A 287,313-nucleotide genomic window follows, 5' to 3' on the forward strand; every position below is an offset into this window, starting at 1 on the left:
ACTTCATACAACCAATTGTTGACCCATCTGATCTTTGCATTCTTGAATCAAAGAATAAGAAATCGCAGAAACACAGAGCCAAGAGGATTAAACGCAAAACAAGTTCTCTTTCGAGAAGGAAATCACACAAACTAGCACACCACAGACAAAAGCAACCTGAGACAGTAATCATAGAGTATTCAGTGTCGGACAATGGCATTAAGAACAGAAAACGCAATTATCTGTTGTGGGAAGGAACATGTGGGTGATGATGAGGCCAATAGCTCACACTATCAATCCCTGCAGCTCATGGTAACCAAGTTGCTGACTCTTTACGATCCGGCTCTTGGGAGGAAGCTAATGCTTGCTGGGAAGTTGGAAAAGCTATCCTTCAGGTGCATGATGATAATCACCTGATGACACACAAACAATACAGGGACTCATAGATAATGAGCAGGAGGAGTGGCTACGAAGGAAAAATGAGTAAGTCAATTTTATCCAGTCTGATGGTATGGTTCTTTACATCCATTTTATGGGTAGTATTGTTGTTTGGAATGTTTGTGGTTTAGGGAGCAGAGTAAAAAAAAGATGTGTGAGGAATTTGGGTAGGAAATTGTCAATTGATGTTCTGGGTATTTTAGAAACAAAATTAGAAAATATTCATGACAGTATTATTAGCTCTATCTGGGGTCGGCGTGCTAGAGACTGGTATGCAATCCCCTCTATAGGCCTTTCTGGGGGGATTTTATGTATATGGAATCCAGCTTCTTTTTTGTGTATCTAGATGCTCAATTGCTCTGAATGGGCGTATTTTACATGTAGAAGGCACTTTTACTCGTTATAATTTGGATTGCTTGGTATCCTTTATTTATGCTCCGATTGATGGTACCCTGAAGAAAGAATTATGGGACTACTTGATTACTTTCAAAGATAGTGTTAGCACTCCATGGTGTCTTGCTGGTGACTTCAATGAAACTTTGTCATCCTCGGATCGTAAAGGTGGTTCAAAAGTATCTGCTGCTATGTCAAGATTCAAGCAGTGTATTGATAGTTGCGAACTTCTTGATCTCCCCTTAATGGAAAAAGATTTACTTGGTCTAGAGGTAACGCAGCAAGTCGAATTGACAGAATTTTCGTATCGGGTGATTGGCTGCAGCTTCTTCCAGCCTCTACTTTATTCGGTCTCCCAAGGTTCTCTTCTGACCATAGACCCCTGCAGCTGTTATTAGACTACAAGAATTGGGGACCAAAACCATTCCGGTTTATGAACTGTTGGTGGCTGATGGCTGACTTCAGGAAGATGATACAAAGTTTCTGGAACTCAATTTCAGTCTCATCAACTGGTAGAGGGAACATGGTCTCAGCTTTCAAGATGTTAAAGGAGAGATGTAAGCACTGGAACAAAGAAGTTGTGGGCAACATGTCTAACCAAATCAAGGAGCTGGAGTCAGAAGCTGACTCCCTTGACAATCTCAAAGAATGCAGAGACCTGTCAGCTGATGAATTAATTAGAAGCAATGTCATTGTCTCCAAACTTCGAACTCTGTATATAATGCAAGAGTCTATCTGGCATCAGAAGTCAAGGGTGCAGTGGTGCAAGCTTGGGGACAAGAACACACGTTTTTTTCATTTAGCTGCAACAATAAGACAGAAACGAAACCTGATTTCATCACTGGAAGTTGATGGAAATATGTTGTCTAAGCCTGCCGAGATGAAGATAGCTGTCTTCAACTTCTTCCGTAATTTATACTCCCATCATGACAGACCACGACCTTCATGTTATCATCTGGAATTTCAAAAGTTGAAGCCCTCATCCTCGGTTGCTCTGGAATGCCCGTTCTCTACAGAGGAAATCAAAGCTGCGGTTTGGGATTGTGAAGGAAATAAGGCACCAGGTCCTGATGGTATTAATTTTACCTTTATTAAGAAAGCTTGGAGTACTATAGGCGGGGACATCACCCGTATGGTTGAAGACTTTTATCAATCTAACCTTCTCCCTTCAGGCATCAACAACTCCTTTGTTACACTCATTCCTAAGATAAATTGTGCTGCAAAGTTGGCGGACTTTAGACCTATCAGTTTGGTGGGAAGCTTATATAAGATTATATCAAAGTTGCTGGCAATCAGATTGAAACATGTTATGCCAGAAGTTATTACAGACAATCAAACTGCTTTCATCAAAGGTAGGCAAATACTTGACAGTGTATTGATTGCAAATGAGGCTATTGCTTACATCAAGGAAAACCATGGTAAAGCTTATCTTTTCAAACTTGACTTTCATAAAGCATTTGATTCTGTCATATGGGAATACATTAACGAAGTTATGGCTAATATGGGCTTTGGATCCAGATGGAGAGGGTGGATTATGCAATGTATTTCTACAGCAAAGATGTCTGTTCTTGTTAATGGCTCTCCTACAGAGGAATTCAGCTTGGAAAAAGGATTACGCCAAGGAGATCCGCTCTCTCCTTTTCTCTTTAATCTTGCCGTCCAGGGGTTGAGTTGTATGCTGCAGCGTGGTTGTGATATGGAATTGATTGAAGGTCTGAATTTCAGCAGTTCTGGTCCTGCATTATCTCACTTGCAGTTTGCGGATGATACCCTTATATTCAGTTCAGCTTCCCTATCCAGTTTACAGAACATAAAGCATATCCTTTTATGCTTTGAACTTATATCAGGGCTGAAAGTTAACTTCTACAAAAGCAGTATTATTGGCGTGGGTATTGAAGATCATGTATGCCGCCACTCAGCGCAGATTCTTAGGTGCAAGCAGGAACTACTCCCAATCACATATCTTGGTCTTCCCATCGGTGCAAATATGAACAGAGTTTCAATGTGGAAGCCTATTATCAGCAAAATCAGCAGCAGGTTGGCTGCATGGAAAGGCAGATTTCTATCTATTGGAGGTAGATTGTGTCTACTTAAATCTGTTCTAAGTAACTTGCCCATCTACTATCTATCTTTATTTCCCATGCCAGCAACAGTTGCAACAACAATTGAGAGAAAGTTCAGATCTTTTCTATGGTCTGGAAAAGAGGAAAGCAGGAAATTATGCAATGTCAGCTGGTCAACAGTTTCTCTCCCGAAAAGGATAGGGGTCTTGGGATTGGGTCTTTAAGGGATAAAAATACAGCATTGCTGTATAAATGGCAATGGAGGTTGGGTTCGGAGGAATCAAGCTTATGGAAGGAAGTGATCAAATTCATACACAACACAAACAGCTCCAGTTTCCTGCCACAAACCCCTCTTTCAGGAACTGGCAGCACATGGACGCGTATGATTAACCATTGTATTAAAGATAACAGATTGCAAGAGATTGTGTCCCATCAATCTATGGTTCTTATTGGTAATGGCAAGAGAACAACGTTTTGGCATGATATTTGGGTTGCCAATCACTGTCTTGCAAATCGTTTCCCTACTCTTTACCGTTTATCCAATGATAAAGATGCCAGCATTGACAAGATGGGAATGTGGGATGGTTTTGAATGGATATGGCTCTTTTCCTGGTCAAGGCCTTTGAGGGGTCGAAACATTGGTTTGTTAGAACAATTATATATCGTTCTCTCAAAGGTGCATTTAGACAGCGAATCAGAGGATAGACTAATATGGAAGGACAACAAATCAGGAAGATTTTCAGTTAAATCTCTATGTGGGCTGCTAAGCCCAACTCACTATTCTACCAATGGCTTCTCTTTTGCTGGAATCTGGAAAGGTGTAGTCCCTCCTAAAGTGGAGATCTTCTGTTGGATGGCTATTATTAACAGACTCAACACCCGAGGTGTGCTGGTTAGAAGAGGTGTTTTGGATAGCTCACACTCCAACTGCCCTATTTGTCAAGTTGAGGAAGAGTCGGTTGATCACTTACTTCTACATTGCCATAATCATTGGATCATCTGGTCTAAAATCATCAAGTGGTGGGGATTATCATGGTGCTGCCCTAAGAATTTGTCATGCTTATTCTCTCAGTGGACTGTCATGGTTCAGGGTAAATTTCAGAAAAAAGCATGGCTGATGTTGTTTTTCTCAGTGGTATGGTCCCTTTGGCTTCTTCGAAATGACCTGATATTTCGACAAAAGTCGCCGAACTATGATTCAGTCTTCTTCCTTATCATCGCTCGGCTGTGCTTATGGTTGAAAGCACTTCATCCTGACTTTCCTTACTCCCCTCTAGATATGTTAAGATCGTCAGCAGGTCTGATCCGCTGGTCCAATGTTCAGATTTATAGAACTGGTGTTATATGGTCTCCTCCTCCCATTGGTAGATTCAAGTGGAACGTGGATGGCTCCTCTCTTGGAAAGCCTGGTCTCTCAGGTATAGGTGGTGCCCTGCGCAATCACCAAGGTCATCTCCTTGGTATTTTTTCTCTTCAAGTAGGGATTCTAGACTCGAACATAGCTGAGCTGAGAGCTGTTGTCAAAGCTATTGAGCTTTCAGCCTCAAAGTGTTTCCTTCATCATAAGCATATAATTATTGAATCTGATTCTGCCAATGTAATCAGCTGGATGCATAATCCTCACAACAGGCCATGGATGCATAGAGACCTCTTCTCCACAGTTCAGAAATTGACTAGTCTGTTTGGTTCAATTACTTTTTCTCATGTGTACCGTGAGAGCAATAGTCTGGCAGATTGTATGGCTAAGCAAGGAGTGCACAGATCCAGTGATTTCATTGCTTGGTTATGATTCATCTCTCAGATTATGTCTATCAGACTATATGTGCATCTCTTCAGAGGTTTACATTCTCGTGAAAATTAAATTGGAGACTCTTGGGCGCTTCTCTTGGTTTTGCAGTAATGGTTTTCTTGTGTTGATTATATTGTTGCTTTCTTAGTCTATTTCTAATGTTTTGTCCTCTTTGTTTGGACTTTGCTTTGATTGGCATTTCCTGCAAAATTGATATGCGGCAGGCTTTGTAATTTTTTGTCTAGCCAGGCTATGGCGTTTAATGAAACCATATACTTCTCAAAAAAAAAAACTAAAATCCATTGTTAAAATTATTTAGCAATTGAATCAGCAACGGCAAAAATCGAATGCAAATTTGTCGTTGCTGATTTTTTAGCAATAGATTAATTCGTTGCTGATTTTGCAGAAACGGAAAATCCGTTGCTTACAATTATCCGTGTTTCTTCTGCTACAAAGGAAGCCAGTTTCTCGAGCACCACCTGCACTGCGATCATGGCAGTGGCTTCTTGCTCCAGAATCACCAATCCTGATCTCTTTTCTCTCGCCAAAAATTTGAAGAACGGAAAAACAAAAACCCTTGATGCAGTTTCTATCTCAGATGTTTGCTACAGGGTTCCACGCTTAATTAACAATTCCTTCTACTGATTCATTGGGCATGAAAGATAACATTTTTTTCGTTTAAGAAAATTATCATGTGGACCATATGGCCCTAGGCAAATTAAGGCCTCAAATATAGCCAGCTATAGCATGGGATAGCCAGTGGTATCATTTGTCATTTTTATAAGTTAGGGGGCTGATATGGTATTTAAAAAATGATGATTTTTTTTTAAAAATTTTAAATCTTAAGACTAATATCTAACTAAAAATTCCTTCTGCTGATTCATTGTTCATGTGATAATGTGCTTGGCATGTGTCCAACAACACATGTCATATTTCAATAGGATAACATGTGGTCAAATTGAACCTGTCGTTCTTGTGTTTTCACATGGGCAGGAAGCTACCTAAACCTCTGATATATGTGATTTACTCCTGGTTTTATAAATTAGAAAGTGTAAATTGTAAAACCCAACCAATAAGATATCTACATGCATGTTATCAGTAAGTGTAAATTGTAGATTAATATTTTTCACAAGTTATCCTAGTGCTTGCTTGGACTTGCTCAACAAACAGGAAAAAAAAAATGAAGTCTCAGCGATCAGTCATCAGAGTCTGTAAATGTTGCAGATAATTTAAGTTTGTTTACCAAATTTTTCAAGAACATGTTTGTCTTTGGTAGCTTATTGTCATAGCTGTGAACTCTGAAGAAAATTGATCTAAGAAACCAAAGTCCTGCTATGTAATTCCATTTTGTTCTAGATTGTACATGAATACAGGCTTGGTGATTATGCCCAAGAAGAAAACTAAAGAAATAGTAGGTGAGTAGTGTACTGAAAATAAATATTTTTTTGGTATGTAAGAAGAAATATCATGTATTTTCATCATACTACATAGATTGGGTATAGAGTGTATCCTCTGTTGGGGTCAGTTTATACCGCAGATCTAAAACAATAGCACACAGGAATTATAAAAGAGGAGGGATCGCTAGGGATACAAGATTTGCAACCAAAAATATGACCTGACATGTTGAGGAAAACAGAGGGAGGTGTTTTTTAAAACACAAGGCAGATTTTTATGATTTTCTTCCTTTTGGTCATTAAATTTTTAAAACAATTCTGCGATCACTCATAGCTTCTCGTTGCTCCCTTGTTCCGATTAGAAACAGAGATTCAAGAAGCTATGCTACGTCCTGAGAGAAGAGTTCCAACGAAATCTACTGTAAGTTCCCAAGACACTCTTTTTCCAGAAAATCATTCCTCTGCTTTGCATAAAGTGATCCATGAATCTGTAGAAGAGGAACCTGAATGGTTAGGACATTGTCTTGTTGGGTCAATTAAAGAGGGTGTGAATTAACGTGGGCCTGGTTTCGCTATGCAATAGAGACAATGAAGATGAAGCAGGAAGAGGAAAAGAAGCCTCAATTGCTCAACATGGCAAATTCAGTTGAAGTGACTCGACTCAAAGAAACCAATTTCAGTTGTTTATATTTGCTTAGGAAGCATGGCGAACTTCACTGCCTCTCAGCTTAAGGAGAATGCAGAGGAAATGAGGAGCAGAGCAAAGAAGCTAGGAGAAACGGCCAGGAAGTGTGGTAAAAGCTCGGGCTCTTTAAATATGAAGGAAAAGCACAAGAAAAAGAAGATTGTGAAACAACTTGAAACTGAAGAAGTTGGAAACAGTGACAAACCTGTTATCAAAACTGTCCTGGTTGGAATTAAGAGAATGGATGCTCGTGCTTACAGGGAACTGTTCAAACAGAAACAAAAGAAAGCTAAACTGGAAGGTAGCCAAGATCTGATAGTAAATAGGACACCTGGGGTTGATACTGAGGTGAGGAGTGGTTGCAAAGTGATGTCTTCTAAACAAAAAAGAAGTATTGACGACTTGAATTTTGATGCTACGGAAATGGTTTCAAATGAAGATGGCGATGCAGCTCCATATAAGTGCGGCAGAACTGATTCTGTGGATTCATGTTCCGAAAGGAAAAGGTTAAAGAAGCGCAATAAAGTGTCCAACAATAACACTGATTCGCTTTCTCTGAAAGCTGCTTTAATAGGTAACTGGCTAGTTTCACTGTTGATTAATTGTTCTGGTTTTGTTCCTTATCCTGTTTGCACAGATGGTACTCTTCTCAGAGTATTAGGTGGCAAACATTGTGGGAGTTCCTTGATTTTTTTAATTAATCTTCATAAAATGTCTCTTTTTCTGCAGGAACTTCTGGAGCTCCAGTGCATAAGATGTCTCAAGTCATGCCAAGTTCAAGTGGCCTTCTTAACACAACTGATGCGAATCACGTTTCCAACTTCTCACATTTGACTATTAAATTATCACAAGTACTGAAAGCCGACATGGTTGGGTATGATGGAGGAAGGAACTTGCATGATGATTCTGAGAAGAGTCTCCATCTTTTTTTGAAGCCTGAGATAGCAAAACTTTGTGAAAATTTGCAACTCCCAGTATGCATCTCATCCCTCGGAAGAAGTTAATTTCTCTAGCACTTGTTCATGAATGCTGCAGTAGGTTCTTTGATGTGGTGTATTGGGTCTGCCTATCTACTGCTACTCTTAGTACTTTGAATTGGTTTCAGAATTGATTTTAAGCATAGAAATAAAGAAGAAAAGATCTGGTAAATACCCTACTTTTTGTGCATTCAAGCCATCAACGTTGCAATGATCCCTACTGTTGATGATCTGCTATTTTTTCCATCTCCTCTAGTGTTTCTCTGGGTTGTGAGAGGCAAATCTCATGGGTCACTGAGTAACAATATAGAAGGAAAAGGGAAAACTTAAAAAATAGAAGAAAACTCTCTCTGGTCTTAGTTGGCTTACATTGCCAGGACTCAATTAGCCAAATTCTATCTTCACTCTATTAAAAGTGAGGGAAATGATATGCTTACTGCTTTGATGGGTTCTTTTACTTTATTAACATGTTTACTCTGGACTTGTGAATTTGCTGGAAGTTGCTGGGTCATGTATCAGGAAACATCATTATTTTCATAATTGATCTCAAGATTATGCAGCAGTATTTCTTTTATGATGTCGTTATGTTGACATGTTTCACTATCCCTTCAGGAAAATGTCAAAGTCATGGTGGAACAGTTTCGGGAATATGTACTGAATAATCACCATGTCAGTAGAGAACCACCTAGCTTATTGCAGGCATTTCTGATATCCTTGGTTAGAACCTTCTTTTTTCTATATTTTCCTGCTGTTTGATCGTTAATTTACTTGTTACCAGGGGCGGAGCTAGGATTATTTGTCAGGGGAGGCCATAATTAATATAATAAAATTTAATATTTATTTTAATTTATTATACATGAGTTGTAAAAAAATACATGTATAATTTAGTTTTATTCAAATTACTACAAATATATAATGATTTTTTAAAAAATACCTATATCAAACATTCTAGTATGCTTTTTGTTGAATGCATTATTTACTCGTGAATAAGGTGATTGTTTCAGTGTAATGAAGGATTATGGAGCGGGCTTTTTATCTGAGTTGAGGTTGGAATTTATCATATCTGATTATTTTGAAGATGAAAAGTATGCTTGGCGAAGAATATCTTGACATGCTCCTCTACCTATTGGTTCTATATTATTTCCTATACGATGTGTCCATAGCTTGGTTTGGTCAATCTTTCAGCCCAAGAAAGTGACATTAATTTGCATAGCTTGAAAACCAAGGAAGGAAATATTATATTAACAAGTCATTCTTGTGTCGTTTTGTTTATGCCTATTCTTATCCCCCTCGGGCACTTAGAGATAAGTTACGTGAATATTTAGAAATATGGTAATTTATTTATTTTACTAGAAAAAATATTAAAATTAATATATTTTTTAAATAAAAAATATTATGCTCTATAATATATTAAACCCACATTATGAGAAATCCAAAATAAAATATAAAGAATAGTTACATGTCTTCAGTAGTAGAGGCACAATGGGGCAACCGGGGGCAATTGTCTCCTTAATCTTTTTTTTTTCAAAGTATTTTTTATATTAAAATATTAATATAATAGTTTTACATGGTTAATTGTCTTTGTTAGCTATTAATTGATCTAAGCTCTTTTCTTCTTCTTTTTTCCACTATTGCCCCTGCCTATTTCTTTTCTACAAAATTTTGCCTATTTCTTTTCTACAAAATTTTTCTTCGAATCCAAATCTATTAATTAGATAAACAAGTAACTTCTTATGATTTATGCTTTAGGGAAGTTTTCTTCATCTTTTCTATGTGTTTCATTATCTAATTTTAGTTTTATTTTTTTATAATTAGTTATTGAAAATGTTGGGGTTTATAATAATGTATGGGTTTGTTGAATTAATATGTGTATGAGTAATTATATATGCTAATGGATATGAATTGAATTGAGTTTTGATGAATTAATAAGTATTTTGCTATGAATTTCATATGAAAAATGATGGTGATGAATTTACTAAGATTAAAAATAAAGTACATGACAACTAAAAAAATTACCGGCATAATAGATAAATTAAAAATATATATATATATATATATATTTAATATTTATGTTCACATCAATTTATGACAATTCTTTTAAGTTATGATTTTAGATGTTATATACATCTAATAGTTGTAGAGATGACAAGTTTCCCAAACAATTTGGGAGTGACCCTCCAAAATTATTTCCGGAGAGATCTAACTGCTTAAAATTCTTCAATTCACACCAACTTGTATGATTTATCTCGAAATAGTCAAAATATATAATGTTGAAAGAATCTTGAGTGGATGGAGAGTTGTTAATTTACCTTGACACATTGGCCAACAGACAATACTTTAAGAGTAGGCAATGTTCTGATGTTCTGAAGAAAGTTTAATGGGAGAGAAGTAAGATCTAGATGGAATTTTTCAAGAGTGCTCGAATTAAAGAAAGTCCTTGTGAAAGAGAAAGAAGAAAAGGTACGATGAAAATAGTGGTGGTCTAGAGTAGCCATTCCTTTCAATATTATTAATTAAGATTTTAAGAAACTAAACACTAATTTACGTTGACTTAAAGTAGTATCCTTGAGAGAAAGGGTCTTGAGGGATGGCTTTTATTCCTTAAGATTGCGTTTTTGTCAAGAAGGATAGATTGGAAGTATCCATTTTGTGTATTGTAATATAATCATATGTTAAGCTTGGCTTAACAAAATGAAGCAGAAGGGTGAGAAGCAGGGGAGGAGAAGAAGGAAAACAGAGAATTGAGAGACTCTGACTCTTACGTAATCCTCCTACCATTATATTCTTACACGGTTTCTTACAATAATTGTCAAGAAGTAATTTTTAATCATCCTAATTTTTATTAATCTTTAGAGATGAAAGCGCTGTCAAACATGATGAAATGCTATCGTTGATTACTAAATGGATATAAAGTCCTCAATTTTCTCAAGAGAATGTAACTTACTATTGTTTCCTGTCACCCCATTGTCTGATAGATCCAAAGACTTGAGAGAGGAAAACCCATTGAAACATGATAAAATTTTTTTATCATTATTAAATCGGTTAGAAGTTAGGTCAAGTACCTCCAGTTTCCTCAGTTTTGATGATAGGACTTCGAAGCCTGGAAGAGAAACACATCAAAGCAAGATAATTTGAATTGATCAAATGCTGTTGTTCAATTGATATATGGTTCTCAAATTATACATAAAAAGAATGATACATGAACGCATAGTTAATTATAAAATAGGTTGTGTAACCTTCAAAGATTAACAAACAATTTTTAATCATTCTAATTTTGATCTTATTGAACAAAAAACAATTTATGGATATGAAGTCTTTAAGTCTAACAAGATAAAATGCTATCATTAAATTTATCATTACATAGATATAAAGTCCTCATTTTTCTTGATAAAGAAACAATATAATTAAGAGAATGTCAAGTGAAGCAATTAGATAGAAACTGTGTATTATACCTGATCCTGTCAACTTATTTAATGATAGATCCAATGAAAGCACACTCAGAATTGATAAGATGCTACTGTTCAATTGATTGGCACTCAGGTTAAGGTTCTCTAACTTTCCCAGCCTCATCGGTTGGAGTTGAAAACCTACAACATATATATATATATATAATTCTCAAATTTTACATCAAAAAAATATACAGTGCATAGATTAAGGATGAAGATAGATTGCAAGTATCCGTTCTATACATCGTCACTCGTAATTTTTAATCATTCTAATTTTGGTCCAGTTCACTTTAATCACTTTAGTCGAGGTACGCGCAAGTTGACCCGGACACCCACGTTAAACTATATAAAAAAAAAAAAAAAAAACAATTTATGGATAAGTTGAAAGCTCCATAGATATAAATCTTCAGGGATGAAAGCTCAGTCAAACATGATGAAGTGCTATCATTATATTGATCGTTAAATAGATATAAAGTCCTCAATTTTCTTGATAAAGAAACCGTATAAAAGAATGTAACTTACTATTGATACCAGTAAATCCTGTCAACTGCAACTCATCAAAGCTAACATACTGTAAGATACTATAATCTCCACTGCAACTATACAAAGCTAACATACTGTAAGATAGCTAACATACAAAATATGTGTAGGGCTAACACAAATTCTTTCAAATTGAGTCCATCTTGGAGGTCAGAAGGTTGGAGTTCTACTAGAAAAAGATACCTCTAGAGAGAGAAATTAAGGAAGCCGGAACTGCTTAGAGTTTAGCTACCGAAGCTTCAAGTTAAGATCATTTTCATTATGACAAATTAAGCTAACTATATTCTTAAAAAGGGTATACATGAAAGTTAAATCCTCTGTTCAAATGGACAAAGAACTTATTGGCAATTCAATTCAATTAAAAGTATCGAACTTTATGTTTGTTTATTTGCTTTTTACATGGATGAGGCAAACAGGACAGGAGAGGAGGTCTAAATACGAGCAATCAAGCACATTATTGCAAGGAAGACAGATTATGCCATTGCCTTGTTTTAAGTTTAGACTTGTGTTTTTTCAGCAAACAAAATTATTATAGAACCACATATCACCTTGCTGTTATGATCTTTTAGTTCTATTATTATTTTTTTAATTGAGAAAATACGATATTGTAAACTATTTCTAGTGAATAAATTCCATATTATTAGGGATATAGTAATCACAAGAAGCCAAGAAATACTGGTTGGTTGCTCATTCTCCAAATCTAAGACCAAAACGCCACATAATTAAGACATAACAAAGAAACAAACAAATATGGATACAAGCACAAGGACAAACACAAGTCGTGTCAAAACAGAAAGGCTAAGCAACAAGAACCAGACACTTCGACAGAACACTTCTCACAGGCAAATTGCTAAACATGTTGTGAGCAACCCTTGATTTGGAATGCGACTGCTTCCCCATGGAGGATTGCAACAATTTCAGAAAGCAGCCCGCATGCTCATGATAAGACCCAATCACCTTCTGAATCTGGACAACTTGCGAAAGTTTATAGCCAAAAAGCAGTAGCAAGTGTCAATGCATTCTTCAATGAAGTAAAACCACCTGCGTCGCCAATGCGAATTTATGCACAGTACTGCTGCAATTGTCAACACCGCAATTATGTAACACACACCAAAGCTGACATAGAAACTGTACATGTCTATGAAGCCACCATCTCCATTGAAATCGTTAGGCACTCTTGCTGATGGTGATTCTGTTTTGTCGCAACTATTTTGCAATGGAGGTCCACAAAGAAGAGGATTCCCTTTATAACTGCTTTCATCAAAGGTACCAAATTGATTTTTCATCTCCGGTGTTCTTCCTGACAAATTATTGTACGACACGTTGAAAATAGCTAGAAAGGTCAGTTCAACGAGTTGTGCAGGAATTCTTCCATTCAAATTGTTGTGAGAAAGATCCAAGCTCTCTATCTGCTTCAGATTGAAGAAGGATGAAGGGATCAATCCAGTGAGATTATTATGTGACAGATTTAGAGAATATATCCCACTTAAGTTTCCCCATTCTGTCGGGATTTCTCCAGTGAATCTGTTACAAGAAAGATCCACAACAAACATGTAACGAAGGATACCGCCTTCGTAAGTGTAGAAATTTTTCTTTTCTGTAAGCTCCACAACTATTTTTGTATTGATCTCTGGCAACACAGTTTGGTCATAAAGATTAAAATCTATAGATGCAAATAATTCTTCCAGGATTCCATAATCTTCTGACATCGTACCATGTTCAACCGAAGTTTTTTCGTCTGATGCCGTAAAATTTAAATTGCTCAAACATGAGGGTAACAGACCAGAAAAATTATTTTCTGAAAGATCCAATATGCTTAATTTCCTTAACAAGCATAACTGATGAGGAAGTTTCCCATTGAATTGATTAGATTTGAGAACAAAAATGCTCAATTCTGAAAGGCTATCAATCCAATTTGGAATGGGCCCAGTTAAGTTGTTATCGCCGAGATCTAACGTCACCAACGAAGAGAGATTATAAAAATCATATGGCAGTGGACCGCTCAATCTATTTCCGTATAGGTGGACATAGAGTAAATATGGTGCACGGAAGCCCAACGGTAATGACCCAGACAGATTGTTTTCAGAAAGATCTAAAAATTCAAGCCTAGAAGAATTGAAATATTCTATTGGAATGGTACCTTCAAAATGATTTCTGGACAAATCAATTCCCTGCAAGAATAGTCCCCTTGGAAGCATGCCTGACAAAAGATTGTTACTGATATCCAACCACAAAAGTGATGATTCAAGAGAAAAAGTACCTGGTACTTCTCCTACAAATTTGTTTCCATCTAGAAGGAGGTAAAGTAGGTAAGTCATGTTGAACACAGATGGTGGTAATCGCCCATTGAAGCTGTTGTTGGACAGCTTCAAAAACCGCAATGAGGAGCCTACTGTTGGCAAATTATGCTCAAGCAGTTCACAAGACATGTGATTGTTGGAAAGATCCAAGTATTCGAGAGAGCTCATATTCCCAAAACAAAGAGGAATACAACCAGTGAGGCTGTTGTTGGCCATCATGAAGTTCTTCAAACGTGGAAAAATCGAACATATGTTTCTTGGAACTTGACCATGTATGTTGTTGCCAGAAATATCTACTGTGTGAAGGTTGGGTGTTGGATGTTGTGGCAGCTGCAAAGGACCTATAAATGAGGTGTCTCTCAAATATAGTCGAATTAACTTTCTATTATTCTCAAACAACCAAGATGGGAAAGGTTCTCCAATGAGTTTGTTGTGGGATAGATCAACAAACATCAAATCATGTTGGCTATGCAGGAAGTTTGGAAATCCAGCCTCGAGTGGTTTTGGAGTACAGTTTGAAGCACTAAAGAAAAGAAGCTGGAACTTGGGAGCTGAAGGCTGAAAACTGGGTGCAGCTATTAGCTCATTGTTATCGCAAGCAATGAACTTGAGGTTGGAGAGGTTCATAAATGAACCAAATGATATCGGAACTTGAAAGTAGTTATTTGAAACTTCGAGCTGTTCAAGCTGCGTAAGATGGGAAAAGTGACTAAAGGCAATATTTCCCTCCAATTGGTTGTGGGATACATCCAAGACTTGTAGAGATGATAGATTTCCCAAACACGAAGGAAGTACGCCCTTTAGATTGTTTCGTGAGAGAGATAGTTGTTCAAGATTCTTCAGCTCACACCAGCCTGTAGAATATATCAATATGTTTATGTTAAGGAAATAGGAATATATCAATTATGTAATTGCTTAGTGAGGTTTTAAAGTTTTAGTTGAATTTGTTTCACTAGCTAGGTCGGTTTTAGATTATATTTACACAACTTTGTTTGTTTGTTTATATATATATGAAATTGTTTATTTAGATTATTGATATCCATAATTTTTTTAATTCAAAGTTTTCTAGGAGAGAGAAATTTTAGAAATTGATAAACCCTAGATCTTATCCTTTGCAAAATGTAGCGTAAAGTTAGGAGTAAGCCTTCAATTAATACCAACCTATACAATTTATATGGAAATAGTCAAAATATATAGTGTTTAAAGAATCTTGAGCAGATGGAGAGTTGCTAATTTACCTTGAGCGGGTAGGGTGCCATTGAGGTTACTTTCACCAACAGACAAGACCTTAAGAGCTGGCAATGCTCCGATGTTCTGGAGAAAGTTTAATGGGAGAGAAGTGTAATCTAGATACAATTCTTCAAGAGTGCTTGAATTGAAGAAAGTCCCTATAAAAAAGAAACAAGAAAAGATATGATGAAAATAGTGGTGGTATAGAATAGTCATTCCTTTCAATATTATTAATTAAGATTTTAAGAAACTAAACACTAATTAACCAGTATCCTTGAGAGAAAAGATCTTGAGGGATGGTTGTATGCCTTAATTAAGTTGTTAAGAGGAGAATGATTCTGTTATTTCTTGCGTGCGTAATCCTCCTACCATTATATATATACTTCCGCATATGCATTACACGATTTATTCTATTATTAACTAACTCTAACCGACTCTTAACAACTTCTAACACGTGTCCATGCATCTGCCAGCTACCCTAAATTTAAGACTGAGAAATTTTAGAGATTGAGAAACTCTAGATTTTATCCTTTTCTATACGTAACATTAAGAGTAAACTTCTAGTTTAATAAAACATAGATATAACACAAATATCTAATGAACAACTGTAATGCTATCATAATTGTTCATTTGTAGAATTACCTTCAGCAGGTAGGGTGCTATTGAAGTCAACTCCGGCCAAGGATAGGACTTTAAGAGTAGACAAGGGTCCAATGTTCCTTAGAAAGCTTGCTGGGAGAGAAGAACTATCAAGGTACACTTTTTCAAGGCATGGCAACGCTCCCAATGACTCTAGCAAAATGCTTTCCTTGAAGTCAGTTGAATATAGATTCAAGATTTCTAAATTCCTTAAACCTGTGATAGAGAGAACAATCAATAATGATTATTTACAATAATTAAATAATTTATAATGTTAGAGTTAATATACAAGACATAGCTTAAGTTTTTAAATTAAAATAATTTTTAATATAATATTAAAATTTTATTAATTAAATATTCACCTTCATTTATTTTTTAAAAAATTTAAAAATAGAAAAAAAGTTAATAGTGTTTACATGTCATTTTCAAATTATTTCACACGTTAAAGAATTAATTATATAAAGCCTTTTTAATGCTTCATCCAAACAACTTAAGGGTTAATACATATCTAATTATTAAACCACACTAGGGAATGCTATCAGAGGTAGGAATGATTTACAACTTTACCATTGAGACCAGTTGATCCTGTAAACATGTTGCTTGATAGATATAGATATTTGAGAGTTGAAAATCCACTAAGAGATAATAAAATGCTGTCGTTCAATTTATTGTAACTTAGATCAAGTTCCTCCAATTTCCTCAACCCTGAGAAGAGCACTAGAAAACCTGAAAGAAAATTGTCAGAAGGATAGAGTGGAAGTATCCATTTTGTGTATTGTAATATAATCATCTGTTAAGCTCGGCTTAACAAAATGAAGCAGAGAGGAACGATTCTGTTATTCCTTGCGTGCGTAATCCTCCTACCATTATATATATACTTCCCCACATGCATTACACGATTTATTATATTGTTAACTAAGTCTAACCGACTCTTAACAACTTCTAACACGTGTCCATGCATCTACCAGCTACCCTAATTAATCTGCACTAACAGTGACCATAATATCAGCTGTAACAATACCTTTAATCATCCTAATTGTCAAAAAGTATTTTTTAATCATCCTAATTTTGATCTCTTCCGGTCTTATTAGAAAAACAATTTATATATAGATATAAATCTTTAGAGATGAAAGCTCAGTCAAACATGATGAAATTAATGCTATCATTAATTACTAAGTAGATATAAAGTCCTCAATTTTCTTAAGAGAATGCAACTTACTATTGATACCAGTAGATGATCCTGTCAGCTGATTGTATGACAGATCCAAAGACTTGAGGGATGAAAACCCAGTTATAGATGAAAAAATGCTATCGTTGCATTGATTCTGACTTAGGTCAAGGTTCTCCAGCCTTTTCAACCTTGATGACAAGACTTTGAGACCTGCATGATGTTTCTCCAAAATTAAGCATATTGGAAGGAAATAAACGCATAGAAGCTAAATCATATGAGAAGGAGAAAAGAAAATGTTTCAAAGCTAAATAATTAAACGTCACCATAGAAGCTACCTGATCCTGTCACCTCATTGTATGACAGATCCAAAGACTTGAGAGTGAAAAGCCCATTGAAACATGATAAAATGCTTTTATCATCATTAAATCGGTTATAACTTAGGTAAAGTACCTCCAGTTTCCTCAGTTTTGATGATAGGACTTCGAAGCCTGGAAGAGAAACACATCAAAGCAAGATAATTGACATTAAACACCAGCTAGCCACTTCATCAGCGTAATTTCAGTATAAGATTCACACAATGATATGAATTTATTTTATTATTACAAGAACAGAAGCATTGAACCGACCCTCATGCTCAGAGCAACCAACCAGTCCATTACCGGACAAATCAAGACTTTGCAGTTCTTTAAAAGGCAGAAACAAAGATGCGTTGAGAACCCAATCCCCCAAACTCGGATCCCATGCACCCCAAAGAGAGAGTCGGATCACTCGCCCTGTAGTGTTATCACACTCGATCCGAGACCACTCACAACAATTACTACTGTACTCCACCCAATCTCCCATGTAAATGCTGTTTGGGTTGATCAAAGCTTTGATCTCTAAGAGACCAATTCCCTCTTCCTCCAAACACCCATAACAACGACCACACCAGTCGCCAACCAAAGTCAAAAATGCTAGCAACATCCAAGCCCCCATTTTTTTCATCATCATCTTGGATAATTCTATGAAGTACTACGTAGAGTATTGTTGTTTGTTATGTCATATGTGCATTCGGGCAACCATAGAGGTCCTATTTATACTACAGTACTTTGGCCCTTTCCATGATTTTATCTGCAGATTCTATGTTTTGAGACATATTATAACAAAGAGATTGTTGATAATAGCAATCATTTTCTTATTTCCTATATCATATCTATCACAAATCTTAAATAATTAATGAGAAAGCAGACCAAGGATAAAACAACATTGTTTTTTATATAAAAAAAAATAAATAATCAATAGATTGCAGTTAAGTATTTATTCAAGTCAGGGCAACTATTAACCGAGTCACTTGGATTTCGCATTATGCATATTTAAGATTGCTAAAAAAAAATATTTAGTTTAATTTCACATATAAGCTAATTTGATAACACTTTTTAACATAAAACCAAAAAAAATGAGTGCTATCGTCATCAACTTTATTTAGTTTCAATTTATGACGTTTGACATATAAATTATGTTCAATTTAAATCAACTTTTCAATAAATAGTGAATGTTAATGAGCACAGTAGCGAGAACTAAGCAGTGTTATGTGTATTTGGGACTGTAAATACTGTACACTTTGGCTCTCTTCATACAGTCAATTGACTTCGACACATAGTAAAAATGAAAAAAAAATTACTCCGTTGATTTGTGATTAAACTACAATACTAAATATACCCACTGATCTGTGGATTTGTGATTAAACTACAATACTAAATATATCCACTGATCTGTGGATTTGTGATTAAACTTGGAAAAAAACAACAGTACTAAAAAAAGCCATATCTGAATTTGTGATTAAGAAAATTCATTATTTTATTTTTTGACATATGAAGTCAATAGATGCACCAAGTCAATGTGAGTGGTTGTCTTTTTTCTTATTTATGAGGATCCAATAGATGCATCAAGTCTAGGGCTCCACAATCACTGTCAGTGACAGTTAATTCCTCCAACTTTGTTGCGTAAACTACTTTGGTTTTTCTTTATATATAGACATGGAAAGTCATGTGTTCTGAACAATTGATTTGATTTTGTGGAATAAAAAAATTTCTTCCTTAACTTTTTTCATGGAATGAAGTCATTTCCCGGTAGCTTCATCATCCACTTGCACTTCTTTTTCTTCGGAGACTTGTGAAGTCAAGATTCCCAACATATTATCAACATCATCAATTGTTGCTAATTAATTTGGCGGAAGAAATAAAATTTATGTAAGCATTTATCTTTGACATTTCAAGCAACATGCAGCACTTGTTAAGTTGTTATCAATCATCTTTTCATGGCTGAAACCAAACCTTACAGCCATGATTACAGGAAAGATAGTGACTTACCAAAAGAGACCTAAGTTATTGTCCGATAACATGATCCGTTAATTTTATTTTTACTCTGATATATTCTATGATTGAAGAAATGCATGCCCAGGCAACCATGGATTATAATAGACACGGTGTGGGCCAATAAAATAAAAACAAAAGACAATATCAATGGCTTACAAAAAAAAATGTTTTATGCTAAATTTATCTTTATTTTAAATTACACGATTAACTAAACATAATCCTGTAATATTGATTCTATTTGACGAAAAAATTATTTAAAACATAGTTAATAAACATATTTAAAGTCAAATAAAAATTACACGATTAACTAAACATAATCATGTAATATTGGCTCTACAATTATTTTCATTAGTCTATTATTTGTTATAAGTATTATTTCAAGCTTGTGGAACGGGCTGTTCCTCCAACTTATTGTATAAACTACTTTGCTTTTTCTTCTTCGTAGACCTGTGAAGTCGTTTGTAATTGGTTTTAATTATGTGATTGGTTTTTAAATTTATCTCTGTTCTTTATTATTTTTTTAATATTATTTTTAACATCAAAATAATTCAAAAATTAAAAAAAAATTAATAAAAAAGAGGTTTCACCACAACTCAAAACACACCATATGGGTACTAAATAGTAGTAATTAGATAGGAGGTCCTCCAACTTGGTGTGTAAACTACTTTGGTTTTTCTTCATATATAGACATGGAAAGTCATGTGTTCTGAACAATTGATTTGATCTTGTGGAATCAAAAAATTTCTTCCTCAACTGTTTTCATGGAATGAAGTGATTTGTCGATAGCTTCATCATCCACTTGCACTTCTTTTTCTCCGTAGACTTGTGAAGTCGGTCAAGATTTCCAATATATTATCAACATCATCAATTTAAGAAATAAATATTTGTTAGATTGATTTACTTCCATATTAATTATTGTTTGAATATTCTTAATCTGAATGATATTAGTCCATTCAAAACAAATTCATTTTTTTTATATAAATATATTTATATAACTACGAAAGAAAGAAAATATGCATTGATTAAAATATTACTGATGTGTTTGAATGAAGAAAGTTAGGGCAGAGATGACCAACATAAACACCATGTAGGCCAATAAAATGAATACAAAGACAATATCAATGGCTTGCAAAAAAAAAAAGTTTTAGGTTAAATTTATCTATATATTAAATTACTTGATTAACTAAACCTAATCATGTAATATTGAATTATTTGATGAAAATATTATCTAAAACATGATTAATTGACATATTTAAAGTCAAATAAAAAAACAAACCTAGCTTACTTTTAATAGTAAAAATTATTATGCAACATAAACTCTTTTAAAATAAAAATTTTACATAATTAAAATAAATTGTGATTGTTGTTTGAGCAATCGATTTGATCTTGGACCCCACAATTATTTTCATTAGTGGTTTAATGTTTTTCTTCAAGCTTGTGGAACGGGGTGTTCCTCCAACTTGTTGTATAAGCTATTTTGCTTTTTTCTTTGTAGACTTGGGAAATCATTTGTTCAAGCATTTGATTTTCTGACAAGTCTCTTAACGCATTCATATTAATGTTTGGTTACATATTGAAAAATATACAAATTATAGGCCCATCATTTATATAAGGTAGTGATATGGACAAACAGTCCATCATGCATGCATACCTGCGCCATGCAAAGGGTCGTGGGCAAAACGTAACCACAGCTGGTCGTGGGTTGTGGGAATTAATTAGTTGCAGTTACTTTCTTTAGATGTCTGTTATGCGGGGAATTCATGGGCATTCATGACCACGTGTGAAGTGGAACAGCCATGATCACTTAGTAACTGATATTCCTCTTTTATTGCTTTTAATCTGCTTGTAACTTCTGGAACCAAAGGCCTATAAAAGCTCTGGCCTACGGGAGAGAAGATATCATGAAATAAACTGTTCTTCTTTAAACTCTTCTTTCCCCCATTTCTTTTCTCTCAAATTCTGTTGTGTTAAGTACACATCAATTGGTATCAGAGCCTGGTTTGATCATGGAGACACGAACTAAAACAAATACAGAATTTCGAAACGAGGTGAATGAAACTCTAGCTCGTCACGAAGCAGGGATCGATCAAGCCAATAACAACATCACCCAAGCCAATCATAGCATTGATCAAATGAATGCAACCCTGCTAACAGTGGTGGCTGAGTTACAGGCCCTTCGTCACGCACACTCTCAAAATTCCAAGGAAAGAGAGGTAAGCCCATTTTTTCAAGCCGAAACATCGACCCATCGAAATTCCAACCCACAAGATTTTAACCCATCCACCCAACCTGTTATTCGGAATCCTTCACAAACAGACATTTTCCATTCCACCCAAATAGCTGACCGGAATTACACACAACTCAAGTTGTCCTTCCCAAGATTCAATGGGTTAGACCCAACGGGATGGCTATATAAAGCTGAGCAGTATTTCGAATTCAAAAATGTCTATCATCAATATAAGGTGCAACTAGCTTCCTTTCACTTGGAAGAAGATGCTCTCCAATGGCACCGTTGGTTGAGTAAATTCCAGGGACATCTCACTTGGGCAGAATTCTCCCAAGCTGTGCTACACCGTTTCGGGCCAACCGACTACGAAGACCCTTCAGAAGCCCTCACTCGCCTCAGACAATCTACCACTGTCAGCACCTACCAGACAGAGTTTGAAAAACTATCCCAACGCATTGATGGATTACCAAAAAATTATTTGGTGGGATGTTTCATCGCAGGCTTGCGAGATGAAATACGGCTGGATGTCAAGGTCAAACAGCCGAGCACACTATTGGACGCAATTGGAGTAGCAAGGTTGGTAGAGGAGCGAATCCAGCTGCAGAAAAGATTTACTCCAGTTCTCCGAACAGCCGGGGTCCTAACACACCCGAAAAACAACACCAATACTTCAGTCGGCCTCCTAGGACCGCCACCCATCACAAGCCCAAATCAGAAGTCACAAGGGGGATTTACAAGAATTACCAGTCAGGAAGCCAGGGATCGGCGAGCAAAAGGGTTATGCTTCTATTGTGATGAAAAATTTGTCCGAGGACACCGGTGCCAACGACCTCAACTTTTCATGATCGAGGACATTTCTATTGGAGATGAATTAAATTTCGAAGAAGGCGCAGACAATCTTTCCGACATGGAACCAATCCCAGAAATCTCATTCCATGCAATTTCAGGAGCTAATCACCCTCAAACCATCCGCATGATTGGTAGACTAAAAAATCAAGATATTACTGTCTTGATTGATGGGGGAGCACACACAACTTCCTCGATCAGTCTGTGGTGTCCCGATTAGGACTGTCAGTGTTGCGGGATAAAACCTTCCGGGTAATGGTAGCTAACCGTGAGATGATTGAGTGTAACGGACGGTGTTTGAGCCTCACCGTGATGATTCAAGGGTGCACCATACAAGTAGATTTCTATGTGCTTCCAGTGGCTGCATGCCAGGCTGTATTAGGGGTGCAATGGTTAGAGACCCTGGGACCTATTAAAACAGACTACAAGGAGCTGACAATGAGCTTCCAACAAGACGGAATCACCAGAATATTTCAGGGGCTGAGGCAGTCCCCACACAAAATCTTACGTGACAAAGAGCTGGTCAATATAGAGGGGTTGAGATTTTTTTTTTAGAGATTGTTGCCGTGGAAGTAAATGAGACAACCACAGATCATCCTGATGATCTTTCACAACTACTGATAGAATTCCAACCAATCTTCGAGGCTCCAACAAAGCTAACAACCCGAGTGGTCACAAGATCATCACATACCGTTACAACCACACCAAGGCCCTATTAGTGTTCGGCCCTACCGGTACCCACATTATCAAAAGGATGAAATCGAGAAGATGGTAAAAGAATTTCTGGAGTCTGGCCTCATTCAACCTAGTGTTAGCCCATTTTCATCACCAGTGTTGCTGGTCAAAAAGGCGGATGGGAGTTGGCGCTTCTGCATAGATTATAGAGCCCTGAATCAGATAACAATCAAAGATAAGTACCCTATTCCGGTTATAGATGAATTGCATAACGCCCGATATTTTTCGAAGCTTGATTTGCGTTCAGGGTACCACCAAATCAGAGTAAAAAAAGAAGATATACCGAAAACGGCATTCCGGACACATGATGGGCACTATGAATTTATAGTAATGCCATTCGGTCTCACCAACACCCCTGCCACTTTCCAAGGTCTTATGAACGATTTATTCAGGCCTCATCTGCGGAAATTTGTGCTGGTGTTCTTCGACGATATATTGGTGTACAGCCACAATTAGGGGGATCATCTCTCCCATCTCCAGACGGTACTCACGATCCTGTCCACAAATCAACTATTTGTTAAGAAATCCAAATGCCGTTTTGGATTCATGCAGGTAGACTATTTGGGGCATCTGATTTCACATGAAGGGGTGCAGGTAGATCCGGCAAAGACAAGGGCTGTGAATGAATGGCCCACTCCCACCACAGTAAAGGGTGTCAGAGGATTCCTTGGGCTAGCGGGTTACTACCGCAAGTTCGTGAGTGGATTCGGGGGAATCGCCGCCCCTCTCACCCGATTGTTGATAAAGGAGGGTTTCCATTGGAGTGCTGAAGCAACTACAGCCTTTAATCGGCTAAAACAAGCACTGGTGTCTCCTCCGACCTTGCGACTACCAGACTTCACACAACCTTTCATTGTTGAAAGTGATGCGTGTGGGGTAGGAATCGACGCCATCCTAATACAAGAAGATCACCCGGTTGCTTTTTATAGTGAGGCTCTCAAAGGTTCAGCTCTCACCCTGTCTACATACGAGAAGGAAATGTTAGCCATTGTGAAAGCTATCCGCAAGTGGCACACATATCTCTTGGGCAAACCATTCATTGTTCGAACGGACCAGAGAAGCCTAAAATATTTATTAGAACAGAGGATTACGACACCCACTCAAGCACGTTGGCTGCCCAAGATCATGGGGTATGACTACACGATCCAATATAAGAAGGGCCAGGAGAATCAAGGAGCGGATGCATTGTCAAGGGTGACAGAATGGAGTTGCGCGGCCATTTCAATGCCCGTAGCTGACTGGTGGGCTATTCTCCAACAAGAAGTATCCCAAGATCCCTTCTATGCTCAGTTGGAGAATCCAACTTCACCTCTGCATCACAAGCTTTATTTTCAACGTGATGGAGTTTGGTACAAGAAGGGACGTGTGTACCTGAGTCCTTCATCTTCCTTACTCCCTGCTATTCTGAAGGAACATCACTCCTCTCCTACCGGGGGACATTTTGGATACCATAAATCTCTCAGTCGCCTCAAGAAAAGCTTCAACTGGCCGGGGTTACGAGCGGCTGTTAAAAACTTTATTAAGCACTGTGAGGTATGCCAACAATGTAAGTATGACAACACCAAACCAGCCGGCTTGCTCCAACCCTTGCCCATTCCCCTATAGGTATGGACTGACATTTCCATGGATTTTGTGGAGGGATTACCAGTCAAAGGTTTTACTGTCATTATGGTGGTTGTGGACCGCTTGTCCAAATACACCCATTTCGTGCCATTAAAACACCCATTTACAGCATCCTCAGTTGCTAAAGCCTTCACTGATCACATTATTCGCCTTCATGGAATGCCGAAATCCATTGTAAGTGATAGGGACAAGATTTTCGTGAGTTCGTTCTGGAAAACTCTATTCCAATTGCATGGGACCAACTTGACGATGAGTTCCAGTTACCATCCCCAGACCGACGGCCAAACAGAGGTGGTTAACCGCACACTGGAACAGTACCTCCGTTGCTTCACCAGTGCACAGCCCAACAAATGGATAGAGTGGGTTTCCTGGGCCGAGTACAGTTACAACACCTCCGTGCATACCGCCACCAAACTATCACCTTTTGAGGTTGTTTACGGTGTGCCTCCTCCTTCACTGCTCTCGTATGTGCCAGGGACTACAAAAATTCAAGTTGTTGATGACCTCCTCCGCAGCAGGTCTGAATTATTACAAGAGCTACGTCTCAATCTGAATGTCGCACGGGACAGAATGAAGATGCAGGCGGATCAAAGTCGTAAAGACGTAGTATTCAATGTCGGGGATTATGTTTACTTAAAGCTTCACCCATATCGCCAAAACTCAGTCCATTTTCGGCGGTCCCTAAAACTATCCCCACGGTTTTTTGGACCCTATCGTGTGTTGGCTAGGGTGGGTTCTGTTGCCTATCGGTTGGAATTACCAGTTGGATCTTTAATCCACGATGTGTTCCACGTTAGCCTTTTAAAAAAACATGTGGGCACTTCGGCCCCGGCCTCCCCAGTTCTTCCTCCTGTTTCAAAGGATTCTACACTGCTTCCCCAACCAGAGGCCATACTGGACAAACGCATCATCCAAAAAGGACGGTATCGCCCACGCAAGGAACTGCTGGTCAAATGGGTGGGGGCCCCAGTCGAAGATGCAACATGGGAAAATCAATGGCGTTTCTCCCGATCATATCCGGAGTTTATCCTTGAGGACAAGGATTCTTCGGGTGGGAAGGAATGATATGGACAAACAGTCCATCATGCATGCTGTTGGTTAAATTTGCAAGTGCACAAATTGTAACAAGTAATAAAGTGATGAGTAGAGTATCGTCCCACGAGGATTTGTAAAAATTACTACTAATTACCAAAGTCTTTTAAATTATGATCTATTTGAGGAATCGAATAAGATAGTTTATGAAACAAAAATTAATGATTAAAAACAAACAACCAATGGATTAAATATTAATGAATTCAATTGTACTGGTTCTAGGATTTCTGACTTACCGTAACTATGTTTACATGAAACTTTCTCGATTAAATTAATTACTCCTAATGTTGATAATCAGGTTTTCCTTATGTAAAGATTAATCTCTCTCGAGCATCAATAAATTATTTCGACAAACAAATTTCATATACTCTACAAAAGTTCTGAACTTGTCGAAATTTATTAAGTACTGTAAAACCTGTAACGATTACAAAAGTTCTTAGGATATCTCTATCCTATAGATTTCTTACGGTATTTCAAACAATAGCTAAAACAATTATCACTTCTCAGTTTTCAAATTGAAATCTAAATCATGCAGATGTTGGCCAAACACACGCAAGCATTACACATAGAATGAAATACTCAACATCTTAATGTAATAATTCAATCGAAGAAATTGTTCACATAATCATAGTAAGGTTACATCAAAAATCCCAGAATAAAAGTCTACTCCATAGTTAAATTAAAGAGAAAACAAACTTGATACGATGAACATCACTCAAGAGCAGAGAATTTCCGTCGAAAAGATAGGTGTCCTCCGGTTTTCAATAGTTTTGCCACTGCCCCTCTTTTGTTCCTTTCGTGCCGCCTCCTCTCTTTCTATTTTCTATGTTGTAGGGTTTCTGTCTGTCCTATCCCCCACTTTTTCTCTTCTTTTATATTGTGGCTTTTCTACCCCTGCAGTAATGAGGAAAATTTCCTATTCTGCATTAAATTCCTTCCTACTCAGACATTGCGGGCCCGATTTGAGGTAGAAAACGTGCGAATTAGAAGATCTCTATTTCTGGTGAAATTGTAGAGAATCAAATTTTCTTTCCAACAAAACTGATCTTGCAATTTTTGGACGTCTGAGTGCTGAGATAAGGGCCATAAACCGAAGCAGTCTTTGCAGTGCAGGAGTTTCGGGCTGGTTCAATCCTTGTTTTTCAACTCGCTTTTTGGGCTTCGAAACAACAAAACTGAGTTATATGCCCTTCATATGTTTTGTAGACCTTCATCTCAGCTATTTGAAAATGGTTACGAACATCCGGAACTAAATTGTATAGCTTCTTTGCAGCACATAATGAATCACTGTTCAGTTTCACTGCCCGGCTCTGCCTGTTTAGTAACCTAAGATCTGAAAAACACATTAATTTCCCACGAGGTCAATAGTTCAAAAAGAGATTCAAAATTCTAATTTTCTTGTTTCAACATATCCAAAATATTTAAAAAATCAAGCATGAATAACGAAAAATATATATGCTAAAAAATTCCCTTATCAAATACCCCCAAACTTGAATGTTTGCTTGTCCTCAAGCAAAAAGGAAACCATGAAAGCAGAGTGCTAAAAGCTCATGATAAGTTCAACTTTCACATTTAAAAGGCCCCATCATGCAGCGTTCACTTCTTGATTTAGCTCATAGACAATATTAGATAATGAAAAATTAAAACATTTCTACTCTCTTCCCAGGTCGTTGTACAAACTTCCAACTCATCCATGTGTTTCATGTGATTAGCATCCTTGAACCGTGCACAATCATTCCCGTCATTACTTTTTTTTTTTTTTTTTTTTTTGTTTTTTTTTGAAACAAGGTAGCCAACTTTAGGAGTAATAACACACTTTTACTTGTCTTTTGACAAGGGTGATTTTTTTAAATTTATCACTTGTCTTTTGACGCGAATACAAACATTTGTGATGAATGCACCCGGTTACTTAACAGGTCATAAACTTAAAATGCTTTGCATACTCATATTTTAAGCTGCCGTTTGACGTAAAAGTAAACATTTGTGATGAATACTCCTAGTTACTAAGCAACTCAAAACATTGGAGTAGATACACATCATATACTTATTCATTCAATTTCATACTCATTATCACTCCTTGTTTTGATATTTTTCTTAGAGGGTAATAACAAGAAAGAACAGCACACTTATCTCTTATGCATAACTACACAATTCACATGATTGTACTGGAAAAGTGTACTTCAACAATTCAAAAGAAAATAGCCATGCTTAATCCAACTTTATAAGATATCATCCGCTCTAAGCCAAGAAATATCATGGTTACATCATGAAGCACCTAAAAATGTCAACGTTGGTCTTAAATGCATATCACTTTTCACCCTCTGTTTTCATGGTTCTAGTGTGCAGTGTCTTTCATAGTCAAAGCATGCAATGTCTCCCCCAAACTTAAATATCACATTGTCCTCAATGGAAAAATAAAGAATAGAAAGGCTTACGAATACTTCCTTGTGACGTTGTGGGTGTGAGTTTGTTGCTGCTCCTGTCTTTTTCTTGTATCATCAATTCCTGCACAACTCAATTAAACACATAAGGGTTTTTTTTTTTTTTTTTTTTTTTTTTTTTATGGGTTGCCTCCCAATCAGCGCTTAGTTATAGTCATTAGCTTGACTTTTCCATTTATCTAAGATGAAGTGAGAGGGATATCATCCCTTTTCCCAATAGACTCTCCATTCCTATAATGCTTCAGACGCTGCCCATTCACTGTGAATGTTCCCTTTTCATCATGGGTGACCTCTACTGCTCCATAAGGAAATACCTTCACAATTGTAAATGGTCCTGACCATCATGATTTAAGCTTACCAGGAAACAAGCGGAGCCGTGAATTGAAGAGTAATACCTGTTGACCAGGGACAAATTCCTTGCATAGAATGTGTTTGTCATGCCATGCCTTGGTTCTTTCCTTGTATATCTTGGCATTTTCATAGGACTCATTGCGAAATTCATCCATCTCATTAAGTTGCAGGATTCTTTTCTCACCTGCAACCTGCAAATCCATGTTCAGTTGTTTCATTGCCCAGTATGCCTTATGCTCTAATTCCACAGGAAGATGACATGCTTTTTCCAAAAACTAATCGATATGGAGACATTCCCAATGGTGTTTTGAATGCTGTCCGATATGCCCACAATGCATCATCTAGCTTTCTTGCCCAATCTTTGCGAGAATTACTTACTGTTTTCTCTAAGATTTGCTTCACCTCTCTATTTGATACCTCTGTTTGGCCATTTGTCTGAGGATGATAAGCCAATGCTCTTTTGTGTCTGACTCCATACTTAGATAACAGTGCTTCAAACTGCTTGTTGCAAAAATGAGTTCCTTCGTCACTGATGATGGCTCGAGGAGTACCAAATCTGGTAAAGATGTTCTTTCGTAGGAAATTAAGTACCCACCTTTGCCATCATTTGTAGGCGTTGCAATTGCCTCAATCCACTTTGATACATAATCCACTGCTAAGAGAATGTATTTGTTGTTATAGGATGAAGGAAAAGGTCCCATGAAATCGATGCCCCAAACATCAAATAATTCAACTTCTAGGATATTCTGTAGTGGCATTTCATTTCTTCGAGATATATTCCAGTATGCTGACATCTATCACAAGCAATAACAAAAGCATGAGCATCTTTAAAACATAGTGGGCCAATAAAAAACCTGACTGCAGAACTTTGGCTGCAGTGCGTTGTGCTCCAAAGTGCCCCCATATTCAAGTGTATGGCAGTGCTTCAAAATATTTGTCACTTCCTCTTCTGGAACACACCGCCTGATGACTTGATCTGCACAATGCCGATAGAGTATCGGCTCCTCCCAGAAGTAGTGTTTGACTTCAGAAAAAAATTTCTTCTTTTGCTGGTAAGGAAAAATCTGGCGGTATGATCTTACCTGCAAGAAAGTTGACATAATCTGCATACCAAGGAAAGAATTTGTTAGTGGAAATTGCTAAGAGACGTTCATCAGGAAAACATTCATTTATAACCGTGAATTTAGGTTCCAGCTGCTGTGTCAATTCCAGCCTTGAAAGATGATCTGCCACCACGTTCTCAGTCCCCTTTTTGTCTTTAATTTCTACATCAAATTCTTGCAGTAATAGGATCCAACGGATGAGTCTAGGCTTGGCATCTTTCTTAGACACTAGGTGTCTAATTGCAGCATGATCAGTATATACCAGTACTTTGTTTCCCATCAGGTAAGGCCGAAACTTATCAAATGCATAGACCACAGCAAGCAACTCTTTCTCGGTTGTGGCATAATTGAGCTGGGCATCGTTGAGTGTTCTGCTGGCATAGTATATGGTGTGAAACACATTATTTTTCCGTTGCCCCAGTACTGCTCCAACTGCATAATCACTTGCATCACACATGAGCTCAAATGGTTTCTCCCAATCCGGTGCAATTACAATAGGAGCTGTCACTAACTTCTTTTTCAACAGCATAAAGGCTGTCTTGCATTCCTCATCAAACTGAAACTTTGTGTCTTTTAGCAGCAGACTACATAGCGGCTTGGATATTTTAGAGAAGTCTTTGATGAACCTCCTATAAAATCCCGCATGACCAAGGAAACTCCTAACCCCTTTTACTGTAGTTGGCGGCAGAAGCTTGTCTATTGCCTCAATTTTAGCTCTGTCTACCTCTATTCCTTTTTCTGAAATCCGGTGCCCCAACACTATACCTTCCTTTACCATGAAGTGACATTTTTCCCAGTTCAATATCAAGTTTGTCTTTTCACAACGCTCCAAAACCAACGCCAACTTTGCAAGGCAGTCATCAAAAGAAGTTCCAAATACAGAAAAGTCATCCATGAAGATCTCAATGATTTGCTCCACCATATCTAAAAAAATAGCCATCATACACCTTTGAAAGGTAGCTGGTGCATTACACAACCCAAAAGGCATTCTTCTGAAAGCAAAAGTACCATAAGGGCAGGTGAAAGTGGTCTTCTCCTGGTCCTCAGGTGCGATGGCTATTTGGTTGTATCCTGAATAGCCATCTAGGAAACAGTAGTATTCATGCCCAGCTAACCTGTCCAGCATCTGATCAATGAATGGTAGGGGGAAGTGATCTTTGCGAGTTGCCTTGTTGAGCTTTCGATAATCCATACAAATCCTCCATCCAGTTACCGGTCTAGTAGGGATCAATTTGTTGTTTGCATCCTTTACCACTGTCATTCCTCCTTTCTTTGGCACAACTTGAACTGGGCTCACCCATGAGCTATCAGAGATTGGATAAATAACACCAGCATCTAACCATTTCAGAACTTCTTTTCGGACTACCTCTTTCATGGTCGGGTTAAGCCTTCTCTGATGTTCTACTGTTGGTTTGACTTCATCCTCCAATAGAATTTTATGCATGCAAATAGAGGGACTGATGCCTTTGATATCTGCCAATACCCACCCGAGAGCTGCCTTATGTTTTCTCAACACCCTCAACAATTTTTCTTCCTCTGTTTTGGACAGCTTTGCAGAGACTATCACAGGATAAGTGGAAGCTTCTCCAAGATATGCATACCGAAGGTGTTCTGGCAGAGGTTGCAATTCCAGAACCGGTGCTTGTTCACTGGTTGATTTTATCTTTGGTGCTGGTTGTCCCAAATCTTCAAAGTATCTTCTGCGGTTAGGTTCAAAAGAGTCCATCCAACATGTATATTCTGCTATTTCAGCATCCTCTTCCAGTACATTATTTACCAAACATGCTTCCAACGGGTCAGTTGGAAGCTTGACTTTTTCATTAATTAAGGAGTCCACCACTTGAATGTTGAAGCAACTCTCCCCCATATCTGGCTGTTTGATGGCTTTGAACACATTGAAAATCACCTCCTCTTCATTCACCCTTAACCGCAGCTCCCCTTTTTTCACATCAATTAATGCACCTCCAGTGGCCAAGAATGGCCGGCCAAGCAAGATAGGAATCTCATTATCCTCCTCCATATCCAGTATGATGAAGTCTGCTGGAAAGATGAACTTGCCCACTTTCACCAATACATCTTCAATTATTCCCCTCGGATGCTTCAATGACCTGTCAGCTAGCTGTAGTGTTACTGTGGTTGGCCTTGCTTCACCTAAACCAAGCTTTTTAAAAATAGATAAAGGCATGAGATTAATACTTGCACCTAAATCACATAAAGCTTTTTCAAATATAGAATTTCCAATGGAACATGGTATAGTAAAACTCCCTGGATCCTTAAGTTTAGGAGGCAGTTTCTTCTGCAAAATAGCACTGCATTCCTCAGTAAGAGCGACAGTCTCATATTCCTCTAGCTTTCTTTTGTTTGAGAGGATGTCCTTCAGAAATTTCACATAGCTTGGCATTTGTTCAAGAGCATCTGCAAAAGGAATGTTAATCTGCAATTTTTTAAACACATCAAGAAATTTAGAAAATTGCTTATCAAGTTTATTCTTCTTGAGACGTTTGTGGAAATGGAATTCTTTGCATTATTTCTTGCATTGGTTCTGGCAGAGGATCAGATTTTTTCATATTCTGAATTGGTTCGGCCATTTGCTCCTCTTCTTCTCTTCCTGCACTCTTGTTTCCAGCAGTCTGCTCCACTTCTTTTCCACTTCTTAAAGTTATGGCCTTGCATTGCTCCTTAGGATTAATTTCAGTTGTGCTTGGTAGATTTCCTTGTTGTCTACCCGTGAGCATGTTGGCTAACTGACCAACCTGAACCTCCAAATTTCGAATTGAAGCTGCTTGGTTCTGCAGATTGGTATTTGTATCAGTCATGAATCTGCTGGTGTTGTTTGCTAATTGTGCCATAGCTTCTTCAAGTTTTGATTTCTCCTTCATGTGCTCACTTGAAGATGGCATGACTGGATTCTTCATGACAGTTTGATTGTTCCATGAGAAATTAGGATGATTTCTCCAACCGGGATTATATGTTGCACTGTAGGGGTTGTTCTGCCGGCTGTAATTTGACACAAAATGAGCATGCTCTGCTTGAGAGAATGGGTTCCCAACCTGACATTCTTCACTCGTGTGATTTCCATGACAAAAATCACACGTTGTATGGATGGCATTTGCTGACAGTTGAGTGGTTTTCAGTTGCTGAGTTAGTGAATGGACTTGAGCTGTTAATGCCGTGATTGCATCAATTTCGTGCACCCCAACAGTCTTCTTCTGTACGCTTCTTTCATTTGGCCATTGGTAATTGTTCATAGCCATTTCTTCCAATAAGTTGTAAGCATCATCCTGTGACTTACTCATAAAAGCTCCTCCTGAAGCTGCATCAATTAGTGTTCTTGTGGAGGCATTCAATCCATTGTAAAAATTCTGCACCTGCATCCACTTCGGTAGTCCATGGTGGGGGCATCGCCTGAGCAAATCCTTGTATCTCTCCCATGCCTCATACAATGGTTCACTCTCAAGTTGGGCGAAGTTAGCTATCTCAATACGCATTTTTGCTGTCTTGGCTGGTGGAAAAAATTTAGCAAGGAATTTCTGAGCTAAATCTTCCCAGCTGATAACTGAATCTGCAGGCATGGAGTTTAACCAGTTCTTCGCTCTATCTCGCAAAGAAAATGGAAACAATCTGAGGCGAATGGCATCATCAGTAACGCCATTATGCTTAAATGTGTCACAAATTTCCAAGAAACTTGCAATATGGGCGTTAGGATCATCACTTGGCAACCCATAAAACTGAACTGAGGTCTGAATCATCTGCAGTATTGCTGGTTTGATCTCAAAATTATTGGCCTCAATCCTTGGTTTCCTGATAACAGAACGGATTCCTGTCACCTGTGGGAGAGCAAAATCTCTCAATGCCCGTGTATCTTGCTCAGGATTTTCATTGTCTGCCATGATGCTTGAATTGTTTTGAGTCTCTCGCGTTTTCTTTCTTAATCCCCTTGCAGTTCTCTCAATCTCAGGATTATAAGGTAGCAACGGCTGATTTTTGTTGCTTCTCATGCACAAGACACACACCTAAAGAGCTGAAGACAAAAGGCAATCAAATTAGATCAAATTTAATTTATATTGATATTATTAGTAATTTTATCTAAAATCCCCGGCAACGGCGCCAAAAACTTGTTGGTTAAATTTGCAAGTGCACAAATTGTAACAAGTAATAAAGTGATGAGTAGAGTATCGTCCCACGAGGATTTGTAAAAATTACTACTAATTACCAAAGTCTTTTAAATTATGATCTATTTGAGGAATCGAATAAGATAGTTTATGAAACAAAAATTAATGATTAAAAACAAACAACCAATGGATTAAATATTAATGAATTCAATTGTACTGGTTCTAGGATTTCTGACTTACCGTAACTATGTTTACATGAACTTTCTCGATTAAATTAATTACTCCTAATGTTGATAATCAGGTTTTCCTTATGTAAATATTAATCTCTCTCGAGCATCAATAAATTATTTCGACAAACAAATTTCATATACTCTACAAAAGTTCTGAACTTGTCGAAATTTATTAAGTACTGTAAAACCTGTAACGATTACAAAAGTTCTTAGGATATCTCTATCCTATAGATTTCTTACGGTATTTCAAACAATAGCTAAAACAATTATCACTTCTCAGTTTCAAATTGAAATCTAAATCATGCAGATGTTGGCCAACACACGCAAGCATTACACATAGAATGAAATACTCAACATCTTAATGTAATAATTCAATCGAAGAAATTGTTCACATAATCATAGTAAGGTTACATCAAAAAATCCCAGAATAAAAGTCTACTCCATAGTTTAAATTAAAGAGAAACAAACTTGATACGATGAACATCACTCAAGAGCAGAGAATTTCCGTCGAAAAGATAGGTGTCCTCCCGGTTTTCAATAGTTTTGCCACTGCCCCTCTTTTGTTCCTTTCGTGCCGCCTCCTCTCTTTCTATTTTCTATGTTGTAGGGTTTCTGTCTGTCCTATCCCCCACTTTTTCTCTTCTTTTATATTTGTGGCTTTTCTACCCCCTGCAGTAATGAGGAAAATTTCCTATTCTGCATTAAATTCCTTCCTACTCAGACATTGCGGGCCCGATTTGAGGTAGAAAACGTGCGAATTAGAAGATCTCTATTTCTGGTGAAATTGTAGAGAATCAAATTTTCTTTCCAACAAAACTGATCTTGCAATTTTTGGACGTCTGAGTGCTGAGATAAGGGCCATAAACCGAAGCAGTCTTTGCAGTGCAGGAGTTTCGGGCTGGTTCAATCCTTGTTTTTCAACTCGCTTTTTGGGCTTCGAAACAACAAAACTGAGTTATATGCCCTTCATATGTTTTGTAGACCTTCATCTCAGCTATTTGAAAATGGTTACGAACATCCGGAACTAAATTGTATAGCTTCTTTGCAGCACATAATGAATCACTGTTCAGTTTCACTGCCCGGCTCTGCCTGTTTAGTAACCTAAGATCTGAAAACACATTAATTTCCCACGAGGTCAATAGTTCAAAAAGAGATTCAAAATTCTAATTTTCTTGTTCAACATATCCAAAATATTTAAAAATCAAGCATGAATAACGAAAAATATATATGCTAAAAATTCCCTTATCACATGCATACCTGCGCCATGCAAAGGGTCGTGGGCAAAACGTAACCACAGCTGGTCGTGGGTTGTGGGAATTAATTAGTTGCAGTTACTTTCTTTAGATGTCTGTTATGCGGGGAATTCATGGGCATTCATGACCACGTGTGAAGTGGAACAGCCATGATCACTTAGTAACTGATATTCCTCTTTTATTGCTTTTAATCTGCTTGTAACTTCTGGAACCAAAGGCCTATAAAAGCTCTGGCCTACGGGAGAGAAGATATCATGAAATAAACTGTTCTTCTTTAAACTCTTCTTTCCCCCATTTCTTTTCTCTCAAATTCTGTTGTGTTAAGTACACATCAGGTAGTACCTCGATTATGAAAAAGCAATTCTTTTATTGCTTTTTTGCAAGTTTAATCATTGGTTGAATTTTTTTTATATGACCAGCAGAATGAATTCTTAAAAAAAACATGTTTATTAATTGGGAATGGAAATTATTTTTTCAATTCTTAAATTTTTTTTAAAAATTCAAGAGCACTAAAATAGTTTTTTTTAAGAAACTTGTTTTTCTTCTTCCACTAGCACTTGTTTTTCTTCGTAGACTGTGAAGTCAAGATTCCCAATTATCTGTATCATTGAATTTTCTATGCTGAATTAATTATCCAAGGGAGACTTGGGCTTCATTGAATGAGAGAGTCTTCACGGCACAGATCGCTCGGTTTGTGGTGTTGGATTAAAGCATATTAATTCCAACTTCTTGTTTACTGCTTTGCTTTTCTCCGTAGACTTGTGAAGTCAAGATTCCTATAATCCACATCATCAAAATGAATTTGATCGAAGAAAGGAAAAAATTAAAAAAAAAAAAAAAAACATTAACAGTGGCTTACAAAAAATAAATAAATAAAACCATCAATTACGAGCTTCATAAAATAATTTTAGCTTAAAAAAACCCAAATCGATAATGTTTTCTTTTCCTTTGGTATCCGTTTAATCAATCTTCTGGTTTGATCCTTGATAGTGCTGTGTTTTGATGCTTGTCGATTAGCCACAATAATGTTAAATTTACAAGGACAGATCCAAGAAAAGCAATGCAGGCCTGTATTGCTCTCTGGGAGTTCAAAATAAGACCCCCTGATAAAGGCTGCAATCATTGCTTGAACCCTTGTAAAGGGGCCTTTACACATAAAGTAAATTTTTTTTTTTTTTTACTTTATGGCATGTTCTCAAAATTTTTATTGATATTAATTAAATAACAAAGACATTGATGTAGCTGAAAATTGAGAACGAGAGGGATAATGGAATGGATTAAGCAAAATGGGCTTGAAAGAGACCTAACAGCAGAGAAAAATCTGAAATAAACTCTTGGCTCCGTTTGTTTGCAGGAAAGTGAATTCCTTTTGGAAAGTGAATTCCGGTAAAGTATTTTCCGATGTTTGGTAGTGTTATGGAAAATTAACTGGAAAACATTTTCCAGTGTTTGGTTATGTCATGGAAAATGAGCTGGAAAATAACTTATTAATATTTTATTTTTCTCAAGTTTATTAAAATAATAAGGAACAAATCTTACAAATTAAAAAGTTGAATGAGAATGAAATTGAAAAAAAATATATAATTTCATAAATTATCTCAAATAAAACAAATAAAAATCAAAATAATAGGGATCAAATCTAAAAAATTAAAAAAAAAATTAAAAATGAAGAAATTAAAATAATAATAATCAACATTTCATAAATTATTTCAAATAAAATAAGTAACAATCAAAAGAATGAAGATCAAATTTGATAAATAAAAAATTTCAATAAAAAAATGATAAGGAAAAAGCAAATAGCAATTATAAAAATAAGGACTAAAGTTAATATAAAAATAAAATTTTAAGAGATGAAATTGAAAAATAAATATTCAAAACAAAATATATATAGCAATCAAAAGTTTGAGGATCAAATTTGATATAATCAGCAAATAATGACATTTCTAAGTTTTTCACAACTTCCGGAAAGTGTTTTCCCCTCAAATTTTTCAGGAAAACACTTTCCTGAAAACCAAGCCAAATTTTTCTTTTACTGGAAAGTGTTTTCCATTAACCAACTTTCCTACTGGCAAACAAACACAAGAGAGTTTGGAAAGTGATTTTCCGGAAACCACTTTCCGAAAAACAAACACAGCTAAGGCCTTGTTTGTTTCCCGGAAAGTAGTTTCCGGGAAACCATTTTCCAAACTTTCCTGTGTTTGTTTGTCATTAGGAAAGTTGGTCAACGGAAAACATTTTTCGATCAGCGGAAAACACTTTCTAGTCAACGGAAAATACTTTCCGGTCAACGGAAAACACTTTCCAGTCAATTTTAGTCAAAAAAAAAAAATTGACTTGGTTTTCAGGAAAGTGTTTTCCTTTTAGCTGTGTTTGTTTTCCGGAAAGTGGTTTCCGGGAAATCACTTTCCAAACTTTCTTGTGTTTGTTTGCCAGTAGGAAAGTTGGTCAATGGAAAACACTTTCCAGTAAAAGGAAAATTTTGCTTGGTTTTCTGGAAAGTGTTTTCCTGAAAAATTTGAGGGGAAAACACTTTCCGGAAGTTGTGAAAAATTTAGAAATGTCATTATTTGCTAATTATATCAAATTTGATCCTCAAACTTTTGATTGCTATATATATTTTGTTTTGAATATTTATTTTTCAATTTCATCTCTCAAAATTTTATTTTTATATTAACTTTGGTCCTTATTTTTATAATTGTTATTTGCTTTTTCCTTATCATTTTTTTATTGAAATTTTTTATTTATCAAATTTGATCCTCATTCTTTTGATTGTTACTTATTTTATTTGAAATAATTTATGAAATGTTGATTATTATTATTTTAATTTCTTCATTTTTCATTTTTTTTAATTTTTTTAGATTTGATCCCTATTATTTTGATTATTATTTGTTTTATTTGAGATAATTTATGAAATTATATTTTTTTTTTCAATTTCATTCTCATTTAACTTTTTTAATTTGTAAGATTTGTTCCTCATTATTTTAATAAACTTGAGAAAAATAAAATATTAATAAGTTATTTTCCAGCTCATTTTCCATGACATAACCAAACACTGGAAAGTGTTTTCCAGTTCATTTTCCATAACACTACCAAACATCGGAATTCACTTTCTTGGAATTCACTTTCCAGGAATTCACTTTCCCCGGAATTCACTTTCCAAAAGGAAAAAACTTTCCTGAAAACCAAGTCAATTTTTTTTTTACTAAAATTGACTGGAAAGTGTTTTCCGTTGACCAGAAAGTGTTTTCCGTTGACTGGAAAGTGTTTTCCGTTGACCAGAAAGTGTTTTCCGTTGACTAGAAAGTGTTTTCCGCTGACCGGAAATTGTTTTCCGTTGACCAACTTTCCTAATGACAAACAAACACAGGAAAGTTTGGAAAATGGTTTCCCGGAAACTACTTTCCGGGAAACAAACAAGGCCAGATGTTCAAAATAGCCCACAAGTCAGAGTTTTAAAACCTGGACCAGCCCGGCAGGTAAACCTGGGACCCGGTCGACCCGGGACCTGGTCCACCTGGCCAAACCCAGGTGAGACCCGACCAATTTTTTTTTTTCACTGTCATTATACGACGTCGTTTTTTGCCATCTAAAATCCCAAAACACTGAAGACTGAAGACTGAAGAAGAACGAAGCAATTAACCTAATTTTATATTACTCTTTGTCTTTGAAAATTGAAACTCAGCAGAGGAGCAGCGAACGTCTGATCATTGATCTCTATAAAAAAAGGTTTGAATCTCCTTCTTTCACTCTCTGTTTTCTTTATTCTTGGTTGTTTTCTCATTTCTAGCATCAATTTCAATTTCAGCCCAACACAAAGAGATTGAAATTCAAAAGACATCTCTGAAACATCTCCCCCAAAGAAACCATCTTCTGTCTGCAGAAATGGTGTATTGTTGGGAACTTGACTGGCTTCTTCATTGCTAATCATCGAATACGCATCAAAGGGATCTTCAACTTTGGAATCTTTTCCTGTTAATTCTTGAACAATTGCCCTAAACTCGGAGGCATTGGTTGCTTTAACCATTGTTGGGCTTGAAATGTATGTTATCTTGACTGTTCTTTCTTGTGCTTGATAGGTTTTTTGCCCCTTCTAGGTTCTTGACAGCCAGAATACTGCTCACTAAGCTGGCTCATTTTCTTCGATATTTGGTGGAAATATAAAGACTAGGAAGAGGGAGAGAGCAGCTGGTTTTGGGTTTTTTTTTGGAGTTGACCCGGGTCAACCCATCTAACCCGTGACCCGCTCACTTGATCAGGTCGGGTTTCAAAACTATGCCACAAGTAAGGCTTAAATAGCTAGGGCTGAGAAAATTGCCAAAATAGATAAATATTGATTATTCAATAAATAAAAATACTTCCTAGAATAAGAAAGAAATGAGAAGAAAAAAAATCACCACAAATAAAATCCTGTAAAGTTGCCAAAATGGAAAAACGTTAAAACTAGGGAAGCGGTGGCCTAAACGATAGAATTTGGGCCAAAAAAGAACAAATTGCTAGTTCTGTGCGCTCGAAATAGCTAGGGTGATTTATGACATTCTGATAACAAAAGGTATTCTAAAACATCCTTAACCTAGATTTTCAGAAAAATCAGAAATCAAGTTGAATTCCAAGAGTTTTTTTTTTTTTGTAAGTTTGACATCCTTTAATATTTTTACCTTTTAGAACAGTTTATCCGGGTCGATTCCACTTTGCTTCAACCGACCACAATGATCCCATACCCATCTATACAAAAATCAATTAAGGGATGTTCAGTGGTGGAAGGGTCTTGGCCTAGTGGTGGAAGGGACTTGTTCCTTTCCACCCCACCAGGGTTCAAACCTCCATGTGTACGCCTGTCACTCCCGCGGTGCCTTACATGCTCACTGGGTTTGCAGGATGTTCAGTGGGCCGTGGGATTAGTCGTGGTGCGCGCAAGCTAGCCCGGACACCCATGTAAATCAAAAAAAAAAAAAAATCAATTAAGCGGTCCGTTGACACATGCATTTTCTGAAAGATCTTTCAAACAATAACTTCTCTGGCTCCCTTCCATCTTGGATTAGCATTCTGTCAACATTGAGTGTTCTTCTAAAAACTAATCATTTTCACGGTGATTTCCCAGATCATTTATGCTCATTAGAACTGTTAAGCATGTTGGATATTTCGCATATTAAGCTCTCGGGTCCTTTATCCTCTTGTTTATCCAATTTAACTTTCATGGCAAACGCTGCAAAATGCTATGTATCCTTTACTTGGCCTAGTATTCAATATTTTGATCAGTTAAATCTTGTACTGATGGATTTGCCTCAAGTAGGCGATTCTTATCGTGAAAATAAGTACACAAACAACATTGCAGATTAATCTGTCGAGTTCTCAACAAAAGACAGTCTTACTCCTATCAAGATGATCTTCCTACTTTCATGTCTGGTATTGATTTTTCTTGTAACGGATTCACTGGCAAAATCCCATCAAATTTTGAAATTGTATGTGAGCTGCGAGCAGTAAATCTATCACACATCAATCTCATTGGATCCATCCCCGCAACTCTTTCGAACCTGAAACAGATTGAGAGTTTGGATCTTTCTCACAGCAAATTGACCGGTATCATCCCTTCGCAGCTTATTGAGGTGAGCACATTGGAGGTTTTCAGTGTTGCATACAATAACTTGTCCGGTAAAACTCCAGAGAGGAAAGCTCAGTTTGGCACCTTTGATGAAAGCAGTTATGTGGGAAATCCTCTTCTTTGTGGACCTCCATTGCGATATTGCAGTGAAACAAACTCGTAATTGCAGCCTGTACCTAATAATTGACAAGAAGATAATAATGGTTTCATAGACATGGATGCTTTCATTGTGAGCTTTGAGGCATGTTACATAATTGTGTTGTTGGCAAATGCAGCAGCTCTTTACATAAATCCTTACTGGAGAAGAAGATGGTTTTAATTACTTCATTGAAGAGCGCTTAAGCAATTGCTACTGTTTTGTGTGCAGACGTGTGCACATCTTCAGATGGACATAGGGGTTGGTGCTTGCCATTTGTTCTCAGTTATACTAAGAAAGAATGAACCGCGACTCTGTCCACCATTCTCTCTTGTGCATGAACAAATTAGTGAAGGAATATTTGCAGTGATAAATATGTTAACCGTTTCCTGACTTCATTAGAATATTTTGCCCCAATTTTCTTTGCACCATGAACTGAATATTCATTGCAACATAATTGTGGTGTTGTCAATCGCAACTATTATGCACATAAATCCTTATTGGCGCCGCAGGTGGTTTTACTTCATTGAAGAATTATTGTGGTTTTACTATTATGCACACAAATTATTTTCAACATGAAAATTTGACATGATTAAAATAAATTGTGATTCAGTTTAAGCAATTGATTTGATCTTAGACCCTACAATTATTTTCATTATTCTATTATTTGTTATTGTTTTTCTTCAAGCTTGTGGAACGGGGTCTTCCTCAAAATGAACTTGGGGCAACAAAAAATATCTGATGTATGTGATTTGCTCCTGGCTTTATAAATTAGAAAGTGTAAATTATAAAACATGGGCAAGATAGCAGGTTGGAAGATTCAACAACAGCAAAACAGAGACAAAGGAGCAGAGAAGAGGAGGGAAGAGCAGCAGTTTTCTGTTTTCTGAGGCTCAGCATTACATGATGAAACGTCTGTACAGACCTGAGGCACTTGACAGAGATAATGATATTCCGGAAACTGTAGTCCTCTCCGTAGTTAACCCCTCTACTTACAGAAGAGTTTCAGAGACCCGTCTCCCCTGGCTCTCGTAGATACGGGTGATTGTTGTGATATGTTGAACTCTTCAGAAATCTTCACCACGGTAGCTCTCTATTGTCTTGATGAACGTTGAAGGCATATACCACAGAACCAGGTCTCCTATATTTTTCAGGTTTTCAATCCCATCCGGCACAGTTTCTAGCACCGTGCATGCTGTGATGTCTAGCCTCTCTAACCCAGGCATTGATCCCTTTGCTATTCTGATGCGCCGCAATCTCTCCAGTTCATGGAGACCTAGCCTCTTCAGCTTTGAAAATCCACTAGGATCACAACACAGTTCTTCCCCTGCATAAGCTTGACGGAGTTCAAGCATCACCAAACTAGGCAATTTCTGGAGGGCCTTGAGAGGATGAGAGAAATATTTGTAGTATATGCAATTAGTAAATCCCCTCTTGCACTCTCAACTTGCAGAGCCATGAATGGATTTTTGTAGAGAGCTCTGCCACCTTGAAGTTCAGTGTTTAATCATGGTTTTTCAGACCATCTTGTGCTGCTGAACTGGACATAATCGGGGTAATTTCAAAGCAGACTAATGCACCATGTACAGGAGGCTAGTAGTCGTTTGGTTCCATTAGATGATGTGGAGGCGATGAACATTTAACAGTGCAACTAGACAAGAATCGGAGTTGTTATTAGTTGATGACTGAAGGCGTTGTTGTTGTTTGTTCATGACTGAAAAAAGGAGAGATACAGCTTCAATTGGACATGAACAAGCAGTGTTCCCACAGAAGATTGTGCAGATACTCTCTTTCCATTTAATGCCCCAACACTTGTTCGAGCAAATCTGATTGCAACTACTTTGCCTTTGATGCTCTCAAGCTTAATCTGATAATGAGCCTTTATCTGACATCTTTCTTCACTTCCATCATCTTTCTTCAATCACGTGCAACACAGCTTGTGTGGGGGACCTACCTTTCAACCCGGTACATGCATGATAAATGTATGAACATGTAATCAACATGATGAACTCGCCCTTCGAGGGGTGACAATATGGTCATAACTCTTGTATGATGGAACAAGAATCGTGATTTTTGCTCAAACTCTACAATGAAAATTTTCGGAGTGACGGCCAATATGTCACCCACAAGTCTTGAGTTCAAGATGCTTCAAGAAGGGTTTGCCCTTATGCAAATAACGATAACACATACAACCTAAGGACAGGTTCTATTCATTATGTGAACATGGGTAGGTTTTCTATCTGGTCTCAAGAGGGTCTCATATCTGCCCAGTGACGTTCTTCGTAAAGACAGTATGGGGGCGTTGCAAGGAGTGGTTAAGGCACGTATACCCACCATTACCAAACAGGCACTCAGATATGAGTTGGGTGTTTCACGCATCTGAACCCTGACCAATAGTCTTAGGGCAGATCGCTAGTTCCCCACCTAACCTAGAAGCTTATGTGTGCTTTCAAAAATAAATACAGGTGATGCATGAAAACAATTCTATAAAATGCATGGAAAAAAATATTAACAAAAAGATAAAAATGCAAAAAACTTAAACACATCAAATACACAAAGCTTAGTCCAATAATGTCAAAAACAGTACCTTCCCCAGTGGAGTCGTCATTCTGTCGCACCCTAAAAAAATCAGCGCGCGGCATCGGCTGGCGATTTTTATCTCGTTGTTGCGTTTGATTGAATTTGGTTCGTTGGAGTCGCCACCTAGTAATTGATTGCGGGCTACTAGGAAACTGGATATACTGGTCATGTCAGAAATTCGCGGGTAAGGGACTTGTTGTGGTTAGGGAAGGTATTAGCACCCCTAACGCACCCTACCTGAGGTAAGCTGCTTCGTGATTTTTGACGTGTTTAAAGAAGTTTTAAAATTTTATCTTTTCATCGGATGTTAGAAATACAACTTACGTATAAGTTAATAAATCTTTACCGTGATCCAATCAAAATATTAAATTCTTCTTTAATCTTTGCAATTTTATCATAAATAAGAAAATGAATAAAACATTCATAAAACAAATACAAAAAAAAAAAAGCATACATACACTTTTCACTATTTTTTTTCTTTTCTTTTTTTTTTCTTTTCTTTTACATCCATATTTACAAAGTACAAATGGTTCAAAAAAACAACAAAACAATTACATCAAACAATTTAAAATTACAAAGCAAACCCTAAAACATCCTAAGGCTTCCAGAACATGCAGGAACAGTGCACGGGAACAGTGTTGGGAAGACTTCTGAGGGCAGAAACAGTGGCGGCGCGTCTTCCCACGCGCCACCGCCACTGGCGGCGCGTGGGTTCATGCGTCGCCGATGAAGGCCGAAAACCAGTGGATCGAGAGCGCCTTCTTCTCCCCTGTCTTCCTCCACCGGCGGTGAGGGTCACCGTCGCCTGCAACAAGAACAAAAAAACACAACAAGCAGTCGGTTTTAATTTTTTTTTTTGTTTTCCAGATCTACCTCTCTTCTCTCCTTCTTTGACTTCACGGCGGGCCAATTGGTTGTGGGTTTCGTCTTCTCCTCTGCTTTGGATGGCCGGCGATCGCAGGGGGAGCTGTCGGTGGTCGGTTGAAGGAGGCGATCGGTGGTTGCTTGTTGCTGTGTTCGGGTCTGTTCGTTGACCCGGGGGGGAGAAAGGGGTAGTGGCCGGCTGCTGTGGTGGCCGTCGCTGCTGAGGAGGTTGATGGGTCGACTGTTGCTCGGTGGCTAAGGAAAGGGAGGCCGGATCCGGTCGGCGATCGAAGAAGAAGAAACAAAAAATCACAAGGGGGAGTGTGGGGCTGGCCGATCGGTTGAGGGAGAAGAGAAAGCTCCTGATGAAGGCTCCGGTGTGGAGGCAGTGAAAGGGAGTTCCAGTCGAGGAGAAGGAGGGTCAAGTGTGCGGCGGCGGCTTCCAAGAAAAAAAAGTTCAAAACCAGGAGGGGGGAAGGCAGCTTGGCCGGAGAAAAAAATGAACAGGGTATGGGGCGGCTGTGTTTTTGGGTTTTTTAGGGTTTAGGTTTTTTGTATTTTTTTGATGTTTTCAAAATTACCCCCCTTTTGTAAGTGTTGGAAACCAGTATTTATAGGCAAAAAATATTGCCAAGTTTTCAAAATTGGTCCCTTAACTTTTTTTTGTAAAATTTGATTTTTCTTGTTTTTTTGTATTTTTTGAAAACGAGCAATATCAATGTCGACTCAACGAGGAAAATCAATGATTTTAAAAATGACGTGTGAAAAGTTGAACGCGTTTAAAAATCTTTTAAAAATTTAAATTCTTTTTTTTAGACGACGTTGAAAATGCTAAAATGACAAAAATATATTAAAAAACATATTTTTTTGGATTTTCTTTGTTTTTCTCTATTTTTGAATTTTTTTTGAAAATATATCAAAAACATGGGTCAAAATATGGGTAGCAACACCCACGACATCAGCTTCATCTAAGTAAAGAGCAGCTAACCTGGGATCATGCCATTTCTCTACGGTAGCACCGGAGGTTGATGGCATGTCTATCCTATTCAAAGAAAATGCATTTCTTCTCTCTGAAATGGCTTTCACCCTTGCTTTAATGCTTTGTAGCTGTACTGCCAGACGGTGCCGTGCGCTTAATTTACGAATGGAACGATATGAATTGCGAAGATAATGGATAAAACCACTCCCGTGAGATGGAGCAAACCGGAGCATGAACTCTTCAAGAATGTCCTCAGCATCATAAGCCACATCTCTCACTTGTTTGACCCAGGCTCTCAGTCCTTGATCACTCTCACTCCTTTCTTCCGCATCCTGAAGGAAAGATTTCATGCTATACAAATCATCTTGTAGTTCAACGATTGCCCCTCTAACTCCTCCCAAGAACCGTGTTTCTTCCGCTACAAAGGAAGCCAGTTTCTCGAGCGCCACCTGCACTGCGATCATGTCCATGGCTACTTGCTCCAGAATCACCAATCCTGATCTCTTTTCTCTCGCCAAAAATTTGAAGAACGGAAAAACAAAAACCCTTGATGCAGTTTCTATCTCAGATGTTTGCTACAGGGTTCCAAGCTTAATTAACAATTCCTTCTACTGATTCATTGCGCATGAAAGATAACATTTTTTTCATTTAAGAAAATTATCATGTGGACCATATGGATATGGCCCTAGGCAAATTAAGGCCTCACATATAGCCAGCTATAGCATGGGATAGCCAGTGGTATCATTTGTCATTTTTATAAGTTAGGGGGCTGATATGGTATTAAAAAAATGATGATTTTTTTTTTTAATTTTAAATCTTAAGACTAATATCTAACTAAAAATTCCTTCCGCTGATTCATTGTTCATGTGATAATGTGCTTGGCATGTGTCCAACAACACATGTCATATTTCAATAGGATAACATGTGTTCAAATTTAACCTGTCGTTCTTGTATTTTCACATGGGCAGGAAGCTACCTAAACCTCTGATATATGTGATTTACTCCTGGTTTTATAAATTAGAAAGTGTAAATTGTAAAACCCAACCAATAAGATATCTACATGCATGTTATCAGTAAGTGTAAATTTTAGATTAATATTTTTCACCAGTAAGTTATCCTAGTGCTTGCTTGGACTTGCTCAACAAACAGGAAAAAAAAAATGAAGTTTCAGTGATCAGTCATCAGAGTCTGTAAATGTTACAGATAATTTAAGTTTGTTTACCAAATTTTTCAAGAACATGTTTGTGTTTGGTAGCTTATTGTCATAGCTGTGAACTCTGAAGAAAATTGATCTAAGAAACCAACGTCCTGCAATGTAATTCCATTTTGTTCTAGATTGTACATGAATACAGGCTTGGTGATTATGCCCAAGAAGAAAACAAAAGAAATAGTAGGTGAGTAGTGTACTGAAAATAAATATTTTTTTGGTATGTAAGAAGAAATATTATGTATTTTCATCGTACTACATAGATTGGGTATAGAGTGTATCCTCTGTTAGGGTCAGTTTACACCTCAGATCTAAAACAATAGCGCACAGGAATTAAAAAGGAGGAGGGATCGCCAGGGATACAAGATTTGCAACCAAAAATATGAACTGACATGTTGAGGAAACAGAAGGGAGGTGTTTTTTAAAACACAAGGCAGATTTTTTTTTTATTTTCTTGCTTTTGGTCCTTAAATTTTTAAAAGGGGCTTTGATTTGATTCCTACAAGTTGCTGGCAAATCCTCAGCGTTTCGACAGGCAGCCTCATGTGTTAGGTTTGTTAGGTGTGTTGCCATTTAATGTGCCTAACATTACCATTGACCAGCAGCCTTTGTTGAAGAAGATGGCAGCCACCATTGACTGCAGCTGCAGCTACTGGAAAGAAGAAGAGAAGCCACCATCATGGCTATAAATAGACACCATACAAAGAGAGTTTTGTGAGAGTAGTGAGTGCAATAGAGAGGAAGAGAGAAAGAGGAGCTGCTGCCATGGGCAGCAGCCCTGCTGCCATTGCAGCAATGAGTGAGTTGAGTGAGTGGATGTGATCCTCCTCCTCCATGTATTTATTGTAATCCTTTCTCTATCTCTAAATACAATGGATCTCTCCCGTGGATGTAGGCGGTTTTGCCGAACCACGTAAAATATTGTGTCTCAGTGTGCTTATCCCTTCGTTGAGCAATTATCAGTACATCACCGGTCACCGGATTCCGCGCCCAACAATTGGTATCAGAGCATATGGTTTGAAGTGGTGTTTGATTTTTTGCTCAAAAATGAAAGTTGTCAAAATTATGTTTTGACCATACCACTGTGTAGAGGAGGCCAAGACGAAGCCACTGGTGAAAACGGCGTCAAAATCGGACGTCGTACATGACCGCACTCTCCATCACTCTCCGGTGAGGTGGCGGGCCCACGCGCACAGACGCTCCCCACGCGCCCCACGCGTCTTCTTCACCCGGATGAGTTGACCCGACCCGAATACCAGTTGACCCGACCCATGTGAACAGTACCATGAACAGTGACGGTATCATGAACAGTACCATGCAAAGGATGACGTCATCATGATGCAAGGATGACATCAGCATACACAGTCAGCAAGCAATTGACTAGTCAACATCCATGTCAGCATATGGGGGACCCACATGCCATGTCATCAGCCGCGAGCCGAGCCACGCCGAGCCGAGTTGAGCCGAGCCGAATTGGAACTGAGCCGAGCCGCGAGCCGAGGGATAGGATCCAGTGTAGCTGATCCTACGTGCAACCGGATCTGAAATTGAATCTGAGCCGTTGATCAGGCCAGAATTGTTTTGATCAAATCTTAGCCGTCTGAAGTGCGATTTGGACGATTCAAGACATGTTTCCAGCTAATTTGATCATTCCGGATGCAATGGTACGGTCCGATCGTTGAGATTCGAGACCGAAAATGGCAGTGGTGAATTATGAAAGAGAGATTGCCCGATCAGGAGGCATCTGAAGGTCATCATGGTGGTCGATGAAGATGAAGAAGAAGAAGGTGCACATGTTTACCCAATTACATGTGTTGAACTGTTAAATGGGAAAATTTTAATGCCTTGATGGAAGGCAAAATTGGGACACTCAGGATACCCGAGATGTGGACAATTTGAGGTGTAGAGTGAAAACTGATGAAGACCAATCTTGACGAATCTAAGCACTAGTAGTCTCGCTAGATATTGAGAAATCAGGTATAAAACCAGTATATTCCATATCACTTGCAAAGGAGAGCCGTAACAAAGCTAGCAAATGGTTGTATATACGGAGAGACAGTACGATGGATAGATATGGCCTAAGAAGTTCTGTCTAGGAGATTGGGTTTTAAGCGGGACCGTTGTGACCCCTCCAATCTTTCCTGGGAACTTGCTTAGTGGAAGGATTATCCATACGGTACTATTTTCGTATATATAGCAGTTTGTAATGAAACAGTTGAAGACTAGCAGGATGCCGGCACAAGGGGAACAATTGGGTTCCGTATGATCAAGGATCTGATGGAGTGGTGATTTCTCCAAAGAAGCTAGATTCGGTGACTGTGATTTCTCGAGGGGAGAATTGATGAAGACCCTGATAATGGAAGAGAAATACAGCAAGGGAATGAAGATTGGCACCCTATTTTGACTTGGCCAGGTGTTGTGACAGGATGAGTTGCTGTCAAACATAAGCAAGGAATAGGGAGAAATCTGGAGAACAGAAATTGCACGAGGGCACACGGAGATTGTGCAAGAGTACCCGAGGGATCCAACGAGGTACTGAAATGAGACAACAGGTGCAAGGAGAAGAAGTGTTCCCAAATAAAGCTCAGAGCAGAGACTGTTAAAGTTTGTACAACAGGAAGTCTTTTATGCTCTTGATGAAGACAACAGGCGAAGACCTTTCCAATGCATGCAAGGATGGAAAGAGAGCTGTTGCAGAGGCACCTAATTGAGGGGGTGCAAATGCCTATGATAAAAGGCGAAGACACCAAAGAGAGGTGGTGTAGGAGGAGCTGTCAAGTAGAAAGGCATAGAAGCTCCAAACATAGAAATCGAGGTGGAGGATTGCGAGGAGTATACCGCAACTTTCTCTTTCTATGTAGTCAGTGGCAGTAATCTCTCCCAAGTCCACATGGTGGTAGAGAATCTTGGAGCCACTGGAGTCATCCCCGATGAAGGAGGATGAGACCGCCCCATGACAGTGGGCGGAGACACCTTAGAGAGAAGGTGTGAGGGCTATGAAATGAGCCCAAGATCAGGTCGCCCAAGACAACGGGCGTAGACACCTCAGATGGAAGGTGTGGGCCACGATGTGAGCCCAGTTCAGACCGCCGCATGACGACGAGCGGAGACACCTCAAGAGAAGGTGTGAGGGCCACGATATGAGCCCAGTTCAGACCGCCGCATGACGACGAGCGGAGACACCTCGGATGGAAGGTGTGAGGGCCATGATATGAGCCCAGATTTCAGACCGCCGCATGACGACGAGCGGAGACACCCGAGGAGAAGGTGTGTGGGCCACGATATGAGCCCAGTTCAGAACGCCCCAGAGCCAATGTTATGGCTAGATATAAGTGGACAGATGGATAGCCAATGAAGTGGCTATGATGAGTATGAAGACAAATGCATGATTGACTTTCATGGATATTGCCCCCTTGCTAAAGATCAATGAGCTAGAAGACATTTGCTTTGGACAATAAGTGGATGACTTGTGGAGCATTAAGACGCGGCTGCTATGAAGGAGCAGAGGGCATGCGCAGGTTCCGGGAACGAGTTGACTCTTGTCAAGGTGGTGAGCTCGGTAATGGCATTGTAATACTCAGAGTATGAAGACATACATGGATCAACCTTTAATGGGCTGCCCCCATGGTTAAAGGTGGAGAGCTACCTGGACTCTTACGACTAAGAGCGAGAGACTCACGGAGAAGTAAGGCGTGGTTCCTATGGTGGAACAGAGGGCAGGCGCAACTCCTGGATGAGTAGACTCTTGGAAGAGTGGTGGGCTTGTGATCATATTGAGATACTCAGATAATGACTGTCGCACTTGGAATATCCGTTTGAGGGGGTGTTGTAAGCCTTGGTGTGAGGCTTGATAAATCATTCCAGACCGAGCATGGTTGATACGCTCGAAGGGGAATGTTCCCAGAGACAAGCGTTAACACTCTTCAGATGTGATGTGTGAGACCATCTGGTTGAAGTGATCCTTTTGTGTGAGAAAAGGTGTGCTTTGGTGACTCTGGTGATTGAAAGGTTTGGCGAGTACCTGTAAACTTGGCCGGAGACGCTCTCGGAATAGTAAGCTTGGAAGAGCTGCAGGATGCAAGATTGTGCTGAAGAAGCAAGAGGACAATTGCCCATATAAATGTCAAAGGGGGTGATTGTTAGGTTTGTTAGGTGTGTTGCCATTTAATGTGCCTAACATTACCATTGACCAGCAGCCTTTGTTGAAGAAGATGGCAGCCACCATTGACTGCAGCTGCAGCTACTGGAAAGAAGAAGAGAAGCCACCATCATGGCTATAAATAGACACCATACAAAGAGAGTTTTGTGAGAGTAGTGAGTGCAATAGAGAGGAAGAGAGAAAGAGGAGCTGCTGCCATTGCAGCAATGAGTGAGTTGAGTGAGTGGATGTGATCCTCCTCCTCCATGTATTTATTGTAATCCTTTCTCTATCTCTAAATACAATGGATCTCTCCCGTGGATGTAGGCGGTTTTGCCGAACCACGTAAAATATTGTGTCTCAGTGTGCTTATCCCTTCGTTGAGCAATTATCAGTACATCACCGGTCACCGGATTCCGCGCCCAACATCATGAACAAAAGAAAGACATCCTGCGACCACTCATAGCTTCTCGTTGCTCCCCTGTTCCGATTAGAAACAGAGATTCAAGAAGCTATGCTACGTCCTGAGAGAAGAGTTCCAACGAAATCTACTGTAAGTTCCCAAGACACTCTTTTTCCAGAAAATCATGCCTCTGCTTTGCATAAAGTGATCCATGAATCTGTAGAAGAGGAACCTGAATGGTTAGGACATTGTCATGTTGGGTCAATTAAAGAGGGTGTGAATTAACGTGGGCCTGGTTTCACTATGCAATAGAGACAATGAAGATAAAGGAGGAAGAGGAAAAGAAGCTTCAATTGCTCGACATGGCAAATTCAGTTGAAGTGACTCGATTCAAAGAAACCAAATTCAGTTGTTTATATTTGCTTTGGAACTTGGAAGCATGGCGAACTTCACTGCCTCTCAGCTTAAGGAGATTGCAGCAGGTCTCGAAGCTTGTTTACCTGAAGGATTTGAGGGAAGAATGGAAGGCAAAGGCCTAATTATTAGAGGATGGGCACTCCAAGTTTTGATTCTTGATCATGAAGCAATAGGTGCATTTGTGACTCATTGAGGATGGTGACCGATGCTTTGCTGAGCAATTCCATAATGAAAAGTTGGTGACCGATGTTTTAAAAACTGGAGTTGGTGTCGGAGTTAAGGAATGGCTTACAGTGCAGCAGGTATAAAATCAATATAATTTATTCCGGAGCAATAAACAGAGGATAAGACCCATTAATTTGGACTTTGAATATAAGTGTATGCATTGAGTTGCGTATTAATTTGAAAGTTATTTGGATTTGGTTAGAGAATGTCAAAATTAGATCAAACCAAAACTTTGCTCCAGTCATGGATTTTAACTTTTAAGAGTCAAGCCTTTGGGTATAGGTAGCGTTGGATTTAATACCTATAGTTGACAATCTAATTGTAAAAAAAAAAAAAAAATTGATATAGAACTTTTTTAGGAAAATAAAAAATTTACTTTGTTAATTTTATTTTCTTATTCATTATTATGATGCTTTTATAGTTTTTCTCCCCTCATTATTATTAGGGTTTTCTAGTTTATTTTCTATATAAAGATTTATAATAATTTTTTGAAAAATAAAAATAAAGCAAAAAAAATTAAATATTTTAAAAATCTTTATATATTTATAATATTCTTATTTCTTAGAGTTTTAACTTATAACGGATCAAGAGACCTAGTTTGAAAAGCATTTGAACATAAGGGCTTCAAATGCTTTGGGCCATGGGTCGAGACTTGAGAGGTGGTTGGTTTCTTAACGGGTATGGGCCATATATGCTTACTCTATTGGATAGGCCTTAATGCCCTGGTAATAAATAACAAGGATAGAAGTCCGACTTAATTAGAGTTGATAGGGCACAAATATATATAATATTGTGCTCCGGTTAATACAAAAAACAACTACAATAGCAATAATTAGGGTAATCTGTTCTTTTATTCGGCTTTCTAACCTTCTCAGAATCGCATCAATTAAGAAGCATTAATGGCCGCGGAGAAGGACCATGAAGAAGCTGTCGATTTTGTAAGGAAGGTGCAGAAGCGCATCAACAAGGAGGCTTACAAAGACTTTTTGATGACTTTATGTGCATTCAGAAACAAGTGGAAGGACGTGGCTGATGTGTACAGAGATGTGGTTGAGCTGTTTGCAGACCATCCTGATTTGCTGGAGGGGTTTCACAGATTTTTGCCAGCTTCTGAGGTCATAGCTGATCTCGAAAGCAAATTGCAGATTCTATAGATATAAACAAACTTGACTTGTGATCAAATTGAGTCATTAATTGGTTTTATATATAGTATTGCTCTTTGAACTGATATCTTACAGTGTGTTTGCTCGCTATAGTTCTGCGTGTTAACTTGAGGTTGTAAAGCTATGACGATATTAGAGGTACAACATAGTGGTTTTTTTTTTTTTTTTTAAAAAAAATTAATACAAGTGTTCGAGTCATTTTATATGCACCTCGATTAATTCTACAGGTCCTGAAGTTAACGATCATGTAAGTCACCAGTAACCTCAAGGTTTGTAAGACTTGAACTAATAATCTTCTTATGAAGCAAATTTAGAGTCTGATCAGTTGAATTATACCTCAGGATTACAACATAGTGTTTTACATTTATTAATGATGTGGGATAAGAAGAAATTATAATAAGGTTATTTAGTTTATATTTAAATTAAGGATATATTGATATTTTCTATAGAATTAATAATAATAATAATAAATTACTTGTTTGTTTTCTTGTTAGGATAATATTTACAGCATTTTTTGTTTTCAAGTGTTTTTCATCTATATTCTATCTTTTTTATACATATTATTTTTATTTTTTTGTTTTCATTTCAGATATATATTTTAAAAAAAATCACCTTACAAGTTAATCTTCAAAGTATATATATTTATCTAATTTTTAATTTCCTATACTTTATGAATATTAAATTTAAAAATTTATGTGGCATATGTTTAAACATGTTAGTGATTTAACAATAATGATTTTAAATATGTACGTGAGTTAACATTATTTATCAACCTTCAATGTCTTCCATTTTCATGTATATTAAAAAAAAATTGTAGTTAAATATTGTTCCCTTAATTATAAACAAACTATGTCTCCATTTGTGATTGACAGTTAAGTCAACAACTAAAACTTTGACTATCGATGAAAAAATTATTTAAAATTTTCATTTTTTGTTTTTATATATATAGCAAACGCAACCATGAATTCAATCTATAATTATCAAGTTAACCTTTGTATTATAGTTTTTAAATCTACTTCAGATCAATTTACAGGAAGCAAGTTTATAATTAAAATCACATCAATTATCAACCTCCAATATCTTTCATTTTCATGTATATTAAAGTTATATAGTTTATTAAAAAATATATTGTAGTTAAAGGTGCGTTTGTTTAGTCTTAACTTCTGTATTTGCAGTGTAAAAAACGCGGTTAGGTATTTGATAATACACCAAACTATGTTTTGTAATATGAAGACCTTAAAAAAATTTAAGTTTAAACACAATTTTTTGTAAAGCAGTTTTACATGATTTTTTAATTGAGTTTCGTAAAACTCTGTTTGTTTTTTGCGTTTAAAAAAACACTTTTTTTAAAATTTGATTTTTTTTTTATTTTTTTCTTTACTTCAAATTTTTTTTTTTGTATTTTCAAATCATTTTAATGCGCTAATATCAAAAATAATTTTTAAAAAAATAAATAAATAATTATTTTAATGCATTTTCAAGTAAAAAACACTTTTGAAAATCAAACACAACTAAATATTTTGTACATATTTTTTGCTGCACATAAATCTCAATCATAATTTTTAACAAACACATATCTAAATCCAACTGATTACACCCAACCAAATTTTTTTAAAATTTACTTTTTCAAAACCACAATCACAATTACAAAAACTACTTAAAGAACAAACACACTATAAATTCCCTCAATTATGACAATTTATCTCTCTATTTGTAATTGACAGTTGTCAACATTAAAAACTTTGATTATTGAGAAAAAATATTAAAAAATTTCATTTCATTTTTTTTATTTTAATTTAAGCTTTTTCACATATGCTAACATGAATTCAATCTATGATTATCAAGTTTCTAAATCAGATTTTAAATATGGATTTTTATATTTCTATTTCGGGAGTTGATAAGCTAATTTCTATCAATGTTTATTTGTTGGTTTGCCCTCCCAAATCAAAGGTTTGGGCTGTCTCGAAGCAAGTTTATGGCTACAGAGATATTAACTAGAATTAACTCTGATTAATTAATTTATTTTATTTTATAAAAAATAAAAATAATAATATTATTTATTTTTTAAAAAAAAAGTTAAAGGTTTTTACTGGGTTTTACCTGGTTAAGAATCAACATGAGCTTTTTTTTTTATCAAATCATAACAAATTAATTCTTCTTTTAGTTTTATTAAAATTAAAATCCGGATTAGTTTAGAGGTTAACTCATTAAGTAATGTCGGGTTTTAAAAAAAATGATAGCTACCAAGTCTGAATCCAATCCTTGTAGTGTTGGACTAAATTGAATACAAGTAAAGTGGTAGGACTAAAGATTAACATATAAGTAACCTCCCAACTGGGCAGGTACAAAGCATGACATTGATCATTAACCCCTTCCCTGCGGGCCTGTTCATTGGTAAAGTTTTATCAACTCTTTACTCATTTCTACTCGGCAATTAAAGACTCCGGCAGTCAAATGCCGTTGGAAGACTAAATCCGGTGACCTCCCAACGATTCTATCTCCGGTAAGTTAGAACTCCAATCTCATCCACCCCTTTCCTCCCCCTCCTTCTGATAGGGTTTTTAATCTGAAATTGAAAAAGAAAAAAAATAATTTTTTCAGTGACTTAGGGTTTTGTTTGGCGTAATTTTGGTGTAGTTTCTGTTGATTTTTTCGTTAGGTTCTTGTGGTTCAGTGATTATGAATGGCATTGCAGTGATTGAAATGAACATGCAGCCTTGATTGTACATTGTTGATGTCTTCTAAGCCTTTCATTGTTTTTGCTATTATTCTTTCTTTTTGAGAACTTTTTGCTTGGAAATTCTAAGAATTATTTTTTTTTGGCAATTTTTGTTTCTTTTATGAGAATATTGTACTTGGAAATTCTAATAATGAATACTTTTTTTTCTTTATGAGAATGTTGTTCATAATTTCCAAGAATATCCAGTCTAAGTTTTTGTAAGATTGCTTCAAATATAGTAATTTTTTTTATGGGGTTGAATGTAAGTGGAAGAGTGGGGGATTGGTTTGCCAATATAGGGATACTTGGGTTTAGTTTGGTCAATTGCTTGTGAAACATCAATGTTAAGCCTGACCTGGTTTATTTAATGGAATCTCATGTTGTTGTTGTTGTTTGTGGTTTACAGATTGCAGGATGGGAAATGATACCAAGGTTAGTCGTAAAGGTAAGGATGAGGAAAGTAATGATATAAAAGGGAGAAACATTGGTAACAGATCATCAAGCAGTTTGGGTGCTGCTAATGATACTTGTGGTCTAAGAAAGTCAGCTAGAGAAACATCATTGAAGAAAAACTTGACTCCAAGCCCTTCAAGTAGTAGAAAGTCTGAACGTATTGAGAAGCAGACCCCCCCCACAATTCCTCCTGTTACGAGGAAATCTGAGAGATTGGTTGACAAACAAAGTTTACCGACTCCTTCTAGAAGGGCTGAGAAGGGTAAGAATCAGTCATCATCTAGTTCTTCTGGTTCAACGAAGTGTGGTAAAAGCTCCGGCTCTTTAATTATGAAGGAAAAGCATAAGAAAGAGAAGAGTGTGAAACAACTTGAAACTGAAGAAGTTGGAAACAGTGACAAACCTGTTATCAAAACTGTCCTGGTTGGAATTAAGAGAATGGATGCTCGTGCTTACAGGGAACTGTTTAAACAGAAACAAAAGAAAGCTAAACTGGAAGGTAGCCAAGATCTGATAGTAAATAGGACACCTGGGGTTGATACTGAGGTGAAGAGTGGTTGCAAAGTGATGCCTTCTAAACAAAAAAGAAGTATTGACGACTTGAATTTTGATGCTACGGAAATGGTTTCAAATGAAGATGGCGATGCAGCTCCATATGAGCGTGGCAGAACTGATTCTGTGGATTCATGTTCTGAAAGGCAAAGGTTAAAGAAGCGCAATAAAGTGTCCAACAATAACACTGATTCGCCTTCTCTGAAAGCTGCTTTAATAGGTAACTGGCTAGTTTCACTGTTGATTAATTGTTCTGGTTTTGTTCCTTATCCTATATGCACAGATGGTACTCTTCTCAGAGTATTAGGTGGCAAACATTGTGGGATTTCCTTGATTTTTTTAATTAATCTTCATAAAATGTCTCTTTTTCTGCAGGAACTTCTGGAGCTCCAGTGCATAAGATTTCTCAAGTCATGCCAAGTTCAATTGGCCTTCTTAACACAACTGATGTGAATCACGTTTCCAACTTCTCACATTTGACTAGTAAATTATCACAAGTACTGAAAGCCGACATGGTTGGGTATGATGGAGGAAGGAACTTGCATGATGATTCTGAGAAGAGTCTCCATCTTTTTTTGAAGCCTGAGATAGCAAAACTTTGTGAAATTTTGCAACTCCCAGTATGCATCTCATCCCTCTGAAGTTAATTTCTCTAGCACTTGTTCATTAATGCTGCAGTAGGTTCTTTGATGTGGTGTATTGGGTCTGCCTATCTACTGCTATTCTTAGTACTTTGAATTGGTTTCAGAATTGATTTTAAGCATAGAAATAAAGAAGAAAAAATCTGGTAAATACCCTACTTTTTGTGCATTCAAGCCATCAACCTTGCAATGATCCCTACTGTTGGCATTGGATTGAAATAACTGTTTTAGATCTTAATGAGATAAAGATACTATGAATTTCTTGGCCTAGAGAGCATTGCATTTTTGGGCACTATTGAATTTCAATTTCACTCAATTCCTATTTGAAATGGAATATCATCACCATCAAATGTCGCTTTTGAATTTTATTTTTATTTGTTAATTTCTTGTTCTCTCAATGGCATCACAAATCCTCTCCCTTGTCATCCGTTGAAATAGGAAGATTTGTTTGATATTTTATGTTTCTTAGCATTCTGACAATGATGATCTGCTATTTTTTCCGTCTGCTCTAGTGTGTCACTGAGTAACAATATAAAAGGAAAAAGGAAAACTTAAAAAATAGAAGAAAACCCTCTCTGGTCTTAGTTTGCTTACATTGCCAGGACTCAATTAACCAAATTCTATCTTCACTCTATTAAAAGTGAGGGAAATGATATGCTTACTGCTGCGATGGGTTCTTTTACTTTATTAACATGTTTACTCTGGACTTATGAATTTGCTGGAAGTTGCTGGGTCATGTATCAGGAAACATCATTATTTTCATAATTGATCTCAAGATTATGCAGCAGTATTTCTTTGATGATGTCGTTATGTTGACATGTTTCACTATCCCTTCAGGAAAATGTCAAAGTCATGGTGGAACAGTTTCGGGAATATGTACTGAATAATCACCATGTCAGTAGAGAACCACCTAGCTTGTTGCAGGCATTTCTGATATCCTTGGTTAGAACCTTTTTTTTTCTATATTTCCTGCTGTTTGATCATTAATTTACTTGTGACACAACTCTTACACCCTCTGATTAAAACATAATAAGTCAGTCACTACTGTAAAGCGATGCTTTACGATGTCATGTCATTTTGGATCATGGTTGTTGAATTTGAGGATATTTTGAAATGTTCATTGCATTTGCAATAGCTTTAATATCTTACTGGTTGGTTTTGAATCTGACAGATCTCTAAATGCATGACATGTTATCTACCTTTTCTAAATTGTTAATTCCTATTTTTGCAATGCGACTGGTTGTTTTAAGAAGTGTAAAATGACTGAGTTTCGAAAACTAACAAGCAGAGTTGAAGCTTTTGTATCCTCTGTTGGGGTCAGTTTACACCTTCGATCTAAAGCAATAGTACATAGGAATTAAAAAGAGGAGGGATCGCTAGGGATACAAGATTTGCAGCCAAAAATATGACCTGACATATTGAGGAAATTGAAGGGAGGTACTTTTTAAAAAAATACCTATATCAAACATTCTAGTAAAAAATACCTATATCAAACATTCTAGTATGCTTTTTGTTGAATGCATTATTTACTCCTTGTGAATAAGGTGATTGTTTCAGTGTAATGAAGGATTATGGAGTAGGCTTTTTATCTGAATTGAGGTTGGAATTAATCATATCTGATTATTTTGAAGATGAAAAAAATCTTTCATATTCTACTACATCCTCGATTTAAGAATAGTAAGAAGACCTGGATAAAAAAGAATTGTAAGCATGAAATAAGTCGATTAGAAATGTGAAATTCTAATCACACTTGGAAGATATGATTCTTGTTTCTTAGGTCCTATCTATTTATCCAGGAAAGAAAATAATTTAATGGGAAAGTGCCTAAAGCAAACTAAAACAGGTTGGTTTGCCCTCTACTTGTAAGATCTTTATCATAGGATGGAAACTACAGTGTCAATGAATTATTCTCCTTTTGTTTTTCATACTAATTGGATTTAAGAAATTTGGTGTTGACATTCTTGACTTCAGCGGTCTGTCTCTCTCTCTCCATGTTTCTGTTCATCCCTTGCTTTTTGGTGCTTCTGCATTTTCTATATCTGTGATAATTACTTAGCATGCCTTCTTTTTTCCTTCCTTGTGAACTGTGCTGGTGAGTGATCACATAAATGTTTGATACCTTTTTCTGACGGCCTGCTTTACTTTGTGCTGTTCATATTGCAGTGTTGGACTGCAGCTTCCATGCTAAAGCACAAACTTGATCACAAAGAATCACTTGCACTTGCAAAAGAGCATTTGAATTTCAGCTGCAAGAAAGACGAGGCAGATTTTGTTTACTCAAAGTTGCGATGTCTGAGGAAAGTATTTCTTTATCGCACTGGGACTTGTAAGGTAGCTGGCTCTCCAAAAGCTTCAGGTTTTTCATTAGAAGATTTCAGTCATAATCAGTCAAATGGAAGATCCTCACTGTCAACACCATCTAAGATGCAAAAAGTGAGAATGGAGGTTGAAAACCTCAGATCTGGTCAAGAGTTCTCCATTGATCAGGTCCTTTCTCATCTGGAATTGGCACAAAAAGATTACTCAAAAAGTATCAAAGACATTGAAAAGAAATGTGATAAACAGATGAGGAAGTTATTGCATAGGCAACAAGAAGAAAGGGAAGAGTTTGAAAAGAAGTATGAGCAAGACAAGGCAGAGCTTGAACATAAGCAAAGAACAGAGGCAGCTGTTATTCGTTTACACAGTAATAGTTCAGTGGATAAACTTAAGATGCTGGATAATGTATATGCAAAAGAGTTCGAAAAACTTAAACGGCAGATGGATATGCGTCTTAATAATCTTTTGAAGTTGCAACTGGCTACAAGGAACAAGTTGCAAGAGAGGAAGGCTCAATGGATTGAAGGAGTGAAGTCCTGGGCACATGCTGAATTAATAAATAAACCACCTGCAAATGAGTCTGGATATGATCAAGAAAACACTGTCACTTCGAATTCTTGTTCCATAGAACAGACTCCCAAACGAGTCCAAAGCATGCCAGATGTAGATGTTCCACTGGAAGTTCCTGAAACTGTGAGTTCAAATGAGGATGTACTTCCTGGGATAATGGCTGCTTCCAAACCAATGTCCGATGGAGCTGCATCCAGCATGCTTGACCAAGAGGTTCCCTTGGAATTGCCTCATACTGCAAGTGCAAGGGATGTTTCAGAGGATGTTGTGTCTGTAAATTCATCTCCATGTGAAGAACAAATTCCTGATTTGAAGATTACATTGAGAATACCTGAGGCTAACAGCTGTAATGATGGTCCTGAGAACAGCATTCATAAATCATCATCTGAAGACGGTTCTGGTAGAGTTGCATTAATGGTGCCTGATAGAGAATTTCCAGTGGGAGTGACTGAGATTGTCAGTTCCACCGGTGGCATGGAGAATGCTGCTTCTTTAAGTCCTTCACCTTCTGAAGGACAAGCTTCTGCCAGAACCACGTCTTGCATTGATGGAAGAGAAGTTTTATTGGAAGTGCCTGAAACAGCCCCTCCGGAAGCTGAGGAGGCCGTTAACACAGCTTTGGATAAAGATGGAGTAGCCAGTATGGAATTGGGTAATGCCATTGAAGTTGATAAGGAGAATGGTGTGGTCTGTATTCTTAATCAAGAGTCTCACTGTGATGTAGCAGCAGTCAACCTGCAAAATGGAGAGTCTCTGTTAGAAGTGTCTGAAAACAATAGAGTCAACCAGTCAGATGAAGTGGTTCCATCAGGGGTTTGTGAAACTCCAGTAGTAGGGAGTGGTACCACTGGTCAAGAGAAAAGTGGAGTTTGTGTTACCACCTTGCCTTGTGGTACTGGAGTTGATCAGCAGGCTGGGGTGCTTCCATCAGGAGGTTTTGAAACTGCTACTGTTGCGGAAGTGGGGAGTGGCCCCACTTGGAGAGAGATTGACAGAATGCCTGCTGTAGCCTCAGATAGTAGTCAACCAACTGAACCCTTTAGATTGCAAGATAGAGCTGCACAATTTTGTGATAACTGGATTGCTTTTCAACAAAGTGATGCCTCAGCATCCCAACCTGTTGTAGTGTCCAATCAATCTCCAAATGATGCACCTGTCAGAGAGCATACGCTGCATTTGTTACCATCCATCGACTCCCCTACTAGTTCACAGCTTACAACTTCATTTGCGCAACATGTGCCTATTGATTTGATAGCTGTTGGTGGACCACAGATGCATATATCAAACATGAGGACAGAACCTGTTACTTCTAGAATTAGCAATCATTCTGCAACTGCACCTGCTGTTCGAATGCCTGTATCCACGTCTCAAGATCCACTGCAAAATGAGTTGGATAGAATACGCACAGAAACAGACCAAATTATCAAGATCCACGAAGATACAGTCTGTTTTCTTTTGACCTAGTTGTATTCTGTGCTCAAAACACACCTTGGGTTTTGCCTTTCATGTGAAAATTTCTTTTCTATTTTGCAGAAGCTGCGGCTGAAATCTGATTGCGAGAAGGAGATACAGGAAGTTGTCGCTCAAATTCGCAGAACATATGATTTTAAACTTCAGGATTTAGAATATGAATTCCTTCGTAAGAAGAAAGAGATGGACGACTATCAAAACAAAGTTCTCATGAATAAGATATTGGCTGAGGCATTCAGGACCAAGTGCAAGGATAATAGGGCATCTAGGCAGCAAGGTGGGTAACGTGTCCTTATATTAAAAATATTAAAATAATACTAAGGCAAACATGAGTCATGAAAATGTAATTATGAATCCATTTGAGTCTCGGTTGAACCTAAACTTGGTTGAAATGTTTGTGGCATGCAGAGATGACCTCTGGTGTTATGCAGCAGCTGCTTCAGCCATCCCAACCTTCTACACAGAGACCTGCTATTGTTACTGGCCCGTATTCAACTGGTCTTCCTGCAGTTAGTCTGCAGACAGCTCCCACATCTTCCCCTCCTGCCCCACCTGTACAGGCTGTTCATTGTTCTGCACTTTTTTCAGGCACCCCAACCAGACCACCACATATCAGCTCCATCTCTCCTACCACAAGCAATCTCCAAGTTGGTACTGAGATTCGAGCACCTGCTCCACACCTGCAACATTTTAGACCTTCAGCATCCATATCGGCAACTAGTCTTTCTTCCTTCCCAAGTGGGATCCTTCAACATGTACCTACAACTTCTCCCACACTTTCTGAGTTTCCTTCTCTAGCTCCAGCAAATGTGCAACAACCTGGTCCTCGGATTATGACAAATTTGCTCAAAAGCATGGGATTTTTTCCTTCTAGAACATCCTTCTCCAGACCAGAATCGTTAATGGATGTAGATAATCAAACGAGCACAGAGATTCCTTCCGTAGCTCCTGCAACTGTGCAACAATCTGGTCCTCAGAATATGACAAATTTGCTTGAAAGCATGGGGATTTTTCCTTCTAGAACATCCCTCTCCAGACCAGAATCGTTAATGGATGTAGATAATCAAACAAGTACAGATGCAACTCAGCCCTGCAGTTTTCCCCCGCTAACAGATTTGAATTATAACATAAACCCATTGGCTCAAGAAAGTGAGGTTGTTTGTTTATCAGATGATGATTGATGTGGTCGGTTAGTTTCATCTTCGTAGTGTAGATCATAATGTGTAGTTTTGTTTTTTGGAGCACTACTTCCGCGAGTCCTCATTGTGTTGCTAACCTTTTTGCTGCAGAATTTTTGGCTGTACATAGTAGAATGCTTCTCCTAGGTTATGTGTAAGTTCATATCATTCGCATTCTCATGCTGTTTGAGTTTTTTCAGGTTTTTATTTTTTATTTTTTTCTTTCTATAATGCTTGTAGGCTTATCATCTGTGCACTACCTTGACTGGTTTTGTTTCTAAGATGCTGATCAAAATGACTTTGCATTGAGTGTGAAATTAATCATTTTTTGATTTCATCAGTGCAACTTTTTATCCAAAGTTGAAATTTTACCGAAGATTTTGCAAATTGTTATGGAAGTCATCTCTACAAGAAATAGTTATGCTTGGTTCTCAGGGAAGTTCATTGCAAGTATTATGATAGATTGTTTAGAAATGTTTCCGAGTGTTTTCAATTGTCGAGTTGAACATGAACATGGTGGTAGGCTGGTAGCGATTGGTTATTACTTGGAATAGAGACACCGTTTCTGTCTTTGTAATCACAGAGGTGTTTCGGTCAGATACCGATGGGCTCTGGGTCAGTCGTGTGTACTTTAAAGGGTGTTTGGGATAGAGGTGTAGTGTTTTTATTTTTTATTTTTGTATTAAATCCGCTTCTTCCTTTTTTATTTTCTTTGTTCTGCTTCTTCCTCTTTCTCCTCCTCTCTCCGCCATGGCTACCACCACTTCATATCCCACAAAATCACCGGAAACCAGCATCAAATCACCGTCGTTTCCTCTCTTTTACTCCATTGGTTCTCCTAACCACGGGCCTCTAAAGCGTTGGGCACACATAATGGCATCTTTTACTATGATAATGCTCTTAGCTTCTTCATGATTCGCCTCACCAGCAGGAATCCCAATGCCGAAATTGTATGAACCCGTGACTTATTCAAACCAAGTTTTGATTTTAAGTTGGTATTACATAAGTTTAGAAAAATCAATTTTAATTATAGTTATTTTAATTAAAATATATTTGATTAAAATTATGGTTAAAATAATTATTTAACAAAAAAAATATTGAAAATATTTTATTAAAATAATGGTTAAAATTGATGTTGATATTATTTTTTTTTTTTTAAACAAGCTATGGTGTGTCTTGATTAAATAAAAAAAATTTAAATTTGTGGCTGGGACAAAACATAGGCTTACCACATAAGCTGCATCATACTGCACTGTAATACCAAAGAGATCCTAAAACCTTCAAATAAAAAACTAAAATGAACACAAGTTGCGGGACTAAATTTTAACACAGAAACCACCAGCATTAAGCTTCCGTACCAGGGTCCATTTAACTGAATGTTAAGTTTGATGCCTAAAATATAGTCTGACTGAATTGTAATTAAAAGCCGCCACATATAGAGGGCTAAAAATGATGAGATTTATAGTTGGAGCACTAAGACGTAGTTTGTCTTCTAAAATATCCATCTACGAAACTCTATCAGCATTAGGGGATTTATGATTCTGGTGGTCATGAACACATTGATTTGATTTGTTTTTAGGATTCATGCGAGCTGACGTTAAATATTTTTAGGTAATTCACGTGAGTGATCAATCTGCAGGTTGAAGCTTACAGGTTTTGAAGTAGGTAGCACCTCTTTGTTACACATTTTATCGTGTGAATTTGATTAAAGACACTGAGTGCTATGAAGCACCCTTGCTTGGCTGCTGCATTGAATCTGATATCTTTATAGCTTCAATATCTTGCCGTTTCCTTGCTCTTTGCTCAGCTCTAAAATCTAAGGGAGAAACATTATTTTGACTGTTGGTGCAACAGAGGCAGCTTTCCTGAGTTGGCATTATGAAGATGAAAAGGAAGAATACACTGCTTTTGTTAGTTCTTTCTGGAGACCTGGTAGTCCAGGCCATACTGATGAAGGGTCTAGTCCCAGCATTGAGTCTTTTTTTCTTTTTCTTCTTTTTTAAACTCTTGTTACGACTGGTGCTTTGGTTGTTGTGTGTTGCTTGTTATGATCAATCCAACGCTACTATCTCATTGTTCGGACTGCTATTGTTCTGTTGCAGCGGTGGAGAACTGTTGCAGAATATTCTGCAGAAGCTTCACTTGCAGTAGTTGTTGATTAGTCCCTAGATCTTTCAGTTTATATTACACTTATGGCCTTGACGACCTTCAATGTCAATGGCTGGGTCTTTTGCAGGGCAATCACTGTAAGTTTGAAAGAACTGTTTGGGGGGGCTTTATGTTTAACATTGTCTGGACTATATGGAATGCTAGGAACAACTTGATATTTGAGGATCAAAAGCCAATATGGGAAGATATCCTATGGCTTTTGTTTTACTTTGCTGCAGGATGGATCAGGAATCTCAACTCTTCCTTTTGGTATACTGGTGCGATCTATACAGGAATCATGAATGCATTTCGGCATGGTCTGCTTAATTTCTGATTTAGTGTGGGTTTTGCTTGGACTAATAGTAGCTTGTATTCTTTTATTGTATGTAGGTGGAATGCCTAGGCTACAATCTATGTAGCTAAAGCTATAGACTGTTTATTCTTTCTTTTTTATATTATATCTATTCTCGATTTCGAAATATGTTCTGATATATTTGCGACTCTGATTAAACTTTAATGGCGTATTCCTGACTATATACTTGCGAAATAAAACGAGTTCGAATGTAAAACCTTGCTTGTTCTTGGAGGTTTTGATGAATTCGCTGTAAGAGATTTGTTTTAACAAAAACATGAAACTTACTCAAACCGTGGATGACTCAGAAATTGATCTCATTAAACCCTCGGCTCATATTCACCTAATAGAGATTATTCACGTAATTGTATGTGCTTGGTGAAATGGAAGGTAGATTCAAAATGACAGGCAATGGGTCAATGTGAGCCATATTTGTTAAATATGAGTTTGTTAGGTTAATGATGCGAACGTTCGTTTGTTTGCTGGAAAGTAGGTTTTTGTCTTTTAAAAAGTGAAGTCTAGGAAAATGAATTCTAGAAAAATAAATTATTTTTCGATGTTTGATAGTGTAATGAAAAATAAGTTGGAAAACATTTTCTAGTATTTGGTTATGTGATGGAAAATGAGCTGGAAAATAACTTATTAATGTTTTATTTTTTTTTTCAAGTTTATTAAAATAATGAGAACAAATCTTACAAATAAAAAGGTTGAATAAGAATGAAATTAAAAAAATATATAATTTCATAAATTATCTCAAATAAAATAAATAATAATCAAAATAATAGAGATCAAACCTGAAAAATAAAAAAAAAATTGAAAGATAAAGAAATTAAAATAATAATAATTAACATTTCATAAATTATTTCAAATAAAATAAGTAACAATTAAAAGAATAAGGACCAAATTTGATAAATAAAAAATTTCAATTAAAAAAATGATAAGGAAAAAGCAAATAATAATTATAAAAAAGAACCAAAATTAATATAAAAATTAAATTCTAAGGGATGAAATTGAAAAACAAATATTTAAAACAAAATATATATAACAATCAAAAGTTTGAGAACCAAATATGATATAATTAGCAAATAACATGATATTTTTAAATTTTTCATAACTTTCAAAAAGTGTTTTCCGTTCAAAATAAAAGAAAAACACTTTTCTGGAAACCAAGTCAAATTTTATTTCTACTGAAAAGTATTTTCTGTTAACCGGAAAATATTTTACATTGATCACAAATAAATATAAAAAAATTTAAAAAATAATTTTTTAAAAACCAGTTTTTAAGAAACAAACTAAGCTGAAATGCGCGTGCGCTGGAATTTAACAAAGAAATCCAAATGACATGTCATGATATAAATTAAGGGTTTGTCTTCCTATAAGTAGGTGGTGAAGAAGTGAAGGAGAGAACTAGCGTGAAGTGGAGAGTGAAGAAGAGGAAAGAAAGAGTTATATTATAATAACATTTGAGTTAGTACTCTTGTGTAAGAATAGTGTTGGTACTTTTATGTAAGGAATACAAGAAATAGATCTCTTGTTTTCTCTGTCTTTCTTCCCCTTTGTCTCCATACTAGAGCTCCGAAGATTTGTAGAAATTTTGAGTTCACAGTACTTTGGTTCGTAGACTCTCACAGAAAGTGTATTATTTGAGAGTTAAGTTGTTAGAATCGCGAGAGATTATTTGCACAAAGTGATAAGCATTCAAATCTTAAGAAGAAAAAAGGTTTATTTCTTGACAACAACAACACCATATTTTTGGACTAATATCTTCAACAAGTGTCTAATAAAAAAATTATATTAGTTTAAATTTCATACCAATTAATTTCATATATAAGTACTTTAATTTGATTTATAAGAATGCATGCTATGTAATAGTGATCATGTTTTGTATTAAACTAAACAATTGCATAATTTTTAGGGGCAGAAAAGCCAACATTATTATGTATCTATTGTACTTGGATTATAAGGAAAGCATAGCATATATATATATTTGGATTAGATTAACAGGTCCAAGCTCAATTAGAGGTTTGCATAAAAACAGGTATAAGTTTTTATCTAATTATTATTTTAAGCTCAATCAGGCGTAGTGTTATAATAGACTGGTTGATTGTAATCAGTTGAGATCGGAAAAACCTTCAAATTAGGTCTAGAAAATATTTTTGTTAGTTTTCTATTTAATTTTGAATTTTAATTTTGGGGTTTTTTTTTTTTATTTCTAAAATCTGTGTAGAGATATTGATTTTTCTTTCTTGTTAGGATTGGCTTCAAGCCTATTGTAAAAGAGTTGTAATCCTTTTTGGAAGAGCAGACTACTAGAGAGGAATAGTTTCAGCAATTAAACTATGAATATGATTCTTGTATTGAGATTCTTTTCTAAAAACTTTGTTCTTTGAATCATAATCTCCTTAGGTTCGGATGTGTCACTATGCAATGGTCCAATGTTTCTGCTGTTAATTTAAGCTTCCTGTAGTTGAATCTGTTTGAGAATTTCAGGTAATTGGTTCTTGCAATCATGGATTATGGTGACATTTGAGGATTCTCAAACCACTAATCAACTTATTAAGAACACATGGAATCGCTTCTTAGCTTTCACTCTTTGTTAATTCCTCGAAGGGAGTGGGAGAAAATTGGCTGGACAAAAACAAAAAAAAGATTGAGAATTGGTCCAATTCTCATTAATTTACAAGAAGCCTCTAATAGTAAAATTTGATGAATAATTGTTGAACTAGCGTGTGAATTATGGAGACAAATAAAATACATAGAGGATGAAAGAAGAAAAAAATTATAACAAAAGGTGAAGAAAATAGGATGAATGATCTAAGCCTGAAGAACAAGGCTCTTGCCTAGAATCAAGTCATCAGTGGAGAAATCAGCCTCTTTCCTGTATGTTCCCCTGCCAAAGTCAAGGTTGTAAGAATCTGCAAGACCTTCCACGAGGTCGAATTCAGGTTCCCATCCAAGAACATGCCTTGCTTTGTCGATCGATGCAAAGAAATGCTGCATGAAGCACGAAAGAAATTAGTTTTTAACATGTTTTAATCTACTGATGTTAATCGGCGGTGGCAGCAAATTCTGTCAGAAATTACCTGATCTCGGAATGGAAAAGCCTTCTTTTTCCCGAAGTCGAACTCTTTGGGGTTATAGTGAACGATATCGGGTTCCGGGAACCCAGCAGCCTGAGAGAGAGAGAGAATCGGAAGATACAGTCGGATATGTTAATTCAGCGAAAAAGTTACCGAAAGAGCTATAAAACTTCAACTGTCTAGCATATATCCAGCAATACATAATCCAGAATCACCTTTGCACAAGCCCTTGCTAATCCATCAAAAGTGACATACTTCTCTCCTGATATGTTAAAAACTTGCTGGCTGGCTTTGTCATTACCAAGAACCTCAACGAAAGCCTTTGCCAGATCCTGGGAATTTCGAGCTCATCATGTCAGAAACTTGCTTTCATGTTACTCATGCCAAAGTTGCTTTCAGAAATACTGAGACTCATGATGGAATCAAAGATTTGCTCACCTTCACATGACCAAGTTGGGTTATTTGAATTCCTGAGTTGGGAATTGGAATCGGGCGGCCTGCTTTCAACCGGTGAAAGAACCACTCTTCAACAGGGTTGTAGTTTAAGGGCCCGTAGATGTAGACCGGTCTTATAGAAGTCCAGTTAACACCCTTTGATTCTAATAAGCTCTCTGTCTCAAGCTTTCCCTTGTGCCTGCTCTTTGGATCAACTGCATCTTTCTGTAACCAGACATTATCTGGTTAGAAGAGATAGTTACCGGAAGACTGAGAAAAATAAAATGCTACAAGGCATACCTCGCTGTGTGGTAAAAGATCAGATTTGAGGTAAACTCCAGCTGAAGAGCAGTATATGAACCTGAGAATCAACAGAACTTCAGATTATCAAAGACAGCAGCAATTATTGAAAGGCTAGATAGACTGCGGAGTTTCCTGATTTCTTGTAAACTAACCATAATTGATCGAATCTCGCATGCATGATGTTTAAATAGAAAAGGGAAAAGCCATGGTTTAAGGATGTTTCTCGACAGCAGTTTCTCTGTTGGATTTCTGCAGAAGAACCGAAATGCATGCAGCATCGCAACTCAAAACAATATTATTAAACCTAGCTTGGCCCACGACCGCGTCCAAGGCATTGGTCATGGGTTGATTTAAAAAAATTCCAAACGATATTGTTTTTTTTTTTTTTTTTTTTTTTATAAATCAATCTAAGTTTAATCCAGGGTTTTAAGCCGTATCGATTGGGTTTGACAATTCAACTTCTATTCTGGTTTAATATAAAACCCGACTTAGATCATGTTTTAAGTCGATAGGTCACGGATTGACTTATTAAGTCAGACTAATTTTAAGGACTCTTCTCTGAAATACTGCATTTCCTCTGTGTTGCATTAGAGATAAGCTGAATCAACTAATTGCATTGGTGATAAAAAAAAATGTGGTTTTGATTGAGAAGCATGGAAGCTATCAAGATTTGAGGAATTTAATCAACAATAACAAGAATCAAACGCACAACGAAATTCGAAAAAAGTGCCACAGGCCCACAGAAACAGCTAAAGGCAAAGCTAACAATGAAATGATCATACACATGGATATTAGAATTATAAACAAAATCATCAATACACTGTTGAGGGCTTACTGTTCTAGCTTTGGCAGAGCATCCAGTATAGGTTCAACTTCAACTGCTTCACGGCCTAAAAATATATCCAAAAGAGAAGATCAGCTTCAGATGAATAGAGCGAAATATTGTGCCAGAAAAGGGATGCAGCAATAAGACATTTGCATACCATTTATATCATAGACAACATCAAAGCCTTTTGCAGCAAGACTAGTTTTCACAAATTCAAAATCTTTCCTGTCTCCTTTCAAATGCAAGACCTAGAAAATCATGATCAACAACAAAAATTTTAGCCTACTGAGACCAACACTAGTACTTCATTTCCTTATAGAAAACTAATAAGAAGCAAGATCTCATGCCCTTTGAGCTCATAAATACCTTGGAAGAAAATTCAGCATAATCCTGGTCTGATTCACCTGGCAATTGTTGTGTAATGGGTGCTTTACCTCTAGTAAACAACGTCACCTGCCAAGATTTTAAAGAACCTCTGCAGTTTTTCCATTAAAAGAAGAGACAAAATGAGAGAAAATGGTAATAGCAAGCCTACCTGATGGCCCTCTTTGACAAGAAGTCTAGACAAAAACACACCAATAAATCTAGTGCCTCCCATTATAAGAATGTTCTTGGAACTTGATGCTGAAACTTGTAATGCTCCCTTTGTCTGCCATACCCTTCTTTTACACTGCAAGAAAGTACACAACTATTGACACATAGCTAGACTAACTATAAGCAAGTAAAGAGACGGAATGGCATGCAGAAAGGCTGGAAGACAGACCTGGACTTGAGAGTGGAGTCTAGTGCCATTGAAGTCAGAAAGAGAGGAAGGTAGAAGAGATAAAGAAGGCTGAGTTTGTCGCTGCATAGCCACCAACCTAGCCATGTTGTGCTTACCTCTCTAGTCTCAACCACTATCCTCTCTTTGCCTTTTCAAGTATGTTCAAACAGAAATTTGAAAGTTTCTGGCTCTGCTTCATCTTTGTTTTATTTTTCTCTTTTTTTTTTTTTTTTTGGATAAGACAATGACCCCATCATCCACCGCACTTTTGCTTATATCCATATTCCATAGCCTCTCATTCATGCACAACATTACCACCTACTGTTTCCTCTTTGAGTGAACTGTTACTGTTCTTTAGACCCTAGATTCTGAACCTATTTACAACATAGTCTTTTTTTTGTTGAAAACGTACAAGTTAGTCCCTAAATTGACTCTTGTTGGGAATTAAAATTATTAAAATTTTTGTAGGTTTTTTTTTTAAATTCAAATTGTAACATTGTAAAATTCAAAATTCTTAGATAGAAATGGAACCAAAGATGTTTTAATAAGACGAGAGTCAACAAGAACTAAGAATTATATTATAGGTTTTTAAAACATGAAGGATTAAGTTGAATTAGATTTACAATCCAAGGACTAAATAAATAAGTTACTCTTTCTCTGTAACTTCATGGTCGGCATATTAGTCAGACTAGATCGAGATCTGGCTTGGCTTAAAGCTTAGGTTATTGTCATCGGGTTAACTCAGATGAATTCTTAAATGATGTTTTTTTGAGGAAAAAAAATTTGGATGTCCATTTGAGATTTTTCCAAAACTAATGGTATGAAAAAACTTTCATAAAATATTTTGACTGTTAAAATAAAATGAAGAAGAAGATAAAAGAATTTTGGGTGGATAGAGTAACTTTGTAAGACTAAAAGGCCCAATTCATAAATATGAGGAATTAACTCTATACGAATACATTAACAAAAAGGTCCCTAAAAGAAAATTTCTCCTTAAATCAACAAAACCAATAGAAAGCAAAAGAAAAGAAGAAGAGAAGCTCTAAAATGGATCCTAGCCAGGTGAGTCAAGTCGACGTCTTTCTCTTCAATTTCTCAAGAAAAATAATTGCTTTTCTGTTGAATATAATTAAGGGGCTCGATTAATTTTGTAATTTATCCATGAATTTGGACTGTTTATTAGATCTGCTTTTTGGTTGGAGATTTTGAGCTTGGATTGGTTTTTTTGAAATATTATAATCTTTATAATTAATTGGACTATTAAGTACCTATGTGATTGGTTTTGAGTTGTCAAGCCAAGATTTTTTATGGGGAGGCAATGTTAGTCTCATGTGGGTCGGTTTCGAGGAAGAAAAAGGCAATGTCAAGGTGCAATTTTTGTTGCATTTAATGAAAAACAAATTGAGATATTGGGTTTGCTTTTTATGGTTTATTCGGTTTTATGGAAACCCTGTTGGGATTTTGAGCTTGTTTTTGTTGCATTGAATTGTTTTTGTTGCATTGAATTGTTTTGATTGAAACCTGAATGAGATGTTGCTTCTTCTTTTTCACGTGTTGAATCGTTTTAGTCGCATGGCTGCGATACTGGTTGCTTTTTTATCATTTTAATAGAAGCTGAGTTGGGATTTTGAGCTTTCCTTTTGTTACATTAAGTGATTTTGTTGGAAATCCAAACGAGATGTTGTGCTTGTTTTCAATGTACTGGGTCATGTTGAGCTTGTTTACCATGGTTCCGGTATTTGTTTTCATTGCTTTTAGTCATTTTAATTGATGTTCGATTGGGATTTTGAGTTTGTTTTTAATGCATTAAATCATTTTAATGGAAACCCAGATGAGATATTTAGTTTGTTTTCAATCTACTGAATCATTTCAGTAGAAACTCTGTTGGGAAGTTGCTTTTGTTTTCCTTGTGTTCATGATGAAGGATGTATAGTATGCAGTAGAGACAATGATTAAGAGCTTCAATTTATGCAGACAGTTCAAAGTTTATAGAATATATTTTCTATCTAATTTTTGAATCCTGAGATTCCTTTCGGTGTCTAATGATAAGGAGTGAATTTATGAAGTTTGGAATGGGAGAGTATAGCGCTTCTTTAAGCATGTTATCCCTTTGTTGTTTAAGTTCTATTAGATAGGAATAGTGTTAAATATATACAGTGGAAATCCTGAATGGCATTTGATTGATTTTTTTTTTCCTGCACGAATAATTTATGTTTAACTCTTCTTGACAGCCCCCTGGTGAAAATTACGCCAATCCAAAGACATGTTTCTTTCATGTTCTCTTCAAGGTATGTGACATATCCAATTTGTGTTTACAAGTTTAGCTCTTTTGATTTAACTTAAATAGAACAAGATAATATTCTTATGTTTCTTTTTTCTGCAGGCAGGAGCTTTGGCATTTTACATACTCTCTGCTCTTTTTTTTAATAGCTTTGTCATCATTTTTGTGGTGACTGTGCTTCTTGCTGCTCTTGATTTTTGGGTGGTCAAGAATGTGAGTGGTCGGATTTTAGTTGGCCTTAGGTGGTGGAATGAGATAAATGATCTGGGTGAGAGTGTGTGGAAATTTGAATCCCTTGACCAAGAGGTCAGTTTCAAAACTCTTGCTTGATTGTATATGTACTCATTGTGCACTGGCCCTTCTCAATTTCATAAGGATGTTTGATATTGAAATTGAATCTCATCCATTTTTATATTTGTTTTGGCATTAGTCATTAGCCCGAATGAACAAGAAAGACTCATGGCTGTTCTGGTGGACTCTTTACATAACAGTAAGTACATAGGATTTGATTTTCTTTTGTTACTGACTAAATCATATCCTCAGCATATCGTATTTGTAAAAAAGTTGGGTCTTGGGTGTATACAGAATACTTGTCAGGAACTAAAGAAATGCAATATAGTTTGCAGCTAATGTTAAGTGAACTACTCATTTCTATTTTTTAAGATCCTGATTGAAGAATGTCTATAAATTGATGTTGAATGGTCTTTTTCAGTTGTTGTTTGCGCTCCTTCTGATGTTCAAATTCAGATATAAACTTTTCTTCTGTTTTCCTCTCTTTTCTACATTTGAATGTTATTAATATTTGCCTTTAACTTTGTAGGCGGTCGCCTGGATTGTGCTTGGAATTTTCTCTCTCATAAGGTTCCAAGCAGATTACTGCCTCATTGTTGGAGTATGTTTGACCCTCAGCATTGCAAACATTGTTGGCTTCACCAAATGTCGCAAAGGTGAGCAAACAACATTTTATTGGTTTTCTGAGATTGTATCATTTGCTTAAATGTTGTCCTGGAGACTGTCCATTAGATTGGGGATTCTTCTTATCCATATATTTCCAGTGGTAGGAAGTAGACATGGATAATGAAAACTTAGGTTTCAGTTTGTGTCAAATAAATCAGACTCAGCCTTAAAGGACTATGTTGAGCCTGTGATACATCACACTATGGTTTGATTAATCAGTAGCGTATTCTATATAAAATGCCATGATAGACAGCAACGCTCTAGTGGGTTCCCACCAAGTAACAGCTCCGCTGCAAAGCACACTACTAGATAAACCTATCAGTTTCCCAATAAACACATGGTGATGCCATTGGCCTTGTAAGCTGTTCTGCCATGGATGATTCAAAATCAATTAAATTAAGAGTTTGAGCTGAAAAAGTTTTTAATTCTTTTGCTATTCAGATAATATAACCTCCTTTAATATTCTAGGCAAGTGTGTGAGGGATGAGAAAACAAAACAAGTGGAATGATTGCATATTCATTGCATTTTTAGTAATAACCTTACTAATTGCTGCAAGTCTGGATAATTTTACTTTGTGCTTGAACTTATACTATAGAATTATTATGCAAACTCTATTGCATTTGCTGCTATAAGTATTTCTTGCAACTTAACTGTCTGCACAACATTGATTAACCTTACTAATTGCTGTAAGTCTGGATAAATTTACTCTGTGCATGTGCTGATACTGTAGAATTTTTATCGCAAACTCTATTTCATTTGCTGCTAAAAGTATTCCTCACAACTTAACTGTTTACATAGCATTGATCACTTGGGTCTATTGCCTAATCCTCCTTAGGTCATTCTATTTATTATTTTGATAAATATGAGAAAAGGATGTGAAATTATTCTTCCTTCTTTTAGATGCTAAGAAGCAGTTCCAGCAGTTCGCATCGCAGACCATTGCATCTCGAGTGTCATCTACCATACAGTCAGCATTCAGTGTTGTGTGATTCATTCATTACAGAAGGTGGGGCATATAACCGAAGTCGTGCACTTGTGCAAGAGATGTTGAAAATTGGTGGGGGAAGCATACAGACATGGTGGTGTTGCATCGGTTGATTTTTTGAACTTCCAGTAGGATACAGTTTAGATGTTTTGTTGACCTCTCAGACACCTAATCATTTGTGCAATGAATTAAGAAAAACGATAGTGTTACAGAAATAATTTTGCTGTTGAGTGTAATTATTGCGATGTTTTTAGCTCTCTTCAGTAAAGCAGTCTTAACAGCCTTCAATATCCGCAGCTCGATATCTACAGAAATCAATAGTTCAATAATTTTGTTCGTCTGGGGGTCTGATATGAACTTTTCAGATAAACTCCCCTCGTTTTCTCATTGATAAAGGAGCTTGTTAGTTTCATAGCAGGAGTTACGAGTTTGATAGGTTAACCTGGATTGATTTAGGTTGTTATTTAATTTGTTTTCTTATCATATCATAAGTTTTATGTGTTAGCTCAGGTTGACTTGAGTTATTTTTTTGTCTTTTCTTAATTGAATTGTTTTGAAAATTTATTATTCAATTTTTGATTTATTGAGAATTGAGTTATATAATTTGTTTAAATTTGTTTTTTATATAGTTATTTTTGATCTTATAATTCAAGTACTAGAATAACAGGTTAACTTGAGTTAATTCGAGTTTTTTTTTAATTGATTTTTTTTTAATTTCATCGTTTAATATTATACTATTTAAAAATTATATTTCATAATTTATTTTATATTTTTATGATGAGTTATTATAGTGTTATGATTTTGGTTGTAGATTTAGTATGTGTTTGGCTTGAAGGTGTAGTGGATTTTTTCAAAAATACAACTTTTTTTAAAGTACAAACCACACCTCAAAAAACAAAAAAAAATACATGTTTTTTAGATGGGTTCCACAAAAATACCAACTACACCTCCAAACCAAACACTATCTTAATAGATTGATCCGAGTCAATTTAATAGGTTGTTATCTTAATATTTTTTTAAATATAGTCTTGATTTTTTAATAAGATTATATGTTTATTGATTATCTCATTTATTTTTTTTATTAATTATTATAACCAAATCACATCTAATTAACTATTGTGTGTGTGTGTGTATATATATATATATACAAAAAGAGTTAGTATACCTTGGTAGCATAGTGAATATCAATAATCCGGTCCGTAGCTTTCTAGTAAGAAATTTGTGAAAAATGTAAATAAATAAAAAGCTACAAAAAGTTATCCTAAATACGATGCCGACAAATTTGACAAATTGTCTGATGTGGTTTCGTGGAAGATGGCAAGATGCTGCCGCTGCCATCAATCAATTAATTATTATAGGGACACGAATTCAACTTTGCGCAGATATTCCAAAGCGCACTTCATTTTATCTTTAATATTTCAAAGCATATTTCTCTCTGTGGTGGCCAATATTTCTTCTTTGATTTCCCAAAGAAAACAAGAAAAAATGGCTTCAGAGTTTCTTTTTACGTTTGCCATGGAGGAGACTTTGACAAGGGTGAGTTCCATAGCTGCTGAAGGGATCAGATTTGCTTGGGGATTGGAGGGACATCTGCAAAAGTTCAACCAGTCCTCAGCCATGATCAAACCTGTGCTCCAAGATGTAGCCAGAAGGCCAGTAACAGACGAGTCTGTGAATCTTTGGCTGGAGATGCTACAAGATGTAGCTTATGATGCTGAAGATGTTCTAGATGAGTTTGCTTGTGATGTTCTTCGCAAAGACCAGCAGAAGGGAAGGGTACGTGACTTTGTTTCACTCCACAACTCTTTTGCTTTCCGTTTGAATATGGGTCAAAAAGTTAAGAAGATCAATGGAGCCCTGGATGAAATTCAGAAACTTGCAACTGGATATGGGCTTGGAAATACATCTCTACAACATGTAGACAGAGCTCCTGAAATGAGATGGGACAGAGAGACAGACTCCTCCCTTGACAGCTCAGTAGTTGTGATAGGAAGGGAGGATGATGTCACTAAAGTCATGAAATTGTTGATTGGCTCGATTGATCAACAAGTTCTGTCTGTTGTTTCCACTATGGGTATGGTAGGTCTTGGAAAGATTAATATAGCAGAAATGGATTGTGAAGAGGTTAAGGAGACAAACGTTTTTTATGTAACAATATGGGTTTGTGTTTCTAATGATTTTAATAAAGTTCGGGTCTTAGGAGAAATGTTGCAAAAGATTTCTTCTAGTACTAGATGATGTGTGGAATGAAGATGCTCAAAAGTGGGATGGTTTGAAGGAGGGATTGTTCAAAATTTATGGCAAGAATGGGAATGTTGTTGTTTTTGTTACAACCAGCAGTAAGGATGTAGCAAGCACGACGGAGACTTCTCTTGGGAGTCCATTATCAACCGAAATGAGAGTGGGGGTGGAGGAACATCAATAGCTTGAGACTTGGAGTCTATTGGAAAAGAGATTGCAAAGAGATGTAGAGGGATTTCATTGCTTGCTAATTTTCTGGGAGGAACTCTGCGCAGAAAGGACACAGGAGTGGCAGTCAATTCTAAGCAGTAGAATTTAGGATTCCCTCGATGGAAATAAAGCTTTGTGTGTACTGAAGTTTAGTTTTGATTACTTGTCATCGCCAACATTGAAAAAATATTTTGCGTGCTGTTACATTTTTCCTAAATATTTTGACATTGAAAAGGAAGAGCTGATTCAACTTTAGACGGGTGAAGGTTTTTTTGGCCATCAAATGGGAGGATGGAAGACATAGGCAACGAGTATTTCAATTACATGCTTGCAAATTCCTTTTTCCAAGATGTTCAAAGGAATGAGTATAATATCATAACAAGTTGCAAGATGCATGATCTTACATTACTGGTCTCAAAATCAAAAACGTTAACTTTGGAGGTTGATTTGGTTGTTGATAGTGCATCTCATATTCGTCATCTAAATGTCATTTCTTGTACAGATGGTGTGTTAACATGTAATTAGCCGAATTAGAGAGTAGTTTTCTATGTATAAAAGACATACTCTATAGAAGTCCTGAAAGGATATACATTGCAGTATTCCTTTCAGAATAGAAAAGATGTAACCGATATATATATATTTGCTTATATAAAGCATTCCTTCACAGGAAAAGAATAAAATGCAAAGTATACATCCAACCCTAAAGCATTAAAAGTAACATGTTGAATTAGCATTTTCAGAGGTTGAATCTAGAGAATTGCATACTGTTATTAATGTATTAAATCGGTATTGGAAATTCAAAAGCTTGAGAGCTCTTAAATCGCGACAATCTATTGAGTTACCAGATTCAATTTGCAATATGAAATATTTAAGATATCTTGATGTCTCAAGTACGGAAATCAAAGAGTTACCCGAATCCATCACAAAGCTCTGCTGTTTGGAAACATTAAGGTTCAGTTATTGTTACTCGCTACAAAAGCTTCATCAAACGTCGTCAATTTTTGTTTTGTGCATATTATCTTATCTCAATAGAGGTTTTGATATATAATTTATAATTTATATTATTTTTTAATATATTTTTTTTAAGTGAAAAATTTTTGTGCTTCAAAGTTGTATAAATTTGTATTATTTTTTACTTATTTTTTATTAAATAAACAAAGATGATGAGATTCAAACTCGTGATCACTTAGTTATCAAAGACTCTGATATTATGTCAAAGAACCATTTTAGCCTAATTAGCTTAAGCTGTTAGGTGAAGTTTTAAAATATGATTTATATTATTTTTTAACACATCTTCTTAAATAAAAACGTTTTTTGGGCTTAAAATTTATACAAATTCATATTACCTTGTGCTTAATTTTTCTCATATAAATAAGGACGGTAAGATTCGAACTTGTAATTATTTGGTTATCAAGTTTTGATATTATGTTAAAAAATCATTTTAACTTCATAATTTAAATTATTAAATGAGATTTAAAATATAATTTATATAATTTTTTAATAAATACAAATCATAAAATGGAAGTGATGGGATGTTTGAATGAAATAAGAGGAGAATTGAAGATATGCGAACTTGAGTATGTGAGAGACAAAGAAGATGCTGAAAAGGCAGAATTGCGTGAAAAAGAATAAACAAATTGGTATTTGAATAGAGTGATGAAAATAACAGCAAGAATGTGCTGCCAGGCTTGCAGCCTCATTTAGGCATAAGAAGCTTAACAGTTGAGGGTTATGGTGGTGGAAATTTCCCTTCATGGATGTCTATATTGCCACTCAATAATCTGATGGAGCTGAGATTGAAAGATTGCAGCAAATGAAGACAGCTCCTGACACTAGGATGTTTTCCTTGCCTTCAAATCCTAGATATAAGAAGAATGCCTAGCATTGAGTTCTATAGTAGTAATGGCATTGTAGCAGTACAGTTTCCAACACTAAAAGAATTTACCCTGTTCAATATGGTCTTGAACAGTGGATGGTACCAGGTGAAGAAGCTATTCAAGTTGCTGTAGTATTTCCTTGTCTTGAAAATTTGACTAGTTTTACAAGTTGAAAAGTATTTCGGTATTTCATCTTTCATCTCTTGTAGAATTTTTAAATTAAATATTGTGATAAATTGAAATATTTATCTAGTGAATTTCATGGCTTAACATCTCTTCAATTTTTAAGGATATGGAATTGTAAAAGAGGTGGCATCCATTCCAAGCATACAACACAGCACAGCTCTATGGTACTGCTCTGGTTTGATCTCAATTCCTGGTGATTTTTGAGATTTGAGTTGTCCATTGAAAATTTGAGGTTGTAAATTGGGAGCTCTTCCAAGCGGACTATAATATTGTACATCTCTAAAGGAATTGTGGATAGAGAATTGCAGAGAACTTATCCATATTAATGATGATTTTTTAGAAGAACTGTATTTGCTTCGAAGATTAACCATTGAATCATGTGATAAGCTAATCATTGTTCCATATGGCTTACGACAATTGCGTTCTCTTGTTCAGTTAACAATCACTAAGTCTCAGAGTTTGACTCATTTCCTAGAGGATTACTTAGGCTACATCACTCAACTGAAGGTATTAAGCATCAGAGGTTTTTCAAAGGAGCTGGAGGTTTTTCCTGCTGGGATTATAAATTCAATACAACACTTGAGTAGGTCCTTTGAAATCCCAAGGATATACGGATGGGATAAATTGAGTGTACCACGTCAACCTCAACACCTCGATGCCCTTGAAAAATGATTTGTAGAGAACTTCAGAGGAAAGGAATTTGAGGAAGCTTTGCGGCCAATCTTTCATCTCTTCAATAACTTCAGATTGTGAATTGAAAGAATGTGAAGCATTTAGGAAGTTCAACTCCAAATTGAAGGAATTGTGTATTTGGGGATGCCCTCTTCTTGAGGAAAATTGTAGCAAGGAGTAAGGACAATGACCATTGAATGTTTTTATTTGCATATATGTATAGATTTATGTATTTGTTTGATAACCTATCATTTGTACACAAACTCTTTTAAAAGAATCGTTCCTTCATGCTTAATTACTTCTATATATTTGTTTGATACATGCATCCATTCATGTGTGTGTGTGTGTGTTGAATGCTTTAGGGACAACTATTCCATCTGCAAGCTCTTTCATCTGCTTGAAGCAGCTTAATTACTCAACCTGCAAAAGTATCACAGTAATCGTAGAAGAGCTGGAGAACAGGACAAAAGAAATGAGAGGCAAAACATTAGAGCAGGCAAGGCAGTCTTAAAAAATATATGAAGTCTCTAGAACAAGGTCAAACAGATCTAAACTCTCTGAAGTATCGAAACATATTGCTTAGTCTAGTTTATTCTTCCTTTCCATCTTCAAAATGCTTAATGGAAGGGATGCTGCCTCTACTGTGCAATCCATGCATGGAATCTGGTTCGTGATGGTTGATTGGCAATGATATGAAGACTAGGGTTTGGGAGCATAGATGGTTGCCTATGAAATCATAAGGTGGAAGGGTATTGTTGATAGATGCAGCTATGCATCAATGAAGGTAAATCAGAAAAAGAAAAGGCCACCTTGTGTAGGAGTTTATAAACACAGATGCAGAAATTCACAGTTCAAGCAAGGTGAGGGGTCTGAACTGATCATCTGCAATTTAGCTCTTGATGAAATTTCATCCCATTTTCAAAAAAAAATTCTTATAGTGAATTCCTAGGAACAGTTACGCCTTTTCTACACAAAAATTAAAAAGAAAGACTGAAAAAAACAAAGCAACAAGTCAAGCTATATGAATGACCTAGTCTAACTAATGGCTCCTAATGATCTTCACAATGCTTAATGGAGGGATGTTGCCTCTATTGCGCTGAAAGTCACAACCAAGACTGATTGAACTATTTGCATATGTTGCCATTAATCTCAAATCTTTCAGCTGTTCTTCCACATCGTTGATTTATAATTCCTCATTGTCGACTGCTATTATAATTTCACCTTTCTTTGTGAATGTCAATAGCTTCATGCAGTATCCATTCATACGGATGCTACATAATTGCGTCCAGGATTCTTTCACTCCATATTGCTTCATTTCTTCCACCGTACAAATGAGCTCAAGCAATAACAATAAGCGCAAAGATTCCCTCTCAAGGAAGCCAAACTAAAATAATGACAAACAAGATCTTCAGGAGGTTTTGGCACTTCCTTGAATCCATCCCTCAAATCAAACCGTAATACAGCATGTACGCTAAGAAAACCCAATGCACGGAGCTCCATTCAGTGCATTTCCAAGAATTATTTTTGAAGGAAAAAACGGTGAAGAATGGCTTAAAACCCCTACTCCCCCAAACACACAACTTTATAGTCATTATCAGAATAATCATAGCCGATTCCAAAGTGTTGACTGTAAGTGATGCTAGTACTACTATAACATGGAAACACCTTGTAATATCCAGCGAATGGATTGAAGAGAAGTAGTTTTCCACTTTCGTTATGACTCAAAGATAAAAGCAACGAACTTGTTAGTTGATTGTTTTAGGACTGCAACGTGTCTAAGTATCAGAAATTATTTTATGCTTTCATTCTGTTTTTAGTTTGTCCTAGTCTTTAGGAAGTGGTTAGTTTGTTGGCACACGTTGCTGTTCATGGCACACGTTGATGTTCATGGCTTAATTCTCGGTTTCAGTTTTTTTCTCTGTTTCTATTTAATGTAAGCTTGCTGCATAATAATATTTGAATTCCCAGTTTGTATTCCCTTATCTACAATTTCTATCTTTCGCCCTTCTCCATATCCATAAACTTCTACCTCTGTTAAACTCCTTTCTTTCTTTAAAACTAACAAATTGGTATCAGAGCTTTTATTGTTCTTAAGGGATCTGTGTGTGACTTTGATGTATCATGGAAGCTGAAACAAGTTTCTCCTCAATTGCTCCGCCAGTGTTCAATGGTGACAACTACCAAATTTGGGCAGTACGCATGGAGACATATTTGGAAGCTTTAGATCTTTGGGAAGCAGTGGATGAAGACTATGATGTTCCTGTACTTCCAAACAATCCCACCATGACGCAAATCAAAACTCACAAGGAGATGAAGATGAAGAAGTCAAAGGCCAAAGCATGCTTGTTTGCTGCGGTGTCAACAACAATCTTCACAAGAATAATGTCCCGTAAGACAGCCAAGTCTATATGGGATTACCTTAAGGAAGAATATGCAGGAGATGAAAGGATAAGAGGAATGCAGGTTTTAAATTTGATACGGGATTTCGAGTTGCAAAAGATGAAGGAATCTGAAACAATTAAAGAGTATTCAGATAGACTTCTTGGAATTGCAAATAAAATCAGGCTACTCGGGTCTGAATTCAGTGATTCAAGGATTGTGGAAAAAATCCTTGTCACAGTACCTGAAAGGTATGAAGCGACAGTTACCACCTTGGAAAATACCAAGGATCTGTCAAAAATTTCCTTGGCAGAATTACTTAATTCCCTACAGGCGCAAGAGCAGAGACGACATATGAGGCAAGAGGTCAACACTAAAGGAGCCTTATTTGCAAAACATCATGGAGCTTACAGAAACAAAAGGAAAGAGAAGAAAGGCCAAGAGGGAAATTCTTTTGCTCCTGTTTTGAATAACAACAGAAGCAAAAAAGGAAGCTTCAAGGGTAAATATCCTCTTGGCCATCACTGTAAAAAGGAAGGTCACCCTCCATTCAAATGTTGGAGGAGACCTGATGCAAAATGTTCAAAATGCAATCAAATGGGACATGAAGCAGTAATTTGTAAGGGAAGAGCTCAACAACATGAAGTTGATGCCTAAGTTGCAGAACAAGAGGATGAAGATCAGCTTTTTGTAGCATCCTGCTTTGCAAGTAGTAGTTCGACTGAAAGTTGGTTAATTGACAGTGGTTGTACCAACCACTTGACCAATGACAAGAAACTCTTCAGAGATTTGAGGCCAACTGATATTACTAAAGTCAAAATTGGCAATGGTGATCACATCTCTGTCAAAGAAAGAGGGACAATCACCATAACCAGCACTGCAGGCACAAAGACAATTTCTGATGTTCTCTACGTACCAGAAATTAATCAAAATTTGTTGAGCGTAGGCCAATTGATTGAAAAAGGCTTTAAAGTGATCTTTGAAGATGGTTTTTGTCACATACTGGATGCTAACAGTGAGGAAATTCTCAAAGTGAGAATGAAAGGAAAAAGTTTTTCGTTTGATCCTATCAAAGAAGAACTTGCTGCATTCTCCATGAAAGCTTGCAACACAGAGATATGGCACAAGCGACTTGGTCATTGTCACTTACAAAGGATGCAACTTATGCAGGAAAGGGAACTCACAGTTGGCTTACCAACCTTTGGAGATCACTTACCGAATTGTCATGCTTGTCAATACGGTAAACAAAATAGGAGACCATTCCCAAAGTCATCTTGGAGAGCCACTCACAAGTTGCAGCTAATCCACACAGATGTATCAGGTCCTCAAAGAACTGAATCATTAGCAGGTAGTCGATATTACATTGCTTTTATTGATGATTTTTCAAGAATGTGCTGGATTTTTTTCTTGAAATTCAAGTCAGAAGTAGCTGGAGTCTTCTGGAAGTTCAAGAAGATGGTAGAAAATCAAAGTGGCTGCAAAATTCAAGCTGTAAGGTCAGATAATAGAAAGGAGTACACTTCAGCAGAATTTGATATGTTTTGTGAAGAAGCTGGCATTGAACACCAGCTTACTGCTCCTTACACTCCGCAGCAAAACGGAGTAAGTGAAAGGAGAAATAGATACATAATGGAGATGGCCAGATGCATGCTACATGACAAGGAGTTACCCAAATATTTTTGGGCTGAAGCGGCCAGTACTGCTGTTTTCTTACAGAACAGATTACCCACCAAAGCATTGAAGGATAAAACTCCATTTGAGGCATGGTATGACTATAAACCTTCACTCAATTTTCTTAGAGTGTTTGGTTGCTTGTGTTTCTCTCACATTCCACAGGTCAAGCGGGATAAACTTGATAAAAAGTCAGAACCAGGCATCTTTGTTGGGTACAGCTCTTCCTCAAAAGCATATAAAGTTTATCAACCTCAAACAGGGAAGATAATTGTCAGTAGAGATGTGTTCTTCAATGAAGAAGAGAAATGGAATTGGGAACAGACAAAAGAAACATCCACAAGCAAGCAAAAATCAAGTCTAACCTCCCAAACAAGAGAAGAGCAAGCATCAGAACAGTGGCAAGAAGAATTGGAAGATGATCTTCCAATTCGTGGAACAAGACCGCTCCATAATATCTATCAGCGATGCAATGTGGCCATTTGTGAACCTGCTGGTTATGAAGAGGCTATTAAAGATCCAAAATGGCAGAAGGCAATGGAGGAGGAGCTGTCAATGGTAAAAAAGAACAAGACTTGGGAGCTAGTTGACAGGCCAAAGGATAGAAAGATTATTGGAGTAAAATGGGTGTTTAGAACCAAGCTCAATGTTGATGGTTCCATCAACAAACACAAAGCCAGGCTTGTTGTTAAGGGATATGCTCAAGTCTTTGGAGTTGATTACTCGGATACATTTGCCCCTGTTGCTAGATTGGATACTATTCGGCTTGTGCTAGCTATAGCAGCTCAAAATGGGTGGAAGGTGTTTCAACTAGATGTGAAATCTGCTTTTTTAAATGGTATTTTGCAGGAGGAAATCTATGTTGAACAGCCCGAGGGATTCATGGAACAAGGAGAAGAGGAGAAGGTCTACTTGCTCAAGAAGGCTCTATATGGCTTGAAACAAGCACCTAGAGCATGGTATAGCAAGATAGATGAGCATCTGTCAAGCCTAGGATTTCAGAAAAGTTTGTCAGAGGCTACTCTTTATGTGAAATGTAAAGGAGACAATCTGCTTATAGTCTCTCTTTACGTTGATGATCTTTTGATCACAGGTGACAATGCCAAGCTTGTTGAAGAGTTCAAAAGGGAAATGATGAAAATTTTTGAAATGACAGACCTTGGACTCATGGCATACTTTCTGGGAATGGAGATCAAACAGTTAGAAAATGAAGTTTTCATCTGTCAAAAGAAATATGCCAAGGAAATTCTCAAGAAGTTTCATATGGAGGACTGTAGGGCAATGGCTACTCCAATGAATCCAAAGGAGAGCTTAAGTAAAGAGGACGACACAGACAAAGTTGAAGAAGGCTATTTCAGAAGCATGATTGGCTGCCTAATGTACCTAACAGCAACCAGGCCAGATATTCTTTTTGTTGTAAGCATTCTCTCTCGTTACATGCATTGTGCCAGTGAAATGCATCTTAAAGCTGCGAAAAGAGTTATTAGATACATCAAAGGAACTATTGATTTTGGTGTAAAATTCAAGCACTGTCAAAACTTCAAGTTGCTGGGATTTTCTGACAGTGATTGGGGTGGATCAGTGGATGACATGAAGAGTACATCTGGGTACTGTTTTAGCCTAGGATCAGGAGTTTTCTCATGGAGTTCCAAGAAGCAAGAGACTGTAGCACAGTCTACTGTCGAGGCTGAATTTATTGCTGCTACAGCAGCAGTGAATCAAGCTTTGTGGCTGAGGAAGTTGTTCTGTGATTTACATTTGAAGCAACAAAATGATACAGAGGTGTTTGTGGACAATCAGGCAGCAATTGCAATCTCCCACAATCCAGTTTTTCATGGAAAAACCAAGCATTTCAAGATCAAATTTTTCTTTTTAAGGGAAGTGCAGAAGGAAGGAGAAGTGAGCCTCATTTATTGCAAATCTGAAGATCAGCTCGCAGACATTTTTACAAAACCTTTGCCAGCAAACAAGTTTGAGCCTCTTAGGCGAAGACTTGGAGTTTGCAGCTCCTAAATCATGGAGGAGTGTTAGTTGATTGTTTTAGGACTGCAACGTGTCTAAGTATCAGAAATTATTTTATGCTTTCATTTTGTTTTTAGTTTGTCCTAGTCTTTAGGAAGTGGTTAGTTTGTTGGCACACGTTGCTGTTCATGGCACACGTTGATGTTCATGGCTTAATTCTCGGTTTCAGTTTTTTTCTCTGTTTCTATTTAATGTAAGCTTGCTGCATAATAATATTTGAATTCCCAGTTTGTATTCCCTTATCTACAATTTCTATCTTTCGCCCTTCTCCATATCCATAAACTTCTACCTCTGTTATACTCCTTTCTTTCTTTAAAACTAACAGAACTATCACAAGAAGTAAGTATCTCAGCACTGGCTAATAGTGATGGCATTAGAGACTCGTTGAACTGATATTCAACTGTGACAATTGCGGCGTTGGCTTCTGAATCAGAAGTTGCTTCATAGCAATCTATCATGGAGCAATGTTTCTTAAACAAGAGAAAAAGCTTTTGGTTCTTGTTATTTATATGGGGGCATATCAAATCAGACCATGACTTGCAAACACAACGAAACCTGTACAAAGACTTTTCTGGTAATCTAGAGAAAATATCCAGTATCCCATTTGTTCCTTCTCTCCATTGCAAAGTTCTATCTGAAGCATAAATCTAGTAGCAATTGGACTGGAAGAATGAGGAACAATTCTGCAAGGAAGAGTAGAAGAGCAATCTAGAAATAAGAGGCATTCTATGTAGCAGAAACACCTCTGACATCAGCAACTCGGTCAGCCAGGCTTAGTTTTCTGAGTTGATTTCTAAGTTCTGGTTTGTATTAACTATCTCAGATTAGATTAGGATTAACCTTATTAGCTATTTTCGAGCAATTTGAGTCATTATTAGGCTAGGATAAAAAATCTAAATAAATAGCCAAAGGTGTATGAATCAAGCATAAAAAATTAAAAAATAAAATAACAAGCACCTTTCAGAACTTATCTCTCCCTCTCTTCTCTTTTTGAGATTTCATAAAATCATATTAACTCAACAACTTAAGCGATTCCAAGAATAATTCTACATTACTCTCTAACAATATATACCCTGAATTGCAAAAACAGTAGAGAAAAATTCGAGTTAACTTCTCTGTTAGACCGACAATCTGACAATCCAATCTTATATGAAATACCGTAAACAACATCGGAGTAGGCTTTGTTTGCCTGCACTTTGTGCATCAGGACAGAAGAAGAAGAGAAATCATGCCAGTTGCAAGCCTAATAAACACTCTTAACAGTTTTTTGTTGCATAATGAAGTAAACCTTGTCAGCATATATCTAAATCATGAATGTATGGAAGATATTCTTCAGACAAATATTCCTTGTCGATTTTACAGGGAATGAGGCCAACAGCTGCGTAGATACTTGCAGTTCTACCATAGCCACATGATAATCGATACCGAAAGAAGAGGTCTAGTTACGGGCTTCATCCGAGGTCTAGTTACAGGCTTCATCCGACAAAATTGAATTCTTCGGCACTGTAGCTTCTTGCTGTTTGTGTCAAGATATCAAATGCTCTGCCTCAGCCACCTCAGCTTTAACCACCTCAGCTTCAGCCACTCTGCTTCAGCCACCTGTCAAAGAGAATAGAGAATATAATGGTTAGCAAAGTTTGTTAATATGGTAAGGCAGTTAATGCATTCTGTTACAGCTGAGTAGAAAACGTAACCAAGCTTTTCATCTACAGCAGTATATAAATGAATGTAATAGTGCTGGGAACGTAACAAGTGAATAAAACATATAGACATTTTCTTCTTCTTCCTCTGCATTACAGCAGTATATTTCTCTACTTCTATTCTGCTTATTGTTCATCTCTATAATTCTTGCTAGTCTTTCATGGTATCAGAGCATTAGGATTGTTAGTATCTTGTGAGCTTGTGATTTCTCTGTCTCTAATCTCTGTTTCTGGTGTTATTATCGCCATATTCAATCAAAAAAATCAATAACAATGATCTGCCTATAAGCTGTTTGATATATTGTCAAACTGAAAGAATTCTCTTCAAACACTCTTCTCAACCTGTGATTTCTGTGATTCTCTTCCTCCTCATTACCTAATCTCAGTCGTTTGAACTTCAAAAATTGATAACAACTTCTCAACTACAGATTCTCCAATCTCCCATTACCTCTTTACTTCCTACAGTTTCAACAGCAGTAACCGTTAAATTGGATGACACAAATTACCTCATCTGGAACTTTCAAATGCAAATTCTACTGGAGAGTCATGGTATTTCAGGATTTGTTGATGGATCAACAAAGTGTCCACATCGGTTTGATACAGCTTCTGATGTTGAAGGTGCTGAAACTGATGATTACAAAATTTGGAAAATGCATGACCGGGCATTGATGCAGTTGATTATTGCTACTCTCTCTTCAACTGCAATCTCCTACGTTATTGGATGTGTTAGCTCTCATGACATGTGGATTCAACTGAAGGATAGATTTTCCACAATTTCCAAGGCACGAATATTTCAGATGAAAAGTGAGCTTCAAACCATCAAGAAGGGCTCCGATACTGTGACTCAATATTTGCAGAAAATCAAGGATGCTCGGGATCATCTTTCTGCAGCAGGGGTTTATTTTGAAGATGATGACATTGTCATCTTGGCTCTCAATGGTCTTCCTTCTGATTATAACACCTTTCGGTGTATGGTTCGTAGGCAGAGACAATGTGTTATCTCTTAAAGATTTTCGGTCCTCAATTGCTGGCTGAAGAAGCTACTCTTGAGCAAACTTATTCTGCTGCTTCATTTGTTCCTGCAATGATGGCTCAACATCAGGGATCTTCCTGGCAAAGCTCTTGCTCTTGATGAAGGTAGCCTTCATTCTCATCCTTCTAACTCCAAGTCTGCTCCTCCTCCTGGCTTCAATGGAGGATTTAATGGTCATAACAGTGGATTTCATGGTTCCAATGGTGGATATTTTGGCACTCGGGGGTCTCACTTTAAAGGACGTGGCAGAGGACGTAATCAGTATCAGTTCAGCCCACGTCCTTATCAGGTTCCACCTACATCTCACCCTGGTCTTCTTGGTCCTGGCATTGACATTCCTACATGTCAAATTTGCACTAAGAAAGGTCATGTAGCTGCTGATTGTTATCAGCGTCACACTCTGTCTCCTAATCCTGCCACTTCCATTCAATGTCAAATTTGTTGGAAATTTGGGCACACTGCTGTTCAGTGTTACCATCGAGGTAATTTCAGCTATCAAGGTCGGCCTCCCTCCAGTAATCTTAGTGCTATGCATGCTGCGTTTCCACCTGCTTCTCCTCCAGAACAATTTTGGGTGGCTGATACTGGCGCCACCACACATATGACCTCTGATTTGGCTCAACTTAATCTGGCTGTACCTTTCTCAGGAGCTGATACTGTTACCACAGCTGGAGGTTCAGGTTTGACCATCTCTAATATTGGTTCTTCTATTCTGGATGTCCCTCATTGCTCCTTACAATTAAAGCAAGTTTTGCATGTGCCAAAACTCTCTCAACACTTGTTATCGGTTTCATAAGCTGTGCAAAGATAACAACTGCCGTTTTTATTTTGTGATGCTTTTTGGTTTTTGGATTCAGGACAAAATCACGGGGAATGTCCTCCTCAAGGGACTGTGTAGAGCTGGGTTATATCCTATTCCTTTTTCTTTTTCATTTCCTTCGCAGTCTTTCTTTCCACATAATCCAGTTTGTTATCTTGGTAAACAGGTCCACACAAGTCTTTGGCACAAGCGTCTTGGTCATCCTTCAAACACAGTCACCTCTACTCTGTTAAAACAATCCCAGATTCCTTTCACCTCAGACACATCCAAATTTGTTTGTACCACTTGTTTAGAAGGTAAACTTGCCAAACTTCCTTTTCCTTATCCGGCAGTTAAATCTGTTAAACCTTTAGAGGTCATTCATAGTGATGTTTGGGGGCCTTCTCCCACTGTATCTATTGAAGGTTTCAGATATTATGTTAGCTTCATTGATGAATGTACTCGATTTACTTGGATTTTTCCAATGATTAATAAAGGAGAGGCTTATTCCATTTTTGTTTCCTTTCATACCTTCTTAGTTACTCAATTCTCTGCTACTCTTCGAGTCTTTCAGAGTGATGGGGGTGGTGAGTATCTTAGTAATAAATTCAAACATTACCTCCTTGCCAAGGGTATTATCCATCAAATGTCTTGTCCCTATACTCCGGAACAAAATGGCCTTGCTGAGCGCAAACATCGACATATTTTAGAAACAACCATTACTTTATTACAAACTGCCCATTTACCTCTAAAATTTTGGTTTCATGCTTGTGCTACTTCCATTTATTTGATTAATAGAATGCCCTGTCAAATTCTTCAACACAACTCACCATATTTCCTGCTATATGGCTCTCCACCCGTTGTTCATCATTTGCGAATTTTTGGTTGTGCTTGTTTTCCTTTACTCAAGCCTTATAATTCTAACAAGCTTCAGCCCAAGACTTCCACTTGTATTTTTCTGGGGTATGCAGGTCAGTATAAGGGGTATATTTGTTTTTCTATTCGCACAAATCGTTTCTTTGTCACTAGACATGTTCTATTTGATGAATCTATGTTTCCTTACTCTCATGTGCTTCCTGTATCCCCTTCCACTTCCTCATTCCCTTGTCTACATCCCACTATGTTCCCTCTTATTTCTCCTCCTCCTCAAGTGGCTGCATCTCAGCCTCTATTATCTCCCAGTTCCTCCTCACAGCCTACATTGTCTCCACCTCAGCCCACTCTGTCACCTACACAGTCTCCTCTCCCTGTTGATCCTGACTTCCAGCCTGAGAATCTATGTGTGGTCTTACCTCTTTCCCCACTAAATCTTCATCCCATGACGACCAGGTCTAAGAATGGTATCTCCAAAAGAAAGGCTTACTCTGCCTCTGTCCAGTTTGTTGCTTCTTCTCAGGTTGAACCCCATTCCTTCAAGGCTGCTTCAACCATTCCTGAATGGCAGTCTGCTATGCGAGAGGAGCTTGATGCTCTTCATGCCCAAAGTACTTGGGACTTGGTGCCTCTTCCACCTAGCAAAAAAATCTTGTTGGCTGTAAATGGGTCTACCGAATAAAAAAAGAATGCAGATGGTTCTATCGCTAGGCATAAAGCTCGGTTGGTGGCCAAGGGTTTCAGTCAAGAGGAAGGAATTGACTATCATGAAACCTTTAGTCCTGTCGTGAAACCTACTACGGTTCGTTTGGTCCTTGCTCTTGCTGCTCAGTTTAACTGGTCTTTAACGACAACTTGACGTTACCAATGCCTTTTTGCATGGTCTTCTGCATGAGGAGGTTTATATGGCTCAGCCCCCAGGTTTTGTGAGTAAGCTTCATCCTTCTGACTTTGTTTGCAGACTCAAGAAATCGTTATATGGCCTTAAACAGGCTCCTCGTGCCTGGAATGAACGCTTCACCAGTTTTTTACCAAGTTTGGGATTTCAAGCATCTTCTGCCGATCCATCTTTGTTTGTTCAGCATTCTTCTCTTGGTGTTGTGATTTTGCTACTCTATGTTGATGATATCATCCTTACTGGTAGTCATGCTTCTCTTCTTTCTTCAGTCATTGCTGCCTTGACTCAAGAATTTGATATGAAGGATCTCGGCAGGTTGCATTATTTTTTGGGATTGCAGATCACATATCTCCCTTCCGGTTTGTTTGTGTCCCAGACGAGTTACATCACTGACTTACTTAGTAGAGTTGATTTACAGCATTCCAAATCTTGTGATACTCCTTGTCTTCCTCATCATCATTTGCTCAAGGATGATGGACAGCCCTACTCTCATCCTCAACAGTATCGCAGTATTGTTTGGTGCCTTGCAGTATCTCACGTTCACCAGGCCTGATATTGCCTTCTCTGTCAACCAGGCTTGCCAATTTATGCATAATCCCATGCATTCTCATGTTGTTGCTGTCAAACGGATATTGCGGTATCTTAAAGGTACCCTTGATGTTGGTCTTCATTTTCAGGCTGGTCCTCTTCATCTCCAAGCTTATAGTGATGCTGACTGGGCCGGTGATCCCAATGATCGTCGTTCTGTCTCTGGCTCTATTGTCTTCCTCGGCTCTAGTCCTATTTCTTGGGCTTCTAAGAAACAACATACTGTTTCTCGCTCCTCTACTGAAGCTGAGTATCGCGCTCTTGCGATTGCTGCTGCTGAACTTGCTTGGATTCGCCAGCTTCTCTGTGACGTTCACATTCCTTTTACATATCCCTCCGATCATTCATTGTGATAATATCTCTGCTATTTCCCTTGCTTCCAATCCTGTTTTCCATTCCAGAATGAAGCATCTCCAAATTGATTATCATTTTGTTCGCGAACGTGTTATCAAAGGTGATTTGTTGGTTCAACATGTCTCTTCCGCTGATCAATTTGCTGATATTCTCACTAAAGGTCTTTCCACTCCTTTATTTCGGCGTCACTGTTTCAATCTTATGCTTGGTTCCTCCAAGCATATGATTGCGGGGGAATGTCAAGATATCAAATGCTCTGCCTCAGCCACCTCAGCTTTAACCACCTCAGCTTCAGCCACTCTGCTTCAGCCACCTGTCAAAGAGAATAGAGAATATAATGGTTAGCAAAGTTTGTTAATATGGTAAGGCAGTTAATGCATTCTGTTACAGCTGAGTAGAAAACGTAACCAAGCTTTTCATCTACAGCAGTATATAAATGAATGTAATAGTGCTGGAACGTAACAAGTGAATAAAACATATAGACATTTTCTTCTTCTTCCTCTGCATTACAGCAGTATATTTCTCTACTTCTATTCTGCTTCTTGTTCATCTCTATAATTCTTGCTAGTCTTTCAGTTTGCCATTGTAACCTCATCATTCTCTCTAAACTCCAGTGGCTTCATAAGGCAGCTGAACTGCAGCTGTAATAAAGGTCCATATAGGTTGGCGCCATGTAGTTTACACACTTGAGCCCAAGTTTCTGCCACTCCATATTGCTTCATTTCCCAGAAATGCTTCAGAACTGGTAAAAGCATATGCAGAATGGCAATTTCCCCTCATGGAAGCAAAACTAAGTTTGTGTTTAGATAGTGTTACAAGATAGAAAAGACAAAAACATGTTTTGTTGAAGGGAGAAGATAAAGATATAAAATAAATTTGTTTATAGAATAATTTTGAAATGAATTTCTATCTTTTCATAAAAATTCTATTATCTTTATCTCTTCTATTTTAAAATAGTAATTAAACGTTACGTAAAAAAATGAAGAACCATGTATATATAATTCAGAAAGTTCCCTTTCTTGATATGCTAGCATCCTTAGAAAGTTAAGGACTCCTTAATTTTGCCATAGAAAACCCAATGCAAAGCTCCATTCCCTGATTAGATTCCATCCTGGTAAACAGTACCGATCCAATCGGGCATAGAATTGCTCCTCCATGAATTAGTTTGGAAGGGAAAAAAGAGTTGAAAATGATTATGTCCCTTGTACCTCATATACACAGATTTATAGAAAGATCAATCATAACAAAGTCCATAACATTTACATCGCTGATTATCATATTCCCTCGACACGGAACTCTTCTGAGAATTGGATTCAAAAGCAATAATCTCTCATTTTCTCGATCTTACAATGACAAAAGCAACCAAATATCACAAGAAGAAATTCAGCTTTGCCAAGTGATGACTGGAATTGTAATCCTTGAATCAGGACTCAACTTTCACCGTTGCAGAATTGGCCTAACAATAATAAGTTGCTCCTTGGCATTGCAGAATGTAAGGAGAAAAAAAAGGCAAAAACGTGTTAGATTAAAAAAATATAAACAGATAAAATAAATTTTTCTTTAAATCTGAAATACTCTTGAAGTGAGTTTTTATACTGTAAGGGGATTGTAGGAGGAAAAAAAAAACTCCATTCAGAATTTCTAAATACATAAAAGACCCATTTGAGAAAAAAAAGGTTATCGGAGGACCAAAATGATATTTATCTTATAACTAGTAGCCCACTTTGATGTTTGTCCTATTGTTCTTACCGAACTCATCCCTGAAAACCGTCCTCAATAAACTTTTTGCCTGCCACCTCCACTACTCTTCTCCACCTCCATCCTCCAAAGGATTGAGAAAATTATTCGAAGCAAAGAGAGAGATGTTGCAGTGTATATTTCTACTTTCAGATTCTGGGTAAGTCTCAAAATCTCTTCAGAACAAATCTTTCAAATCCAAAAACAGTATAGACTGCATCTTTATCTGATCTGATTAATGTCACCAACTGTATTTTGTGTGTTTTGTGTGACCTTTTTTGACAGAGAGGTAATGCTAGAGAAACAGTTAACTGGGCATAGAGTAGATAGATCCATTTGTGCTTGGTTTTGGGATCAAATTGTTTCTCAAGGTGATTCCTTTAAGGTACTTGGAAGCTTCGACATTGTTTGTTGGACTTTTTTTGCAATTTTGGAATCTGGGTTTGATTTTAATCTGAATTTTTTTTGAATATTTCATGATTATATTAGCTTTTTTTGGCTTGTGTAGTTTCAAGCTTTGATCTTTTCTGAGTTTGGATTTTGACAAAGTTGTTTAGCTAAGCGTTTCAACTTCTGGGTTTGATTTTGTTCTTATTTTTGTGTAATTGAGTTTATATTAGCTGTTTTTGGGTTTTTCCTGTTCAAGTTTTGATCTTTTTGGGTTTCGTTTGGTACCTTAGTGGCTTTAGGCAAAGCTGTTTGGCTTCATTTTGGAATTTCCAATTCTGGGTAGGATTTGAATCTCATTTTCTGTCTATAATTCAGGTTTATGCTACCTGGTTTTGCTTTGTTTATTCTAAAGATTTGCTTTTTTTTGCGTTTCAATTGATATTTTGATTTTGTTTTAGTTTGTTTCTGTCGTTGATGCTATTGTCATTTGTTGTATCTTTCATTTGCTTTGCTGTTGTTTTGATAGCAACAACCGGTTATTGCATCACCAACACATTACTTGTTCCAAATTGTCCGGGAAGGGATCACTTTTTTAGCTTGCACCCAAGTTGAAATGCCACCTTTGATGGGCATTGAGGTAGATTTTGTTAGCTTATGTGCTTTGTGATTGGATGTGATTATGTATGGGTTGATGGTGTTCAAGTCCTTGACTTTTACCTGCTAGATTTTCAGTTCCTTTGCAGAGTAGCTGATGTTCTCTCAGATTATCTAGAAGGGTTGAATGAAGATGTAATAAAGGATAACTTTGTAATTGTGTATGAGGTACTTTTATGAATCGTTTTCATTTTCGATCATTATGCTAGTTTCTTTCTGTGAATTATGAGAATAGCATACATACAGTATTTTGAGATTGTGGAAATTATTGGTGTAAAAAGTGGCCATGACTCATGTATAGGATCCAATTACTAGTAACTAAACGTTGTTTTGGGACTTCAGAGAAAGGTCTCAAATCAACCTGATAATATGTTTAAAAATAATAAGTCAGTCTTTCAATACATCGTGTCTCTAATTACTTATAATTACTCTGGTTTTTCAAGTGACCTTTCCATATTTTATGGTATTAAAACCAAAAGATGACACGTTTCACCTTGTATTAAACAATACAAAAACTGTATTTGCAGCTTGTATGTTTTATGATTTTTACAGTAACAAAAAATCTGTTAAATAGATTGACAATAGAAGGTGCTTTTCTTTTGTTATTAATTCATTGGTTGAGATTGAAAGGGGTAAATTCTAAAATCTAAAAGTTCTCCTTTGGTTCAGGATTTCCCTCCTTTCCCTAGTCTTTTTTCCTATTTTATGTACACAAACCAACATTTTAATTAAAATTTGCAGCTTTTGGATGAGATGATAGACAATGGCTTCCCCCTGACCACAGAACCTAACATACTGAGGGAGATGATAGCTCCACCAAATATTGTGAGCAAAATGTTGAGTGTTGTGACTGGTAACAGTTCAAATGTGAGCAACACTCTTCCAGGTGCTACAGCATCTTGTGTTCCATGGAGAACGACAGACGTAAAATATGCTAACAATGAGGTGTATGTTGATCTTGTTGAAGAAATGGATGCAATTATAAATAGGTATTTCTCTATTCTTAAAATTTTCGTAGAACTTAATTGTTTGCATTAGGTACATCTCCCTTCCAATTGGTTATTTGAATTTCTCCGTCTACATGATTATGATTCAACATAGGTAATTTTGTATTTTCCTATAGACACTTTCACAGATGATTTGACTTTCTGAAGAATCTCCAGTACAAATTATTTGCCACTATTACATAACAAATGGGGAAGGGGACCATCTCAGTAGTGTGATTAGCTGCCTTAATAGGTTTTTTGTACTGAATACAGATCTGCAGTGTCACTTGCCATTATTTGGTGTTTTGCATATTATGTTACTATTTTGATTTTTCACCTTCACGTGAACTATTTTTCTTTAGATGCTCTTAGAAAATGCATTTCAAGTTAAAGGTCTATGAAATTTCCTTCTTTGGTTGATATCATTGAATTTCATATATTTATCCTGTGTGGTTTCATACTTATGGCTAAGCAATTTTCTTTTTCAAATGCATTTTTCAGGGATGGGGTCTTGGTAAAGTGTGAGGTTTATGGTGAAGTTCAAGTAAACTCCCATATCACAGGTGTTCCTGACTTGACTCTATCATTTACAAACCCATCTATTATGGATGATGTCAGATTTCATCCATGTGTTCGGTTCCGGCCTTGGGAATCCCATCATATCCTATCATTTGTGCCTCCTGATGGACTATTTAAGCTCATGAGTTACAGGTCCATATTGTGCAGTGCACATCCTAAATGTTTTGGTTCTTTTATTGTCAATGTCAGTTTCTGATCATTTAGTTTACTTATCTGTGGTATTCCTATTATGAAGTATATATGCAAGATAACTACTTGGGGAAGATGTAGAGAGAATAAGTATAGTCTTATCCTCTTGTTAGTCACCTTGTTCACATGTATGCTGTAGTTTTTTTCATTTTGAATAACCTTTATCCTTTATTCAGGGTTAAAAAGTTGAAAAGTACCCCAATATATGTAAAGCCACAGATTACATCCGATGATGGGACATGCCGCGTCAATGTGATGGTTGGTATACGAAATGACCCTGGAAAGATGATTGACTCAATAACAGTGCAATTTCAACTGCCTTCGTGTGTTTTGTCACCTGATCTGACTGCAAATCATGGAGCAGTGACCATCTTCTCAAACAAGGTATCTGTGCTGAACTTATCTTGATACCTTTAATGTTTGGTGAGAAAAGTTATATTGATACCTTTCGTTATTCAGCGCACACATAAGAAAAAAGGAAAAACAAGATGCATGTTCCATGTATCTCTGTTTGGAAAGATGACAAAAATGCTGGTTCTGTGCCTCTCTTTTGATAAATTGTTTCATCACATGACAAAAATCGTTCAGGCTGGATTCTTTTTTCTTTTTTCTGTACATGGCAGAGTTTGATTATTTAGTTTGTTTACCCGTATTTGCAGATGTGCACTTGGTCAATTGATCGAATACCAAAAGATAGAGCCCCTGCATTATCTGGAACACTGATGCTTGAGACAGGATTAAAGCGGCTTAACGTATTTCCCACATTTCAAGTGGGTTTTAGAATCCAGGGTGTTGCCCTCTCTGGCCTGCAATTAGATAAACTGGATCTCAGGGTTGTACCAAGCCGTCTTTATAAAGGGTTTCGAGCTTTCACAAGATCAGGACTATATGAAGTAAGGTCATAGATTTTGTATTGTATCAAGATTAATTTCCAATCTGTTATGCTACTTGCCATGATTTTGTCATTCTGTATTATAGCATGGATGCCAGTTGATCAATGCTGTTAAGATCATTTTTGTAACCTGACAAGATCGTTTTGTTTTGCAGCTAGACATGATTTTGTGTTGTATCATAACATTTTTAACAAAATCAATTAGAACTGTGATCAAATCATTAACCTCTGAATGTGTTGGCTCTCATAGTCGCAACTTTCACTGTTTCAAGAAGCTGCTTTCCAGTCACAAAAAGTCCCGCAGTGCTCTTGTGGATGAACTCTCAGGGCAATTAACCATTGATTTTGGGGAGTTTCTCATCTTCAGAATAGAAACAGAATAATAGAGAATTGAAGTCACAAAAAGGAAAACTGAAATTTATATTGAGTTTTTTAAAAAATGTATTTTAAAGGTTATACATAGTTTTTCGATGCAAGTTTTTCATTATTTTCTAATTTGAACAGTACAATTTTTTTTTAAAATACAAACACTTTTTTGCAAAGTAAAAGATTGAAATTATTTTGTTATATTTTCTTATTTAGTTAGTGTCATAAATTATAAATTTAATGTGTAAAGTTTTTTTTTTCTGAGTTATAATTTGAATGAAATAAAGTTATTTTTCTATAACTAGATTATCACAAATGCAAAATATTAAGAAGACTATTATAAATTATAGTTTTGATTTTTTATGAAAAATAGTTGTCATGTTGAAGGGTTTTATTTTTTTTATTTTTTCGATGAGAACTCCTTTGTTTTCAATAAATGAACTCGTTTTTTTTTTCTTCAATCTTTCATCAGAAAAAGAAAAGAAAACTAAAAAAATAAAAATTCTGAACGCATCTTTAATGTCCTAGAGGAGTAATGCATTCAAGATAGAGGATAGAACATGTCAGCTTGATAACACTCTCAAAAAACAGAGGCCTGGTGCAATGAAGAAAACCTTAATGTAAAACAAAACTGGCATTGGATATTGGATGAACTTTCAAACTGTTACTTCAAAATGAAGATAAAGAAAGCAGCAAAGGCAACAGTGAAAACAGTGAATCCCAACCTACAGAATAGTGGATAAATCTATATGAACTCGACTAATTAAACAGCAACCTTATTCACTCTAAAGGAATCCATGACTTTGCGAAGATCATTTTCCTCTTCTACAAATACATTTTCTGGTGTCTGTAATCTTAACTCGTACAGCTGATTGTTTTCAACTCCAAGAACTGACAGATACCGGCGATCCCATTCCAATCGAACTACTCTTTCCTGAGGCATAACAGCCAGTTCGTTGTTATTTGCGTAGGACTTGATGTTTACCTGATGTAACATGATGGCCTGGTTAGAAACACTTCTATGAACTCGAAAGGAAAATAATCTTGACCACTATAATCACTCAGCTAAGAAGCTCTGTGATGCATGCAAATGACTTCTTTCTACCTAAGAACTCACCTCAACTTGATAATAAAGCTTTCCGTCATCAGCGACTCTAGACGATGTCGAAAGAATATTTGATTCCCGCCTGACGCCAAGTCTAGTAGACATGAACTCTGTCAAATACTGCTTAAGCACCTTCTTTGCAGCTTCTTGTGGAGGGCCCAAGTCTTCAACACTCTTGTACTTGGATGATGAAGGAGACGACAACTCCACTGAGAGATTTTCATCAAGAACAAAAGGGTCTCTGAAGAATATATCAGCTCCAGCACCTCGAACTTGAATCCAGTTCTGAGGGTACTTGAATGAATACCCATCAAATTGATCAATGTATTCCCTGAAGCCAACGGACTGTTGAGCAAATGCAAGGTTGTCGAAACCAAATTCTGAGAACATGTAACTTGACAAGATCAATGCCATTGCATTTCTCCTTGGAACTGCAAAAGCTTTAGTCTGATTATGTTTACATAAAAAATTACATTGTGAGAAGCAGTCTGAAATGGTTCCATGATACAAGACAAAAGGCTGCATATCAGTTGAGAAAATAGAGATACTTATGATCCAAAAAACAAAAACAGTGAGGGTACAGCAACTTAGAAACCGCATGAATCATTTGGTAACACAAAGTTACTTAATAAGAAGACTAACAGGTACATTGTCATGAGTTAAAAATCCTTTCAGATAGCATGTGTTTGCTAGGTGGGATTCCTAGGACTACAAGATGGGGGTTGCTACAATGCGGAAGCTTCGAGCATCAGCACACGATGCCAATGGCCATTGGGCCAGTTGATTTGAATCTAGTGGATCCTCTTTCACTATTTCTTTCAAATCCAATGGCCCTATAATGCCCATCAGCATGTGCCTATACTTCGCAACCATGTTTCTGACTTAATTTCTACAAAACGTAATGATAGAAAAAAGATCATGCCTCTCAAACCATTTTTAGAATAATCCCATAAATTCATATTTCATATCAAGAAGAGGAGCTAAACATTCGACATTTCAAGAAGAAGATCATCCTGTACTTCTTTTTTCACATTCGTCATTTGAAGTTCTAGCTACAAACAAGAATTTAACCATGAAAAGCAGACCACATTCACACTTCATATCAAGAAGAAGAGCTAAACATAAACATAAAAAGAAAACAAGAAAAGGAAAGGAGACGTAAAGAAAAGAAACTGTATGAATGAGAAGGAAAGAAAACACATACCAGTTGGTTGTAATGAGAAATAGAGCTGCAGAAAGTGGGATTTGGTGAGATGGGCATTGAGCAACTGGGCCAAGTAGAGCGAGAAAGAGTTGGATGGGTGAGTTGAAGTGGGGGAGGGAACGAGTCAAGAATTCTTGCCATTTCTTGATGAGTTTGTATTGTAACACACAAACTAGTGAGTGTCAGTGTGCCATGTTGAGAGAAGATAGAAAGGTTGAGGATGAGATGGAGTGGGGTCAAAGCATACGTGTTTGAATTTTATTGGGCAAATGAGTGTTCCCTCACAAGTAATGTGGTTGCAGTCCGGTATAAATATTTTTAAACGTAGGATTGAAATATAAAAATATAAAAGATTATTTTTTTTTTCAACTCAGAATTATTGCATCAATATAAAGTCATAGATATTATACTTTATGTGATCATTTTTAATTGTAAGAACAGACTACAAAGAAAAAAAGTTGCGAATTCTTTTTTTAATTAGATTAGGGAAATGAAATTAGAAATTAAATAGTTTAATATTGAACATAAATTATACTCAATTCTATAAAGATGATGCTTTGGGATATTTGATTTGTTTTGTTTATTTTTATAAGTTGTACCAAAGATATAGAATAATAATTTACATGAATTTAATTAAATGAAGATAGATATATGAATATTTCATATTTAATTTTATTCTTTTAATTTTAATCAAAATTATAATTGATTTATTTAATGATTTTGATGTCTATGCACATTCGTATGTCTATATTATTATTTATTTATCATGAAAGTCATTATAAAAAACAATAACATAATCCAACCATCTCAAAAATATAAAATTTTAATTTTTATTCATGTTTTTGTTGATCTCATTATTTTTATTTAATAATTAATTATATTAATAAGATTTTTTTTCTTTTCTAGGTTTTAAACTCAGATCTCAATCCCCGGATCAACCCGGTTTGGTTTTTAAAACAATGCTTTTTGAACATTAAGCATGTGTAAGACTTTTGTTTCTTCAAGTTCTTATTAATCCATGGGCTGCCATGATTTACTTGGTATGGCATAAGATAGTGCAATTAAGAAGGAAAATGGCTAATTTTCTATCCCATTAATTACCACCCTCTATTTCAAAACACAAACTTACTTATTAGACACTCATTAATGCTAAATTTAAGCTAAGCTAAAAAAAAAAACAGAGAGAGAGAGGATGAACTTAGCACATCCAATTGTGTCTCCAACACTTACAGCAACCTCACAATTCAACTTCATTATGGTATCTCTCTCCCCTACAATGGAATTCCTTGCCCAACTACACCATCAAAGCAAAGATACACCCACATTGTAAATAGTTAAATTTTCCTTAATTATCTAAAAAAAAAAAATTTAATAGTTGAACTTTCCTTAATTATATGAAATCAAAATTTCCTTCCTTATTTCCAGATCAATACTCACTCCAAAAATAGCAAACAAGAAACCCAAAAAAGAAAAGAAAGGTGTAAATTATCCTCCACCCCCTAGCTACATAATGCAAACTTAAATTAATTGCTTGTGTCATTCATAAATTTATTGATTTTCTTTATAAATCTCAAAATTTTATATGATTTGTATTTGAAGATAAAAAAAAAAGGATATAAAATACAGAAATATATCTAATTAAAGTAACAAAAAAAAACATAAAAAAGACATCTTAGTATAGTTTTTAAATGAATTTTTATAACACATAAAAAAACATGCTCTTTCATTTTAATTATTTTGTATTTTTTATATTCCAAGACCATAATAAAACGTTATCTACTAAAGCAAGGTATGTTTAATAAGATAATGGTCAACAAGAGTCAAATGACTAAAGTTATAGATTTTCAAACATAAATGATTAAATTAAAACATCCCAAAACATTATAGGGACTAAATGTAATTTACTGAAGACAAAAGGTGCAAGATTGTTAGAGGTACTATTGTCATTTCATTACACCTCCTTACTTATTACTCACGATGACCAAGACAAAATCTTACATTTATTCACAACCCCCTATAAGAAAATACAGTTTTTTTTCTGTTCTCCTCCTTCTCTGAACACCAAAATCTGTTGTCAAAGATCACCAATTTCTCTCTTTTATGTCTCTGTAAGTTCAATTCAAGCAACGATATCCTTTTTATTCATTAAAGTTTCAACCTTTTTTTGTTTGTAAATACAAAATATTCAGACCTTTTTCCTTATTTCATCACAAACATATCCATTGCACATTTGTTTATGCTTTTGTTTGGTTCTTGATTCTATCAATACTGTTAGTTTTATTGGAAATTCAACAATGAGACCCTCTTGTAGATTTTTCTTATCTAAGAAGAATCGAGTCTTTTTTAAGCTCCATCATAGTCTAACAAGCAATTTATCAGGGAACCATTTTAATTTTGAGAAAAACAAGCAGTTTTTTACCTACCCTTTTAGAATCTTGGGGTCCAGGACCATTTTCAATGAAGCCCATAAATCTTTTTGTGCTCCCTATATCAGTTTTGGTCAATCTCGGCTAATAACAAGAGACTTTAGGGGGGTTTCTATTGTTGCTAGTGTTGCATCACAAGTTAGAAAGTTTTCAACATCCGTTGAGACAAGAGTGAATGATAATAATTTTGAGAGAATTTATGTGCAAAATGGGATCGGTATTAAGCCTTTGGTGGTTGAGAGGATTGATAAAGATGAGAATGTTTTAGGGGACGAAGAGTCTAGTATAGGGATGCTTGTTGATGATTGTGAAAGTGTAAATAGAGAGAATTTGGACGGTGGTCAAGAAGTTGAGATTGTTAGTCCTAAGAGGGAAGCGAGTGAGATAGAAAAGGAGGCATGGAAGCTGTTGAATGATGCTGTTGTTATGTATTGTGGGAGTCCTGTGGGAACTGTGGCCGCGAATGATCCTGGGGATAAGATGCCATTGAATTATGATCAGGTGTTTATTCGTGATTTCGTGCCTTCAGCTCTTGCTTTTTTGCTCAGAGGAGAAGGAGAGATTGTGAAGAATTTCCTGCTTCATACCTTGCAATTGCAGGCAATACTTTATCCTGCTTTTCTATTTTGGTTTGATATATCCTTTCATTGTTTCATTTGATATTTTTCCATTTATATCATTGTTCTATTTTGACCAGTATTAAAATGCCTGATTTATGTGCAACAAGTTATTAATGAGGATTCGTTTAGAAGTCATGCAATACACCTATATTCCATATTGACCATTGTTGTTTATAAATTTTAGTATAAATGTCAACCTGGGTAAACATTCTGAAGATGGTATGATTATTCAAATGCCATTTAATACTAAATTTTCTGTTTCTCTGGAATTGATTTTTCACCCATTTTATCTGTTATAATTTGTTATGTCTTCTTGTCATCTTTCAGTCAGATGTTCCTTTATCGTTTTGTGCCTATTGTTCATATTGGCTTAATCATACTTGTGCATTTATAGCTATGTTTTTATAATTGATGTTCTTGAAAACTCAAGAAATTGTTTTTGTTTTTGTTTTCTTAGAGTTGGGAGAAAACAGTGGACTGCTATAGTCCAGGCCAGGGGCTGATGCCAGCCAGTTTTAAAGTCAGAACGGTGCCTCTTGATGACAGTAAATTTGAAGAAGTTTTAGATCCAGATTTTGGTGAATCAGCTATTGGCCGTGTTGCACCTGTAGATTCTGGTTAGTAAACACCTCTGTGAACATTTTAGTTTTAAAAATTGCTATGGTTCTGTAATTTGATTCTAGTAAGGATTTTCATGTGTCCCGTATGTTTAATTGTTAATGTCCAATTAATTGTAAATGTCCAATATCTGTAGCTGTAATATATTTCAGGAGACAGCTATTGATCTCAGTAGTTCATTGATTCTTGTTGATTGATAGCATCTGTGTTTCTTCTTTTCTTTTTCATTAGGATTGTGGTGGATTATTTTGTTGAGGGCATATGGGAAACTCACTGGTGACTATGCCTTACAAGAAAGGGTGGATGTTCAGACTGGCATAAAACTGATCTTGAACTTGTGCTTAACTGATGGGTTCGATATGTTTCCTTCTCTACTAGTCACTGATGGCTCCTGCATGATAGATCGGCGGATGGGTATCCATGGTCACCCCCTAGAGATCCAAGTGAGTTGTTTCCTTATAGGTGGAAATGTGGGTATCCTGGTATCCATGTTTCCTCCTGCATAAAACTCACGATATGTTTCCTTTTGGATGTGTTGGTTGGTAATTTGACTTGGGCTGTTTGTAGTGGTTTGCCGTGTCCTTGTAATATGCTTTTTTTAGTTAAATTCAAGTGATGTGGAGTTCTGCACAGTTGGTAATTTATGGCTCAGTTCTATATGAATTTAGAGGTGCCATAACCTAAGCATCCCTGCATTGCTTTTCATTGTTATATGTGGAAATGGAGTCTTGCTTATGAAATGCTTTCAGACTTCTCCGCAAATGTAATGATTTAAAGCTTTGTAAAGTGCAGCTGTGAGGTATGCAGGCTTAATGATATGAAAAACTCAACTCTTGCCTTTTAGTTGTGCTATTAGTCTGTTATATATTTCTCATTTCTCCAAAGCACTTTTAACCAAGCATCCCTGCATTGCTTTTAATTGTTACATGTGGAAATGGAGTCTTGTTAATGAAAGACTTTCAGACTTTTCCGCAAATGTAATGATTTAAAGATTTATAAAGTGCAGCTGTGAGGTATGCAGGCTCAATGATATGAAAAACTCAACTCTTGCCTTTTGCTAGTGCTGTTAGTCTGTTATATATTTCTCATTTCTCCGAAGCACTTTTAACCATTGCTCTGATGCTGCTTTTTTCTTCTTCTTTTTTTCATGTAAAGAGAATGTCAGTCAGTAACCACCCTGCTATATGTACAAGCTTTGTTCTTTGATTTTTTTTATATGCTTATGCATCAATGGTTTACCTCACAACTACTGGTCTATTTCTGCAGGCCTTGTTTTACTCAGCTTTACGATGCTCTCGTGAGATGATAGTTGTAAATGATGGATCAAAGAATTTAGTGAGGGCTATCAACAACAGACTCAGTGCTCTGTCATTCCACATTAGAGAATACTATTGGGTAGATATGAAAAAGATCAATGAGATATACCGGTATAAAACAGAAGAGTATTCTACAGAAGCCACCAACAAATTCAATATTTATCCTGAACAAATTCCATCATGGCTCATGGACTGGATACCTGAGGAAGGCGGGTATTTGATTGGCAATCTGCAGCCAGCTCACATGGATTTTAGGTTTTTCACTCTTGGAAATCTTTGGTCCGTTGTTTCATCTTTGGGTACTCCAAAACATAATGAAGCTATTCTAAATCTGATTGAAGCCAAATGGGATGATCTTGTGGGAAATATGCCTCTTAAGATATGCTACCCTGCTCTAGAGCATGAAGATTGGCGTATAATCACTGGCAGTGACCCAAAGAACACGTGAGTTTCCAAAATTTTTAATTGAGCCTCTGTGTATGTGCATTCGTTGTTCAATTTGCAATTTCTATCAACTCTAAAATTTCTTTTTCTGATTGTGCATTGCAGCCCTTGGTCATATCATAATGGTGGGTCGTGGCCAACACTTCTGTGGCAGGTAAGCTTGACTTCATTTGCAATATGTATGTTTTGCTGAGGCATAAAAAAAAAATATTTGGGACCAGCAGACACGCATGCAATGCTGATTTATACTAAAAAAACCTTCCTACTAGTTTTGTTGGTTTATGTGATACATGGAATCTAGTTTCTAAAGGTTTCTGGCTGGTCATACTAACGAGAAAAGAGTCATTGGTAACCCAAAATAAAAAAAAAAATCCAAAATTCACCCCTTGAATCACTTAACTGATCTCTGCCCTCTGAATCGTTTCCATTTTGATTTCAGTTCACTTTGGCATGCATAAAGATGAACCGAGTTGAACTAGCTCAGAAGGCGATTGCTTTGGCTGAGAAGAGACTTCAAGTTGACCATTGGCCAGAGTATTATGACACACGAACTGGGAAGTTTATCGGAAAGCAATCTCGTCTCTATCAAACATGGACGGTTGCAGGGTTCCTAACATCAAAAATTCTCTTGGAGAACCTACAGAGGGCGTCCTTATTATTCTGGGATGAGGATTATGAGCTTCTTGAGATATGTGTTTGTGGACTTAACACGAGTGGGCGAAAGAGGTGTTCTCGAGGCGCTGCTAAGTCTCAGATTCTTGTGTAGGATGATGCATAGGCAGAATTTCAGTTACTGTACAGCTATGCTATTAGGATTGACTGATAAAACGGTGATTTTCAACCACAAAAGGAAGAAATTATACTAGCAGCAGCTTCTTCATACACGACTAGACCATAGTCTCAGTTTAATTATCATGTTAATGAGCCGATTAATTAGCTAAGTTGGTCAGTGCTGTATTTTTCCGTTGTTGTATTCTTCCCGTAGTCGTATCTAGTTTGTATATTATTACAATGATCTTTACACTCATTTTTAATGTATCAAACTAGGGTTTTCCTCCTACTATTTCACCCTCACTTTCTTTTCTTTCATTGTACAGTTAAACCTCTATAAATTAATACTTTAAAACCATGAAAATTTTTTAATTAATCAAGATATTATAATTGAATTTTAAGTTTAAATCTTGAGATCAATATTTAAAATAATTTATTGAAATTTTACAGAGTGTACTAGATTGATACAAGAGTATACCTTCAAAAAGAAATTTTTTTTTTTAAAAAAAAGATTTAGTTTTAATTAATACATAAGCTGGTCCGAGGATATCTATTATTATCTAAAAAACAAGTGTTAACTGTTTGCAGCAAAAACTTTGTATGTTAAGGCCATGTCTTTAGGGCCACCAAAAAGATATCAAAATGTCCTCTGCTTGTCTTGTGACAATGGGACAGATGCCGGATGTAGCATCACACTTCATGTCTTTGTGATCTGAAAGCAGACATCCCCACGCTGTGTATCCCTTCCACACCATATAAAACCCTGTTCCCTCCATTTTCTATCATGCTTTAAACTATGAACAAAAAATACAGACTATGACCATGGACACTTGAACATGATCACAAAAAGACTGCTATCCACAAGTAACTTCCATCCTTTCCCGCCTATGATCAAAAACTACCTACAGTGGGCCCAAAACACACCAAAGTACCAATCAAGCAACTTTTAAGCCAAAGGGTACCTCCATTCTAGCTACAGACCTCTTAAAATCATGTTTTGAAAAGGGCCTAATCAGTCAAGCACGTAACTTGTTTGATGAAATGCCTGAGAGAGACGTTGTTGCATGGACCGCGATGATTTCTGGGTACACGCATTGTAATGAATACACTCAAGCATGGAGTGTTTTTGTTGACATGGTAAAGAATGACAATGCCCCACTAAATGCATTTACAATATCAAGTGTTCTAAAGGCTTGTAAAGGAATGAACAGTGTTTCTTGTGGGGGTTTGGTTCATGGATTGGCTATTAAAAGAAGGTTTTTGGAGGGGTTTATTTATGTAGATAATGCTCTCATGGATATGTATGCTCCTTGTGGTGTAACTATGAGGGCTGCTTGTGTTTTTTTTCATGATATTAAAGAGAAGAATGTTGTGTCATGGACTACCTTGATTGCTGGTTACACTCACAGAGGTAATGGGAGTCGCGCAGTTCAAGTCTTCCGGGAAATGTCACTGGTAAGTGGATGAAGAACTCCAAGAATCACAGAAAGATTTATGTATCAAAAACACTACTTTAACCATTACATAGCACACCATGACCTTGGTTTGTTGAGTAGTTTTAACTTTCACGAACTGTTTATTATACATATAGTGTACAAATATGTGAGTTTGTTGCATTTCATGGCTAACAGAATTGAACCCACATAGCATTTCGATTGCTGTTAGAGCTTGTGCTTCAGTCGGCTCAAATATTCTTGGCCAACAAATACGTACGGCGATGATTAAACATGGATTTGAGTCCGATCTTCCTGTCATGAATTCTATACTTGATATGTATTGTAGGTCTGGTTGTTTATCCGAGGCAGAGCACTTCAATGAGATGAGTGAAAAAGTTTTGATCACATGGAATACATTAATAGCTGGGTATGAAAGATCAGATTCTATAGAGCCTCTCTTTATATTTTCACAAATGGAGTCAGAAGGTTTTAGTCCAAATTGCTTCACTTTCACCAGTCTTATAGCAGCCTGTGTAAACGTAGCAGCTTTGCAATGTGGACAGCAATTTTTCGCCGAGGGCTTGATGGAAATCTGGAACTGGCTAATGCTTTGATTGATATGCATGCAAAGTGTGGCAATATAATTGATTCACAAAATTTTTTTAGTGAAATGTCCTGTACAAATTTAGTCTTCTGGACTTCTATGATGATTGGATAAGGGACTCATGGATATGGTAAAGAGGCTGTTGAGTTGTTTGATGAGATGGTCAGGTCAGGCATCAGACCTGATCAGGTAGTGTTTATGGCAGTTCTACATGCATGTAGTCATGCCGGACTAGTTGATCAAGGCCTGAGGTACTTCAACTGTATGTTGGATGATTATCACTTCAAGCCAAATCAGGAGATTTATGGGTGTGTTGTAGGTTTGCTGGGCAGAGCTGGAAGAGTTGAGGAGGCCTATCATCTAATAAGAAGCATGCCATTTATGGCTGATGAGTCTGTTTGGGGTGCTCTTCTTGGTGCTTGCAAGGCACATAACCTTTCAAAGTTGGGCAAGTTGGCAGCTAAGAAGGCATTGGCATTGAAACCAAATATGGTCGAGACTTATGTGATGCTGTCAAATATCTATGCTGCAGAAGGCAAATGGGGAGAAGCTGAAAGAATGAGAAAGCTGATGAAGAGAGCAGGCTCTAGAAAAGAGGACGGTAGGAGTTGGATTGAGGTACGAAACCAGGTTTACAGTTTTGTTGTTGGAATTCGGGTTTGTTTGTCTACGCGGCTGCGTTTTATTTAAAACGCAGTCCGCAGCCGTTTGGTAATAAAGAAAAGTGATTTATTGTGCATGGAGCCCACATGATTTTTGCGTTTAAAACGCTGAAAAGAAAAAGCTACGAAGACATGCATTTCATTCTCCGCAAGCTAATAAAAAATAAGGAACAGTGCAATTCACTGCACTGTTCAGGAGTGAATTGCACTATTCACATGAATAGTGCAATTCACTTGCACTGTCCGCAGGTTTTTTTTTTTTAATGTGTTAATTGTATTAATTTTTTTTTTTTAAAAAAAAAACTAGTTTAGAGAATTAAATTCATTCACGATGTGAACAATATTTTTCTCTCGAAAAACTAGTATAAAGTGAATTAAATTCACTTACGCAATAATATTAATTTTGTAGTTTTTATCAAATGAATTTTGTACGTAATGGAATTATAAATAGTTTAATGGAATAATAAAAAATATTTTATATAAAGTATTATTTTTTTCATGATGTAATAGAAGTAATTAATTTTACAATATTTAAATTTAAAACCATCAATATTAATATATATTTTTTAAAATTATTTTATAACCTCAATTTCAAAAGCATTCTTAACCAAACATATTAAACTTTTTTTTTTTTCAACCTCAATTTCAATCACAGTTTTAACCAAACACCTATTTTTTCAAATCAATCTCAACTAAAAGTACTTTTTATAAAACAATTTTTTTTCAAACCATAACAGCTACCGCAATACCAAACACATTCGAAATAAGAAGGGTTCTCATATAGAGTGGGTTTACGAAGTTTTGGAATTACCTGTAAGGCATATGAAAGAGGCTGGCTATGTGCCTGAACTTGATTGCTTAATACACGACCAAGAAGATGGAACTTGATTTGAAGTGAGAAAAGATACCATATTTACATGAAACCAGCTTGAATGTGGACTCACAAACCAAGCGTAGGAAACTCCCGCAGTTGCTGAATATCCAGTTTTTTAGCCAATTTGAGCAAAAATTAGTCAACATATCAGTTTCTCTTTCTTAAATCTTTTAAGGATCCAATCTTCACTGCACATTTGCACCATAGAGATTATATGATTTATGAGATTAAAGTGAGGATGACAAGGGTCAGCACCAGTAGAGATGCATCTAATGATATCCAGGGTTATCGAGAAATCTTGTTAACAAAGCCTCCACACCTCTCCATCTCTCTCAGCCGAATCTCCCTCTCGTACATCTTCTTCCTCCCTCCCTCTCCCTCAGCGTCCCTCTCTCATATTTAAATAGCTGTCCCTGCAAATTTGGCTATCATACAAACAAAAAGATGCTTCATTTTCTTCTTACTAGGAAACATAAAATGTCAACAATCAACAGATATGAAGAAATGAATTTTATTTTTTACAGTGTGAAAATGTCAGCAGGCAAATGATACACACCTCTATCACAGATTGCAAAGGATTTCATGTAGAGCCCAGATTCCAGTTTGGTGGTGACCATCTACAGTGCAACTCTGCATTGACGAGATTGCAGATAGTAACTCAAGGACTGATATATTGTTATTGCTGATTAATCTTTTGTTACAGTAAGGATCTCATGGTCTGCATCAGATCTTGTCCATAATTGCTTTGAAACCAAGATCAAAGTTCAATCAAAAGAATTCATTAAACAATAGATAAAAGGAAATCATGCAGAATTACTCAATGCTCAACTCAGAAATAATCAGATCCAGATTCCAATGATTTAGCTCCATGCAAAAGACATTGTGAGAACCCAAAAAAAAAAATCAAGAAAAGATTTCCAGCATGCATGTCAAAAACACAATCAATTTGGTAACAAATTCAGAGATCAGCACATTTACCTAGTCATGGCATGTTCCTCAGTTGCAAACACCTACTTCATTCATCAAACTTCCTAGGATGTAAGACTGAAAATTCACATTGATCATCGTGAGAGTAAGGGAAGGACATTAACATGCATTTGAACACTGCCACTGTGCAGCAATCAATATTATCAGCATATCATCATACATTAACTCGTTTTTAAATACTACTACAAAGTTTATAGCGATACTTTTTGTTACCCAACTCTGTCACGGAATTGTAACCAATTGTGTTGCTTCCTAGCTTACTTTTATAGCAACATCAACACCAAGAAATTTATTATTTTTGTAGCAACAGCTGCACCAAATCCTCATTCTTAAAATAGAACCATGGCATCACCGAACTCACCAGCACCCATGGTTTCCATCACCTCATTGGTGGTGAAAGCAGTATAGCTCAAAAATTGAAGAAATAGGACGTTTGTGATAAGCCGGTATAAAACACAGAGCCAAACCCCCTGATATATGGAAATCACTATATAAAAAAAAAAAAAAAAAAAACAATTCCAATCCACATGCAAACATCACCAAAGGAAAATAGCAAGCTAAACACTATGTACAGAGTCATATTTCATATATAAAAATTAAAAATTAAAAAACCCTCAAATATAAGCAAGACCCTTGGTCAGTGCTTTGGCTAGATTCGAGGCAATTTGTGTTGTGTGAAACAAGACGCAAAAAGAAAGAAAAGGTATTAACAATTGAAAGATAAGCTGAAAATTAAATCTCCTAAATTGATGCCAGCTTCCAACAAAATTTAAGGTACAAAATCTAGAATTTGAACTTATTTGCTCCTTCAAAATAAATTTAATTTCGGTTCACGTATCAATTAAATTGAAAAATTCCAACATCTTTGTCAACAGGATGTTCATTTTCTTCATTACAGAATGAATTGAATTAAGTGAAAGAGAAATTTAAAGCACCAGTGGAAATGGAAGAATCATGTAAAAAAAAATTACTCGGTCTCTGCCTTCAAAACAAAAGTAAATCAGATTCTTAAAAAATTCAAACAGATTTTAAAAAAAAAGAAAGAAAGAAAGAAAGACATCTTACATTCTTCTATTGGGATTCAAAGGCACTCTCTTTTCATACTCGTGTTCTGCTGCCATCAATTGAGAAGAGCAAATCCAGAATGTCATTGTGAGAATAAACATAATACAAGCCACAATTCAAACAAAAATGCAAAACAAATCAACGAACCAGTTGGAGAATTTAACCAGCCATTGTGGGTTGATGCTTTTTGTAAGGCATGGTTACTTTTTCATTTCAACAGTACCCGGCCTGAGGTCTTTTAATTGAATGCCAAGAAGCAACCAGTGAAAAAAATACACGTCTACCATGGTCGCACTGGACAAGCTCAACATGAATAAACACAGAAATTTGTATATTCTTTCCTACCAATAGTCCATGCATGAACAAGAACCCTGCTTGAAGTGGTGGAAGCGATGCCGATCCCTCACCACAATTTCACGATTAAAAGCTTTAGAGATCAACTTTGCTGCCGTGTGACAATCATTGCATATTCGCAAATTCTTCACTATCCTTATTGGTGTTGGTGGATCAATGGCAATAAGCCCAAAGGCAATTGCAAGCTTCTCACTGTGTCTAAACAGAGTAGTTTCCTTTTCTTCTTCATCAATATCAAGGGAAACCTCACGTGTATCGGGTGCATAACCTTCCAACTTTAATTTCTTAGCCATTTCATCTAACATATGTTCGATATCTTCATTCTGAGGGTGTGTCTTATCTCCAGCGAGGAACTCATGAACTCTACCATGTGCTTCAATCATGCTACAACCTGGGGTCTTCACCACCCCATGTTGCCTCATCATTCGCCGAACTTCAAGAACATCAACCCAATTGCCCTTTGAAGCATATATGTTTGAAAGTAACACATTGAACCCATCATGGTCAGAATGAAGTTCTACAAGCTTTCTTCCTATCCTCTCCCCAGTTTCATTGTCACCGTATTTCTTACAAGCTCCAAGCAAGGCACCCCAAGTGGAAACATCTGGTGCCATTGGCATACTCTCAATGAGTTCCTCTGCTTCTTTTAGCATACCTGCACGTCCTAGAAGATCGACCATGCATCCATAATGCTTGATGTTGGGCCCAATCTTGTGCTCCTGAATCATGGAATTAAAATGACGGTGTCCCTCATCCACTAAGCCCATGTGTCTGCAAGCCCCAAGAACTGCTACAAAGGTTATCTCATTAGGTGTAACACCATGTTCCTTCATCTCTGAAAATGTTTTGAGTGACTTGTCCACTAACCCATTCATTGCCAAACCAAGAATGAGAGCGTTCCAAGTAGAAACACCCTTCTCCTCCAACCCTTTGAAAACCTCCAAAGCATCTTCAACACACCCTAATTTCATATACATGTTTATAAGAGTTGTACCCAAAATGATATTAATCTTTAGGCCGTTCTTCCTTATATAAGCATGAATCCACTTGCCTTGGTCAAGAGCAGCCAGGTGCGTACAAGCTGAGATCACACTAACCAAAATCGTCTCATCTGGCTTTGTCCCTTCAATCTGCATTTCCTGGAACAGAACTAAAGTCTCAGTAAATCTGTCCTGTTGAGCATAACCTGATATCATTGCACTCCATGATACATTATCTTTGTCAGGCATTGAATCGAATAAAGCCCTCGCCTTTTCAATTTCCCCACATTTCACGTAGCCAGAGATCATAGAATTCCATGATATTTGGTCCAACCAACAACTCTCACTAAACAACTTTTGAGCAGTAACCACTTCTTCACAACTTGAATACATGTGAATCAACGCATTTTGAAGGTTAACATAAGTCTCAATCCCAACCTTCACAGCCAAACCATGTACCAACTTCCCTGTTATAACCACCAACAAGCGAGAACATGCTGACAGAACACTAAGCACCACGACCTCATCCACCATAATTCCATTAGCATTCATTTCCTTGAACAAAATCAAAGCCTTCTCATACATCTCATTCTGCTCATAACATGAAATCAATGCACTCCACGATACTAAATCCTTCTGCTTCATTTCATTAAACAATTTGCAAGCCTCTTCAACATTACCTTTCTTACCAAACAAAACAATCATCGAATTCGAAGCAATTACATTCCTTTCCGGCATCCTATCATACACATCCTTAGCCTCCTCCACGTTCCCTACCAAAACATACCCTGCCAACATCGAATTCCACGAAACCATGTCCAAAACAGAACTTCCATCAAACACCTTACGTGCATCACTTAAATTCCCACAAACAGCATACATATTAATCAAAGTGTTCTGTATATAAACATCAGAATCAAAACCCACCTTCAAAACATGATCTTGAATACATTTCCCATCAAACTCAGCTAATCTAACAGAACAAGACTGAAACAATATGGGATAAGTATAATTATCAGCTGCTACATTGCTTTCAAGCATCAACTTATAAACCCATATAGCTTTACAAGGGCTATTTCTTTGCATATAACCCTTCATCATGGTATTACAAATGAACCCATTTGGGTTCTCAATGTGTGAAAATATTTGATATGACTTGTTGATGTTAATGAATGGTAATTCAGTGGAGAACTTAAGGAGTCTACTAGCTGCAAAACTGTCTTTGAAGAAGCCAGAAAGGATCATTTGCGAGAGGATTTGATTGAATTGCTTGATGTTTTGACATTTTTGCAAGTGGGTTTCTAAGATTGGGAGAGTTGAGGTTGGTTTGAGAGTGAAAGTTGGAATCTTGAAGGGTTTTGAAAGACAGTTTGGTCTGGAAAGTTTCATAGTAACAAAAACTGGAACTTAAAACACAAAGTGAACTCTGTGTTCTGTCTGAGCTATGAAACAGCAGCTGACATGCTACTTTCTATCTACTTATGTGTCAATGACAGGTCCCTGTGGTTTATAACTCTATAAAATGGACCTTCTTCTTTGGAATAGTACAATTGTATCCTTAATATTTAGATTTTATATCACATTTCATCCCCATCCAAAATAATATTATAATTGGGAAAATGAGTCCATCTCTCCATCTACAATAACATTAAAGATGTTAGAAAAGAAGAAGAAGAAGATGTTAGAAACTGTAACTTTTGACTTGTGCTTATTGTCTGATATTGCTCTTTCACTTCTCCTGTGATCCTTTAACTTTCGTTTGAGCTATGGATTTGGTATAATATTAGCATGGCTATATGTAAAAGCTTTGGTTTTTCAGCTCTTCATATGCTTGTTCTTCATGGTTTACCTTACTTATATCACACATAGTTTTAAATTAATGCAAGACATATCTTGCATTTTTTCTTTTTACAGTATTCTATTTTATGAGTACATATAAATAATATCTATCACTTAATGATGGTAAAGGACTGATTAATTTCGAATATATATTTCTAATTAATTAGATAATTTTAAAGGACTCATTTAGAGATTTATTTCTTTCCTTAACTTTATGAATTAATAACTTAAAATAACACCAATAAAAAATTATTTAATTTCTTAAAACAAGATAGAGTAATATATAGAATAAGGTCTTAAAATATTTTTAAAAAAGAATTAATTTTAATAAATATGTAAACTAGTTTAAAAATACCATTTATTTTCGAAAAAAAAAATAAATTTTAATAAATGCACTTTTATTTTATTATACTTCATCCCAAAATTTCTCATTTGCCCCGTCATTTTATCCTTTTTTATATTCTCCACCCCAAAACTTTTCCTTCCTTCCCTCATTTCCAATTAACTCCAATAGAATCTCTCTATCTCTCTCTCTCTAGGGCGCCAAAATCCTTAAAAACCCTAAACCCGGAACAAACCCTAAACCCGTTACCTAACAAACCACAAAAATGCCGCCAAAATCCACGCCCAAATCAAAATCCAACCAAAACCCACATTTCAAACCAGGCTCAAAAGTAGAAATCATGTCAGAAGAGGAAGGATTCAGAGGCTCCTTCTATACAGGAACAGTAGTGAAGGCAACAAGAACCTCAAAATTCATTGTTGAATATGACAAGCTGTTTGAAGATGAAGAAGGGACAAAACCCTTGCAGGAAACAGTCAATGAGTTCCAAATAAGACCAATAGCCCCAAGAGAGAAGAAGAGGGAGTTCAAGTTTAGTGAAGAAGTTGATGCTTTTCATAATGATGGGTGGTGGGAAGGTGTGATAACTGAGGTGAATGAGGATGGGAAGTTTGCTGTGTTTTTTAGGAGTACTAAAGAGCAGATTGAGTTTGGTGAGGAGGATTTGAGGTTGCATAGGGAGTGGGTTAATGGGGCGTGGAAACCAACGTTGGAAGGAGAGGAGGAGGAGGAGGAGAAAGAGGAGGTGAAAGAGAAGGAAAATGAGGTGTTTTTTTTTTTTTTTTTTCTCTCTTTTTGATAAGTTGTTTTTATGTTAAACTTGGTTAATTTATTTTGTTTTGTGTTGATAATTTGTTGTTCTTTGGTTAATGCTGTCGTCTTTTGATAGATTTGTTGTTATTAGGTCAATCTAGGGTAATGTTTTTAGTTTAATTGTCTTAATCTCGGTTAGTGTGTTTGGTTTTTGTTTTGGGTTGGATTCTGAATTTGTGATTGTTTTTTCCTTTTGGAATTTTTTTTTTTTTTTGAAAGCAGGGTTCTAGAAATAAAAGGAAACTCGTTGAAGAAGAAGTGACGAAAGAGGTGAAAAGGAGGGTTAACAAGGTGGGTTTTGTTTTTGACGAAGTTGTTCTCTTTATGTAAATTTTGGTTAATTCTTTAGATTTGTATGATTATCTTCTTCTTTTTTTACAATGTTAAATTTGGTTAATGTGTTTTGTTGTGAAATTTCACTTTCATAGTTGGTATGTTTGGTTGATGGCTGGTTCTTTCAAAAGAGGATGCAGAGATGTGTAAGATGAGATATGTGTCTTTGGTTTTTGATAAAGTTGTGTGTGCTAATCTTGGATTGCTGATCACAAGTATTTCCGGGAAAAAAAGAGGATATTTCTCGTTCTTTTGCCCCTTGTGAAGGCAGGGTGGCAGGATTTTTTCTTTTACCCTTTTGAAAAATGTACATGCTGGTAGTGTTGAAAAATCATTAAGTTGCAAAATCCTTAAATAAGTGAGAAGGGTTTTTTTCTTCTTAAAAAATTTTGCACACAGTACAGCCTGAAGTTTTGTATGAATGTGGGCAGTCATTCCTTGATGCTTTGCGTAGATATTTACCCTTGTATCAATTGGAAGTGTTAAATGGAGAATGAGTATCCTGGATGTAGAGGTATTGGAGGCTTGTTTTTGCAAAGCAATAAACATGCATAGGCCCAAAGGTGGAAATGAAAAAGAAGAAAGCTCTTCTGGATTTGATAATGTCCATACACGTACACTTTCTGGTGCGTGTGTGTGAGTGCATAAAATAAGTGGAAAAACTTCTAGAATGAGCTATCACTGGATATGTTGTGCAATATGGATAGTATGTAGAGAGAGTCTGCTTCATAGACACTTAATCAGTTATGACAGGATGGTCACTCGATCTCTGTTTTATTCACTCTTGGTTTCATAAACTTTGTTATATTTTGGTCAAAAGGAGAAAATTTTCCAGCTTTTCCAAATGTTAGAACCATGTCTGATAGAATGCTGTTTTCTCAACACTATCTTAAGTAATTGAACTTCTTTGATAGACTATCCTGGATAAGGAAGCTAAAACAGATGCTTGCAGAATTGAAAGAGAAACTTCAACTCTTATTTTGTGTTGCTGCCTCTGTGTTATTCCTTTGACCTGTTGATGATTGGTTTTTTGATGCTATAAAGCTGTATTATCTGGACATATGGAAGTTAGCTTAAGATGATAATTGTAAATGTATAATTGGGAAGCTTGAAGCATTTTCCTTTGGCACATGCAGTGCCTTATTGTTGTGTTCTATTTTTATGGCCATGGATTTACAATGAATGCCTATTTTTCAAACGGATAGAAATCTTATGGAACATCCTTTTGTGTAGTAATGTGGCTTGATTGGCTTCAGTCAGTTGCTATTCTGCATTCAACAATCCTTTATTCTGTGTGTTTTGTCTTTTTCCGGGTATGTTCTGCAATTTACCTTTATCAACTTCTTGAATCTGGAATTGCAGAAAGTGCCCGATACAACACAAGAGAAGCCTATTGAATCACCAAAAGATGCAAAGTTTAGCAAGGGAATGCCAGTTGAGGTTAGCAGTGACGAAGATGGTTTTAAAGGTGCTTGGTTTGCTGCAACTATTGTTGAGCCAGTGGGCAAGGACAAGTACCTTATTGAGTACCAAACCTTGAGAACCGAAGATGATAGTGATTTTCTGAGGGAAGAGATTGACACTTTGCACATTAGGCCTCATCCTCCACAAACTATAATTATTGATCGATTCAAGAAGTTGGAAGAAGTTGATGCTCTGTACAATGATGCCTGGTGGGTGGGTGTAGTTTCTAAGGTGAATACTTTCCCAAAGTATTCGGTCTTCTTCAAGGATTCCAATGAGGAATTAGAATTTCAGCACTCTGACTTAAGGCCACATCAGGACTGGATCAATGGCAAATGGGTCACTCCATCAAAGGTACGACTCTCGAACTTCAATTCTAGTCTGTTTCTTTGAAATGTTTACCCCCTCCCACAATAGGAACACCTCACACATGCACTAGAGAGGTTTAGATGATTTTGGGAAGTCTGATATTTCTGGTGCTGCTATATAGATATAATAACATGTGCTTGTTACCTCCTATACATTTTCTTAGGCTTTGAAGCTGTGATCGCTGGAGAAAGTAGTAGAGCTTTGTGAGAGAACCTGCCATATTGCTGTATATATCGCTGTAATTCGTATCAATCACCATTTCCTGGCCTATGGTAGGAGTAGTAGAATATCTTGAGGTTTCTTGCTCGACAAGGATTGTAGATTCTGCGGCTGAATTACTGCACTTATAATCTGGTTCTATTCCATTTTCAAAGATGTCTAGTCCATTATACCTGAAACCTCTCTAGCGCAACCTTAAACTGATCTCATCAAAACATAAAACAACTGTATGTCAATGCCATTTGATTCACCATTTGAAGTTTCTCCCTATAGAGCTGAATTCTCTGTCGCTTCCCTGCACTTGTTTGCTCACGACATTTATTAGCTCTAGGGAGTTTTCTAGTAACTGGTGCTGGCTTGTGGTTCTTTAATATCGTTTTGCAATTTGCTATCTTACATGGTCCAACGACATGTGTGACATTGGCCACCTTCTGTACCTTTCTGCAGTATGTATCATTGCCCCCTCCTTTTTACTCCTTAAATTTTTTATGGTCCTTCGCCAAGGACGGGACTGGGGACCTTTGATACTTTTAACTGCCGGTTAAGTAGACAGTAGCGAAGGGTAATCCTCTCATGATATTTAATTCTATTCATTTATATCTTACCTGGCCTAAATAACTAGAAAACGAGTAATGAGAAAAATAAAATGGAAAATTAATTCCTTCAAATAGAAACAAAAAAATAGAAAAGAAAAATAAGACAGAATAAAAAAATTAACTAAAAAAATACTTAATTTTTTAAAAGACCCCGGCTACAGTTTTCATGTGTTTGAAGAAACTTGTCCTCTAGCTTGGATTTTTATACTGTCATTCACCATGAATATTGTTGTGCTGGTCACTTCATTATTGGTATTTAATATTTGTGTGCCAGTTGCTTCATAATGAGTACCTAACAATATCTTTTTGCAATGGGCTCCTAACACCATCTTTGTGTGAGGTGAATACAATATCTTTACAAGACCACTCTATTATGTGCTCTACTACAAAGATTTTCAATAATAACTGATGTAAATAGAAATAACACTATTTTATAGATTTGTTTTTTTATCTCAAGGGGAGCCTTTTAATTTTCTCTGTGATCTCTTTCAACAATGGTTATTCAACATCACAACACAATTAATCATTAGAGATTTAATACATGTTTTCTATGACCTCCAACCAAAATTATTAAGAATTGTTAGTTTTTGAAATCAACAGACACGAACAAGATCAAATAATAATAAAATTTATTGTAAGTCAAAACTTTCAAATACTAACCAAGAAGACCATAAACTATTTGGAAGACTTTTAAAATATTTAATTTTATTCATTCATATCTCACTTGTCAAAATACTATAACTCATTAGATAAAAAAAAAATAATAACCTAGAAAATCTTGTAATATTTAATAGAAAAAATTAGATATAAAAACTATCCCTTCAAATAATAATAAAAAAAACTAGAAAAACATTAATAAAAAAATATTTAATCAATCCAAAAAGCTCCCGCATTACAATGCATATAACATTAAAATTGTATATGATTAATATCTTAAAACAGAATGGACAAATATAAAAAGAATAAAATAGACAAATAGATAAGGGATAGAAATATGTTTAGTTTGAAAGGCGAAGACTTTGATATAAATAACATTGCCTCTGTAACGATTTTAGGATGAATTTTTATCCTTTTAAAACACAGGAAATACAATAGAATTTATCATTTATATATTTACCATCTCTTTCTCTCTTCAGTTTTCAGAAGATAACCGAACACCAGCTGGTTTTGTTCCATGGATATGTAGACTAAGGTTAAGGAATCATAGCCAGGTGCACAGGATTGAAAATGATGCGAGGCGTAAAAGACAAAAAAGTGAGATTCCTTCGATGCTTGGACAAAATTCAGGCAAAATGACAAGAAAACAGTTAATCTGCATTAGATTTCCAGCTGCCCCCTTTCAAATTTTCTCCTGGCCGACATTTCAAGTGAGAAATTCGCAATTATCATCCTTTCAGAATTCTGAGATAAACATCAAACAATGTCCATTCATGATCACATTTCAAGCATGATTTAATCCATTTCACCCTTTCTTGTCATGACAAGCTAAGAGAAAACAGACATGTAGACAACTCAAGTGTCTATACATGCTGTGATCTTGTCTATAACATGGCTGAAAAATGAAACTCTAATGTACTTTATTACCAGTAAACACTAGCAAGAGGTAATAATACATTGAAATTGAAAGTAATACAGAGCAGATGAAGGCCTCTTTATCACAGAAGACTAAGAACCTTAGGCCTCCTTCACCTCCACGGCTCCCTTCTCTCCCTTGACATCATCCTTCTTCTCTTCCTTGACATCCTTTGCTGCAGCGGCTGAGGTTGCTGCTTTACCCTTTTCTTCAACCACAAAAGCTGACACAGGGAAAGTCCTGTAGAGACCAGTAGGAGTCTGGAAAGTGATCTTTCCGGTTGGTGGATCATCCAAATAGATATCACTCAGAGTGACCCAAAGCAAAAGCTCTTTGGTCTTCACACCAGTCAGTTTCTTGATCTTGTTTTGTTCAACATAAGCTGTGACTTCAGTTCCATAGGAAGCGAGCTTGCCAATCTTCTCAAACTTGTGGGTTATGCTCTTCTTTTGCTTGAGCCACACAAACCCTGTCTCCCTCACAATCCCGCACTCTATAATATCGTGCAAGGGCAAAAGACCGTTTGGCAAGCCTACTTCTCTGAGCAATTCTTGAGATTTCTCCTTTCCCATTTCATCTCCATAGTAGACCTCAGCTTTGGCCTTGATGTCTTCTTTGACAAGAGACATTTTCCCCAAAAACTTGATGATGTTGTTTTAACGTCTTCTGGAGCTTACCTTGTAAGAGATGGGTGTGGTGTGAGAAAACCATGGAAAGTGATTGCCCTAATATAGCATCCAAGTTTGACATTTACCCTTGGTTGCACAAATATTTTCCAAAACACCCATTTTGGATGAGGCTGGCTAAGTCATTTTCAAGCTATATATTTAAGGATATATTTGAGAGTATTGTTATGATTATTTTTTAAAATATTTTTTATTTTAAAATATATTAAAATAATATATATTTTTTAAAAAATTATTTTTTAATTAACATATCAAAAAATTTTAAAAATATATAAAAAAAATAATTTTTTATAAATAAAAATTACCTGTATTTCCAAACATTTTTCTAAATAAAGATTGAACCAATGACAAGTTCTTGTCATTCTATGAATATTGATTTATGGGTTTTTTTTTAAAAAAATATTTTTGAATTAATTAATTTTTTTCTACTCTAAATTTCTAATTCTTAATTATTATATTTTTTTTTCTTTCGTTTTTTTCCAACATGAAGGGAATAACTTTCTTAGTTTATTTTCTTCTACTCGGTATTACCAAGCTTTTTTAGTTTTAAATTTTTTTTCTATATATAGCGAGTTGAAATATTTTTGAAAAATAAATATTAAAATAAAAAAATAAATACTTTAGATATATTCTTATAATTATAGTATTTGTAATCTTGAGTTAGATGCTATCTTTTGCAACCGTAGGCGTCACCCTTGTCGTGAATTAATCAGATGGTGAAGTGTGTTTCTTGGGCCAAATCCATGAACACTGCAGTTTAGGTAAAGGAGAAGGATTGTCATGCTCTAACAAGATAGCGCATTTATGAGATGGTTGAAGCATTTATGGCAAAATTAAAGGAGAAACGGTGGGTGGGAGGCAGCTGCCAGTAAAACTGTGACATCTGTATTATAGTTGAGATGGTAAAACTTATTTATTGTCAATGACGTCCTAAATGAATTGAAGGGTTAGCAGCACATAGCCAAGTACTCGTTCGTTTTATATATATATATATATATATATATATATATATACCTAACACATCATGGGTTTCTTGTTTTGATGCAATTTTGCCACCAAAAAAGGAATACAAAGGTGGAAATTAAAAAGGCATCGGTGCAGTTTCCTTAAAAAACATGAAGATTACGTCAATCCATTACTTGCAATTCCAAGCAAACATGAACCGTTCAAATCTCAACAAAATAATATATATTTTTAAAAAATTAATTAGAGTTATCTTTTTTAAATTCTGGATTAATAGGATACCGAGTTAACTCATTAAATCATCATCGTGGTGGGGGTTTAATAATTTTAATTTTAAAATTAATGGTGAGAAATGGCCTTGGTGCTTTCTTGTTCATCCATACATGAAGAATACTAAAACGTTTGGAGAAGGAGTCCACGATGGCCCTCCATGAAAAGTAAAATGCTTTGAATGGTCACCTTTACACATGAAGCGACCGTGTGTATACATCATATCGCAATCCTGTGTTTTTATGTTTATTCATAACTCACTCCATCCCTTGAGTGTTCGTTGAAAGTTTTCTTTTTTCAAAGTACCCTTTTAACTATATATATTAACTGAAATATACCCTAATCAAAGGAAAATGTGAAACTCAATGGTCTCTAAACACAAGGAGTTGTGGTTTTTTTCTTAAAAAAAATAGCAAAGTTTCTAATGAATAAACAGTAGTTTAAGGACTGGGTTATGATTATTGAAACCAGAAGGACTAAATTATTATATTGCTATGAACAAAAGCACCAAGCCATTATTTACCAATATTTTTTCTTCAGTTCAAGAAGCTAGATGCTATAGATCTCCACCGCATATAACATGACACAAGTCTTTTTATTATTATTATTAATATTAATATAGTTATTTAAACTAGTTTACATATATTTTAATTAATTTTATAAATTTTAAAATTAATGATATACAAACTTTATATAATCCTAAAAAAACTCAAATGCGTAACCATTTTAAACATAAACAAGTCTCTGATTGAATGAAAGTATTATAATTATGTGAATCAATTCACACAAATTACGTTTCACCGCACAAGTACAAACACATAAATCATGCGAAAAACACCACAAGATTATTTGAGTATCCAACACTTTGTAGGTGTGAACTTATGACCACCGTCGATAATTTCTCTTTGATTAAACTATATGGTTTAAGAAATTAATTACATCAAGGTCAATCCTAAATTGTCCAATCCATCGAACATGATCAAGGGGTTTCATACTTGAAGCATTCCTCTGTTATCTGACTTCGTGGTTAAGAAATTCATTAAGAAGCTATTTATTTTTGTTATAAAACCGTGTTTTATGGTTTTTTCATGTTATTTTTATAATTTTAAATTATTTTAATGAAATGATATTAAAAATAATTTTTTAAAAATTAATTACTACAATAGTTAAAAAAAATTACATCCTAAATTACCTATTTCATTAAACATTGTCAAGCAGTTTTATAAAAATTCTATTTATTTTTGTATTTTAAAAAATATTTTAAAAAAAAAATATTTTTTTTATTTTAAATTAATATTTTTAGTGTTTTATATTATTTTAATATATTATTATTAAAAATAATTTTTAAAAATTAAAAATAATATTATTTTAATATATTTTTAAATAAAAAATATTTTAAAAAATAACTTTAATTACATGGAGCTCTCAACATTAATGACAATAGGTAGAAGGGTGTACAAGCACATAATGAGGTAGCAACCACCTTTTATGAAATGTCATAATGGCATCTTGTCATTGCAACAGAGATTTGTGATGGGACTTTACCACAGTTAGCTCAACTAGAGTGCTTTGGCCTCAGATTTTAGTAGTAGTCGTCACCCAACCTCTTAATTTGGAGTTGCAATATAACTCATGTTTTATAATTTATAATTTTTGTATATATTTTTTAGATGATAATAATAACAAAAAGTTTGATAGTAAATTTAATTGGCTCCTTCAAATTAAGCCTATAAAATATTGTTTTAATCAATTTTATTATTTTACTCTTTAATTTTGGACTTTTTATTTTACTTTCCTACCAAGATCCCTTTTTTCCTTTTATGTTCGGTCAGCTACAGTTTAAGCTATTATTATCCTTTTATTTTTCCTGGAGAAGATTTTGGCAGAATAAATTATCGAGAAACAACAGCATGAGTAGGCTTCTTGTTTTTGAAATTTTTTTGTGATTTTTCCATCATCTTCTTCTCTGATTCCTAATCTAATCAGGCTTGGCCGCATCAGAAAGAGTAATAAGAGATGATAATACAAATTGCAGCACATTCATGTAAAAAAGAAGATGATGTTACTGTCTGTTCATCAAGAAGCAGACTCAGTGAAGAGGTGGGGGAGAGATCAGCCCATTGTTAGGAAGTAGGTGAGGAACATCATAAATATGTAACATAAAGGCGAGGCCTCGCACAACCAACAGTGACCAAACAAGAACGAATGTTTTATTATCCTACGGCCACCTCTAAAAACTAAACATGGTATCATCTTTCACATCGATCGGGGGAAAAGAAACGATAAGCATCTGTCAATATAAAGTTCTTGGTGTGAACATGACCGTAGCCATTTATTGGGGATTGCATAATAAAATTAATTAACCAGAACAAAATGGCAATAATGGAGCCATAGTTATTATACCCGACTCAATCGTTCACGGTTTAATATCCTTGTTGCGGGTTCGATAAATCAACCTATAAATTAATAGATTAACCTGAGTTTATTTTAAAATATATTGTTTCACAAGAATAGAGGGTAGGTAAACGAGGGAAAGGCCTCAGGAATGAGAACCATGGCGTTGTCCTCCCTCTCCAACGTGAAAAAGGATACAGGCCTGAAAATACCTGTGGAGTGAGATGAGGCAATGAGCAATTGTATTGACTCTTCAACTGTTCGAGGGAATTGTCAACCGGAAGCAGCTTCTGTATAACTCTGCTTCCGCGCTCCGATCACATCAATGTAGCGAAAGCCCAATGTGTCGTAAAACGATTTAAGAGTTAGAAATTAGGGCAACAAGACATTGTCTTGTCCCAATGACAATTTTAAGTGGATCACACGAAGCAACTTGCAGATTATTTTGAGCTTCCTTAACTCTTCCATGACTGCGGTTGTTTAGCAAGGACTGTGTGCTCTACTTCTTTTGGCATGGAGCTAGTCAGGAACCAATCCCAGCTCCTGAAAGCTAAGTAAAATTCAAGGATTTTCTATATGAATTACGACGAGTCTGAATATATTTTTCAGATTTACAATTCCAAACGTGTCATTAATGTAATCTGCAAGCTGCAGAGCAAGTAGCTTCTTGCATGACGTGTCCTAATGGCTTTCGCAGGAAGGGAAGTACCTATCTGGACCGGACCGTAAAAAATGGATGGGATGTAGACTCCTGACTCAATTGTTACAACCTACCGAAGGAAAAATCAATTCAGGTTATTTATTTTTATTAAAGCAGTTTCGTTTTATTTTTAAAAACTTTTCTTTAATATCAACTTAATTTTATCGAATAAATATATCATTAAACTCAATTCATATCAGGTTTAGTGCAGGTTTTCTCAACTTAATCCACTCTACTTTCTTCAGAATTTACCGATCAAGGCATGTAATGAGATTTCTATTTCTTTTTACTAATAAAGAACACTTCAACAATACATCATATAAAAAAAACACAAGAAGGAAAGCATTTCATTGATTCAGACTACGCCCAAAAGTCAAAACACTTCATGCTCACGATCGGTTGCTTGCGTGAGTGGAAGAAAAGAGAGAAAACACAAGTCTGAAGCTTCTTTCCATGTGCAGAAATAGACGAGCTACCAACCCAAATAGTTGCATGCTTGGATTATCCCCAGGAGCCTTTGTAGTTTTGTACATCTAGATGGTTGTTTTGACGGTGCTGCTTGGGCGGTGAGGGCGTGAAGCTCCGACCTCAAAATGATGCTCCGTGGTTCTCAGCTACCTCTTAACATCCTTTACTGTTATTATTTACAATAACATCTTAGTTCTTAAGCAACTCAAAAAGGGTAGAAACTGTACTGACACTGATTGATTACAACACTTGCTTCGATGGACGATCGTAGCTGGTGTTAGAATTATCATGGACATATATGTCCATCCCTGCTTGGCCTGTCCGACCGACTGGTCGATTCAATAATTTGTCAATCTAGATTAGGTTTTATTTTGAATATTTTAAATATTAATTCAGTTAAAATTTAGATGACTAGATAATTGATTCACGATCCATAAGTTAACTCGAATGAATTTTTTTAAATTTTTTTTCAAAACAGTGTCGAATTAGAATTAATATGGAATGACTTTAGTGACCATGAGTTAATCCAATAACCTAATAAACCGAGCTCTAAACTGGGTCAAATCTCAAGCCAAATCCGATAATTATAGCTGGAAAATGGAAATGTTTATCTATAAATGAGCTTTGTTTGCTACAACATGCAAGTATATATAACAAATACACACCCTAACATTCCAACATGGGAAGCAGATGATATTAATCTACGTAATTCCCACAACAATGAAATGCCTGGATGGTTTATTTTTTCTGCTAATAATAGAATTTGAGGCCATCTCATGAGGTTATAAAAACTTCATACTAAATTAGGTTTTTCATGGAATGTGATTTTAGGCCAGTGAAGTAATTGAGCTTGACTTGGTTTATTGAATGATGAATTGGCCCATTCTTGGAGTGATCGGGCTTGTCATTGATCTAATGGGTCAATGAGGTGATTTTCACGATTGTAAAACAAATTTTTTATTGGAGTTTCTGGGGGTGAGTACGTGGCCCAAACCATCCCTTTTTGAAAAAAAAAAAAATCTGTGCACCATCACTACCCTGGTCCATATGTTCATCCCAGCCCCTGTTCGATCATCACCAAGGAATTCAGGTTGCTAAGCATATATCATAACACTCATGCATCTATTTTTCGTGTTGAAAATAAAAATTGACAAGACCAGGTCATAACGAAAATCTAGATTTCAAGTTCATAACGAATAGTTGTGTATTTGCCGAATGCTAACACCAGGTCGGCAAAGCTTCATACTTGTTTGTTTCATGTATATGACTGTAAATCTCTTACTGAGAAATGCATATAGAAACCATCAGCTTTATTGTTTGGCTCATTTGGCTGAAGTAAAGATACAAGAACCATAATGCTTTAGAATTCCAAACACAAGCTGAAAGTTTTTATTCCAAAAAATCTAAATTTAGGATTTGTTGGTTCTCAGTTTTCATTCTGAAGAACTTGCGTGTTCGTTGTCTGGTCTTCTATGAGGCAGACGAGTGACTGATCTCCTCTTTGTTTTTTATTAAGTATTTCCGTCTGTACGTTGTACAAATCTTAAATTCTCAGTTGAGGGGCTTCAATGGACTTCGAAAATATTTGTAATAAAAAGATAAATCGTGGAATTAAATTGTATTAGCAAGTGATTGAAGAAAAAAGGTGTAGTGAGTAACAAGCAAATACGGATCAGGTAATAGCTGAGAAGCCATCTTAAAGTAACCATATTGGTTAACAAAGGATTTTTAATCGCATTACAGAAAGCGTTGAAGGAAGCCTTTGATTTCATCGATGTATGGAGTCCGAGTAGGAATGATGTGACCACAATCATGCTCAATAATAACTGAGCAACCATCTTCAAATAATGAAGCAAGTTCTCTGCTTGTTTTGTTTGCAATCTGCCTGTCCTTGCCTGGAACACATCCGAATATATGGAGAGTGGGGCAGTTAATCGATCCACTCTCAATCTCCACAAATGGAAGAGCGAACCCAGAACACAAAATTGCAAATCTGAAATCAATGTCACCTTTTAGCCTCCCTTTTTGTGCACAAAGTAAAGCAGCCATCGCTGCTCCTTGAGAAAATCCCAGGATCCCATCAAATGGCCCATCCCGAGAGAATACTGTCTTTAAATAAGATAATGATACATCAAACCCTTCATTTTGCTGCAGGTACTGGAGGGGATCAAATGGAATATCTGCCTTTTTCCAATCAGTTGCACTCCTTCCTTTGGAATCAGGTGCTATCAACCACGCAAACTTTCCCCTGCAAGTTTCTGTTGGGGGAAGAATTTGTTGTGACGAAAATGATGATTCATCACTGCACTCTAGTTCTGAGACACATGGCTGGTATATGAAAGGCAACTCATGAGGTGCATCAACAAAGACAAGCTCAGCAATGTTTTTAAGTTTCTTGGCTAATGATGCAGTTCTTCCTTTAAAACCAGATGCATTCTGCCGAAACCCATGCAAGCACAAGATTCTTAGCTTTCTTGGAGGCCTAGCACCTGTTTTATTGAATGAACAATTACATTAAGACTGAGAAGTTCTTGGAAGAAAACAAAATGAAAGATGTAACAGGGATAAAAAAAGACAGATGTTCACTATTAGCCAACATAAATACACCATTGTACTACATTTTATCTTGGTAAACACGGAACCAAAACAATCCAAGTGATAAGGAGACAGACCTTACCCTGTTCCCCGTGAAGTTGAGGCGAGAGGATAGTATCTGAGGAAATGGTTTTGAGCTCAACTTGAGGCAATATATCTTGCTGTTCACCATTTTCAGCAACATTTGACTCAATTACCTTTCCATGTTTTTGGCACAGCTCGCAAGCATAAACAGCTTCCTCCTTCTGCCCACCCACAAAAATTAACAAATAAGACCCAACAAAATACAGAAACCTACAAGTGGAATGGAAGCTGAACAAATAGTTCATCAAAACACATACAAATTAGGCAATGATTGTTTTTAGAAGGGAAAATGAAGATCTGAAAAGCTATTATTTTAAGTTTCACTTTAGATAAAAATCGAGAAGCATTGGTTAAGGTTCTTAGAATATTCACTGGACAAGATGGAGCTAGCTAAAGTATGATAGACATGCTTGAATGGTCAGAAATATTAACATTCAATGGTAGAAGGACTCTAGTCATCAAAACTTACCCGGCAACTATCACAGACCAATACTAGCATTCTACAATATGAGCATCTACATCGTGAAGAGTAATCATCAAAGGATAAGCCACAGAGAAGGCAGGTTCCCAAGATATTTGTATCTGAGCTCCCAACAGAAATCCTACAGCCACAATACAAAATTACTCGGCAAAATCGACACTTCTTTTTCTTTGCTTGTTTTCTTTTATTGAACACCAGAAAGTTCAATAAAAGCATGATGTTATGCAATCACCAAAGGATAAGGTAAAAACTTTAAAATCAATAGGGTCGCAATTACTCTGAGCAATCATACCTGTGATCAAAAACAAAATTCTTTCCTTTGAAAAAACCACCATCCGGAAATTGTTCTAAATAACGCTGTATTCCACCAAACAACTGCAACAAAGCCAGCATTGCAAAATATATCAGTACATCGATCAACAATCAGGACCTAACTTCCTCAGGATCTTATGGTCAAGGTAAGCATAACACTAGCTTCTACTGGATCCCAAGCTTACCTGAAATACATTCTCAAATCCAGCACCTTTTGACCTAATATAGGCCGATGCCATCTCACACCTGATTCCTCCAGTACAATACCTACACAGCACCCAAACAAAACATACTAAGATTAGAGTGGAAAAATGGGCGTTTGAAGCCATAACTGCACCAACTTTCAACCATGATAACATGATTTTACAAATCAGATGGAAAACAGAGTGAAGTTCAGGTCAACACCAATAAAAAGTCAATTTTGGAACAAGCACTTACATCAAGACATTCTTTCCTCGCAATTGTTCAGAATTATCATCTATCCAGGATGGCAGATCACTATACTGTCTGATTCCAGGATCCAAAGTGTCCACATTTGGCATGTCAAACTTCCCAATTCTCGTCTCATACAGATTCCTTGCATCTAATAAAACAAGACCTTTATCATCAACTAGACTTTCTTTATCTACAAGCTTCCCTGAGAAACATAAACAGAATCACCCAACACATAGTTAACCATTACCAGTCATTCTCTTACATAACAAAACAACAAAACCAAATTTAGAGAACAAAATACTACAAAGAAGAATAAACATAGCCTATAAAACGAAAGCAAACCAAAAAGTAAAGCATGTAATAAAATTTCAAAAAGAAAATCACAACTCACCAGCACTTTGAAGAAGAGAATGGAACTCCACAGCGGACAAATGCCTACCAGCATTTGAAACATCCGGTGCTTTAACAAGAGGATAAGGGCTAAGAGTAACCAATTCCTAGCCACACCAAAACGCATCAAGATGTTAGACCAAGCAAGCAAACGCAAACGCATATCAAATCAAAACTTATACTATACCAAATAGCTCAAAACAATGATACTAATAGAAACCAAAGTTTGATAGAACAAAGATTCATACCTTGACAATGCGAATGGAAAGAGAAGTGAAGCCACATTCATGAGCAACCTTGTCATTCAATGGGAAATGACAAGAAGCAAGCTTGAAATCAGTCCCTTCAAATAAACTAATAGCTTTCACAGCTTCAATATGTTTCTCCAATGAAGACAACTTGCCACCAACCTAAACCAATGAAGAAAACAAAAGAAACCCAATATTCTAATAAGCAAAAAGTTCCAATTTTTGGACTCAAATAACTAAACCCAAAATCCCAAACAGCAAAAGGTTTCAAACTTTTCAATGAGATTGTGATATGATTGAAGAAAACAAAGGAAACCCAAAATTTTAATAACCAAAATGATTCAAACTTTTGAGATTTAAACTGCAAAAAGTTGGGGTTATTGAGTTGGGCGCATTACAGTGACATTGACTCCATGGAGAGAGAGGCGGACCCGGCCAAGGAGGGAGAGGGAAGTGCAGTTGGAATTGTAGAAGGAGAGGAGGGAGTTGAGATCAGGGATTTCTGTGTATTTGTAGTAAAGCAGGACACCATATTGCTCTTGCTCTTGCTCTTTGCCTTTGTCTTGCTGATTCTCGTTGCTGTCTGCCATGGTTGAGCTACGCAGGACAGAGCTACTACACTTTACAAAGGCCTATAAACTTAAAGCCCTAGTCTTGATTGTAAAAAATGAACCCTCTAATCTTTATTTATTATTTTCAGATGATAAGATCTTTCTGGCCCATTTAATATTGCGTCTAGCCCTCCTTTATAATGTCTAATGATGGAGATTAGATCCTCTCCCGAATTTTGTTGATTCAATCAAAGGGCTTTTGATTTGTACGTGGTTATTCAAACTTGCTCGGCCAGATTAATTCGATAATTCATATACTTCAAATCGAACTCAGATTAGGGCTTTGTTTGTTTGTTTGTTTGCAGGAAAGTGAATTCTTTTTGGAAAGTGAATTCCGGGGAAAGTGAATTTCTGGAAAGTGAATTCCGGAAAAGTATTTTCCGATGTTTGGTAGTGTTATGGAAAATAAACTGGAAAACACTTTCCAGTGTTTGGTTATGTCATGGAAAATGAGCTGGAAAATAACTTATTAATATTTTATTTTTTCAAGTTTATTAAAATAATGAGGAACAAATCTTACAAATTAAAAAGTTGAATGATAATAAAATTGAAAAAAAATATAATTTCATAAATTATCTCAAATAAAACAAATAATAATCAAAATAATAGGGATCAAATCTAAAAAATTTAAAAAAAAATGAAAAATGAAGAAATTAAAATAATAATAATCAACATTTCATAAATTATTTCAAATAAAATAAGTAACAATCAAAAGAATGAGGATCAAATTTGATAAATAAAAAATTTCAATAAAAAATGATAAGAAAAAAGCAAATAGCAATTATAAAAATAAGGACCAAAGTTAATATAAAAATAAAATTTTAAGAGATGAAATTGAAAAATAAATATTCAAAACAAAATATATATAGTAATCAAAAGTTTGAGGATCAAATTTGATATAATCAGCAAATAATGACATTTCTAAATTTTTTCACAACTTCCGGAAAGTGTTTTCCCCTCAAATTTTTCAGGAAAACACTTTCCTGAAAACCAAGCCAAATTTTCCTTTTACTGGAAAGTGTTTTCCATTGACCAAACTTTCCTACTGGCAAACAAACACAAGAAAGTTTGGAAAGTGCTTTCCCGGAAAACCACTTTCCGGAAAACAAACACAGCTAAAAGGAAAACACTTTTCTGAAAACCAAGTCAATTTTTTTTTTTACTAAAATTGACTGGAAAGTGTTTTCCGTTGACCGGAAAGTGTTTTTCGCTGACCGGAAATTGTTTTCCGTTGACCAACTTTCCTAATGACAAACAAACACAGGAAAGTTTGGAAAATGGTTTCCCGGAAACTACTTTCCAAGAAACAAACAAGGCCTAGGTTTTTATTTTGAATTGATTTAAAAATTGACTTGATAATTTTTTTTTTAATTTTTATTTATATAAATAACAAAACAACTTCATTTTATGATTGATCTAACAAAATCCACAACTCAAACCATGACCATGCCTCATAAGAGGGGATTGATAATATTGAGTAACAGCTACATGGAAATCATTTCAGTGCTAGTGCCTCCAAGCTGCGGCAGTTTTTTTCACATTGCATTCATTGCAGCAGGCTCAAACATCTCATCCATTCGAGATGTAAGTTGAAAAGATGATGCACAATCCATAACAGCTACATTTTCAGTGGCTACATCAGATAAATTTGCTCTAGCTACATCAGAAACCAGCCAATTCGGGACAAGTCTGATGCTCTCAATATATAAGAATTCATCATATATCATTAGCACGAGTCTAATTCCATATCAAGACAATCACGAAGATCACTTTTCCATCAATTTTACAATTCAACTCGACAAATTCCAAGGTGGAGTCCTAAAGTTTTACCATTTTTTGACAATTTCCATCGATTACTGAAACCCTATGTGCCAGACCAAAAATTCTGAGCCTCGGCAGCAACGAACATATAGTGTTGAAAATTTCAAAGCAAGTGAAAAAATCTACAAAAAGCTAGAGAGTGCGTTCGCCCAAACTTGAAGCCACCTTGAGGAACGCTAGGCTGGTTAGTTCCAAAAGCAAAACCTTGCTGATTTCCATCCCCACCATCTTGGACAATTGGTTCTCCATCTTCTTCCTCAGCCCAGTATCTCTCCAAAATTTTCACTGCTTTCTCATATATCTCATTGTTGTCTTGGGTTTGCAGGATGTCAATCTTTCTCAAGACTGCTCTCTTGACTCAAGTCTGCAACAGCTTGCTCAACTCACAGCTCCATTTCGATTTCGTTATATGGGTAGTGGCGTCTCAGGATCCCTACCAGAAGTAAGGCCACCTCAGAGTTTTCAGGTACTTCCTATCAGGACCTTGCTCTGCTGAAGCTTGGTTATGATAGTCTTCACGGCAACAAAGTTAAATATTGTTTCCTGTATTGTGCTTTCTTCCCGGAATTAGATTATTGGTTGGCCACGGGAGGGATTTTTGGGTGAATATGGAGATGTATGAGGGGCTCGAATTGAAGGTTACAACATCAATGACAGTCTTACTCAATAATGCTGACTGGAAGATGAAGGCAGAGATGAGAAAATGCATGACATGATTATTCGTGAAATGGCTCTGTGGATAGCTTGCGGGAAGAAGAAGCCAAAGTATTTGGTCGAGGCCAGGACTCAGTTAGTTAAATTATGCACCAGATCTTCATATATTATTGTTAAAAAAAAATGTTTGAAATACCTGTTTCTTATCTTCAATTGTTCACATTTCTATTTTTTTTCTGTTCATACGTAAAACCCAATGGGTTTTCTTATTTATGACATTAGGTGTCAGCCAGACTGCATATTCTAACGATTCTTAGGCCTGGATCTGGATGCAAATCATGTTTTTAAAAATTTAAAATTTTATTTTTTTATTTAAAATAAAAAAATATATTTTTAGATTGTTTTGATATATTAATGTTAAAACTAATTTTAAACTCTTAAATATGTTTCAGATCTATAATATAACGAACTCTTACAAAAACAATTAAGAACTTGTAATGAGGTAAGACACATAAAATGGTTTTTGGTTTTTTTGATTGAGGAGATTTTACTGAAAGAATATTTAATGGTGGAAGATGTTTTTTCAACCAAGAGGGTTCAACTCCACGAATAATTTGAACTCCGGAACAAGTTTCTTTTAACTTATAAAAATTAATGTAGTAGTTTTTTGGGAAAATAAATATTTTTGCTCAATAATTTTTATTTATTTTTAGTTTAGGAGTTTTGTTTTTCCATTTAGTATCATTAAGCTTTTCTAGTTTTTATATTTAAAGGGAATAATTTTTTCTATTTAGTATTAATAGGGTTATTCAGTTTTTTTTAATATATATAAAAGGTTTAATTGATTTTTTGATAAGTGAGACTTGAATAATTAAAAATTAAATATTTTATGTATCTTTTTGTAGTTATATGTTTTTAAATTTTTAAAGATTTTGACCTGTAAATAAACTATCATCTTTCACTCTTGACTGAATACACCACCAGATGAATTAATTAATAAAACAAATTCAACTTCCTACTGCTTAAATTAATATATATATATATATATATATATATATTAAAACTAAATAGAACTATTTATGTTGATATTTGTAAGTAGGCAAGGCTTTTAAACTAATAAAAAAAAGTTCCAAGTTTTAAAATTAATATGTAGTATATTATTAAAACTAAATTGAATTCCACTTTAAATAATTTCATTCGAAGTATTTTTTTTTTATTATCTAATTTAGTATTGATTAAAACCACCAGTTTCTTATCAGGTTAATAATTTGGCCGTTCTAATTAAAAACTCTACTCTAATTGGATTTTAAATCAACTCATCAAATTAAATTGGAATTGAGTTCTAAACAATATTTTATAAAGAATTAATTTTTTTTTGTTTTAAAATATTTTTTTTTTGTTTTTCTTATCGTTTTAAAATGTTGGTGATAAAAAATAATTTTTTAAATAATAATAAAAATTATTTTAATATATCTTTAAATAAAAAATACTTTAAAAAATAATCATCATCACACTTCTAAAACCCCTAATATTATTATGAAATAAAAACTGAACGTGTAAGGGAGAATATGGTTTCTTTGTCACTAATAAATGAATAAAGAAAACACAGAGAGAGATTTTAAAGGCCAGCTCGTCGTTTAGCAAATTCTTGACTTTAATGTGGGTTGCCAGCAAATTTGGACATGATTTTATAGCTCCCCTTAATCACTAAGCAACTGCTCATTGATGTCATGATGCGGATATTTCAAATTATCAATGATATAATAAGTTTGAAAAAAAAATATCAACCACGTCAGCAAATCCTTAATAAGTGAGGAGGCATTTGATTGCCATAAAATATTATACTTATAAAATATTTTTTCATAAGAATATATTATTACAAAACAAATTTTATGATATTTAAAAAGTAATAATATAAAAATATAATATCTATAATGATGATGGTTGAGATAATAATTAATAATAATGATGATATTAATAAAAATAATGATAATAATACCAACAAAAGCGATTGATAATATAAACTTAAGTAGCAACATCATATTATTAAAATAATTAAATGAGTTAGTTAAGTCTATAAAAGCATTATAAATTGATTTTTTTTTGAAAAAAAAATTATAATTATTAAATTATAATTCATAGTTTGTATCTAACAGATTTTCTATGATAACAATTAATACACGTTGTTTATAGATTAAGACTTCACTTGTTTATTTATATGATATGTTGTGTTTCAAACTACAATTTAAATGAATAACAATTAAAATGATATTTGTAGTTAAAAAATACAATTTGAAACAGGATATTTTTCTTGTTTTAACACATCTTTAATTTACCTGTCACTATTAACTCTTTTTTTTTTTTTCCTAATGAGAATTTAAATACATTTAAAATACAGCAAGATCGATATCATACTCCAACTACCAGTCCCAAACTAATATTTAGATATCTACTCCTTTTCCTAATATTCAAATCTCAGTTACCATAAGATGCACCAAGAGTGTGTTTGGTATTGTGGTTGTGGTTTAAAAAAAGTTGTTTTATAAAAAGTACTTTTAGTTGAGGTTGGTTTGAAAAAATAGGTGTTTGGTTAAAACTGTGGTTGAAATTGAGGTTGAATAAAAAATAGTTTAATATGTTTGGTTAAGAGTGCTTTTGAAATTGAGGTTATAAAATAATTTTAAAAATATATATTAATACTGATGATTTTTAATTTAAATTTTATGGATTTAATTATTGCTATTACTTCATAAAATAAATAATATTTTATATAAAATTAGATAAAATATTATCAGGAATAAAATTGATTTGATATTACAGTGCAAGTGAATTTAATTCACTCTAAACTAATTTTTTTTTTTTAAAATATATATACAAAAAACAAAACACACTAAAAAAAAAAAAAAAAAAAGAAGTTCACGTGAACAGTGCAAATAAATTGCACTGTTGGCGTGCACAGTGCAAATGAATTACACTGTGCACGTCAATTAATTTTTGAGAAGCAGCCAGGAGCTGCTTCTCAAAACATGGAACCCACCGAAAATTAATTGCGTTTTTTACATTATTAAACGTATTGTTTGCTGTGGTTGCTTCAAACGCAGAAGCAACCACGCAAACAAACGGACTCCAAATCTCTATTATCCCATTTCATAATCAAATATTTCTCTGATTGTCTTGTAGTATTTGTCAAGAAAGCTAGATCAGATTTTCCCGCCACTCTATTGCGAAGCTGGCAGCCATTGAAATGAAGAAATTTGTTTTCTTCTTATGGATCAAAATTCAAATCTTGTTCCCTTCTGTGCTTTCCCTCCGACGCAAAATTTCAAATCGATACAAGCATTTTTGTCTCTTAGTGGAAAATTACTCAATTTCATTAGTCAAGAGGATTTAGTAAAAAATCCCACTGGGCCCTACAGGATGGAAAAATCCTATGAATCCTCAATCACAGCCGAAAACCTTTTTTTTTTTTTTTTTCCCAAAGGTGATTCACTTTTTGGCAAATTGTTCTTTCAATTAGGCACTGCTAAAACGTTTCCTTACTTAATTTGTAACCCCTTTTCTTTTACTTTATTTTCATTTTCATCCTTGTATTTTTCCCAGGCTAGTTCCGTTTATTTCGCTCTATCGTCTCAAATTCAATCATGCATGTGGGGGACAAAGGGAGACAAGTGTTACGTCTGTTTGCTTCCATTGATATTTTCAGATCAATTAATTTATATATATGGTTGAGATTAAGTTAAAATCCCCATTCTTGTTAATATTATCCAAATTACCTTATAGTTAAAACATGGAAGTGAGAATACTAATAATATTTCAATATAATTATTGAAAATCATGTCATAAAATATCAAGATGTTTTTTATATGATTATTTGTTAGTGTAAGATCATGTTTGTCTATGCGGTCAATATTATATTTAAACTATGATTTAAAATTAAAAGCATTATTTTGATTTTTTTTTTTATTTGAAATTAAACAAATGGTTTTTAAATTAAAGATGGTAAAAATAATTTTTTATTTGATTAAAACTGGAAAAAATCAAAATTAAAAAATGTAATATTTTTTTATTTTATTTTTGTGAACAAACCAATCCACGTATAAATGATTGTTAAAAGAATAAATAAATGCTCATCAATGCACTAATTCAAAATTAAACAAGTTTTCAACAACTCAATAGGAATGAAAATTAATCCCAGTATTAGAGACCCCTAAATTGGGGAAATCATGGAAGATTTTCTAATCCCAGTAACTATGAACTTCTCACATAGACTAAGGTCAAATTAAATATTTTTGGGTCCTACCATAAACCTATCTCAAATAAACAAGAACACATCATTACAACCATAAAAACCCTACAACCTCCTAGCATCATGCATACAAAAACTCACTCTCTCCCTTCTCTTTAAAGAAAACAAACCTCTCTGCTCTAGACTTGGAGAGAGAGAGAGGACAGTGGTAATGGCGGGGAGGTGGTCGACGTCAACCTTCCGACAATGGCTAGGTCTTGACGTAGCTTACACCACTTCTTCTATCTGGACATCTTCCATCTCTGTCCTCCGGTGGCCGTCACAGTTAACAACAACGACGAACCCATCAAGGTGGTGGGCCCCACCGAGGTTGATGAGGTGGCCGGTGCTGGACTTCTCGATCTTGGACGATGTGGTTTGGAGCTTGGTCACTGCTTTTGAGTCAGTAGCTCTTGTCTCCATGTTGGCTTTCTTTTTTCTCTTCTGTGGCTGCACCGTCTAGGAAAGAAAGTAAGGAAGGAAGTTCTGTCTAGTCTTGAAGAAGTTTCTACAATGTTCCTGGTGGTATGTTGCCGGAGAATGACGTCATCCGGGGAGGAGTTTGGTGGTCGAGTTAACAATTCTGTGGTTGGTGGCCTGGCTAAGCACGTGAGTCACGTGCACTTTGGGGCTGATATTTTTTTTTCACTCTTTTTTTAATTTATTTTAATTGATTATGGGTTAGCCAATAGGGGGTGGCCACGTTAGTGGGTTAAGGATGATGTTGTTGACGAATGAAGAGCTTAACTTTTTAGTCCCTGGTAAAAAGGAAGCTTTTTGTTTTGACCCTTTTTGTTTTTGTTGGTGGCATTGCTATTTTGTGCCTTCTTTTGTTCTTGAGATCTTTCTTGAGTCGGTAATGTTAATGGTTAAATGGAGCATTAAATTATTTCAATTTTGGGTACTTTTTGGGTACTTTATTTATCAAAAAAAAAATAAAATTGGGTGCTAATAGTCGGTAATGTTCTTGAGATTTTTTTTATATTCAAAACGATGCTGTTTTATTTATTTTTTATTTTTTAATATATTGTTCAAAACAAAATAGTTTTATTTTAAAAATAACCAAAACAATGTAATTTTAGAATTGACTCAGTTCATCTTAGCTTTTTATTACGATCAGAACTCGAGCCAGTTCTGATAACTATATTTTATAAAGGGAACTTGTTCTACAGTTCTCGACCCCAGCAATCATGTCTCAAGAAAGACCCCAACCACCTCAACGTGGAAGCTCGCATATTTGACAGAGTGTTTATGTCCTTGTCAACGTCCATCTACTCCCATGCCCACTAACCCCTGTTTGTTGGCTAAATCTCCAGCAGGTAGGTGCCATGATGATGCAACTGTGGTCTTAATTGATCATGCATGGCACTCGTCATCGGGCTGTTGAATCCATTGGTTTGCCTCGATCTATGTTAATCTGCGCTCTATCTAACAATTCAATCATGGTTTTGTTAGAAAAAAGTCATGATCGGAACTAGAAATGCCCTGTTTTCCTCTGTTTTTCGCAAAATCTTGCGATTTTTTGTATTGGTTAGAAACAGACAAATCTAGACATAAGACTATATTTTCATATGTGCTTTTGCGGTTGAAGGAGTCTTATTGTAAATGAAATATAAATTTTATTATGTTTTTTTTTATTATTAAAAAAAACCTTGCTTAGCCGGTCAAGTCATCACCAGTTACGAGTCTGTGAGCTAAACTGAAGAGCAGATACAGTTTTTCAGATGGCTAGAAAAAAACAAAAAAAACAAAAAAGAAGAAGCTGTTGATCTCATGATTTGCATCACAAAAAAAAAAAAGAAAAAACCTCATCCACGTTTCATCTGCCAGAGAGATCCGGGAAACTTCCAGGCCAATAAAAGTATTTTACTATACGCTATCATCATATTCACAAGTTGGATGATAGAAATGACACAATATTCTTCTCTCTGTTTTTTTTTTTTTAAGATAAAAGTATTCTGTTGAGATATAATCATAATCAGCACCTGTTTAGTAGTGGTAAGCACACGGCTATGTAATGATAATCCAATGTTTTCATCATAACTAGTAGTTTAAGGATGATTAGTGTAGGAATTGTTTTAATAAAACATGCTCAATTGATACATTTGGGGCTAAATTTAAAATGAAATTCATTCACTTTTAGAGTAAAAACTTTGTTGGAAATTATTGATAAAAAATATTTATTAACATGGAACATTAATATGATTAAAGTAATTAAATTGTGAATAAATAAAAAATTAATCTAAAAAACCCCTTAGTTTAAATGTTTTTATGAAACCCAAAATCCTTTATCCCACACGCGTGCTCAACTTTACTTGGGCATAGGCTCCAAACTCGCTAACCTATTATAGATTTGGATTTGAGTTTATTATAAAATAAATCTTTGACCTATAAAGAATTATTTTTTGTCAGCCCATAAAGAAAGTTTGATCAATTTCTTCAGTAACCTAAACAATTTTTAGACATTTTTTCTTAGCTTAAAAACATCAAAATCACCACTATTTGTTAACATGAAGGTCCTTGTTATTTTCCATACAATATAAACATGTTAGTTTTCCATGTATGCTCTAACCAGAAACCATTATATACGTAGAAAAATCATTGATTCTCCATAAGAAGGTGCTTTTATCTGAAAATTTTGTTTTCTCAATACATTATATATCAAAGCCCCGGATGACCACAACTAGTTCAACTCATTAATCAGTGGACGAAGACAAACATCTATATTCCGACACGGACTATTAGGACCGAATATGAATATAGATAAAAATATGAACTTCGACCTCATACACATCCCCAATGAAAAATTATAAACCATAAGTATCACCAACCAATAAAAATAAGAAGCAGCAAATGATTCGAATGGATTGAATCCGTCTGTATATAACCCAAGAAGCACGTTCATTGATTCTATTGAAAACTAAAGATGCACCCTATTAAAATGTTTTCAGGCTTCACCATCACTTCATCCACTGCATCATGTGAATGATACCATGTCACGTGCTCAATAAGTTTTTATGACATAAATAACCCTTGCAGTCTAGGTGTGATTAAGAAGTATCTAAGTTTTCTATGTGCGATAAAAGTCCTTCCCTACTAGTTCTGGATTTATAATGAGCATGCCCACATGTTTTGCACTTGATCAACTCTGCATTTTCAAGGTAATACAATATGTAAAAGTTTGGACACATGTCAATTTTTATGGTATTTTAGGCCGATAAGTTTGTCAATTTCTCTAAATCCCAAAGTGTCGTCAAAGTCTTTCAAAAGATAAAAAAAAACCTAGTCATGTTTGCATTATGTTCTTCATTTATGATTAAACATTGACTAGCATAACCCTGATTCATTTTCATTGTATCTATAACCAAAGTCCTATAAGGATTACTATTGTTATATATAATTTCATGTACGTTACTAGAACTATAAGTTGACCCAATCATCTTTTCTATAATGATCTCATGAGAAACATATGGTTCTTTGTGTGCAAACCAACACAAGTATCTCTTCACAAACCCTTTTTACTCTCAAGCTCATTGTGATGTTATACCAACGAATACATGTTCAAATAACTCATCTTAATAAAAAAAATGTGAATGACTCATTGCTAATTATAAAGAACTTCATTGATTGGTAATGAAGATGATATCACAAATGGGTGGTACATGCACACTTTCTAATTGGCCTCACGATCCCGATGACGACCAACCTCATTCTCCTCCAATATTGCCTCTTTTTTAGATTTATTGTATTTGAACGTACAAATATTTAAATCTGTAATACGTATTTGATTTTTATATTATTTTAATTATTTTTCTACTTACACACACACACACACACACACACACCACTGACGGGGTTACTAAAGGAACAACTCCGTCTGTATATTTAGAGAGAGTTGGAAAATAATTACTACAAATATCACTTCTATGGTTAACTCACTAATAGAATTACAAATGATATTCTGTTGGCGATATGTTAAATTTATCGATGGATAAATAAAAACATTGATGACATTACATACGATTTTCTTGTCGATGATATGTTAAATTTACCGATAAAGATATCAACAAAATGTAATGAATAATTTTTTTTACGTGTTTTTGTTGTCTATAAATTCATCAACATATGTATTACTAACAAACAATAAATTACAGATGATATTTTTTCTGACGAATTGTTTCCATCCATTAGCCCATTGGTAATATACACACCGACAAATTATAAGTGTAAATACTGGAAAAAAAAAATTAATCAGTAAAACTATTAAATTTGATAGTAGATTGTGTTTGGTTAATGTTTTAGGACATAAGTGACAAGTATGAGAGAGAGAGAGAGAGAGAGAGAGAGACGCAAAATAAAAAGTCTACGCAGGAAATTCCAACTCTAAAACCATGTCTTTAAAAAGTATGTCTCTATATTTTAGAATTCAAAATAATAACTAAAAGCTACATGACATAGCGTGACAAATAAGCAACAAATTAATCAACCTGTCCAAAGTGTCGCGCGTGATTGTCCTCTTGGGTGGTATCGGAAAATGGGGTAGAAAAGGATTTTTATCTTTTATTAGTGGAGAGAGGGAATGAAAATCACCATTTAGTATTTTTGTCACTAGTAACAATAACTGGTCTCAAAGATCAGACACAAGGACTAGTTGCTTAAAGGAAAAATATTAGCACCCCTAATACACTCTACCTAAGGTAAGCTGTATTGCGTATTGTCTAATGTATACTAAGGTGTTGTTGTGCTTTCTAATTGTTGGTCTGTCAAAGGTTTAAGAAAAATCCTTTTCAGTAAGGAGATCATTATCTTATCAGATAAAACCTAACTATTCTAACGTAAAAAAAAAAAGAAGAGCTACTTATTTAATTTTAAGAATATGTCTTACACATATGTTTAAAATCCCGGATATTAAAAAAAATAAAATAATGTTTTTTGGTATTTTTAAAATATTGGTCTAGTTCTTATGATTTTAATAAACTGGTTTTTAAAATTCAAAATGCATGTTAATACATATTTTTTGAATTTTTTGTTGTATGAAAATATGATATGAAAATTTCTTATAAGCTTAAGAGACTTAATTGAATGCATGAAAACAAGATATTTTGTTTTGTTTTACTATATATATATATATATATATTTTTTTTTTGCAGTATTTCAGAGAAAACCCAGATATTTTAATACTGGATTTGTATCTTTATAGTATAAAAATATAAACCAACATTAATACAAAATGGTAGAAAAATACATGAGAAAATCACAAAATTTTTTGAAAGGATTTTTGGATTTTTTTTGTTGTTTTTTTACATATAATATTATATATAATTATAATTATAATTATATATTAAAATATATTAGGATGGGCTTAGCCTAGTTATGTGGGCTGAGCCCACCCTGGTTAGGCTGAGTCTGACGTAAAAGGAATTAGCACAAAGTCGACCTTAAAAGTGACTGGGCTGAGGTTAGCTTAGCAGAGTTGGGCCAACATCGGCCCGAATTAGGGGTTGGGCTGATTTCAGCTCAATGTACTTTATACTAAGGGGGATTAGGTTGGACCCGACCCAGATGTTTTGGTCTAGGCAAGCATTGGTCAGACCTAGAAATAATGGCTCTCTACTATTCACAAGCTACGTGAACAGTGGAGAGTGAATTATAATTCACTCTCCACTGTTCGTTAGTAGAACAGTGAAGATTGGGAGGGGGGAGAAGAAGAAAGAGAGGGGGAAGTGGACCTGCGATGGCTTATGGTGATGCTGGTGGCGGTGAGGAGGAAGAATGGTGGTGGTTTGCGGTGGTGATGCAACTAACAATAAGAGAAATAGAGAGAGAAAGACTGCTTTTCTTCTCTCCTTCTCTGTTTTTTTTCGTTTGTTGCTTTTCCTTTTCTTTTCTTTGTTGTTCCTTTTTGTTTTGTTTTTTTTTTTTTTTTTCTGTTTTTCTTGTCTGTTTTCCTTTCTTTTCCTTTCTATGTTTCTCCCTGTTTTTCTTTTTCCATCCCTCTTTTGTTCTCTCTCCTGTTTTTCTCCTTCTTTCCTCTCTTGTCCCCTGGTATTTATAAGGGGGAAAAGTGGGAGAGAGATCTACTACCTTTGTCCAATAATGATGCAGGGATAGGGTGGCCAGACGACCATTAGGTAGCTTCCCAAAGGGTTTGTCCCCTCTGTTTTTTCATCTGGTAGTAGGCCATGGTTGTAGATCTTGTTGGTTTTTGGGAGAGAGGGAGAGTGACGCTGCAGGGGAAGTAAGAGAACAGTCTTCTTCTTCCCTTGCCTATAGTTTGTCTAGGGGAAGGAGAAGATGTATAGTGCCGTACAAAATGACACTGTTTTCTCTCTGTTTTTTAATTTGAACAATGAATGAAGCAACGTTGTTTTGAACGAAACTCGTCGTTTCATTTAAAAGAAAATGGCGCTACAAAGCTTTTATTTCCAAATCAGTCCTTAATTTTCAATTTGTTCAATCAAGCCCTCAATTGAGATTTTGATTTTAAGAATCAATTCTATTACATCCCTGTCAAATTCAAAAGCTAGCCCTGAAGTTGACTGCTCTTTTCACTTTGGTTCTTGGTTTTGAATTTATGTGTTTTGATCCTTAATTGATCAACAAACTTCCAATTTCTTCAATTTAGCCCCTGATTTGGTTAATTCCATCCCCTATATTTACGTGCATTTTCTAGTTTGGTCCTTAGTTTTGGTTTTCTTCAATCAAGTCCCTAAGTGCCATCAAACTTCAATGTTTATGCAATTTAGCCCTTAATTTGATGAAATTAACTCTTAAAAGTTGTAATACGACCCCCAAACTTTAATTTCTTCAAATTAAAGGTAAATTTGACTTAAAAATCAATTTTCTTGCAATTTAACCCTTCATAAACTCAATTAATCTTTCAACAAAATCTAATTGAGTCTTTAAGCATCTGATTTTAAACTTTTCTTCTTTCAATTGAATTGAAAACATATTGTTCAATTTCAATTTTTATATTTTTGAACTTTCACAACTAATCTTTGATCATTTTTTAGGTGTTCCTATATCTTTGTTTTACTTCTATATATTTTTGTTTTCTTCTGATTATTTTTTTTATTTCTTTGCTTTTTTTCTTTTTTGTGTGAGGATAAAAGAATGAGAAGCAACACAAAGTATAACAGAGATCCATTCCCTTCTCAACTAAGTTAGCTTTCTCGACTCCCTAACTAACTCATAATCTTCATTCACTTCAACGCTTCCCAATTTTTACAGGCTTGTCAATCTTCTTATTCCTGTTGGAACTCTCATTCCATGAGAATCTGGGAAGAAAGATGATGACTGGAAACTGTGTTGATAGTTACGGAGTTGGCAAAGACATGTCAATTGAGTGATCCCAGCAGGCAAAGAAGACACAGGACTCCCTTTCAAATCAAGTATTTCCAAGTACTTGAGCTTCTTTATGTACTCTAGAAGCTCACTTATCATGGTCCATCTCAAACTTAAGTATCTCAAATGAATCATTTCAATCAATTCAGGTAGGAAGCTGGAAAGGGGAGCTCGATCTAAATTCAATACTCTCAACAGCTTGGTTTATATATTGCTACAGTAGGAAGCTTATTCACGTTATCTATTCTTCACTAAATAATATTAATTGATTCTCTTAACTGACAAACAAGACTATCAGTTACTAACAACATTCTAACCATTTCATTCTCTAATCTTTTAACATGTGGCAGGACTAGAGCCTTTGATATCTTTACATTCCCCCTTAATTGCAGGCTTGGAGGAGTCAAGTATAAGATTGGAACAAATAATTTGTATCATCAAGCTTGACTGTCGCAGCAATAGAAATCATAAGAAGCAAACAAGTAACACAAGATTGAACAATCTGAAATTAAAAAATAGTCACCATTTTATAATGAAACATTCAAAATTCTTAATTTTTCTAACAACCTTTTCATTTCCTTATACCACCACTGGCCAAATTGAATTTTCTGAGGCGTGAATGAATTAGGGTTCTCTTATAGCCTTGAAATTATAGAGGAATAAAGAAAAAAAAACTCTCGTATTTTTCAGAAAAATTACAATTAAATAATCTAATCTTAAAACAATACTCCAATTGTTGATATAAAAGTTTAAAACCGATTTAATTAAAAGAATTCAAAATTAAGTGCAAAATGGGCTTGAAAGAGACCCAACATGAGAGAAAAATCTGAAATAAACTCTTGATGTTCAAAATAGCCCACAAGTAAGGCTTAAATAGCTAGGGCTGAGAAAATTGCCAAAATAGATAAATACTAATTATTCAATAAATAAATAAAATATTGCCTTGTTTTAAGTTTAGACTTATGTTCTTTCAGCAAACAAAATTATTGCTTTACCACATTCCACCTTGCTGGTATGATCCTTTGGTTCTATCAATTATTCTTTTAATTGAGAAAATACGATACTGTAAATTATTACAATTGTGAATAAATTCCATATTATTAGGGATATAGAAATCACAAGAAGCTAAGAAATATTGGTTGGTTTCTCATCTAAGACCAAAACGCAACATAATTAAGACAAAACAACGAAACAAACAAATATGGACACAAGTCATGTCAAAAAAGAAAGACTAAGCAACAAGAACCAGACACTTCGACAGAACACTTCTCACAGGCAAATTGCTAAATATGTTGTGAGCAACCATTGATTTGGAATGCGACTGCTTCCCCACAGAGGATTGCAACAAATTCAGAAAGCAGCCCACACGCTCATGATAAGACCCAATCACCTTCTGAATCTGGACAACTTGCGAAAGTTTATAGCCAAAAAGCAGTAGCAAGTGTCGATGCATTCTTCAATGAAGTAAAACCACCTGCGTCGCCAATGCGGATTTATGCACAGTACTGCTGCAATTGTCAACACCACAATTATGTAACACACACCAAAGCTGGCATAGAAACTATCCATGTCTCTAAAGCCACCATCTCCATTGAAATCGTTAGGCACTCTCGCTGATGGTGATTCTGTTTTGTCGCAACTGTTTTGCAATGGAGGTCCACAAAGAAGAGGATTCCCTTTATAACTGCTCTCATCAAAGGTACCAAATTGATATTTCATCTCCGGTGTTCTTCCCGACAAATTATTGTACGACACATTGAAAACTTCTAGAAAGGTTAGTTCAACGAGTTGTGCAGGAATTCTCCCATTCAAGTTGTTGTGTGAAAGATCCAAGCTCTCTATCTGCTTCAGATTGGAGAAAGATGGAGGGATCAATCCAGTGAGATTATTTTATGACAGATTTAGAGCATATATCCCACTTAAGTTTCCCCATTCTGTCGGGATTTCTCCAGTGAATCTGTTACAAGAAAGATCCATAACAGACATGTAACGAAGGATATCGCCTTCGTAAGTGTAGAAATTTTTCTTTGATGTAAGCTCTACAGATATTTTTACACTGATCTCTGGCATCACAAATTTGTCATCAAGATAAAAACCTTCATTCCCCAATTCTCTTCCCCCTATGGATGCAAATATTTCTTTCTGGATTTCACGATCTCCTCTCCCCATAAGAGGGGGATCCAAAGTTTTTTCATCCGATGCCGTAAAATTTAAATTGCTCAAACATGAGGGTAAAAGACCAAAAAAATTGCTCAAAATTTTTGCTTTACCACATTCCTTTGGTTCTATCAATTAATTTTTTAATTGAGAAAATACAATACTATAAACTATTACAATTGTGAATAAATTCCATATTATTAGGGATATAGAAATCACAAGAAGCCAAGAAATATTGGTTGGTTGCTCAACATAACTAAGACATAACAAAGAAACAAACAAATACTGATACAAGCACAAATACAAGCACAAGTCACATCAAAACAGAAAGGCTAAGCAACAAGAACACTTCCACAGATCACTTCTCACAGGAAATTGCTAAACATGCAGTGAGCAACCATTGATTTGGAATGCGACTGCTTCTCCACAGAGGATTACAACAAATTCAGAAAGCAGCCCACACGCTCGTGATAAGATCCAATCACCTTCTGAATCTGGACAACTTGGGAAAGTTTATAGCCAAAAAGCAGTAGCAAGTGTCAATGCATTCTTCAATGAAGTAAAACCACCTGCGTCGCCAATGTGGATTTATGCAAAGTACTGCTGTAATTGTCAACACCACAATTATATAACACACACCAAAGCTGGCATAGAAACTATCCATGTCTATGAAGCCACCATCTCCATTGAAATCGATAGGCGCTCTCGCTGATGGCGATTCTGTTTTGTCGCAACTGTTTTGCAATGGAGGTCCACAAAGAAGAGGATTCCCTTTATAACTGCTCTCATCAAAGGTACCAAATTGATTTTTCATCTCCGGTGTTCTTCCTGACAAATTATTGTACGACACGTTGAAAACAGCTAGGAAGGTCAGTTCAATGAGTTGTGCAGGAATTCTCCCATTTAAATTGTTGTGAGAAAGATCCAAGCTCTCTATCTGCTTTAGATTGAAGAAGGATGAAGGGATCAATCCAGTGAGATTATTATGTGACAGATTTAAAGAATATATCCCACTTAAGTTTCCCCATTCTGTCGGGATTTCTCCAGTGAATCTGTTACAAGAAAGATCCATAACAGACATGTAACGAAGGATATCGCCTTCGTAAGTGTAGAAATTTTTCTTTGATGTAAGCTCTACAGATATTTTTACATTGATCTCTGGAAACAAAACTTCGTAATAAGGATACAGATCGATGATGGATTTCAATTCTCTTCCCCTTATGGATGCAAATATATCTTTCCAGATTCCATCATTTTGTCTCTCCCTAATAGGGGGTTCCAAAGTTTTTTCATCCGATGTTGTAAAATTTAAATTTCTCAAACATGAGGGTAAGAGACCCGAAAAATTATTTTCTGAAAGATCCAATATGCTTAATTTCCTTAACAAGCATAACTGATGAGGAAGTTTCCCATTGAATTGATTAGATTTGAGAACAAAAATGCTCAATTCTGAAAGGCTATCAATCCAATTTGGAATGGGCCCAGTTAAGTTGTTATCGCCGAGATCTAATGTCACCAACGAAGAGAGATTATAAAAATCATATGGCAGTGGACCGCTCAATCTATTTCCGTATAGGTGGACATAACGTAAATCTAATGCATTGAAGCCCAACGGTAATAACCCAGACAGATTGTTTTCAGAAAGATCTAAAAATTCAAGCCCAGAAGAATTGAAATATTCTATTGGAATGGTACCTTCAAAATGATTTCTGGACAAATCAATTCCATCAAGTTGGTTTTCTGAAGAGTTCCCTATTCCCCTTGGAAGCATGCCTGACAAAAGATTGCTACTGATATCCAACCACAAAAGTAATGATTCAAGAGAAAAAGTACCTGGTACTTCTCCTACAAATTTGTTTCCATCTAGAAGGAGGTAAAGTAGGTAAGTCATGTTGAACACAGATGGTGGTAATCGCCCATTGAAGTTGTTGTTGGACAGCTTCAAAAACCACAACGAGGAGCCTACTATTGGCAAATTATGCTCAAGCAGTTCACAAGACATGTGATTGTTGGAAAGATCCAAGTATTCGAGAGAGCTCATATTCCCAAAACAAGGAGGAATACAACCTGTGAGGCTGTTGTTAGCCATCATGAAGTTCTCCAAACGTGGAAAAATCGAACATATGTTCCTTGCAATTTGACCTTGTATGGTGTTGCCAGAAATATCTATTGTCTGAAGGTTGGGTGTTGGATGTTGTGGCAGCTGCATAGGACCTATAATTGAGGTGTCTCTCAATTTTAGTTGTTTTAACTTTGTATTATTCTCAAACAGCCAAGATGGGAAAGGTTCTCCAACGAATTTGTTGTGGGATAAATCAACAAACACCAAATCGTATTGGCTATGCAGGAAGTTTGGAAATCCAGCCTCGAGTGGTTTTGGAGTACAATTTGAAGCACTAAAGAAAAGAAGCTGGAACTTGGGAGTTGAAGGCTGAAAACTGGGTGTAGCTATTAGCTCATTGTTATCGCATGCAATGAACTTGAGGTTGGAGAGGTTCATAAATGAACCAAATGATATTGGAACTTGAAAGTAGTTATTTGAAACTGAGAGGTATCTGATCTGCTTAAGATGGGAAAGGTGACTAGAGGCAATATTCCCCTCAAATTGGTTGTAAGATAAATCCAAGACTTGTAGAGATGATAGATTTCCCAAACAAAAAGGGAGTACGCCCTTTAGATTGTTTCCTGAGAGAGATAGTTGTTCAAGATTCTTCAGCTCACACCAGCCTGTAGAATATATCAATATGTTTATGTTAAGGAAATAGGAATATATCAATTATGTAATTGCTTAGTGAGGTTTTAAAGTTTTAGTTGAATTTGTTTCACTAGCTAGGTCGGTTTTAGATTATATTTACACAACTTTGTTTGCTTGTTTATATATATATATTAGAGATTGTTTATTTAGATTATTGATATCCATAATTTTTTTAATTCAAAGTTTTCTAGGAACGAGAAAATTTAGAAATTGAGAAACCCTAGATTTTATCCATTGCTAAATGTAGCGTAAAGTTAGGAGTAAGCCTTCAATTCACACCAACCTATACAATTTATATGGAAATAGTCAAAATATATAGTGTTGAAAGAATCTTGAGCGGATGGAGAGTTGTTAATTTACCTTGAGCGGGCAGGGTGCCATTGAGGTCACAATAACTAACAGACAATACTTTAAGAGTAGTCAATGCTCCGATGTTCTGGAGAAAGTTTAATGGGAGAGAAGTACCATCTAGAAACAAATCTTCAAGGGTGCTCGAATTGAAGAAAATCCCTGTGAAAAAGAAAGAAGAAAAGGTATGATAAAAATAATGGTAGTCCAGAATAGTCATTCCTTTCAATATTATTAATTAAGATTTTAAGAAACTAAACACTGATTAACCAGTATCCTTGAGAGAAAGGGTTTCGAGGGATGGTTGTATGCCTTAATTAAGTTGTTAAGAGGAGAATGATTCTGTTATTTCTTGTGTGCGTAATCCTCCTACCATTATATATATACTTCCCCCACATGCATTACACGATTTATTATATTGTTAACTAACTCTAACAGACTCTTAACAACTTCTAACACGTGTCCATGCATCTGCCAGCTACCCTAAATTTAAGACTGGGAAATTTTAGAGATTGAGAAACTCTAGATTTTATCCTTTTCTATACGTAACATTAGGAGTAAACTTCTAGTTTAATAAAACATAGATATAACACAAATATCTAATGAATAACTGTTATTTGGATTTCAATACTCTTATAATTGTTTATTTGTAGAATTACCTTGGGCAGGTAGGGTGCTATTGAAGTCAACTCCGGTCAAGGATAGGACTTTAAGAGTAGACAAGGGTCCAATGTTCCTTAGAAAGCTTGCTGGGAGAGAAGAACCATCGAGGAACACTTCTTCAAGGCTAGACGAATTACACAACCCTGTGGAACAGATCAGATAAATCCATCAATATATTATAAATATCATATTGTTTTAGGCACCAAAACTGTCACTGACCTTTCCCAAAGTGTGTAAAATTACTATCACTGGCATATAAGGTCTTGAGGGATGGCAACGCTCCCAATGACTCTATCAAAATGCTTTCCATGAAGCCAGTTGAATCCAGATACAAGGTTTCTAATTTCCTTAAACCTGTGATAGAGAAACAATCAATAATAATTATTTACAATATTTAAATAATTTATAATGTTAGAGTTAATATACAAGACATAGCTTAAGTTTTAAAATTAAAATAATTTTTAATGTGATATTAAAATTTTATTAATTAAATATTCACCTTCATTTATTTTAAAAATAAATTAAGAAATTGAACAAAAGTTAATAGCGTGTATATGCAAGTTTCAAATTATTTCACTCGTTAAAGAATTAATTATATAAAGCCTTTTTAATGCTTCATCCAAACAATTACTTAAGGATTAATACACATGTAATTATTAAATCTCACTAGGAAATGTCATCCGAGATAGGAATGATTTACAACTTTACCATTGAGACCAGTTGATCCTGTGAAGCTATTGTTTGATAAATCTAGAGATTTGAGAGATGAAAAACCACTGAGAGATGATAAAACACTGTCGTTAAATTTATTATCGCTTAGATAAAGTTTCTCCAAATTCCTCAACCTTGAAGCTAGTACTTTGAAAACCTGAAAGAAGATTGTCAGAAGCAAAGAAAGATGCATTCTTAATATCAGACAATGAGGTTACTTGAAACATAAAGGGATTGATTCTTGTTCTGTCCCATTTATGTCCGTTATTAAACAAATCTTGATGGATTATGGGAGATTAAAATCATTTCCTACATAAATTTCTATTTTATATATCCATATGCATAACTAGCTTATAAAAGGAAAGTGAAGAATTCTTTTTGATAAAAATATTAAATAAGAAAGAATTTGAGCTTTGGATGTTTCATAAATGACTCAAATAATTAATGAAACAGGAGCTTCGAAATGGTTTATTTATAGTTACGGTTTTACAGAATAATGGGACGTTGGTAAGAGCACCAGCCACCAGGTTAATTTATAGGTCAAGTTATTACCAACGAAATTTAGATTATTGAAATCCATAATTTTTTTAATTCAAAGTTCTCTCTATAGTTTAGGAGGAACAAGAAATTTTAGAGATTGAGAAACTTTAGATTATAACGTTTGCTAAATGTGACGTCAAATTTTAATGAACAACTGTTATTTGGATTTCAATACCATTAATTGTTTATTTGTAGAATTTATGGAGGTTCTTCAATAGTTCTTCCATGGAATTGTATAAAAATCAGTTTATAATTACCTTGGGCAAATAGGGTGCTATTGAAGTCAACTCCGGTCAAGGATAGGACTTTAAGAGTAGACAAGGATCCAATGTTCCTTAGAAAGCTTGCTGGGAGAGAAGAACCATCGAGGACCACTTCTTCAAGGCTAGACGAATTAGATAACCCTGTGGAACAGATCAGATAAATCCATCAATATATTATAAATATCATATTGTTTTAGGCACCAAAACTGTCACTGACCTTTCCCAAAGTGTTTAAAATTACTATCACTAGCATGTAAGGTCTTGAGGGATGGCAATGTTCCCAATGACCCTATCAAAATGCTTTCCATGAAGTCAGTTGAATCCAGATACAAGGTTTCTAATTTCCTTAAACCTGTGATAGAGAGAACAATCAATTATAATTATTTACAATATTTAAATAATTTATAATGTTAGAGTTAATATACAAGACATAACTTAAGTTTTAAAATTAAAATAATTTTTAATGTGATATTAAAATTTTATTAATTAAATATTCACCTTCATTTATTTTAAAAATAAATTAAGAAATTGAACAAAAGTTAATAGCGTGTATATGTAAGTTTCAAATTATTTCACTCGTTAAAAAATTAATTATATAAAGCCTTTTTAATGCTTCATCCAAACAATTACATACTAATTAAGAGTTAATACACATGTAATTATTAAACCTCACTAGGAAATGGCATCCGAGGTAGGAATGATTTACAACTTTACCATTAAGACCAGTTGATCCTATGAACATGTTGCTGGATAGATCTAGAGATTTGAGAGTTGAAAATCCACTAAGAGATGATAGAATGCTATCGTTAAATTTATTGTCACTTAAATCAAGTTCCTCGAATTGCCTCAACCTTGAGACTAGCAATTGAAAACCTGAAAGAAAATTGTTAGAAGCAAAGAAATTAGCATATATATATATATATATATATATATATATATATCAACCATCCCAATATCCATATAAATTCAATGAAATATAAATTTGTGTGTTAATTTTTTGACATTATATCAATATTTTAATAACCAAATATTCATGAATTCTAACATATCACCTCCATTCCTTTAATAAAATTTTAAAAATTGAACAAAAGTTAATGGTTAATACACATCTATTTATTAGACAAGTTCACTAAAGAATAAATTAAACCTCATTAAGGAACGTTATCCCAGGTAGAAATGATTTACAACTTTACCATTGAGACCAGTTGATCCAGTGAATGTATTGGCTGATAGATCTAGAGATTTGAGAGTTGAAAATCCACTAAAAGATAATAAAATACTGTCATTAAATTTATTGGAACTCAGATAAAGTTCTTTCAAATTCCTCGATCCTGAAGCTAGGACTTGAAAACTTGAAAGAAGATTGTCAGAAGCAAAGACAATTAACAGATTTATATATCAACCATTCCAATATCCATAACGATTCAATGTAAAGTTACTTGAAATATAACTAACTTTATGTGTTAACTAAAAGAAAATTGAAAGCATAGAACCTTGGTTCTTTAAGCCACCAACTAATTGGTTCGCGCTTAAGTCGAGAATCTCCAGTTCTTTGAAAGGCAGAAACAAAGACGCATTGAGATCCAAGTCTTCGACTGCATTGAGACCATCATAATTTACATATGAAAGATCTAGTTCGATCAATCGGTTTGTGGTGTTGTCGCACACAACCCAATCCCAGTTACAGCAATTAAAATGCTCTTTACCCCAACCATCTAGATAATAGGACCCAGGTGCACCTGCATGATTGAACCAAGCTTTTATCTCTAAGAGACTAATTCTCTCTTCGTCCAAACAACAATGGCTCCGGTCGTTGACGAAGGCCAGAGCCATGAGCAGCATCCACACCCACATTTGCCTCATCTTCATATTAACGCTCCTACTTGACAAAATACAAAAGCAAGCAAGCTGTCTCTTATATACAATTTAATTTGTCCTCTTCATGCGTTTGATCGGACAGTGACAATTATCTGTATCATTGAATTAATTATCCAAGGGAGACTTGGGCTTCATTGAATGAGAGAGTCTTCACGGCACAGATCGCTCGGTTTGTGGTGTTGGATTAAAGGATATTAATTCCAACTTCTTGTTTACTGCTTTGCTTTTCTTCATAGATAGCACATTATCAATGGCTTACGAAAAATAAATAAATAAATAAATAAAACCATCAATTACGAGCTTCATAAGATAATTTCAGCTTAAAAAAACCCAAATCGATAATGTTTTCTTTTCCTTTGGTATCCGTTTAATCAATCTTCTGGTTTGATCCTTGATAGTGCTGATTTTTATTTCTTGTGAAATATTTAGAATATCTCTTTTGAAATATCAATATCGCCGGCTACCCCCACTTCCTATTAATTTCATTAGCCACTTTCACTTGTTTTTATTCATAGACTTGTGAAGTCAAGATTCCCTTAGTACTTGTAACATCATCCTAATATATATATATATATATATATATATATATATATATATTATATTAGATTGGAAGCATGCATGTTGTTGTAACTCAAATTTTGACCCACCTTTTTTTTTATAAAAAATCCAAAAATAGCAAAAAAAAACAACAAAAATCCAAAAAAATATATTTGCAATGTTTTTAGCGTTTTAACGTTGTTTAAAAAGAAATTTAATTTTTCAAGGGTCTTTCGAACGCGTTCGACTTTTCACGCATCATTTTTAAAAATAATTGATTTTCCGTATTTGAGTCGACGTTGATATTGTTCGTTTTAAAAAAAAAATACAAAAAAAAATCATCAAATTTTACAAAAAAAAAAAAAAAAAGTTAAGGGACCAATTTTAAGGCCAAATAATATCTTTGCCTATGTACAGGGAATTTTGAATATTGGAGGGGGGGAGGTCAACCTAAGAACTTTTTTTTTCTCTTCACCCGAAAGCAGCCGCTCCCCCTGGCCCAATACCATTTAATCCCTCTCTTTCAGCTGAAAATTAGGGACTCAGCCCCCCACCCATGGTCTTCTTTTCCTTGTTTTCAGCCGACAATGGAGGCCCCTCCTCATGAAGAGAACCCTATTTCTTCTCATCCCCAGCGATGCAAAGAAGAGGGGGGATTGGAGCCATTTTGGCCGGGTCCCGGCAGTAGTGGGGAGGCCACAGTCCCCAGTCCCTTTGGGATTTCTTCTTCTCCCCTGCACCCGAAGGAGGAGAGGATTTTCCATTTTCTTCTTCCTCAGCTGCCGGACCCAACAGCAGACCTTCTCAGCCGGCTCACTTCCACTTTCTCAGCCGGCTCCCCCTTTTCCTTTCCTTCCCTTCTTCCCCTTTCACCAGCAAATCCAACGCCTGCACCCTAAGCCACACAAATCCTCTCCCTTCTCCTCCAAAACCGAACCGTTCCCCACCTCCAGCTCACCGAAACCCAGCACCACAACAGCCACGAATTAACTCCCCCTCCATAGATCCTCCCTCTCAACCTTTTCCTCAGCCACCCGAAGACCCCATCTCCACCAGACCTCCATGCCCAGCACCGTTTCCCTTAATTCGGCTTCTCCATAACCGACAGCAGCCCCTGCCCTTTTCCCCATTTTTCTCCTCCCCACAGACCAGCGGCAGGACCGGCCTCCACTGAACCCGACCACAGCAGCCCCACAGACCCGATCTCCCCACGATTGAAGAACCCAGCTCAGCCACACCGCGAGACAAGCTCCCCTCCTCCAGCCGTTTCTCCAGCGGCGGCCCGCAGCAGCGCCGTCCACAGATCGGCAGCCACCGCCTCCAATACTCCTTCCACAACCACCAGATCAGCCGGAAGAAAAATGGCAGAATAACGAAACTGAACAGCAAAGAGGGAAGCAGACCCGAAATGAAGAGGAAGAGAAAAATAAATTGAAAACAAAGAACAAAAATTAAAATCGACTGCTTTGTTGGGTTTTCTGTTGTTATTGCAGGTCACCTCCGGCGAGGAAAGAAAGGGGAGGAAAGGCTGAGCCAGATCCACCCGGTTGAACTGGTTTCACGCGGTGGCGCGTCTGTCCCACGCGCCGCAGTGGCGTGGCGCGTTGGGCGACGCGCCGCACTGTTCCTGCGGGTGGCAGAAGGGCAATGCTGCAATTTCTGGAGTTTAGGGACTATTTTGTAATTTTGTAAATTATGTAACTTAATTTTTATTTAAGTTTGAATTGTTTTTATAATTTGTAATGTGATGTATAAAATGTAAAAAAAAAAAAGAAAAGAAAAGAGGAAGTGATAAATAATAATAAAAAAAAGAAATGTTTGTGTGTGGTTGTATTTTTTTTTGTATGTTATTGAATAAAAAAAAAAGGAATTTAAAATGTTTTTTTTTGGGCGGGCTGGAACATCAGCCCAGCCCATGCGGCTGGGCTGAGTCCAGCCCCTTTTCATTCCGGGCTGGAACATCAGCCCAGCCCATGTGGTTGGGATGAGTCCAGCCCTGTTGCATTTTGGGCCGGAACATCAGCCCAGCCCATGTGGCTGGGCTGAGTCCAGCCTTGTGGCTGGGCCTGTATAGCTATTTATTATATATTTATTTATTTATTTATTTATTTATTTATTTTGTGTCTTTTTTTATGTACATATAATTTTTTTTTTATGGGCAAATATCTAAAGGACAGATAAAAATCATGTTGAATTTTTCATGAAAATGTAGAACATGTATCGACATATAGTCTGGAAAAGTAATAACTGATTTATCAAATCCTTGGAATTGGGCTAAAATTTTATTTTTAATATCACATCAAGTCCACGAAGCTTGAAAGTGAATGTGGTGTGTATTTTTGTTTATGAATTTTTTTTTTAAATTGCAAGAATAAAGAAGAATTTAATGTTCTGATTTAATTACCGATAAAGAATCATGAACTTACATGTAAGTTGTATTTTCTGAAATTCGATGAAAGAACAGAATTTTTAAAACTTCTTTAACACATCGAGTCCACAAAGCAGCTTATCTCAGGTAGGGTGCGTTAGGGGTGCTAATACCTTTCCTAACCACAACCAGTCCCTTACCCGCAATCTCTGACAAGACCAATACATCAGGTTTCCTAGTAGCCCTCAATGAATTACTAGGTGGCGACTTCAAAGAACCAAATCAGCAAAACAGAACGAATAATCGCCAGCCGATGCCGCGCGCCGGATTTTTTTTGGGGTGCGACACATGGGTTTCTTACATGATTAACTAAACTTAATCCTGTAATATTGAATTATTTTATGAAAACATTATCTAAAACATGATTAATTAATATATTTAAAGTCAAATAAAAAATAAATCCCACTTATTTTTAATATTAAAAATTATTTTCTAATTTAAATTTTTTAACTTAAAAATTTATTAAAATTAAAATAAATTATGATTACTGTTTGAGCAATTGATTTGATCTTGGGCCTTATAATTATTTTCATTAGTCTGTTCTTTTTTCTTCAAGCTTGTGGAACAGGTTGTTCTTTCAACTTGTTATCATAGTTTTAAAACCCGGACTGGCCCGGCGGGTCGACCCGGACATGGGACCGGTCCGGGTGGAGGCCAAAACCCGCTTGGGAATTGGCCCGGCCAAATCCGGTCGACCCGGGACCCGGTCAAGATCCGGACTCAAACCCGTTGACTTTTATTTTTTTTTGTTTTTTTTTCTAAAACGACGTCGTTTTGATTTTTTTAAAAAAAAAAATTGACCCAGTGACTCGGTCAAAACCCGGAACCCGGGCCTTGGATTGGGCCAACCACCGGGTCAGGTCTTAAAACTATGCTTGTTATGTAAGCTACTTTGTTTATTTTTCTTCGTAGACTTGGGAAGTCATTTGTTCAAACATTTGATTTTTTTGAAAAAAATTTTAGAATTGTTTGTTTCTTCATTTTAAAAGTATTTTAAAAAAATTTAATTTTTTTTTTTTTTATTAACTTGAAATTAATATATTTTTAGTATTTTCAAATTATTTTTAATATACTAATATTAAAAATTATTTTAACAAAATAAAAAATTATCATTAATGTATATTTTAATATAAAAAAATTATTTAAAAACAAACCACAGCCACTCAATTAATCTCATTATCCACTAGCGCTAGTTTTTCTTCTTCGTGGACGTGTGAAGTCAAGATTCCCAATTATCCACTGCATCAATCTCTATCCCATCAAAATGAATTTGGTGCAAGAAAAAATATCTGATATATGTGATTTACTCGTGGTTTTACCCCTCCCTCCCTCCCTCCATAAAAGTTATCATTTAACTCCACTTTCGAGATAAAATCTTAAACAACTTTAAATTTTTTCCTACCCTTGAAATTGTAATGAACACAAGTAAAAGAGATGAAAACTCCTTTACCCACGTATCGAGCATACCCTAGTTACATAACACTAGTTAAATCTTCACATAACATTTCAAGTTAATTAATGGCTAGGAATTTTGTTTAGTGGATTTTTTTTTGAAATTAAATATCATATCAATAAACAAATAGCAAGTAAAAATGTAACTACTAAAATAAATAGCGTATAAAAAAAGGAAATATTTAGAGTTGGAAATAAATTTTAATTTTTAGCATTCTCATTCTCATTCTCTCTCCTCTGCTGATTGTAAAATGAGAAATAGTAGATGAGTAGAATACTGAAAATAAATATTTTTTTTGCATGTAAAAAAAACTTATATGTGAAGCTGGTATAAAGTCAGTATCACTTATTCTAGAGCGATAAATACATCCTAAGAATGTACAATAAAAGAGAGAGAGTTTACAATACATTAATTTGGATTTTGAATATAAATATATGTATTGAGTTGCATATCAATTTGAAGATTCCCTGAGTTTGGTTATATCAGTGTCAAAATTAGTCCAAATTATTTTAAGAGTTAAACCACTGGGTGGAGTTTAGATTTAATAATTATAGTTAGCAACTTAATTGCAACAAAAAAAGAAGAAGAAACCGAAAGAAAGAAACATTTGATGTAGGAAATGTTTTTAGAAAAATAGATATTTTTACTTTGTTAATTTTATTTTTTTTATTCATATGATGCTTTTTATAGTTTTTTTCCTTTTCTAATTTATTCTTTTCTATTTAGTATTATTATGGTCTTCTAGTTTATTTTTATATATAAAGATTTATAATAACCTTTTAACAAATAAAAAAGAGCAAAAAAAAATTGAGTATTTTTAAATTTTTTTTATATTTATAATGTTCTTGATTTTTGAAATTTTTAATTTATAATAAACCATTTATTCTTCACTTTGCATTAGTCAACATTTATCTAGGTACCTAGTTTGAAAAAGCTTTTGAACATAAGGACTCCATATTTTTCAAACATAAATTCTTTAACATAATTAAAAATAAATTGTGATTCTCTGTTTGAGTAGTTGATTTGACCTTGGCCCTACAATTATTTTCATTAGTCTATTATTTGTTATAGTTTTTTTTTTCAAGCTTGTGGAACGGGCTATTCCTCCAACTTGTTGTATAAGATACTTTGCCTTTTTTTTTCATAGACCTGTGAAGTCGTTTGTAATTGGTTTTTAAATTTATCTCTACCCTTTTTTATTTTTTAATATTATTTTTAATATTAAAATATCAAAATGATTTAAAAAATCATAAAAAAAAAACCAAAAAAAATAAAATTTAATAAAAAAGTAGGTTTTACCACAACTCCAAACACACCATAGGGACTAAATAGTAGTAATTAGATAGGAGGTCCTCCAACTTGTTGTGTAACTTTGGTTTTTCTTCATATATAGACATGAAATGTTATGTGTTCTAAACAATTGATTTGATCTTGTGGAATCAAAAAATTTCTTCCTTAACTTTTTTTCCATGGAATGAAGTGATTTGTCGATAGCTTCATCATCCACTTCCACTTCTTTTTCTCAGTAGACTTGTGAAGTCAGTCAAGATTCCCAAGATATTATCAACATCATCAATTTCAGAAAGAAATATCTCTTAGGCTGATTTACTTCCATATTAATTATTGTTTGAATATTCTTAATCTAAATGATATTAGTCCATTCAAAACAAATTCATTTTTTTTTATATAAATATATTTATATAACTACAAAAGAAGAGAATGCATTAATTAAAATATTGATGTGTTTTAATGAAGAAAGTTAGGGCAAGAGATGACTGACATCGACACCATGTGGGCCAATAAAATTGAAAACGAAAGACAATATCAAGGGCTTGCAAAAAAAAAAAACAAGAAGTTTTAAGTTAAATTTATCTATATGTTAAATTACTTGATTAACTAAACTTAATCTTGTAATATTAAATTATTTTGATGAAAACATTATCTAAAACATGATTAATTGACATATTTAAAGTCAATAAAAAAACAAACCCCCACTTATTTTTAATATTAAAAATTATTTTTCAACATAAATTATTTAAACATAAAAATTTTAACAAAATTAAAATAAATTGTGATTATTGTTTGAGCAATTGATATGATCTTGGGGCCCCATAATTATTTTTGTAAGTATGTTAATGTTTTTTTTTCAAGCTTGTGGAATGGGGTGTTCCTCTAGCTTGTGTAATGTAAGCTACTTTTGCTTTTTTCTTTGGTTTTTTTGGTAGACCGGGGAGGTCATTTGTCCGAATATTTGATTTTCTGACAAGTCAATCATCCACTACATCAATCTCTATCCCATCAAAATGAATTTGGTGCAACAATATATATATATATATATATATATATATATATATATATATATATATATATATATAATATATATATATATATATATATATAAAGAAGGAAGAAGTAAGAAAATGCATTGATTAAGTGCTAAAATACTATTTTTCTAACACGAAAATAATTTATTTTTTAGAGAAATCTTTACAATTAATGTCGTATTATAATTGACATTATTTTCTACTTCTAAAATCTTAATTATCATTATATAGATAAATCATTTTTTGACCCGTCCCTCCCTCCATAAAGTTATCATTTAACTCATTTTCAAGATAAAATCTTAAACTTCTTTAGATTTTTTCCTACCCTTGAAATTGTTATGAACATAAGTAAAAGAGATGAAAACTTATGAACATAAGTAAAAAGAGATGAAAACTCCTTTACCACGTATCGAGCATACCCTAGTTACATAACACTAGTTAAATCTTCACATAACATTTCAAGTTAATTAATGGCTAGGATTTTGTTTAGTGGATTTTTTTTTGAAATTAAATATCATATGAATAAACAAATAGCAAGTAAAAATGTAAACTACTAAAATAGATATTTTACTTTATTTGAAAAAGCTTTTGAACATAAGGACTCCATATATATTTTTTTTTAATGCTTACTATATTGGATAGGCTTAATGCCCAGTAATAACCAGGAAAGGAGGCCGACTTAATTAGAGTTGATAAGGCACAAATATATATATATATATATTATATATATATATATATATATATATATATATATATATGTGCTTTGATTAATACAATAATAATAATAATAATAATTAGGGTTTGTTCTTTTATTCAGTTTCTTGTTATCTATTTTTGGTTCTCTCGCAAAAACAATATACAAAAAAAATATATTTGAAAGAAAACAAAAAATAATAGCAGTGAGAAGAGGATATCAAAGTACTAAAAAAATAGCTAAAAATTGGTTGAGGAGGTTTAAAAATATAAAAATTAAAAATTTGACAGTATATTTTTTTACTGACGAGCTCTACTGACAAAGAAAATTCAATTTGAGGAAACAAAGTTAAAAATCAGATGTTTTATGGACTTAATTAAATTTTATTAAAAGTTTAATTGAATTTATAAAGGGTCTGATTCAAGGTTGTTAAAATCGAGATTTTTAGAACGAAACAGAAAGCCCTTCACAAAATCGGATCGTAAAATCGTAAAATCGTAAGGAATTTTGAAATACATTAAAAAAAATTCATGTTTCAAATAAAAATTCATATATAGTTCAAGCATATTAAAAAACATGTTTCAAATAAAACTTCATATATATTTCAAGAACTAGAGGCAGATCAAAAGAACACCCATGTTGAATCCTTATTAACATTAACTAATTGGCGAATCCTTATTAACACACACAATTGCACAAATGATAATGAAAAGAAAGCTGACACCTGGAAGCATGCAAATAGCTTAGTTACAGAGATCTAATTAATTTACTTCCTGCAATCATACAAGACCTATTTCTTGGCGAGAGGGGAGGCTTCAGAAATGAAGAGGGACAAAGATTTGAAAACTCAAATAATCTCCTTATTGAGCTAAATTGACAGGAGTCTTTTAAAATTTTTCCTATTTATTCTGCGAGTTTATTATAATACCTACGTTAGTAAATTTTAGCTTGAAATTCTTGACTTGGGAGCCTACACGAAATCAAAGGTAGCTTATGTTGTTCTTAGTTCTCACCTGAGCCAACGCGGGAAACACATATTAATTCTTGACTGGTTTGCCAGTACTTTCAAGAAACCCACTGCAGTCACCAATTGCAAACACATCTGTCAGCACTGTGCAGCAAAAGAAGACAAATCAAAAGAAGTGCAGCAATTAAGCTTTCTTGACAAATCAAAACGCAGTGCACTGCTTAATTTGTCAGCACTGTGCAGCAATGGTACCTGTATTTGTTAATTGAAGCGAAGCAGGCCGAAGCGAAGCAGACCGAAGCGAAGCAGACCGAAGCGAAGACAATCACTTGCGTTTTGAACTTCAAGGCCGAAGACCGAAGCAAAAGATGGGAATTAACAATTCAAGAATCCGGCCGAAGCGAAGCAGACCGAAGCGAAGACAATCATATTGAAATCGAAGACCGAAGCGGCGAAGCAGATGTGAATGGGATGGGAATTAGCAAAGAGCCGAAGACCGAAGACTGAAGAGTCACGTGAATGGGGAAAGGAAATTCCAATAGGCTTCTGACAGGTGGACATTGGGGGGTGAACTTTCAGTGCAGCAATTATATTGAAATCGTACAATCGGTCCTGAGATCGCGATTTTGCGCGATTTCATCCGATTTTTACGATTTTACCCGATTTCAACCCCATTTTACTCATTTTCAATTTTGTAGTCCGATTCAACTCGTAATGCATGTTTTGACTCGTAAATCATACGATTTTACGAGTCAAAACGCGATTTTGACAGCCTTGGTCTGATTGCAAAAAAAAATAATTTTTAAGTCAATTTGAGCTTTAATTTAAAGAGATTAAAGTTTAGAGGTCAAGATATAATTTTCAAGAGTTGATTTGGTCAAATCAAGTGCTCAATTGTATAAAATATTAAAGTTTGATGGCCAATTGAACTTGATTGAAGAAATATGAAAGCAAGAACCAAACTAAAAAAGACACAAAAATAGAGGAATTGAAATTGTCCAAATTAGGCGCTAAATTGAAAAAAATTAAAAGATTGTTGATCAATTAAGGGTTAAATTGCATAAATCCTTAATCAAGAACTAAAGTGAAAACATTGGCCAACATTATGGATGAAATTGGAATTTGACAGGGATATAATTGATCCTGCCAAGAAAGAAAACATGGCAAATCCTGCCAAGGAAGAAATTATCCAAACCATTGATCTTCCATGATGAAAGATTGGCTTTCAGGCCAGGTCCAATAGCTACATTAGCTATGTTCATATGATTTCCTTTTGGATTCATTATTTTCCTTATTAGATCCCTTCTTGGCATGCTATATATTACCTTAATTACAAGTTGTCCATCGCCATACTATCCCTAACCTTAATTACAAGTTGAAACAAAAATCCTTTACTCCACAACTTAATTCTGAAGGCAAGTCCGGGGCAAACTCTACTTTTGCAATCACAGAACTCTCTTTAATCCAATCTGGGTTAAATCACTCACTATCAAGAAACCTCTCACTGCAGTCACATATAGCCTAAGCATGATTTCTGAGCTATTTTCACCAATCAAGACTGTCTAACTAACCAGAAATAGAGAAAAGACTTCGAGCGAGTACAGGACTTGCTGAGCCAAGGTGATCTTGTGATATGTCCTGAAGGAACAACTTGTAGGGAGCCTTATCTACTTAGGTTTAGCCATGTTTGCAGAGCTAACCGATAATACAGTTCATATGGCCACTAATACTCAAGTTAGGATGTTCTATGCAACTACGTACAGCTAGCGGTTTTAAATGCATGGACCCTCTATTCCTGTTGATGAATCCTGTTGTAAGTTTCACTGTCAAAACTTTTGAGAGGTGGCAAAAATCATCAACATGTCAGCACGGTAAGAAATCAAAGTTGGAGGTAGCATCATGTTCAAGCACAGATTGCCAAAGCCTTGGGGGTTTTGAATGCACTATAGCTTGTCATGAAAGACAAAGTACATTTTCTTGGCAGACAATGATGGAGTAATTTAACAGGGATAAAGACCACCACTTCTTGCCACATGTTTTTGTCATGAACTTTGTTTTACGTAGTCATTGTTCTAGATTGTGATCGAGGAATTGCGCTTGAAGTATTATAGTGTTTCAGCTACTTGCATTTAAGAGGAGAATTTATATTTTTTTTTCTAACCCTCATAGAGAATTAGTACTGTAAAAAGGCAACTAGGGATTAAATCTTTTGTTTTTACCATCAATTAGATTGAATCGAACTAAACTAGTAGGGGGAAGTCATATAAACGTTACATTAATATGTTAAAGCCATTACTGTTAAGAATCTCCATTAAAACATGAAATTAAAATATAAAAATTATCCAAGAAAAAAATCAATTTTGTAAATGTATATCATGGACTATGTGATAGCTATTATTGTTAAAAATCTTTATATCATAATTATATTATAATTAATATGATAGGTCAATTCAAATTATGAATTATCAATTCACATTTAATTCATAATTTAAAATGCAGGTCATCACCGCATCTAGTCAATGATTCAGATCTGATTTCCAAGTCTTTTCTAAGTCATCGACATGCACCTGAATTTTTTTTTTTAAAAAACATTGTAAAAAAAAAAATGATATATATCCCAAGTCTTGGGCATGGTTATAAGCTAGAACCGATTTAATTACTATATCATCTATTATAACATGAAAACATAGAATAACAATAATGGCAAACCATAGATAACAAAATCATGAAACTTAACTGATTAATATATAAAATCTTAAAAAAGTTTACGAAAGAAAATTCAATCTCCAAAACCATGTTTTCTTCAAAAAAATCTGTCTTTGTCTCTTAGAATTCGAAATACTAACGAAAAGCTACATGACTTACTGTGTAAATAAGCAACAAACTGATCAAGAAGGAGGCTCTTCGTGAATTTTCGCTGCCATATCATGAAGAAAGATCAATAAAAGGCTTGCTGCATGCCGCCGCCACAAAGCCTAAGAACATGGTGGATAGTGGAGTTCTTCTGGATGTTGTAATCTGACAGGGTTTTTCCTTCCTCTAATTGCTTTCCACAATATATGAGACGTTGGTTCTCAGGACGGATGCCTAATTCCTTCTCATAGATTTTTGCTTTCAAGTCTTCGATTGTCTCGGAGCTTTCAACATCAAGGGTGATGGTTTTGAGTCTCAGGGTTCTCACAAATATCTGCATGGTTTTCTCAAGAAACAAACAACGAAAGAAACCTAGCTTGTTTAGGGATTAAAGAGAACAAGATTTTGATAAGAGCAGAGGATTGATTGACGAAGATAATTTATAAGAGAGTTGTGGATTAATATTGAGTAGTAGAGTTTTATTAGAAGTTAATTAGCAAGTTAGATAAATCCTGATAACACTTAACTACATTTTTATTTTAGAATAAATTATTATTTAATCTCTTAAATATTTTAGTAAAAAACTAGTTAGACATTTTAGCTTAAAAAATTTCGTATTCAATCCTTTGTTTTTATCTTTGTTCATAACTTGGTTCCTTTGTTAGTTTTCCATAACAATTTAGTATTTTTTTTCCCCTGCTGCATTTGCTGTCCATAATAAAAAAAGACATGTATTTATTAAAAGATAGAAATATATTTATTTAAGAAAATTATAAGGATACATATCTATTTTAATTGTTTTTATTAATTCTATTTCAAAATAAGAATTAAATGTTACGGGTTAATAAAAATACAGTCAAAATAATAAACAAAGTTATCACTGTGTTAAAACCTAAAAAACCCAAAGTATAGCCTTACACAGAGATTCAAAAGATGTTAATGGCATGAATGCATATAATCACAAAAATAATAATTTCAGTTCCACCACAACAAGCAATCTCTACAAATGGGTTCTCTAGATTCTTCGAAACTAAAAGGACTAAATTATAACATTAGAAAAAGCATAGGGACTATAATATAATTTGACACAGATTGTTATCATAAATGACATACCGTCTATGACCTCCTAATGTCTCAATGACCAGTCGTTTCTAAACTTACAACACATCAAAACACTAGACAACGTGGCCACTCTGCTAAAACCCAAAAACCCCATAGCAGGCAGCAGCTTTACGGAGATGGCAATGACATGGAGGCAAATATTCACAAACACTAAAAGGGCTTTTTCAATCCCACCACAACGAGCGATTTCTACACCTGGGCTCTCTAGATTCTTCTCCAAATCCTCCTCTCCTTACCTCGGTAACATTTTCGTTTGAGTTCTTTCTTTTTGTGTAATCGCTAACTAAGTTCATGTTCTTGAATTAATTTCTTAATCGATTTTAGTTATTTGGATCGAAAATGGGAATAGATTGGTGGGTTTTACTTTAATTTTCATGTCTCCCTTTTGTTGCTCATAAAGTTTTCATTTTTTATGGCGTGCATGTGTAAAATGAAGAAAATTTGATTTTCATGTAAATAGTAACTGGAAAAGGATATTTCTTTTTGTGTGATTTTCTGTGAGAGATTAAAATGGATTTGAGTTTTGAAAGCTTGAATCTTTGGTGGATGCATTGTTTTTCATTGTTGGAACAACGATGTTCTTATAGATTTTCTGTTGTAAGTTTCTTTTTCTTTGATTTTAATCTTTGCAATTAATAAGAGGCTGAGCTTGAAGAATGTTGTTACTTTTTTGTTATTTTTGTTGCAGTGAAAGTTGGAATTCCAGAGTTTCTAAATGGAATAGGGAAAGGAGTTGAAGCCCATGTAACCAAGCTTGAATCTGAAATTGGTGACTTTCACAAACTTCTTGTTACTCGGACTTTGAAGCTCAAAAAACTAGGCATCCCTTGTCAACAAGTAATTATTCTTAATCCCCAACTCAATTTGCATGAGTTTTTTTTTTTTTTAAAATCATGCATGTTTGTGTTTGTTTAGATTCTAACAATGTGGAGCTATTGCAAGTTGAGTGATGAAATTGGTTATTGTAAACATCTATTTAAATTCTTTTAGTCGTAGTTTTAATGGAATTGTTACTAGCTCAAATAATCCTTGATGTTATGGCTCTTTCAGGTTATTCATCTTGTGGACTCTTTTTGATGATGCTCTACTTCGTTTGTATTAATTTCAAAATATTCTTTCTACATAATATCAGATGTGTAGTTTAAATAACGACTCTTACCTTTTAATGGTTCTTGTTTGATTATGCTGAGTATTCACTAACTTGTTCAATTTTCTGCAATATTTGGGAAAGGAATTATGAGAATAGGCAAAGGAATATCTGTGAAAATCTTTGCTATACAGGTGCAACTTAGCATAACAAGATGGGTGATCGTAGAGTGCTTAATGTGTAGGAATATTTTGATATCCTCTTAAGGAAAGTTTGCATCTATGGGAGTTTAGATGAAGTGGTCATACAATGATGAATGGTGATTCCCTATGAGTCCGTGAACTGGAATTTGGAAATAGTTTTCCTGCCTCTACCTTCTTTTTCAATTATTTTTTTGTCATGCATCAAATGGCTGCAAAATTGTGGTGTCACTATGTTACCTTCCTCGAGATTATATCATGCAGTGTATACTCCACTATGCAGCTGTACTATTCTACAGTATCATTTGACTCCACTAAGCCACAAACTGAACTGGTTAAGGTTGGCTGCACGGGTTCATTTGTGTTCAAAACTGTTAAACAGTAAAAAGAATAACTTAGTCTCATTTTTGAAATGTGGGGTTGCTATCAAATCAAAAGTTTTTGTTGTCAAGTGTTATCTTTGTATAATAAGCTACTTTGCTGTAAAGTGTTTGGTTTTGGTTGCCAGTTAGGTTGGCTAAGAACAAAATTTGGTCAGCATGCGTCAGTTCTATTATCAAAGTTCTAAGCAAATTCTCCTTCCTAGTTTCCCATGTCTGGCTAATAGCTTTGATGTTTTCTTTACGTTGCCTCCAAAGCTAAAATAATTGAGTGGCTTGTGTAGTTTTTGAAAGCATAATATACTGTATTCCTTCTTTTTTAATTAAGATTTGCAAATGAAGGTTGGAATTAAAAGTTACTTTCATGAGACTAGAATTGTTTAAATTTGATGCCCTTTATATATATATAATAATGGACAAACTATTATTAAAATTTTTATTGCTGTTTCAGCAACTAGTTAACTTTGTATTGCTATTGATTCTCAAATTTAATGTTCCGAATGCATAATTGAGAGGCTTGTATTTTCACCTTCAAAGTATTTTTTGAGAATCACTCCAAATCAAAGTCCCTAGAGTCATGAATTAAAACATCAACTTCTGATTTTTGTTTCGCAGAGGAAGCTGATATTGAAATATGCTCACAAGTATAGGGTGGGACTGTGGAGGCCTAGAGTTCAACCTGTGAAAGCCAGTTAGATTTTGGAGTCGTTGGAGGATTACAAGGTGTATCTTCACCAAAGCAGGACTGATGGACATTCTTGCATGCAATTATGGTTTCGAAGAGTTTCAGGCTGCATGATATGTTAAATCTTTTTTTGTGGTTTGGTATAAAGTTTATGCTAGCCAGAATGTGTTGAATTGGTTTGAAGCAAAACAGCTTGTTAGATATTATGTAGTATCGAGGGTGTCACTCTATAGCTACTTGGCAATTTAAGAATCAAATTTCCATTACAATTCTATGCATTTGCCAGCATCATATTTCCATAACATTTCTATACATTTGCCATCATCGTCTTTTACTGAATCAAAAATTTATGTTCCAACGAAGCTCGCCAGTTTTTCCTGCACATGAAATGGCCTGACAACTGAACTGGGCGACTCAAAACCTGTCTCCAACCCTCATAGATCATTATCCTGTCTCTTGCCCTGCTTATGAAATAGTTCGAGCATGTAAAAAATAAAAAATAATTTAAAAAATAAAAATACCTTTGTACTTGGGCTGATATCACAAAGGCTGGCCACACATACCTGGACGTGATAGGTTACTTTTCTAAGACCTTTACCTTTTCAAAGGGGTAGCAGGGGCTTTGGAATCACACTCTAAAGATAAGGTAATAGTTATTCCATAATGGATATGAATCATCAGGTCATAGGTTCCTTTTCTACTGTAGCTTTGGAATCACACTCTAAAGATAAGGTTATAGTAGTTGCTTCAGAACGAATCAGGTTGAGAATTGAATGGATCGGCTTTGAAGGAAGAACAGTCAAATTTCATTAACTTATTTTTTTTATTAAATAATTAATTTCATGTAACAACTTAATCTTTTTTATTATATTATTAATGATGAAGATTTTCTTGGAAAGATAACAACTTAATATTTTTTATTTAATAATTAATGATATCAATATTTAAGCAAGTCTATTTCTTACCATGCTTTTCCTTTGCATCTTCATCCTAACTCATTCTCATTACATTAATGCAAATCTAACCATTTCATCATGGAAAAACTGCTTCAAAGAACAATAATTTTTAATGTTCCTTAAGTCTAACATCATGTAGTTGTTTTATATATTTAATTAATCGCAAGCGAAACCATGTTGCCAAGATTATAACTAGTTGCATATAAACCATGTTGACCTAATTAAATCACCAGAAGGAAAGAATAACTATAGCTTGAACCCCAGAATGGGGGTAGACTGTGTGGTCACTGGCGAAGCTACAGTGGAGGGAGAGGTCCTTATCCCCAGCCTGCAAACATGGAGATGCAAGTGCGTGGAATAACCATTGCAACACAAATTCCAAACCCAACAATTTTCTGGATGTTGAGAGTCAACTTGATTCTTGCAAAAATAAAGGAAGACATGTTTGCTTTTTTGTTGTGATTATTTATTTTATTTGAACAACAATTTGCTAACTGCCAAGAACGTTTGTTCTTTTTCACTGTTTAGGGTCCAACACAACCCAACACACCTAGTGATGTCGGGTCCTTTGTTTGTCTGAAGGTTGGACCTTGCCAACTCAAAAGTGATTCTTTTGTTTTGTCGTTTATCTACTTTGATTGCTTTCTAAAACCTTATTCAGAGTACAACCAGTGTATTTCTCTTTTAGATAATTTTTATATTTATGGATTGAAAAAAATATAAATTTTTAAAAAGTATTGTTATGTATGGTTAGTTGGATTTAAATATGTGTTTGGTTAAAAATATAATTAAGGTTTATAAATATAAAAAAACATGTATAAAATATTTAGTAGTTGTGTGATTGTAATTGCTTTTTAAAGTATTTTTAATATAAAAATGGATTAAAATAATTTTTTTTATAAATGCTATAGATCTTTTTATATGCTTTTATAAGTTGTAAGTAAACAAAGGCAGTCTTAATTAATGGATTATAAAAACTATAATCTTAAGCTATAGGTTTGGGGTAAATGGGGCAGTGGCAAAGCTTTTTTCCTTAAATTTTAGATCATCTCTTATGGTTTAGCGATTGAATTTCAAGAGATGCTTTTAGTGTACAGTAAAATTTGGAATCTAGGTTTAATATTTCTCAACATCCTCATGTTACCATCACTATGACATATAATTTTTAAACACGATTATTGAATTAATCTGAAGCAAATTTTATGTTATATATATTTGATAGGTTAGTCAAAGTCGACTTAATTTTTTTATTTTTTTAAAAGATAAAAAAAAATATTATTGAAATTCTTAAAATAACAATGGTTTTTATCTGTATTTTGACTAAGTTTTTTCCGAGCTCACCAGGTTATAAGTCAACTCATGTTTTTAAGTAAATCATACCAAGTTAATTTTATATATATTTTTTATTGAAATTTAACTCGATTTAGATCTCAAATCCAAATCAACCTATCAAGTCCGGATAGGTTTTCAAATTAGAATGTTTTCTTTCCTTTTCTATCAAAAAAAGTAAATGACCACATATCCTGTGGTTTAGAGTTAAAAGTATATTCAAGAAAAATAATTTAGGTTTAGAGTAATTCGGTTGAACACGAATTTACCCTTAACCCTCCCTCTATTATAATAATAATAATAATAATAATAATAATAATGATTTATACATCTTAGCTAGAAAAACAAAAGAAAAAGACAGGTTATCCAATCCTAATTTTTTGTAATGTCTTTTAATCAGAATTATGATTGAGGGTTCTATCAAAATTAGGTTAGATTTGATTGAGTGTTCTACCAAATGTAGGTAAGGTTTTTATAATTTTTTGGATAAGATATGTTAGTCTATAATCTCCTCCCTAAGTCGTGTCAAAAAAGTTGGATTAAATTAGCTTCTAACTATTGATGCACATGCAATGTTGGCATTACATAAAAGTCATGTGAATGACAATTATACATAGAGATGTCAAACTATTGTTCTCGATGGAAAACTTCCCTCACAAAAGGAAACAAAATTATTGAAGCGAAAGAGAAGTGAAAAACGTACCAAAGAGAAAGTTGTTCAAGCTAATTAATTATCCAAATTAATTGATATTTGACAAAATACAAATACATAAATGAGAAACATCAAAAGCTTATCAATTAAATTTCTTAACTCCCATTTGGGAAAAGAAAAGGAAAAACCTCTTTTTATCAAAAAACCCATATTCTTTATTTCTTATCGTATCAGGTTCTCTTGTTCAAAAGTTACTAAATCAAGTTTAGTCGAAACTGGTGTTGGATAATTTAATTTAAGTTGACATGGGTTAATAAAAAACAATATCCTTTCAATTAAAAAATAAAACAATATTATTTAAATATATAAAAATTAAAATGTATTTTAATTCAATAGCAAGTTGATTAAACGAATCATCTAAATTTAATCAGGTTAACTCTCAATAATTTTTTTAAAATTAATTTAGATCAAGTCTCGTGTTAACATATGAAATCCAGTCAAGTTTAATAATATTATTTTGTTTTTTCTCAATTTGATAAAAAATATTTTACCGGTTTCTTGAATGGTTTGGATAACCCACCATACTTAATCCTAATTTCAGAATCATTACATTTAAACTCCTGAATTATATACATTGAAGAACATAGGCATGGAGGAAATAAAAATATTTTATAATACAAGACATGTCACTTGACTCCTAAAAATAAAATCTCTATCGTTGTATTAAGCACCTTTTAAAATCGGAGGCCCTCAATTGAAGAAGATTGGCATCCCCTTGGGTTTATTTCAAAACAGCATTATTTGGTAATGTTTTGAATTTTTTAAAGTAAAAAATTGTTGAGATGAAGAATAATAAAATATTAAAATGATATTATTTTGAATATAATTTTTTTAAAAAATATATTTGAAGTTAACTCGGTTGATCCTTAATTACTAGAATTTGTCCCGGTCAATTTTAAATTATAAATTGACGGATAATCACTTAAATTTAATGGAGTTAACTCTCAATTTGATTTAAAAATAAGTAAGAGCTGTATTTTTACGGATAAGCTCCCTGAGCAATCTCCATTTCAAAAACTTATGTGAGCTAGTCTACCACCAATGGCTGGGAGCCACGAGGATATAAAGTCTAGGGCCTAGTCCCAATAGCAGAAATTCTTGGAAACATTGCTTTGGTCACAATAATGTTGATTGATTTTGCAACATGATGGAATTCATGATGGAATCGATCCACAATTTTAACCTATGATAGGTCCTTTCTAGACCCCATCACCCTATCCTAAGCATTAATGGTTTTGCAGCGTGAATAAGCCCTCGATCGTATGTATAATGTTGCCTAATATGGTATATAAAGATTATCTAAAGAAAAGACATGGGGAGGAAAATCAATCTTCTTAATTTTCAATGCATGACTTCAATGTGAAGAGGCTATTTGGTGAAGGCCTTAAAGATAGAAGATCATTTCCTATCCAAGTCAATTGACTAACAATGTGAAGCTTCTTCTCTTCTTTTCCCCCACCTTGCCGGAGGCGGAGAGGGCGATAAATGCAACAACCTGAACACCAAGAACAGCATAAATGCGGGCTTGATGTTCTTCACCTAATCATACCAGAAACTTAGATATTAAAAGAGAATTATGAGCATTCAAAACAATTCATTCAAAATCTATGATCCGATGTTAGTGATCAATAGTTATTACAACGTTAATTATTCCTGCAAACCATGCCGACAGATATGTAACCTGTATATTAGGTCACAAAATTTATGGCACCATCCCCATCTTTAATCAGACACAATTTAATCACCTCACACACGAAGGTAGCAAGGGAAATATTTTACCAGTTCTGTGAAGTTGAGCAATACAAGAAAGCTTTACTTAGAAGGGGCATAAATAATCCTTTTTAGAAACACTTCCCTTTGTGTTTCCATGATATTTAAAGCACACTTATCAGCCCTGGTTTAACATGCATCGATCTCAGAAAAGAGGTTACTTCGTCACTGGATTAACCCATAGATTAATAAGTTAATCCGGGTCATAATTATCTCAGAAATGAATAATTTTCCTGTATTTTTATTTAGATAATATCATTTTAGTTTTTTATAAATCATTAGTGTTGACTTAACTAAGTTTAGCGGAATAAATAAAAATACTAAGAACATGTAGAGATGTCAACCCGTTTTGTAAAAATTAAAATTCTGTCTAGGTCAAGCTTCAAGTGGTATATTACCCATTAGATGAAACAATATTTAACAACCATGATCCAAATGAGCTGAATCACCTAAATCACTTGTTTTTTTATTTCCTTTCTCTTATTTTTTTTCTCTTCGATCCGCTCACCTAGATTTTTCGGTAGGTGCTGTAGAATGTTTTTCTTGTTTCGTAGCTGCTTCAAAGAGAAAATTCTTAAGAGGTTTCATCAAGTGGAGGATAAGTCAAAGACAAATTGAAACAAATTTTGGTAGCTGATGTGTTTTGGTTCATAATGAGAAAAAATATATATATTCTTGGCCTATAACTTTCCTCTTCATTTAACTTGGATCGATTCTAAATCAAATTATGAAATGAATAATTTTCCTGTATAATTTTGACAAGTTGGAAATTGGGATTCAGTTTTCAAAAGCATTAGATTTATTTTATTGTCTTAATATTGTATTTAAACATACCAAAAACTCATTTTTCATTCATTTGCAACCTACCGATTAGTTACTAATTAAAAATCGACTTTCTTGTTAACATAACTACAGTTGCAAACACAAGTACACTATATTTTGACAATTTGTTGCTGGATATACTTTTGGGCTAACTATAATCTTAAAAATTCTTTGGTTTTTTATTTTTATTTTTTAAACTTGCTTTATATATTTTTTAAATTGTGAGAAAAAAACTTGGATTAAATAAAAGCTATAATTTATAATTTTTTTAAAATTTATTTTTACAAATTATAACCCCAAAAATTACTATAACATCAAACACTTGTAATCCTTATAGGATATTGATTGATGATGTTGATGAATCAAAAAGCAAACAAAAAGGAAGAAAACAATATGTTCATAAATGAAGGCACATGGATACATGTGAGGATTTGTGGGTATAACATATAATTGAATAAAAACACGGGTAATTTGTGATTTGTTTTGCAACAAGGCAGTCTACAAAAGAAGAGCAAGAATATTGTGGTCCTTAGTCAATAATTCAATCTTCTTCATCATGACAATTTAGCTCCTTAACCCCATTTGGCATATGCATCCACATGTTTCCATTGAAATCGACAACTGCGTTTTAGCCCTAGCACACGTGTTAGCCCTTAAATGAGAAAGTGATGCGCCCAAAGGAGAACCCAGCAAGGGTAGGGTTTGGTCTACTGGACACTGTCTTAGACCATAATATTGTCTTTCTTCTTACCACGATGTACGTGGCTGTCAAAACTTAATCCCAATTGTTGCTTCGTCAGCAAGAGATACGTTTTTTTTAAAAAAAACAATATTAATAATAAATTAATCTTAATATTGAAGCTCAAAATGAGTAGCTAAGTGAGGGGATTTTTCATTTTTGGGCTCGGAAAAGGGCAGGGTTTTCCTTTACAATAAGGAGTGTTCAAATATCACATGCAAGCTGAGCTCATTGGTGGGAGTGGGGGCGAGGAGGGTCGGTAGCACTTGAAAATGTGTAGGAGTGTAGGACCATTTAGGCACATGATATGAGCCTTTTTTCTTTTTGTGTGTTGGTCATTAGCTAGTGACTATAGACCTCTTTGGCCTATTCTATGAACTTTCTTGGTTCGTGGGGTTAATTATCATTCTATCCCCACTATTTCCTCATTTTATGCGATTTCGTATCTCACCAATATCCACTCCTGCCATGTCATAAGAATTTATCTCCAGGCCCAGATCTTACCTTATTTAAGATCTATGCTCTTAGGTTAATTTACAACTTGGATCCAACCATATCCAACCTCAATTAATATCTAGGTTGTTAAGTTATTATATTAATCTATGAGAGATAGAGATTGTTTTGATAAAAAAAAAAAAAAAAGTTAATTCAGCTGTATTAATTTTAAAATAATGTAAATCAGGTTCTAGATCAACTGATTATTGAGTCGATTTAAATAGCTGTTTGATTCAATTTAAAATTTATGTTATCAAATTGTTCAATTAATCTAAAAAGATATCTGATTAATTCTAAAATGATACAGTTTTAATAAAAAAAATTAAAAAATATTTTTTAAAGTTAAGTTAACTGAATTAATATCCAACACCATTTGAAATAAAACTTGAACCAAGTTAGATTTCCGGCCTGTTTTCGATCACTCCAAAGCTTCCATGGCAGAATCTTCCACAGGACGTGATGGGTTTAATAGCTTTGATCTCTGTAATATATATTACAAATGGCTATATTTCTATATTATCCATGAATGGTGTATCTCCTATATTTTTTCACGCCTAGTAAAATTAAATCCATTTTAAACAAGTAAGAACCGTGCTAAGCAAAAAAATAATAATAATGAGAATTTAACTCTCACTCGGAATTCAAGATTTCATCCATATATATTGCAAATTATTCAATTATACTTTTAATTATATATCATGTATAAATGTGAAACTCGTTGGATTTCTCAATTAAGAACAGATCCTTCTCTTGAACATGAAGGTTGAGGAATAGTATTTTGTTTTATGATAAGATAGGGAAATGTTTTTTGGAAAGGGGTTTTTATTTTATGCAATTTCATAGCATATTTTTACCTAAATTTAACATTTTATTAAATTGGGCCACTTAACTTTATTAAATTTTCCCAACAATTTTTTCTTTCTTTTAACGTTCCTTTTAATTAAAAAAAAAACTAAAAAATTAGCTGGAAATATTCTCTTTTTGAACAACTATACAACTATATTTAACTAAAAAAGGAAAGCAAGGCTCAAAAAATAAAGGAAAAAAAATAAAAAATAAAAAGTAATAAAAAAAATCCATGTCTACAATAACATCTAGGATTAATATTAATACAAAAAAAAAGAGACAAATTAAAAATCTTAAAAAAAAACAAAAAAATAATAATTATAATTGACACCTGGCATAACGAACACTCTAATATATTTGACTTCTCGCTCTCAACTTGACAAGCCGCCATCAACTCCTGCGCCACCGCCTACTTCGCCGCCAGCGGCGGCGAGAATTTCACTTAGAGTGGTCATAACCTTAATTTGCATCTCCAAAGCCGCAATATAATCACTCGCTTCCTCTAAAAGATTCACAAACGAAACTTTCCGGCAACCAGGAACTAGCCGGCTCAAAACCTTCACTTTCTTCTCCACCGCCGGTAACTTCCTCCTCTTCTCTCTCTCCTGTAACCGACGATCACCGTTCAATTTCTGTTTCTTCACCTTCCTCACTCTCAACAACCGCGCGCGTTTCGCGAGAATCGCGCGGCTCCACTGAGTTCTTCCTCTAGCGGCCACCGCGAGGACTCTGTTAGCGGTTTCTCGGACTTCTCGAGTCCTCTTCCCAGGATGAGAAGGTGTCCGGCTTGACCGACGGAGAGCTTCAAGAAGCTTCGACGAATAGATCCGCCGCTCTGCTTCAGTTCGCCACCTCACTGTTGGCTGGTTTTTGCTGTCATTTTGAATGTGACTCTCTGTCGTTTCATGAGTCAATTTTCTCCGTTTCTTTCTTCGCTGGTTTTGTTCTTGTTGGGATGACATGTCGCAATTTAATTGGTTGCTTGCCATTAAAAAATTTAATACCTCTTATTTTGTGCCTGAAATGCAATAATATAGCAAAATATAAGTAATTATTTTAAGCTACGGAATATATATATTTTTTTTTGTATACAAAAGGTGGCCACAATTCAAGAAATGGGTAGACAAAAAAAAAATTAAAACAAGGATTTATATAAGCTAATGTATTGTACTATGTTGCAAATATATATATATATATATATATAGCAATATTACCTTTCAAGAAAATAGGAGTGGTGGTGGGGTGGTGGCAAAAATTCAAGAGTTGGGTGCACCAAAAATTCAAAAATCAAGAATTTGTATAAGCTAATGTATTGTACTCTGTTGCAAGAGAATATATATATATATATATATATATATATATATATATAGTGGTGGTGAGTATCGGTGGTGATGGGTGGTGGGTGATGGTGGATGGTTGTCAAAATTCAAGAATTTGGGCGCACCAAAAATTAAAAAAATCAAGAATTTGTATAAGATAATGTCATTTTTTATGTCGCAAAAGAATATATATATATATATATATATACAATATTACCTTTCAAGAAAATAACGGTGGTAGGCGGCGGCGATTGGTGAATGATGGTGGTGGTGGTGTTCTATTGGGTTGGGGGAGTTGGGATGAAAGGAAATATATGCCACTGAGTGCTGTTTGTTGCAAAAGGATATAAAGCAAATCAAATGAATACCTTTCGAAGGGAATAAAGATTGTGACAATAGAGTTTTGGGTTATCGGGGGAGAAAAGAAGGAATGGGTTTAGTAGCAGTGTCAGTTGCAGTGGCGGCGGCGGTGGTGGTGGTGGTGGTGAGAGAGAGAGAGAGAGAAGAGAGAGGAAGGAAGAGGGTGGAAGGAGAGGAAATGAGGGGAGAAGGTGGGATGGGGGAAACTTATAAAAGCATGTCACGGGAAACTATGCGGCCTTTCCTTAATCACATTAATTGGATTACCTTTCCTTTAGACCTCCAAGGTTCCATCTAACTATTTTTCTTTTAATTTATTCTTCTTATTATTATTATTACTTTTTTCTTTCTCTCTCATTCCTTGTCACTTTACTTATTTTTCATTTACTTTTATTATTTATATTTATATACGTTTTGGTCTTCTTTTTTTTTTTAATTTTCTAAATTCGAATAATCAAATTAGCATTTAGAAAAACATACTCTTGAATGCAATAAAATTATCTCAGAGAAGCATTCTTGATTTTTTTTTACGATTGATTGACACATAAATTGATTTAAGAATATTTTTAATTATAAAAAAATAATTGTTATTGTCAATAGAGTGTCCGGCTTGATTTGACCCGTGATATTAATAATGAACTGCCCTAATTTGATTTATATGGTTATCAGGGAGAACGTACTTGTCATTGTTATTTTTATTTTATATCATCGTATTAGCTTTTGTAATTAGTTATGAAATAATTAATCTATGGAGTCCATTTATGGGTTAAAGTCTTAATGTTCACAAGAGTTATACTTGATTGCCTATACAATATGATACATGTTCTTCTGTAAATTTTGTCAAAAAATAAAAATAAAAATCATGAAGTGCCCTAACTTGATTTACATGGTTATTAGGGAGAATGTACTTTTTTTTTTTTTAATATATCATAGTAGTAGCTTTTCTTATTAATTAGTTATAATTAAAATAATTAATCTATGGAGTTCATTCATGGTTTAAAGTCTCATTTTTCACGAGAGTTAGACTTGATTGCCTGTTGTTTTGCAAATTTTGTCAAAAAATAAAAAACCTAACCTTTTGACTTAATATATTTTCAATATATGCATTTAGTCAATTCGCTCGGGATGATTTGCTTGATATCATCCAATATAGATCTTCCCAACTTAATGTAGTTGCAGCACATTGATTACATTGATTTGAGGTATATATTATTAAATAGATAGTGATGAACTCAAGTTTAACGACCACAAAACCCCAAATAGCACAAAATAATAGGTCCAAGTCCTCGTTTAGGTTCAATACATTCTCAGTAATTTTTTAAAATCTTTTTAAATGTTTCTTAATATTTTATTCTAATCCAATACTTATTATTTTAAATAAAACATAACACAAAATATTATATGAATAAAATTATTTTTCAGTCCCTTCTTTTCACTAAAAAAATAAGATTTATGGGTTATAAATACTCATGGATTCTTTAAGTTTAAGTTTATAATTTTTTTATTCTTAATATTTTTAGTATATATATTTTTAAAATCTGTTTCTCTAAAATATTATTGTATTTTTTTCATTTAAAATTATACTTAAGTATTTGAAAGTCTTCAAATCTATAAAAGATAATATTTTGTATGTACTAGCTACTAGACATCATAGATCAAGCACCAAGTATAAGCTACAAGTCATCTTAACAAGAGATAATGAATTAGATTGTTAGACCAATACATTAACTTAACACATAAGCTTTACTTATAAACTATTTAGATTTTTTTAGGATTTCATAAGGTAGAATCATTCAATATTTATTAAAACAAAAGGAGTTGGGATGAGTTAATAATAGTAAATAATTAATCTTTATTAGGTGAATCCAAATGAACATGCCTATTTAGATATTGTTTGTTTAAGTTTTTGCTCATGTTTTTTGGAATGAAAAACATGTAAAATGATGTTTCTCAATTTACTTTAAAATAAAAATAGATAAACATGCTCTTAATTTCTAGACAATTCTAAAATTTAAGCTTCTTATCATTTAGCTTGGAATTAACCTCCTTAAATTTGAACGTTAATTATCACTTCCATTGGCCTTACACCACCAAATAGTCAACAAGAATTTGATGTTAGTTTAGAATCCAAATTGGAGAACCAAGTTGATTTATATTAATATTATTCTTTCTAACCACATACTTTTAGTGTTTTCGGCATGAAATTAATCAATGTAGCAATAAACACTATGCATGAAAAGGAATATTTGGAAATTGAACATGTTAGAATAAAGTTACCCCAATGCTTCAATTGGCTTAGAAAAAAATAGGGAATTAATTAATATTACTGGCTTCAAATTTTGTTCAACAAGTAAAATGTGTAAAACAATATCAATTGCATATTCAAGCTTTGAATTTCTTCTAGAAACAAGATAGAGCGTGACTTGGCTTGATCATCAGTTCAACTTAGGAGCATATATATATGCAACCAAAATCTATTTTATTTTCTATACAAAGATAAAAAAAGATTAGTTAGAGTCAAAATTAAGTACTCTAATTAAACTTTGCTTGTCCAATCAAACAAGAATCTAAACATCAATATTTTATGCAACCAAAATCTTAATTATTTTCATCTCTATTTATGGATAAAAAAGGGAAATATATATTAATCTTGGCGTGTGGTTTCAATCATCTTAATTTATAATAACTTGCTTACAAATTAAGACAGATGAATTTTGATGTATATTAGTGTAATTAGGTCAACTAAAATGGATAGAGCCTTGTTTTGGGTGCAATGTAATAATTTTATTAAGGTACTTTAGCAAGTGTTTGGTGCTTCTGGTTTTCCACGTCAGCCATGACTGCAGGTGGAACATCTTTCGCTAATTAATCATCTTTTTCGCTAATTAATCAACATGTGTGTTTTAATATTTTATAGCTTCAAGGGATCATGCATATTTATGAGAAATATAATTTTAACCATATATAATCTCGTAAATTCTCAATATTCCACTCTTCAACTGAAGAGCCATCCTTGTAGGCTATAACTGTACTTTAACTGGGATTAAAGCTTGTCACTGTTCATGAAAAGTAGACACGATCTACTAGGGTTCATGAAGAGAGATTCAACTTTCATTTTCCATTCTCCAACCTATAAATTTCACGATACTTTCACATATTTACTTGTACAGGGATGCATGTCATGATCTAGCTTTTTATATAAAACGAAAAGAAAAATATCGTAGAAGCATCTGCCTCCCTTATCTTTACTTGCAAGGCCGTTAAACTATAGATTATACAGCTGTGCTTGCCATCCTAGAATAAATTATTTCTTTTCCACTTTTCTTTATGGGTTTATTATTGTTAAATTGATTGATGATGTGAAATTTATTTAATGGGATAACAAAGCAAGGTGTTGGCTTCCACTTGTTGGTTATGTTGTGGGGCTAAAAGAATTTTGTTTTTATTCTCAGCAATGATTAGAGGGTGATGCACATAAATAGAAAATAAAAGAAGAAGAAAAGGAAAGCATGGTGTTGTTTTCATGGCACTTTCTTCTATTTTATTGTCCTCTCTTTATTTTATTTATTTTTTCTTTTGTAAGGTTTCTTCTACACAACTCACCTTCAAGTGCCGTGGACAAGTTTGATCCACGTTGCCGCCAATTAGTCCGTTGTTCTTGATATGCAACCTGAAATTGGATCAATATTCCATTTCTTTTTTGTTGTCTAATTGTAATTGATGATCAATCCCCATTCTTCCTTGCTTCCTTCGTCATACAACTCCAATATCCACGACGGCGATTGAAACTGCGATTTAAAATCATGAGTTGGATAACAAAGTATTATATATGAACAGTACTTATAGTACTCTTGAAAACCAAAAAACAATAAACTTCAATTTCAGGCCGGACAATATTTATTACCCAGTAAATAAGAATTTTAGATATTCATATCAAGCAAAAACATGAACTATTTTAAAAAACTCATACATTCGAAATTGATATCTATCAATTTAGGGTTTTAATTGAAATCTGTATTCTGGGAACAAGTATTAGTATCTGTCACATGTCATGGGGGAAGAAGAGATACAATGAAAGCAAAGAGAAGGGCTATGCAAATAGAGCCTTTAATTATGTTACCATTTATGCAATTCAAGGGTTATAAAAAAAGAAAAAAAAAAAAAAAAGACAATTAACACGCAATAGACTGGTGATGTTATGGGTCATAGAACGGGGAAAAAAAAAAAAAAAAGTCTTGAGAGAATCAGTATAGCCCCATTACTTGTGACATGCCAGAGAGATTGCCTCCTTCAACGAGACAGGCTTGAATGTCATCAACGAGACAGGCTTGAATCAATATAAAATGGAATTTGATAATATAAAAAAATCTTCCACGAATCACTTGAACCAAGGCTAAGGTTTTTCATCAAATATTAAAATATATACTACAAATTCTTATTACTCCCAATCTCTCTATGTAAGTTCAGTTTCTGTATAGCCAGTTAAATGAAAATTATTGAGCAAATTCTATGTGACCCAGAAGTTTCTTTTTTCAGCAATGTAATGAATTTGAGCAGAGCAAGTGGCCCAGATGAATCAAGTTCTTAAGAATCTAGCAATGGTCTTCAAGTTTTTAAAGTTATCTAATAGACAAGAGGAGGGCATGTAGTGGACAAAATCAAACAAGGTCAGTTTTGTTTTCTGCCATGAGGATTTTCTGCACAGCATCATAGATTTACATGTTTCTGCTGTTGGAATTGATTTAAAAACTAGGGTTACTTGTACAGTGCAAAACCTGAAGTTATCTCAGTCAGAAAATAAGATTTTTTTTACTTTAAAGCATGATCATACACGATTTGGCCTAACTGGATTATCAAAGCTGTTATCTATTAGATTTGCCCTAATAATTGGTCATATCTGTTCATTGGGTACTTGTCTAACTATTTATGTTCTCACTTATCCATATCTTAACCACTTCCTACGGATCATCCAATTAGGGTTTAGTTTAGTGCTTTCAACTAATTAAAGTGTTTTTAATTTGGGTTTTAATAGCTGGATTTTTTGGGGTTTGTAAATCCTATGACTATACCAGACAAACAACGTTGATTAACTTTGGTTCATTGTTCCCTAACATGGGATTTTAAATTAAGTAATAATAAATTCTTGTCATTTGCTCTAAAATCATAGTTTCTTCTTTCCTTGGCCATTGTTTATTAGTATTTGGATTTGACAAAGCAACCCACATCTTTTTTTTAGTCACAGAACCGACTGTTGTAAACTGTTAGGTTGACTCTCATGTCTCCTTTTGAGTTGTTACATGTTTATTTATTTATTTATGAAAGCATGATTCTGAATATGGATGATCTACTTAAATCTTGTTTGAAAAAAATAATAAATTCGTACGTGAAATTAAATTGATTAAGGAACGCCTTGATTGTTAAAACGAAAAACGAAATTGTTATTCTATCATATATTTAACTTATTAAACATAATTTATAAGAAATAAAATGTTCATGAATCTCATATTATTCCCTGGTAAAAGATTACCACATGATTGTAAACTACAAAATATAAAAAGAGATTGGCTTTTAGATGTCAAAAAATATGTTTTCTTTTTAATCTTGATATCAGAAATTGTTACTTACTAGTTTAATTAGTAAATTAAATTGGTTTTTTAAATTTATGAATAGCATATATTTTAAATCCAGCTTTGCCCAGTAATAGGTTAATTTTTTAAAAAAAATTATTTTAAAAACTTTTTTAAAAACAAAATTAAATCAAGATTTATATCAATTTTAACAAGATTAATCAAGTTACTTGTTAATTTATTAATTTATTGAATTCACGATGTTTATTCAAGTCATTTATTACTTGAAACTCAACATAAATTAGATGCTGAATATGCAGATCGCTGCTGGAGTGGTCTGATTTAATTTCACTGATAAGGATAAAATGTTTGTGTTAAGGATAAACATGAGATTAGATGGATTAACGCGTTTTAGGCAGGCAACAATTGGACTGCAATTAATACTGTGTTTAAAACCTTATTGGCTATACACACATGGATCCTTGTCATATAGGAGGCTAATCTTCCCTCTGCCGACAATTAAATTTTAAATAATAAAATACTACGCAGGTTCAAATAATTGACTGCACCGGCATCATCTAGCCAATCAAACATTATAATTATGTTGACGGTAATTAAATTAATTAATTAGTGATGAAATGATGACATAGAAATTCATCACGTAGCTCAGTACCTTAAGCTAAGCAACTACATGTGACATTCCACATTATCAATATTAGTCACAAGGTGGCGTATGATCATAGGAAAAAAAATAAATATATGAGGGTCAAATTCACATGAGACCATGTTTATTTAATATCTCTGGATAGACGAGAAAAGTATATAAAGAATAAAATTTTATTTTAGTTAAAGAAATAAAGATAAAAATATAAAAACAAAATAATTTTAATGTAATTTTATAATATCTCAAAATAAAATTAACAAGAAAATATATTTTAATTTTTTTTTATCTTTTTTATTTTAAAACGGTAACTAAACGCTACTAAAATCTAAATAATTGTCGCAAGTTATTTTTTAATAATGAGATCAAAGTATTCACTATTAAAATCTTTTGTATTCTCTAATTGAAAGTTCAATTACGAGAAAATTCGTACTTTATTTCTCAAACTCAAAATCTAATAATAAGAAAACGCAATGAAAAGAAGAAGAAGATCAAACCCATAAATAGTACTAGCTACCACTAGGATCAAGATCACACTTGTCTAAATTGATAATTTTGAGTGCACATGTGAACAAGATTTGTCAACGGGATCCACCGATATATGGGGGCCACATAAAACTTAAAGGGGGCAATCGCAGCAGGCCATGACTACCGTAGCAGCACCACGTCCAGTTCATGCAGCTGTTGCTTCGATTCTACCATCCGAGGAGAGATCCTTCCTTGGATTGTTTAGTCCATGCCATCGTTACTTTTAAGGAAGTGTAACCGTGACAAATCATGACCACAGTAAGTGTTTATCATTGGCTAGCTCTTCCTGTTCAGTTTTAAAATATAGTTTTAAATTATAGCTTTTTCTTAAAGATTCGCAACGAGTTTTCATTGTATATTAACTACTATACAAGTAATAACTGTTTGAACATGTATCTTTGAAATAAATGGAATATAAACCAATAGTGTAAGTATCTGATGCAGAAAGACTTGACCTTTTCCTGTCTCCCTTGATTAAGACATCAATTTAAGCATTTCGTTGAAGCAAACACAAATCCTAAGTCAACTTTAAGATCAGATAAAGAGTGAAGTTGCTATATCCATGCAATGAAACAGAAATGTTTAGGCATTAACGTGCTTGATTTTTATACTTAACCCCCAAGTCCAAGAAAGCAATCTATAAAGAGGAGGCCAGGGAAGATTGTAGGAAATCAGAAATGGATAAAATATGCCATGGTTTCTAGAATAATTAGCGTTACTTAAAGGGGGACTGCAAGGGAGAACAGCTGTGAAGGTTGGAAAACGAGACTCAATAAAAAAAGCAATGATATCTGTTCTCTACATCAATGTTCTCTCTTCCAAAATGTCAAACATTTACATGTGACAATCCATTGACATCTTCGAATCCAATGAAAACGTCATTTTCTTTGATTTACTGAGATAAACTGCTTCATCCAATCAACTTCCATGTTTGATGGAAAATATATCACAAAATTGTACCAAAAAAATCCTACAATGCATGTGCATGAGAATGCTGTCAGCTGGCAACTGGTAGCTGCAAGTTGTTTGGTGAAGATTTGGGCTTCACAAGATATGCAAGTGTGATTTCTGATGGGGAAGACCAGTAGAGTCTGAAACTTCTTAATTGGAAGGGTATCTCAGACAAGTGATTGATATAGGCAGACCTCATCTTGCTTACAATAGCGAGCCTGAAAAATGAATCAAACTGATTATTTCCTGGTGAAAAACTTAAAGGAAATTGTAAGCTTAGCATGGAGTTTAAGCACAATCCCTTACAGAACTGATCCCTTATAACAACGAACTGATCCCTTGTAGAATTGGGCCTGGTAAAATTTAAGCACAATTCAATTGTTAGATTGAAAGTTATGGGCCTTTTTTGTTAGGTCGATCACCCTGCATGACCTAAGCTTTTTCTTGGACTTAAATCTATCTCATCGGTCAATAAACATCACTACATGGCTATCCACCAAGCTCATTTATGATGGATCCACAACTTACTGATCGGAACCACATGCATCAATTATGATATGCAACAAAAGTGAAAAAAATAAGGGATGAAACATGGTAGGGAACAATATTAACGAGGCTGGATCTTAGGAGACCTTTGAGAAATGGTACTCTTCAGGTAATGATATTTTGAGACACAGGTTGCCCTCACTGGATGAACCACCATCAACTTCAATTGTCTCTTGTCAGCTGATGATTGATTCCTGAGACGCTTCAAGGATTCGGATTTTGATGCTGGAGGCTCAACTCCTTTCAGCTCCGAAGTTTGAAGTTCAGCTTGTTCCATGTTCAAGTCTAGATACCTGATTAGACTGTTGTTCGTATCAGCTACAATAAGTCTCCCTGCAAATAACCAAATAAAGTTTTCAAATCAAGTTAATTGAAAGGAAACTTCAATATGTGAGGAAACTTAAAGATTTTTTATGCGGCCAAGAAAATGCAGGAACTTGTTTCAAATTCTCAAAAGCATCAGTTGACACAATAGCATCAAACATGATCAAAAAGATTTAACAAAATAATCAGAACAGAAACCTTCCAATTCTTTATTCATAACAAAGGGAATCGTCTCTCAAATATTCTTTCAAAATTAAAAGTAGACTTTTGGATTAACCGTCTATTACCCACTTGTATGTTAGGATCGATTCGATCTTTGCCCAGATGCAGAATACAATATTTTAACTTGGTTGGAACACTTGCCTGCATCCACAGAAAAGCCAATATTATTAGGTATAGAGAAAGCTACAACTACACAACAATGGAGGAGAAAGAAACTCAACTCCACTCCACTCCCATCTCTCTCACTCAGCTTGCCACTACAAGCTGCTGCCAAGGCAGCTCTCTCTAGCTCCCTGTTTCTCCTCTCAATTGGCTCTACTTTGCTCATACATATGGTTCCTATTTATAGTTGAAAATGGGGAACACACATCCCATTTTCATCCATGATTTCTCCCAAAAAATCACCACAAATCCTCCCTTGATTTGCAGCCATGATTTTAGCCCTTTGTTAACTCCTTTCTTCAAGCCTTGTCTCCATCCCATCAAAGCTAGTATTGTGTGAGTTTGTCTCCACACTCAACATTACACAATTCTGAAATGTAATTATTATTCAGCATTACATATTCCATGGTAAAGTACTGAGCATTTCAGTGACTATCAGCTAAATGTAAAAATGGAATTGTAAAACTATTCAAAGAGCTAGAGAAACGGGAAAATGGGACAAAGAATAGGTAAGCTTACATTGATACTGGTAAGCCAGCAGCAGCTAAATTAGCATCCACTTTGATACGTGATCAGCACTAGACACAACAGCAACTTTCAGGCCTTTGTTTTTACACTTTCATACAGGAGGCACTATGCTAATGTAGCCTCAACACAATCTCATTATTCAAATTCTGGATTGTTGCAGTTTCATACCTGAGTGGTGAGTTCAAGGGCACCTGGAAATCCAATTCCGGGATTCGGTTTTGCATACTGCAATGTGTGAAAGGACTTTGGGCATCACAAAACAAATTCACACTGCATTACAAACATGGATATATAATCTTTCAAACTAATCAAACCTTATCTAGATATATCTCACAGAACCTTTTCTTTTCCGCCTCGATCAGGACCGAATCCCTTAACACCCTTTACATTTGCAACACCTCCTAGGTAGTTTGCTTCACTAATACATTGAATAAACTCAGCAGTAAAACTACAGCTACTTCCCATCAAATTTCCATCTCAAACAATCAAATTTCTGTCACTCAAACACCAAATTCCAGAAAATAAAAACAGAACCATTGACAACATTATACAACAAGTCCTCTAAATATCAAATGGCAAGTCATTGGATTCTTTTCAAGAAACAAAAAAGAATTGCTAACATTGAAATTCTCGCTAATTGAAACCAAATATCCAATCACTTATTATCTAACAAGAAATAATCACTGTATCAAAGCACAAAATCTCAAACTGAAGAACCATATATATATATATATATATATATATATATATATATATATATATATATATGTTACCCGTGCCCATGAATGACACCAAATCTCCACTGTAACTTCTTAAAGGCTCTTCAATATTGAACAACACTCCATCCATATCAAAAGGAACAGCAGATACCTTACCCCACTCAGTTCATTTTACTTCAGTTTCATTCTTTTGCTCCACCTTCACACGTGCCTTCACTACCATTTTTCTATTAAAGACTAAATTTTTTGACCTCCATTGAAAAAGTTGGTAGAATTTGACATGGGTTCTGACCCTTTTGGATTAGAAGTGAAAAAGAAAAGAGATTTAGCCCATTTGGGGTTTGATGCAGAAGAAGGGGGATAGTAGTTTCATGGCCATGACGTGGCCTTCTTTTTTATATATATATTTGGTAGTTAAACTGATCCTGATTTTGAGTGGCAAGTACTAGGTGGTCTGTTTTAGTTTAATAGTTATACTGGATCTTGTTAGGACAAAATTGGTCCATAATTTTGTATATAATGACAAATTGGTCATTTATTTGAGTTAATTATCGTGAAGGGAAATTTGGGGGCAATTGAGAGAGGAGAATAAGTTTTGGTTTAAGCCTTTTTTTAGTTGTGGAGAAATGGTTTTGATTTTTTTTTTGTATTATGAAAGTTTTTGTAATTGCAGTAAAAAAAATAGATTAAGTTTTAAAAAGTAGATTTAAAAAATATATATATTTAGTTAAAATTACTATAAGATGGTACATGCAAAATAAATAAATAAAACATGCCTCCATAAATAAAAAAAAACAAGTAATGTTAATTTTTATAAAAACTAAGATTTAAAACACAATTTCAGTTGAAAGTAAATTATTTTTTAATCTTAATACTTTGCATACTTAGATAATCTGCTGTTGATTGAAAATTACAGGATGATGATGAAGTCGACTGTTGTCATATTTGTGCTAGGGCTGACATTCTTGCATCTTCAAGTTGATGCTAAGAGGCTTGTTTTGAAGGAGATCAGTGCAGAAAAAACTGATAATCAGCCTGTCTAATTTGCAGTAGGGTGATGCTGGAACTGATATTAAGCCAAATAATCAACAAGTTAAAGCAAGCACCTATGGTGATCCTGTGACAGGCTCAGTGCCAGCAGTGGATACCAGGAATCAAGGTTGTTAAAATCGAGATTTTAGAACGAAACGGAAAGCCCTTCACAAAATCGGATCGTAAAAACGGAACGTAAAATCGTAAGGAATTTTGAAATATATTAAAAAAAATTCATGTTTCAAATAAAAATTTTCAGTCCGTCCAATTTTCACCCCATTAATTCAGTCCAATTAATTCAGTCCTATAATACTGAAATGACAATCAATTCAGTCCAATTTTCACCGGCTAATATTTAGTCCATTCAGTCATATATACTATATACTGTGGCATTCAATTCAACAATTTTCTCACCCGATGCATTCCATTCAATTCAACATTATACTGTTATAATATCCAAATTACATAACCGGGCAAAATCAATTACATTTGCTATTAAATCAATTACAGTATATATTGTGGCAAAATCAAATTACTAACCGGGCAACATACAGATTAAAATCAATTCACAGGGCTCTATTAAAATGTTTCGATCAAATTATGAAATTGTATACAAATCAAAGGGCACAGAGTCACAAATAATTCACTTACGGTGCTGAATGATGATGATGAGCTGAACGGCGGCTGCTGGTGAGCGTTGTCGGCTCGTCGCGTTATTGTGAGCACTGTCTGGTCGCTTTCGTGGAGGATGGAGAAAGATCGTTGTCGCCGATTAGAATATAGATCGTTTTGAATCTTTTGATCGTTCTGTAGATAGAGAGAATAGGAATCCAGGAAAAAGACAATCAACGGCTAGAAGATTGAAGACATGAAGGGACAAAGTGTAATTGTGGACAGCTGGACAGCATTAAAACACTTTGAGTCAACAGTCCCTCATTTTGGTGAAATCGCACAATCGGTCCTGATATCGCGATTTTGCGCGATTTCATCGATTTTTGCGATTTGATTTCAACCCGGATTCAACTCGAATACATGTGCTCGTATCTTTTTACTCTTTTGATTTTATTTTAGGCATGTCATGGTTGTCTTGCCTTTAGGCTGCTGCTTTTGTGCTTAATACTATATTTGAATAAAAGCCATGACAAGTGTGCTTGGTGTGATATAGTTCTAGCTTTCAAGGATAGATAAAGAACAACTTGAAAAAAATGAAAATGCATCTAAGCACTTGGTCAAACTTGTAGGTTCAACAGGCCTCCTGCAAGCAATTACCAGAACTATAACCAGTATACTAGATTTTAAATTATGCAGCAGTAACATTCATTCTCCTATACTTGCTGACAAATTGAGAAGAAAACATTCTGGTTGTAGTAAGTTACTTTTCTTTCAAAATGTGAGTGTTTCAATGCAATCATCATATCCAAGAATGCTACTCAATATGTTAGAATTTGGTGGGCTTGATTAAAAAACTTGAGAATGGTAATCTTTTCTGAACCTGGATCGGGATTATGGAACTGCTACCTCCATTTACAACTATGACAGCTAACTTCCCTCTTTGGATCACAACTTCTGTTCTGGACATGCTTCCTATCCTCATTGATGCTCTAAGAATGCTTCTGACATTTCATAACTCACCAAAAATCCTTGCATGAACATGTCCCAATCTTGAAATGATGGTAACGAGCGCGGTCCCTCACGATTATCTCCCGATCATAGACTTGAGAGATTAGCTTGAAGGCAGAATGACAGTCCTCACACATCCTTAAATTCTTCACTACATGGATAGTTGTTCCTGGTTTCGTGTTAATCAATCCGAAAGCAATTGCAAGTTTCTCACTGTGGTACTGCAGTTCAGCTTCCTTCTCTTCCTCTTCAATATCAAATAAAACTTGAGAGGTATTTGGTGAATAACCTTCCGTCTTTAGCCTCTTAATCATATTTTTCAACATCAAATAGATATTCTTCATTTGCGGATGCGATCCATCTCCCATTTTGAATTCATGGACAACACCATCAAAGTCAATCATGCTAATTCCGGTGCTGGTCTTGACTCCTCTTTCCTTCATTAGTTTCCTCACATTTGCTACATCATCCCATCTCCCAGCCCTTGCATAGATGTTTGATAACAAAGCATATCTACCACTATTTTGAGGTTCCAATTCTAGCAAAATCTTCCCTACTCTCTCACCTAATTCTACATCTCCATGTTTCCTACAAGCCCCTAAAAGCGCTCCCCAAACAGCAGCACTGGGCTCCATTGGCATTGAATACATAACCTCCTCTGCCTCACCTAAGAGCCCTGCTCTTCCTAGGAGATCAACTACACACCCATAATGCTCCATCCCAGGCTCTATACCATACAATTCCTCCATGGAATTCAAAATCGTTAAACCCTCATCTACCATTCCTGAATGAGCACAAGCACTTAGGACACCCAAAAGAGTTATCCCGTTTGGCCTAAACTTATGTTTTTGCATCTTAAAGAAAAGCTCGATTGCATCCTCTGCTCTACCATGGATACCTAGCCCACAAATCATAGCATTCCAAGTGAAAACCTCTTTCTTTTCCATCTTCTCAAAAACATCCCAGGCCATATCAAGCCTCCCGCATTTCGCATACATATCCACCAAAGCAGTACCCAAAACAGCATCAAAGGAGTTTGAATTATTATTCACATAAGCATGAATCCATCTTCCTTGATCAAGAGCCCCCAAATTAGCACAAGCAGCTAGCACACTAGACAAAACAAATTTCCTAGGTCTAATTTCCTCTCTTTGCATCACATTAAAAACCTCCAAAGCTTCCTTATAATACCCTCCTTTGATATAACCATCAATCATAGCACTCCAAGAAATCTCATTCTTTTCTTTCATCTCATTAAACAACTCTCTTGCTTCTTCAATCATGCCACATTTTGCCATACCACTGACCATCACATTCCAAGAGCCAACATTCTTATCCTCCATGCTCCAAAACAATTCCTTGGCTGCTTCCACCTCTCCACACTTCAAGTACCCATCAATCATTGCATTAAAGCAAATAACATCTGAGTTCCCATCCTCATCTAGCATTCTCCTTGCCCCCTCTACTTCACCAAAACTTCCATACATCTGAATCCCAGCACTTCTTATATGCACATCTCCACTAAGTCCTTGTTTGATCACATGAGCATGCACCTGCACCCCTTCTTCAGCTGCTTCTGCAGCCGTGCAAGCCTTAAACAATGTCGGGTAAGTAAACTTATTAGGCCTTGCATGTGCAACCATCATCTTGTAATAACACCATATGGCCTTACATGGCTCATTGTTCTGCAAACAACCTTTGATGATAATGTTAAACACGAAAACATTAGGGTTTGGGACATGTTCAAAGACCTTTAAGGCAAAATTCAAGTTGCTAAAATGAGGATTTGCATAACATTTCACTAAGGTACCGGATACATAGTGGTCTTGAAAATGGCCTGTCCTTAATGCCACAGCATGGACTTGCTTGAGATGATGAAGTGAAGTGCTGCTTTTGGTGTTCAAGAGATCTAAGATTGTTTTCTGGGAAAGTTGGGATGTGAATTTGTTTTCTGTTGAGAAGTCTTTGGGAGCAAGATGATAGGGAAGATTTGTGGTTGTGGACATAGTTTCTTTGCCAACTACGAGTGGCCAGGGGCAAAATATATATTATTATAAGACAGCAAGGCACAATAATTCAGTAATTTTAGCCCAGGCCTGAAAATTCACCAAAAAAAGCCCAGGCCTGAAAAGTATTATAACAAATATTAAGGTAACAAATATCCAATGGGCTTTTAGTGGTCCTATCTGAAAAGGCTAATGGCCCTATATTTTCACAAAATAAGGTCCAATATACATTGTAATAAACAATTGTCCTAAATAAATAAAAATTAAATATATTAAAAAGATAGTTTGATAACGTTTAGGATATGATCCCGAGTTTACTCTACACATCATCAAGCGGAGCAAGTAATTTATTAATTTATTGTAAGGAATTAATCTTTAATTTAACTGAATTAATTACTCTATAATTAAAGATAGATAAAATAATAATAATAATTTTATTTTCAAGTCTAGATTAAGATATTTTTATCATATTGAATATGATTTTTTCTTCATATTGTTTATCTATGAAATAACTAGTCATATTTACTATAGAAATAATATAATTTTTTCTCATTTTAATTTGGATTATAAATGTGTTTATTTCACACGTTATTATCCAAGATTTGAATCTAATAAAAAGTAATAAATAAAGATTTATGGTAAGTACATTAATTCTGCTATGAATAGTTTATTATTTAAAACAATATTAAATACGAACTCGCAAACAATGTAGTTAATTCTACTTCTCTTTCTCCAAAACATGGATTTAGTTTCATTAATAAAATCCAAATTAATTAAGACGTGCACAAATATTTTTATAATATTTCATATTTCAGAACCATTTATTTTTTCTTTAAAACTAATATTATTTAAGACACAATAAATAGACTTCTTTTATGCAACAAATTACATAGTCCAACTACAAAATATATAGAACTCTTAATAAAATAAAATACACATAATATTTGGTAATTAAGTTTACCATAATTAATGCTAGGCGCAAGAAATTGTGGATTCCGGATCCTAAAAATTAAGAGCTTGCCAATTATGTAATTATCTTAATCTTCACACATTAAAAGAGAAAGACTTTAATTAGAGTTCCCGTCCTAGTATACCACTATACCTACAATACGTCTTTGATTATGATTTGAACATCAATATTAATGTCCCACAAGATCACTAATTCTATAATCATAACCACACAAGTACCGAAATACTATAAATAAATAAGAAAATCCATTGCAAGCCTCAAAAACTAGGGCTTCCCTTTATTTTTAAAGAGATAAAAATACTTGTCCCCTCGCAGAGACATACTCGATTATTTTTTGCAATGGAAAGAACTAGGTATTACCACTTCCTCCTCACAAAATCCGAAGAGGAGGAGCGACAAAAGCTACATGGTGATGGTCCTTGGCCCCTGGATTTTGATGTGGTAGAAATAAGGAAAAATAGCAGTGGTGATCAATATCATCCCCTTGAAACCTTGCCGTTTTTTCCATGGAAGCTCAAAGTCGAATTACCACTCAATCAAATAGGAGGCTATGGTCCTATTGAGCTTAGTGCTGAACAGGTTTTTGACCATGTTCTTAAGTATTGGGATGCAGGAACCGTGTCCCAATTGATTAGTCATGAACAAGAACAAGTCCCTATCGTTGTTCAAGATTTGGATTCCGGCGTGAAGCATGATATGTATCTGGTCAGGTCGAAGGAAGGCGGCGGCGGTGGTGAAGAAAAATACAAGATTCATCTTCACTGGAAGCAGAAGAATGTCAAGAAGCAAGGTGACAAGGATACTTTGTTAATTGGCATGTATTGGAATATTAGTTCTTCTTGTTTATGTTTATCTGTTTTGGATGGTCCATGTTGATGTTCTTTATTAGGTTAATTAATTAGCTACTTAATTTCTGTAAGTAGGTCGAAAACCTACTCATGAATTTAAGATATGTATTTATTCCCAACTACAGGCTATGCCTCTTTTTTTTTTTCTCTTTTTGTGTTGTGCCCATGTCTACAATTATTGTTGTTCAATGATATATTAGTGTTATGTTTGATATGATTTTGGTAAATTGATTTTTAAAAAAAAACTTTTAACTCATAGGGATAATTAACTCAAAATGTTACACATCTAAATTGATTTGTTTTTTGTAAATAATTAACTAATTAATTAACTGTTGGAGGGAGGGCTATACTGGTTTAATTCTGATCTCTACAAATCTGTCTTTTGTTCGCGTGATATTTCAATAAATAAATAAAAATTGGGTATTCTTCACATCTAAGGCTTTTTAAATAAAAAAAACTATATAAGAGATTTAATTGAAAGATATAAAAGTAAAAATACAGTCCAATTCATATAATATAAATATTTTATCTTGAGGCAGATTGGTTTTTTTCTTTCTTAGTTTACGATTAGTAAGAAATATTAGTTAAGATCTTAATCTTCAGCTTATAATACACTCTTTCATTTGATTTTAAATAAAAATAACTAAAAACCAAATATATTGTAAGAAATTTTTCACTCAAATCTTTTAATCTTTTTTTTTTTTTAAAAAAAAAACTGTATTAAGATCATCTTAATGCAATTTTCCATGTAATACACAAATAAAAAATAAGTACGTGTCCTTTTTTGGAAAAAAAAAATCTTTATTAAATATTGAAATATTCGTATACATATATAACAATAAATGGTTTGTTTTGTTATTACAAGTTGGGAAAAATCAAAATTGGCCGGTCCGTTAGGAAAAATATGGATGTGATAGATAGATAATAAGGTGTCCATCATTTAAGTGCCATTGGGAGGATAAACCAATCCATATGATAGCATGATTACCACTACAAAATAGAATGTTAGTAGCAATTGTTCGATATTTATACTAATATTTTAAATAAAATGTCATTACAAGCACATATGTTAGCTAATAAACCCCCATTTATTTTTTTAGTTTTAAAAAAAAAAAAATTAATTTTTTTTTTTTTATTTTAAATTAATGTTTTTTTAATGTTTTCAAATTATTTTTATGTGCTTATATTTAATATAATTTTAAAAAAAATAAAAAATATTATTTTAATATATTTTTAAACAAAAAAAATATTTTTTAAAAAAATCAACAGAATCCTATACCTGTCCTAAATCATCGTTAACATAGTTTGGAAGCTGGGAAGTCAATTGGTGGACATGACAGAAAGACCAGAAAAAGAAGTGAAGCTGGAAAGCTGCGAATGTAGACGGAGCCCTAGCAGAGTTCTTAGGCAGATAGTGTTGCTCAGGGCTGTCTTTTTACTGGGTTGAAAGGGAAAGTGTTGTATGGTGAAATGCAAGACAAAACAATATACATTCTATCCAGTTAAACCATTCCTTCTGAGGTTTTTGCCTTGTTCTCACAAAATTATAAAGGCCTTCAATATTTTTTTCGCAAGTATAGTTGTTTTTTTTAGATTAATATTGGTGTTCAAGCTTAATTTATATATACCTTCATTAATTTTACGGATTTTAAAATTAATGATTATGTAAGTCTATAATAATCCTTGAGATTTGTTGGACTCGAATTGTGATATCTTTAAAGAGCAAACTCCAAACTTGACTAGTTGAGCTTGACTTTTTTTTTTTTTTTTTTTTTTATTTTTTTTTATACTTTTTTATTTAAAACTTTATCTTGTCATGGTGGCCATCCTCTAATTTAATTGGCTAGCGTGAGTTTTTTAATAAATCTTTTGATATTTATTATAAAAAAAAAAAAATAGAAGGATTAAAATTTTTCTTACCGGATGTTTACATCAAGATTTCTAGATTAATTAAGGATTTATGCAGCATTTCACACTGCGTTGTTATTTCAAATTTCTGGAACAAAAACTTGATGATATCATGATTGGACACTAAAAATTTGTGTGTATCCATATTTGCCTCGTATTAAAAATTCCGAATTAAAGCCTGATTGGCTTTTTGAGAAAAGAGAGTACGTAATTGGTGTTTCATGAAAATTTTTATGATGTGTATCAAGTTTTGTGGATACAAATGGATTAGTTCGATACATTATATGATTTAAGTTTAATTGATATCAAATTTGTAATTTAAATATCTTGTACATCTGATGCTCTCTAACTAGAAAAAAGCCTAACGGGTTGATTTAAAGATTTAGATCATGTTTAGAAACGTGAGTCAACCTGTATTTTTAAAAAAATTAAAAAAAATTATTTTATTTTATTTTGCTAAAAATTATTATTTTTTAATGTTTTTGGATCATTTTGATGTACTAATTTAAAAAAATAAAAATATATATATTATTTTAATATATTTTTAAATGAAATTAAATATTTTAAATCGTAACCATAATTTTAAATAGATATTTAATAAACCCTTACTAGCTACGACTCAGAGACCCCTTGGGCATGAAAATTTGATTTGATTTGATTTAGAATTAGCTAGCAGTGTCTAAACCTACTTAATTAATTGACAATTTCCGAATTTTGGTAAAAAAATAAGTAGAATATAATTATTGTCCACAGGTGATTTTCCTTTCTATAAAATGGCAACCTCATTTATTATTTTCAAATGGAAATCAAAGCGAGAATATAGCTACAATTATATGATCATAATAGTGCCCTTATTCATCAATTTCAACTATATATATTCCACGAAGAATATAAAGCTCCACATTTAATAATTAATCAATTAAGATTTCTAAAGAAGAATCCACATGTATTTTCTGATTTGGTGTTACTGCTAATTAATTTTTTCTAGGAGTAATTTCACCTTTGCGGAGATTGATTGTAAGGGAGCTGGATCAGATACTTCAAATCGTGTTCAATGGGAAAAAGAAACTTAAGCTCGAGAAATTTTACAAAATCATCCTTCATCGACCGAGAGATGCTATTGTTCTTGGCATTTTTCTTTCTAATTGTGCCCAGTGCCCGCCTTAATCTTCACACAGCCATGAATCTAGCTTGCAAGAGAGAGCAAGCAACTTATTTATTTGATAAAATTATAATTTAATTATTTTTTAAAATTTTGAAATTTCCCTTTTTCAAATGTACTTCTATTTATACTGGTTAAAATTAGAGATTTCTTTATAAATGAAAGATATTTTTAAAAAAAACTTTTGATTTTGCTAGTTAAAAGGAAATTAAAGCTTGAGGTCTATTTTTAAGCTTGACTTTCATAAAGCTTTGGATTCTGTTATCTGAGAATATATATATATATATAGATGAGGTTATGGCTTGCATGGTTTTTGGCTCTCGTTGGAGAGAATGGATATGTCAATGCATTTTCAATGCTAAAGTTTCTACTGTGAATTCCTTTCTTAGTGAGGAATTTTTGGAAAGGGGTCTGTGGTATTGTTGCCGAGGGATGTAGGATCTTAAAGAAATGTTGTAATTTGAGTTTTTTTTTTTTTAATTAATATGATGTTTTGACTAATTTGTGTATATTTCAACTAATTTTATAAATATTAATGTTAATGTTGTGATTTGAGCTTTTTTTTTTCTTCTAAAAGAGTGTGCTTGTTTTAAATAAAAGAGATTCTGTTTTGGAAAATGTTTTCAAAATAAACATTGAAAGATTAGTGAATGGAAAAGATTTATATATAAACCTCTCAATGTTTTCTAATATAAAGAAAAATATTTTAACACGGCCATTTTTAAAACACATACATTTCTTGAAGAAAAAACAATTATTATCTTTGACACCGCGCGCTTCCTTTATCTTAGTACCATTTACAATTAACAATGGAGAATAATATTCTTTTAAAAGAGAAAAAAACTTAATAACATGTGTCTAACTAGGATAAAATAATTTATATGAAAATATTTATCACAAAACAAACACTTACCTAGAAAAACTATTGAATTGAATTTTGTTTCAAATTTTCTACACCAAATAAACCTACCACAAAAGAAAGCCACTAATTCCTTATAGTAGGATTGAAAATAATCAGTAAAATGATCCTTCCCTAACCCCATCAGCTCAAAAGGATCATATTTAATTTATCTAAAAAATCACGAAATATAATATATAGCCTTCTAATCAGTTGGATCAAGACCAGAGGAGCACATTAATGCTCCTAAACATGGCTTAATCTACGTGGAGATTTTCAACAACATCCTTCATCTACCAAAGCTATTTTTAGTGAGACAATTCTTCAGGTATTTTTGCTCTCTTTTAGAGGGCAGGGCTCGGGATGCCATGGAACGGGATATCACCAAATCTATTCTTAGTGAGACAAACTTTAACATATAGAACATGGTCCATATTTAATTGCATATATATATATATATATATATATAATAGTTTCATAATCAAAATCAAAATTATACAACTTGCACATGCTTAACGAGTTGATCTGAAATCTAAATTGGTATAAGATGAAAGAAAAATCAAAATTTAAAACTTAATTTACTTGATTAAAGAATTAGGTTAATTTAGTTGCTTTGAGTCTAACTTAGACTTAATAATCAGAATGTTATTATTTTGCTTTTTTTAAAAAAAATAATTATTTGAAACTTAATCCTCCATTTGGATCTTATCTCATATTAAATTTTATAACTTTATGCTTAAAATTCCAACAGCTTCCGTGGTTGCTATTTTTTTTCACTAACTTCTATTTGAAACTCATTACAATTGAATTTAATTATAGTTTTTTATTTGAATACAATTTATAAATAAATTGAATTTATATATTTAAAAGAGATAAATTTTAATTTATTTTATCTTTTATATTACCCTCGTCACCTTCAATTTATTCTTTTAAAGGGTTTTTTTTTCAAGTAATGGATAAATGAGTGTTTTTTTTATAAATAATTTTAAAATTAATTTCTCCTATGTCAATCATAAAGATAAACCTTTAACTTACTTTATATTAATTTTTAAATTAAATTTTATTTAAAATTCAATTCTTAACTCTTAATATAATTAAAAATATAAAATTTTATCAAAACCTTTGAAATTAAATTCAATTAAACGAACGTTGCTGTAATATTACGATTTGGTCTTGATTCTGAAAGTCCTTAATTTGTGTTGAACTTTGTATGGCAGCATGGCAAATTCTAGCTGGTAGCTAAGAGCCCACCAAAACCTAGCCCACAGAAACTTCTAAAGTAAAATAATAATAATAAAAAAATACAAAAAACAATAGCGAGCGAGTCCTCAAAACTGATAGCCACACAAGCAAGCAAAGCAAGAAGCATGCAAACTCCCACTTGAAGTTGAACTGTCCGCCTGTATCGGGACTCTTACAAAACAAAGCCACCATAGTCCACATAGATAAGGTTTGTTCTTTCACCTAATCCCATCAAAAAACCTTTCATCCTTAGAAATCCCATATCAAAAAGACCGCATTTTTACTCTCTGATTATCAAAACATGACACCTTTATTTCTCTCATGAAACCAAACCCAATAAAATTTAGCCAAAAGGGTCCTTGAATTTTGAATCTCCTCAAGGCTGCATGAGTATTCAAGACTTGTACAGTACTAATTGTTTTTTCTTCAAGTTTGTTAACTTGAATTTGTTAAAGTTGAAGTCTTTGTCATGGCTATGGTCACAGTTTCACAGTCTTTCAATTTTCATGGATTCTTTGTTAGAAAAGCCTCTTTATTGCCATCATCTGCTTCGAGAGTTCGCTATAGCATCAATGATCGAAGATGGTTGAATTTGGATTCAGCTTCAAGTTCTTGCAGGTAGTTTTGTTTATTAGATATTTGGATTTTGTTTGGTGTGCTTGGCTGTTGAGAAAGTGAAGGAAATGAGAGAATTTGGGTATATTGAGGATTAATTATTGATTCTTGGGAGTTATGCACATCTAGGTTTTGAAGATTTAGTCGGTTTGGCTTGTAATTTTTCCTGGAAATGGTGAAATTTGAAAGTTGTGTAGTGTTTGGTTGCTGATAAAATGCAAATGAGGAAAGGGAAATATTGGATATCAGTTTGTATATTGCTGTGCGTAATTCTGTTATTGATTTAACTTGAATTGAATTGTTACATTTTGAAACCGGAAGAACTTAACAATTGGGCTGCTTTAAGTTTTTTTTTCTAAACAATTGTTAAGAAAAAGTTTTCTTTTTTCTGGACCTATTTAGCTGCTTATAACATCTGGTTCTAAAATTTTATGCCTTTTTTTTTATATGTATATTTTCTCGATGTTTCTATAAGCCCAGCTGATAGGAATAATTCTGAGAATTTTGAAACCTGCACAAATTTTGCTTGAATCAGCTGGAAAATCAAATTTTTGATGAATGTTCTAATAAGCAAATTAAATATTACAAATAATTTTGCAGGTTCAGGAATTTAAATTCAAGGTGCTCAATTACAAATACTGACTTGCACTTGAGCAATGTTCTCACTGAGGATGAGGCACCACAAGATTTATCGGCTGCTGAGTGTGACTGTTCAACCCCCATTGTTCATCTCAAAACAGATATCCTTGAGAGTGAATCTCTTAGCTTACTAGCTGAGACAACTTATGTGGATAGTGTTTTGACAGCGTTGCCTGTATGTCTGTTGGCTTTTATGTTCCTTTGTTATTTGATTCTTAAGTTGGGACCCCTCTCCGTATTATGATTGTCAAGTATCAGCATAGTATTCTCTCATTGCTCTGTTGTTTTTGTCCTAGGTTTTATCAGAGGAGGAGCAGAATGCCCTTGCAGCAACTCCAGCCCATCCAGTTGCATTGTATGGTAAGTTTAAGGCTCTTCTGCCTCTACATAACTAAGCACTGCTGTTATCTTGAAAGATGTGAATGTGCTTAGAGTCAAACTATGCGTTACATTCTACCTAATCATATTTGTGCCCTCAGTTTCCTGTGTCATGTGCCACTGGTGCTTTCTGAAATGACGTTGACGTGTTCCTTTGGGTCTTGCAGATTGGAGATCCCAGTCTCTTAGGTTGAAATCAGATTTTGATCCTATAATTTTTTTGTTCAAGAAAAATAAAAGTTTTTTTTTAATCAGCATCTAGGTGATTTTTATATTGGAACCTAATGGTGGAAGACCATTAATTTGCCTGATATTGCAGCTTCACTGCTCAGAAGGTGTTTTGTTTCTTTGGTCTACTCGTGTCCTTATAATAGTTCTTCGCCTTTTATCAAAATTATTGGCTGTTTTTTGCATGACGATGCTTTTTTGTCCTGTTAAAATGGAAATACATCCAGTTGATGTCAGATCATCATAACATGAAATACTTGTGTGTTGCAGCACTTTATGCTAGTTCTCTAGCTGGAAATTTAGTGGAACAGCTGTGGAATTTTGCTTGGCCTTCTGCTATTGCGTTGCTTCATCCTAGCCTTCTACCAGTGGCGGTCATGTGTTTCTTCAGTAAGGTTGTGATTTTGCAATACATTAAACTGGATTTGTTTATTTGTAGCTTCAGGAATACTTTCTAACAAGCAATGTGTTAAACAGCTTGCCATAATTGTTGGTGGCCCTTTGGTTGGCAAACTCATGGATTATTCTCCCAGAGTACCTGCATATATGGGTTTAAATGTTGTCCAGGTAATTTTTATAACACCATACATCCTAGCTGGATATAGACTATCTCTTGCAGTTCTTTTCTTTATTATTCTGTTTATGTCAGGCAGCTGCACAGTTGTTGTCTGCAACAATGATAATTCATGCACATACTGTTTCACCTACTTCTGTGTCATCTGTTCTTCTCCGTCCATGGTTTATCGTACTTGTGTTAGCGGGGGCTATCGAGAGGCTATGTGGAGTAGCTACAGGGGTTGCTGTGGAGCGTGATTGGGTCATACTGGTATTGTCTTTCTGTGCAGTCATTATTGCCAGATTCTTTAGTGATTATTGTTTCAATCTCCTGGAAACTTTAGCAATCTCTAATGCAGTGTCCTTGTGTGTACAGTTAGCAGGAATGAATAGGCCTATTGCACTCGCACAAGCAAATGCTGTTCTTAATCGAATTGATCTTCTCTGTGAGGTGTGCATGGACTTGTATAAGTATGACAATAGTATAATTTCTCATTACATATGCCATGAACTGCATCTAACCGTAAATCAGTTCACTTCCATTGGTACTTTAGACATATAACATAAAATTAATTTGAACTTTCATAATAGGTACCCCTTATGGAAATTTACTTCTAGTAGATCTCTCATTACACATGATTGCAGATAGCTGGAGCATCAGTATTTGGAATTCTTCTCTCCAAGTATGAGCCAGTGACTTGCTTGAAGTTTGCTGCTGCTTCAATGATCTGGTCGTTACCAGTCATGGTAATCACTTTCCTGCTATCTTCCTAGTTTAAAGAGTGTTCTGCTGTCATTTCTGACACCTGAATCCATTTCTCAGATTGGTCTCACATGGTTAACCAACAAGCTAGCCACCGGGGTTCTTGACCGTCCAAGATCTTGTCAAACCTGCTGTGGAGAATCTCCTGAAGAAGCTGCGGTTGTTGCTGGCAGTATAGGTAAAAGTTAATGCCATTGACATTCTAAAGTTAGGTCACTGTTCTAGCTAACTTCATGGATTTGTTTTTGAATAACCAGTGGATAGAGGTCTGGAAACTATCAAGCTTGGGTGGAAGGAATACATGCAGCAGCCGGTTCTTCCTGCAAGCCTTGCCTATGTGCTCCTCTTCTTCAATGTTGTTCTTGCTCCAAGCAGTTTGATGACAGCATTTTTGACACAGCGTGGTACCTTACAAACTCTTTGCACAATTATTATGCAATTATCTTTATTAGAGAATTTTAGGCAAGTTATAAAAGGGCTTTTTACAATTAGCATCACCGAGATTTTGTTGTGCTATACTTGATTTCTTAAATCACCATATGCAATCATCTTCTTTGTTCAAATGCACACATGTATGCATTGATTAGAAACTATTGTCATTGTATTGGATGGTTGGTTTTGCTTTATTGAATGAAGTTAGTCACTGCAAACTTTGCTATGTCAGCAGAAAGCAAAAGAAGTGATTTTCATGCACTAACATAATTTCATTTTTCTTTTGGTTTTGAAATGCTGATACTTGGAGATTCACTTCAAATTGTATATGAGCTTTTCAGTATCAAACCATTTTCTGACTTCTTTGAATTCCATGCTAACTCCAAGAAACCATATTGTTAAACAGGAGTTAATCCATCTGTAATAGGGGGCTTCAGTGGATTATGTGCTTGCATGGGTGTTGCAGCAACATTTCTGTCAGCCACTTTGGTCAAGCAACTTGGCATTTTAAAGGTTACATCCTCTGCTTGTTGTACTTGTTACAAGTCACCTAGTATTTGCTGCTCTACTCTGGCTCTTATAGTTTTTTGTCTTCAACCAGGCTGGAGCAGCTGGACTTGTATTTCAGGCTTCTCTTCTCTCCTTAGCTGTTGCTGTGTATTGGAGTGGGTCTCTTTCTCAGCAGAGCCCTGTACTCTTCTTCTTGGGATTGATTGTAAGCATTTTCATTTATTTGTGTTCTTGTTTTCAATTCTAACTTCAGAATTGCTATCACAAGTATATTTTTAAAATTTATCAAAATGGAAAACTTCTTATAAACTTATCAATTAAATTTGACTCTGGGTTGTAGCCAGAAGTAGCATTACCTAAAATCTAATCTTTTAGAATTCCTTAACAAACACATGCTGTTGATGCTGATAGATGATGCTCATGTCCCTGCCCATAAATTCTTGCTTTTCATTAATACTAAGCTGTTAGTTCAGGTTTCTGAGAAAAAAATTGATCACCCTCTATATGCAGGTATTATCAAGGCTGGGACACATGTCATATGATGTTGTGGGAGCACAGATTCTTCAAACTGGGATCCCATCATCCAAAGCAAATCTTATAGGCACAACAGAAGTTTCTGTTGCAAGTTTGGCAGAGTCTGTAATGTTGGGAGTTGCAATAATAGCAAATGATGCTTCACATTTTGGATTTTTGGCTATGCTATCTCTTTTATCAGTGGTTGGGGCCGCATGGATGTTCTGCCAATTGTTGTTGAATCCAACGGATGAACAGAGAAGTCTTTTTGCAGTAGAATCCAACACATGAACAAACAAACATCTTTACTCTTTTGAGCCTCACTTTAATTCTTAGTGTAAGTATTTATTTTTCCACACGTGCTATATTGATTAAGTTGAAATGGTAATTCTTAATGTTGCATGATGCATATTTTGTCTTTATCATCTTTTGATTATCTCCAATCCAAAAATTGGTGAGTCGTGACTGTTAGGGAAGGTCTTCAATATAATTCTCCCATCAAACTTCCAAAATTTTGTTATCTTAAGTAGGTCTTATTTTCAAGTTGGCATGAAATATAAAGTTTCCATTCACTTTTATTACCATGTGTTGTTCTCCAGTCTAGCAATTATCGCCCGAGTGCTGAAGGCTTCACACATTTGGCTAGATGTTATTAGAAACTGTTGAGAATGGCACATAGATATATACCAGTCCGTACACTGGAATGTCTTGTTTCCTGACAAGTTGGTAGACTTGAAATTAAACTAAATTTCCATAATAGATGACTATATAAACTTTTATTTTCCTTTTTAAAAGAATGGTTTTGAGCTCGTTGATGGTGGTAGATATGCTGCTCTGAGGATATAGAGGGCTGGCTGGAAAAAAGAAAAAAGAAAATCATATTCCTTCATAGATTTTCAGTTGTTTTGCTGAACTGAAATATCACCTTATCTAACAATCTCTACTTCTGATTTGTGAACAATTGCAGCCATTTGAGTTACAGAATGCAGAGGCCTTTTGACTTAAACAGGAGCTAGGATTTAGCTGTAATACCCTTCAGGGTTGCTATGAAAATTTTCCCAGAAGAAGGCTTGAGGTATATCTGTTTCAGTAGTCACTTCCTGCTCGTCATTGCTATAATGGTAATGTTTATTGTATGGTCTATAGCATGCCTTCTGTATTATATTCTTACCATGTACATGACAAGCTTGAAACAAAGTTCTATTCTTACTAGGCATATCCTACTTCACGCACAAACATGTAAACCAACTTGTAAATCATTGATCAATCCAATTCTTTTATATCAAAAAATGCCTCTCGACTATTGGGTTTATATCTATTTTGAAAGTCCACTAGGTTCCACTGAGCCAACTATTATCTTACCTAATTTGAAACCTGGTCCTGGTTAGAAGCTGGTTAGGCAGTCATCAGATTGACTTGCCGAGCTAGGACAGGTTTAACAACAATGGTTTGGAGGGAAAGTCCTTGATTCAATAAAGCAGGGAAAGCCTTACTTGAATATAATATAGCAGCTTAGGTTGCCGTTCTGTGTAGGATATTGGTTAATGTAGTTTCAGTCAACTGCACGTACCCGTCACGCTGGGGCATTCCTATTCATTGGAAACAGTCCCACAACAGTTATTGTGTTGCTTTCAATGATGATTAATGTTAATGGTTAAGATATTCTAGTACGATTTTTCGCACAATTAAATAGAACTGTAGATCGACCATACCATTTTAACTCAAAAGTATTATTAATGGGATATTTCTCTTCTTATATCCAATTCATTAACCTCTTGACTCAACACTTCAAAGTTACTGTAATCAGCTTTTCCACATATCGAAGTGGGATGGTTTAAGTGCCCATTTATAGTAATGCCGTGTTTCAAACTGTGTTTTGCTTTTAAAAATATGTATATGTGCTTCTGTTCCTTAGATGTGTGTGGATTGAGAAATTGCAATGTTCCTTACATATGAGACTGTAGATTATAAAAGCTATTTAATTGTATTATGAAAACAGCAAGACCATGAAATAATTCCCAACCATTCTCTTACTTGACAATAGTGAAAAACATCAGACACCTCTCCCTACCTCCCCCCCTCGATTGGATAGATGTCTTTCTTTTCTTTTCACTTCAAAAGTCCATTTCTTTTCATCTTTCAAGAAAAGCAGGAGAGAAGAAAAGAAAGTGAGGAAAGGAAGAAAGAGTATCGATTTTACATTAAAATCGTAGCTATTATATGAATTTCAGGTAGCTATTATGGGCTATACAATGTCAAGGATTGGAATCGTAGTTAAGCATGGGATTTTACATTAAAACAAGTTCCACAATTCATAGATGATGAGAAATTCACTTGAAATAGTTGTTTTTTTCATCAATTATATTTTTATTTTCGCTGTATTTTCTATTTTAGACGCGGTCTTACAACTAAAAAACTTGGGTCATTAAAATTCTAATTTTACTTTATTAAAAAAACTATTAAATGAAGAATTTTAATTATTAATAAAATATGGAAAGAAATAATAAAAAAACACATTGAAAGTTGGAATTCTTTATTAGCTTTCCTTTGAGTTCTTATCATCATATAGTTTTAGTTCTTACAACTCCTATATGAGGTGTCATCATATAGTTTTAGTTTTATTTTTAAACTTGGCTTTAAAAAACCTATACACGACTAAACTTACAGGAGGAAAATAGCAAGACCCTCCCCAATAATTCCCTGCCATTCTTTACTTGGCAACAGTGAAAAACATCAGAGGACACATCTGCCTCCCTCGATTGGATAGGTGTCATTCTTCTCTTTTCACTTCAAAAGTCCATTTCTTTTGATCTTTCAAGAAAGCAAGAGAGAAAAGAAAAGAAAGCGAGGAAGAGAAGAAAGAAAAGTGTTTGATTTCAAGTTACAAAGCTTCTAGGGAGAGAGGGCTAGAGACATACACGAGAATCAAGACATGGCAAAGACAAAATGGGTCAGTCAGTAACACAAACACAAACACACACATACACAGAGGACCATATTAAATCTTAAACTGAAGCTCTCCCGTGTTTATCGCTTGTATTTTACGCCTTGTTCTTTCTTTATTTCTTTCTTTTCTTCATCACAGCAACTTCACTGCCTCTGTCACTTGTCAACTCAACATGCATTTAACTGTTTCTGGGCCTGCTTGATTTCTTCTCATCGTATGTGATGACACAAAGATACTTTCATGATATAAATAAGTTTTTCCCCCCAAAATAGCCTATCTGAAATTAAAAAAAGAAAAGAAGCAAACTCCCACAGTTAGACAAAAATTAGATAAATAGTACACTTCATGTAGTTGTGTTAACAGTACTTGGAATGGTGCAGTCCTTGGAATTGAATAAAAAATATTGTGAAGGTTACGCTAATTAAATGTAATGCAACCTTTTAAAAAAATGAAAATTCTGTTAAAATTGTGTTGATTTTTTGAAAGTTACTATTTAAATTTGTACAGGTTTATTTATTATTATAAAAAATTAATCAATATAAAATATCTTCCAATCGAAGGGAAATCCAACTTTTTTTTTTAAAGTGTTTTTAATTTATTTTGGATAGAATTCAATTTATAAAAATTACAAAAAATTTAAAAATATTTTATTATTTGTTGATTATATCAAATTTATCATTAATTTTTTATTGTTATACATTTTTTTTTTTATATCAATACATCAAAACATTATAAAAAAACATCAAATTGATGTTATTTATATGTTTTTTTTTTATGGTCTTTATATATTGATATAAAAAATTAAAAAAATTATATTGTAAATAAAAAAAATCATTTTAATATAATTTTAATTTAAATATACTTTTAAAAAATATATTGTACCACGGTACTGAAACATTAATCACTTAAAATTTAAAATTTCTAATAGCAAAAAAGAAGAAGAAGAAGAAAAAAGAATTCACGCGCTAAAACTCAAGTTCGTTTCAGCTTGAATAATCACATTGTAGAGACAGATTATTTTTAAAAATCATTTTGTCAATTGTCTAATAATTGTTTTTCTATCTTGAATGGTGAATATGATTAGCTAGAAAAGGCGTCCATCCTGAGCAAGATTAATCATTAGATTAGAACAGGTAGACAACGATAGACTATGAATTATATATCGGTGTTTTTTTTTTTTTTTTTTGAGAAAAGAATAAGCAAAATCAATGGTTTTTCTTTTCTTCTTTAACAATGTGAAGGGGTGACAGCTAAAATCCTTAAATTTGACACCAGTTAAGAGTCTTAAGACGTCAAGACTATATCAAAAAAGGGGAGAGGATAAATATACTCCTTAAAGGTTATCATATTCTCAATTTGATTCCTCTCAAAGTATATTTTCCAATTAAACCCCCACATTGTTCAAATTTAAAAATTGAATATTAAACATGAATTAATTAGACGGGGGTTTGAATTACACAACGATTTGATTGCTTCATAACTTAATTCAAGAAATTGTTACATTGAGAGATTTAGATTTTATGTGGTATTGCTTCTCAACATGTTTTTTTTTTTTATATATATATATATATATATATATATATAATAAAAAGTAATATGAAAAGGTATAAAAAGCGGGCTTAATAGAAAATGGGATAATAGTTGGAGGGTGAAATTCTCATGTAAAAGTAGTTTGGAGCTATGAAAACAGAAGATATTAAGGGATAAAAAAGGGAATCCCAGCAATAATATTTCACGAATGGCGAAGTGAATGGCTTCCACGTGCATGACCAAATAGAGTTGTCATGTCATTTTAAAGCACAAGCTCCACGGTATACATCCACCCTACAGAGCTAGGTGAAGCTTATTTATTCTTCCTAGTAAAATAACGGGAAAACTTTAATATTTATCCCTAAAGTATTTTCTAATTCCTAACTCAAACATTCTTGACATTTCTAATTCAGTCTTTAATCGGTTTTTATTAATTTTCTCATCAATTTGTTTTTCCAAATTGACATCTTTTTATAGCTCAAACTATCCAATTTAGATGGGAAATATTCATAAACAGTGGAAACATGACCCAATTGAGAAATGTCTTAAGCATTTGGGACCTAATTGATAAAATATGTTGTCTTGAAACTCAATTGAGAATGGATATATACATCAGTGACTAACTCGAGATTCCCTTAAAATACTATACAAGGTTAAATTGCGTTGGGTTGAGTGCTTTTTTTCATCTTTCAAGAACCTCCAAGCCTTTTGAGAGAAACAACACCATGCTCATTTCCCAAAACTAAAAAGAATTTGGACAACACAAAGCCCCCACACTTCTCCCAAAGATCCTTGAGAATTGACATTTCTTGATCCACATTGATAACCCACCTTGAAAATTAGGATGATGGAGGGAGAGAGAAAGAGGGTAAACTTCACTTCCATCAATCCCAATATCAGACTCACAAAAGAGAGAAATAGCATGTGAGTTTAGCAGATTGGAAAACCAAGAAAAAAGCTCCTCAAACTTCTCACACTTTCTCCATCATTTCCCAGAACCAAAGCCCCCACCCTCCATCATTTTCAGTTAGACAAAACTGTGAAAGTAAACAAACCAAAAAATAAAAAAATCATTAAGAACGTAAAAAAATACACTCAAGAGTCATGTTTCCATGATTTACATCACTTTTGTAGTCTTATTATATAAATATAATCTTTAAGCCTATACACTTGTGTTATTTGATGGTTTAATAAAGTGTAGAAATACTTTACATTTAAAGAAAATTTGTTTAAAGTGGTAGAGGGTTTTTATGGCAAAAAAAAAATGCTCCTTTCACCACTACCTTCTGTTGATGTTGGTTGCCACAGTTACCCATCTTTTCATGTCTATTGACACTGATAGTTGATATATCACTTGGTTTGTTCGTGTTCACTTTTGACTCCCTTTATTTTTCTCTCTTCAACTTTCTTTATCATCACCAAGCCATGTGTTGAACTAGAAATAAATAAAGCCTTTCAGCTCAGGAGAAAAAAAGGGAGAAGACTGGTTATGGGGTCTTTGGGACGTGAAGCTTCAAAGAAGATGGCAATGTGGCTCTATCCTAAGGTTTCAGGATTTAATCCTTCTGAAAGATGGGGTCACTCTGCTTGCTACTCTCATGGTGTTGTTTATGTCTTTGGGGTATCTATAATCTTCTAACAACATCAACTCTATATTTCATAATGCATAGAGAAATTTCTCTTTGTTCAACTATATGTAATTTTTTGTGTGTTGGTGGCCTCTATTTATAGTTTTTTCTCTGTCAAAACTTGTAGTTGTAAATCTTGTTTCCCTTTGTTCCTCTATGTACAACATTAGGCAAAGAAGACATATACTTTCTTCGTGTATTTTAGTTTTTTGCTATTTTTTTGTTTTCTGCTCGTTGTTGAAAATGTTGTCTGAAGTTTCTCTATTTAGTGTGGCAATTAGTATTTGGTAGGAAGATGATTACTATACATATCCTGCTTTCTAGATATAGATATGTTTATTAAAAGCTGTGGCTGTTGCTTTCTTGGTAAAATATGGCTCTGTCAACTATTTAAGAACTGTGTTTTCTGAAAGAAATATCTAATTGCTTTGTGAACTGCTAGCAAATTGATTATGCTTTTACTAAGTTTCAATTTCTTCACTGAATTGTGATATTTGTTTCATCATTTCAGGGATGTTGTGGGGGTCTTGATTTCAGTGATGTTCTAATGCTAAATCTTGATACAGTGGTTTGGAACACTCTGGCAACCACAGGTCAAGGGCCTGGTCCAAGAGACAGCCACAGTGCTGTTCTTGTGGGGCGTCAAATGATTGTGTTTGGGGGCACTAATGGCTCTAAGAAGGTGAATGATCTTCATATATTGGATCTTGGGACCAAGGAGTGGATAAGCCCTGAATGCAAAGGCACTCCTCCTTCGCCTCGTGAAAGTCACACTGCAACTTTGATTGGTGATGATAGAATCATAGTGTTTGGGGGAAGTGGAGAAGGTGAAGCAAATTATTTAAATGATTTGCATGTTTTAGACCTCAAGTCCATGAGATGGACTTCTCCAGAGGTTAAGGGCAGTATTCCGGCTCCTAGGGATAGTCACAGTGCGGTTGAAATCGGTAACAAGCTTTTTGTGTACGGTGGTGATCGTGGAGATAGGTATCACGGTGATGTGGATGTGCTTGATACAGATACAATGACTTGGACAAAGGCATTAGCTTCACTTACTCTATTTTACTCTAGAATTTTGTGGAATTGAAGCAAAGATAATGGTTTTTATTTTTTAACAGCTTGTTGTGCAAGGATCTTCGCCAGGTGTTCGAGCAGGTCATGCTTCTGTGAATATTGGAACAAAGGCAAGTCATGGCACTAAAATAGATTTGAAAATTAGACTAGTTTTTCTTCGGAATGTTATACCCTATTCTGTTGTCTGTGCTATTGATGCTCACCTGTTTTTGCTTGAAGGCTTTGATTCTTCGATGCTCCTTTATCAATTGTTGGCTTTTGAAAAGAGATTTAATGTGCTTTTCATGGACTGCAGCTTTATGTCATTGGAGGTGTTGGGGACAAACATTACTACAATGATGTTTGGGTGCTTGATGTGAGTACTTGTTCATGGACTCAACTTGATATATCTGGCCAGCAACCTCAAGGGAGGTTTTCTCACACTGCGGTTGTCACCGACTCGGATATTGTCATCTATGGAGGGTAACTGAAAGTTTTTGTTTCGCATCTGCAGCTTCTGTTGTCAACACTGCCTCCCATAATCTTCATGTATCTCCTAATTCAATTCTATATGTTTGTATGTGTGTGTGTGTGTGTGTGTATGTGCAGGTGCAGAGAGGATGAGCGTCCTCTCAATCAGTTGTTGGTCTTGCAACTTGGAGCTGAACATCCCAATGGTCGATACAACATTTCCATGTGCAAGATCTTTGGACAACATTGGAATCAAGAAAAGAGAAGATTTCTCCCAGGAGCAGAAGATATTTCGGTAACTAAACTATTTACTCTCAAAATGCAAACACTTGAGCTCCTGTTAAATATGCCTGTTCAAGTTGGGAGGGTTATTAATTGTTTTCTGTGAAGCAGTCAGTGTTTCTGGGAAACAATGAAATAGACATGAAGGGCTCATATGAATCAGAAGAATCAAAGCAACCTTTTCAGTTCAGTTCAGGTAGTTTTAATAACAAAAACCTTGTCCTGAGTAGCACGGATGAAGGCTTCGAACATGATTAACTCCAACGTTCCTTTCAGATACAATGCATCATAAGAAGATAAGAACTACAAATTCAAAGGCATGGGAGATTGATTTAGAACAAGAAGAGCATTCTCTTTCACCCTCTCACCATTCATCTCCGTCACAGTCCGACCAAGAACAGATTCCGGTTCAGAAATCAGTTGATTCCCTCACATCTTGCAAAGGACTTAATTTCTTTAGGCAGTTAAACAAAATTCCAAGAAATTACCAGGCTGATAGTGTTGCAAGTAATCAGAAACTACCTAGACTTGTGATCCAAAAAACCCGGCACAGGCTCCAAATTTCAAGAGAGAATAAAAGAGCAGAACAATATGTTCATGCTGGGTTTGGCAGGCAAGGAACACCATTCCCAGCAGTGGAACATAGACCCATGGAGCCAGGGTGTACTCAAAACCTGGTAAATCATTAAGTTGATATATGCAATGCAAAACTTTGTCAATTACAATTTTTTTTGTCAATGTTTTTCTTCCTGTTCTGCTAATACTTGCTTTTCACTTTCTTCTCTTTCTCCATAGGTTGGTGCTGAAGTTCGAGGTAAAGTTGACGGAGCCTTCGACTCAGGCCTTTTAATGACTGCAACTGTTAATGGGAAGATTTTCAGAGGGGTCTTGTTTTCACCTGTAAGCTCCTCATTACTTCCCTCATTTGCAGTATATTTCGAACTCGTATTGAAACCTAATTTTATCTATCAGGCACCTGGTTTCGTATCGAGAGGGGCAATTCTAGCTCAAAATCATGCATCACCAGCAACTCAAATCCCCATTGTTCATCAATTTCCAAACTCCAATCATACTGATACCTTGAAGCCTTCTCATCATCCTACAACATTCTCAGGACAAGAATCCAGTCATAGTTCTCGACAAACTCAAGTGACCAGAACATATCCGGTAATCAGAGCTGCTCCATCATTAGCCAAAGAATCAAATCCAAGAAGTGATCTTCAAGGTGTGGTTCTAACACTAGGAGGACCTGCAAGTGGTCATGCATGACCAATCTGAAGTTCAAAATGTGTGGTAATTAATTCCATTTCGCCTTGTATATCTAAACTAATTTTCCCATTTTATGATGGTGATAAAATTCAGGCTTAAAGAGTTGGGCAATTTGGCTAGTCTGAACTCCAAGCCGGTCTTTTGTGCTAATTAACCATCAGGGCAATTGTAAGTTTTCTGTAATATTAAGAGCTTAAGTGACACATTTTGATCCGATCTCAGTGTACTTAGTGTTAACTAATGATTCAATGATATCTACAAATGTTGGGAGTTTGTATACACCTGCTTAATTAAATTGTTGATAAATTCTAAATGTTTTCAATAGCAAATTTAGTACGTGATTGAACACTTAATTACGCAAACATGTTTGTTTAAGTTGAAGAATTCGGACCTACACCCTTCGCATAATTGAATTACCAGAACCAAATGCATGTTGAGCAGTTCATTAGACTGTTCATGTGGATTCAGCGATTGAGTGGACCATTGCCATGCAGACTAGACCCTGCATGGCTGTTGGGTGGTTCTTGGCTGTCATTCATGTCTACGCTCTTTTAGAATTTATATTGTCCTTAAAAAAAATCTGTTGATCATTTCATGGTGGACGGTAAGGGATTGTTGTTGCAGACTATTAAATTTCACTTAAGTTTTCATTCCAAACTTAAGTTAGACTAATATTTTTTTTATAAACGTAATTCTATATATAAAAAAACTCTCCACAACTAGAGTTCTAATATTTTTTTTACTGAAATTTAATCTTGATATGATATAGGTTTTTACAATATAAAATCCAAAATTAGACTAGAATTGTGAAAAGATAAAAAAAATAATGAAATTGGCTTAAACAACGTCTTCCAAGCCTATACATACCCTTTATAGAATAAAACCATAAAATCTCCTAATTAAATTTGAGAATGATTTCCATGAGGTCAAATTAAAATTTAAACTTTTATAGTTAGACTAGTCATTTGCACCAATGTGTTTTTTTTCTTAAGTTAGCCCAGTTATATTTGTTCATATTATGAGTTTATTGGGTTATATATTTATGATCTAATTGTGATAAATCTACAATTGACTATTAATAATTATCAGATTATTTAAAACTATCTACATTAGATATGGTTACTTATTCAGAATTTGGATTAAATATTTTGATGAGTTTGTTTTAAAGGGTTATAAAATCAAACAATTATGTGATATCTCTTCATCTTATCATATAATTTGTTTATGTAATTAAACAAATTATATAAATTATTTAAATGTAAAATCTTTGTGTTTCTTTATGAAATTAGTTTCAAGCGATTTAAAATGAGATTTTTAGAGAATTCATTGGTTTTTTATAAAAAAAAAAAACCATATAAACTTCAAGTGATTACATAAACTTTTTGTTAACTGAAAATGAATAAAAATTATAATATTGCTACGATAGAGATGAGACTCGAAGTTTGAGGACTTTTATAAAATGTTTTCAAAAAAAAAAAAAAAACTAGAATCCCAGTGGGTCCCAAGGAGTACAAGATTTTAATTGGTTTAATAAAGACATGGATCCCACTGTACACCTTGGAAATGTAAGAGCACAGCGCCCGCGCATCTCGCGCGATACTGTCCTAAAACCCCCCACTGGGAGAAAGAGAGGGTAAAAAGAGTCACAATCAACCGTCTGATCTGTCCCCACGTCATGATTTATGATTGATGATGATTTACGAAATTTTACTTATTGTCACTGCCTGTCTTATCATTTCAGAAATGACATCTATCCTCTCCTTGTGACTGCGTCATCCATGAAAAAATTAAGGGTAAATTGCATTTTAAGCCCTATATATTCAATGACATTACACTTTATTCCCTATACTTTCCCATTTCACCTCTCACGCATGCCTCCAAAGAGTTCCAATACGGTCCTTGAAGAATGAAGACCCACCATCATTTTCTCTCACTTTTTTTCATGTCCTTTCTTATCTATTGTCTTTTCTCTCAAATCCCCATGATATTTTCCCAGTAAAAAAACTTTAAATATTAGGAAAAATATATTTAAATTAAAATATGGCCCATTATTATGTTCTGTTTGATAGAGAAGAATGGATTTTACGTGGAAATAAAATCGAAAGGTTGTATGAATTCCATCGTTTGGGAAATGGGAGTGAAATTAAGGAAGAAAAATTCCCGTAAGGACCAACTAATCTTTGTCTCTACAGAACTACGGAAAATCGAGAGGAAATTGCAAATGAAATTTAATGATTTGTATCAATGTTATTACTCTAATTTTATTTATTATCTTTTTAATACATGCTATTCTTGATCTAAAAATCAACCTTTCATCCTCAATTTGATTTCATAATAATTTGTTTTAACTAGATTTTCGTAATGATAAATCAACTAGATTTTCGATTTTCGTGATAATAAATCAACTAGATTTTCGTGATGATAAATCTCTACAGTGTTTGTTTCTGCTCCTTAAAATGGCTACTGCTATATATGAGCTAGAAAGTCAAAGACAGGTTCTGTTGATTTTGCTTATCAAACAAAGGACAAAATTCCTTTTAAATATTGGTTGAAGTTGGCTACAAAGTTTTCCGTTGAGGTAAGTTGTGACTGCTTATGCTGGATGGAAAATGAGAGTGTTAGCGTGAGCTGTACAGTTTAGAAATTAATATTAACTTGTAAAATCTAAAATAAAAATTATATTTTAATATTTTATAATTTGTATATATCTTGATATATATGGGATTAACGTTACTTATCTAAATGGTTATCTTGAAAAGAATTTCTTTATAAGAGAACTTCTCTGTAACGTTTTGAATAATAAAAAAATAAGGGAATGTACAAGGCGGCTGCTCTCCTAGTTACCAGAGAGTACTGGAGAAAGATGAGAACATATATCTTGGAGGGCAAAAAGCTAAGAGTTCCACTTGAAGAAGATACAATAGGGAGAGGGTAAGGAGGAAGCTCTGCTAGAATCATAGACTTGAAACCCGGCCTGGCCCGGTGGGTCGACCCGGGACCCGGCCGTCCCGGGGCCGGAACCGGGCCGGGTTGAAGAAAAAATGAAGGAAGGAAAAACCCGGTGTGACCCGGCGACGCGGTTAACCCGGCAAAACCCGGTTTCAAACCCGTTGATTTTTATTTTTTTTTGTTTTTCTTTCACTAAAAAAAATAAAATTGACCCGGCCGACCCCGTCAAGACCCGGTCAAAACCCGGAATCCGGATTTTGGACCGGGCCGACCACCGAGCCAGGTCTTAAAACTATGGCTAGAAGTATTGTTACCTGAATTTCATGTTCCAATCAATTTCCTTTCAATCTGACTCTGCATTTTGTACTAATGATGAGAATGGAAGTTGAAATTGAATTAAGTTTTGCTGAATTATTCATCATAATATTAAGTTTTAGGTGGTTCTAGGCTTAGGAGCATCACGCTATCCATATCACGTAAAGCTCCTCTTCTTCTATCTATATATTCTCTTTAATATGGCGTTAAGGATGCATATATATCTTGAATTTGTAGAATTCATTTGAGAAACTGCAATAAAATGAACTGAAGCTTGAAAAAAAGTAAAGGTTTTATTAGTTCAAACTAAAAAATATGAAAAAACAAAAGGCACGCGTCAGACCCTATGGCTTATGAAGGAGGATAGCTTATGAAATGTATGCAATTCAAAGTAGTAGCAAGTCTCCATGCACTCTTCAATGAAGTAAAACCACCTATGTCGCCAATATGGGTTTAAACCATAGTTTTAAAACCCGGCCCGGCCCGGCGGGTCGACCCGGGACCCGGCCGACCTGGGCATGGGACCGGTCCGGGTGAAGGCCAAAACCCGTTTGGGAATTGGCCCGGCCAGACCCGGTCGACCCGGAGGGTCGACCCGGGACCCGGTCCACCCGGCCAGACCCGGGTGAGACCCGGTCAATTTTTTTATTATTTTCCCTGTCATTAAACGACGTCGTTTAATGACATCTGAAGACAAATGATTTTGAAGAAGAACGAAGCACTTAACAATAGATTACTCTGTATTTGAAGAAGAACAAAGAACTGAAAAGGAAGAAGAACGAAGCAATTAACCATTGATCTCAGCGAAAAAGGTTTGAATCTCCTTCTTTCACTCTCTGTTTTGTTTATTCTTGGCCCCTTTTTTATTTTTGGCATCAATTTCAGTTGCAAGGTTCAAGTTTTCAACCGGATTCAAGTTCTCTCTCCCCCTCGAGTCTCTCTCTCTCCCCCTCTCGCTCTTGTCTTTCTTCTATGCATTAGCAGATAGCAAAAGCTAAGCTCTTGTCTTCCCCGTCAGCTGTTGCTGAGGCTAAAACTGAGTTGTCATCACCCCTGCCTTCATCAAAGCATAAAGCAGCTGACAGTGATAATTTTGAAAAACAAACATCCGAGAAAAGGATCTGTCTTGATGAAAAGTCAGAATCAGCATCAGAAGATGCTGTGGTTGAAGATCCTCCTGTATAACAACACTGGGCTTGCTGCGGCTACCAGTACTTGGTGGTCTCGATTGCTTGGAAGTCTCCAAGATAATACAAGTCTTGTAGGCCATCAATCCCGTATAAAATAGTATAATTGAATTGAGAGTTGCTTGATTTGTATCTCTTGACATTTTAGCTGTTTGAATCAAACGAAAAACTAGCATTTCGAATTGTTGGAGCCTGTTAGATATCCCTAGTTGCTGCCATGGTAACTTTGAGCGCTAACTACTTCTCTGTTATGGGTTATAATCATTATTATGTTTCTTGCATAAACACAATATGTGAAGTGATGGACTTATGGTTTGTTTTGATTCTTGTTTAGAGTTATTTGAATGATTGACAAGTTTTCTCATCATTATTATGTTTATTTCGAATAGTGTTTTTGGGTTGACCCCGGTTAACCCGGGTCAACCCATCTGACCCGTGACCCGATCACTTGACCGGGTCAATGACCGGGTCGGGTTTCAAAACTATGGTTTAAACTGCCGCAATTGCTAGTACCACAATTGTGTATAATTAGTTTAGCAGAGACTTGGAAGAATAAAATTAAATATTTTAGGTGTTCTTCATAGTTATAGTAATATTAGTTTTTAAAATTTTTAAATGTGTCATCTAACTGAATGATTGTACAGAGGTCCGATGACATGATGCAGGACAGCTTACGGAAACTAACCACTAGAAAACAGCAGCATAATAGTTGCGATTCTTCAATGAAGTGAAACCACCTGCGGCGCCAGTAAGGATTTATGTGCATAATTGCTGTGATTGACAACACCACAATTATGTTGCAATATATATTCAGTTCATGGAGCAAAGAAAATGGGAGAAAAATATTCTTATGAAGTCAGGAAAAATCAATACCAGACATGAAAGGAAGACGATCATCTCGATAGGAGTAAGACTGTCTTTTTGTTGAGAACTCGACAGATTAATCTGCAATGTTGTTTGTGTACTTACTTTCACGATAAGAATCGCCTACTTGAGGCAAACCCATGAGTACAAGATTTGACTGATCAAAATATTGAATACTAGGCCAGGTAAAGGATACATAGCATTTTGCAGCGTTTGCCATGAAAGTTAAATTGGACAAACAAGAGGATAAAGGACCGGAGAGCTTATTATGCGAAATATCCAGCAGGCTTAACAGTTCTTTTCTCTATTTTACAAAACAAGTGGAAAATAGCATGCAAAATGACTAAGTTATTAGTAGATTTAAACCATAAGAATTAAATAAAGAACGGTGCTGTACTTCTTCAGTGGACCGCATGTGTCAAGGCCCCTTTACAGGGGTTCAAGCAATAGTTGCAGCCTTTATCAGGGGTGTCTTATTTTGAACTCCCAGAGACCAATACAGGCCTGCATTGCTTTTCTTGGATCTATCCTTGTAAATTTAACATTATTGTGGCTAATCGACAAGCATCAATACACAGCACTATCAAGGATCAAACCAGAAGATTGATTAAACGGATACCAAAGGGGAAAAAAAAAACATTATCGATTTGGGTTTTTTTAATTACCCAAAGCAGCCAAGCCCATTACGAAGGCTGTAAAACAGCCCATGCAATTTTGGCAGAATAAACAGCCCATCAGCAGGGAGTTCCAAGTCTCTTTGACTACAATTTTGGCATCATTTATGATCATCGGTTGATCAGTTGAAGATTAACCGGCAGTATGCTAATAGTAATTTTTAAAATAATTTTTTGTATTAAAATACATGTTAATGATATTTTATTATTTTTTAAAAATTATTTTTGACATCAGCACATCAAAACAATCCAAAAAATACAAACTGCATTAAATTTTAACAAAAAAAAATTTAAAATTTGGTGGGAATGCGGTTTGCACCGTTCCCAAACACACTTCCTAAAAATTATTTTGTTGAGTTTAAGACAAAATAGCTAAAATTCTCCTATGAAGCTCGTAATTGATGGTTTTATTTATTTATTTTTTGTAAGCCACTGATAATGTTTTTTTTTTTTTTTTTTTTTTTTTTTAATTTTTTCCTTTCTTCGATCAAATTCATTTTGATTATGGGAATCTTGACTTCCCAAGTCTATGAATAAAAACAAGTGAAAGTGACTGATGAAATTAGTAGCTGCGTCGGAATTCATTTCACTCCGTTAACAAAAATGAAGGAAGTGGGGGTAGGCGATATTGATATTTCAAAAGAGATATTCTAAATATTTCACAAGAAATAAAAATCAGTAGGTGCAGTAAGAAGAAATTATTGATAATAGAAATCATTTTCTAATCTCTTCTGCCATGTATTTCATAAGATCAAATCAATTGTTCATAAACAGCACCTGACTTCCCAAGTCTATGAAGAAAAGCAAAGCAGTAAACAAGAAGTTGGAAATAATATCCTTTAATCCAACACCACAAACCGAGCGATCTGTGTCGTGGTGCGGGGCCCTGGCTAGCACTGTCCGTGAAGACTCTCCCATTCAATGCAGCCCAAGTCTCCCTTGGATAATTAATTCAACATAGCAAATTCAATGATACAAAATGCATGAAGAGGACAAACGATCAAATGCATGAAGAGGACAAAATTGTATATATTCAATGATACAGATAATTTACACTTTCTAATTAATTTATAAAACCAGGAGTAAATCACATATATCAGATATTTTTTTCTTGGACCAAATTCATTTTGATGGGATAGAGATTGATGTAGTGGATAATTGGGAATCTTGACTTCACATGTCTACGAAGAAGAAAAAACAAGTGCTAGTGGAAGAAGAAAAAACAAGTTTCTTAAAAAAACTATTTTAGTGCTCTTGAATTTTTTAAAAAAATTTAAGAATTGAAAAAATAATTTCCATTCCCAATTAATAAACATGCTTATTTTTTTTTTAAGAATTCACTCTGCCGGCCATATAAAAAAATTCAACCAATGATTAAACTTGCAAAAAAGCAATAAAAGAATTGCTTTTTCATAATCGAGTACTACCTTATATAAATGATAGGGCCTACAATTTATATATTTTTCAATATATAACCAAATACTAATATAAATGCGTTAAGAGACTTGTCAGAAAATCAAATGCTCAAACAAATGACTTCCCAAGTCTAAAAAAAAAAAAAAAAAAAAAGCAAAGTAGCTTACACAATTTGGAGGAACACCCCATTCCACAAGCTTGAAGAAAAACATTAATAGACTAACAAAAAATAATTGTGGGGTCCAAGATCAAATCAATTGCTCAAACAGTAATCACAATTTATTTTAATTTTATTAAATTTTCATGTTAAAGAGTTTATATTAAAAAATAATTTTTAATATTAAAAATAAGTGGGGTTTGTTTTTTATTTGACTTTAAATATGTCAATTAATTATATTTTAGATAATGTTTTCATCAAATAATTCAATATTAAATGATTAAGTTTAGTTAATCAAGTAATTTAACATATAGATAAATTTAACATAAAACTTTTTTTTTTTTTTTGCAAGCCATTGATATTGCCTTTTGTTTTCAATTTTATTGGCCCACACGGTGTTTATGTTGGTCATCTCTGCTCTAACTTTCTTCATTCAAACACATTAATAATATTTTAATCAATGCATTTTCTTCTTTGGTAGTTATATAAATATATTTATAAAAAAGAAAATGAATTTGTTTTGAATGGACTAATATCATTCAGATTAAGAATATTCAAACAATAATTAATATGGAAGTAAATCAGCCTAACATATATTTCTTTCTTAAATTGATGATGTTGATAATATATTGGGAATCTTGACCGACTTCACAAGTCTACGGAGAAGCTACGGGGAAATCACTTCATTCCATGAAAAGAGTTGAGGAAGAAATTTTTGTATTCCACGAGATCAAATCAATTGTTCAGAACAGATGACTTTCCATGTCTATATATGAAGAGAAAGCAAAGTAATTTACGCAACAAGTTGGAGGAAATTGACTAGTGGCAGACATTGTGGAGCCCTAGACTTGATGCCTCTATTGGATTCTCATAAATAAGAAAAAAGACAACCAGAGATTAAACAGGCCTGCATTGCTTTTCTTGGATCTGTCCTTGTAAATTTAACATTATTGTGGCTAATCGACAAGCATCAATACACAGCTCTATCAAGGATCAAACCAGAAGATTGATTAAACGGATACCAAAGGAAAAGAAAACATTATCGATTTTAGTTTTTTTAAGCTAAAATTATCTTATGAAGCTCGTAATTGATGGTTTTATTTATTTATTTTTTGTAAGCCACTGATAATGTTTTTTTTTTTTTTTTTTTTTTTTCATTTTTTCCTTTCTTCGATCAAATTATCTATGAATCTTGACTTCCCAAGTCTGTGAATAAAAACAAGTGAAAGTGGCTGATGAAATTAATAGCTGCGTCGGAAATCATTTCACTCCGTTAACAAAAATGAAGGAAGTGGGGGTAGCCGATATTGATATTTCAAAAGAGATATTCTAAATATTTCAAAAGAAATAAAAATCAGTAGGTGCAGTACTAAGAAGAAATTATTGATAATATAAATCATTTTCTAATCTCTTCTGCCATGTATTTCATAAGATCAAATCAATAGTTCATAGACAGCACCTGACTTCCCAAAGTCTATGAAGAAAAGTAAAGCAGTAAACAAGAAGTTGGAATATCCTTTAATCCAACACCACAAACCGAGCGATCTGTGCCGTGAAGACTCTCTGATCATTCAACGCAGCCCAAGTCTCCCTTGGATAATTAATTCAGCATAGAAAATTCAATGATACAGATAATTGTCACTGTCCGATCAAATGCATGAAGAGGACAAAATAAATAGTATATAAGAGACAGTTTGCTTGCTTTTGTATGTGGTCAAGTGGAGCGTTATGAAGATGAGGCAAATGTGGGTGTGGATGCTGCTCATGGCACTGGCCTTCCTCAACGACCGGAGCCATTGTTGTTTGGACGAAGAGAGAATTAGTCTCTTAGAGATAAAAGCTTGGTTCAATCATGCAGGTGCACCTGGGTCCAAATATCTAGAAGGTTGGGATAAGGAGGATTTTAATTGCTGTAACTGGGATCCGCATAGGGTTGTGTGTGACAACACCACAAACCGAGTGATCGAACTACAACTTTCTTCAGTAAATTATGATGGTCTCAAAGCAGTCGAAGACTTGGATCTCAATGCGTCTTTGTTTCTGCCTTTCATAGAACTGGAGATTCTCGACTTAAGCGTCAACCAATTAGTTGGTGGCTTAAAGAACCAAGGTTCTATGCTTTCAATTTTCTTTTAGTTAACACATAAAGTTAATTATATTTCAAGTAACTTTACATTGAATCTTTATGGATGTCGGAATGGTTGATATATAAATCAGTAGCTTCTGACAATCTTCGTTCAGGTTTTCAAGTCCTAACTTCAGGGTTGAGGAATTTAAAGGAACTTTATCTGAGTTACAGTAAATTTAATGATAGCATTTTATCATTTTTTAGTGGATTTTCAACTCTCAATTCAGAATCAACTGGTTTCAATGGTAAAGTTGTAAATCATTCCCACCTCGAATGATGTTTCCTAGTGAGGTTTAATTTATTCTTTAGTAAACTTGTTTGATAAATAGATGTGTATTGACCATTAACTTTTGTTTAATTTTTAAAATTTTATTAAAGGAATGGAGGTGATATGTTAGAATTCATGAATATTTGGTTATTAAAATATTGATATAATGTCAAAAAATTAACACACAAATTTATATTTCATTGAATTTATATGGATATTGGGATGGTTGATATATATATATATATATATATATATATATATATATATGTGTGTGTGTGTGTGTTAATTGTTTTGCTTTTGACAATCTTCTTTTAGGTTTTCAAGTGCTAGCTTCAGGGTTGAGGAATTTGAAGGAACTTGCTCTGAGTTACAATAAATTAAACGACAGCATTTTATCATGCCTCGATGGATTTTCAACTCTCAAATCTCTATATCTATCAAGCAATAGGTTCACAGGATCAACTGGTCTCAATGGTAAAGTTATAAATCATTCCTCCCTCGGATGACATTCCTTAGTGAGGCTTGATTTATTCTTTAGTAAGCTTGTTTAATAATTAGATGTGTATTAACCATTAAGTTGTTTGGATGAAGCCTTAATTTTTTAACGTAAGTGAAATAATTTTGAGTTTGAAACTTATATATACACACCATTAACTTTTGTTGTATTTTTTTTTAATTTTTAAAATAAATGAAGGTGATATGATTCTCATGAATATTTAATTATTAAAATTTTAATATTATATAAAAAATTATTTTAATTTTAAAACTTAAGCTATGTCTTGTAACATTATAAATTATTTAAATATTGTAAATCATTATTATTGATTGTTCTCTCTATCACAGGTTTAAGGAAATTAGAAACGTTGAATCTAGAATACACTGACTTCAAGGAAAGCATTTTTATAGAGTCATTGGGAGCGTTGCCATGCCTTGAAAAAGTGTTCCTTGATAATTCTTCACTCCCAGCAAGCTTTCTTAGGAGCATTGGACCTTTGTCTACTCTTAAAGTCCTATCCTTGGCCGGAGTTGACTTCAATAGCACCCTACCTGCTCAAGGTAATTCTACAAATGAACAATTATAAGAGTATTGAAATCCAAATAACAATTGTTCACTAGAAGTTTACTCCTAATGTTACGTATAGAAAAGGATAAAATCTAGAGTTTCTCAATCTCTAAAATTTCTCAGTCTTAAATTAAGGGTAGCTGGCAGATACATGGACACGTGTTAGAAGTTGTCAAGAAACGGTTAGAGTTAGTTAACAATAGAATAAATCGTGTAATGCATGTGGGGAAGTATATAATGGTAGGAGGATTAGTAAGAGTCACACAAGAAATAACAGAATCATTCCTCTCACTTCTCTGTTCTTCTCTGTTTTCCTTCTGCTTAACAGAAGATTACATTACAATACACAAAATGAATACTTCCACTCTATCCTTCTTGACCAAAAACGCAATCTTAATTAAGGCATAAAAACCATCCCTCAAGACCCTTTCTCTCAGGGGTACTAATTTAAGTCAATATTGAAAGGAATGGCTACCACTATTTTCATCGTACCTTTACTTCAATATTTTGTTTATTTAGAGATAAAATTGTACAGGTTGGTGTGAATTAAAGGCTTACTCCTAACTTTACGCTACATTTAGCAAATGATAAAATCTAGGGTTTCTCAATTTCTAAAATTTCTCGTTCCTAGAAAACTTTGAATTAAAAAAATTATGGATAACAATAATCTAAATAACCAATCTCTAATATATATATATATATATAAAAACAAAGTTGTTTAAATATAATCTAAAACCGACCTAGCTAATGAAACAAAAATCAACTAAAACTTTAAAACCGTACTTAGCAATTACATAATTGATATATTCCTATTCCCTTAACAATGAACATATGGATATATTCTACAGGCTGGTGTGAGCTGAAGAATCTTGAACAGCTATGTCTCTCCGGAAACAATCTAAAGGGCGTACTCCCTCCTTGTTTGGGAAATCTATCATCTCTACAAGTCTTGGATGTATCCTACAACCAATTGGAGGGAAATATTGCCTTTAGTCACCTTTCCCATCTTACGCAGCTTCAATACCTCGAAGTTTCAAATAACTACTTTCAAGTTCCACTATCATTTGGTTCATTTATGAACCTCTCCAACCTCAAGTTCTTTGCATGCGATAACAATGAGCTAATAGTTGCACCCAGTTTTCAGCCTTTAGTTCCAAAGTTCCAGCTTCGTGCTTTTAGTGCTTCAAACTGTACTCCAAAACCACTCAAAGCTGGATTTCCAAACTTCCTCCAGAGCCAACATGATTTGATGTTTGTTGATCTATCCCACAATAAATTCGTTGGAGAACCTTTCCCATCTTGGCTGTTTGAGAATAATAGAAAGTTAAATCGATTATATTTGAGAGACACCTTATTTACAGGTAGTCCCTTACAACTGCCACAACATCCAACACCCAACCTTCAGACAGTAGATATGTCTGGCAACAACATACATGGTCAAATTGCAAGGAACATATGTTCGATTTTTCCAAGTTTGAAGAACTTCATGATGGCTAACAACAGCCTCACAGGTTGTATTCCTCCTTGTTTTGGGAATATGAGCTCTCTTGCATACTTGGATCTTTCCAACAATCACATGTCCTGTGAACTGCTTGAGCATAATTTGCCAACCTCGTTGTGGTTTTTAAAGCTGTCCAATAACAATTTCAAAGAGCGATTACCACTCTCTGTGCTCAACATGACTGACCTACGTTACCTCTTTCTCGATGGAAACATATTTGCAGGACAAGTATCGAGTACCTTTTCTCTTGCATCATCATTTTTGTGGTTTGATATCAGTAACAATCGTTTGTACGGCATGCTTCCAAGGGGAATTGGGAACTCTTCAATATCCTCGCAGGGAATTGACTTGTCCAGAAATCATTTTGAAGGTACCATTCCAATAGAATATTTCAATTCTTCTGGGCTTGAATTTTTAGATCTTTCTGAAAACAATCTGTCTGGGTCTTTGCCATTGGGCTTCCATGCATCAGATTTACGGTATGTCCACCTTTACAGGAATCAATTGAGCGGTCCACTGCCATATGATTTTTATAATCTCTCTTCGTTGGTGACATTAGATCTCGGCGATAACAACTTAACTGGGCCCATTCCAAATTGGATTGATAGCCTTTCGGAATTGAGCATTTTTGTTCTCAAATCTAATCAATTCAATGGGAAACTTCCTCATCAGTTATGCTTGTTAAGGAAATTAAGCATATTGGATCTTTCAGAAAATAATTTTTCTGGTCTGTTACCCTCATGTTTGAGCAATTTAAATTTTACGGCATCAGATGAAAAAACTTGGGTTAACACTTTTACGATGACAGAAGATGATGGAATCCGGAAAGATATTTTTGGGAACGTGGCTTTTTATCTTGATATCAGATCTTTGTCGCCAGAGATCAGTGTAAAAATATCTGTAGAGCTTACATCAAAGAAAAATTTCTACACTTACGAAGGCGATATCCTTCGTTACATGTCTGTTATGGATCTTTCTTGTAACAGATTCACTGGAGAAATCCCGACAGAATGGGGAAACTTAAGTGGGATATATTCTCTAAATCTGTCACAAAATAATCTCACTGGATTGATCCCTTCATCCTTCTCCAACTTGAAGCAGATAGAGAGCTTGGATCTTTCTCACAACAACTTGAATGGGAGAATTCCTGCACAACTCCTTGAACTGACCTTTATAGCAGTTTTCAATGTGTCGTACAATAATTTATCAGGAAGAACACCGGAGATGAAAAATCAATTTGCTACCTTTGATGAGAGCAGTTATAAAGGGAATCCTCTTCTTTGTGGACCTCCATTGCAAAACAGTTGCGACAAAACAGAATCACCATCCGCGAGAGTGCCTAACGATTTCAATAAAACAGAATCATCATCCGCGAGAGTGCCTAACGATTTCAATGGAGATGGTGGCTTCATAGACATGGACAGTTTCTATGCCAGCTTTGGTGGGTGTTACATAACTGTGGTGTTGACAATTGCAGCAGTACTGTGCATATATCCGCATTGGCGACGCAGATGGTTTTACTTCATTGAAGAATGCATTGAAACTTGCTGCTGCTTTTTGGCTATAAACTTTTCCAAGTTGTCCAGATTCAGAAGGTGATTGGATCTTATCAGGAGCGTGTGGGCTGCTTTCTGAATTTGTTGTAATCCTATGTGGAGAAGCAGTCGCATTCCAAATCAATGGTTGCTAACTACATGTTTAGCAATTTGCATGTGAGAAGTGTTCTTGTTGCTTAGCCTTTCTGTTTTTTGATGTGACTTGTGTTTGTCCTTGTGCTTGTATCAGTAATTGTTTGTATCAGTTATGTTGTGCTGAGCAACCAGCCAATTCTTACCTTCGAGCAGCAGCTAGGGCTTGATATAAATTATGAATGTAATCCAACAACAGGTTTATATTTGTTTGATCCCTTGTCCCAAGAAGTGAAAATGGTTTTTTGCAGATGAAGCTCGTGATTATGTGGAGAGCATGGTTTACAGTATACACCAAACATGAAGTTGTGGGCTGTTACAAATTAAGAGTTGACTTAGATATTCCTCGCTTTTCTTTTTCATTCATGCCTTTGAATTTTCTAAAGATATCAGTTTACGTAGAGTGCTCTGGTGGTTGATGGGTGCTCCTTTCTTGCGAATGCAGCAGCATGGATCTGATATGCTTCAATTTTTTTGAAAATCATAGAGTTTCAGCACACCATTCTCCTCCATTGAACTAGCTTGTTAAGTTTAATACTACTTATTGTCTTTGAATTGTGCTTCAGCGCTTTTAACTTTAATAATGTAATGTCACTGGGAGGAAACCTGGCAAAGTTATTTCGCTTTGAAGGAGACCGAACAATTAATTCAGGTTAGGTTTATCTTTAGATGAACTGCATCATAAACCCGCCATCGTTTTTCCCCTTTGAAATTCCTCTGCATTGGTCTTCGTTGGGGGTCAATCGGTTATCTTTCCTCTAGTTTTTTCTTCCACGATTTCAATCAGCCATGACAAGTGTATTTTACATTTTCTGTAAAATAATGGGCTTAGAGCTGACATTGTTTGAAAGAACAAAAGCCTAAGAAGGCCTGCTAAAGAGACAAGCTCACCCAGCCTTAAGTGTATATATGGAGATATTCAAGTCCAGCCATGATGAAATTAACTCAGGAAATTAAAACCCAATGAGAAGCTTAGATGGCCGAACCTTATATGCAAAACTAGTAGGCCATTAAAAGCAGAAGAGACCATCAATTTCTGCTCTCTCTTCATATTTCTATCTTCCACCGAATCTGGGTTTGCTCACAGTCTGTTCGACGAAGTTAGATTTATTTCTGAACTCTTGAAGATTTTCTTGTTTAATTTTGTGTTTCCTCTTAATTTAATAAAAATGTACATGGTTTTATTACTATAATGATGAGAGTCAATAGAGTCTTGCATTTGAAATTAGACCCTACGATCTAACCTCTTAGCTGTTGAGATTGTTACATAACAAAACAGAACAATCCCCTGTTTCGTGATGTTCTTGGATCCTTTCTCCTCTAAATTATCATGCTTTTATTCAAGTTGAATTTGAACTCTTGGATTGTTAGGGTGGCATCGTTTTCCACCATGCCATAATTTCTTCCGCAAGGAAATCATTAGGGAAGTACTGGTTGGTGCTATGCAACCGCATCAGTTCCACCATCATCACTATACAATTGATCTGGAGAACACGACGTTCACGTTTCCACTCAACAATTCTGTCTTCTTCTTTTCATCATGACTATCAATTTTCTGAAACGGCATTGTTGAAATTCATTGTTTACACTCAATGGAGCTTAATGGCGATTAATGGTGAGTTCATTAACATTTTTAATTTTGATTTGATGATGAAGTGGCAATTACTAATCCCATTGACTCCCGATCAATAAGGCCTACTTGAATTGACTTGGAGTTAAAAACTTTTTGCTTAAGAACACCGTCCCCCAATTACCTCGACTCAAATGTCTAGGTCTCATTAATTAATTTAATTTTTATATCTAATGTATTCACTTCTTATTTTAGATATAATTGAGCAAAGAAAATTCATTCATAAAAATAAATTTCATTGCCTAATTAAGTTTGATGTGGTATGTTTGGCTGATGAGTTGATTGACAAGATTAATATAAAAAAAATTTCACAAGGTGGTTATCTCATTAGATTAAGTCTCTCAATTATCACAAACCTTGTTTCAACTCTATTAAACCATGTTCATCGGTAAAAATCTGTATTTTATATCTTTTATCCTATTAAAAAAAAAGTTTAATGTGTTTAACTATTTTAAGAAGTTTAAGATATTAATTGAAATTTTTTTTTGGTTATTTTATAAATTCACTTAGAATAGATAGGAGATGAGTTTTGTTATAATGATTTTAATGATTTTGTGAAAATTATGGTATAACGAGGGTCGTAACAGGGTCTAAATCCCCACAACACAATAAAATGACATGATAAAAATAATAAATAAAGGCATTGTTAACATGGCAATAAGCATACTTCGTACCAAGAAGATGCCTATCTTTGTTCCAACAATCGGACCATTGAAATGATTTTTGTACAAATCAATTGCCTGGATAACTGATAATTAAATTTCCTATCCACCCAGGCAGCAAAACCTGCTAAATGGTTGTTACTGACATCAAATGCTGACAAAAAAGGATACCGGATGGACGACACATCCCCAAGCTGTCCAAACTTGCATTAACGAGAGTATGAGAAATTGAAATTAAACTGGGCCCTGCATGCATTTTCTAAAACTGACAAGTCGTTTTCAATTAGAAAAAAAATTCCGTTCACCCATTATCAGCTAAAATATCTTCACCCATTATTTTATGTTCTGCTGCCTGATAATATAAAGAATTAATTGAAATGGAAGTACGTTGTGATGATGATACAGTCATTTTTTGATGATGGTGCAAATCAAAACTTTAATGATGCTTTAACAGGTTGTTTGGAAAAGGATTGCGAGAAGACAACCTGTTTCCCATAAAGAAATCATCAGGAAATTACGGCCAAGTGAAGTTTAAGGATCAAAATGTTACACCAAAAGTCAACCAGTGGAGCATGTCATGATTTCAAATATCAAAAGCAAGAATAGCCCATTCTCACATTTTCTTTTGGAAGCTGTAAAGGAGAAGGCAGAATCAGCCCTCTGATTCTGATGAAACAACGACCATAATTGTACACAATGGTCAGAGAAGAAGCACATTCTCTTCCAAAAGGCACAACCATAGTTCTGAAAATACCATCACACTGCCCATCTGATTTCTCATTCTTCTCCTTTTGTTTGTATTGTCTATTCTTTGTATTCATGTTCATGAAATATATCAATTAATTGTTAAATAGCAATAATAGCAAAAATTCTATTTTAGTTATTTTAATTAATTTTATATTTTATTATTTTTTTCCACTTAGTTTTCTTAGATCAGTTTTAAAGTTTTATATCAACAATTGAAATATTGTTTTAAGATTAGATTATTAAATTATAAAATTTTTATAAAAATATTAGAGTTTTTTCTCCATAGAGTATAGTTTAAAGGCTGGAAAATCCTAGTTTAAATTCATACATCTCGTGAAATTTAATTTGGCCAGTAGTGCTATCTTTTTTTTAGGCTATCTTTTAGTTTTGCATTAGTGTCGTGTCATCATTTAGTCCTTGTTTCTCGGAAGATTTTGAAAACACAACCTCACATGAACTAAGTATATTAAAAATATTTAATAAATTACTGTTAATGAGGATAGTCATTAAGTTTCTGACACGGGTTAAATCCTAACTTCAATCTTAAATTCTTTTAATTAGATCGGTTTAAAACTTTTATTTCAACAATTGAAGTATTGTTTTAAGATTAGATTATTAAATTATAGACTTTTCAGAAAAATCTTGAGTTTTTTTTTTCTTCTCTATTCCTCTATAATTTCAAGGCTAGAAGAAAACCCTAATTCATTCACGCTAGACGCCTCGTGAAATTCAATTTGGTCAAAATCTGTGAAAGCCCTCCAGCAAATTTAATTTTCATTGAATTTATGCTTTAATTATGATAGTTTTCAAGAGAACCTTTCATTGTCGGAGTGTATTTGAGTTTCAACATTATCCCCAGCTTCTGCAAATCAGGTGTTCGTAAGCCACAGAAGCCTCGCATATATGGAGTTCGTTTGGCAACGCGGCAGCTGCTGTTTTTTTTTTTTTCAAACTCAATAATTCAAATAATTCAATGTTTGGTTATAAGTTGTGATTGTGGTTTAGCTAATGGGGACCACCAAAATTGAGGTTTCACCATAGGTTAAGCTAAAACAAATTTTTCATGCTTTTCCTGTTGTGTTCTTACAAACTCTTCACTGTTCATTTTAATTAAGTAAACAGTAAAGTAAACTACACTGTGTACTCCACTTTTCACTTAATTAAAGTTGACAATGGAGCTGACAGTGGAGTTCAACTCCACTGCTCACGTGAACAGTGGAGTTGAACTCCAATGTTCTAGCCGGCCGGGTCTGAAAATAAATATATTAAATCAGCTCTGATTCAGTTAAAAAAATTTTATTTTTTTAATTGTGTTTTATTCAAAAAATTAGAGGAAAATCGTTTGATAATGTAGCATTTGCATAATTTGATCACAACCTTAATTTTGTTCTTTATAACATTTTACCTGATATTGCATGCTTAAGAAATCTTGGAAAATGTAGTCTTTATTTGATAGATTTCATACGTTATGAAATTACACATAGTTTCATGGAATAATAAAAAATATTTGATATCAATATTATTTATTTCATGATGTAATAATAGTAATTAAATCTACAATATTTAAATTAAAAACCATTAATATATATATATATTAATTATTTTATAACTTCAATTTAAAAAACATTATTTTAACCAAACATATTAAATTACTTTCTTTTCAACCTCAATTTTAACCACAGTTTTAACCAAACACCTATTTTTTCAAACCAACCTCAACTAAAAGTACTTTTTATAAAATAACTTTTTTTAAACCACAACTACAACAGCTACCGCAATGCTAAACACACTCATGATCTATCAGGTTGCTATTCTCTTCTTCCACATTGTCAGTTGATACTGTACAAATTTGCCTATGCATTTTGCGCGCTATTCTTTTCTTATCAATTATTTGCTTCTCTTTTCAGTTGTTCTGATATCTTCCACATTGCCAGTTGATACTGTGATTGTGCTTCTTCAGAATCTTACTTTTGTACTCGACTTATTCCTAGCAATCATCTGCAACATTTACAGACTTTGATGACTGATGGGTGAAACTTCATTGAAAATTAAAATAAGCCTAAGCAAACAATTAAGTGATATAATTCGCTACAAAAATCAAATTTGAATTTGCTCAAAGTTCTTATCAAGCTCAACAGTAATCTGACAGATGGAAGCGTAATACTAATTGAAAACAGAAACATTACAAGCAAGAAAACTCAAATGACAACGGGTTTTGTAACGAGTTGAAGACAAAAAGGCTAAAATTGTCTTCTGGAGCTCAAAACTAATGATTTTATTTTTTCTTGTTTATTCAAGCCATTGATAATGTTTTTGCCCCCCCCCCCCTTTTCTTGGCATACTCTGTCTATATACGTCATCTCTGCCCTATATTCTTCTTTCAAACACATCCATGTTTTAATCAATGCATTTTCTTCCTTCTTCCTTCTTTTATATATATATATATATATATATATATATATATATATATATATAAACTGTCTTACATGCATATAGATATCTTAATGGTTGGGTTTTACAATTTACATTTTCTAATTAATTTATAAAACCTGGATGTGCATAATTTGTTGAACCATATTAAATATTATATCAGTGTGCTAAGTTTTTAATGGGTAATAATCAGAATATTATTGGTCGCATTTCCTAATAATTAGTATCAGAATATTTGGTTTAAAGTGGTGTTTGAATTTTGTTTAAAAATAAAAATAGTAAAAACGGTGTTTTTACCATACATTGTGAAGAAGAGAGGAAAAAACGAGCATACTGATAAAAACATAATTGAATTACCAGAACCAAATGCATGTTGAGTAGTTAATTAGACTCTGCTCATGTGGATTCTGCGATGGAGTGGGACCATTGCCATGCAGACTAGAATGAAATTGACTCAAACATCAAGCCGGGGCCAACTTTTTATAGAATTGAGACCTAGAATCTCTTGTTTAAATTTAAAAATGATTTAAAGGTCGAAATGAAATTTAGAATTTTTTTAGACAGACTAGTCATTTTACATGAACATGTTTTTTTGTAGGTAGCCCAGTTCTATTTATTCATATTAGAGTCTATAATTTGGATTAAATATTTTGATGAATTTGTTTTAAAGGGTTATAAAATCAAACAATTATGTGATTTCTCTTCATCTTTATTATATATATTTTTAATGTAATTAAACAAATTATATAAATTATAAAAATGAAAGATCGTTGTGTTTCCTTATAAAATTAGTTTCAAGCGATTTAAAATGAGATTTTTTAGAGAATTCATTGGTTTTTTATATAAAAAAAAACCATATAAATTTCAAGGGATTACTTAAATTTTTTGTTAACTAAAAATGAATAAAAATTCTAATATTGCTATGATAGAGATGAGACTAGCTTGAGAGGAGCCTCGAAGGTTGAGGACTTTTATGATTTTTTTTCAAAAAAAAAAAAAAACTAGAATCCGAGTGGGTCCCAAGTAGTACAAGATTTTAATTGGTTGGATAAAGACATGGATCCCACTATACACCTTGGAAATGTAAGAACACGGCACCCGCGCATCTCGCGCGATACTGTCCTAAAACCCCCCACGGAGAGAAAGAGAGAGGGTGAAAAGAGTCACTATCAACCGTCCGATCTGTCCCCACGTCATGATTTTTAGTTGATGATGATTTACAAAAATTTACTTATTGTCACTGCCCGTCTTATCATTTCAGAAATGACCTCTATCCTCTCCTTGTGACTGCGTCATCCATGAAAAAAATTAAGGGTAAATTTCATTTTAAGCCCTATGTATTCATTGAAATTACACTTTGGTCCCTATATTTTTCCATTTCACCTCTCACGCATGCCTCCAAAGAGTTCCAACACGGTCCTTGAAGAATGAAGAACCACCATCATTTTCTCTCACTTTTTTTCACGTCCTTCCTTATCTATGGTCTTTTCTCTCAAATCCCCATAAAACCAGCAAAAAAGCTTTAAATATTAGGAAAAAGATATTTAAATTAAAATATGGCCCATTATTTTGTTCTGTTTGATAGAAAAGAATGGATTTTACGTGGAAATAAAATCGAAAGGTTTTATGAATTCCATCGTTTGGGAAACGGGAGTGAAATTAAGGGAGAAAATTTCCCGTAAGGACCAACTAATCTTTGTCTCTACAAAACTACAGAAAATTGATAGGAAATTGCTAATGAAATTTAATGATAAGTTGTATCAAAGTTATTACTCTAATTTTATTTATTATCTTTTTAATACATGCTATTCTTGATCTAAAAATCAACCTTTCATCCTCTATTTGATTTCATAATAATTTGTTTTAACTAGATTTTCGTGATGATAAATCAACTAGATTTTCGATTTTCGTGATAAATTTCTACAGTGCTTGTTTCTGCTCCTTAAAAGGGCTACTGCTACGAGCTAGAAAGTCAAAGACAGGTTCTGTTGATTTTGTCATGTTTGACTGAGCTTTCCGCTCTCATACAATCAGCTGACAGGATCTACTGGTATCAATAGTAATTAAGTTGCATGCATTCTCTTTCATGGTTTCTTTATCAGGATAATTGAGGAATAAATTACTAGTCCATAAATTGTTTTTCTAATAAGACAGGACGAGATCAAAGTGAGAGTGGAAAATAGCTAATTTGTTCATGCACAAGAGAGAATGGTGGACAGAGTCGTGGTTCATTCAGTATAACTGAGAGCAAATGGCAAGCATCAACCCCTATATATATCCATCTGAAGATGTGCATACGTCTGCACACAAAACAGTAGCAATTGCTTAAGCACTCTTCAATGAAGTAAAACCGTCTTCTTCTCCAGTAAGGATTTATGTAAAGAGCTGCTGCAATTGCCAACGAGACAATTATGTAACATGCCTCAAAGCTCACAATGAAAGCATCCATGTCTATGAAACCATTATTATCTTCTTGTTCATTGTTAGGTACAGGCTGCAATTACGAGTTTGTTTCACTGCAAATTCGCAATGGAGGTCCACAAAGAAGAGGATTTCCCTCATAACTACTTTCATCAAAGGTGCCAAACTGAGCTTTCCTCTCTGGAGTTTTACCAGACAAGTTATTGTATGCAACACTGAAAACCTCCAATGTGCTCACCTCAATAGCTGCGAAGGGATGGTACCGTACCGGTCAATTTGCTGTGAGAAAGATCCAAACTCTCAATCTGCTTCAGGTTCTAAAGAGTTGCGGGGATGGATCCAATGAGATTGATGTGTGATAGATTTACTGCTCGTAGCTCACTTACAATTTCAAAATTTGGTGGGATTTTGCCAGTGAATCCGTTGCAAGAAAAATCAATACCAGACATGAAAGTAAGAAGATCATCTCGACAGGAGTAAGATTGTCTTTTTGTTGAGAACTCGACAGATTAATCTGCAATGTTGTTTGTGAACTTATTTTCACGATAAGAATCGCCTACGTACTTGAGGCAAACCCATCAGTGCAAGATTTGACTGATCAAAATATTGAATACTAGGCCAAGTAAAAGATAGATAGCATTTTGCATCGTTTGCCATGAAAGTTAAATTGGACAAACAAGAGGATAAAGGACCCGAGAGCTTATTATGCGAAATATCCAGCATGCTTAACAGTTCTAATGAGCATAAATGATCTGGGAAACCACCGTGAAAATGATTAGCTTTTAGAATAAGAACACTCAATGTTGAAAGATTGCTAATCCAGGATGGAATGGAGCCAGAGAAGTTAATGTGTCAACGGACCGCTTAATTGATTTTTGTATAGATGGATATGGGATCATTGTGGTCAGCTGAAGCAAAGTGGAATCGACCAGGATAAACAGTTCTAAAAAGGTAAAAAAATTAAAGGATATCAAACTTATTCTAGGAAGTTTCTTTATTTATTGAACAATCAGTATTTACCTATTTTGGTAATTTTCTCAGCCCTAGCTATTTAAGCCTTGCTTGTGGGCTATTTTGAACATCAAGAGTTTATTTCAGATTTTTCTCTGCTGTTGGGTCTTTTTCAAGCCCATTTTGCTTAATCCATTCCTGATCATCCCTCTCGTTCTCAATTTTCAGCTACATCAATGTCTTTGTTATTTAATTAATATCAATAAAACTTTTGAGAACATGCCATAAACTAAAAAAAAAGATTTACTTTGTTCTTTTCTCTATTTTACAAAACAAGAGGAAAAATAGCATGGAAAATGACTAAGTTATTAGTAGATTTAAACCATAAGAATTAAATAAAAAACGGTGTTGTACTTCTTCAGTGGACCTCATGTGTAAAGGCCCCTTTACAAGGGTTCAAGCAATGATTGCAGCCTTTATCAGGGGACTCCCAGAGACCAATACAGGCCTGCATTGCTTTTCTTGGATCTGTCCTTGTAAATTTAACATTATTGTGGCTAATCGACAAGCATCAAAACACAGCACTATCAAGGATCAAACCAGAAGATTGATTAAACGGATACCGAAGGAAAAAAAAAACATTATCGATTTGGGTTTTTTTAATTACCCAAAGTAGCCAAGCCCATTACGAAGGCTGTAAAACGGCCCATGCAATTTTGGCAGAATAAACCTCCAGAGCTAGAGAGTAGAGACCATCATCAGGGAGTTCCAAGTCTCTTTGACTACAATTTTGGCATCATTTATGATCACTGGTTGAGCACGTTTACTAGCTATACAAATCTCACCGTCAGAAACTAATTTTTCCTGGTGGGCACTATTGTTGATGGGGTCGAGATTGATGACGTGGATATTTAGGAATCTTGACTTCCCAGGTCTACTAAGAAAAGAAGAGCAAGCAGGTGTTGAAATTAAGAGCTGTATCGGGAAATCATGTCACAAGGAAGAAGATTATTGAAAGAAGAAGTCATTTTCTAATCTCTTCTGCCATAAATTTTACAAGATAAAATCAATTGTTCATAACATATGACTTCCCAAGTCTGCAAAGAAAACAGTTAAACAAGAAAATGGAGGAACACCCGTTCCACAAGCTTGAAAATAATTGATAATTTTTATTTTCTTTCTTCGACCAAATTCATTTTTGATGGGATCGAGATTGATGACGTGGATAATTAGAAAACTTGAATTCCTAGGTCTACTAAGGCCATGTTTGTTTTCCGGAAACTAATTTCCGGGAAACTATTTTTCAAACTTTCCTGTATTTGTTTATCATTAGAAAAGTTAGTTAACGGAAAATACTTTCTAGTCAACGAAAAACACTTTGAAACCCGGACCGGCCCGACGGGTCGACCCGGGACCCAGCCGACCTGGCCTAGGACCGGTCTGGATCTAAGAAAAAACTAGCTTAGGAGTTAGCCCGGTAAAACCCCGTCGACCCGGCGGGTCGACCCGAAACCTGGTTGATCCGGGTAAACCCAGCTGAAAACCGGCTGAAATCTTCATCTGAAATGGCCAATGGCCTCTCCAAATCCTCATCTGAAATCTTCGTCTTCATCATTACTAAAAGTACCTACCCCCACTGTGGCAAACAAGTGTCTATGCTACAATTTGAAAAACCAATTGATTATACCTTCTTTATTATACCTCCCAGTAGGAACTGTGCACAACCGATTCCTCCACCTCATCTGCACCTCAAAAGAGGGCATTCTAGAGCAGCTCCTTCTCTATTCAGAGTAAAAGAGGCAAAGATGCTCAAATATGAAGAAAGCAGACTTCTAGCCTTTGGAATGTAGGAGATGCTTTAGGTGAGGACAAGATTCTTCTCAAGTTGAATAGGAGGGGAAGACTACTTTTCATTGTCTAGGGCTCTGTGCCCTGAACTCAATCAAAAAAATTTCGAATTGGAGGGGAAGATAAATTTCACCTCATTAGGTTAATTTAGCAATGGAGCCTATATAAGCTCTTCCTCTTTAACCGCCGGCCCTGCCCCCTGATTCATAAAAATGCCCTTTAATTAGTTTTTTATTAATTTTTTTTTATTAATGGACCCGTGACCCGATCATTAAACAGGGTCGATCACCGGATCGGGTTTCAAAACTATATGTTTGAACATCCACCACACAAATCTTTTCAAATTAAGCTCAAAAGATTTTATTTTTGTTATTTTAATTACTTTTCTAGTTAGTTTTATATTTTAATTATTTTTTCCATTTAGTTTTGAACTCTTTTGATTAGATCAGTTTTTAAATTTTTATATCAACAATTAAAGTATTGTTTTAAGATTGGATTATTAAATTATAAACTTTTGATAAAAATATTAGAGCTTTTCCCTTAATAGAGTATGGTGCTAAGGATATAACTTTAGAGCTTGAAAATTTTAATTTATTAAATTAGGAGCGTGAAATTCAATTTTGGTTCATCATTTAGTTCCTTTTTTTCTTGGAAGATTTTGAAAACACAACCTCACATGAACAAAGTATATTAAAAAAAATTAATAAATTACTGTTAATGAGGATAGTCATTTTCTGACAACAGTTATTTGAAAAAAATGTCGTGAGGAGACCACCAGTTTCTATAAGGAAATTACTGTTTTCTGGTATTTAAAAATCAAAATGGAAAACCGCAAGTCAAGCATCGGCGTGCACGACATTTTATGCTTTAATTATGACGTGTAACGACATCGTGAGAATCTAACTCATCAATTAATAACATAGTAGCAATCATAGCTTTTCAAATTAACAAGACCTCAATTTCAATAGATTCTATATTACCTGTTGAACAAGAAAAAAATACAAAGGAATCTTCCTTCATTATCACTAAAAAACACCACCAATTTTTAAAGACCCTGTTTTGTCATTTGAAGATGCGTTAATATTGGAGAATCAATTCTCATATTTATATTTTTAGTCCATATAAAAAAATAATTTGATGAACAAATTAAATCTAACCTAGTATAGAAAAAGCTCTAAATCTTTATATTTCGCTCAAATAACAGCCCAATTAAAAAAGAAATAATATATCCCATTCTAATTTGTTTCTTTCTCATTAAAAATTATATTATTACAGGTATTCTAAATAGACTAAACTATACCAGAGAAGAATAAACACCACTTTTTTTTTTTGTCATAAATCCCTATACCATGCCATTCCATAATAAGAAGACGTCATCCAAAGATTGAGGCAAGATCAACTATTGTCCCAACTATTTTGTCACCCGATATCATAACTTCTAAACCATCTTATGATAAAGTAAAATATAATTCACAGTTTTAGTCTTTTTTTTTTTAGGCAATTTATTCAAGATTAAAAGCCATAGATGAAACTCTACCTTCAGGGAAGCACCAAAGATTAAAGGACTTGAAATCACCAAGTTATTTTATTCAGGGAGTGTTATGTTTTGATCCTGATTACATATTATTCTAATCAATGGTAAAAAATAAGTAAATATTAGGTATAATGTAAACTATATGAAGATATTTGAATGACCAAGAGAGAATTCATCATCCTATAACTGAATTAAAAATTTTTTTTTATCTATTCTCAAATAATGTTGTAACTCATTTTTGGGTCTCTGCATAAAAAATAATAAAATACAAAAAAACAAATCAATAAAAAATATAATGTCAAGAAATCACAGCGAAGCTACGTGTCTGCCACCCTCCCTATACATGCTTTGTTTTGCAAGACTTTCCGCGGTTGAGCCTGTTTCTTTTTATATTTTAAAAATATTTTTAAAAAAAAATTAAATTTTTTTAAATTTTTATTAACTTCAAATTAATATGTTTTTCGTGTTTTCAAATCATTTTGATGTGCTAATATCAAAATATCATTGAATTTTTTTTAATTTTTTATTAACTTTAAATTAATATGTTTTTCGTGTTTTCAAATTATTTTGATGTGCTGATGTCAAAATATCATTGACATGTATTTTAATACAAAAAATTATTTAAAAAATAACCGTAACCACATTACCAAATAAACTCTTAATTACCTATAGTGTTAACATAGATAAAACTATAAGTATCAAGCCTACCGATCGAAACAGCAACGCTGTTGGAAAGGTTAAGCAATCTCCAAAGCCTTGATTTTTATTTTACTTGCGTGGGTGATGATTTATGTAATGATTTGATTCATGATCATGAACGGCTAATGAACGATCAATCCAATGCCTTACTTTTATTCTACAATATGTTTGGTTTTCTTACTCATTGTGAGATTTTATTTACTTCTTGTGAGGCCCTTTTCCTTTCTTTCTTGTGGGGTTTGTGTGTCCCTTACGTGAATTTGTATGGCTTCAATGTTGATTTTTTCAACGATATTGACTGTTGATGTTAAGATCTAATAGTTGGAAAAAATAATAGTAGCTGGAATGGTTCCAAGATTTTCCTCAAGTATTGACCTTGGATCTGCTTCAGCCGTGCCACGAGTCCTTCTGTATGAATCTCATCACCAGATTTGAACTGAGCAATAACATATAAGTGTTTTTATTTATTTATTTTTTATATCAGCAATCACATCCTCCAGTACTGGAGTCTAATCGAGATGAGATTGTATCTAGGATCACATTACAAATCTCACCGTCAGAAACGAATTTTTCCTGCTGGGCTCTATTCGCTTGATGTTTCAAGACTTCTTTTTCCTGATCTTTTCCGGCTTGAAATGACTTTGACAGAAGATTTCACTTTGGTAATTACATTTAGAGGAACTCCATTGTTGAGCATGTCCAAGCAAGCACTAGGATAACTGACTACTGAAAAATAATAATCCGTGACAGAGTAACCAGCAGCAGCAACCCGGAGCAAATAATAAAGATTTCACTGACAGGTTTCCTAGCTATTGATCGCTGGAAAAGGAGTGCAAAGTGCAATTCAAATTAAGACTATTGGGGTGTATTTCTGACAAATGGAAATCATTTTCTAATCTCTTCTGCCATGTATTTCATAAGATCAAATCAATTGTTCATATTTTTTGTTTTCTTGCAATTTTTTTTGTGAGAGAACCCAAAAATAGATAACAAGAAACTGAATAAAAGAACAAACCCTAATTATTATTATAATTAATTTTGTATTAATCGGAGCACATTATATATATATTTGTGCCCTATCAACACTAATTAAGTCGGCCTCCTATCCTGGTTATTACCGGGGCATTAAGCCTATACAATATAGTAATCATAAAAAACAATATGGAGTCCTTATGTTCAAAAGCTTTTTCAAATAAAATTAACAAAGTAAAATATCTATTTTAGTAGTTACATTTTTAGTTACATTTGTTTATTGATATGATATTTAAACAAATATTGCTATTTTTAGTTACATTTTTAGTTGCTATTTGTTTATTGATATGATATTTAATTTCAAAAAAAAAATCCACTAAACAAAATCCTAGCCATTAACTAACTTGAACTGTTATGTCAAGATTTAACTAGTGTTATGTAACTAGGGTATGCTCGATGTTGTAATCTATTTTTGAGTCCTCACCTAAAAAATACAAAAAAATTCAAAAAAATATATTATTAAAAAATATAACAGTAAAAAAAAAAATGTCAGAGCGCCCTAAAAATGCTCAAAAATTGATTGAGGATGTTCAAACAAATAAAATTTCATTTCTGACAATATATCATTGACTGATGAGAGCCTCGATGATAAAGAAAATTCAATTTGAGGAAGAAAAATGCAAAATTAGAAGTTTATGGACTCAATTAAATTTTATTGAAGGTTTAATTGAATTTATAGAGGTTTTAATTGCAAAAACAATTGATTTTGGAGTTATTTTGGGCTTTAATTGGAAGAAATTAAAGTTCTGGGGTCAAATTATAATTTTTGGAAGTTAATTTGGTCAAATCAGGGGCTTAATTGCATAAAGAATGAAGTTTAATGGTCAATTAAGAACTTAATTGCAGAAATCCGAGACCAAGGATGAAATCATAAAACGCGCGCAAATTAAGGGACTAAATTTGAATCTGACGTGTTTTACTGCCTTTTCCTTTCAAATGAAACGGCGTGTTTTGACCAAAACGACGCCGTTTCATGCACTGTTTATTTTTTTAAAAAAAGAGAGAGAGAGAGAGAGAGAAAACGCAAAACGGTGCTGTTTTGAAACGGCACCATCGTCTTCTTCCCTGCGCACGCAGAGAACAAGGGAGAAGAATTTTTTTCTTCTCCACTTTTCGCCGAACTTCTTTCCCGGATTTGGCGCAATAAGACGCCTACCATTCGACCCCCACTTGCCTCCTTTTGAACGAATAGTGGAGGGGCGGCCAAGCCGCCCCACCATTCGCCCCCCCTGTTTTTTCCTATAAAAACAGTGGAAAGGGACCGAAGCAGAGAAGAAAAAAAAAGAGGGGGAGAAGGAGAAGGATTGCACGACAGAAAGAGGGTAGAGAGAGACAAGAGAAACAGAAAGAAAAAGAAAAAAGAAGAAGAAAGAGAATCGGCAGAGAAGAGAACAAAAACAGAGGAGAGAGAGAGAAGGAAAACCGCCGGCCACCGTGCCTCCGCCGCTAGCAGCACCGCCTCGACGCCACCGCAGGTACGCCATCCCGTTGCCCCGCCTCTGCCTCCCTTTGTTATTCGTTGTGCCTTCATGCAGAACATGAATTATTTCACGTTCTGCAAATAAGGAAGGGCTGGTTACTGTGCTGATGCACAGTAACCAGCCCATTTCGGCCTGGCTGGGCCAAAGTAAATAGGCTTGGTCGGCCCGACCCATGCATTTGGGCCGGGTCCGACCCATTTATTTATTTATTTTTGTTATATATATATATTTAAAAAAGCACATTTTCTTCTATCATTTTTGCTTAATATCGTCTGTATTTTACATCGTAAAAATATAAATCCTGTATTAAAATATCCTGTTTTCGTTACTGTTCACACGATACTGTTCACCCGGCCCATTAAAAAAAAATCAAAAATATTTGTTTCAGCATTTTATAATTTTTCCGCGTAGTTTTTATATCATTTTGATTAATATCGGGCAATATTTTTATGTTGTAAAATACAAATCTGGTACTGAAATACCCGGTTTTCGACTTTCAAGAATACAAAAACAAATTAAAAAAAAGAGAAAAAAAAATGTTTTTGTGCATACGGCCAAATGTCTCAAAAAAAAAAATCATTTTGTATTTTTCATACAAAAAAACAATGTTTTAGCATGCATTTTGGCTTTAATAACCAGTTTATTAAAGTCAAGAGAATATTGGCCAAAATTTCAAAAAAACAACAAAAATTTTAATTTGTTTATCTTTTAATATCCGGGGTATGACATTATACATAATACATATTCCGGATATTTAATTTTTTTTTAATAGAACTTCGGATATGACATTACATGTAATGCGTACTCCGAACAATAATATTAAAAACCACAAACACGACCTTAGATGTTATCAGACATTAAAACAATGCAGCCTACCTTAGGTAGGACGTAGTTGGGGTGCTAATACCTTCCCTTTATGTAACTAGTCTCCGTACCCGATCTCTAAAGACCAGTTAAGGTTCCTAGTAACCAGAATACTAGGTGGCGACTCCCAGTCCATATTTTAACTTGTAGAGACAAGAATTCCTTGTCTCTAACTATTTTTCAAGAATAAATATTCTGATTTTTTTTCATTTGAGGGTGGACGATTCGTCGCGCTGTCGTACACGTGCGACACTCGATACGTGGGTAAAGGAGTTTTCATCTCTTTCACTTATGTTCATAACAGTTTCAAGGGTAGGAAAAAATCTAAAGAGAAACATAGCATTTACATGGGTAACAATTTCACAAGCTTGAAGAAAAACATTAACAGACTAACAAAAATAATTATGGGTCCAAGATCAAATCAATCGCTCAAACAGTAATCACAATTTATTTAAATTTTGTTAATTTTTCATGTTGAAGAATTTATATTAAAAAATAATATTTAATATTAAAAATAAGCGGGGTTTGTTTTTTATTTGACTTTAAATATGTCAATTAATTATATTTTAGGTAATGTTTTCATCAAATAATTCAATATTAAATGATTAAGTTTAGTTAATCAAGTAATTTAAAATATAGATAAATTTAACATAAAACTTTTTTTTTTTTGCAAGCCATTGATATTGTCTTTTGTTTTCAATTTTATTGGCTCACACGGTGTTTATGTTGGTCATCGCTGCCCTAACTTTCTTCATTCAAACACATCAATAATATTTTAATCAATGCATTTTCTTCTTTGGTAGTTATATAAATATATTTATAAAAAAGAAAATGAATTTGTTTTTGAATGGACTAATATCATTCAGATTAAGAATATTCAAACAATAATTAATATGAAAGTAAATCAGCCTAACATATATTTCTTTTTTAAATTGATGATATTGATAATATATTGGGAATCTTGACCGACTTCACAAGTCTACGGAGAAAAAAAAGTGCAAGTGGATGATGAAGCTACCGGGAAATCACTTCATGCCATGAAAAGAGTTGAGGAAGAAATTTTTGTATTCCATTAGAACACGTGACTTTCCATGTCTATATATGAAGAGAAAGCAAAGTAATTTACGCAACAAGTTGGAGGAAATTGACTAGTGGCAGACATTGTGGAGCCCTAGACTTGATGCCTCTATTGGATTCTCATAAATAAGAAAAAAGACAACCACTCACATTGACTTGGTGCATCTAGTGGAACCTAATATGTCAAAAAAAAAATAAAAATAATGAATTTTCTTAATCACAAATTCACATATGGCTTTTTAGAGTATTGTTGTTTTTTTCCAAGTTTAATCACAAATCCACAGATCCGGGGGTATATTTAGTATTGTAGTTTAATCACCAATCCACGGAGTAATTTGTTTTTCACTTTTACTACGGCTTCGTTTGTTTGCTGGAAAGTAGTTTCCTTTTAGAAAGTGAATTCTGGGGAAAGTGAATTCCGAGAAAGTATTTTCCGATATTTGGTAGTGTAATGGAAAATGAGTTGGAAAACACTTTCCAGTGTTTGGTTATGTCATGGAAAATGAGCTGGAAAATAACTTATTAATATTTTATTTTTCTCAAGTGTATTAAAATAATGAGAAACAAATCTTATAAATTAAAAAGTTGAATGAGAATGAAATTGAAAAAAAATATAATTTCATAAATTATCTCAAATAAAATAAATAATAATCAAAATAATAGAGATCAAATCTAAAAAATTAAAAAAAAAAGATGAAGAAATTAAAATAATAATAATCAACATTTTATAAATTATTTCAAATAAAATAAGTAACAATCAAAAGAATGAAGACCAAATTTGATAGATACAAAATTTCAATAAAAAAAATGATAAGGAAAAAGCAAAAAGCAATTATAAAAATAAAGACCAAAGTTAATATAAAAATAAAATTTTAAGAGATGAAATTGAAAAATAAATACTAAAATATATATATATATAGCAATCAAAAGTTTGAGGATCAAATTTGATATAATCAACAAATAATGATATTTCTAATTTTTTCACAACTTCCGGAAAGTGTTTTCCCCTCAAATTTTTCAGGAAAAAACTTTCCTGAAAACCAAGCCAAACTTTCATTTTACTGGAAAGTGTTTTCCATTGAACAACTTTCCTACTAACAAACAAACACAAGAAAGTTTGGAAAGTGATTTTCCGGAAACCACTTTCCGGAAAACAAACACAACTAAAGGGAAAACACTTTCCTGAAAACCAAGTCAAATTTTTCTTTGACTGGAAAGTGTTTTCCGTTGACCGGATTGGAAAGTGCTTTCCCGGAAACCACTTTCCGGAAAACAAACACAGCTAAAGGGAAAACATTTTCCTGAAAACCAAGTCAAATTTTTCTTTGACTAGAAAGTGTTTTCCGTTGACCAACTTTTCTAATAACAAACAAACACAGGAAAGTTTGGAAAATAGTTTTCCAAAAATTACTTTCCGGGAAACAAACATGCCCTACGTGTGAAAGTCAATTGACTGTATGCAGAGAGCCAAAGTGTACAGTATTCACAGTCCCAAATACACATAACACTGCTTAGTTCTCGCTACTGTGCTCATTAACATTAACTATTTATTGAAAAGTTGATTTAAATTGAACAGAATTTATATGTCAAACGTCATAAATTTAAACCAAATAAAGTTGATGACGATAGCACTCATTTTTTTTGGTTTTATATTCAAAAGTGTTATCGAATTAGCTTATATGTGAAATTAAACTAATTTTTTTTTTTTTAGCAATCTTAAATATGCATAATGAGAAATCCAAGTGACTCGGTTAATAGTTGGCCTGACTTGAATAAATACCTAACTGCAATCTATTAATTATTTATTTTTTATATATAAAAAAACAATGTTGTTTTATCCTTGTTCTGCTTTCTCATTAATTATTTAAGATTTGTGAAAGATATGATACAGGATTTCCTTTTTTATACGCTATATTTTTAAAAAAGTATTTTTTTGAAAATATATATTAATAATATTAAAATTCATTTTCTTGCACCAAATTCATTTTGATGGGATAGAGATTGATGCAGTGGATAATTGGGAATTTTGACTTCATAGGTCTACGAAGAATAAAAACAAGCGCTAGTGGTTGTTTTTCAAATAATTTTTTATATTAAAATATATATTAATAATATTTTTTTTTATTTTTTAAAAATTATTTTTAATATCAGCACATCAAAATAATTTAAAAATACTAAAACTATATTAATTTGAAGTTAATAAAAAATAAAAAAAATTAAATTTATTTAAAAATAGTTTTAAAACACAAAAATAAATTACCATAAAAACTTAAATTAAATGACTTTTTAAATATACAAAGAAAAAAAAAACAAAATAGCTTACACAACAAGTTGGTGAACATGCGGCTCCACAAGCTTGAAGAAAAACATTAACAGACTAATTAAAATAATTGTGGGTTTAATATCAAATCAATCGCTCAAATAATTAAAATTTATTTTGATGATGTGGATTATAGGAATCTTGACTTCCCAAGTCTATGAAGAAAAGTAAAGCAGTAAACAAGAAGTTGGAATATCCTTTAATCCAACACCACAAACCGAGTGATCTGTGCCGTGGTGCGGTCCCCTGGCTAGCACTGTCCGTGAAGATTCTCCCATTCAATGAAGCCCAAGTCTCCCTTGGATAATTAATTCAGCATAGAAAATTCAATGATACAGATAATTGTCACTGTCCGATCAAACGCATGAAGAGGACAAATTAAATAGTATTAATGCTAAAGGGCTATCAAAATATTGTTACAGAACAGTAATGGAGAAAGCGGGTTATCCAACTTTTGACTAATTTAATATACACCCGACATTTAGCACAAAATAGGACAACAATTGCTGAGAAAGTGGCATGCAAATAACTTAAATTGACTCCTCCCAGATAAAATCATGGAAACTGAACAATATATGCAGATAAAATCATGAAAATGGCCAAAGTATAGTATAAACTTTTTATTTGACTTTAAATATATCAATTGATCATGTTTTAGATAATGTTTTCATCAAATAATTCAATATTACAAGATTAAGTTTAGTTAATCAAGTAATTTAACATAAAACAAACACTGTTTTATTGCAAGCCATTGATATTGTCTTTTATTTTCATTTTATTGGCCCACATGGTGGTTTTTGTTGGTCATCTCTGCCCTGACTTTCTTCATTCAAAACACATCAATATTTTAATCAATGCATTTTTTTCTTTGGCAGTTATATATATATATATATATATATATATATATATATATATATATATATATATATATATATATAAAGTGCAAGTGGATGGTGAAGCTACCGGGAAATCACTTCATTCCATAAAAAAAATTGAGGAAGAAATTTTTTTGATTCCACAGGAACAAATCAGAACATGACTTTCCATGTCTATACATGAAGAAAAGAGTAAAAGGATATAAATGAGATAAAAGTTCAAATAAGAGGATATTTTCATGCCTTCTTGTGACTTTCAATTTTTCACATTTGATTTTGAAATAATTACGGGACTTGCCATTGCAAATTGGCGTACATTTGGGCCTTTGGCACTTTTCGCGCTATTTTTTTTTTTTACTTAATCGCGGCGGTTGCGTGTCAAAAAAATTTTAATTTTATTTTTAAATAAAATATAATCACTTTAATATTAATTGAGATATGTGTTTGGGAGTGTGAAGTGAAGTGATTATATAAAATATAATCATATATATATAATCACTTCTCACATCGCGGATATAACTTTAATATGTCAAACAGCATAAATTGAAACGAAATAAAGTTATACGGTCTCCCTAATCAAAATGTGCCTTGACATGTGAGAAGATGTACAAAAGAAGTTTTTTTGGATGGTAAAAACGAGATTCGCTTGCAAACTTCCAACAGCGAAAAGCTTGTGAACATCCTCGAATCAACATCATAGGATAGTTTTTATAAAATCGAGATGAGACCCGTTTGATTGAGGATCAAGGCCGTGTTTGATTGAAGTAAAGTGAATTCTTGGAATTTACTTTCCTGCTTTTTCTATGTTTGACGACAAGAAAGGAAAAATAATCAAAGGAAAATGAATTCCAATCAACCTAAAAATAATAACGTTGCTAAAGGGAAGTGTTTTTCTTATGTAAAGAAAAAAAAACACTTTCCTTTTTTCTACATACCCTTAGCTGTTCAACGAGAATACAGCTGGGCCAATGAATTATTATTTACTTGCTACAGTAGCAAGTGAATTATAATTCACTGCTACTGTAGCAGTGAATTAAAATGCAAAGAGGAGATTACATGTGGTCTGCTGCTCCTGAAAATGAAGACGAAGCCGGTTCTCTCGGGTGGTTCTTCTTTTTATTGTCACTGTTCGTCCTCCATTTTTTGTGGTTCTTGGCCTGTTTCCCCTGCCCTTCTTCCTCTGTTTTGCTGGTTCAGGTGCTGTGGCGAAGACGATGATTGGCAGGCTTTTATGTTTCTGCTTTTCCTCTACTCTTCTGGTTCTGTTTCGTTTGCTTCTCTGTTATTCTGGGTTTTTTCTTTGATTTTTGGCTCCCTTTAATTCCTCTCCTCTCTGTTCGTCACCTGTTGTTCTTCCTTCTCTTGCGTCTTCTGCCTCTGTTTCGTTCTGGTCTTCGATCACTCGTTCCTGGTTTTTGGTTGCTAGCCTCTTCCCCGGGTTTTTCTTCTGTTTATGATGGGTTTTTTTTTTTTTTTTTTTTTTTTTTTTCTGGTGTGCTTGCGTCCCCCCTTTTATAGAGAAGCTTCCCCTCAACCAGTCCTACATTTGTAGGACTATTATGGAATCCACGAACGAGATAGTGGGCAAGAGATATGGTCCATGACCGGATTTGTTGCAGTAGATTTCCCTGTTGAACAGGCTTCATCCGCGCAAGCGTAGGAGACGATAAACAATGCTTCCAAAACGACGCCGTTGTGTCCTTGGGCATGGCTGTTTTTCAATTTAGTCCCTAGACAGTGTAAACTTAACAATTGGGACCCTAATCAGAAATAATTGATTTCTAATTGTGCCCTTGGATTAAATTTAATTGAATCATTGAGTTATAGCGTCATTTACACAACAATCCTGGGTTTTTGATTAAATCAAAGTTTAATTAAGTCCTCAAACTCATTAATTTTTCAATTAAACTCTTGATTTCATTAATTAAAATAATCTAAATTTTAATTAAATCAATTCTCCAATTAAACCCTTGATTTAATTAATTAAACTAGTCAAGAGTTTAATTAAATCTTTAAACTTCCAATCATGTTGCCCTTAACCCAAATTTTAATTCATTCTTCATTTATTTTATTTTTATTTTTCATCATCTTTTTTTTTAAAATAATAAAAATAAAAAAGGTCAAAAATTGGGTTATGACAATTGTAAGTGATTAAATATTTTATATATATTAGATAAACTTGAAAAAAAATTTAATTCATTAATAAATTATTTTCCAGTTCATTTTCCATAACACTACCAAACATCGGAAAATACTTTCTCGGAATTCACTTTTCAGGAATTCACTTTCCCCAGAATTCACTTTCCAAAAGGAAACCACTTTCCTGCAAACAAACGTAGCCCAAAACAAGGTCGAGTTTACAAAATAAAAAAGGAAAAAAAAATCCAAATGACTCGGTTAATGATTGGCATGACTTGAATAAATACCTGGCTGCAAATAGTTAACTCTTTATTTTTTTTCCATATAAAACGATGTTGTTTCACACATCAATTATTGTCTTATAAGAGACAAATGACTTCCCAAGTCTATGAAAAACAAAAAGCAAAGGAGCTTACACAACAAGTTGGAGAAACCTCCCTTTCCATAAGCTTGAAGAAAAACATTAACAGACTAATGAAAATAATTGTAGGGCCAAGATCAAATCAATTGCTGAAACGGTAATCACTATTTATTTTAATTATGTTAAATTTTTACATTAAAGAGTTTATGTTGAAACATAATTTTTAATATTAAAAGTAAGATTAATCATGTTTTAGATAATGTTTTCATCAAATAATTCAATATTACAGGATTAATTTAGTTAATCAAGTAATTTAACATATAGATAAATCAAGATGAAACCCATTTGATTGAGGATCAAAACCGGGACAAGTTTAAAAAAATTGAAAAAGGGAAAAATCTAAGTGACTCGGCTAATGCTTAGCTTGACTTGAATATATATATATATATATATATATTGGAGTTGATCTAAGTTAATCCAGTGACCTCATAAAAAAAATCATGACCCCAGCCTTATTTCTAGTCAACCCCAAACCAGGTTTAATGATGATTTTTTGAAATATTATGGAAGACCGCTAGTATGCATAAGGAAATCACCATTATTGTAATAAGGGTTGTTTTTTAAAATATATTTTTGCTCGAATATATATCAAAATAATATATTTTTTATTTTTTAAAATTTATTTTTGATATTAATACATTATAACTAACTAAAAATATATAAAAAATAATTTTAATAAAAAAATCAAATTTTTATAAAATATTGTTTGACCACGTTTTCAAGGTTCGTATTAAGACATCTAACCACACTACTAAACACACCCTAAGGCCAAACAATATCATGTTGATACATTTCCAAGTGAAAACTACTTTGAAAAACAACGAAAAACACATTCCCAAATACACCTAAGGCTAAACAAATAAATGAAATAATATTCGAATCCAAAACTATTCAAAAAAGAAATGAAATAAAGAAAACATCTCAAAACATAGAATCGGCACCAGGTACGCAGATAAAAGTCATGGAAATGGACAAAGCGTGTTATAAATAGGACCTATGGTTGCCCAAACTCACATAACAAACAACAATATTCTACAAACTGTTATCTAAGATTTCTGCTCTCTCTTCATAGAATTATCTAAGATTTCTGCTCTCTCTTCATATTTCTATCTTCCACCAAATCTGGGTTTGCTCACAGTCTGTTCGGCAATGTTAGATTTATTTCTGAACTCTGAAGATTTTCTTGTTTAATTTTGTGTTTCCTCTTAATTTAATAAAAATGCACATGGTTTTATTACTATAATGATGAGAATCAATAGAGTCTTGCATTTGAAATTAGACCCTACAATCTAACCTCTTAATTAGCTGTTGAGATTGTTACATAACAAAATAGAACAATCCCCTGTTTCATGATGTTCTTGGTCCTTTCTCCACTAAATTATCATGCTTTTATTCAAGTTGAATTTGAGCTCTTGGATTGTTAGGGTAACAAAATATAACAATCCCCTGTTTCATGATGTTCTTGGATCCTTTCTCCTCTAAATTATCCATTTATCATGCTTTTATTCAAGTTGAATTTGAGCTCTTGGATTGTTAGGGTGGCATCGTTTTCCAACATGCCATAATTTCTTCCGCAAGGAAATCATTAGGAAATTAAAGTACTGGTTGGTGCTGCTATGCAACCGCATCAGTTCCACCATCGTCACCAAGGTTGTCAAAATCGCGTGACTCGTAAAATCGTACGATTTTAGGAGTCAAAACATGCATTACGGGTTGAATCGGTTAAAAAAATCAAAAATGGGTAAAATCGGGTTGAAATCGGGTAAAATCGTAAAAATCGGATGATATCGCGTAAAATCGCGATATCATGACCGATTTTACGATTTCAATTTAAAGGCCCCCAATATAATTGGTCCGGCCCTCCCCCAATATAATTGCTCCCCCCCAATATTATAATTGCTCATTTGCTCCCCCAATATTATCTATGAAACCATTATCTTCTTGTTCATTATTAGGCACCTGCTGCAATTGCGAGTTTGTTTCACTGCAACTTCGCAACGGAGGTCCACAACGAAAAACAAGTGAAAGTGGGTGATCAAATTTCTTTAATAGATGACAGTCATTCCCTGATACTGGTTGAATCCTAGCTTTTAAATCATGCTCCGACAAGAGTTTTTTTTAAAATTAAAAGGTCGTGAGGAGACCACCAGTTTCTATAAGGAAACCGCCAAGAAATTACTGCTTGATGGTATTTTAAAATCAAAATGGCAGACCTCAAGTCAAGCATATGCGTACAAATGGGTGCTCCATTCAAGGTTTCATTAGGTACTTGATCTGAGACAAAAGGTGAAAAATCATTAATATCAAATTAAATCAAACCAAAAAATTCTAGTAATTATGCAGGAAACTGTTTCTCTAAGATTTGCTTATAAAAATCCATATTGAGATTAAACTGGGTCCTGCATGCGTTCTCGAAAGCTGACAATAGTGGACGTGGAGTATTTTTATTTTTCTTTTATAATAATCAAGTGGACATATCATTAATTAAGAAAAGTGATTTATTGTGCATGAGACCCACATGAATTTTGCGTTTGAAACGCTGAAACGGAAAAGCAACGAAAACATGCTTTTCATTCTCTGCGGCTAATAAAAAACAAGGAACAGTGCAATGAATTGCACTGTTCACAAGTGAATTGCACTGTACGCAGGTTTTTTTTATTTTTTTTTTTATTTTTTTTTTAATGTGTTAATTGTATTATAACTAGTTTGCAGAATTAAATTCGTTCGCGACGTGAATAATATTTTTTTTCTCGAAATTTTCTTTTGAAAAACTAGTATAGAGTGAATTAAATTCACTCACACAGTAATATCAATTTTGTAGTTTTTATCGAATGAATTTTGTACATAATGAAATTATAAACAGTTTAATAGAATAATAAAAAATATTTTATATAAAGTATTATTTTTTTCATGATATAATAGGAGTAATTAATTTTACAATATTTAAATTTAAAAACCATCAATATTAATATATATTTTTTAAAATTATTTTATAAACCTCAATTTGAAAAGCATTTTTTAAACCAAACACATTAAACTACTTTTTCTTCAACCTCAATTTCAACCACAGTTTTAACCAAACACTCATTTTTTCAAATCAACCTCAACTAAAAGTACTTTTTATAAAACAACTTTTTTCAAACCACAACCACAACAGCTACCGTAATGCCAAACACACTCTAAAGCTAGTGCGCTAGTAGGAAGATGGCAAACTACAAATGAGAAGCAGATTTCTCTGAAAAAAGATCGTGAGGAGACCACCAAAGTCTAAAAGTTTATCACGGGAAAATCCTATGATCAAACGCATGAAGAGGACAAATTAAATTGTATATAAGAGACAGCTTGCTTGCTTGCTTTTGTATGTGGTCAAGTGGAGCGTTATGAAGATGAGGGAAATGTGGGTGTGGATGCTCCTCATGGCACTGTCCTTCGTCAACGACCGGAGCCATTGTTGTGTGGAGGAAGAGAGAGTTAGTCTCTTAGAGATAAAAGCTTGGTTCAATCATGCACGTGCAGCTGGGTCCTATGATCAGCTAGAAGGTTGGGATAAAGAGTATTTTAATTGCTGTGACTGGGATCCGCATAGGGTTGTGTGTGACAACACCACAAACCGAGTGATCGAACTACATCTTTCAGGTGTAAATTATGAGGACTTGGGTCTCAATGCAGTCGAAGAGTACTTGTATCTCAATGCGTCTTTGTTTCTGCCTTTCAAAGAACTGGAGATTCTCGACTTAAGCGTCAACCAATTAGTTGGTGGCTTCAAGAACCAAGGTTCTATGCTTTCAATTTTCTTTTAGTTAACACATAAAGTTAATTATATTTCAAGTAACTTTACATTGAATCTTTATGGATATTGGGATGATTGATATATAAATCTGTATATATCTGTTAATTTCTTTGTTTCCCATAATTTTCTTTCATGTTTTCAAGTATTAGCTTGAGGGTTGAGGAATTTGAAAGAACTTGATCTGAGTTACAGTAAATTTAATGACAGTGTTTTATCATCTTTAAGTGGGTTTTCAACTCTCAAATCTCTATATTTATCAAAAAACATGTTGACAGGATCAACTAGTATTAATGATAAAGTTGTAAATCATTCCTATCTTGAATGGCATTTCTTAGTGAGGCTTAATTTATTTTTTAGTGAACTTGTCTAATAAATAGATGTGTATTAACCATTAACTTTTGTTCAATTTTTAAAATTTTATTAAAGGAATGGAGGTGATATGTTAGAAGTTTACTCCTAATGTTACATATAGAAAAGGATAAAATCTAGAGTTTCTCAATCTAAAATTTCTCAGTCTTAAATTTAGGGTAGCTAGCAGATGCATGGACACGTGTTAGAAGTTGTTAAGAGTCGGTTAGAGTTAGTTAACAATATAATAAATGGTGTAATGCATGTGGGGAAGTATATATATAATGGTAGGAGGATTACGCACGCAAGAAATAACAAAATCATTCTCCTCTCATTTATTTCTCTGTTTTCCTTCTGTTTAACAGATGATTATATTACAATACACAAAATGGATACTTCCACTCTATCCTTCTTGACCAAAAATCTAGAGTTTCTTAATCTCTAAAATTTCCTAGTCTTAAATTATAGAAAAAAATTTGAATTAAAAAAATTATGAATATCAATAATCTAGATAATTAATCTCTAAAAAAAACTAACAAAACAAAGTTGTTTAAATATAATCTAGAACTGACCTAGCTATTGAAACAAAAATCAACTAAAATTTTAAAACCTCACTAAGCACTTACATAATTGATATATTATTATTCCCTTAACATGAATATATTAATATATTCTAAGGCTGGTGTGAACTGAAGAATCTGAAGAATCTTGAACAACTATTTATCTCAGGAAACAATCTAAAGGGCTCACTCCCTCATTGTTTGGGAAATCTATCATCTCTACAAATCTTGGATTTATCTGACAACCAATTGAAGGGGAATATTGCCTCTAGTCACCTTTCCCATCTTACGCAGCTCAGATACCTCAAAGTTTCAAATAACTACTTTCAAGTTCCAATATCATTTGGTTCATTTATGAACCTCTCCAACCTCAAGTTCATTGTATGCGATAACAATGAACTAATAGTTGCACCCAGTTTTCAGCCTTCAGCTCCCAAGTTACAGCTTCTTTACTTCAGTGCTTCAAACTGTACTTCAAAACCACTCAAAGCTAGATTTCCAAACTTCCTGCATAGCCAACATGATTTGGTGTTTGTTGATCTATCCCACAACAAATTCGTTGGAGAACCTTTCCCATCTTGGCTGTTTGAGAATAATACAAAGTTAAATCGACTATATTTGAGAGACACCTCATTTATAGGTCCTTTGCAGCTGCCACAACATCCAACACCTAATCTTCATACAGTAGATATGTCTGGCAACACCATACATGGTCAAATTGCAAGGAACATATGTTCAATTTTTCCACGGTTAAAGAACTTCATGATGGCTAACAACAGCCTCACAGGTTGCATTCCTCCTTGTTTTGGGAATATGAGCTCTCTCGGATACTTGGATCTTTCCAACAATCATATGTCTTGTGAACTGCTTGAGCATAATTTGCCAACAGTAGGCTCCTCGTTGTGGTTTTTGAAGCTGTCCAACAACAACTTCAATGGGCGATTACCACCACCTGTGTTCAACATGACTTATCTACTTTACCTCTTTCTAGATGGAAACAAATTTGCAGGACAAGTATCTGATACCTTTTCTCTTGCATCATCATTTTCGTGGTTTGTTATCAGCAACAATCTTTTGTCAGGCATGCTTCCAAGGGGAATTGGGAACTCTTCACTAAACGAACTTGATGGAATTGATTTGTCCAGAAATCATTTTGAAGGTACCATTCCAATAGAATATTTCAATTCTTCTGGGCTTGAATTTTTAGATCTTTCTGAAAACAATCTGTTTGGGTCTTTGCCTTTGCTGTTGGGCTTCCGTGCATCAGATTTACACTATGTCCACCTTTATAGAAATCAATTGAGCGGTCCACTGCCATATGCTTTTTGTAATCTCTCTTCGTTGGTGACATTAGATCTCGGCGATAACAACTTAACTGGGCCCATTCCAAATTGGATTTATAGCCTTTCGGAATTGAGCATTTTTGTTCTCAAATCTAATCAATTCAATGGGAAACTACCTCATCAGTTATGCTTGTTAAGGAAATTAAACATATTGGATCTTTCAGAAAATAACTTTTCTGGTCCGTTACCCTCATGTTTGAGCAATTTAAATTTTATGGCATCAGATGAAAAAACTTTGGTTGACACTAGTATGGAGTCACAAGATGAAGAAATAACTTTGGTTGACACTAGTGTGAAGTACTCACTAGATGAAGAAATATTTGCATCCACAGGGGGAAGAGAATTGGAGAACGAAGGTTATCTTGTTGATAAAATTTTGTGGCCAGAGATCAGTGTAAAAATAACTGTAGAGCTTACAACAAAGAAAAACTTCTACATTTACGAAGGCGAAATCCTTCGTTACATGTCTGCTTTGGATCTTTCTTGTAACAGATTCACTGGAGAAATCCCGATAGAATGGGGAAACTTAAGTGGGATACATTCTCTAAATCTGTCACAAAATAATCTCACTGGATTGATCCCTTCATCCTTCTTCAATCCGAAGCAGCTAGAGAGCTTGGATCTTTCTCACAACAACTTGAATGGGAGAATTCCAGAACAGCTCGTTGAACTGACCTTTCTAGAAGTTTTCAACGTGTCGTACAATAATTTGTCAGGAAGAACACCGAAGATGAAAAATCAATTTACTACTTTTGATGAGAGTAGTTATAAAGGGAATCCTCTTCTTTGTGGACCTCCATTGCAAAAAAGTTGTGACAAAACAGAATCACCATCCGCGAGAGTGCCTAATGATTTCAATGGAGATGGTGGCTTCATAGACATGGACAGTTTCTATGCCAGCTTTGGTGTGTTTTACATAACTGTGGTGTTGACAATTGCAGCAGTACTGTGCATAAATCCGCATTGGCGACGCAGGTGGTTTTACTTCATTGAAGAATGCATTGACACTTGCTGCTGCTTTTTGGCAATTAACTTTCCCAAGTTGTCCAGATTCAGAAGGTGATTGGATCTTATCAGGAGCGTGTGGGCTGCTTTCTGAATTTGTTGTAATCCTCTGTGGAGAAGCAGTCGCATTCCAAATCAATGGTTGCTCACTGCATGTTTAGCAATTTGCCTGTGAGAAGTGTTCTTGTTGCTTAGCCTTTCTGTTTTGATGTGACTTGTGTTTGTCCTTGTGCTTGTATCAGTAATTGTTTGTATCAGTTATGTTGAGTTATGTTGTGCTGAGCAACCAACCAATTCTTGGCTTCTTGTAATACGGGATTTATTCATAAGAAATAGTTTGCAGTATCGTATTTTCTCAAATAAAAAACGGTTTCTCTTATCCCTGTTGTTTCTTTGGCCTGTGGCCTTCTATTTTTTAAAAACTGGAGCAATTTAAAATACCACAGTATACTTTCAATGAGGAAAATAGTTGATGAGCACATTCATTTTCTGCCATCTCTTGATATTTTATTTTAAAAATTAGTTTGGAGTGCTCAGAGGCTACGAGCATTAAACATTAAACATTAAACAAAAGATGATACTAGAAAGGAGAAATGATAGCGTTGGAAGTAGTTTCTCTTATTCCTGTTCTTTATTTGGCCTGTAGGCTCTTTTGGTTAGCTAACATACAGTGGAATCATGCATATTTAATGAAATTAATCAGACATTCTCTATATAGGGAGCAGGAAACTTTCAATGAGGACAATAGTTGATGATCTATTGATTGATTACAGTCGATACATTGGAAACAATTGCGAATGCTTCCCATAAGTTTTCCAGCTTAAGATGAGTGGATGTATGAATTCCCCTAAATAGTAGAAGATTAATATGAGTGGTATGTTCCATTGACCTCGAAGGATAGCTTGTTGACTCTTGCTCAAGTTGATCCCTTTGTTCATTTGAACAGAGGATTTAACTTTCATATATACCCTTTTTCAAAATATAATCAACCAGCTTTCTGAAATGAAAATATAATTTTCACATCCCATCATTATTTCTACATCCAAATTGAAATGAAAATGATCTTAACTTGAAGCTTCGGCAAGAAAACTCTAAGCAGTTCAGGCTTCCTTTATTTCTCTCTCCAGAGGTATCTTCTTCTAGTAGAACTCCAGCTTTCTGACCTCCAAGATGGACCTCTCAGCATTTTTGTTCCTGATTTTTTTCCTTGAAGGACTTCCTTCGAGCAGCATCTAGGGCTTGATATAAATTATGAATGTAATCCAACAACAGGTTTGTATTTTTTTGATCCCTTGTCCCAAGAAGTGAAAATGGTTTTTTGCAGATGAAGCTCATGATTATGTGGAGAGCATAGTTTACAGTACACACCAAACATGAAGTTGTGGACTGTTACAAATTAAGAGCTGACTTAGATATTTCTAGCTTTTCTTTTTCATTCATGCCTTTGAATTTTCTAAAGATATCAGTTTACGTAGAGTGCTCTGGTGTGTTATCTGTTATCATTTATGCCTATTTTCTTCATGAGCCTCTGTAGATGATTTAAAGCTCTGCATTGACATTTAGCACATTGTTGATGGGTGCTCGTTTCTTGCGAATGCAGCAGCATGGATCTGATATGCTTCAATTTTTTTGAAAATCATAGTGTTTCAGCACACCATTCTCCTCCATTGAACTAGCTTGTTAAGTTTAGTACTGCTTATTTTCTTTGAATTGTGCTTTAGCACTTTTAACTTTAAAAATGTAATAATTTCTTCCGCAAGGAAATCATTAGGGAAGTAATGGTTGGTGCTATGCACCCGCATCAGTTCCACCATCTTCACTATACAATTGATCAGGAGAACACGACGTTCACGTTTCAACTCAACAATTCTGTCTTCTTCTTCTCATCATGACTATCAATTTTCTGAAACGGCATTGTTGAAATCACGACATCCCATTTTTGACTATTTTATAAATTCATTGTTTACACTCAATGGAGCTTAATGGCAATTAATTGTGAGTTCATTAACATTTTTAATTTTGATTTGATGATGAAGTGTCAATTACTAATCCCATTGACTCCCGATCAAAAAAGGAAACCGGATGGACGACACATCCCCAAGCTGTCCAAACTTGCATTAACGAGAGTATGAGAAATTGAAATTAAACTGGGCCCTGCATGCATTTTCTAAAGCTGACAAGTCGTTTTCAATTAGAAAAAAATTTCCCTTCACCCATTATCAGCTAAAATATCTTCACCCATTATTTTATGTTCTGCTGCGTGATAATATAAAGAATTAATTGAAATGGAAGTACGTTGTGATGATGATGACAGTCATTTTTTGATGATGGTACAAATCAAAACTTTAATGATGCTCTAACAGGGGTTGTTTGGAAAAGGATTGCGAGAAGACAACCTGTTTCTTATAAAGAAATCATCAGGAAATTACGGCCAAGTGAAGTTTGAGGATCAAAATGTTACACCAAAAGTCAATCAGTGGAGCATGTTATGATTTCAAATATCAAAAGCAAGAATAGCCCATTCTCACCTTTTCTTTTGGAAGCTGTAAAGGAGAAGGCAGAATCAGCCCTCTGATTCTGATGAAACAACGACCATAATTGTACACAATGGTCAGAGAAGAAGCACATTCTCTTCCAAAAGGCACAACCATAGTTCTGAAAATACCATCACACTGCCCATCTGATTTCTCATTCTTCTCCTTTTGTTTGTATTGTCTGTTTCAGCAAACTAATTCATTTGTTCTTCTTGGCCCTCTTTGCATACAGTTGGCTTCTTTCAAGTGCAAATGTGAATGATTCCTCTGTGTCTCTCTGTCTATTCTTGGTATTCATGTTCAAGAAATAAATTGTTAATATATTCTGAAAATAATATATTTTATTATTTTTTCCACTTAGTTTTCTTAGATCAGTTTTAATTTTTTATATCAACAATTGAAATATTGTTTTAAGATTGGATTATTAAATTATAAGCTTTTTATAAAAATATTAGAGTTTTTTTCTCCATAGAGTATTAAAGGCTGGAAAATCCTAGTTTGAATTTATACATCTCGTGAAATTTAATTTGGCCAGTAGTGCTATCTTTTATTTTTTGCATTAATGTCGTGTGTGTCATCATTTAGTCCTTTTTTCTCGGAAGATTTTGAAAACACAACCTCACATGAACTAAGTATATTAAAAATATTTTAATAAATTACTGTTAGTGAGGAGAGTCATTAAGTTTCTGACACGGGTTAAATCCTAACTTCAATCATGCTCTAACAACAGTTATTTGAGAAAAAAGGCCGCGAGGAGACCACCAGTTTCTATAAGGAAATGACCGTTTTCTGGTATTTAAAAATCAAAATGGAAAACCGCAAGTCAAGCATCGGCGTACACGACATTTTATGCTTTAATTATAATTTTAAATTTAATTATTATATTATACTTAAATTTTATTAGATAATTTTATAGACTCCGTCACCACAGGATCTTTTCAAAGTTAGGTCAAAAGATTCTATTTTTGCTATTTTAATTATTTTCCTAAATAATTTTGTATTTTTTATATTTTTCACACTTAATCTTAAATTCTTTTAATTAGATCGGTTTAAAACTTTTATTTCAACAATTGAAGTATTGTTTTAAGATTAGATTATTGAATTATAGACTTTTCAGAAAAATCTGAGTTTTTTTTTTTTCTCTATTCCTCTATAATTTCAAGGCTAGAAGAAAACCCTAATTCATTCACGCTAGACGCCTCGTGAAATTCAATCTGGTCAAAATCTGTGAAACCCCTCCAGCAAATTTAGTTTTCATTGAATTTATGCTTTAATTATGATAGTTTTCAAGAAAACCTTTCATTGTATAGGAGTGTATTTGAGTTTCAACATTATCCCCAGCTTCTGCAAATCAGGTGTTCGTAAACCACATCGCATATATGATCTATCAGGTTGATATTCTCTTCTTCCACATTGTCAGTTGATACTGTAGAAATTTGCCTATGCATTTTGCTATTCTTTTCTCCCACCTTATCAATTATTTGCTTCTCTTTTCAGTTGTTCTGATATCTTCAGAGCTATTTTCTTTTTTGGCTATTAATTAGAACTCTGTACCAAATAATTTATCCACGAAAAAATAAAGAACTACAGCATAGCAAACAAATTTAAGGACCAAAATGAAGAAATTTAATGACTATGATTTATTCCTAGCAATCATCTGCAACATTTACAGAATTTGATGACTGATTGGTGAAACTTCATTGAACATTAAAAATAAGCCTAAGCAAACAATTAAGTGATATAATTCGCTACAAAAATCAAATTGGAATTTGCTCAAAGTTCTTGTCAAGTTCAACAGTATTCTGACAGATGGAAGCGTAATACTAATTGAAAACAGAAACATTACAAGCATGAAATCTCAAATGACAAGGCTTTTTGTAACGAGTTGAAGACAAAATTAAATGGCTAAAATTGTCTTCTGAAGCTCAAAACTAATGATTTTATTTTGTCTTGTTTTTTCAAGCCATTGATAATGTTTTTGCCCCCCCCCTCGTTCTTGGCATACTTTGTCTATATACATTATTGGTGTCCTAAATTTCTTCATTCAAACACATCCATGTTTTATTCAATGCATTTTCTTTCTTCTTCCTTCTTTTATATATATATAGAAACTGTTTTACATGTGTACGGCGTCGCGACGATCGCCCACCACCTCTCCTCATTAGGTGCAACTGTATCTATTCCAGCAAAAACGGGGAGACAAGGAATTTTTTGTCTCTTAGCAGTGAAAAAATAGAATGAGAGTCGCCACCTAGTATTCTAGTCACTAGAAACCCTAACTAGTCTCAGAGATTGGATACGGAGACTGGTTGCGTAAAGAGAAGGTATTAGCACCCCAAATACGCTCTACCTGAGGTAAGTTGCATTGTTTCACTGTCTGATAAAAAATCTAAAGTCTTATCATGTTGGTTCGTCTATGGTTCAAGAAAAGTCCTTCTCAGTAAAAAGGTTCTTATCTTATGGGGTAAAACCTAACCGTTCTAATGTCTATAAAAGAACTACCATTTTAATATCAGGAATACGTTTTATGTATAAATTCATAATCCCAGACAATAAAACAAAACAAAATATTTTTTTTGATTTTTTTGAAATATTGGCCGAGTTCTCGTGACTGTAATAAACTGGTTATTAAAGCCAAAATACATGTTCATATATATATATATATATTGAAGTTTTCTTTGTTGTATGAAGATACAATATGATTTTATTTATTTTTAGCCTTGAGAAACTAGGTTGTATGTATAAAAACAAAAATATTTTTTTTTGAAAACCGGTTATTTTAATACCGAATTTATATCTTTATGATATAAAAATACATACCAATATTAATCAAAATGACGTAAAATAAATACGCGGGGAAATTGCAATTTCTTCGAAAATAAATTTTTTTGAAACAACAAAAAAAATAAAAATAAACTGGGTTGATTGTGGGGGCTGGGCCTGTATTAACCCAGCTACAAGGCTGGACTCAGCCCAGTCGCGTGGGCTGGGCTGATGTTCCAGCCCAAAAGACAAAAGGGCTGCTCATGGCACAATTTGCCATTGTGGTTTGGAGGAAGAAAGAATTAGTCTCTTAGAGATAAAAGCTTGGTTCAGAAAGCATGCTAATCACAATTTATTTTAATTATATTGAACTTTTTTATGTTAATATGTTAAAGAATTTATGTTAAAAAATAATTTTTCACATTAAAAGTAAGCAAGTAAGCGGGGTTTGTTTTTTATTTGACTTTAAATATGTCAATTAATACTGTTTTAAATAATTTTTTCATCAAATAATTCAATATTACATGATTAAGTTTAGTTAATCAAGTAATTTAACATAAATATAAATTTAACAGAAAACTTTCTTTTTTCTTTTTTTGCAAGCCATTTATATTGTCTTTTGTTTTCATTTTATTGGCCCACACGGTGGTCTATGGATTTTAATCAATGCATTTTCTTCTTTCGTGTATATATATCATAATAAAGGGAAAAAACAAACAAACTTGCCGGAAGACATTTTTTAATTACCTTGTTTACATGGCTTTTATCCTGTCTTGTTACAGGCATGTATGTATTAAAAAGAAAATGAATATGGAAGTAAATCAGGCTACATATTTCTTTCTTCAACCAAATTAGCAAAAAATGAAAGTTAATCTAGTGATCTCATCAAAAGTCATGACACGAGTCTTATCCCTGATCAACCCCGATCCCGGTCTAGCAAGGGTTGTTTGGATAAAGATTCTGGAAGACCACCAGTATTAATAAGGAAATCACCATGAAATTACTGCTCGGTGGTGTTTAAGAGTCAAGATGGCACACCGCAAGTCAAGCATCCGCGTACATGACATTTTATGCTTTAGCTCAATTTCTCCAGTAGTGAGTGCTATAAGGCTACCAAAATATTGTTGCAGAACAGTAATGGAGAAAGCGGGATATCCTACTTTTGACTACTTTATACGCACCCAACGTTTAACACAAAATAGGACTCTACGAGAATAACTGCTGAGAAAGTGGCAGGAAAATAACTTAAATTGACTCCCCGATAAAATCATGGAACCTGCACAGGATACGCAGATAAAATCATGGAAATGGCCAAAGTGTGTTTTAAATGGGACCAAATGTGGGTTGCCCAAACTCACATAACAAACAACAAAATTCTACGTAGTGGTTTATAGAACAATATAAGATGGTGGTGAAAAAGATATTGTGGGTTTGGATTTTGGTCACATTATTGACTTTGGATGGCGAATGGTGTGGTCGTTCTTATGGGTGTTTGGAGGAAGAGAGAATTGGTCTCATGGAGATCAAACCTTTGATCAATCCAAACAGCATTTACATGAGAGATTGGGCGGAGTACAGTAGTAATTGTTGTGAGTGGTATGGGATCAAGTGTGATAACACTCAAAGGCGAGTGATCCGACTCTCTCTTGTTGGTGCAAGGGATGAGAGTTTGGGGGATTGGGTTCTCAACGCATCTTGTTTCTGCCTTTTAACGAATTGCAAAGTCTTGATTTGATCGGTAATGGATTAGCTGGTTGCTTTGAGAATCATGGTCGGTTCAATCTTTCTGTTCTTATAATCATAGAATAAATTTATATTATTTTGAGAATCAAGGTCGGTGTTTAATGTGTCAATTATCTTGCTTTGATGTTTCTCTTCCAGGCTTCGAAGTCCTACCATCAAAACTGGAGGTACTTGACCTAAGTGGGAACCGATTTAATAATGATAAAAGCATTTTATCATGTTTTAATGGGCTTTCCGCTCTCAAGTCTTTAGATCTGTCATACAATGGGTTGACAAGATCAGGTAGCTTTTAGAAGAAGAACACTCAATGTTGAAAGATTGCTAATCCAGGACGGAATGGAGCCAGAGAAGTTAATGTGTCAATGGACCGCTTAATTGATTTTTGTATAGATGGATATGGGATCATTGTGGTCGGTTGAAGCAAAATGGAATCGACCCGGATAAACTGTTCTAAAAGGTAAAAACATTAAAGGATATCAAACTTATTCTAGGAAGTTTCTTTATTTATTGAACAATCAGTATTTACCTATTTTGGTAATTTTCTCAGCACTAGCTATTTAAGTCTTGCTTGTGGGCTATTTTGAACATCAAGAGTTTATTTCAGATTTTTCTCTGCTGTTGGGTCTTTTTCAAGCCCATTTTGCTTAATCCATTCCTGATCATCCCTCTCGTTCTCAATTTTCAGCGACATCAATGTCTTTGTTATTTAATTAATATCAATAAAACTTTTGAGAACATGCCATGAACTAAAAAAAAAGATTTACTTTGTTCTTTTCTCTATTTTACAAAACAAGTGGAAAAATAGCATGCAAAATGACTAAGTTATTAGTAGATTTAAACCATAAGAATTAAATAAAAAACGGTGTTGTACTTCTTCAGTGGACCTCATGTGTAAAGGCCCCTTTACAAGGGTTCAAGCAATGATTGCAGCCTTTATCAGGGGACTCCCAGAGACCAAAACAGGCCTGCATTGCTTTTCTTGGATCTGTCCTTGTAAATTTAACATTATTGTGGCTAATCGACAAGCATCAATACACAGCACTATCAAGGATCAAACCAGAAGATTGATTAAACGGATACCAAAGTAAAAAAAAAAAAAACATTATCGATTTGGGTTTTTTTTATTACCCAAAGTAGCCAAGCCCATTACGAAGGCTGTAAAACGGCCCATGCAATTTTGGCAGAATAAACCTCCAGAGCTAGAGACCATCATCAGGGAGTTCCAAGTCTCTTTGACTACAATTTTGGCATCATTTATGATCATTGGTTGAGCAGGTTTACTAGCTATACAAATCTCACCGTCAGAAACTAATTTTTCCTGGTGGACACTGTTGTTGATGGGTCGAGATTGATGACTTGGATATTTAGGAATCTTGACTTCCCAGGTCTACTAAGAAAAGAAGAGCAAGCAGGTGTTGAAATTAAGAGCTGTATCGGGAAATCATTTCACAAGGAAGAAGAAATTATTGAAAGAAGAAGTCATTTTCAAGATCAAATCAATTTTACAAGATCAAATCAATTGTTCATAACATATGTCTTCCCAAGTCTACGAAGAAAACAGTTAAAACAAGAAAATGGAGGAACACCCCGTTCCACAAGCTTGAAAATAATTGATATTTTTTTTAATTTTTTTTCTTTCTTCCACCAAATTCATTTTTGATGGGATCGAGATTGATGATGTGGATAACTAGGAAACTTGACTTCCCAGGTCTACTAAGAAAAGAAGAGCAAGCAGGTGTTGAAATTAAGAGCTGTATCGGGAAATCATTTCACAAGGAAGAAGAAATTATTGACAATAGAAGTCATTTTCTAATCTCTTCTGCCATAAAAGAAGATGCAGGAACGCCCCGTTCCAGAAGCTTGAAAATAATTGCTTTGCATAATAAGCATAGTAAGCGAAGTTACAGCTACGTCTAAAGCCATGAGTCATGAGCTAGATGTCTCAATTTTGTGAGTCAACCGAGACTAAATTATTTTAAAAAAAAGTTTTACTTAAGGGGAGCACCCTCACAATAATTTACTTTGTGCATCTGGTGGAACCGCAAAATAAAAAAAATATTTTTTTTTAACCACCAATTCAAACCTTTTGCTTTTGCTATATATATATATATATATATATTATATATAATATATATATATATATATATATATTATATGTTTCTATTAACATCAAATGAATAATAGTCATTTCTACGAGTAGGATGTAATCCTAGTTTTTTTTTCAATTAACATTAAAAAACTTGATGCATCATATATAAAATCTGATAAAAATAATTATCATAACCCAATTTTTTACCTTTTATTTTAATTATTTTATTTACTAAAAATGAAAAACAAGTAAAAAATTAATAAATAAAGAATAAATTAAAATTTGGGTTAGGAGCAACATGATTGGAAGTTTAAAGATTTAATTAAATTCTTGACTAGTTTAATTATTTAAATCAAGGGTTTAATTGGAGAATTAATAAGTTTTGAGACTTAATTGAGTTTGGAATTAATTTAATTAATCAAGTCAAAGGATTTAATTGAAGAGTTGATAAGTTTAAGACTTAATTGGACTTGGATTTAATTTAATTAATGAAATCAGGGACTTAATTGGAAAAATAGCAAAGTTTGGGGTTAATTGGGGGCACAATTGCAAACAGATTAAAATCCAAGGACTCACTTGTAAAAGATGCCAAACTGCAGGGGTCCAATTACAATTTAACTAGGGACTTAATTACAAAACTTTCTAAAATTCAAGGTCCAAAACGAAAGTTGCCATTTCCATTTCAAACGCTCCACCTTCTTCGTCGCTCAAGACCATTTCAGCAGGAGATCTGTAACTGCAGATCGTGGGAACGTGGCTCACCCTGATTACCACGTTCTCTGGCTCTATAAGAAGCCAGGGAAGGAAAGAAGAGGAGGGGGGAAGCAGAACCGAGGAACGAAAAAACTGAGAAAAATAAAAGCAGAGGAACGACGCAGAGACAAGGAGCAGCCCCACCATCTTCTTTGTCCCTTCATCTCAGACCTGAAGGTGACAGAATCTCAAACCAGGAGCAAAGGAGACGCAAACTCAGCCCATCGGACGAAAGCGTAGAGACAAGAACCGGTGTTGACCATCATCTTCACAGTCTTCAGCAACCAGCCTCCAGCCTCCAGAACCAGAGGCAGCAGAACAAAGAAGACAACACCGAGAATGTGGTAGAACCAGAGACAGAGGACGGAAGACGAACAAGAAGAAGCAGTGGACAGAGAGAGAAGTGATATAGAGAGGGACAGAAGGAGAAGGAAACCAGAAATAAAAAAAAGAAGGCAGAGAGAAAGAAGACCAGAAAAAAGAACAAACCAAACGCAGGAGGAGAAAGTAACATTAACCGGCTAGCCCTCCATTACTGTCATCACATCTTCAAGTGCAACTACAGGGAAGTTGCGCTTTCCTTTCTTCTTGCATTTTAATTATATTCTCCTATAGCGGGCGGGCGTGAACTGTTCACGAACGCCTGCTGGTGAAAAAATAATGGCCAGCCGGGTTAAGCCTGTGACCCGGCTAGGCCTGCTGGTTCCAGCCAAGCCCAAAATAAAAAAAATATAAAAAATAAGAAAATGAAAACACAGAAAAATAAAAAAAGGTAGAAAAAAAAATTGTATGCACAAATAAAAATAATGTAAATTTATTGGTTTATTTACTGACGCCAGAGTCAAGAATAAAAATATCGGTTTAAATTTATATTATTTTTATTCGTTCTATTTTAATTTATTTAGCTAGAAAAATAAAAAATATGTGCATGCATAAAAATAAATTTATTTTCATTTATTTATTCACTGACGCTAGAGTCGGGAATAAAAAAATATTGATCTAATTTATTTTATAGTTACGTGATATTTACCAATGCCAGAGTTGGAATTATCCGTAATTGAATATTCACTGGCGCCAGAGACAGGAATATTGCAAGGAAACCATCAGAGCATAAACCAATAAATATTTAACAATTTAAGACAAAACCAGCAATGCAGTCTGCCTCCGGCAGAACGTAAAAGGGGTGATAATATCTTTCCTTTTACATAATCAGTCCCATACCATAGAATCTCTGTTGATCAGTTAGGGTTTCTAGTTACCATAATACTAGGTGGTGACTCCTTAAACAAGACATTTTCCCCTAAAAGAGCAAGATGCCAGAAATCTGTTCTTTTTCCACAATCAAGAGAATCAAATTTAAGGCCGCTGCGATGTCGGGTGCGACAATAATTATAATTTTAAATCTAATTATTAGATTATACTTAAATTTTACCAAATAATTCTACATGTTTGAACATCCACCACACGAATCTTTTCAAATTAAGCTCAAAAGATTTTATTTTTTGTTATTTTAATTACTAGTTAGTTTTATATTTTAATTATTTTTTCCATTTAGTTTTTGAACTCTTTTGATTAGATCAGTTTTACATTTTTATATCAACAATTAAAGTATTGTTTTAAGATTGGATTATTAAATTATAAACTTTTGGTAGAAATATTAGAGCTTTTCCTTAATAGAGTATGGTACTAAGGATATAACTTTAGAGCTTGAAAATTTTAATTTATTAAATTAGGAGCGTGAAATTCAATTTGGTTCATCATTTAGTCCTTTTTTTTTCTCGGAAGATTTTGAAAACACAACCTCACATGAACTAAGTATATTAAAAAAATTTAATAAATTACTGTTAAGGAGGATAGTCATTTTCTGACAACAGTTATTTGAAAAAAATGTCGTGAGGAGACCACCAGTTTCTATAAGGAAATTACTGTTTTTTGGTATTTAAAAATCAAAATGGAAAACCGCAAGTCAAGCATCGGCGTACGCGACATTTTATGCTTTAATTATGACGTGTAACGACATTGTAAGAATCTAACTCATCAATTAATAACATAGTAGCAATCATAGCTTTTCAAATTAACAAGACCTCAATTTCAATAGATTCTATATTACCTGTTGAACAAGAAAAAAAATACAAAGGAATCTTCCTTCATTATCTCTAAAAACATCACCAATTTTTAAAGACCCTGTTTTGTCATTTGAAGATGAATCAATTCTCATATTTATATTTTTAGTCCATATAAAAAAATAATTTGATGAACAAATTAAATCTAACCTAGTATAGAAAAAGCTCTAAATCATTATATTTCGCTCAAATAACAGCCCAATAAAAAAAGAAATAATATATACCATTCTAATTTGTTTCTTTCTCATTAAAAATTATATTATTACAGGTATTCTAAATAGACTAATCTATACCAGAGAAGAATAAATACCACATTTGTTTTTGTCATAAATCCCTAAACCAGCAGCAGCAACCTGGAGCAAATAATTTGGAGCACTAGTGAAAAATAATAATCCATGACAGAGTAACCAGCAGCAGCAACCTGGAGCAAATAATAAAGATTGATCTGTATTGATCGATGGAAAAGGAGTGTAAAGAGCAGTTCAGAATCAGAATTACAGGATTAAGGTTAGGTAATCAGGAATATTGGTGCGTATTTCTGACAAATGGATGTGTAATCTTAATTGAAAACACAAACATGAAATCTCAAATGACAGCAGTTGAAGATTAAAGGATGTTCTAATGAGTATAAGACAAAATAGCTAAAATTATCTTATGAAGCTCGTAATTTTTTTTTATGACGACATGAAATCTTAATTGATAATTTTTCTTTCAATTTTTTTTTTCTTTCTTCCACCAAATTCATTTTTGATGGGATCACGATTGATGATTGGATAATTAGGAATCTTTGCTTCCCAGGTCTACTAAGAAAAGAAGAGCAAGCAGGTGTTGAAATTAAGAGCTGTATCGGGAAATCATTTCACAAGGAAGAAGAAATTATTGATAATAGAAGTCATTTTCTAATCTCTTCTGCCATATATTTCACAAGATCAAATCAATTGTTCATAACACATGACTTCCCAAGTGTATGAAGAAAGCAGTTAAACAAGAAGATGGAGGAACACCCCGTCCGCAAGCTTGAAAATAATTGCTTTGCATAATAAGCATAGTAAGCGAAGTTAGAGGTATGTCTAAAGCCATGAGTGACTAGCTAGATGTCTCAATTTTGTGAGTCAACCGAAACTAAATTATTTTTTAAAAAAGTCAAGCATCGGCTTACACGACATTTTATGCTTTAATTATGACGTGTAAAGAAAGACGTTTATGATTAAGCCTGAATAGAAATCCATAAAAAAATCCAACACATTAGACATAAAACCTGATAAAAATAATTGTAATTTTAAATTTAATTTTTAAATTATACTTAAATTTTATCATATAATTTTACAGGCTCGGTCATCCACCACATAAATTTTCTCAAATCAGATGCAAAAGATTTTGTTTTTGTTATTTGAATTAATTTTTTATTTTAGTTATTTTTCACACTTAATTTTGAATTCTTTTAATTAGATCGGTTTTAAACTTTTATATCAACAATTGGAGTAGTGGTTTAAGATTAGATTATTTAATTATACAAAATTCCAAGAAATTACCAGGCTGATAGTATTGCATGTAATCAGAAACTACCTAGACTTGTGATCCAAAAAACCCGGCACAGGCTCCATATTTCAAGAGAGAATAAAAGAGCAGAACAATATGTTCATGCTGGGTTTGGCAGGTTCATGCTGGGTTTGGCAGGCAAGGAACACCATTCCCAGCAGTGGAACATAGACCCATGGAGCCAGGGTGTACTCAAAACCTGGTAAATCATTAAGTTGATATATGCAATGCAAAACTTTGTCAATTACAATTTCTTCTGTCTGTTTTTCTTCCTGTTCTGCTAATACTTGCTTTTCACTTTCTTCTCTTTCTCCATAGGTTAGTGCTGAAGTTCGAGGTAAAGTTGACGGAGCCTTCGACTCAGGCCTTTTAATGACTGCAACTGTTAATGGGAAGATTTTCAGAGGGGTCTTGTTTTCACCTGTAAGCTCCTCATTACTTCCCTCATTTGCAGTATATTTCGAACTCGTATTGAAACCTAATTTTATCTATCAGGCACCTGGTTTCGTATCGAGAGGGGCAATTCTAGCTCAAAATCATGCATCACCAGCAACTCAAATCCCCATTGTTCATCAATTTCCAAACTCCAATCATACTGATACCTTGAAGCCTTCTCATCATCCAACAACATTCTCAGGACAAGAATCCAGTCATAGTTCTCGACAAACTCAAGTGACCAGAACATATCCGGTAATCAGAGCTGCTCCATCATTAGCCGAAGAATCAAATCCAAGAAGTGATCTTCAAGGTGTGGTTCTAACACTAGGGCTTTGTTTGTTTCAAGGAAAATGAATTCCCGGAATTCATTTTCCTCACTTTCCCATGTTTGGTGACTATCAGAAAAATAAGTCAAAGGAAAACCAATTCCTTCCAATTCCAGTCAACTTAAACTTTCCCTTTCCCCGTAGGAAAGTGTTTTCCTTCTGATAAAGAAAGGAAAACACTTTCCTTAGCGGACGCTGCCAATGAATTTTAATTAACAGCTACAGTAGCATCGCATTTTAATTCACTGCTACAGTAGCAGCAAATTAAAATGCAATGCTACTGTAGCAGCGACTTATAATTCACTGCTGTAGCATTGAATTATAATTCGCTGCTACTGTAGCAGTTAATTAAAATGCAAAGAGTTGTTTATTTTATTTAAATAATGGGTTTTTGATTAAATCAAAGTTTAATTAAGTCTTCAAACTCAATTAAATTCTTGATTTCATTAATTAAAATAATCTAAAATTTAATTAAATTAATTCTCCAATTAAACCCTTGATTTAATTAATTAAACTAGTCAAAAGTTTAATTAAATCTTTAAACTTCCAATCATGTTGCCCTTAACCTAAATTTTAATTCATCCTTCATTTATTTTATTTTTATTTTTCATCATCTTTTTTTTTAAATAATAAAAATAAAAAGATCAAAATTGGGTTATGACAATTGTAAGTGATTAAATATTTTATATTAAATATTTTATATATATTAGATAAACTTGAAAAAAAAATTAATTCATTAATAAATTATTTTCCAGTTCATTTTCCATAACACAACCAAACACTGGAAAGTGTTTTCCAGTTCATTTTCCATAACACTACCAAACATCGGAAAATACTTTCCCGGAATTCACTTTCCAGGAATTCATTTTTCCCGGAATTCACTTTCCAAAAAGAAACCACTTTCCTGCAAACAAACGGAGCCTAGGAGGACCTGCAAGTGGTCATGCATGACCAATCTGAAGTTCAAATGTGTGGTAATTAATTCCATTTCGCCTTGTATATCTAAACTAATTTTCCCATTTTATGATGGTGATAAAATTCAGGCTTAAAGAGTTGGGCAATTTGGCTAGTCTGAACTCCAAGCCGGTCTTTTGTGCTAACCATCAGGGCAATTGTAAGTTTTCTGTAATATTAAGAGCTTAAGTGACACATTTTGATCTGGATCTCAGTCTACTCAGTGTTCAGTAATGATTCAATGATATCTACAGATGTTGGAAGTTTGTATATACCTGCTTAATTAAATTGTTGATAAATTCTAAATGTTTTCAATAGCGAAGTAATGTTTTCTAAAAGTTTGTATATACCGGTCAATGTTTTCAAGCCCAGTTCTATTTATTCATATTAGAGTCTATATTTTGGATTAAATATTTTGACGAGTTTGTTTTAAAGGGTTATAAAATCAAACAATTATGTGATTTCTCTTCATCTTATTATATTATTTTTTTATGTAATTAAGCAAATTATAAAAATTATAAAAATGTAAGATCGTTGCGTTTCTTTATAAAATTAGTTTCAAGCGATTTAAAATGAGATTTTTAGAGAATTCTTTGGTTTTTTATATAAAAAAAAAACCATATAAATTTCAAGTGATTACTTAAATTTTTTGTTAACTAAAAATGAATAAAAATTGTAATATTGCTATGATAGAGATGAGACTAGCTTGAGAGGAGCCTCGAAGGTTGAGGACTTTCATGAACTTTTTTCAAAAAAACCTAGAATCCGAGTGGGTCCCAAGGAGTACAAGATTTTAATTGGTTGGATAAAGACATGGATCCCACTATGCACCTTGGAAATGTAAGAACACGGCACCCACGCATCTCGTGCGATACTGTCCTAAAACCCCCACGGAGAGAAAGAGAGAGGGTAAAAAGAGTCACTATCAACCGTCTGATCTGTCCCCGCGTCATGATTTTTGATTGAAGATGATTTATAAAATTTTACTTATTGTCACTGCCTGTCTTATCATTTCAGAAATGACCCCTATCCTCTCCTTGTGACTGCGTCATCCATGAAAAATTAAGGGTAAATTGTATTTTAAGCAGTGGCGTAGCCACGTAGGAGTAAAAGGGGGCAATCCCTCAATTGTTTTTTAAAATATTTGACCTGTACTGACCCATCAAGGATAAAGAAAAGACGAAAAATCTAAAGTATTTTTACTGTACATATTTAAATGCAATTTCTTTGAAATTAGAGGAATCTGATACGGAATATATTAGAATATTATTATAATAATATGGTGAGGGGTTGATACATAGTTATTATTGTTGACTTGTGTCTTAATATAATAAATAATATATATAATATATATGCAACACCCCAGCTCATTTTTCATTTCCTCAAACCTTTTTTTTTTTCTGCTAACTATTCAAGAGCTTTTTTACTATTTTTTAGTTGCTCTCTTCCTTATAGAAAATTTTTTTTCAAGTCAATTAGGCAACTTTAAGTAACAAATTTTCATTTTTTTTATTTGTTTTATTATTTAATTTTAATTTTATTTTTTATAATTAGTTATTGAAAATGTTAGGGTTTATAATAATTTAGAGGTTTTGATATATATAATATTTTGAATCAAATAAAAATAAATGGTAGTGGATTAGATTGCAAGATTTTGAACAATAGGTATTTATTTGATTGTTTTGAATTAATTAAAGATTATATCATTTCTAATTGAATTAGCTATGATATGAAACTAAATTTTTTCACGAGATGAACAAGCAAATATTCAAATTGTTGTCAACAAGTAAAGATTGATATTTACAGAATTAAAATTATTTTAGCTTGATATTGGTCTGTTTTATGATGTTAATTTCCTTTTTATGATTAAATAATTCATATTTTATTTTTTATTTTTTTCCGTCAAACAATTTGTGTTTTGTTGGAGAAGAATTAACACGTGCCTACAAGCCTGATTTTAATCAGTGCATGTTGGTTTTTTTCTTAAAAAAAGAAAAGAAAAAAACAGTTTTTTTCTTTAAAAATGATTTGTCATGATAAATTTTGACTATCAATCATGATCCATATTCATGCATTATATATAGCATGCTACATAGTAATGGGGTGTGAAATGAATTTTGATGAATTAATGTGTATTTTACTATGAATTTTATATGAAAAATTTATAATTATTATGTAACTCAACTGAATTTTGTTATTATAAAAAAAAAAAAAACAATTATAATGTAAGTTTTTTTTATTTTAAAAGCATTTTTAAATTAATTTTGTTTTATATGAGTTAATATATTTATTTTGAATTGATTTTTAATGCATGTAATATAATATAATATTTGTTAATAATTTGCCCCCTCATTTATAAAACTCTGACTCCGCCACTGATTTTAAACCCTATATATTCATTAAAATTACACTTTGATCCCTATACTTTTCCATTTCACCTCTCACGCATGCCTCCTAGGAGTTCCTATACGGTCCTTGAAGAATGAAGACCCACCATCATTTTCTCTCACTTTTTTTCATGTCCTTTCTTATCTAGTCTTTTCTCTCAAATCCCCATGATATTATCCCAGCAAAAAAGCTTTAAATATTAGGAAAAAGATATTTAAATTAAAATATGGCCCATTATTATGTTCTGTTTGATAGAGAGAAGAATGGATTTTACGTGGAAATAAAATCGAAAGGTTGTATGAATTCCATCGTTTGGGAAATGGGAGTGAAATTAAGGAAGAAAAATTCCCGTAAGGACCAACTAATCTTTGTCTCTACAAAACTACAGAAAATTGAGAGGAAATTGCAAATGAAATTTAATGATAAGTTGTATCATATGTTATTACTCTAATTTTATTTAATATCTTTTTAATACATGCTATTCTTGATCTAAAAATCAACCTTTCATCCTCTATTTGATTTCATAATAATTTGTTTTAACTATATTTTCGTAATTATAAATCAACTAGATTTTTGATTTTCGTGATGATAAATGTCTACAGTGTTTGTTTTGCTCCTTAAAAGGGCTACTGCTAGGGGTGAGCAAAACCGGTTCGGTTCGGTTTTTATCTAAAAAACTAACCAAAATCAAATTTTTAAAAACTTAAAAATTCAAACCGAAACCGAACCGAAACCGGTTCAAACCGATCGTTTTCGGTTCGGTTCGGTTCGGTTTTTTTTAACAGAAAAACCGGAAAAACCAGTTTTATTGTTTTTTTGGGCTTTTTTGGGTTTTTTTGGGCTTTCTGAAGGGTTTTCTGATGGGCTTTCTAATAGGCTTATAATTAATGTAAATATTATATAATTTTGTTTACAAAATTCTATAATATATTTAATATTTTTTTGTCACTAACTATTAATTTATATTAAATTATTAGTGCTAATATTGTGTTTAATATGTTTCAAGTCTTTCTAATATTTGTGTTTTGGAGTTTGGACTCCTCATGCATCAAAGTTTAAATAACACACACCAAATTAAAATTAAAATTACAAAACATTGCCTTCAAAAGGACTTAAAAAAACAAACAACAAATAACATTGCCATAAAAAATAAAACACTTCATGCAAAAAATATAAATCTTCATTGTGCACATCATCACAATCAAAAAGCACATCAAGATTGTTGTAACTCATTTTTGGGTCCCCACAAAAAAAATAATAAATAGCCAAAAGAGGTTAGAAAAATAACAGGAGGCATGAAGCGCCCAGAAAATGGTCAGAAAAATTAGTCAAGGAGGTTAAAAATACAAAGATGGAGTTTGACAATATATTCTTGAATGATGAGAGCCCTGGTGGATAAGAAAATTTGATTTTTTGAGGAGAAAAGTCCAAATTTGGATGTTTATGGACTTAATTGGATTTTTCATTAAATTTATAGGGGATTTGATTGCAAGAAAATTGATTTTTAAGTCAATTTGGGCTTTAATTAGAAGAAATTTAAGTTCTGGGTCCAAAATATATTTTTAGGAATTTATTAGGTCAAATCAAGGGCTTAATTGCATGAATATTGAAGTTTAAGAGCCAATTAGGGGCTTAATTGTGAAAATCCGAAACCAGGGACCAATTTGGAAAAGGCACGAAGATAGAGGGGGCTGTATTGAATTGATTCAGGGGCCTAATTGAAGAAATTGGAAGTTTATTGATCAATTGAGGGCTGAATTGCATAAATCAGAGGCCAAGGACCAAAGTGAAAAAGGCGGCCAACTATGGGGGCGGGGACCGAAATTGGTAGGGATGCAATTGAAATAAACAAAATATAATTGAGGGCTGATTTGAAATTTGGCGCATTCTGGCGCCATTTTTAAATGAAACGGCGCGTTTTCTCCAAAACGACGCCGTTTCATACATAAACAAAAAAAGAAGAAGAAGGACCGAACGGTGCCGTTTTGAACGGTACAGTTCCCCTTTCTTCTTCCCCCCGAACGTGCAGCATGGGAAGAAATCTTGTTTAATCGTCCGGTGCCCCTCTCTCCTCGCGTGCGCTGACAAAACCGGAAGCTCATACACCTCGAACGACGCGAAGCCAGGAGAGTCACGCCTTGATCAGCCACGCTCGCCGACCAGCCGACCGACGTTGTCCCGCTCCCCACGCTGCCCTGCTCAACCCATGCAGCCCCGCGCCCTTTGCCCCCTATAAATGAGGGGGGAGACCTGAGAGTGCCAAGCATTTGTTGTACCAAGTATTATACAACACAAATTTAGATTAACCATTTAACAAGCAAGGTATTAAGAATTAGTAAGATGAAAAGATAAGACAGGTTAATATTAAACATTAAGGTTCATATTGAGTTTATACCATACTTGTTCTTACACCATTAGTGTAACCTTTTCACCTTGACATAATAAACTTAGCCAAACATAATGAAGAAGAGAAACATAAATAAACAAAACAAGAACATAAATAAAATACAAGTTAACTAAGGAAAGGAAAGGAAATGAAAAGCATAAACAAGAAATTAATGAAAGCAAAACTTAAGGATTACAAAAATATAAAGAGAGAAAATAAAGAGCATGAACTTGATCTGAACAACCAAAACCCCTAAATACATGGCAAATGCCTCCTTTTATAGGCCAAAATTCGGAATTATTGCTTTGATGACTCATTGTTGAGTGGGTGGCCAACTTTTGACTTAGTGAAAATCCTTATCATCTTGTCTAAATAAAACAAAAATGCTAGCATCAGAACTGGGTCCACTTGAAAGCATGAAAGTTGTAGGAAATTGACTCAGCTTTCCAGGAAAAAAAAGTGGAGGTGATATGGACCAAACACTGAACAATATTTGGGCTGCAGGACAGATTCGGACTTCTTAGATCTTGAAAACGACCTTCTTAGATCTTGATGTCCAAATGAAAGTTGTAGGCCTATGTCTTATCAAATCTCTGTAAAACTTTCAGATCATTTGGAAATCTAGAACTCGAGACATGACCCAATTACCGAACAGTGTTCCGGTTTGGACTGCACCAACATCTCTTTTCTAAGCTTCACCCTTCTTTATCTTCAAAATTTCAGTAGTTGAATTCATCAATCAATCCTTTGATTTATGTGATATGCCTGCATTTAAGATGAACATTTACCATATATTAGGGTAATTTATAATATTAGACTTGTTATTATAAAACATGCTTTAGTTAAGGAGTTATTGATACTTTAAGTGCAAAATGATGATATAAACCCTTGATAAACATGCACTTTTAAGTACTAATCATTATGTATCTTATTTGCATTAAGATTAATAATGTTAAACTCATCGCGCATCACTTGTGCATCACATCTTCATCACGCATTTTTGTTTTTACATTATCATATGCATTCCAGATCGTGAAACATAGGTCCCACGTCCAGAGCAAGGTTGTTAAAATCGCGTTTTGACTCGTAAAATCGTTCGATTTTACGAGTCAAAACATGCTTTACGTGCTGAATCGTTTGAAAAAATCGAAAATGAGTGAAATCGGGTTGAAATTGGGTAAAATCGTTAAAATCGGGTAAAATCGTGAAAAATCGTGATTTCAGGGCCGATTTCACGATTTTAACAAAATGCATGCACTGAAGTAAAATTCTCCCCCGTGCTCCAGCTGTCCGGCGCCTATTGGTTGTCTCATCCACAATTGACGACGACGACGCCTCCACCTCGATCGAGCTCCCTTTATTTTCACCATTCAGCTCCAACTCAAGCGCATCAAAATCATGGTCCACATCACCAGCTCCATCATCATAAGTACGCAACAAACCATCATACGTTAACCCTTTCTCCCCTTCAATAAACTCTCCCCTTTCTCCCCTTCAATAAACTCCCCTTCAATTTATTTATTATTTTATTTTCTGGCTGATTATTAATTAAATAAATGGAGTGGATTAATGAGGGCGGTAAGGTCATTAAAACTATTTAATAAGAATTACTTTAAAAAAAATTAATTGAAAATATAATAAAATAATATTTTTTTATTTTTAATATTATTACATTAAAATATTTAAAAAAACCAAAAACTTTAATTTAAAACAAAATAAAAATTTAAAAATTTAATTTTTTAAAAATATTTTTAAAACATGAAACAAACACTTTAACTAATATTGTGAAATTTGACTCAGAATCTCAATTGATTTAAATTTAAAAAATAATAGAAAAAAAATATAATTAATTGAGTTAAAATGTAATTTTTAATCTATTAATTTTTTTTATAAATCATATTAACCTAATATTATTTCAATTTCGCTCGAGTTTTATGGTACAAATTGGTGAAGAGTGTGTATCACACTTGACAGTATTTTAAAAGGCTTGAAATATTTATGAATTTTTATTTGAAACATGTTTTTTAATGTGCTTGAACTATGTATGAATTTTTATTTGAAACATGAATTTTTTTTAATGTATTTCAAAATTCCTTACGATTTTACGATTTTACGATCCGATTTTGTGAAGGGCTTTCCGTTTCGTTCTAAAATCGTGATTTTAACAACCTTGGTCCAGAGTCCACCACACCCAGTTCAGATTAAGGATGGAGAATGAAGAAAGAACTCACTTAGAGTCACATTATCAGACCGAGTTGGAATCCGTGAAAAACAAAGTTGCTCGGCTGACCGACCTACTCGAGCAACTTCTAAGAGCTAAGAATGGGGAGGGAACGTCAGCACAACCACCTGAAGGAGCGCCAGCAGCTCACATCCCACAAACATCTCAAAACCAGGGGGCAAACTCGGCCAATGAACAACATTTTGTACCTATCACCCCTATCCAGCCAACTCATCCTTCAATCACTGTTGACTTAACAACGGAGGGAATCCCAGATAATAGGTCTCCCAATTTGATGGACCAAGATAAGCTATTTGCCTTGGAAGAAAGATTAAGGGCAGTTGAGGGTAATGACTGGTTTGACCCTATACGAGCAGCTGAAGTATGTCTGGTACCAAACATCGTGGTGCCAAAAGATTTCAGGATACCAGAGTTCATTAAGTACACTGGCTTGGAATGCCCGAACACTCACCTTCGATCCTACTGTAATAAAATGGCGGAAGTAATCCGCAATGATAAATTGCTAATCTATTTCTTTCAGGATAGCCTCGCAAGGTCTGCTTTTAGCTGGTACATGAGGTTAGATAGTGTCAGGATCAGGAGCTGGAGAGACTTGGTGGAGGCTTTCCTTAAGCAGTACAAGTTTAACATGGAAATCGCTCCTGATCGAACAAGTCTAATGTCACTGGAGAAAAGGAGCCAAGAGTTGGTAAGGGCTTATGCATAAAGATGGAGGGATGAGGCAATGCATGTCCAACCCCCTTTAATAGAAACAGAGATGGTATCTTTGTTTGCCAATACCTTCAAGGCACCATATTATGAGCATTTAATGGGTAGCTCAGCTCAACATTTCTATGATGCTGTACGAATAGCGGAAAGAATAGAGCAAGGGATTAAAGCTGGACGCATAATTGAGCCATTGGAGACAAATGGAAGGTCTCGTTAACAACTTTGAAGATGGGTCCAATGGCAAGATAACGGATTCATATAACCCAAAAATACCTACCTCTCATGTGGCCCACAAAAACTTTAACAAAACTTTTTTCCCTAATCGAGCAAATAACCAGTCAAACAACCAAAACAACCACCAAATACCAAACACAAGATACATTTCAGAACAACTACCGCCATTACCCATGCCTTTGAAGGACATGTATGCCAAACTACTGAGCATTGGACAAATAGCTCATATCCCTACATTACCACTACAGCCACCATTCCCAATTTGGTATAAGCCCGAGTTGACTTGCGAGTACCATGCTGGTATTCCCAGGCATTGTCTTGAAACGTGCTACGCTTTCAAGAAAAAGTTATTGGAACTCATCAAGATATGATGGGTGTCATTTGAAGACACACCCAATATCAATTCAAATCCATTGCCTGGTCATGACAAAAGTAATAGGGGATAAAGGGTTGGAAAACCTTGGTCAAGAATCGTCAATAATGAAGAAGGTGAGATCGAAGGAGAAGACAAGGAAACGCAAGTGGGGAAGGAAGATGAAGCATTGCCACGGTTGACTTTCCACGCACTAGAAGAAGTTTCAGAATGGGTTGACCTAAGAACTTCTCGTAGTTTTCAAAATGTAAAACAACTTTATTTGCCTTAGCATGTTTTTGTCATTACTTTTGTCATTGCTTTTATTTTCTCTAGTTGACAATCAAGGCTCATGATGTCAGCTAGATTTTGTGTTTGTCTTTGAGCTCACTTTTTTTTTAATTGATGAGATTATGCACTTTTTAAACAAAGTTGGGTGGTTACAAAGAAAGTATCATAAATCGATCAAAGATGAAATTAAAAAAAAAAAGCTACCCTTGAAATACAACCTTACCTCTGGATAACATAATGAATTGATAAATCACCTGTAATTTTCTTTCAAGATAAAAATAGAGTTTATCAATCCTAACAATGTGCATTTTGAAATAGTTAGCGTTGGTGATCCCGTTTGAGCCAGAATGATTTTTTTCTTTATAAAAACTCGGACTAGGATCACACTCCACACTGGGGGCAATAAAAGATATTTCCTGAAAAGTTTTACATGTTTTCAAAACGGGATGAGGGCCCATAGATTCAAAAAAGGTAAAGCATTTGACAAAAGCATGACAAAGAGGCAATGACAAGTCATACATTTTGAGAAAAAAGGCTACTTGTAAAAAGTCGAAGACTTCTTCCCCAAGATATGATAGGAGGCAACACGAGAGATGAATCCAGCATATGACTTCACGAGCAAGCTCATGTTAAGAGGGAGTCTCATGAACTAGAAGAAGAGGATGGGGCCTATGTTTCAAAACTAGGTACGAATGCATGCATGGCATCTAATAATAAATCATTGCATATATGTTTTTTTGGATCGTTACAGGAGGAGACCTTAGTGCATTCCAACAAGCTTGTGGATGAAGAAAGAATCATTAAGTTGATTCTAGAACAACAAGAAGAGAAGATAATATTTTTCAAAACATGCCAGCAGGAAGAACGACATCGATAGCAATCGGTAAAAGGGAATCGCCAGATGGGATTCCAAGTTGTTTGGTTAAAGGAGATCGCCAGAAGGGATCTCATATTTCAGCTTTGGTTAAAAGGAATCGCTAGATGGGATTCCAAGTTGTTTGAGATCGCCAAAAAGGATCTCGTATTTCGATATTCATCAATGGAGGTTGCCAGAAGGGACCTCATATTTCAGCTTTGAATAAAAAGAATCGCCAGATGGGATTCCAAGTTGTTTGAGATCGCCAGAAGGGATCTCGTATTTCGATATTTATCAATGGAGGTCGCCAGAAGGGACCTTATATTTCAGCTTTGAATAAAAGGAATCGCCAGATGGGATTCCAAGTTGTTTGAGATCGCCAGAAGGGATCTCGTATTTCGATATTCATTAATGGAGGTCGCTAGAAGGGACCTCATATTTCAGCTTTGAATAAAAGGAATCGCCAGATGGGATTCCAAGTTGTTTAAGATCGCCATAAGGGATCTCGTATTTCGATATTCATCAATGGAGGTCGCCAGAAGGGACCCCATATTTCAGCTTTTGTTAAAAGGAATCGCCAGATGGGATTCCAAGTTGTTTGGTTCAAGGAGATCGCTAGAAGGGATCTCGTATTTCGATGGAGGTCGCCAGAAGGGACCTTATATTTCAGCTTTGATTAAAAGGAATCGCTAGATGGGATTCCAAGTTGTTTGAGATCGCCAAAAGGGATCTCGTATTTCGATATTCATCAATGGAGGTCGCTAGAAGGGACCTCATATTTCAGTTTGAATAAAAGGGGATTGCCAGATGGGATTCCAAGATGTTTGAGATCGCCAGAAGGGATCTCGTATTTTGATATTGGTCAGAGGGGGTCGCCCGATGGGACCTCATATTTCATATGGTTAAAAGGAATTGCCAGATGGGATTCCAAGTTGATTAAAGGAGATCGCCAAAAGGGATCTCGTATTTCGCTATTTGTCAAAGGAGGTCGCCAGATGGGACCTCATATTTCATGTTTGGTTAAAAGGAATCGCTAGATGGGATTCCAAGATTTTTTGTTAGAGGAGATCGCCTGAAGAGATCTTGTATTTCGATATTGGTCAAAGGAGGTCGCTAGATGGGACCTCGTATTTCATTTTGATTAAACAGAAGAATGAGCATGTTCAGATCAACTAGGGGCAATGTCGTTCAAAGACAATCCATGACCTAGTGCACTTCGACAACAATTGATGAGTAACGTTGCACTAGAAGGATATTTTCATATCTTCATTTTGGTTTATCATCTTCAAAATGGCTATGACTTTTAATCGATGTTATCACATAGTTGCATGTGAACGAATGCGGGAAGGATGCACCCACCGAGACTGACTGTGGGACCATTTGTTTTGAAGCTTAAATGCACACTTCGCCGCATGAATATGGGTGATAAAATGGATCATTGATGATGCCAACGCATTTCTTTTTACGACCTGATTTGACAAGCTGAAAGGAATCCATAGAGAAGAACATCAAGCTTACAATGATGAGTTTTTTACTGCAAAGCATGATATCCATGTCTAGATGACTTGGTTGTTCCGTGAAGGTTGGTGACCATATATGCTTGAATGGTGTTTCAACCGAAGGCAAGTTCATGACCAATTAACAATCTTGATGGGGTGTTGACATGATGCACACAATCAATCAAAGGATAATTCTCAGAAGAATCCAAGAGAGAAAATTCTTCATGATGAATCAAGCAACACCACACTTGGGGGCATTGTCAAACTTGATAAGCGATTCGAGCAGTAATTGTTGAAGACAGCCCGGGATGGGCACTGCATTTACAGCTGAATAATGGCCAGTACATGAATGAGTCAATGCATCGGAAGAACAAAGAAAGCTTTTGGATGCAAACAAGGGCACCCTATGACGATGGAGCATCAAAGAGGGGGGGCCCTATATTTCAAATCAGGTAAGGATGCATGCATATCATCTAACCTAAAAAAAAAACCCAGTTGCACATATTTTTGAATTGTTACAGGAAATTCCTTAATGAGGTCCAGCAAGATGGTGGAAAAAGATAGAAGCATTGTGGTGATGATAATAAAGAATCGGTTTTGATCATGGAATAAAAAAAAGATGGGATGAACCCTACCATTAGGAAAATCCCAAGGAAATGAAAAGATCAACCTTGCAATCAGGAAACCTCGAGTTGTCAATCCTTGCAGTCAGAAAACACTGAGTTTTCAAACCCTATGATTGGGAATTATCAGGAAGCACCAAGTTTTCCAGCCCTTCTTCTGTCATCCCCTCAGGACTTCGCCAGGTAAGTCCTATTTTTCACACTTGTCATATCACATCTTCCAACTTGTGTAGGTCACCCATTACAATGAGACCGTACTTCTTCATATTTTTTCCATCTGGGTAGGTCGCCCATCATAATAAGACCGTTTTTCACATTTTTTCCATCTGGGTAGGTCACCCATTACAATGAGACCACATTTCATATTTTTTTCACTTTAGGTAGGTCACCCATTACAATGAGACCGCACTTCACATTCTTTCTATTTGGGTAGGTCGCCCATCACAACGAGACCGCTTTTTCATATTTTTTCCATCCGGGTAGGTCACCCATTACAATAAGACCACATTTCATATTTTTTCCATTTTTTTGGGAAGGTCACCCATTATAATAAGACCACACTTCACATTCTTTCTACTTGGGTAGGTCGCCCATCACAACGAGACCGCTTCTTTATATTCTTTCCATCAGGGTAGGTCACCCATCATAATGAGACCATTTTTTTTCATATTCTTTCCACCTGGGTAGGTCACCCATTATAATGAGACCGTTTTTTACACATTCTTTTGTTCTGGTTAAATGAGGTCGCCAGATGAGATCTCATGTAGCTTTGGTTAAA

The 287,313-nt window shown here is 34.5% G+C and overlaps 23 protein-coding genes, 1 non-coding gene and 1 pseudogene across 58 annotated transcripts; 14 read left to right on the forward strand and 11 right to left on the reverse strand.

The window, feature by feature from the left end:
• The first annotated feature begins 6,744 nt into the window (after positions 1-6,744).
• Positions 6,745-63,204, forward strand: LOC118034975 (uncharacterized). Of its 2 annotated transcripts, XM_035040440.2 has the most exons (7): positions 55,466-55,625; positions 56,248-57,066; positions 57,222-57,466; positions 58,325-58,429; positions 59,651-61,819; positions 61,910-62,123; positions 62,255-63,204. In XM_035040440.2, exons 2-7 carry the CDS (start codon positions 56,256-56,258, stop codon positions 63,025-63,027), a joined length of 4,317 nt encoding a protein of 1,438 aa, XP_034896331.1. In that variant the 5' UTR covers positions 55,466-55,625; positions 56,248-56,255; the 3' UTR covers positions 63,028-63,204. The 2 variants fall into 2 exon arrangements, with proteins under 2 accessions (XP_073265556.1, XP_034896331.1); XM_073409455.1 differs by lacking the exons at positions 55,466-55,625; positions 56,248-57,066; positions 57,222-57,466; positions 58,325-58,429 and adding exons at positions 6,745-7,315; positions 7,471-7,715; positions 8,331-8,435.
• Positions 12,442-18,280, reverse strand: LOC118035016 (cuscuta receptor 1). Of its 2 annotated transcripts, XM_073409457.1 has the most exons (7): positions 17,671-18,280; positions 17,380-17,532; positions 17,093-17,254; positions 16,441-16,599; positions 15,877-16,089; positions 15,243-15,392; positions 12,442-14,858 (listed from the first exon to the last, which is right to left on the reverse strand). In XM_073409457.1, exons 1-7 carry the CDS (start codon positions 18,032-18,034, stop codon positions 12,658-12,660), a joined length of 3,402 nt encoding a protein of 1,133 aa, XP_073265558.1. In that variant the 5' UTR covers positions 18,035-18,280; the 3' UTR covers positions 12,442-12,657. The 2 variants fall into 2 exon arrangements, with proteins under 2 accessions (XP_073265558.1, XP_034896389.2); XM_035040498.2 differs by lacking the exon at positions 15,243-15,392 and having other exon boundaries at positions 17,671-18,278.
• Positions 33,201-33,307, forward strand: LOC118035022 (small nucleolar RNA R71). Its single transcript, XR_004685111.1, has one exon. It is a non-coding gene; the product is annotated as a small nucleolar RNA R71 (small nucleolar RNA).
• Positions 63,205-68,215: 5,011 nt separating the features above from the next.
• Positions 68,216-71,159, reverse strand: LOC118034983 (chloroplast stem-loop binding protein of 41 kDa b, chloroplastic). The gene is made up of 10 exons (XM_035040453.2): positions 70,932-71,159; positions 70,704-70,838; positions 70,535-70,621; positions 70,326-70,416; positions 70,178-70,232; positions 69,340-69,400; positions 69,043-69,264; positions 68,820-68,936; positions 68,608-68,697; positions 68,216-68,518 (listed from the first exon to the last, which is right to left on the reverse strand). Exons 1-10 carry the CDS (start codon positions 71,034-71,036, stop codon positions 68,339-68,341), a joined length of 1,143 nt encoding a protein of 380 aa, XP_034896344.1. The 5' UTR covers positions 71,037-71,159; the 3' UTR covers positions 68,216-68,338.
• A 730-nt stretch (positions 71,160-71,889) lies between these two features.
• Positions 71,890-75,445, forward strand: LOC118034984 (Golgi apparatus membrane protein-like protein ECHIDNA). Its single transcript, XM_035040454.2, has 6 exons — positions 71,890-71,993; positions 73,163-73,219; positions 73,315-73,518; positions 73,643-73,702; positions 74,033-74,159; positions 75,071-75,445. The coding sequence occupies exons 1-6, from the start codon at positions 71,979-71,981 to the stop codon at positions 75,157-75,159; spliced, it is 552 nt and encodes a 183-aa protein (XP_034896345.1). The 5' UTR covers positions 71,890-71,978; the 3' UTR covers positions 75,160-75,445.
• A 1,195-nt stretch (positions 75,446-76,640) lies between these two features.
• On the forward strand, positions 76,641-77,580 carry LOC140955583 (disease resistance protein RGA2-like). Its single transcript, XM_073409180.1, has 2 exons — positions 76,641-77,279; positions 77,356-77,580. Exons 1-2 carry the CDS (start codon positions 76,641-76,643, stop codon positions 77,578-77,580), a joined length of 864 nt encoding a protein of 287 aa, XP_073265281.1.
• A 16,818-nt stretch (positions 77,581-94,398) lies between these two features.
• Positions 94,399-98,318, forward strand: LOC118034986 (AP-3 complex subunit mu). Of its 2 annotated transcripts, none has more exons than XM_035040455.2 (8): positions 94,399-94,555; positions 94,681-94,780; positions 95,312-95,422; positions 95,518-95,607; positions 96,181-96,428; positions 96,927-97,136; positions 97,370-97,577; positions 97,853-98,318. In XM_035040455.2, the coding sequence occupies exons 1-8, from the start codon at positions 94,521-94,523 to the stop codon at positions 98,096-98,098; spliced, it is 1,248 nt and encodes a 415-aa protein (XP_034896346.1). In that variant the 5' UTR covers positions 94,399-94,520; the 3' UTR covers positions 98,099-98,318. The 2 variants fall into 2 exon arrangements, with proteins under 2 accessions (XP_034896346.1, XP_034896347.1); XM_035040456.2 differs by having other exon boundaries at positions 94,681-94,766.
• Positions 98,319-99,072: 754 nt separating this feature from the next.
• LOC118034987 (psbP domain-containing protein 1, chloroplastic) lies at positions 99,073-100,982 on the reverse strand. The gene is made up of 3 exons (XM_035040457.2): positions 100,761-100,982; positions 99,569-100,003; positions 99,073-99,436 (listed from the first exon to the last, which is right to left on the reverse strand). Exons 1-3 carry the CDS (start codon positions 100,899-100,901, stop codon positions 99,215-99,217), a joined length of 798 nt encoding a protein of 265 aa, XP_034896348.1. The 5' UTR covers positions 100,902-100,982; the 3' UTR covers positions 99,073-99,214.
• A 1,761-nt stretch (positions 100,983-102,743) lies between these two features.
• Positions 102,744-107,247, forward strand: LOC118034988 (alkaline/neutral invertase A, mitochondrial). The gene is made up of 6 exons (XM_035040460.2): positions 102,744-103,786; positions 104,264-104,423; positions 104,656-104,867; positions 105,691-106,184; positions 106,290-106,338; positions 106,624-107,247. Exons 1-6 carry the CDS (start codon positions 103,055-103,057, stop codon positions 106,948-106,950), a joined length of 1,974 nt encoding a protein of 657 aa, XP_034896351.1. The 5' UTR covers positions 102,744-103,054; the 3' UTR covers positions 106,951-107,247.
• Positions 107,248-107,369: 122 nt separating this feature from the next.
• LOC118034991 (putative pentatricopeptide repeat-containing protein At1g56570) lies at positions 107,370-110,545 on the forward strand (annotated as a pseudogene).
• On the reverse strand, positions 110,526-115,383 carry LOC118034989 (pentatricopeptide repeat-containing protein At3g62890). Of its 14 annotated transcripts, none has more exons than XM_035040463.2 (6): positions 112,731-115,383; positions 112,584-112,629; positions 111,880-111,988; positions 111,510-111,575; positions 111,088-111,161; positions 110,526-110,956 (listed from the first exon to the last, which is right to left on the reverse strand). In XM_035040463.2, exon 1 carries the CDS (start codon positions 115,304-115,306, stop codon positions 112,925-112,927), a length of 2,382 nt encoding a protein of 793 aa, XP_034896354.1. In that variant the 5' UTR covers positions 115,307-115,383; the 3' UTR covers positions 110,526-110,956; positions 111,088-111,161; positions 111,510-111,575; positions 111,880-111,988; positions 112,584-112,629; positions 112,731-112,924. The 14 variants fall into 14 exon arrangements, 13 of the variants coding, with proteins under 13 accessions (XP_034896354.1, XP_034896355.1, XP_034896353.1 ...); XM_035040464.2 differs by having other exon boundaries at positions 111,088-111,274; XM_035040462.2 differs by lacking the exon at positions 111,880-111,988.
• An 831-nt stretch (positions 115,384-116,214) lies between these two features.
• Positions 116,215-119,597, forward strand: LOC118034992 (protein AGENET DOMAIN (AGD)-CONTAINING P1). Its single transcript, XM_035040470.2, has 4 exons — positions 116,215-116,865; positions 117,135-117,203; positions 118,608-119,063; positions 119,242-119,597. Exons 1-4 carry the CDS (start codon positions 116,365-116,367, stop codon positions 119,254-119,256), a joined length of 1,041 nt encoding a protein of 346 aa, XP_034896361.1. The 5' UTR covers positions 116,215-116,364; the 3' UTR covers positions 119,257-119,597.
• Positions 119,598-121,446: 1,849 nt separating this feature from the next.
• On the reverse strand, positions 121,447-122,175 carry LOC118034993 (uncharacterized). The gene has a single exon (XM_035040471.2). It carries the CDS (start codon positions 122,093-122,095, stop codon positions 121,568-121,570), a length of 528 nt encoding a protein of 175 aa, XP_034896362.1. The 5' UTR covers positions 122,096-122,175; the 3' UTR covers positions 121,447-121,567.
• A 6,378-nt stretch (positions 122,176-128,553) lies between these two features.
• Positions 128,554-132,163, reverse strand: LOC118034994 (rhodanese-like domain-containing protein 6). Of its 2 annotated transcripts, none has more exons than XM_073409117.1 (9): positions 131,891-132,163; positions 131,493-131,654; positions 131,246-131,351; positions 130,858-131,002; positions 130,605-130,686; positions 130,400-130,482; positions 130,096-130,228; positions 129,625-129,787; positions 128,554-129,436 (listed from the first exon to the last, which is right to left on the reverse strand). In XM_073409117.1, the coding sequence occupies exons 1-9, from the start codon at positions 132,080-132,082 to the stop codon at positions 128,685-128,687; spliced, it is 1,818 nt and encodes a 605-aa protein (XP_073265218.1). In that variant the 5' UTR covers positions 132,083-132,163; the 3' UTR covers positions 128,554-128,684. The 2 variants fall into 2 exon arrangements, with proteins under 2 accessions (XP_073265218.1, XP_034896364.1); XM_035040473.2 differs by having other exon boundaries at positions 130,858-131,056.
• Positions 132,164-147,222: 15,059 nt separating this feature from the next.
• LOC118034995 (cuscuta receptor 1-like) lies at positions 147,223-148,296 on the reverse strand. The gene is given in 1 exon segment (XM_073409603.1): positions 147,223-148,296. A coding segment is annotated over 1 exon segment (684 nt). The 5' UTR covers positions 148,278-148,296; the 3' UTR covers positions 147,223-147,593.
• Positions 148,297-148,535: 239 nt separating this feature from the next.
• Positions 148,536-154,000, reverse strand: LOC118035019 (cuscuta receptor 1). 2 transcript variants are annotated; one of them, XM_073409225.1, is made up of 7 exons: positions 153,862-153,996; positions 152,839-153,785; positions 152,350-152,484; positions 152,127-152,273; positions 151,480-151,629; positions 150,198-151,091; positions 148,536-149,192 (listed from the first exon to the last, which is right to left on the reverse strand). In XM_073409225.1, exons 2-7 carry the CDS (start codon positions 153,032-153,034, stop codon positions 148,846-148,848), a joined length of 1,869 nt encoding a protein of 622 aa, XP_073265326.1. In that variant the 5' UTR covers positions 153,035-153,785; positions 153,862-153,996; the 3' UTR covers positions 148,536-148,845. The 2 variants fall into 2 exon arrangements, with proteins under 2 accessions (XP_073265326.1, XP_073265325.1); XM_073409224.1 differs by having other exon boundaries at positions 148,536-151,091; positions 153,862-154,000.
• Positions 154,001-167,925: 13,925 nt separating this feature from the next.
• Positions 167,926-170,524, forward strand: LOC118035005 (uncharacterized). Of its 2 annotated transcripts, none has more exons than XM_035040489.2 (3): positions 167,926-168,140; positions 168,589-168,737; positions 170,183-170,524. In XM_035040489.2, the coding sequence occupies exons 1-3, from the start codon at positions 168,017-168,019 to the stop codon at positions 170,261-170,263; spliced, it is 354 nt and encodes a 117-aa protein (XP_034896380.1). In that variant the 5' UTR covers positions 167,926-168,016; the 3' UTR covers positions 170,264-170,524. The 2 variants fall into 2 exon arrangements, with proteins under 2 accessions (XP_034896380.1, XP_073265350.1); XM_073409249.1 differs by lacking the exon at positions 170,183-170,524 and adding an exon at positions 168,951-169,373.
• A 7,634-nt stretch (positions 170,525-178,158) lies between these two features.
• On the reverse strand, positions 178,159-179,766 carry LOC118035003 (transcription factor bHLH149). The gene is made up of 2 exons (XM_035040487.2): positions 179,458-179,766; positions 178,159-178,939 (listed from the first exon to the last, which is right to left on the reverse strand). The coding sequence occupies exon 2, from the start codon at positions 178,908-178,910 to the stop codon at positions 178,293-178,295; it is 618 nt and encodes a 205-aa protein (XP_034896378.1). The 5' UTR covers positions 178,911-178,939; positions 179,458-179,766; the 3' UTR covers positions 178,159-178,292.
• Positions 179,767-186,793: 7,027 nt separating this feature from the next.
• LOC140955576 (uncharacterized) lies at positions 186,794-190,466 on the reverse strand. Of its 14 annotated transcripts, none has more exons than XM_073409152.1 (6): positions 189,863-190,466; positions 189,258-189,314; positions 189,081-189,139; positions 188,465-188,931; positions 187,940-188,186; positions 186,806-187,660 (listed from the first exon to the last, which is right to left on the reverse strand). In XM_073409152.1, exons 4-6 carry the CDS (start codon positions 188,544-188,546, stop codon positions 187,354-187,356), a joined length of 636 nt encoding a protein of 211 aa, XP_073265253.1. In that variant the 5' UTR covers positions 188,547-188,931; positions 189,081-189,139; positions 189,258-189,314; positions 189,863-190,466; the 3' UTR covers positions 186,806-187,353. The 14 variants fall into 14 exon arrangements, 11 of the variants coding, with proteins under 11 accessions (XP_073265255.1, XP_073265254.1, XP_073265253.1 ...); XM_073409150.1 differs by having other exon boundaries at positions 189,081-189,177; XM_073409149.1 differs by adding an exon at positions 189,404-189,507 and having other exon boundaries at positions 189,081-189,314.
• A 1,525-nt stretch (positions 190,467-191,991) lies between these two features.
• LOC118035000 (pentatricopeptide repeat-containing protein At5g66520) lies at positions 191,992-194,472 on the reverse strand. 2 transcript variants are annotated; one of them, XM_035040481.2, is made up of 2 exons: positions 194,271-194,472; positions 191,992-194,156 (listed from the first exon to the last, which is right to left on the reverse strand). In XM_035040481.2, the coding sequence occupies exons 1-2, from the start codon at positions 194,464-194,466 to the stop codon at positions 192,469-192,471; spliced, it is 1,884 nt and encodes a 627-aa protein (XP_034896372.1). In that variant the 5' UTR covers positions 194,467-194,472; the 3' UTR covers positions 191,992-192,468. The 2 variants fall into 2 exon arrangements, with proteins under 2 accessions (XP_034896372.1, XP_034896371.1); XM_035040480.2 differs by having other exon boundaries at positions 191,992-194,472.
• A 7,103-nt stretch (positions 194,473-201,575) lies between these two features.
• Positions 201,576-207,343, forward strand: LOC118035002 (solute carrier family 40 member 3, chloroplastic). Its single transcript, XM_035040486.2, has 14 exons — positions 201,576-202,112; positions 202,710-202,923; positions 203,045-203,108; positions 203,625-203,749; positions 203,832-203,921; positions 204,004-204,180; positions 204,286-204,360; positions 204,555-204,656; positions 204,733-204,850; positions 204,930-205,076; positions 205,511-205,617; positions 205,706-205,819; positions 206,125-206,464; positions 207,095-207,343. Exons 1-13 carry the CDS (start codon positions 201,964-201,966, stop codon positions 206,416-206,418), a joined length of 1,776 nt encoding a protein of 591 aa, XP_034896377.1. The 5' UTR covers positions 201,576-201,963; the 3' UTR covers positions 206,419-206,464; positions 207,095-207,343.
• Positions 207,344-211,784: 4,441 nt separating this feature from the next.
• LOC118035001 (uncharacterized) lies at positions 211,785-215,586 on the forward strand. 2 transcript variants are annotated; one of them, XM_035040482.2, is made up of 9 exons: positions 211,785-212,225; positions 212,744-213,271; positions 213,351-213,416; positions 213,602-213,768; positions 213,895-214,051; positions 214,147-214,234; positions 214,315-214,715; positions 214,834-214,938; positions 215,011-215,586. In XM_035040482.2, exons 1-9 carry the CDS (start codon positions 212,094-212,096, stop codon positions 215,305-215,307), a joined length of 1,941 nt encoding a protein of 646 aa, XP_034896373.1. In that variant the 5' UTR covers positions 211,785-212,093; the 3' UTR covers positions 215,308-215,586. The 2 variants fall into 2 exon arrangements, with proteins under 2 accessions (XP_034896373.1, XP_034896375.1); XM_035040484.2 differs by having other exon boundaries at positions 211,787-212,225; positions 214,150-214,234.
• Positions 215,587-224,320: 8,734 nt separating this feature from the next.
• On the forward strand, positions 224,321-229,767 carry LOC118034997 (cuscuta receptor 1). The gene is made up of 5 exons (XM_073409094.1): positions 224,321-224,979; positions 225,581-225,739; positions 226,109-226,321; positions 227,177-229,168; positions 229,211-229,767. The coding sequence occupies exons 1-5, from the start codon at positions 224,598-224,600 to the stop codon at positions 229,426-229,428; spliced, it is 2,964 nt and encodes a 987-aa protein (XP_073265195.1). The 5' UTR covers positions 224,321-224,597; the 3' UTR covers positions 229,429-229,767.
• Positions 229,768-256,023: 26,256 nt separating this feature from the next.
• On the forward strand, positions 256,024-259,752 carry LOC118035020 (cuscuta receptor 1). The gene is given in 3 exon segments (XM_073409182.1): positions 256,024-256,422; positions 256,573-256,772; positions 257,641-259,752. Coding segments are annotated over 3 exon segments (2,706 nt in total). The 5' UTR covers positions 256,024-256,028.
• Positions 259,753-273,300: 13,548 nt separating this feature from the next.
• LOC140955584 (uncharacterized) lies at positions 273,301-274,030 on the forward strand. The gene is made up of 3 exons (XM_073409183.1): positions 273,301-273,440; positions 273,557-273,661; positions 273,734-274,030. The coding sequence occupies exons 1-3, from the start codon at positions 273,414-273,416 to the stop codon at positions 274,028-274,030; spliced, it is 429 nt and encodes a 142-aa protein (XP_073265284.1). The 5' UTR covers positions 273,301-273,413.
• The last annotated feature ends 13,283 nt before the right edge of the window (positions 274,031-287,313 follow it).

This window comes from Populus alba, chromosome 5 (assembly GCF_005239225.2).
Source record: "Populus alba chromosome 5, ASM523922v2, whole genome shotgun sequence".
Classification (NCBI taxonomy): Eukaryota; Viridiplantae; Streptophyta; class Magnoliopsida; order Malpighiales; family Salicaceae; genus Populus; species Populus alba.

Excerpts from the sequence above, each read along its gene's own strand:
- LOC140955584 (XM_073409183.1), top strand. The coding sequence starts at position 273,414 with ATGGAGCCAGGGTGTACTCAAAACCTG. Across the intron at positions 273,441-273,556 it reads CAGGGTGTACTCAAAACCTG|GTTAGTGCTGAAGTTCGAGG; the intron begins GTAAATCATTAA and ends CTTTCTCCATAG. Across the intron at positions 273,662-273,733 it reads GAGGGGTCTTGTTTTCACCT|GCACCTGGTTTCGTATCGAG; the intron begins GTAAGCTCCTCA and ends TTTATCTATCAG.
- LOC118034984 (XM_035040454.2), top strand. Across the intron at positions 73,220-73,314 it reads TCTTTCATGTTCTCTTCAAG|GCAGGAGCTTTGGCATTTTA; the intron begins GTATGTGACATA and ends TTTTTTCTGCAG. Across the intron at positions 74,160-75,070 it reads CTTCACCAAATGTCGCAAAG|ATGCTAAGAAGCAGTTCCAG; the intron begins GTGAGCAAACAA and ends TCCTTCTTTTAG.
- LOC118034993 (XM_035040471.2), bottom strand. The coding sequence starts at position 122,095 with ATGTCTCTTGTCAAAGAAGACATCAAGGCCAAAGCTGAGGTCTACTAT.
- LOC118035005 (XM_035040489.2), top strand. The coding sequence starts at position 168,017 with ATGGCAATGACATGGAGGCAAATATTCACAAACACTAAAAGGGCTTTT. Across the intron at positions 168,141-168,588 it reads ATCCTCCTCTCCTTACCTCG|TGAAAGTTGGAATTCCAGAG; the intron begins GTAACATTTTCG and ends TTTTTGTTGCAG. Across the intron at positions 168,738-170,182 it reads TAGGCATCCCTTGTCAACAA|AGGAAGCTGATATTGAAATA; the intron begins GTAATTATTCTT and ends TTTGTTTCGCAG.
- LOC118035001 (XM_035040482.2), top strand. The coding sequence starts at position 212,094 with ATGGGGTCTTTGGGACGTGAAGCTTCAAAGAAGATGGCAATGTGGCTC. Across the intron at positions 212,226-212,743 it reads GTGTTGTTTATGTCTTTGGG|GGATGTTGTGGGGGTCTTGA; the intron begins GTATCTATAATC and ends TCATCATTTCAG. Across the intron at positions 214,052-214,146 it reads CAGGAGCAGAAGATATTTCG|CAGTCAGTGTTTCTGGGAAA; the intron begins GTAACTAAACTA and ends TTTTCTGTGAAG.
- LOC118035016 (XM_073409457.1), bottom strand. The coding sequence starts at position 18,034 with ATGATGATGAAAAAAATGGGGGCTTGGATGTTGCTAGCATTTTTGACT. Across the intron at positions 17,255-17,379 it reads CAATGAGGTGACAGGATCAG|GTCTCAAAGTCTTGTCATCA; the intron begins GTAGCTTCTATG and ends AACATCATGCAG. Across the intron at positions 16,090-16,440 it reads AGGATCAACTGGTCTCAATG|GTTTAAGGAATTTAGAAATC; the intron begins GTAAAGTTGTAA and ends TCTCTATCACAG.
- LOC118035000 (XM_035040480.2), bottom strand. The coding sequence starts at position 194,466 with ATGTCCACAACCACAAATCTTCCCTATCATCTTGCTCCCAAAGACTTC.
- LOC140955576 (XM_073409152.1), bottom strand. The coding sequence starts at position 188,546 with ATGCAGGCAAGTGTTCCAACCAAGTTAAAATATTGTATTCTGCATCTG. Across the intron at positions 188,187-188,464 it reads CGATCCTAACATACAAGTGG|GGAGACTTATTGTAGCTGAT; the intron begins GTAATAGACGGT and ends GGTTATTTGCAG. Across the intron at positions 187,661-187,939 it reads AAGAGTACCATTTCTCAAAG|GCCCAATTCTACAAGGGATC; the intron begins GTCTCCTAAGAT and ends AAATTTTACCAG.
- LOC118034983 (XM_035040453.2), bottom strand. The coding sequence starts at position 71,036 with ATGGCTAGGTTGGTGGCTATGCAGCGACAAACTCAGCCTTCTTTATCT. Across the intron at positions 70,233-70,325 it reads TGTTGTCTATGATATAAATG|GCCGTGAAGCAGTTGAAGTT; the intron begins GTATGCAAATGT and ends ATATATTTTTAG. Across the intron at positions 69,265-69,339 it reads ATCTTTTACCACACAGCGAG|AAAGATGCAGTTGATCCAAA; the intron begins GTATGCCTTGTA and ends GTCTGGTTACAG.
- LOC118035002 (XM_035040486.2), top strand. The coding sequence starts at position 201,964 with ATGGCTATGGTCACAGTTTCACAGTCTTTCAATTTTCATGGATTCTTT. Across the intron at positions 203,750-203,831 it reads TCATGTGTTTCTTCAGTAAG|CTTGCCATAATTGTTGGTGG; the intron begins GTTGTGATTTTG and ends TGTGTTAAACAG. Across the intron at positions 203,922-204,003 it reads TGGGTTTAAATGTTGTCCAG|GCAGCTGCACAGTTGTTGTC; the intron begins GTAATTTTTATA and ends TGTTTATGTCAG.
- LOC118035019 (XM_073409224.1), bottom strand. The coding sequence starts at position 153,034 with ATGCATCTTTCTTTGCTTCTGACAATCTTCTTTCAGGTTTTCAAAGTA. Across the intron at positions 152,485-152,838 it reads AGGATCAACTGGTCTCAATG|GTTTAAGGAAATTAGAAACC; the intron begins GTAAAGTTGTAA and ends TCTCTATCACAG. Across the intron at positions 151,630-152,126 it reads TAGCACCCTACCTGCCCAAG|GGATTTTCTTCAATTCGAGC; the intron begins GTAATTCTACAA and ends TCTTTTTCACAG.
- LOC118035003 (XM_035040487.2), bottom strand. The coding sequence starts at position 178,910 with ATGGCAAGCAACCAATTAAATTGCGACATGTCATCCCAACAAGAACAA.
- LOC118034987 (XM_035040457.2), bottom strand. The coding sequence starts at position 100,901 with ATGGCAAGAATTCTTGACTCGTTCCCTCCCCCACTTCAACTCACCCAT. Across the intron at positions 100,004-100,760 it reads TTTCTCATTACAACCAACTG|ACTAAAGCTTTTGCAGTTCC; the intron begins GTATGTGTTTTC and ends AAACATAATCAG. Across the intron at positions 99,437-99,568 it reads AGCTTTATTATCAAGTTGAG|GTAAACATCAAGTCCTACGC; the intron begins GTGAGTTCTTAG and ends ATGTTACATCAG.
- LOC118034975 (XM_035040440.2), top strand. The coding sequence starts at position 56,256 with ATGGGAAATGATACCAAGGTTAGTCGTAAAGGTAAGGATGAGGAAAGT. Across the intron at positions 57,467-58,324 it reads GTGAAATTTTGCAACTCCCA|GAAAATGTCAAAGTCATGGT; the intron begins GTATGCATCTCA and ends CTATCCCTTCAG. Across the intron at positions 61,820-61,909 it reads TCAAGATCCACGAAGATACA|AAGCTGCGGCTGAAATCTGA; the intron begins GTCTGTTTTCTT and ends TCTATTTTGCAG.
- LOC118034992 (XM_035040470.2), top strand. The coding sequence starts at position 116,365 with ATGCCGCCAAAATCCACGCCCAAATCAAAATCCAACCAAAACCCACAT. Across the intron at positions 116,866-117,134 it reads TGAAAGAGAAGGAAAATGAG|GGTTCTAGAAATAAAAGGAA; the intron begins GTGTTTTTTTTT and ends TTTTGAAAGCAG. Across the intron at positions 117,204-118,607 it reads TGAAAAGGAGGGTTAACAAG|AAAGTGCCCGATACAACACA; the intron begins GTGGGTTTTGTT and ends CTGGAATTGCAG.
- LOC118034989 (XM_073409231.1), bottom strand. The coding sequence starts at position 115,306 with ATGAAACTTTCCAGACCAAACTGTCTTTCAAAACCCTTCAAGATTCCA.
- LOC140955583 (XM_073409180.1), top strand. The coding sequence starts at position 76,641 with ATGGCTTCAGAGTTTCTTTTTACGTTTGCCATGGAGGAGACTTTGACA. Across the intron at positions 77,280-77,355 it reads CAGAAATGGATTGTGAAGAG|GAGAAATGTTGCAAAAGATT; the intron begins GTTAAGGAGACA and ends TTCGGGTCTTAG.
- LOC118034997 (XM_073409094.1), top strand. The coding sequence starts at position 224,598 with ATGAAGATGAGGCAAATGTGGGTGTGGATGCTGCTCATGGCACTGGCC. Across the intron at positions 224,980-225,580 it reads TGGTGGCTTAAAGAACCAAG|GTTTTCAAGTGCTAGCTTCA; the intron begins GTTCTATGCTTT and ends ATCTTCTTTTAG. Across the intron at positions 225,740-226,108 it reads AGGATCAACTGGTCTCAATG|GTTTAAGGAAATTAGAAACG; the intron begins GTAAAGTTATAA and ends TCTCTATCACAG.
- LOC118034988 (XM_035040460.2), top strand. The coding sequence starts at position 103,055 with ATGAGACCCTCTTGTAGATTTTTCTTATCTAAGAAGAATCGAGTCTTT. Across the intron at positions 103,787-104,263 it reads TTCATACCTTGCAATTGCAG|AGTTGGGAGAAAACAGTGGA; the intron begins GCAATACTTTAT and ends TTGTTTTCTTAG. Across the intron at positions 106,185-106,289 it reads GGCAGTGACCCAAAGAACAC|CCCTTGGTCATATCATAATG; the intron begins GTGAGTTTCCAA and ends TGTGCATTGCAG.
- LOC118034986 (XM_035040455.2), top strand. The coding sequence starts at position 94,521 with ATGTTGCAGTGTATATTTCTACTTTCAGATTCTGG. Across the intron at positions 94,556-94,680 it reads TTTCTACTTTCAGATTCTGG|AGAGGTAATGCTAGAGAAAC; the intron begins GTAAGTCTCAAA and ends CTTTTTTGACAG. Across the intron at positions 97,578-97,852 it reads TGACCATCTTCTCAAACAAG|ATGTGCACTTGGTCAATTGA; the intron begins GTATCTGTGCTG and ends CCGTATTTGCAG.
- LOC118034994 (XM_035040473.2), bottom strand. The coding sequence starts at position 132,082 with ATGGCAGACAGCAACGAGAATCAGCAAGACAAAGGCAAAGAGCAAGAG. Across the intron at positions 131,655-131,890 it reads TCCATGGAGTCAATGTCACT|GTTGGTGGCAAGTTGTCTTC; the intron begins GTAATGCGCCCA and ends TCATTGGTTTAG. Across the intron at positions 131,352-131,492 it reads TTTCCATTCGCATTGTCAAG|GAATTGGTTACTCTTAGCCC; the intron begins GTATGAATCTTT and ends TGGTGTGGCTAG.